The sequence below is a fragment of the Phyllostomus hastatus genome, unplaced genomic scaffold (genome assembly GCF_019186645.2).
Source record: "Phyllostomus hastatus isolate PE091 unplaced genomic scaffold, TTU_PhHast_1.1 phas_contig_40, whole genome shotgun sequence".
Taxonomy (NCBI): domain Eukaryota; kingdom Metazoa; phylum Chordata; class Mammalia; order Chiroptera; family Phyllostomidae; genus Phyllostomus; species Phyllostomus hastatus.
In genome coordinates, this window is record NW_025333872.1 from 33494574 (window position 1) to 33782931 (window position 288358).

The window sequence follows — 288358 nt, forward strand, 5'->3', positions numbered from 1 at the left end:
GGGGGAAATGGGTGAAAGTGGTCAAAAGGTACAAACTTTCCATTATAAGATAAGTAATTCTGGGTATATAATGTACAACATGGTGGCTATAGTTAACAATGCTGTATTGATTTTAAAAGTCACTAAGAGAGTATATCTTAAATGTTCTTATCATATGAAAAAATTATAACTTCAAGAAGTAATGAATATCAACTCAACTTAAGTAACAATTTTGCAATATATACATATCACAAATCATTGTGTTGTACACCTTCAAGTAATACAATATGTCAATATCCCAATGAAACTAGGAAAGAAATAAAAGAAAATGTGGCATATATATAATATGGAATATTATTTAGCCTTTAAAAGAAGGAAATCCTGCCTTTTGCAACAACCTAGATGATTCTGGAAGACACTATGCTAGGTAAAATAAGCCAGACACAGAAAGACAAATATATGAGAAACCTAAAATAGTCAAACTCATAAAAGCAGAGAATAGAATGGTGATTTCCAGGGGCTAGGGAGATGTGGAAATGAGCTGTTGTTGGTAAAAGGGTACAAAGTCTTACTTATGCAAGATGAATAAATTCTGGAGATCTAATGCACAGCAACTTCAGTTTACTTAACAATGCTGTATTGTATAGCTGAAATTTATAAAGAGGTTAGATCTTAAGTGTTACAACCAAAAAAAAAAACCACACCCCCAAAAGGTAACTATGTGAAATAAAAGATATGTTAATTAGCTTGACTATAGTGCTCATTTAACAATGTATACATATATCAAAACATCAAGTTGTAAACCTTAAATATGAACAAATTTGTCAATTAATACATCAATAAATTAGGAATATATCAAAATATCAAGTTGTAAACCTTAAATATGAACAAATTTGTCAATTAATACATCAATAAATTCAGAATAAAACACAATGCAGTAATATGGGTTATTGGATAGAACAGGAAACAAAAATATCAACTCTTAAATAGAATTCAACTTTATAAATACTTATTGAAAATATTTATATGCAATCATGTGACATATGAGGATGAGTTAGGTTCTTCCCTGGAGGAACTTAAAGAGATAAAAGAGAATAGGAGAGATTATACTGCAAAGCAGTATGCAGGGAGTTGAAGCCAATAGCAAGTTATATGATGACTTCATTCTGCCTGAGAGAATATAGTTAGAACCAGAGGAGGTACAGGTAAAGTGGGGGCAGAATAAGGTCCAGACAGCGCTAAAAGCCAGGGAAAGAGACTCCATCCAGCATAAACAATCAGAAATTAGCAAACAAATGGAAGGGCACTAGGAGTCAAGCCAGAAGAAATCAAAGTACCTGAAAAGCGTTAAGTGGCATTCAGTCAAGGGAGCCTCAGGTAAAATGAGTAAAAGAAAAATATAGAATAAGAAGGTAAGTGTGGGCATGATTTACAGGGCTCTAGCCATGCCAGAACCATCACTCAAAGCCAGAGTTACCACAGAACTGCATAGAACTGACAGGAAGAAGTTGTGAAGAAAAAAAGAGCAAATGAGCACACATCTGAGAAGGCCTTTGAGTTGGAGATGACTTTTGCTTTAAAGACACTTTTATTCTAGCGATCTAGAAAGCCATCTTTCCTCTTTTACTGATCTCTCTCTGTGTTTCCATTCCCAATATTGTTAACAAACCAGACTAGTTGAATGGCAACTAGTTGCCATTGCAACTAGCAATGGCTCAAACACAGAATGTTCTTTCATATCTCCCAATTGTTCCTTAAGGTGCTGTCTGTGTCTGAAAACACTTCCTCTTCCTTCAAGGCCAAGTACCCAAATACAGAAGGTGGGTTTAATTAAAGTCTGTTGATTACACTGGTTTTTCCTTTGGTAAAACTTAAAATCTAGTGACCCCACTGAGGTAAGTATAGCAAAGTAATCAGAAGCTAAATAGAAAACTGTCATACAATGATCAATGTCCCCAGAGAGGGTTCCAATAGTCTCAACAAAAATGGCTCCTAACATTACTGCTAAGTTGGGTCCCTCTCATAGGTAAACTGAAATGTCCTTAATAGAAGATTGAGGGAGCAGAGGCATGCCCAATTCCTCATTGTACCAAAAGCCTGAGCAATTTGCCATACCTCAGGATCCACATCAAGGACTTGGCATTTAGCACCCACTGTGCCATTTCCCCAAACCAATTTATCACTGCCTTTTCATATGGGGCATCCTAGTGTTACTCACTTCCCTGGAAAACTCTGTGAAAACACATTAATCATTTCCCATATTTTCAGGACTAATAGCATTGGTTGAGTTTGAATTTCAGACCTCAAAAACAGATTTTTAGATTTTCACAGAATAATTTCAGAGAAATTATTCTTTTTTAAGACTAAAAAGATGAAAGCATAATTAGTTTTCTGAAACTGTCTGATATCAGTGATTTACTCATACTGAGTTCAGCAACAAGATCATGCTGTTCGCTTAGAAACTTCTGACTGACAAGGCAGGAACCGCATGAGCCTGAACATTCTGTATAAAACAACTAATAGGAATGTAACTGGGCTTTGATGTTGAAGGGCCTGGGGCAGCTGTGAGATTAAAATGCTGACTGACCAAGGCCAGCTCACCATTTAACACTAACAAGAAACATAATGCCCAAGTCAACCACCCAGTTCATTTGATTCCATGTGACGTTGGCCTATCATTGAAGTGCTGTCATTTTGCAACAGTATCTTCTACTGTAGAGAGCACAGAAGACCAAGTACTTTCATATCAGTTTCAGCACCTATACAAACACATTCTAAACTGGATTATTTCCATTCTTATTTTGGTACTCCTGTCATTGTTTGAAGTTCAAGACATGACCCAAAAGCAACTTTTTGAATTTATGCTGTGCAATATACCTCTGCTTATATTCTGTGAAACCAGGTTATTGAACTGTATCTAAATAATATAATAATTGGAGTTAATATTTACTCAGTGGTAAGCACTGCTCTGAGCACTTTTACTTTCATTAACTCATCCAAGCCTCATGTTGTTATTAGACTGGAAAATGAGTGTTAGAGAAGTTAAATCATTTGCCCCAGGTCATAGAACTGGTGAGTGTCAGAACTAGTCTCTTAGGTCCATAGAACCAAAATTCACTCATAGTACTTTTAATGCTTAGAAATGGTTGTTTTTATTTGGAATTAATATGAAAAAGCTATTATTAACTTTGAATTTGACTGTCTTAGCCTGGCCCACAATAGGACTGCAAAATCATTCTGGAACATATGATAGATTTGGATTAGTTACTCATTATAAATATAGAACACTTTTAGGAACATAATTTTGAATTTATCACAAAATTTATATAGCCAGATCCCTAGAAAAATCACTTCTACTCATTTGGCCACATTACTCACTCATTCTTAGAAAGAAAGAAAAAGTAGAAATATAATTTTCAAAAAAACAGTAAAGGCACTAAAAATGTTAACTCACTTAGGACCTGGAGTTTTCCCTAAATATTCTCTGAGCAAAATTTCATTACTAGTTTAGCAGGAAAATCACAACCTTTGAAGACTGACAGTTGCAAGTCCTTATTTCTTTTTTTTTTCTTTTTTTAAATTTTATTTTAATTGTTGTTCAAGTACAGTTTTCTGTCTTCAGGTTCTTATTTCATCTCATCCATCTGACCATGCAGTGTGTGATCTGGACAAGTTAGGTAACCTTCTGAATCTGTTTCCTCCTTATGTTGCAGGAAAGATAATTGGAATAATGAGAACTGGATTTCATATGCTAAAATTTTTTAGTCATTTGTCTTTATTATCAACATCCTCATTATCATAAAAAAACTCCTTCTAAAGGTCAGAAAACTTCTAAGATTATCTCTCCCAAAACACAACAGCAGGTATTACTGGTACACTGAAGACTGCTCTATGAGATAACAGATTCGTCCTTTAAATAATTTGATTTTTATATTCAAAATAATTAAATAATTTGATTTTTATATTTTCTTTCTCTATATGATGACTTGTACAATAAAAAATAATTGTCTTCATCCTTTTTCCCCACAAAAACTAGAATTAGAAACTATTCCCCACACATCATCACAGAATCTTCCTTTATTAGAGAAAACTTGAACCCCCAATGATATATAGAGTTGCATTCTTTCCTTTTGAGTTTTTAATGAGTTTCTTTCAAGTCTATTAGCTTCTCTATTATTGTTTTCATTGGTGTTTAGACCAACCTTATACAAAAGGAAGGACATCAGTAATGAGATGAGGGATCATTCACCTTACCTGAGACTAGACTTCATGACAATGATGTATCTGTCATCCAGGGCTCTACAAATAGAAAAATTTCTGTGTCACTTTTTGAGAATTCTCTCAAATGAACACTTAGCAGATGGGATGACTTCCTGGAAAGGCACACATACAACCCCACTCTACTGCCACCTTAATATGGCACTTTATTACATCAACTATGAGTCTTGCTGCAAGGTTTTAAGTCACTGGTCAAAGAAGAATCGGAACACCGGAGTTTGCACAGTATTTAGTATTTAGCTTAACTGAGACACTAAGTCCTACAAATAACTGCCTGTATGACAGAATTAGTTTGAAATTTGTAGAAACAGTTTAAGGCCCTAAAGTAAAGAGCATAAAATGACAGCTCCCTCACTATGAAAATATTCCCAGATAAGAACTATAGATAATACTACAGGATACTAATTGTGGAAGCTTGTTGGGTAAAAGTGAGGGGAATCATGTCGCTCATTGAGGTTACCTAAGTAAGAATTGGTATACAGGGGACTTCTGGCCAAGATGGAGGCACAGGTAGACACACTGTGCCTCCTTGAACAACCAAAATAAGGACAACAACAATTTAAAAACAAAAAACAACCAGTACTGACAGAAAATTGAACTGTATGGAAGTCCGACAACCAAGGAGTTAAAGTAGACACATTCATCCAGGCCAGTTGGAAGGGCAGAGTTTGGGAACCAGGACGGAGAGGGCTCCAGGCAGGGTGGCTGGTGGACACTGGGAACACAAAGCGGCAGCTGGTGGACCCAGAGAGGCAGTGGATTGTGCAGGGGTGCTGTGTGCAAGGTGGCTGGGGGTCACTGCCTGGTGGTGACCAGGCAGTCCCACATTCATGCACAAATAAACCAGGTGAAACTGGGGAGCAAGACAGATTGAGCAACCAAGGATCCCAGCACGGGGAAATAAAGCCTCAAAATACCAATTGAAAACACCTGTGGGAGTTGTGCCGGGAGAACCTCCCAGCCTCACAGGAGAGTTTGCTGGAGAGACCCACAGGGTCCTAAAATGTACATAAACCCACCCATACAGGAATCAACACCAGAAGGGCCCAATTTGCTTGAGGGAAGTAGGGGAAGTGACTGAAATCTGGCAGAGAGCAGAACAAGAGCCATTGTTCACTCTCAGACCCCTGCCTCACGTACAGCATTGCAACACACTGTTGTGGGTTGCCCCACCCTGGTGAACACCTAAGTCTCCGCCCCTCATATACAACGGGCTTGCCAAGACAAAAAACCAGCCTAAATGAAAGAACAGATCAAAGCTCCAGAAAAAATAAAACTAAGTGACAAAGAGATAGCCAACCTATCAGATGCACAGTTCAAAGCACTGGTAATCAGGATGTTCATAGAACTGGTTGAATTTGGTTGCAAATTAGATGAAAAAAATTAAGGCTATTCTAAGTGAAATAAAGGAAAATGTACAGGGAACCAATAGAGATGGGAAGGAAACTGGGACTCAAATCAATGAAGTGGACCAAAAGGAAGAAAGAAACATCCAATCAGAAAAGAATGAAGAAACAAGAATTCAAAAAAAAAATGAGAGGCTTAGAAACCTCCAGGACACCTTTAAACATTCCAACATCCAAATTATAGGGGTACCAGAAAAAGAAGAGGAAGAGCAACAAGTGGAAAAATTATTTGAACAAATAACATAGGAGAACTTCCCCAATCCGGTGAAGGAAATAGACTTTCAGAAAGTCCAGCAAGCTCAGAGAGTCCCAAAGAAGTTGGACCCAAGGAGGAACACACCAAGGCACACCATAATTACATTACCCAAGATTAAAATTAACCAGAGAATCCTAGAACCAACAAGAGAAAAGGATGCAGTTACCTACAAAGGAATTCCCATCAGACTGACAGCTGATTTCTCAAAAGAGACCTTGCAGGCAAGAAGGGGCTGGAAAGAAGTATTCCAAGTCATGAAAGGCAAGGACCTACATTCAAGATTGCTCTATCCAGCAAAGCTTTCATTTAGAATGGAAGGGCAGATAAGTGCTTGCCAGATGAGGTCAAGTTAAAGGAGTTCATCATCACCAAGCCCTTATTATATGAAATGTTAAAGGGACTTATCTAAGAAAAGGAAGATAAAAAACATGTACAGTAAAATGACAACAAACTCACAATTAACAACCACACCTAGAACAAAAACAAAAAGAAACTAAGCAAACAACTAGAACAAGAACAGAACCACAGAAATGGAGATCATATGGAGGGTTAGCAACAGGGGAGTGGGAGGAGGAGAGAGCGGGGAAAAGGTACAGAGAATAAATAGCATAGATGATAGGGAGAAAATAGACAGGGGGAGGGCAAGAATAGTATGAGAAATGTGGAAGCTAAAGAACTTATGACACATGAACATGTACTAAAGGGGGGAATGTGGGTGGGAGACAGTGTGCAGGGTGGAGGGGAATGCAGGGGGTGAATGGGACAACTGTAATAGCATAACCAATAAAATATATATATTTTTTTAAAAAAAAAAGATCAATGGTGGCCAGAGGTTGGGGAGGTGGGAGGGATGAATAAGTAGAACAAAGAGAATTTTTAGAGCAGTGAAACTATTTTGTATGAAACTACAATGGCAGATACATGTTATACAGTATACTTTTATCAAAACCCATGGAACAAAAAAAGTAACAAAAGGCCTAAACAACACCAATAGTAAATCTTAATGTAAACTATGAACTTTGAGTGATTGTGATGAATCAATACAGGTTCATCAATGAAAACAAATACACTACTGAAGTGCAGGATGTTGATAATGGGAGTAACAGAACCTCTATGCTTTCTGCTCAATTTTTCTGTAACTCTAAAACTTCTTGTTGGGAACCGCCCTGACTGGTATCAGAAGCTGAAACCCCCGCCTAGGCTAAGGCTAAGGGGAACGCCCTTGGAACCGTAAGCCAGCAAGGAGACAAAAGCTTACCTCCCTGGCAAGAATGCTGCTTCTGCTGCTTTATTCATAACTGAACCCCAAGAAGCTTGGTCGGTTAGCCAAAGACGGGTAAGATTCCCCATGGGGGGAACGACCTAAGACAGGCACAATCACTTTGGGAGGCCCCCCCCAAAAGAAGGACTTGGGGGGCTGCAGCAAAAGGGGGTGATGGACCCTCGCTCCTCGGCTTTGACATAGCCTGAGTTCTCAGCGTCTGGGGAAAAAACTTCCTTGTCTCCCAGTTGCCTTAGTTCCCTTGCTCCACCTAAGCCTGAAACAATGACAGGGTGGTGCAGCTCGGTGCTGAGAAGTGCAGATTCCCCGGGGTGATCAGGCCTAAGAAAGAACATGTAAATTACTGTGAAACCTTCTTTGTTTAGAATGCTCTCAGTTGAATGAGAGGGGTCCAAGGAGGAAGTTAATTTGTTCCTCAAAGTCTTACGACTCAATAGACCGGCAGAGTTCTTTGTTTTCTATGCTTCCTTACTTCCCCCTAATGAGTACTGTACTTTACCTGAATTATTATGCAGAATGAGCCCAATAAAAGCAGGTATGGACTGTAAATCGGCGCGCTCCCCACTGGGGGGGTGGCCATTTCGTCCCTACTTCCCCACAGAAACTAGTTTGTCTCTGTGCATGTTGTTTTTTCTCGCGTGTTTTTCGGCAAGCCATCCGCAGCGTTCTGTGGTCACTGCTGGCCGGGGACCCACGCGCATCACTTCTTCAAGAAAAATGAAGTCTATTAAAATGTTTCAGTAATAACAGGTTTATAATATATGCCTATAAATTGATATATATTTAATAGCATTTTAGATAAAAATATTTTCTTTGGTCTAAGATATATAATGTTGTAAAACAAAAGCTGTGGCCTTATTTTTATCTTAATAGAATGTTTTTTAAAACCTACAAAATACCAAATCATCCATGTTTACATATTTAAAAGAAACATCATAACCCTTAGTATTCTAGAAAGTTAATGTGGAAGAACTGAAATACAGTTTCCTTAGCATAAAAAAGGTAATAGTTGGACAACATTACATTTGGCATAGATGGAGTGTTTCTCCTATGGTAATTTATTGATTGGTTTATAGGACTCAGTTCTCCAGGGGTAACAACAAAAACTGAGACACATGACTTAAAAAATTGAGGAAAGAGAGGGAAAAAGTATGGAATACCACCAAATAAAAACAACAGACAGAAACATACACACACAAAGAATAAATGGAAGTACAGAGCTACCAGAAAACAAAATTTATAATGGCTATAGGAAATCTTCATACATCGATAATCACCCTAAATGTAAATGAACTGAATTCACCAATAAGAAGACCCAGAGTATTAGATTGTATCAAAAAAAAAAAAGCAAAATCCCACCATATGCTGCTTTATGAAGACACATCTAAGCTGCAAAGACAAAGCGAAAGGGTGGAAAAAGATTCTCTAAGCAAATAGCATCCACAAGAAAAGAAGGTACAGTCATGCTTATATCTGACAAAATAGATTTCAAGATAAAGGTAACAGGAGACAAAGATGGACATTTTATAATGATAAAGGAGACAGTACATCGGGAAAACATAATACTTCTCAAAGTACATGCACCCACTCAGGGAGCACCAAAACACATAAAGTAATTACTAAGGGAACTACAAGGAGAAACTAACAAAAACACACTCATAGTAAGGGGCCTAAATACTCCATTGACAGGTTTACATAGAACATCCAAATAGATAATAAACAAAGAAAGATTAGCCTTAAATGACACATTAGACTAAACGGCCATAATTGACATTTACAGAGCCTTTCATCCCAGAACATCAGATTATGCATTCTTCTCCAGTACACATAGAACAATCAAAAGGGTGGACTATATGTTGGGGAATAAATCTGGCCTCAACAAATTTAAGAAGACTGAAATCATACCAAGCATATTCTCTGTCACATATGAAATATTTCTCCCATGGTAATTTATTCATCAATTTATGTAACTAAGTTCTCCAGTGATAACAACAAATCTATGAAAAGATTCTATATAGATAAATTCAATGTTTCCATTCCTGACTTAGCTGACAAATGTACAGAGTTGTCCACATTCAGGTGGTCACCTGGTGCTTACAGACTAGTGTTAAAGAATACAGAAGTTATTTAATATATAATATACAATCATTATTAGTCATCCTCATGTGTGGGCATCTCAGAAGCAGAAAAGCACAAAGTAATATCTTTATCCTTTTTGAAAGCAGCAAGGAAAATAAAGCTTACTGTCTATACCCTATAAAACCTACTTCATCTCAGATTTTTCTAAGATTTAAAATAATAGCATACTCTAAAAAATAATCCAGTCCAATAATCCTCAGGGGAAACACAGTAAAGAAATGGTTCATCTCCAGAAATATACCCTTTTACTATAGTTTAGAGTGGGCAACTAAATATTTATATTTTAAGATGCTAAAATATTCTAAGAAATCTTGGTTTACTCTATGATGTCAAAACTCCACAAAATTAAGCACGATTTTAGTTTTTAGAGAGTTAGGCAGAGAAAAGTGAACTGAAATATAACACTGTGTGTGATTTCTTTAAAGATGCATGTGAATTCAAAATTAGAAGCTTTCTTCTTTCCATGAAAAAGGGGGATGGGTAGTCAAAGAAAATAATATATGTGAAAAATCTAGTATTCTAAAATAGCTATTACATAATTGTTTATTATGCCTCACTTGCCAATTACTTGAAATGTATCACTCTGAGAGGAAACATTTATAATCTCCTACTGCCATCTTATGTAATGTCTTGTCACTGCACAATACAAAAGGAGAAATATATATTAAGGAAAAACAAGAGCAGTTTCTGGAAGTTTTTATCAACTCACAGTTCCCACATAAAAATTAAGTATCTTTTGTTCCATTCCCTATCTATTTACATTAGGGTTTTTAAAAATTTGGTTATTGAGCAATTCATAATTGCTTTCCTATTAATTTCTTAAATGTTCTATTCTAGTCATATTTATTAACTCATATAGTTTATTGTAATGTAAAATGCTGTGTAGCATTATACAATATTCAGATACATGAGCAATGTAAAAGCTGGAGTTTAAAATGTATTATATAACAATAAAGCAGAAACAAAGCATGATTCTATTTTTTAAAGCAACAAAATTCAACAGACATTCTTACAAAAGTTTATCATGAAACCAGCCAAGTCTTAAGACATCAATTTTATAAAGAAAAATTTTAATTTAATGTGTCAAATGTAAACATATGCCAGCATTTTAATCTAAAAAATCATAATGCAAGTAGGTGAATTTGTTTTGAGTTTTCTGTAAATTCTAGCAATTTTTTAATACATGTCACTAATCAATTACTATTCAAAAAACCATACGGCCCAATGCAAGTAGGAGAGCCTCCTCACTCATGTTTGATTACCTAATACCAACATCCTAACTATTAGAGAAATAGGTCATTAGGAAAGTGTTCATACATAAGTAAACAACAATCAAACAACCCACTAACTAACCATGGCTCAAACAAATCAAGGTTTTTCTCCACAAGCAGGATATGTTACCTTTCATTCTATTTCCCAACAATTTCAATAGTTACTAAGATTCCTTCCAGCTTTGCACTCTACCATCCTTAGGTCATTAGCCTTTCTCCTCATGTTTGTCACTTCATGGTGACAAAATGGTTGCTATAGTTCCAAACAATAAATCAGTGTCAAGATTAAGACAAAGTAAAAATAGAGAGTGCCAGAATCATCCATCCCCATATTATCATTATTAGCCTCATGGCCAGGACTATATAACCTAGCAATTTCTAGATGCAAACAGTACTTAGTTCAGCATATTCACTATAAACAAAATTAGCAAGATACAAGGAAGAAATGGATAGTGGGAAGAAACAAAAAATATCTGCCACAAGGAATGAGATTAACATTGCTCTATAATTAAGACTTTGGGCCCAGATTACTTAATGCTAGGTAAAATGTTAGGGAAAAAATACACAGCCAAGCTTGAAGCAAGCAAGGGAAACTTTCAAGTGCCATAGACAAAGAAAACCAATAATAATGCTTGGGAATTGAAGTGCAGATTTCACAGAGGTAACTGGAATCAATATACCCAGGAGGCAAAAGTAGAGATGCCAGACCCATACACAGACAAGAGCTAGCACTGATCTGGATAGAGAGATCTAGCCAGGAGAACACCAACGTAAGGACCCACACTGATATAGGCAGTATACTCCAGTCCTGGGCTAAACCAGAGTCTTTTGTAAGAAATAAAAACACCTGTTCTGCATTGCATTAAGATGTAGAGCCTGGGTTCTCAACTAGCCCAGAATAAAAGTGCCAATGAAAGAAAATAATGGGAATAGTCTAGACCCCTTCTAGACATCAATCCTGTAAGTACACTATAACTAGCAACCATAAAACCTCCTCAATGGGACACCTTCACAGCCCAGAGCACACAGAAAATAACTGCTGCAAAAGATGAAGTTGCTGGCAAATAAGGAAAAGCATGCAAAGAAATGCCAAGAGGGGCACAACAAATGGGATAGATCATCCCAAGAGATAATACAGTATCTATTACTCTAGATAATAAAGTAATCTCAAAGGGTCTTTTCCAGATCTGTTCTTTGTCAAACTCTTTCAAATATAATAAATAAGAGCCATAAACAGGCATTCTGGCCAAGATGGTGGTGTAGGTAAATGCAGTACTTGCAACCTCCCTAAATCACATCAAAATTACAACTAAACTACAGAACCATCACTAAGAACCACCTGAAACAGAGCTTAGCAGAAGTCCTATAACTAAGGATATAAAGAAGCAGCTACATCTACATGGCTAGAAAAGGGAGAGACACAGAACAGGCTGGTTCCACATCTGTGTATGGCAGATAAAAATTGGGAGGGATATCTCCTCTGCAGAGGTCCTCCCTTAGGAGGGAGAGGTCCCAGCCCTCCACCAGATGCCCCCACTCCAGAGCTCCAGTGATTGGAAGAGAAGTCTCCTTAACTTCTGGCTGTAAAAAACAGTGGGAGTGGTGGCTGAGTGAGACAAAGGGCTACTGGAGTCCCAGGTAGTTCCTCTTAAAGGGCCTTCACACCAACTTACTTGGACTCACTCACTCTGAGCTCCAACACGGAGGCAGCAGCTAAAAAGGTTCCAGGGACATATAAGGAAGAACTGAATTGTCTGGCTTCACAACATGGGCTGGAGGGGTAACTTTGTCCTTAGACAGAAGTGCTGGTAGAGGCTACTGTTCCTTGGCTAAACATTCCCCCAACCAAGCCAGCAGACTGGCATCTTTTCTGAGACTCCATTAACCTAGCTATTACTGTTCACTCACCCTGGTGACTCCCTGAGACCCCACCCTACTCAACTTCTGGGCTCAATCTAGCCATTTCCAGTGGCTTTCCATAAAATGGAATTTTCCTGGCTCATGCTATAGACTTTCTAAAATCTCTCAAAAAAGCAGCATCTGGCCTCTGCATACCTGTGCATCTTGCCAAGTGGTCTCAGACCTTGGACTAGTGGCAATCAGCCATGGTTTGCAGCTTGGCCTCTCCCAGGCACCTCTAAGCCTAGTACAATTAGCAGCCATCTGCTGACCATTTTATAGCTCATGGTAGGTGGCCCCAGGCAGAACACAGGTTGCAGCTGACTTTGACCTGCACCTCCCAGGAGGCCCAGAGCCAGAAAATCTGGTGGACGGCTTCTGACCACACCAGATTACACCCAACCACTTTAACAAGTGACACACTCAAGGGGTGGATTCAATGAGCACCAAGACCCCACTGAAGTCAGCCCCTACATAGCAGCTACTCCATTGTAGTTGCAGTTGGTCTTCACAACTGATCAACCTAGGGGGAAATCCCTGGCAGTAGTGTGCCAACAGCAATCAGGGTCAACTACAAAAAAAGAGTGCACATAACCCACTCAGGGTTGTGCCACTGGGTGCAAGAACACCTACTAGGTAAGGCCACTCTACCAAAACAAGTGTTCTAGAAGCTCTTGTAATACATAGAAAAAAACACAGGGAAGCAACCAAAATGAGGAAACAAAGAAACAGGTCTCAAATGAAAGAAAAAGAAGAAATCTCCAGAAAAAGAATTAATAAAATGGAGGCAAGCAAACTACCAAATACATAGTTCAAAACAATGATGAAAAGGATGCTCAAAGAACTTAGTGAGGACTTCAACAGCATAAAAAAGAATATGGAAACCATAAAAAAGGACCAGTCAGAAATGAAGAATACAATAACTGAAATGAAGAATACATTACAGGGAATCAGATTAGTGATTTGGAAGATAAGGAAGAAAAAAAAAACAACCAATCAGAACAGCAAGAAGAAAAAAGATTCCAAAAAAATTAGGATAATATAAGGAGTCTCTGGGACAACTTCGATAGTACTAACATTCTCATCATAGGAGTGTTGGAAAAGAAAAGAGAGAGCAAGGGGTTGAAAACTATTTGAAAAATTAATCATTGAAAATTTCTCTAATCTGGCAAGGGAATTAGGCATACAAGTCAAGGAAGGGCAGAGAGTCCCAAAAAAGATGAACCCAAAGAGACCCACATAAAGATACATCATAATTAAAATGCAGGTTAAAAACAAAGAGAGAATCTTATAAGCAGCAAAAGAAAAGCAGTTAAGTTACCTACAAGGGAGCTCCCAAAAGACTGTCAGCTGATTTCTCAATGGAAACTTTGCAGGTCAGAAGAGATTGGCATGAAATATATCAAAGTGATGAAAAGCGAGGACTTACAACCAAGATTAATCTACCCAGCAAAGCTTTTTGCTGTCTGGGAAGATCTTTAATGGATAGATAAAGAGCTTCCCAGACAGCAAAAAGCTAAAGGTATTCATCACCACCAAACCAGTATTACAAGAAATGTTAATGGATCTTCTTGAAGGAGAAGGAGGAAGAGGAGGAGGAGAAGGGAAAGGACAAGAAGAAGAAATATGAATTATAAAATGGCAATAAATACATATCAATCAACAATTACTTTAAATGCAAGTATATTAAATGTTCCAATCAAAAGATATATGGTGACTGACTGGATAACAAAACAAAACCCTTACATATGCAGTCTATAAGAGACTACTTCAGAGTGGAAGACACATATAGACTGAAAGTAAAGGGATGGGAAAAGATATTTCATGAAAATGGAAACAAAAAAGCTGGGACAGTAATATTAATACTAAGATGCAGCAATTCCATTTTTAGGTATCTATTCAAAGAAACCCAAAACACTAAATCAAAAAGACACATACATCACTGTTTACTGCAACTTTATTTACAATAGCCACGATATGGAAGCAACCTAAGTGTCCTTCAACAGATGAAGGGATGAAGTGGTGCATATATACAACAGATATGATTCAGCCATTAGAAAATTCAGCCATTTTCATTAGAAAAAATGAAATTTCACCATCTACAACAACATGGGTGGACCTAAGGATATTATGTTAAGTAAAATAAGTCAGACAGAGAAAGACAAATGCCAGATGATTTCATGTATATATGGAATCTAAAAAAAAAATAAATATACAAGCAGAACAAGACATAGACAGACATAGATACAAAGAACCTTTTGATGGTTGCCAGATGAGAGGAGGTTAGAGGGAATGAGTGAAAAAGACAAAGAGATTAAGAACTATAAATGGTAGTTACAAAATAGTCATGGGGGTATAAAATACAACATAGGGATTATATTTATTAACATTGTAATAACTATATGCTATCAGATGGGTACTAGACTCATTGGGTTGATCACTTTATAAGTTATATAAATGTCTAAACATGCAACTTGCACACTTCAAACCAATATCATATATATACCAACTGTAATTTTAAAATAAAAAATAAAAAAGAACCATAAACAGAGCCCACAGTAGGTCTTGGGGAGTTAGGAAAGGGGAACAAGAAAAAATACTAAAGAAAACAGAAAACTTGACTTTCCCCTTTCCTCCCATGACCCTAAAATGAGCTTACATATCATTCAGAGAAAACAAATGAAAGGGCAAAAGGACAGAGTCATTTACAAGAAAAAATCAATATGAAATCAACTGAATTTTAGAAAGGTAAGGGACATAGGGCAGAGGTCATATAATGAAAAGTTGTGAAGACTTACTCCCTGCCCCTGCAGGTCTCCAAAACATCCTCACAAAGAAGAATATAGTAAATGAGATGATGACAGCAAACAAAAGAAGAAATTTATTTGGTATGGTTGTTATGTGGACTGAATGAGATAATGTATATAAAGTGTATAAGTGAACTTCTGAGAAGATAGTAAGCTATCACTACTGCCATTCTAAGCACTTGCCTACTGTGGGGCATTTTCCTGACTTGCTGATGGATGAAATTGCTAAGACATTATAAGATCTCAAAAACCAATCTCTTGACCATAAAAATAAAATTGTATTTTGCAGTTTATAAACTGAATACATATTAAATACAAACAAGAGAAAAATGTGGACTTATGGAAAGAAAAGATAAACTAAACTAGGATTACATCTAGGTCTATGCTTTGACTACTAGCAACTATCTTTGAAAGCTGTCTGGTTTGCATTGTATGTTCTCTAACATGTCTTAACAATGTTAGCAAAGATATAAAAGGAAAAACTCTGTGCTTGTTTCCAACTTGTACAGTGGGGAAGCATCCAGCCATTCCTGTAGCAGATTGACTCAGTTCATCAACAAATAGGGAAAGTATCAGTAATGCTGTTCTTTTGAAGATGTTGAAGTACTATTTATCATGTCTTCATAACACAGGCTTTGTTGCTTTCCCCATAAAAATGGATGCTTATGTAATAAATTATCTGAATAGTTAAAAAAAATCCTAAAGTGGGTGAATTGTCAGCTGAATTTTGAAAAATCTATGGGGTCAGGGAAGGGACAAATTATCATAATACAGCTGACTCATCTTTCTACATTCACAGGCTTGTGTCCAGTCCTAATCATATAAATTTAAATGAGTTTTAAAGAAATTGGAAAGATCCAAAAGATATTAAAATGTGTCCACTAGATGAGATATCAGTATTAACAACAAAGATTAAATGTGTTTGCTTCATTTCACATAGAAGATACATATACATGGTTTAAATTCTTCTGAAGTATTTCAGGTATTTTAGGAGGAAATTATGTTACTGTTCTCAGTGAGGAAAAGAGATCAAAATTAGAACAAAAATGATACACAAAAAGAATCTATGACTTTCAATCCTGGCTGGTGTGGCTCAGTGGATTGAGCACCAGACTGCAAACCAAAGGGTTGCCAGGTCACTTCCTAGTCTGGGCATATGCCTGGGTTGCGAACCAAGTTGGGCCTCCATAGAGGTTGTGCAGAGGCAACCACACATAGATGTTTCTCTCCCTTTCTTTCTCCTTCCCTTCCCCTCTCTCTAAAAATAAATAAATAAAATATTTTTTTTAAAGAAAAGAATCTATGACTTTCAAGATACTAAATCCTGAAATAAGCTATCAGGACAAGAACTAACTTCCATTTTTAGATGTCTATTAAAAAAGAGTTGCCCTGGCTGGCGTAGCTCAGCGGATTGAGCGCGGGCTGGGAACCAGAGGGTCCCAGGTTCGATTCCCAGCCAGGATACATTCCTGGGTTGCAGGCCATAAACCCCAGCAACCACACATTGATGTTTCTCTCTTTCTCCCTCTCTTTCTCCCTCCCTTCCCTCTCTAAAAATAAATAAATAAAATATTTTTTTAAAAACAGAGTCAACAATGGTGCAATTATGAGTGATTTCCACTCCTTTGTACTTTGCTGGATTGTATAAGTGTGTATAACCTTTTATGATAAAAGAATTTCAAAAAATAAAATTGAAAAGCTAAGTAACATGGTTCAGACCATCAGTTATATGAAAAAGGACATTAGAAAAGATATGAAAGTCTCTCTGGGTCTTATTTTTAAAGTTTTCAACTTATTTTGAGAAAGAGATAGAGAGAGACATTGATATGTTGCTCCACTGATCTATGCATTCATTAGTTAATTCTTGCATGTGCCCTGACTGCAGATCGAACCCACAACCTTTGCATATAGGGACAATGCCCTAACCAACCAAGCTACCTGGGCAGGCCTCTAGGGCTTTTACTCTACATTAAAAAAAAAAAAAGAAAAAAAAAAGACCTTCTACAAATTAGGTCCTGTGTAAATAATTTTTATAGAGTATTAATTATTCTTAATAATAAACCTAGAAATGTTAATATATTCAATCAGTTCTTCAATACATAAGTAATAATTATTAAGACCTGAACTGTTCAATCACTTGATAGTTATTTAACTTCTTAACAACATTATGGATGGTGGAGAAAGTGAGGAACAGTAGGTTACTCCCTCAAAATAGAAATATTAAAAAGAAAATGTCTAACCAAGAAAAAAATAACATGTCACTTATTTCAGGAAAAAAGAATAAAGAAAATGGAAAATAATAATTGTCCCACATACTAACCTTCCAGTTCTTTAAATATTTTTCCTTTATATCATGAAGTAAGCATGGCAATGAACACACAAGAATATTCTTAACAATGACCGTGTTCTCGTTCATAATATAGAAGAACTATAAAAATTAACCAACAAAGTTACAAAAGAACATAAAATAATTCTTTCACAAAGAGCAATAAGCTATATAAAAATTGGACAAAATCCAACCATAGTAATATATAACACTTCTTGCTAAGACAGACACACACAGGAACACATAAATGTAACAGATTGATTTGAGCTTGGTTTCCTAAGATACAAGTATCTTACAAATCATTGTTACATCAACTTTAATTATCAAGTAAATTTAAACCAAGTTAGGCCTAAAGCAGGCTCACCTGGTTTCTGAGAGCTAACAGGATTATTTAACTACATAACCTGAGTCATTTCTATTTCTAAGTGTTGCTTATTTAGCCTAAGTTTCCTAAACTGAATTCAGATAACTGAATTCAGAGAACTAAGCTAAGGAAATGCTACCTTGATGTCATCCTGTTCATGGAGCTAAGGAGCAGAGATACTAGAAGTCAAACATGAAAAGCTAATAAAATGCTAGGCAACAAAGAAAAAAAACACATTTGTGAAAGCAGAACCTCTCAACCTGAAAGCAAACCTGAATCTCCTGAGAAGTCTTTTTTAAATTGTCATATCAATTAAATCAGAATCTTTAGAAATTGAGTTCCTGCGTTTTAAAAATTCACCAGATGATTCTATTTAAGAGAGAGGAATAAAAAGCATTGCAATAGACAATATCAAGCAAACAATGTTATTCAGGTTGAATGCATCCAAACGAGAATTGTGTTCCAAACCAAGAGTCAGCTCCAAAGGAAATTAGAACATAAATCTGATAATTTTTAACTCCAGAATACAAAGATGACAAATTTTAGTAACCAAGTTACCAAGAAATTATCTCAGGGGTTGATTGCTACTGAGATAGTGAAAGAAAAAAAAGCAAAAATCCTCCTTAGTGCCCTTACTCTTCAAAGGCCATTAAAACAAATAGCTAATACCATCAAGAAGTGGAGCAATGAAAAAAAAATGTTTCCAGAATACATCTGTTGTTATTTGGATGCTGTTACCAGCCTCAAAGTGAAAAGCCTTGGAAATAACTATATAAGCATTTTTAAGGCATTCATCTAAATTCAGGTCACAAAAAACAAACAACAACAACAAAAAACCCGAGGTGAATTTGTTAATAAGACTTATTTTTTAGCCTGAATAACTTGGAGGAAACTTTAGTGATCTTGAACTTTCACAAAAAGGTTTCTCAACTTTTTGATGACCCTCACAATCACCAATCTGAGACTGAATCAACAATGAGAAACTGAAAATAACCATTGTGGATGGAGATATAAGAAATATATTACAGTCTGGGACTGGTTTGACTCAGTGGATTGAGCACCAACCTGTACACCAAAAGGTTGCCAGCTGGATTCCCAGTCATGGCACATGCCTGTGTTGTGGGCCAGGTCCCCATTAGGGAGCACTCAAGAGGCAACCACACACTGATGTTTCTCTCCCTCTCTCCCGCCCTTCCCCTCTGTCTAAAAAATAAATTTAAAAAATAGAAATATATTACGGACAAACAAGAAGGTATACGGAATAACAAATACCAGTATACCCACTGCCTACCTTAAGATAAAAAACAGGAAAAATACAATTAACATCTTTTGTGTTCTTCCTCTCCCATTCTTTCTTTCATCCTTACAAGCCCCCTACAAATGAATGGAACTATCCTAAATTCAGTGTTTCTTATTTCCATGAATATTTTTATAATTTAACCATATATGTGTAACTCTTCTAACAATATATAGTATGGTTTGTTTTATATTAAAATTTTATAAAATTGTATTGTAATATACAAGTCTCAAACATACATTTGCTTTTTTCAATACTATATTACATGGTTTACCCATGTGTATATTTAATTTATTTTAACTGCTATATAGCAGTTAGATCATACCACAATTTGTCCACTGTCATACTACAAACATGCTAAAATATATTTTCTCATAGGTAACTTCTGAATAGTGGCAGGAGTTTCTCCAGACAGTGTTTCTGGGCTTTAATATATGTAAATCACTTCAAAATCATATTAAAATTTAGGTTCTGATTCGACAGGTCTGTGATTGAGTCTAATAGTCTAGATTTCTAATACATTCCCAGTCTAAACTGTTCAATATGGTAGTAACTAACCACATGTACCTATTTAAGTTTAAATAAATTTTTTTAAATTAAAAATATACTTCATTCACACCAACCATACTTCAAGTACTCAAGAGTTTTTGAACAGCACAGAGAATATTTCCATCATCTCAGAAATTTGGACTGTTGGATAGCACTGTTCTAGGGTCTTGCTAGTTGTCTGGGGACCACCATCAACATCACCAGGCAGCTCTCTAGAAATGCAGAATTTTAGGCTCCACCTGGTCAATCAAATGTATTTAAATCTAGGACTTCATCATGTCTTTAAAAATGACTTGGTCACCACTGCAGGAAATATTTATAGATAAAACTATATTATATCTACTTTTTGCCTCCAAATAATATGGCAGAGAATGCTGGTGAGATTGGAAAAAATAATATTGATATGAGCTGGTAATTGTTGAAACTGGGTAATGATGGTACAAAGGTATAAACTATAGATATTCTGTCTTTTATATATATCTCAAATGTTACAAAATGAAGAGTTAAAAGGATTCAGTTTTACTTTGAAGTATTTTCAAAAAGCTTCTGAAAAAAATCTGTAATAAAGAATGTTGAAAGCAAAAAAATTAACATGAATGATAAGAATCCCAGTTCCAATGCTATTATACCTAAACTAGAGTTAAGTATTTAAATAATCAGAAAGGCAATGGATTTATTATTCAAAACATTATGATAGCAGATGTAGACTAAGCTATGCACAGAAACTGAACAGAATTCAAAATAATCAAAACTATATTTTAAAATATTCTTTATAAAAATTCAGAATTTGTGAGTCATTTTGTTTCATAATATTTTAATGGCAGACTAAATTAAAATCCAACATTCTAGTACAGTGAGTCCTAAACAAAATGACAAAGGAGATCATGTCTGACTTCAGTTCCAGCCACACATTTCACTGTCTGTTACCCTTTAAAGATATCCAGGATGTTCTTCATCTTTCCCTTACAAAAAATTATCTTTGAGGGAATCATATAATAAACACATTCACACCAAACTGTAAATGACTCAAATGATTTACCCCCTGGTCGCCTGAGTGCAATCGTACACTTAAGTAACTAACCAAGCAGAATTCTCCAACATGTAGATTTGAGTAAATTATCAACTACCAATAAAACATAATAACTTAAAACATTGCTTATCAGTAAAGACCTAATACCAAAAGATTCACCTAAAAAAGAAATTAGGGAGAAAAGATAGGGAAAACATATTTTATTGTACTATAAATTCACCTTTCTTAAATGAGATTTATTTTAACAATTAAATGCTATTAAAACATAGCATTGTGATAAATGTAGAATTTCTAATAAGAATACATTGCAACTCATTTTTTATATAGTAAACTTAATCTAAGAAGAGAATTTGAGGTAATCATTTTGATTTTAGAAAGTAATACTTCTTCAAGACCCCAGGAAAAATCTAAATTAATGTTTAATATTTTCCTAAGTTTTTAATAAATCAATTAGTAAAATTTACTATAATTTATTGATAAATATCTTCCCTCATAATTTTCTTTACATTTTATTGATAAAATGGAATCAAATGTGAAAACACTTGATTGTGCTGCCATTTGTGTTGACATTTAGCTGATACCAAAGCTAAATCTGTACAACGTAAGTGTAAAAATAAAAATTTAAAAGGTAAGAAATACACTGATACCCTCCAACTTCTCAGTATGCCTCTCAAAATCTCCCCATCTGGTTTCCTGCATTTTGTTTTTAAGCCATATGAATGAATGCATGTTTAATGAATAGAACATTGCCTATCATATGGTAAGGGCTATTGATGTACCTATTTTATTATTAATACCTAGTTCACATTATTAATATTAGCTGTTTAAAAATTAGTTATTAGTATCACTGTAATTATTCCTACCATATATACTAATATTGACTATTCTACATAAACTGTTAATACATTCATCATTAATTTTACCATCCAAGCTACCATGTCCACTTTTGCTGCAAAATCCAGAGGTACTTATGCTTCAGGATTATAAAGCCAAAAGTATAGGACCCAATCTTTTCAACAAATAGTGCTGGAACAAATGGGCATCCACATACAAAAAACAAATCTAAACACAGACCTTACAGCTTTCATTAAAATTAACTCTAAATGAATCACATAACTATATGCAAAATACAAAGCTATGAAACTCTTAAAAGGTGATGTAGGAGAAAAATGAGATGATCTTGGGCATGAAGATGACTTTTAAAATACAACATCAAAGATCCATGAAAGAAATAACTGATAGCCTGGACTTTATTACAATTAAAAATTTCTGCTCTGCTAAAGAGAATGTCAAGATAACGATAAGAAAGGCCATGGGCTTGGAGAAAACATTTGCAAAAGACACATCTCATAAGGACTGTTTACCAGAATATACAAAGAATTCTTAAAACAACAATAAGGAAACAAACAATTAGTGTTTAAAAATGGGCCAAAGACCTTAACACAGAGAGATCATTAAAAAAGATACACACATGGCAAATAAGTATGAAAAACTGCTCAACATCATAAGTCATCGGGGAAATGCAGATTACATCAATAATAAGATAACACTACACACCAATTATAATGGCCAAAATCCTAAACCCTGACACCAACAAATGCTAATGACGATGTGGAGCAACAGGAATTCTCACTCATTACTGACAGGACTGCAAAATGGTACAGCTACTTTGGAAGACAGTTTGTTGGTTTCTTACAAAACTAAACACAGCTTACAATCCAGCAATTATACTCCTTCGTATTTGTTCAAAGAATTTGAGAACTTATGTCCACTCTAAATATTGCCCATAATTGTTTATAGAAACTTCATTTGTAATTGTCAGTTTTTGGAATCACCAAGACGCCCTTCAGTAGGTGAATGGAAAAATAAACTGTGGTACATACATATCACCCCTTATCATATGTATTTTTGGCAAATATCTTCTTCCATTCAGTAGGCTGTATTTTCATTTTGCAGATGGTCTCCTTGGATGTGCAAAAACTTTTAGTTTGATGTAGTCCCATTGGTTTATGTTTTTCTTTTATTTCCCTTGCCCAAGAAGATATATCAGAAAAAAATACTGCTAAGAGAAATGTTAGAGATTTTACTGCCTATGTTTTCCTTTAGGAATTTTATGGTTTCAAGTCACACATTTAATCCATTTTTAGTTTATTGTTATATATGGTATAAGAAGTTCATCTAGTTTCATTTTTTATATATCTGTCTACTTTTCCCAAAACCATTTACTAAATAGACTGTCTTTACCCCATTGTGTGTTCTTACCTCCTTTGTCATTAATTGACCCTATACTTGTGGGTTTATTTCTGGGCCTTCTCTTCTGTTCCACTGATTTGTCTGTGTTTAAGCCAGAGCCATGTTGCTTGGATTACTATAGGCTTGTAGTACATTTGATATCAGGTAGTGTGATACCTCCAACCTTGTTCTTCTTTCTCAAGATTGCTATGGCTACTCAGGCGGTCCTTCTGTGATTCTATAAAAAAAAATTTAGTAGATTATTTGTAGTAGTTCTGTGAAAAATGACACTGGTATTTTGGTAGGAATTGCATTCAATCTATAGATTGCTTTGGGTAGTATAGACATTTTACTGATATTAATTCTTCCTATCCATGAGTACAATATATGCTTCCATTTATTTGTACATTCCTCAATTTCTATCTTCAGTGTGTTACTTCCATGGTTAAATTTATTCCTAGGTAATTTTTCTTAGTTTCCCTTTCTGATAGTTTATTATTGTTATATAAAAATGACCAATTTCTGAATACTTATTTTTTAAGCTGCTATTTTACTGAATTCATTTATCAGTCCTAGTAGTTTTTCAGTGGAATCTTTAGAGTTCTCTCTATACAGTACCTGCACATAATGACAGTTTCACTTTTCTTTCCAATTTGGATGCCTTTTATTTCCTCTTCTTGTTCAACTGCTGTGGCTAGAATTTCCAATACTTTGTTGAATGAGAGTGGTGAAAATGGACATCCCTGTCTTCTTTCTGAGAATCATCTTTTCTGAATTGACCATAAAACAATAGGCTAAAACATGTAATTTAGTTATCTGGAATTAGTAGTAAAGGGCATGATTGCATATTTCATGATCAGTAAAGAAATCAATGACTCTAAATTCAAACTTTAAAGAGTGTGGCAAACAACAATGAAAGTTAAGGAACAGTTCCATAACTATGTCTTCTCTCTAGAAATCAAAGTTTCCCTTTGCTCTTTACCAGGAGACTTTGTACAATCTGTTTTGCCTTGTTTCACGGGGGGATTACAGTTTCAGCTTTCAAAAGACCCACACTAAATTCAGGGGATGAGTCACCCAAAGCAGTGACTGAAGTTTAACAAAGGTGAGCCAGTATTTTCATCCTACTTATGTACTTGATAATAAAAATAAAAGAAACTATGTTTCTGAGCAACTATATTGTTTTAATTTTAATATATATCTATTATTCTTAAGTTAAACCTAATGAAGATAAAAAAAGATGAATTGAAGAACTGAATTTTTTGGACCTGACAACCAAAATGGAGGTGTAGGTAGATACACTTTGCCTCCTTGCACATCTAAAAGGACAACAACAAATTTAAAAACAAAAAAACCACCAGAACTGCCAGGAAATAGAACTGAATGGAAGTCCAACTACCAAGAAGTTAAAGAAGAAATATTCATTCAGAATAGCAAAAGAAACATTCATTCAGGGTGGAGGCAAGCAGCTAGGGCGGAGCTGAGAGGATACACGTGACAAGGTAGCAGCTGGAGAACCAGGTAGTCCCACATTTTTATACAGATACACCAGGAGGACAAATGGGGAGTAAGACAGACTGAGCTACCCAGGGTACCAGCACAGGAAAATAAAGCCTCTAAACCTCTCACTAAAAATACCTATAGGAGTTCTGGTGGTAGGAAAAACTCCCAGCTGCACAGGAGAGTTTGTTGGAGAGACCCACAGGGTCCTAGAATGTACACAAACCCACCCACCCAGGAATCAGCACCAGAAGGGCCCAAATTTGCTTGTAGGTAGTGGGGGAAGTGACTGAAAGTTGTGGAAGAGCTGAGCAAGTGGCATTGTTTCCTCTTGGACCCCTCCCCAACAGAGAGTGACACAACACAGCCATGTGGGTTGCCCTGTCCTGGTGAATACCTAAGGCTCCACCCCTTACTACATAACAGGTGTGCCTAGACAAAAAAACATGGCCAAAATGAAGGAACAGATCAAAGCTCCCAAAACAGAACTAAGCAATAAAGAGATAGCCATCCTATCATCAGATGCAGAGTTCAAAACACTGGTAATCAGGATGCTCATAGAAATGGTTGAGTACAGCCGCAAAACAAAGGAAAAAGTGAAGGCTATGCAAAGTGAAATAAAGAAAAATATATAGAGAACCAACAGTGAAGAGAAGGAAATAGGGACTCAAATCAATGATTTGGAGCAGAAGGAAGAAATAAATATTCAACTAGGGGTTCTGGCCAAGATGGAAGTATAAGTAGAAATGCTTCACTTCCTCACACAACCAAAAGAAGGATAACAACCAGTTTTAAAGTAATAAACAACTAGAACTGCCAGAATAGCAAACTGCATGGAACTCCAACAACCAATGAGTTAAAAAACATTCATCCAGACTGGTGTGCCAACACAAAGAAATGTGGCCCAAATGAAAGAACAGATCAAAACTCCAGAATAAAAGCTAACTGACAAGGAGAAAGACAACCTATCTGATGCAGAGTTCAAAACACTGGTAATCAAGATACTCACAGAATTGACTGCGCTCAGTCACAAAATGAAGGAAGAAATGAAGGCTACATAAAGCAAAAGGATACATAAAGCAAAATATACAGGGAACTATAGTAAAGGGAAGGAAAATGGGACTCAAATCAAAGACATGGAACAAAAGGAAGAAATAAACATCCAACTGGAACAGAATGAAGAAACAAGAATTCAAAAAAATGAGGAAAAGCTTCAGAACTTCTGGGACAACTTTAAGTGCTCTAATCTCCAAATCATAGGGATGCCGGAAGGAGAAAAGGAAACCAAGAAATTAAAAACTTATTTGAACAAATAATGAAAGAATACTTCCACAATCTAGCAAAGGAAATAGACTACCAGGAAGTCCAGGAAGCCCAGAGAGTCCCAGAGAAGTTGGACCCAAGGGGGAACACAACTAGGCACATCATAATTACATTATCCAAGATTAAAGATAAGGACAGAATCTTAGAAGCAACAAAAGAAAAGGAGACTGTTGCATACAAAGGAGTGCCCATAAGACTATCAGCTGATTTCTCAAAAGAAACCTTACAGGCAAGGAGGGGCTGGAAGGAATTATCTGAAGTCATGAAATGCAAGGACCTGCATCCAAGATAACTCCATCCAGCAAAGCTATTACTTAGAATGAAATGGCAGATAAAGTGCTTCCCAGATATGCTAAAGTTAAAGGAGTTCATCATCACCAAGACCTTATTATATAAAATGTTAAAAGGACTTATCTAAGAAATAAAAGAAGATCATAAACTATGAACAGTAAAATGACAACAAACTCACAACTATCAACAACTGAACCTAAAGAAAAACAAACTAAGCAAACAAGTGAAATAGGAACAGAATCACAGAAAGGGAGACCACATGGAAGGTTATCAGTGGGGAGGTGGAGGGAGGAGGATGGGGGAAAAGGCACAGAGAATAAGTATCATAAAAGGCAGGTACAAAATAGACAGGGGTAGGTTAAGAATAGTATAGGAAAAGGAGAAGCCAAAGAACTTTGTATGTACAACCCATAGACAGGAACTAAGAGTGGGAGTGTTGGGGACCACCCTGCCTGGTCTCAGGAAGCTGTAACCCCCTGTGACTTAGGCTGAGTGAAAAACCTCCGGACCAGGAGTCACTAAGGAGACAATACTTATTTCCCTGGCTTGAACGGCAGTCAATGACGGGTAACAATTCTCTTGGATAGAGAATGAACCTAAGACAGACGCATTCACGAAAGAAAACAGACTCACAGGGCTGTGGAAATGAAGGGGTGATCAGACATCAACCCCTGCCCCCTTTGGCTTTGTTAAAGCCTGAGTCTTTGCTCTTGGATGTGAGAAATCCAAGTCTCCTAGCTGCCTTTGTCTTGAGACCTGCAGGGGCAAAACAGCCCAGATCAGAAACAGTGGATCCCAGGGATAATCAGGCCTGGAACATAAAATATGCAAGATCCTGTGAGATCTGTTTGCTGAAGGATATTATTATCTTGGAATTTAAAAACACAGGCAGGAAACTTGGGGAAACTGTACCTCTTTCATATGTTAAAAACCCCAAAACTTGCCCGGAATCTCAGCAGGAGTTCTGTCCCCACCTTTGTAAGTTGTTTACATCTTTTGATCTTTTCTGCCAGACTGTGAATCCACAAACTAAGTCCGTTTTCTCAATAAAAATCTGCTTGGGGATGGACATGAGGTGCTCCCCACGTGAGGAGAGGCCATTCTGTTTCGATTCCCCCACAGGACCTGGTTGTCTCTGTGTATGTTTTTAGCATGTTTTGACGAGCATCCGCAGCCAAGATGGATACTGCAGGTCGGTTTCCTCCACATGGGAGTGGTGAATGCTGGTAGGAAGGATGATGCAGGGCAGAGGGGGATAAAAGATAAATAAAAATGGGACTACTATAATAGCATAATTAATAAAATATACTTTAAAAAGCATTGAAATTTTCATTGGTTCTAAGAGTTTGTGTGAAATTCTCTTATAAGTGTTATATTTGCAAGTATTATTAACCTGATTAAAAAGCAAGACAATTTTACCCAACAGATAAAACAGCTACAGTGCTTAAGGCATATGTTTATTTAATAAAAAAAAAACAAACCCTTTTTTTAGCTTTCTTATCCAAAACTTTCTTTTCTGTTTTCCTAGCCCTTTCAGGGAAACAGAGAGAGGGAGTGATGGAGGGAGGAAGAGAAAGAAAGAGAGAGAAACTAATTTAAAAGCAGATAATTCTACCATATAAAGCAAGGCTGTAATAATTATAATAATCAGGGATATTTTTTAAAGCCAGGATCACCTAACACCACTTTGGCCTTTCAATATCATTATTATAACCATACAATGCTGTTGGGAACCACCCTGCCTGATTTCAGAAACTGTAATCCCCTGTGGCTAAGGCTGAGTAAAGAGTCTTGGAACCATAAGCTACTAACAAGACAAAGCTTACCTTTGTTGTAGGGGGGCTACCTCTGCCCCCTTTCACTTCACCCAGCGTGGCCCCCGGGCAGGTGACTAGTTAGCCAATGACAGGTAAGATTCCTCAAAGGAGGGAGGACCTAAGACAGGCATGGTCTTGGAGGGACCCTAGGGAAGGACTTGGAGGGTTATAGAAAAAGGGGATGATGGACCCTCAGCCCTCAGCTTTGACATAGCCTTAGTCTCATTCTGTCTGCAAGAATCTCCTAATCCCTTGTCTGCCTTATTTCCCCTACCCAACTTAAACCTGAAACAATGCCTTAAGCCTGAAACAATGTCTGAGCTGGGCGAGGCCCTGTGCTGGAAAGGGCAGGTTCCCTGGGGTGATTAGGCCTAAGAAAGAATGCATAAAATCCTATGAAACCTACTTTGCTAATACCCTCAATTTAAATGATAAGGGTCCAAGCATGAAATTAGTTTGTTCCCCAAAGTTTTATGGCCCTTTAGCTATCTGACCCTGACTCAGAATAAGCCCTCAGAGTTCTTTGAATGTTATCTATTGTTTGATCATTACTGCCTGATAATGATTGATGTGTGTGTGTATATATATATATATATATACACCCTGTATTCCTATGCAAATTAAACCCAATAAAAGCCCATTGAGGAATGGACTCCTTGTCCTTCTCCTTTGAGAGATTGGCTACCTTTCCTCCCCAAGCAGATCATGTCTTGGTAGACTTATTCTCATCCATGGCAGCCAGGGGGGCCCTATGGGCAGACTCCCCGCCCCCAACAATGCTTAATTTTAATAAATGTAATTTCTCAGTAAATTGTCCAAGAACAAAATATTGCAAAATGTATTCAAGTCACCTAACGAGTCAACTACTAAAGAGGTTGATAGCTATGAGCAAGTTAAAGGCCAGGGAACATCTCCCCAAAATGTGGCTTTGCTTTTGAATAGTTATTATAAATCACATCTAAATATCTTCTACCAGAGGGGAAAAAAATTGTTGAGCCAGTCCCTCTATTTCTATTTTGTGACTATAAAGGCATATACTATTTACATTAAAAGAAAGTTTAGTCTTCAGTTCTCTGTAGTGTGGTGGGTAAGGGGTAAAGTGGAGAAATGACAGTGGAGAGGTGGAATTGCTGGATCAAATGGCAGTTGTATTTTTAGTTTTTTTAGTAACTTCAATAATGGCTGTACCCATCTATGTTTCTACCAACAGTGCAGTCTAATTTCAATATGTAGTTATGACATAAGATAAATAAGTACTGGGAAATAATATACAACATGATGACTATATATTTTTTAAAAATGAAGTTATGTTAAACATAACCTGTATCTTTCCTTTATCTTTTAACAATCTCTATGTATACAGTTTTATTTTTTCCTTATATTATCTGATTTGTATATGTTACTTTCCCTCTTGAATTCTCCCCATTTTGCCTTATATACCTAGTCTTCCTTTTATGATGGAAGAGGAAAACAAGGTAATTTACTTTTTTCTTAAAACCCTATCTTTTCTAACCATCAAATATCTCTGGTTTCTCTAACACAGTATATTAAATTCTCCTTTGGTGCTTTGAATATCAAAGACATCATTTCTTTTTCATGAAATGACATCTTGAATAATCCATTTTCTTTCAACCTTGCAACATATTATTTCCCTACTGGGCATGACTGCTTGTCATCTTTAAAGTAATCACACTATTTAAACATTGTTTACTATGGTAAATCCAATGCCTTTGAACTAAACTCTGTTTTTCATTATATACTGAAGAGTGACCAATTTCTATTCTTTCATTAACACAAGGATATATGTGCATTTCAATATTCTTACATGGGTTTCTAAAAGTCTATTATATTTTACAAAGAAGTTAAATTCCCTTTGTAAACAGCAATCAGGAGTAGTTTTTCCTGAAGAAAAATAAACTTTTTGTTGCTATCTTAAATTATGGGGTAACTGTATTTTAGGCTTGCTTAGCTTCCCTTAGTACATGAGATCATAATATGAGTCTTCCTTTGTTATATTTTTATTATCAATTTATAAATGTTGAATACATAATTACATGAACATTAATCATTCCCATCGATGACTTTTAGTAAGAACCTTCTACATAAAAGTCTGTGATGAAATTTCTAGAACTGTATCTCCAGATAAATGACACCTCGTAAGTAAAACGTTCATCTCCTGAGCCCTGTGATGTGAAGGTTTGCCCTACCATACCTACTCAGGATTCAGATGAAAAAAACAAAGAATATTTGTGTTTCAAAGGCTAAATAACCTATTTATCCAGATCAAAAACACCCAGAACACCTTAATAATCATATATATTCTGCAGCGCTATTGAATAACAATCCGTGCTTGTATTGTGGAGCCTAAGTCACTCCAGATTCTGAAGTTTCATCTGAATTATCAAAGAGAGGTTTTATTATATTTAATCTTATCATTAAGAATAATATTATAAAATAACTCATTTAAGGCTGATAATTCATGCAGGCTACTTATGTTAAATCAGCCATGTTGTTCAAATATTCAGAATTATTTCATTCTCTGATATTTCTGCACAAACAGAAATTGATTGCAATTAGGGAAAGGACAGAGCTTAAAGTGATCAAGATAAAAGTGGAGTGTTTTCTTCAAAGGTAGGTGACTAGTGAGCTGGCTATGAAGTATAGATAAAATTGTTAGAGGTATGTGATATAAACATTCCAAAGGCACATCAAAAGATTATTTAGGTTAAATGCTGATATATCTCATAAGAAACTTTGAAGTTCACAAACTTGAAACTTCATTTTGATATGAAAGACCACCTTGGGGCATTGAATTTATGCAATTGGTTGGAGTAGGAAAGTCTGGATGCAAACAAGACAGCTGTCTAGAAGGATGTTAACTATGATAGTAGAAAAATGTAGATCCAATGACACCAGTCATTGGCTATGTTTTTTTCTCTATTTTTGTATCCATTGCATCTCAGGAGCACTTGCATACATTGTTAGTAAGTATTCCTGATTCTGAGTTTTATAAACACATTTCTGAGAGAATACTGTTTTTTTCTTCAGTTGTATTGCCATTTTCAGAATGTTATATATCTAACCTTAAGCCTCCTTGGGTTAATCTTTTGCAACCTCATCTTCTCTTTGAGAAAGTCTCCTGTGAAAAATACCATTGCCCTTAATCCTACATACTATAATTCTCATAGTAAAGTGCTGCTTCTACTTCTGTTGAACTCTTTGATATCACATCCCTCAGCTCTTACAGATGCTTGCTTCTCCTTGTCCTATAAAGTGGTTCTTTCCTTGATTTCCCCAAAATGACACAGATAATACAATGTTGTGAGTTGTTATGTTGTTAAAAGGCCAACAACTAAATAGCATAATTAGATGTCTCTAGTCTTTCAAGTTCTTGACTATATGCCACCAGGGAATTTTTCTATCCTCTACAAAATCCAACCTCTTATCTATATTGTATGGCCTTTTCTCTAATTCCATCCTTGTTTTTCTTTCTGGCATTCCTCCTCCCATACCTATGTTCACTTCTTTTTGCATAACTCTTTAGTTCTCTCTTTGTATTGCAGTCTCCTTCAGACCTCATTCTGAAGCCTTCACCATCTACACTCATGGAAGTTTCTTAAGGTATTTTTCTAAAAGAAGATGGTTCCCTAAGTATGTCTATAATATTTTCTGAAATATAAATATGTGTGTTTAATTTTTAAAATAAAGCAACTGACACTCAAGGGAGATAAAATTTCACAGCTCATATATCTTTTTTTTAATCCTCACCTACGGACATGCCTATTGACTTTAGAGAGAGAGGAAGGAAAGAGAGAGAAAGGGAGAGAAACAACAGTGTGAGAGAAACATTGATGGGTTACCTTCCATATGTGCCTCAACCAGGGACTGAATCTGCAACCCAGGCACATGTCCTGACCTTTGTGTTTACAGTAGGACTCTCCAAACAACCGAGCCACGCCAGCCATGGCACAACTTCCATATATCTTGATAATGAATGTCATTTTACTTAAAATATCATTGTCTTTTTTAAATACAATGCTGTTTTTATTTTGGTTTAATTAATCAACTACATTTCAGAGCAATTTTAGACACACAACAAAATTGAATAAAAAGAACAGAGTCCCCATATACCATCTTCTCCCAAACACAAACTCTCCTATGGTTGATACCTAACTCCACAGTGGTAAGTTTGTTATAATTGATGAACCAACCTACACTGACACATCATAATCACAAAAAGTCCTTAGTTTACATTAGGTTTTACCCTTGGTTTTGTATACTCTATGTGTCTATACCATTTTATATTCCCATGAACAATGACTAAGTTCCTGTTGCTTCACATTCTTACCAACATTTGGTGCTTTCAGAGTTTTGGATTTTGGCCATTCTAACACACATGCAGAGATATCTTGTTGTTTAATCTGCAACTCCCTCAGGACATACAATGTTGAATATCTTTTTAAAAATTGTTTTAGGAAGATGGCAGTGAAGTAGGAGAATATATCATGCACTGCTCCACAGAAACAAACTGGAAATAAAGAGAATAGTCATTGCAGTTAAACCAAAGGCTGCCTGAAAAAAGAGATTTCACACCAAAGACTGCCCAAAAAATCACACCTATACCTGTAGGAAGGGCAGAGACAACTTGAAGGGGCTGGAGTGGCACACGCAGGAGGTAGGCCAAGAAGGCAGGGCAGTGGGTCCAGGTGGTGGCACCGCTGTGGGAGTTTCCCCTTGAGAGGAGTGAAGCCAGGACCACGGGCCAGGCCCCCAAGCACAGAGAGCCAGCACCAAGATGGGCCCACCATGTGGCATCCAGCAGTGAAAGGCCCTGGGAGCTCACTCTGCTAGGGAAAGATGAAAACGCACCATCCTTTTTCTATTTCTTAAAGGGGCAAAGTACAGACTTTGAGTTTGTGGTTACGCACCTTGGGACCCTGGAGAGGGAAAGCCATTTGGACTGGAGTTGCGTGAGGGCAGTCTAGAGTGGGAAGCACTGGAGAGAGACTTGGAGGAGCTACTGTGGGATTTTCTGGGCCTAGATATACCTGAGCTCCACAGTAGCCATCTTTCTTGAGAAGAGCTAGCCCCTCCCAGGGTAAAATGAATCACCTTACTCTGTGGGATACTGCTCCCTCCACCCTCTGGAATTCCCCTCACCACACCCTCTGAAATACTATTCATTCCACCTTGCACTTTTTTGGTTCTTTTTTCAGTTTTGCTGTGTTGGTGCTTTATTTGGGTATTTTTTTTCTTTCTTTTCTCCCATCCTGCATCTTGCTGAGGAGACAACAACATACACAAACTAAGGGGTTATCAGAGACTGGCTGTAGGGCCCAGCCAATCCATACACTTTGCTGGAATACACAGACTGGTGCTTCCCCCTCATAGGAGAGCCATAGAAGTACCATCCTCTGGTGGCCCCAAAATCTGGGTTCTAGAGGCCTACTAGAGGCTGCCCTTGCCAAATAGGGGGAAATAATCCTGGACAGACTCAAACTAATGGCTTGGAGGAAGGGGAACACATCCATCATCTTCCCTGAAGTTTCCAAGGCACTTGCCATGGGAGATCCAGGAATCACAGCTCCCTGTTTCTGCCACAAGCCCTCTCAGAAATAGTCTGGTCTGCAACTAGTCTAATATTGACAGCAGGCCAGCAGGCAGAGACAGGCAGAAGTGGATCTTTCAGTGACTTGGGAAATTTGTTGACATACCATTGGACCCAGTGCTGAAAAAAGACAGCTTTGCAGAGCAGCATGGCCCACCTGGAAGCAGCCAAGTCTGGAGGAATCAGCCACAAACTGGATTGCTTGTAGCTTCAAAGAGGCTGCCAAGGGCCAGACATGGACAGCATCTGATATTGGCTTACACCAAACTCAGACATCAGAGGGGTATCCTAAGGGAGAAACCAGCAGGTAAGATCTAAACTCTCCTGAGACAACCCACTTGGTTCTTTTTTCATTACTTTTGCTATTTTTCTTTTTCATAACCTTTTTATTATTATTTTTATCTATTTTTCTTCTTTTATTTTTTGGTGCTCTAATTTTACTTTCATATCTCCTATTTTACTCTTATCTTTGATTACTCCATTGTCCCCTTCTTCTCTGCTTTTATTATTTTTGTTACTTTTTCTGTGTTCCTGTTCCCTATTTTTCTCCTTCAATTCATTAGTAGTATCGTATTTTGCTGTGTGTAATGTGCATCCACATTTTTAGCCCAAACTTTCAGGAAAAAAATCTTTTGTTTTAATTTTTCAATTCAATTTTTATTTTTTTATATTTAGATATTTTGGTTTTTGTATTATAAAGGAATTTTAGCATTTATTTTCAAACATATTATGATACAAGGAATTTTATGTAATAAATAATTACAAAATACAAGAACAGATACAAGGTATTTCAGGTACTACCCATGTATAATATGCATCCTTATTTTTCCCTCAAAAATTTGGGCAAAAAAGTATGCATTATACATGGCAAAATACAGGGTTAGTTTTCTTGCCCTTTTTTGACCTCATAATCACTTTTCTTTCCTATGGTCTTCTCATATTCTTTTTCTTTTTCCCCTTTCTCTGCTATTCCATTTCCCTCGTCTTTGCTCTCTTTGCTTTCTTTACTGCTGTTGTGAATGGGGGAGCTGCATGTTTTGGTGTTTTGGTGTTGTTTTCCTACACAATAGCATACAATATGTGGTAGGGGTTGAGCCTCCTAGTCAGCCAGCCAGAGGGGAGCTCCCAACAAATGGGCCAATAACAATTAAGATCCAAATTACAATAAGAGATACACATAACCCAAACAAAGGACATTCCTAGACATCCAGACCAGGACATAAAGGAGTCTCTACCACTGGGTCCCACAGGATTCCCAACACATAAGGTCACTCCACAAGATAGAGAGTCAAAGCAGATCAATCTCATACATAGAAACAAACATAAAGAGACAGCTAAAATGGGGAGACAAAGAAATAACCTCCAAATGGAAGAAAGGGAGTCATTTCCAGAAAAAGAGCTAAATGAAATCAAGGCAAGCAGTTTATCAGACATAGAGTTCAAAATAATGGTTATAGGATGCTCAAGGAACTTGTGAGAAACACATCAGCATGAAAAAAGACATAGAAAACTTGAATAAGAATAAGTTGGAAATAAAAATGCAATATCTGAAGTGAAGATTATACTAGAAGGAATTAAAAGCAAGTTAGATGAAGCAGGGGATTGAATAAGCGAGTTGGAAGCCAAGGCAGAAAAAAACACCCAGTCAGAGCAACAAAATGAAAAAGGATTCAAGAAGGACGAGGAGAGTTTAAAAGATCTTTGGGACATGAAATGTGACAATATTTGAATCATAGGGATATGGAAAGAGAAGCAAAAGAGCAATGTATAGAAAACCTGTTTATAAGAATGACACAAACTTCCCTAACTTGATGAAGGAAAAATTCATGTAGGCCCAGGAAGCACAGAAGGTCCCAATCAAGATGAACTACAAGAGGTCCACTCCAAACACATTAAAATTAAAACTGCAGTATTTAAAGACAAAGAAAAAATTTTAAGGCAGCAAGGGAGAAATAGCTAGTAACATACAAGGGAGCTCCAATAAGCCTATGAGATGGTTTCTCAAAAGAAACACTAAAAGCCAGAAGGGATTGACATGGAGTACACCAAGTAATGAAAAGCAAGGACCTGCAACCAAGACAACTGTATTCAGCAAGGCTCTAATTTAACATGGAAAGCAAAATAAAGAGCTTCCCAGACAAAAGAAGGCAAAAAGAGTACATCTCCACCAAACCAGCACTGCAAGAGATGCTTAAGGGACTGCTTTAAGAAAAAGAATAAATAGAGAGAGAGGAACACAGGTACCTACAAAGGGGAAAATGTCAATGAATAAGTACCTATCAATAATAACCTTAAATGTAAATGGATTAAATGTGCCAATCAAAAGACATACGGTAGCTGAATGGATAAGAAAATATGACCCACAAAAATGCTGTCTATAAGACTAACCTCAACATGAAAAATATACACAGGCTGGAAGTGAAGGGATGGAAAAATATTCCATCCAAATGGACATGAAGAAAAGAAAGGTTGGGTGCCAATACTTATATCAGAGAAAAGAGACTTCAAAACAAAAGTACAACAAGATGCAAAGAAGGCCACTACATAATGCTTAAGGCAGTACTCCAATGAGAGAATATAACTCTTTAAATGTATATGCACCAAATATAGGAGCACCTATTAAATATATGAAGAAAATCTCAGAGGAATTTAAGAAAAAGACAGACAGCAATACAGTCATTGTAGGGGATTTTAACAGTACACTGTCAACAATGGATAGATCATCCAAACAAAAAAAATCAGCAAGAGTTTTGCGGCATTGAATGACATTCTAGATCAAAATGGACTTAACTGATATTTACAGAACACTTTACCCCAAAGAAGCAAACCATACATTTTTCTCAAATGCACATGGATCATTTCCTAAAATAGACTACATAGTAGGGCACAAAATAAGCCTTAAAAATTTCAAAAAAATTAAAATAATATCCAGCAACATCTCAGATCACAATGTCTTGAGACTAGAAACCAACCTCAACAAAAAAACTCAAAAACGTTCAAATACACAAAGGCTGACTAACATGTTATTAAATAAATGAATGGGATAATAATGATATCAAGGAAACCAAAAAATATCTAGAAAAAAATGAAAATGAACACACAACAACCAAAAATCTATGGGACACAGCAAAGGCAGTCCTGAGGGAAAAATTCATAGAAGTACAGACCTACATAAAGAAGATAGAAAATCTCAAATAAAGAACCTAACCCTGCATTTAAAAGTAGAGGAACAAAAACAAACAAAGCCTAGAAGGAGCATATGGAAGCAAATAATCAAAATCATGCCACAATTAAATGACATAGAGACTAAAAAGACAATTAAAAGAATCAATGAATCCAGGAACTGGTTCATTGAAAAGATAAACAAAATTGACATCTCTTTAACCAGGTTCATCAAGAAAAAAGAGAGAGGACTCAAATAAAAAAATTAGAAATGAAAGAGGAGAAGTAACAACTGATACCACAGAAATACAAAGGATTGTAAGAAATTACTACGAGGGTAAAAGGCAGAAAACTGTACTTGAACAACAATCAATAAAAAAAAGTTATAAAAAAAGAAATTACTATGAGTAACTATATGTCAAGAAATAGGACAACCTGGGCAATATGGATAAATTTCTAGAAACAAACAATCTTCAAAGTCTGAATCAGAAAGAAACAGAAAACCTGAATAGACCCATAACAACTATCAAAATGAAAGCAGTAATTAAAAAAAACTCCCAGCACAGAAAAGCCACGGACCAGCTGGCTTCGCAAGCAAATTTTACCAAACATTCAAAGAAAAGCTAACACCTATCCTTCTCAACTATTCCCAAAAATTCAAGAAGAGGGAAGACTCCCATACCCTTTTTACAAGGCCAGTATTATCCTAATCCCAAAACCAGGTCAAGTTACAACAAAGAAATTATAGGCCAATATCTTTGATGAACATAGATAGTAAAATCCTCAACAAAATACTACCAAAGTGGATCCAATGATACATTAAAAAGATACTACACCACGCTCAAGTGAGATTTATTCCAGAGATGCAAGGATGGTACAACATTCACAAATCAATAAACCTAATACATGACATAAACAAAAGGAAAGACAAAAATTACATGATGATATCAATATATGCAGAAAAAGCACTTGATAAAATCCAGCACCCATTTATGATGAAAACACTCAGCAAAGTGGGAATACAGGGAGCATACCTCCACATAAAAAAAGGCCATATATGAAAAACCTACTGCCAACATCATACTAAATGGGCAAAAACTAAAAGCTCTTCCCTTAAGATCAGAAACAAGACAAGGGTGTCTGCTTTCACCACTCTTATTCAACATAGTACTGGACATCCTAGCCACAGTGATCAGACAAGAAAAAGAAATAAAAGGCATCCAAACTGGAAAAGAGGAAGTAAAATTGTTATTATTTGCAGATGACATGATAGTGTACATAGAAAGCCCTATAAACTCTACCAAGAAACTATTTGACCTAATAAGTGAATTCAGCAAAGTAGCAGGATACAAAGTCAATATTCACAAATTAATGGCATTTTTGTACACCAACAATGAACTATCAGAGAGAGAAACTAAGAAAAAAATCCTGTTTATTATAGCTAAATAAATAAATAAAGTACCTAGGAGTAAATTTAACCAAGGAGGTAAAAGACCTCCTTTAGTATTCTGAAAATGATAGAACACTGAAGAGAGACATTGAGGACGACACAAATAAATTGAAGCATACCATGAAATATACCATATTCATGGATTGGAAGAATTAACATCATTAAAATGCCCATACCACCCAAAGCAATCTATAGGTTCAACCCAATTCCTATTAAAGTACCAATGGCATATTTCACAGATCTAGAACAAATATTCCAAAAATGTATATGGAACCAAAAAATACCCTGAAAAGCCTCAGCAATTTTCAGAAAGAAGAACAAAGTTAGAGAGATCACAAAACCTGATACCAAACTCTATTACAAGGCTACTGTAATCAAAACAGTCTGATATTCACATAAGAACAGATGCATACATCAATGGAACAGAATAGACAACCCAGTAATAAATCCAGGTCCTTATGGTCAATTAATGCTTGACAAAGGGGGCATAAGCATATAATGGGGTAAAAATAGCCTATTTAATAAATGGTGTTTGGAGAACTGGACTGGTACATGCAAAAAAAATGAAAATAGACAGCCAACTTATACCATACACCACAGTAAACTCAAAATGGGTAAAAGACTTAAATATAAGTTGTGATACCATAAAAATCCTAGCAGGAAACATAGGCATTAACATTTCAGATATCCCACATAGCAATATGTTTTGCAAATATATCTCCTAGGGCAAGGGAAATAAAGGAAAAAATAACAAGGGACTACATCAAATTAAAAAGCTTCTGCATAGCTAAAGAAACCATCATCAAAGTGAAAAGGGAACTGACTGTATTAGAGAACATATTTGCCAACAAAAAATATATCAAACAAAGATTTCATCTCCAAAATATACAAAGAACTCACACAACTCAACACCAGGAAGACAAATAATCCAATTCAAAATGGGCAAAGGACCTGAACAGACACTTCTCCAAGGAGGACATACAGAGGGCCCAGAGGCATATGAAAGGATGGTCAGCATCACTAGCCATCAGAGAGATGCAAATTAAAACCACAATGAGATACCACTTCACACCAGTCAGAATGGCCATCATTCACAAATCAACAAACAAGAGCTACTGAGGATGTGGAGAAGAGGGACTCCTAGTGCACTGTTGGTGGGAATGTGGGAATGTGGGAATGCAGACTGGTATGGCTGCTGTGGAAAACGGTATGGAATTTCCTCAGAAAACTTAAAATGGAACTACCTTTTGACCCGCCAATTCTATTGTTGGGATTTTACCCTAAGAATCATAAAACACCTATTGAAAAGAACCTGTGCACCCCAATGTTCAGTGCAGTGTTATTTATAATAGCCCAGGTGCTGGAAACAGCCTAATTACCCATCAAAAATGAGTGGATCAAAAAACTGTGGTACATTTACATAATGGAATATTACACAGCAGAAAGGAAGAAGGACTCCTACTCTTCACAACAGCATGGATGAAAATACAGACTGTTTTGCTAAGCTAAATAGGTCAGTCCATGTAAGATAAATATATGATCTTACTTATATGAAGAATCTAATGAACAGAATAAACTAATGAGCAAAATAGAACCAGAGGCATGGAATCATATAATAGACTGACAGCTATAAAAGGGTACTGGGGAAGTGGAAACTGATTGAAAGAGGGTGAAGGAATTAGTCAAAGAACATACATGAAGAACCTACAGACATGGACAACAGTGTGGGGATTGACTATGGAAGTGGGGGGATGGCTGCAGGGAGGAGGCAAAGGAGGAAAAAGTGGGACAACTGTAATAGCATAAGCAACAAAACAATTAAAGTATGTGCATATTTTAAATTTTAAAAAGTTTAATTGATTTTTAGAGTGAGAGGGGAAGGGAGAGAGTAAGAGAGACATCAAATTGTTGTTCTATTTATTTATGCATTCATTTGTTGCTTCTTGCATGTGCCCTGACTGGAAATCAAGCATGCATCCTTGGTGCTCTCACCAACTGACCTACCCTACCAGGGCTGATGTTGAACATCTTTTCATATGCTTACTTACCATCTGTATATCTTCTTTGCTGAGGTATTTGCTCAGACAATGCTGGTTTTTAAAATAAGACATTTATGCCATAGTCAGGTGGTTCAGTTGGTTGCAGTGTCACCAAAAAGTTGTAGGTTAGATTCCCAATCAGGGCATATACCTAGGCTGTGGGTTTGATTCCCAGTACAGGAGGCAACCAATTGATTATTGTTCATTGATGTTTCTCACTGTCTCTTTCTCACCCTTTCTGTCTCTAAAAATCAATGAACATATACTTGGGTGAGGATTAAAACATAAAATAAATAACAAGATAAGATATTTATAACATCCATCATTTTGTATTGTCATTGACTTTGCTTTTAAAATTAAAAAGAAGGTACTCTAGTTCTCTCTTTTTACAAATAAGAAAATTGAGTCAGTAGAGGTGAAAACTGAATGAATGAAGGTAACTGCAAATGTAAAGAGAAAAGAAGTAGGCTGAGGACTGAGTCAGTCATAGGAAAGGAGAAGTCTGAAACCTGCAGTAAAAAGTGACCAGAGAGAAGGAAGTAGAGTAAGAATAGAGTGTTACAGGAGCCAAAGGAGGCTAGACGTGAGCAGCAATAGGCCTGTATATAGTCAAATAATCATTGATCACTAGGAGGCAGCATGGCACAGTGGAAAAAGCATTAGACTGTCTCTGCTCCATAACCTGGGACACATAACTGTAAAAACTTCCAGGTTTGTTCTAGTTTGTTCATCTGTAACAGAAGACTATGTTTCTTCTAGCTTCCAAATTCCATATTTTCTTTCCCATGGCATTTTCTCTTTTACTTTATCACAATTTTGGATATCATTTTTTTGTCGGACAATTTTAATAATTTATTTACATCTACCTCACTGTGTGTACCCTGTTACAGCTCTAATGATTATCATTCAACCAAGATGTTACAATGATTTTTTTTAAAAAGTACTTAATAAGTATTCTTTAGAGGAAAAACAATTTATGTAAGTAGCCCTTTCTTATCTGTAACAACTTCACCATGATGTTGTGGTATAAATGACCATCTCTTCTGGAAAACTCAACAAATTAAATAAGATTTCCTCTCTAAGTCACTGAGGTAGCTGCAATGTCCTATTAGCTTATACAGTACTAGAATTTGAAATTAAATAATATTTGAAGATCAAAATATCTATTGTCAAAGCCATGTCTAATCCACTGTTTTCAAAGGGAATTAATATCAAGAAGAAGCAGTCTTTACCCAAGTCAGTTTTACAGCTTAAATTTACAAATGAGCTGTCAAATATTTCTTACTTTCTTGGATACAAATAATGTAAGTCAGTTAAGATATAATTACAACTAATAATCATTACTATTACTATAATAGCTTCATTTATAAAATATTACTTCTTCACTAATTAAAAGGAACATCCAGTTCTTTGCCTAAGCAATTAAAATATAAGTAGTTACATTATGCAGGCAAACATGTGAACGCTAAGAATAATAAGCCAGATAATATCAAAGGAAACCAGTAATAACAAAATGGATTAGGGAGAAAATTAGTAAAGTAAAAAAAGATTTAAATCAAAAGCTTACCTGAAATATTGAAGTGTCCAAGAGGTCAGTCAAGTACATATACAGAGTCAGGTGGTTTCCAATCCAGAGGCAAAATGTAGGACAGCTCAGCCCAACAACAAGATGATATAGTAGGGAGGCAATCTTGTTTATTTCACCTCAGAGTGTAGAGATATACTTGAGAATACTTTTTCTGGATTAATTTGTAACTTTCAAGGTGAAGATATAATCATTATACTCTGGAACTCCCTGTAAGGTGCCCTGGGGAAACAAGCAAATACGTTTGGCAGAAGCCTCCATAGACACAACACACCCTATGCCCACTATTCTGTTCTATCCACATCATTTAAGAGACCAGAAGATAAACATCTGTAACCTGTAAGAAAGTAATAAACACACCTGAAAATAATGAGTAAACACAAGATGGAGAGCTATTTCCAGTAACCGGGGTATTTGTGAGATAAGGTAGGATCTTATCTACTGTCATTTCTGGACCCCTAAAACCAATTACTTTTTCAAACAACAACCACCTCATTTCAGATATTATTAACAAATTCTTATCTTTTCCTACTTTTTCTACTAGCATGCTCATCCCTTAACCCTTTGTCATGCAGGTCCCAGTGAAACAATTCTTTGAAGGTCACTAATAATTTTTTTTCTTTTTTGAAACATTTTGATTGAGCTATATCAAATACAATTACAGTTTACCAAAGTATACAATGCAAGGGTTTTTAGTGTATTCACAGATTGAAGTAACTATCACCATGGCATATTTTTTATCACCCTAAAAGAAACCTTGTACCCTTTAGCTATCACTCTCTATCCCCCTACCTTCTCTACCACCTTAAGAAACCACTAATCTATTTTCTGTCTTTACGAATTGTCCTATTCTGGATTTTCACATGGATGGTCTCATACAATATGTGGTCCTTTGTGGCTAACTTCTTTCACTTAACATAAATTTTCATGGTTTTTACAAGTTGTAGCATGTATCAGTACCTCATGTCGTTTTACGGCTGAATGATGATATTCCACTATATGAATATGCCTCATTTTGTGTCTTCAGTTGCTACACATTTGGATTATTTCTATCGTTTGGTAGAATATTATATTTAATAAACATATTTCCATCTTTAAATTTTTAAACTGTTTGTAGCATTTGACTTTTTTTTAGTATAAAATTTTTACATTTAGAATTAGCCAGCTGGACTCAGTTTAGATTATCCCAATTTTGTTGGCAACATCCAAAGCATCATAGTCTGGAGCCAGTCAAACATATTCCTTCTTCTCCCCTGACAGTACCTGATCAAGGTGTTGACCTTGGCCACATCAATATCATACAGCTTCTTCACAACCTGTTTGATCTGGTGCTTGTTGGCCTTGACATCCACAATGAACACAAGTGTATTGTTGTCTCCTATCTTCTTCATGGCTGACTCAGTAGTCAGGGGGAACTTGATGATGGCATAGTGGCCAAGCTTGTTTCTCCTGGGGGCGCTCTTCTGAGGATATTTAGGCTGCCTTCGGAGCAGCAGTGTCTTAGGCCTCCTGAAGGTGGGTGACGTGCAGATCTTCTTTTTGTGGCTGTGGGCGCCTTTTAGCATTGTTTTCTTTGCCTTCAAAGCTTTTGCCTTGACTTAGGCTTTGGGAGGGGCAGGGGCTTCCTTCTTTGCTTTGGGCGCCATCTTCATGAAAAGCGCATTTGACATTATTAACCACCTTTCCCTTCTCAAAAAATTTAACATCCACTGGCTTTATAACATTGTCTTATTTAAATCTTTCTCCTACTTCTTGAGCCTTCTTTTCTGCCTCTGATTTGTTTACTGATATATATTTCCATACATAAATAACTACAAAATATTATGATAAAGTCTAAAGCAATTCAGTATCTCTAGCTTCTTTTTATATAAGGACCTTAATATTCTTTAGCCAAATGCAAAGAATGTCTCTCCTTTGTCATAAATATCTAGAGCTTTTTTTTTAGTTTGTTTTTATTTAACCACTCACATACAAACAAGAAATCATTTTCATAAGTAATTAAATTTCTGGATTTGTTACCAATTTCTGTGATAATTGTTATTTCTCCTACACCACTCCTTTCTCTTGGACTCACTAGTATTACAGAGGCATACACTATGAAAATATTTTTTAAAATATTTTTTTCATTCTAGAGAGTAGGGAAGGGAGGGAGAAAGAGAGGGAAAGAAACATGAATGTGAGAGAGAAGCATCAAGTGATTGCTTTCCATACATGCCCCAACAGGGACCAAATCTACAACCCAGGCATATGCCCAGGAATCAAACCAGAGACCTTTTGATTTGTAGACGATGCCCAACCAACTGAGCCACACCAGTAGATAGGCCCTGGCATGATATTTTAGTGAGAGTCTATAGATGGTACATTCCCTTAAGTCTTTGTATGTCTGAAAATATATCCATTTTCCCATCATTCTTGAGATTCAGTTTAATACCTACTTCTAGGCTATTTTTTTTCACTCAGCATATAGAATATATTGCTCCATTCTCCTCTAAATTTTCTTTGAGATATTTGGAATTGCCCAGGATAAGATGGGTCCTGTCAGACACTCCAAGCTGTACAGGCAGACAGTTCATCAAAAGATGAAACAGAAACCCATCAAAAGATGAAAATACTACATCTAGGACACCAAGCATGAGCAAGATAAGAGGACATATAAGCAAGCTGGATGAGCAGGTAATCCAGAGTCCCACGGCACCCACCAAGGTTACACTAGAACATTGTTCTCAGCTCTCACCAATGGTTATATGGGGGTTCTTGTATGATCAGCTAAACAAAGAGGAAAAACCCTGAACTTTTATGGATAGGTTTACAAATGGGTTGGCTGGATAAGCAGGTTACAGTTAGAAACAGAAGGCATGACCTGGCTGGTGTGGTTCAGTTGAGTGAGAGATGGCTTGAAAACCAAAGCGTCGCAGGTTTGACTCCCAGTGAGGATACATGCCTGGGTTGCAGGCCAGGTCCCCAGTTGGGGGCACATGAGAGGCAAGCACACACTGATGTTTCTCTCCCTCTCTTTCTTTCTCCCTTCCCCTCTCTCTAAAAGTAAATAAATAAAATCTTTAAAAAGTAAAAAGAAATGGAAGGCATCTGCATGACAGCATCAGATCCCTGAGTGTCCTTGAATGACCATGAAGAGCGAAATTTTCTCAAAGGGTGAAGCTCTGAGTTGTGCATCCAATGATTCACTTTGTGGGGAGCTCTATAAGTCCTTTAGGCTGAAAGCTATATGAGAGGTTGGAATTCTTCTCTATTATACACTATTTTCAGTTAATATTCTTAATTTTAAGATAATATAAAACTGAGTCAAGTAACTTATGCAAAAAAGAGGGACAGATTTTACAATAAGGATACAAATATTTTTTAGAACTACAGGGCAAGAATGAAAGCAGGCGTAAGGAAAATTCCAGAAACAGAGATTGGAATTACCTCTGGACTCTTCCTCTATCTCATCTCTGTTCCTCTCTGAATGTATGATATCCTGTCTCTCATCATCCTTCCTTTTCTCTGCACACTGACATTTTCTTCTTCTCTACTAGAAATGGTTTGTGAAAAATTGACAATCCATATCTCACAAGGTTTTATATGTATATATGAATGTATGCCATGTTACGATATCTAAGAAACTTGAGTTTTTAAAATTTGATGTGAATATGAATTTCCATACTAAAAACAAAAACAAAAACCTCTAATTGGCCCACCTTGAATGAGGTGCCTATTCTGGGTCCAATCAAATTGTGTAAAATAGTCATCTTACTCAAAATGGTTGCTAGAGGATCAGCCTTGCCTTTGACAAAGAACTAGGTCACTGTGAACTGCACAAATAAATATATTCTATCAACCTCATTCATTCTGCATTATCCAGGCTGAAAACCTCAAACTCAGCTATGTCTTATCCTGCTCTTTTATCACTATAGAATGTCACCAAGAATGATTCCACTCTTCTTTCAAAATTACCTTTATCTAATTATATCTCCATTTCCACTGCCTTTATTGTAGGATAATTCAGAAAAAGAATATTTCATTATCGTTAAATCTGCATTCTTTAACTACTGGTGAGGATAAACTTTTTTCCCATGTTTAGATCATTAGTATTTCTGCTTAAGCGGTGTGTATTATGGACTGAATTGTGTCCTCTAGCCCCCAAGTACATATGTTGAATTGCTAAACCCCAATGTGACTATACTCAGAGATGGGGCCTTTCAAGAGGAAATTAAAGTTAAATGAGTTCATAAGGGTGGAGCTCTGACCCAGTGAAACTGGTGATCTTATAAAAAAAAGAAGAAACATTAGAAATGCTTCCATATATAAGAAAGGCCATGTGAGTACACACTGAGATTTTCTAAAAATCCAGAAAAAAGGCCTCAGAAGACACCAAACCTATCAACACCCTGATCTTAGATTTCTAGACTCCAGAACTGTGAGAAAATAAATTTCTGATAAGCTATCTAGTCTGTGGTATTTTGTCATGGCAGCCTTAACTAATAGAGTTTGTTTTCATTATCTATTTCATTGTTTTCTGTTAACAATTTTCTGAACAGTAGGTTATTAGCCTTTTGTATGAAATAAATACACTGGTATCTCAGTACCCATCATTAATTCGTTCTGGAACTTGTGATAAGTGCCAAAATCAACTAATACCCAACAATGAAGCATTTTCTCTTGAGAAGTGGCTAGTGACTCACACAAGTTCTAGCAAGTGAAACACATGTCCCCAAGCAAGCACCAAGTGCTGAACTTGGTCAAAAGGTAACATATATGGAGTTTGATGAGTTCTGAAAACGACTAGTAGTGAGGTATGACTTCAGTTTACAAATTCTCCCAATTTATTTGTCCCCTCATTTTTTTGTTTTGTTTTTGTACACTGAAAACTTTTTTCAGTGGTCAAAATTTTCATACCTTTCCTTATGGTTGTAGCATTTTAAGCTGTGCTTAGAAAATCCTTTCCATTTACAGAATTACAAGTCTATTTACATTCACCTATATTTTATTCCAATTTTTTGTCTCCTTTGAATTTTATTCTCAGTATGTGATACAAAATAGAGCAATTATTTTTTTCATGTAGCTAACCAATTATCCCTGTACCACTTATTTTCCCATTTATTTGAAATCTTTTATCATTTCCTAAATACTAACATACACTTAAAACACGCTGCTTTGTACTCGTGACATTCATTCACTCAGTAACTCACTTTGGAGATTGTTCTACATTTATCATTACAAAAAATGAACTTTCCGTCAAATTCAAGAATCATTATTTTGATTACCTCAAACTATTAAAAGTATGGAGAAAAATTATTAATGTTTTAAAGCAAAGTACTATCATATCATTGTTTTAAGTAATGATAAAGAGCAAAATAAATATAGAGGAAATTACTTTAAACCAGTGCTAGGCCAATGAAGAAAGGGAGAGAGTACCGTCTAATTCAGTTGAATTCTTACTAGAAAAAGAAAATGATAGAGAAGAAACTACTTGAGGATCAACAGTTGGCTTTTTCAGGTTCCTTTGGAGAGACTAGTACTCCTTATTTACAAAATTAGTTACTCAAAATTCTTTTTCCCCCCTCCTGGGACAAGAGGAATCGATAGTTTCACATCCATAGCGGTAGAAGAAAACCTATCTAATGAGGGTCAGTGGCTTAAAGGTTGTGTTGTACTCCCAAAAAAGGGAATAGACAAGATGTTAAGTTGTCCAGCAATGTTCATGTTGAACGTACTTTCATACCACTAAAAACTCTCCAAGACATACTCAAGGCCAGAACAATTCCAGGGACTTGAGAAAAAAATCGAAGACTTTAAAATCCTGCCAAAGGTTTAGCTACTATTACTATCAGCTATCAGTTTCTCTCAGCAGTCCATTTGCAAGCACTTTATAATCACACTGCAAATGTGAAACGTATTATCACCGTACCATAAGAGCAGATAAAAGTGAAAATCAAGTACTGCAACTCCCCAAAATCAAACTGCCAAAAAGTGGTTCACCCCAAAAAATCTCTTGCGAACCATGGCTCTATTGCGACTTAAGCCGTGTGCGAAAGGAACGGTACAGTCAAAGAAAACGGGGCTGAAAAATATTACAGACCCGCTTCGAATAAATACTGTATGTGTAAAAGCAATCCCGCACGGCTCGACCCGACCTCTCAGGAACTTCAAGCAAGGAGCTCAAGGCCAGGGGCGAAGGGGGACGGTGGGCGTAGAAAGGCGGGGCTCATTGAGAGGGCGGCCACGAAGAAAGCTTACTAAGTTTTTGACGGAGGTAAGGTTAAACGTTAAAAAGTATAACGACCTGTTCAGCCAACACCGTGTGAAAAAGATACGGGTAGCAGAAACCTCCACCACAACCTGTACCTCCCACCCTCTAGAAGTTCCCGGACCTCCAAACCCACCCCAGCATCCCTTGCGACGCTCACGAGACAGCCCTCCAGCGCTTTGACCCCTTCGGCCACCGTCAGCTCTGAGTTACTATGGTAACTCAGCTGCCTTCAGGATGTCGTTGCAAAAGGCCTCTTCGTCTCGGGTGTTCGTGGAACTGGTTCCCTGGGCTGACCGGGGCCAGGAGAACAATCTGGTCTCGGGCGGAGAAACGCTGCCAGGCCTGCGCCGTCCCCTCTCAGCACAGGGCCAGACTTCGACCCGCGAGGTGCACGTAAGCGGTACCGCGGAGGTGTCTGCGAGCCCCGACCGAGCGCAGGTAGCAGTGCTGGTGAGCAGCACCAAGGAGGCCGCGGCCGAAGCCAAGAAAAGCGTTTGCCGCCGCTTAGACTACATCACACAGAGCCTCCAGCAGCAGGGTCTGCAGGTGAGAGCTCTGCGCGAGAGGTGCCTGGAGCGGAATCGCAAAAGAGGAGCCGGGGGTGAGGGGCGAGCAGGGATTGTGGCCCACGGCTTCTGGAGCAGGGGTGGAGGTGTGGAGGGTGTGGGGCACCGGAGACAGTTTTGTTTCAACGGTGATACATTGTACCAGGACCTGGCAGAAAGAATTTTTGGCCCATCCTTCTACATGAAAGTGATTATTGGCCGCAGTGACATGTAAAATAATAGAAATTGGGTAGGGTTTTATATGGCAATATTTACTGCAATAATTTTTCTCTTAGCATTGAAATGGTGAACTGTTAAACTTGAAGCCTTAATAGGGGTGTCCAACCTGCGGCCCGAAGGCCGCATGCCACTCAGGTTGGCTGTGAACGTGGTGCAACACAAAATTGTAAATTTACTTAAAACACCATGAGATTTTTTTTATTACGTGTCTCAGTGTATTTAATGTGTGGCCCAAGACAACTCTTCTTCCAACGTGGCCCAGAGACGCCAAAAGGTTGGACACGGTGCTATATGTAAATACTTGCCTAAGTGTGTGCTATACATTAATTCTTTTTGTTGTGATGGAGCTGGCAGGTGAGAAGCATGGCCTCCTAACCATGTAAAGCTTCCCATGGAATGGTTCTTCAGAAATTTTTGCCAACAGTAATGGAGGAGGGGAGGAATTAAGAACTTAAAATTTTTCTCCAAATTTTTTAGTTTAAGTGTAAAAAAATTAAGTCATTATGTTGTGGATGCCACATATATTAAATACCTTTAATTACCAGATATGTCCAAGAAACAAATCAGTATATAAATCCAACTTAAATCCTACTTCTAAGAAAAGAACAAACAAAAAAAATGAACTTAATTCATCCATACAATGGGCCTGTTAGGCAGATTTTAATATCCTCATTTTGCAAATCTAAAGAGATTAAGTAATAAGTAATGCTCTGAACTTTAAAATACAGGTTGCTTCCAACTATGCCAGGCTCCAGATAATTAGAATGAAAGAAAATCAGAAACCATAGAATGGGTCGACTGTCTCAGTCTTTTCATTTTACAGAATAGGACTCCAAAGGCCAGAGCTGTGATTTATTCAGGGTAACACTGAGGTTATAAAAGTTCTTACAGTTTATTGTTAGAAATGGCACACCCCTGAAAATCAAGCTTTTAAGGAGAAAATATATTTGTACTGCATTTACATAGAATTATTTAGAAATCATTTGGAAAAGATGTCTCTAAATGATTTTACAGCTTAGAAGAACTCAAATGCTAGTTAAAATAATATGAAGAAAGTGAGTTTAATATATAGAAAAATACTTCTTCAGAAAAACTGCTTCCAGTGCTTCAGTCCTTCTTCAGTATGACTAATTCTCAAGGTACTTACATGAAATGTGTATTACTCTCACATGACTGTTACTTCAAATATGTGAAACAAAATAAATTACTATGTCCAGGTGACAGTTAAGATGATATTAAGATTTAGTGTTCAAAGCAAGACATACAAAGTTCAATAATCTCTCAGTACCCCTACTAATGGAGGAAGGCATGTTCAATAGGTAATGCAAAAAAGTAATTTATATTACTTTGCAGGATGAATTATAATAGGTCTTCACAACATCTTTATTTTTTTTTTAAGATTTATTCATTTCTAGAGAGAAACATCTATCTGTTGCTTCTTGCACACCCCCAAAAGGACCTGGCTCACAACCCAGGCATGTGCCCTGACTGAGAATCAAACCACTACCTTTGGTTTGCAGGCCAGCGCTCAATCCACTGAGCCTGACCAGCCAAGGCTATTTGCTTTAAACTTTGGAACCTTAGGTTTATAAATATCACTACCCTGTTTAAAAAGCTCCAGTTATTCCAAACTCCTTTGCTTTATAGATGGAGCCTAACACTTAACATTTCCTGTGATCTCTCTCAACTGGCTGACTCCCACTTTTTTTCTCTAAGAATTAGCCCAGGTTCACCTCCTTGGCACTCCCTTCCTGCATACACTAGTCCTTGTCATGCCACACTCCACTCTGCACTTATAATCAAATGTATTCTGTATTATATTTAATCCTTTGCTTGTCACTCCCCCGTTCTAAACTTTGTAGAAGACACCATTTTGTCTTGTTTGCTTTTGTATTCATAGGTTATGCTTCATATATAATAGTGTATTCTTAGAAAATACCATAGTTTCTGAATAAAAAAAGCAAGCACTAAATAATTCATCTATATTACAGATTATATATAGGTTTATGATCACATATAGTTTCACATGCGAAGTCATAACATTCATTTTTAGTGTTTTTTATAGAAAAATGTTTTCACATTCTAAGCAATATTTACTCATTCAATCAAGTGTTAGGCATTCCCTGTCATTGTTTATTTTTAAATAGTATTTAGTGTAATATGGAATTCTTTTGTTTTCTGGTTTGCATGTTTCTGTGATAGGCTGTAAATTCTAATGTTTGCCTACTCATAACTATATTTTTCGATAAATATGTAATGAGTAAAATTTTGTATTGCGCTGAAGGAGTCTCATGACAGGAATATACTAATCTATAGTAGGCATTGTGATGAAAATATGTATGATGCTATATAGTACAGTTAAGAAAAGGAAGTAATGTTCCTTTTACTTGAGGAATTCCAGAAAGATTTCATAGTGGAAGTGACTTGTGTCAATTCTTAAAGAGTGGCTGAAGGGAAAGCATTCCAGTTTCACACTAGAATGCAGCAAGTGTATGTGTTCAGAGCACTAGACCCTGTTCCCTATGGCTAGGACACAGGAGTACTTAGAGAAAATTGAGGGGATTCTAGATAAAACTGAAGAAGAAAGCTGAACACAGAGCATGAAGGAAGGCCTGGTGTTCAATACTGTGGAGTTGGGGTATAATTGATAATAAAAGCTGCTTGCTATTGCTAGACCTTTTACAAATGTTATCTCATGTGAGACTCCCACCATATGAGACTGGTAGTTCAGTTGCTATTTTACAGATGAGAACTCTTAGGACCACAGTGATTAAGGTCACACAGCTTAGAAAGTGGCAGTTTAGACTTCAGTCAAGAACTTTGACCACAAAGCCCATGCTCCTAACCACTAGAATATATTGCTGCTTTAATGTTTTGGCAGTGGATAGGTGAGGGCAGGGATGTAGTACATGCTATTGATACTTCACACTTGCATTCCTTGCCACTTTACTTTTTTGTGCACGCAGGTCCAACTTCCAACTGCCAGAACTTTTGAATTTTCGCCAGCTTTTCCAGGCTGCTGGAATCTACTGTGCTTACAAGTGGGCCACCCAGTAGTGCCAGAGAATTAACAATCCCTTTTCTAGTTCCAGGTGCTTTCAACTAATGGCTAAGGAGAGTGATAAAGGGAGACCCCAGATTTCCCACCCTTTGGGCAGAATAACCCTGAGACAGTGTTCTACCTGGCTTCCCAGAATTTATCTGCATAAGTTAGTTCCTGTTGCCCACAGTGATGATTGTTTGACAACATACCTTTTAATGGCTTTCTTTCCTTCTCTGTTTCATTTCTCACTCCCCTATAATATTTCTTGAGATTATCTTAAAAATTCACTCTTTGTACTCAAATCCTTGTCTCAAGGGTCTGTTTCTAGCTACACCCAAATTAAGATAGGGAGTTAGTAGAAACAGATTGAAAATCTCATGAGTTGACTTCAGTTTTTCATTACTAAAAATGGTGACAGGATAAATATCCTTGTTGCTATGTAGTTATACATGTTCTTTGGACATTAATTACTGACTTATGCATACTTTTAAGACCTATGAAAAAAAATTACGCTTTAGGAAGATAAGTTTACACCTTCACTAGATATACATCCTTGGCATCATTTTTCTTAACTTTGTAAATCCAGTACTCAAAAAAATGTTACTTTCCTTTCTTGTTTTATTTTTTAACATTTGATATTAAACTTTTTTCATGTAAATTGCTAGTTCATAATACTTTCCCCATTTTTCTATTGTCTTTTCTTTATTAATTTATGAGAACTTTAAAAAGTGTTTTAATAATGTCAATAACTGTGTCTCATATATTACAAAATTTTTCCCAATATCATATTTGCCATATAACTGTTTACAGTATGGAACATTCAAAATGTTAAAGATTTATTTAGTCAAACTTATTAATCATTTCCATGTTTTCTGCATTAGCTATAATGCTTATTGGGTCCTTCTAAAGCCTAAAGCTATATAACCATTAACTGATATTTCCTGGAATCTTTAGGGACCCCTTACAGTACATCATATATTTGCTGTGTTTGGAGTTTATTTTGATGTAAGGAAAAAGGTTTTGTTTTCTCCTAAATGGGTAAGTCGCTATACTGAAATCATTTATTGAAGTCTATGTTCCCCTTATTGTGTGTGCAAAAAGCTCACTCAAACTGCCTTTAAAAATAAAAATTATTGCTTTACATAATCTTATATTTAAGTTGTAATTTGGGCCTCAGGTATGCAATGGTCAAGATTCTATTTTGACACATTTCTGTTGGCTTTTTACCTGCAACTTTGCATAATACCGGAATGGCTGCAACATTCCCAAGCCTTGTATATTATTATGCCATAAAAGAAAGACAATAATTTTTGTTTCCAGCAACCAACTAAAAATAATTCCTATAGTTCACTCTTTTTTAAAAAATTATTTTATTGTTGTTCTGCATTTACTCCCCACCACTCCCCCCCCACCTCAGCCATCCCCAGGGAGGGGATGGTGGGGATGCATGTAGTTCACTCTTAATGGACAACCAAAACTTATCTTTGTGGATGGAGAAATGCCATATACTAATTAGCTTAGATTTTAATTTCTACCCATTTTTTAACTGAATCCTTTGGCAAGGTAGATGTGATAATCCTAAATGCTTTAGACCTAGATAGCTTACCTTGAAGCACATAGTAGCTGTTCAGAGAGAGTAGGGGCAAAATGTGTGACGTTAGGATTCCATATTGCTTGTTGTGCTTATTGCTTTGATATGTTACTAATATATTTGCAGTCTGCAGACATTATCAGATCAGTTTCAGAATAGTACTACTTATTTTGCTTCTTAGGTTCCTGTGTTAGTACCACATTGTTTAAATTATTACATCTTTGTAAAGTATTTATAGGGCAAATTCTTCCCTCATTAATCCTATACTGAAAAGGTTTCCTGTCTGCAAGGGACATGTTAAATGATACCATGGGAGTATAGTCAGAAAATCCAGATGCTGAGAAATTCTTCAGTCCAAAGAAAACTTCCCTTCATATTTTGCATTGTTTATATATTAATTTTAGGAGAATTGCTGATTTTATAGTATTGGGTCCCAGTCCATTTATTGAAAAATTTTTTCTCTAAAGTTGTATAGTTTTCTTTGTTTACATTTCTTAAGTTTATTCCTGCAATATTACTTTTTAAGATTATTGAAAATGTTGCCTTCCTTCTGTCGTGGAGTTTTTCTTATATTGATCATTTTGCCTTTTAAAACCCTGTCCTGGGTATGTAGATATAGAATAGCTTCCCAGTAGCTTAATTGGGAAAACTAAATGGAATAGGCTGGTATATTTAAATATTTTTTAGTTTGTATCCAGTATGGCAGATTTCCATACCTTGGACTAGATCATTCTTTGTCATAAGGGGCTGTTTTGTGCATTGTAGAACATTTAGTTACATTCCTGGCTCCTACCCATAAGGTGACCAGTTTGTCCCAATATACCTAGGACTGCCCCAGTTTTACAACTGAAATTCTTATATTTCAGGAATCTCCTCAGTTTTGGTAGACAGAAACATTTGTTGACCCTGTCAACCTACTACATCACAGCAGTGTACCCGCCCTTGTGACAATCAAATATGCCTCCAGACACTAGCAAATGTCCTGGAGGAGAATGAAATAGCCCTCTCTGATTGAGAACCACTGCCCTATAGAGAAATAGGCAAAAAATCTCATACTTTATGTGGGAGCTCACCAGCCAAACACTGCCACAAATATATCTATAATGAAACAAATTTAGATATATTTAGCATCATGCAGCAAAGAAGAATGCATCATAGAGGACCTTAGGAGTGTTTCAGAAAGGGAGTAGAGCAGGACATATTATAGATTTGGACACGTACTGAGTGATTCTAAGGATCAGCAAAGTAGGGGCAATTTGGTAATTGGCTATTCATTTTTTTTTCACAGGAAACCCAGAGGATCAAAATTAGGTTAGAGTTGCCTTCTGTAAAGGAATGCAATCAAGCAGAGAAAGAATGTTAATCATTTTTGTTGTTGCAGTTAATTTCTGTTAGAAACCTTACTTAGGTTTTGTCTGTTCCCTGTTGGAAACATTGCTTACATTCTATGTAGCATTTCTCAAGTCTGACTGCCAAAAGGTGATTTTTATCTCTCCATTCCCTATAATATTATTTGGAATAATAAATCTATCAAATATATGACTACATTCATAAGGAAGGTAACTGTCTTCCTATATATGTAGTTCAAATTATAGACACTTCCCTTTAAGAATCACTGAGGTAAACTAAATAAATACTCTTAAGATTTTTTTCAGAAAGGAAAACACTAGGGTATAAAAGCAATTCAGTAGAGAAAGGAATCTTTTCAGCAAAGGGTGCTATAACAATTGAATGTCCATATGCAAAAAGTAAACTTTGACACACACCTCACACCTTTTACAAAAATATGTTCAAAGTGGACCGCAGACCTAAGTATAAAACATAAAGGAGAAAATCTATGTATCATTGGTTTGAAGATGAGTTTTTTTAGATATGTTACCAAAAGCACAATTCATGAAAAACACACACAAAAGATAAATTGGACTTTATCTAAATTAAAAACTTTTGCTTTGCAAAAAACATTAAGAAAATGAAAAAACAATCCAGTTGCCAAAACTTGGTAGCAACTAAGATATCCTTCAGATGATGAATAGGTTAGTAAACTGCTCTACCTCCAGACAATGGAATGTTTATTCAGCACTAAAATGAAACAAGCTATCAAGCCATGAAAAGACATGGAGGAAACTTAAATAGATATTACTAAAAAAAGAAGTCAATCTGAAAATGCTGTATACTGTATTATTTCAACTGTATGACATTTTGGAAAAAGCAAACTATGGAAACAGTAAAAAGATCAGTGGTTGTCAGGGACTGGGGGAAAGGGAAGGGTGAACAACATGGAGCAGAGAGGATTTTCAGGGTAGTGAAATACTCTCGATGATACAATAGTTGTGGATACACATCATATATTTGTTGAAACCCATAGAATATACAACACCAAGAGTAAACCCTAATATAAACTGTGGACTTTGGGTGATCATGATGTGTCCATGTAGGTTCATCATTGGTAACCAGTGTGCCACTCTGGTGAAGAATGTTGGTAATAGTGGAGACTATGCATGTGTGGTGATAGGGGATAAATGGGAAATCTCTGTACTCTCCATTTAATCTTTCTGTGAACCTAAAACCACTCAGAAACAAAAAATAAGGTCTTAAATTACATTCCACAACCTGGAGAAAATATTCATAAATCACCCATCTGATAAAGGACTGTATCGAGAATATACAAAGAACTCAATTCCACAGTAAGTAAACAAGCAGCTTAATTTAAAAGCACAAATTATCTGAACAGACACTTCACCAAAGAATTTAGACAGATGGCATATAAACACATGAAAGGAGGCTCAACATTATTTGTCATTAGGGAAATAAATATTAAAACCACCAGATACCACTTTGCAGCTATTAGAATGGCTAAAATCCAATATCACTGATTATAGTAAATGCTGGCAAAGATGTAGAACAACAGAAATTTTCATCAGTGCGGGTAAGGTTGCAAAATGGTAACACTACTTTGGAAGACACTGTTTTTTATAAAGTTAAGTGCACAAATGCTTATAATGGCTTTATAGATCACTAGATCTGGAAGCAACCAAGATGTCTTCGATAGTGTCAGCAATAAAAAGGTACAAGCTGTTGATTCACAAAACAACATGGATGAATCATAGATGTATATTATAAAAAGGTTTGTATTTTATGATCCACTCATACAACATTCTAGAAAAGGAAAAACCATAGGGGCAGAAAACAAATTGGTAGTTGACAGAGGTTGTTGCACAGGAAATTGGTTGATTTAAAGAGGATGCACAGAAGAACTTTTCAGGTGAAAGAATCATTCTGTGTGGTACTGGCATGGTGGATACTGACTATGCATATGTCAAAACCCATAGATCTGTAAATCACAAAGAATGAACATTACTGGGTGTAAATTGAACAAAAAGGCATCAAAATAAGGATCAATTCCAAGACAGAATATAGACTATGACAAATGAACCTAACTTTATTACAGAGAAATGACATAAGTGCACTCAACATGGGGGAGGATAGTAAAAGGAGTATGCTAGGTAATTTTGGAAAATAGTGTTTTGACTGGAAACTAAGGATAAAGATGAATGATACATAAACACTATACCCTAATTGGTAAATTTGTTTTCCAACCAGATACTGATTAAGAATTCTGAGACTGTTAAATATATATATATATATGGAAAGAGTTCAACCACTGATAATATAACAAGAATGGTTTGCACAGCATCAATGTAACCTGGCAGCCAAGGAGAGTAGACTAGAATGTCCATGTGTAAACAATAACAACTTCACTGTACTAGTCAGTTGGGGCGGTAGGAGCTATTAAGTGAGCATGTATACTGTGTGGCCATCACATTCAAGTAGAGCAATGAACATGCATCAAATTTTGTGTTAAGCTTGAACATTCCTCCATGGAAACCATTCAGATAATTCAGGAAGGCCACAGCTATGGGCAGCCGGTGATTGGCAGCAAAACTAGTGTTGCTTCATCACAGCAACACTCCCACTCATGCAGCACCTCTCATGCAGAGTTTTTTGGCAAAACATCAAATCACCCAAGTGGCTCAGCCACCATGCAGCCCAGATTTGGCACCCTGTGACTTCTGACTTTGCCCAAAACTAAAATCACCTTTGAAAGAGAAGAGATTTCAGACCATTGATGAGATTCAGGAGAATACAACGGGGCAGCTGATGGCGATTAGGAGAACTGTGTGAGGTCCCAAGGTGACTACTTTGAAGGGGACTGAGGTGTCATTGTCCTATGTACAATGTTTCTTGTATTTTCTTCAATAGATGTCTCTTTTTCATATTACATGGCTGGATATTTTCTGGAAGTTACAGATAAGAAAGGATGGTTAGAATGAACTCTGGTTGAGAGTTGGAAAGTCATGTTTAGCTTAGTATATATACAGATGCAGAAAACAGAAACAATTATAGATACAGGAATATACATGAATTTATACACAAACTGTTTATTGAGAGGGCCTACAAGGAATAACACTCCAGTAGCAATGAGCAGTTGCAACCCCCAGATCTTAGTTTTAAATACCAAACTCAAAGATGATACTAAGCTTCTTGGAGAAGGGGCTGGGCAGGGAACCTGCAACATGAGCTTGTAGCATCTTGCACCAGAAAGTAAGGAAGTACTCAAAAAATAAAAGGATGGGATTATGTTAGAGGGATATAGGAACCAGCCTGAAAGAATTCGCAATAGCCATAGCTAGAACAATTTGAGCAACAAAATGAACTATGCAGCATTTACTGTGCGAATGTGGACTGGACTTAGTGACTCACCTTCAACGAATAAAGCATGGAAAGAGAAAAATAGTAACTTGGCAGTAGAGGAACCATGCAGGCACTACCTTAAACAAGTGATCAAGGTTAATGTGGAAATTATTTACCCCAGGGCATGTCATGATGAAAAGGGCACTTCACTTCTATGGTATTCTTTCCTATTAATTCTGATTTGATCATGAGAAAACACCATCATACAAACCCAAATTGAGGGACATCCTACAAAATAACTGACTAGCACTTTCAAAGTCATAAAAAAAAAAGAAGATTCAGAAACTGCTATAGACTAGAGGAGACAAAGGAGACATGATGATTTAATGCAATTTGGTGTCCTAGATTGGAACCTTAGTAAAAGAACATCAATAGAAACAGGTGAAATCCAAATAAAGTTTGGAGTTTAGTTAATGTTAATGTACCAGTGTTTGTTTTTTAGTTCTGACAGATGTGTCATGGTAATGTAAGATAGTAACTAACATCAGAGAAATCTAAAACTGAGGTATATGGGAACTTTGTGTACTATCCTGGCATCCTTCCTGTGAATTTTAAATTATTCTAAAATTAAAAATTATTAAAGTAGGTTCCAAAACAGCATATAGAATATAATTTCATTTATGAAAAAGCTCATACATAGATCTAGATATATTTATATGCATGGATAGATGGCTCAGTAAAATGTTTATTTAAATACTAACAATTATAGGGTTTGGAGACATTATTTCTCCTTTACCTTTTTTTCTCTAGTTATTAAATTTTCTTTAATTGGCAACAATAACACAATTAAATGTAACAATAAAAGATACTTTCTTCCCAGCTACCTTTCCTAAAATTATTTCTCTGATAACTTTTTCAGTAAGAAGTTTTATATGTATTTATCAAGTGAAGTGGGGGAAAGATTTTTTAAAGAGGAGACATCCAAAAAACTAGAAGATATGTTTATATGTCACAAAGGATTATTAAGTGACAGCCAAGTTCCATGTCAATCAAGTGAATAAAGCTGATTACAACATTATATAATAATGTTTCATATTTATTGGTATTCTAAATTATCTACCATGAGTAGTTATTACTTCTATCATATGCATACATATTTTTATGATAGTGGTGGATATCACAGCTGTATTTGGTACTTCAGTTCAAATTTTTCAGTTAAAGTTCTTTCACATTTTCTGGATAATATAACTGCTTGAACTTAGTTTATATTTTAAAATATAGATGCAGCTAAGTCCTCTAGAAAAGAATTTACAATTAAATCATTACTGAGCATAATAATCTTTACATATATTTAGCATATATTTTGAAAGATAGAAGAATTTTGTAAGACATAGGTTCTGCCTGTCCCACAAAATGAGAGTAGGTAAAGAGTTCATGTCTCTAAATTTTAAAACCCTTCAGAAAAGTAAATAAGAAATTTAACATTTTTGTCTCAATTGTGTACCTGTGTTTACCCAGAGGTTCAGAAAGCATTAATATTTTTTAAAAAACAAACTAGTCTGAGTTCACTATTTTAGGAAATTTTTATATGATAATAGGATAGCATCTATATTTGCTTAGTACCTTCTCTGTGCCCAGCACTTATATACAACTTGTCATTAAACCCTCAAAACAATTCTGTGTAGTATACATGATGTCCACCTAATTTTATAAATGCAGAAACTAACGCTCAAAAAAAAAAAAAACAGTTGAGTAACTTGCCCAAAATTGCATACCACTGGTATTTAAATTTGCATTAAATTTGTAAATTAAACATTTAAAAATTCTAACACTCCTGTAACATTCAGAATGTTTTATGTACAAATTATTCTTCATATATATAACACTCGATAAGTTCATAATTTTTGTACGAGCTAATATAAAAATTACTACAAATGGAATTATAAAGAAATTTTTAGCAACAGTTTGTAGGCTTCTGAATTTATTTTGTTTAGGGAAGTTTTAAAACATCAGTCAAACCAGTTCTTTATGCATACTTTGTCATTTTGATGTTAAGAGGTTCAAGTTGCTACTTTAAACCTCAGAATAGTGATTTTCAACCTTTTTCATCTCATGACAAACACAAACTATTTACTAAAACTCTGTGGCACACAAAATGATATATTTTTGCCAACCTGACAAATAAAATAGGTGCAATTTGATTCATTTACACCAGATGACTATTGTTGTGCTGGCTGTTGTTATTTTTTTATTTGACAGTCTAAAGAAAAAGAGTTCATGCCACTAACTAAATAGGCATTGTATGTTTTAAAAATTCTTGTGGCACAGGTTGAAAATCACTGTTTTAGAGTAATCCCATTTAATAGCCACTTAGTAATTATACCCTTGTACCCTCTATTTCAGTCAGAAAATATAACCGTAACAAAGGATATCAGAAGAGTGGAAAATGCTTATCACATGGAAGCAGAGGTATGTACTTACCTTAACAATTGAAAATAGCATGACTTTGTGGGGACAATTTGCATTTATTTTTATTCTTGAACTGAAATGTACAGAAGAAATGCTTCTCGTGGTATTGATAAAAGGTTATTTTTCTCACAATCACTTTTGATGTTACATACCTATTTTCAAATAAATTTAATGAGATGTACTTGAGAAGTTTTTTAAATGGAATAAAAATAACAAGGGGGAAGTAGCAGTTACTTGCCACCTGAACAAAATTTTAGTAATGTTATTACATAGTAAACAAGAAGCACTACAGAAGGCAAATTTCTTCTTAGATAAAAAGCAAATTAATATAACAAGGGATCAAAACACTCTTTAACATTCTTTTGTTTCACAATGCAATTTTACTATGTTGTGGTAAGTTAAGAGGAACAAAATATTTTAGTACGCTCAATTAATGATAACATTTAGCTCCTACAACTGCCTATACTTTTTACTTATCTTTAAAGATTTTAAGATCAGGATTTTATGAAATCAGTGTATGTTAAAACAGACTGCTGTCCGTTTCTGATTTGGCATATCTTGGGGTATGTGCTTGGTCCATGCTGCTGCCTTACCACAGGAAACAAGAATGGAGTTAGACCACGCCAGGAAGACAAACAGCCCAATTAAAAAACGGGCAAAAGACTTGAACAGACACTTCTCCAAGGAGGACACACAGAGGGCCCAGAGACATGAAAAGATCCTTAGCATCACTAGCCATCAGAGAGATGTAAATTAAAACCACAATGAGACACCACTTCACACTGCTCAGAATGGCCATCATAAGCAAATCAAGAAACAAGTGTTAGCGAGGATGCAAAGAAAAGGGAACCCTAGTGCACTGTTGGTGGGAATGCAGACTTGTGCAGCCACTGTGGAAAACAGTATGGAATTTCCTCATAAAACTAAAAATGAAACTGCCTTTTGACCCTGCAATTCCACTGCTGGTATTATACCCTAAGAGCCCTGAAACACCAATCCAAAAGAACCTATGCACCCCAGTGTTCACAGCAGCACAATTTACAATAGCCAAGTGTTGGAAGCAACCTAAGTGCCCATCAGCAAATGAGTGGATCAAAAAACTGTGGTACATTTATACAACAAAATTCTGTGCAGCAGAGAGAAAGAAGGAGCTTATACCCTTTGTGACAGAATGGATAGAACTGGAGAGCATTATGCTAAGTGAAATAAGCCAGGCAGTGAGGGACAAATACCATATGAGCTCACCTTTAACTGGAACCTAATCAACAAAAGAAAAAAGCAAACAAAATATAACCAGAGACATTGAAATTAAGAACAATCTAACAATAGCGGGGGGGCGGGGGGGGAGTTCAGGAACTACTATAAAGGACACATGACAAAATCAAGGGGAAGAGTGGAAGCAAGGGAGGGAGGTGGGTTTGGCTAGGGTGGGGGGGAGAAAATGCAGATAACTATAATTGAACAACAACAAAGTAATTTTAAAAAAAGAATGCAGTTAGAATGGAATCTTGTATATCTAGTCAAGAGTCTTTGCTTTTAGAGGTGGAAAATATCTCAGAAATCACCTACTCATACCTTTAGCACATAATGTATTATTTTTCTAATTTTAAAGGGTGTGACCTTAGGCTCAGATCACTTAGTCTCAGACTTCTCAAGTGTCATGCTACAATAATTAGAATGAAATGGATATTAGAATCCTGGCTCCTTACCTCTGAGAGAGTCATTTTCACAATACATTGTTGTCCCAATTATTAACCTAGTAGCTTGTGATTTCTTTATTTAAAATTTAACTTTCAAGGAATTTAAAAATTTCATATGATGAGTTTAGGGATCCATTCGACAAAAGTTATTTTGTACTGGTAGGCACTTAAAAATACCTTTAAAACAGGATGAAGAGCAGTCCGGTAAGATCCTGTATTACAGAGGTCAACAGCTGCGATTTGTTCTAGCACTCCTCTGGTAGTTACTACCAGTTAGTTGTAGTGAACATAGATAGGCTCACACTATCTTGGTTAATGGGATTTATTGGGAGGGTACACGAAGAAGTAAGGGTGGAGAGGGGTGGGAACAGTCCCAGCAATCACACAGCCAGGCTTCATGGAACACTGGACTGTGTTTTTCAGATTAAGTTGTAGGGACTGACCCTCCAGGGATAGAAGTACATTGGAGCTATGTGTTTTATGTAAGACATGACTAAACAAGGACTTGGCTAAATTCTGCTCATATTCTTTCTGCTGTACTTACTTTTTTAATGTCTTGTATGCAAATTTCTTAAGAGAGACTCTGATTATATTTTGTATAGGGCTCCTGGTACACAGATCTCATATTACACATGATTGTGCTTAGGTCAACATCAGCAGTCCAGAGACCAGGGTGGTGGGCTCACAAGGTAAAGAATAATGTGTGGCTTTATGGCTGTGGACATGGTGAACACTAAAACCTAATGTCTTACATATACCAATATTCTCATGGGCAGTTAAATATATAGATTATGATCAATAGTAGAACATTACTTTTCATGTTATATCTGAAATTTTCATCCTGAAAGGCACTTTAAAGACTGCTTATCTAACCTTCTACCTACCATGCTATTTCTTATTTTAAAGATAAGAATATTGAAAGTAATAAATAATTCAAGTGACTTCTTTAAGGGTGGATGAGTGGGAGTTATGTGTGGGGAGGGGATTTGGATTAAAACCTTCATCTCATAGTTTTTATATCTCTTTTGTTGTTGTCATGGTTGTTTTCTTTTTCATAATCTCAGTGTTAGAAGAAATTTCCAAAAATTCAAGAGTAGAAGACTCCTAAGCTTGTTTTATGAGACCAGCATTATCCTAATTCTAAAACCAGATAAAGACACTACAAAGAAAGACAATTATAGGCTAATATCCCTGATGAACGCAGATGCTAAAATCCTCAAAAAAATATTAGCAAATTGGATCTAGCAACACATTAAAAACATAATACACCATAAGCCCTGGCTGGCATAGCTCAGTGGATTGAGTGCGGGCTGCGAACCAAGGCATTGCAAGTTCGATTCCCAGTCAGGGCACATGCCTGGGTTGCAGGCCATGGCCCTCAGCAACTGCACATTGATGTTTCTCTCTCTCTCTCCTTCTCCCTCCCTTCCCTCTCTAAAAATAAATAAAATCTTTAAAAAAAAAACATTATACACAATAATCACATGGAGTTTTTTCCAAGGATGCAATGTTGGTACAATACCACAAAACAGTAAATGAGATATATCACATAAACAAAATGAAGGATTAAAATCATGTGATCATATCAATAGATGCAAAAAAAAGGGCATTTAATGAAATCCAGCACCCATTTATGAGCTTGTGTCAAGTTTCCTTGGAAGAAATGTTTAGTCTACTTCTAAATGTAGTTTAAAATATTCAAGTTAATATTAAATTATAAAATTCATAAGCAAAAAGTTTAATGACAAAATAATAATTCAGATAGGCTTTTCATACCTGTTACATACTATAAAATGACATTGTAATATGGCTTTTACTTTTTTTAATTCACATTTAGAGAAAAGTTTGAAATAATGTATCAGGCATGCAAATAATTTCAAGTGTCATTTTATTTACAGGTCTGCATTACATTTACTGAATTTGGAAAAATGCAAAATATTTGTAACTTACTTGTTGAAAAGCTAGATAGCTCTGTTGTCATCAGCCAACCCCAGTTCTATCATACTCCAGGTTCTGTTGAGAATCTTCGGTAAGTTAAACATATCTTAACTAAATTATCAATTAATTAAACTATTCAGTGCTACAGTTCATTGAATGCCATATTAATAACCTCTGTATTTAATTCCTAAGACGACAAGCCTGTCTTGTTGCTGTTGAGAATGCATGGCGCAAAGCTCAAGAAGTGTGTAACCTTGTTGGCCAAACTCTAGGAAAACCTTTATTAATTAAAGAAGAAGAAATGAAAGAATGGGAAGACCAAATAGATGATCACCAGTCATCCAGACTTTCAAGTTCGTTAACTGTACAACAAAAAATCAAAAGTGCAACAATACATACTGCTTCAAAAGTATTTATAACTTTTGAAGTAAAGGGGAAAGAGAAGAAAAAAAAACATCTCTAAAATTCCAACCAAAATGTATTCTGTTTGTATTTTTTTGTCTATTTTTATACTTTTTATAATGTTTGCTTTTGCCTGAATATATACACATACATATATATATAGTATATAATGTGTTCTTCCCCAAATTTGTGAATCCTTGAATATAGCCCCAAAGAATACTTATGTTTACTTTTCTATTTTTAAAACCTCACTTTGGGAAATACTCTTTGGAAGTAAATGTTTTATGTGCACATTTGTATAATGAATTTATGCTAGTGCATGTGTAACTTTTATATTTCTATTACAGGAAGAAATACTGACACTGTTACTCATATGACTGTTAACATTAATAGAAAGAATGAAGAGCAGATTGTAATTTGATAAAAGGGTAAGGAAGTATATTGTGAAAATATTTTTATGTCAGAAATAAGAAATAATAAATATATGGACCAGATAATATATAAGCTCTTCATCAGGGCTCCTTTGATTATAACAGCACTCTCCACTACAAATATAATCCAAGCCATATATGTAATTTAAAATTTCCTATAAGACACATTAAAAAAAATAAAATAAATTTAAAGTAATTGTAGTATTTTATTTAACAGTATATCCAAAATATTATCATTTCAGCATGCAATCAATATTTTAAAAATAATCAATAGGTATTCAGTATCATTCATTTTTATACTAATTCTTCAAAATCCTGTGTATATCCTATATCTCAATTCAGATGCTAAATTTTCATCAGAAATACTTGATCTGTACTTATTTTCTAAAATTTAGTTGAAACAATAGATTCACACACCCAAGTTGTTCCGAGTATGCTTAAAAGATCTAATAACTATATAACCATTGTTTTTAAATTAAAATTTTTTAAAATTTAAAATTCAGTTCCTTTGTTATACTAGCCACATTTCAGGTGCTCAAAAGCCATAGTGGCTAATGGCCATGTTGAACAGGGTAGGTTAATACACTGAGATAATACTGATCCTAAGGCTATTTGAGATGTAACCATGTACATGTCATTGCTTTTACATTACACATCATCTACATGGGCTTTCCATTCCCCACCATAACAGCCTAGATTTTTCCTTTGAGTTATCTTGATACTTATATACCAGTATTTCTTTCCAACAACACATTCCAGTATATAGTTTCCTTTTTTTTGTTTGTTTTAATTTCACTTATTTTTATAGAGAAGGGAAAGGAAGGAGAGAGGGAGAGAAACATTAATGTGTGGTTGTGTCTCGCTTATCCCCTACTGGGGACCTGGCCCACAACTCAGGCATGTGCCCTGACTGGGAATCAAACCAGCAACCCTTTGGTTCGCAGGCTGGTTTTCAATCCACTGAGCTACACCAGCCAGGACTCCAGTATATGGTTTCTATCCCCACCTTTCATAAGCAGCACTGGAACAGTTTTATCAATCTCTTCCATAATGTCCTTGGCAGTAAGGAGTGTGGGAGCTAAGAATGAAAGTTTTAGAATATGACACCACTATATTCAAATCCTGACTTTACTCCCAGAGTGTAAGCTCCTTTAGAATGGAGATCTTGTTTTGTCTTTCTTGGGTGCTACATTCTCACACCCAGGATCATGTCAGGGTCAACACAGAGTAAGTCCTCAAATATTTGCTGAGAAAATTTACCAGTTGTGTAAACTTGGCAAGGCACTTTAATCTCTTTAAGCTTCTCTTTCTTCACCAATGAAATGAAACTTATAATACTATAAGATTAAAGTTGATAAATATAAAACCATGAAAATAATGCCTAGTACATAGTAGTCACTGAGAAAATGGTAGCCATTATATCAACTACCTTCTCTGATTACTGTCAGCTCAATTAAAAGTTGGCTTTCTAAGTATAACGCTAAGATGAATTTTTAGTCATATGAAAAATATGCCCTGGCTCAATGGATTGAGTGCCAGCCTGCAAACCAAAGGGTCACTGGTTCAATTCCCAGTCAGGGCACATGCCTGGGTTGCAGGCTGGGTACCAGTTGGGGGCATGCAAGAGGCAACCAATTGATGTATCTGTCACATATAGATGTTCTCTCTCTTTCATTCTCCCTTCCTTCCCCCCTCTCTCAAAATAAATAAATCTTTTTAAAAAATAGTTTCCAGAAAATCAGTATATGTTGAATTTTTATTTTTTAAAAAGTTATATCTTAGCTTTTATTTATCCAGTTGAGCAGAATGTGCAATTTGGGCTATACATCAAGAAAAAAAGTTGTTTATACTCAATAAAAATTTAATTATGTGGGTAGATTTTTCTTAGCCATGGCTTCATTATATTTTTGGTTCCATCACATTCGAAAAGAAGCTATATAACTTAGCTTGAAAAGAAACAAATATTATTTTAGGTTATCAAACACTTTTTATGATTTACAGGAATTTTTAAAACAGTTGCTTCAAAAATATTCTGTAAAATGGCAGTCATACAATTCTATAGAGCAGCTAAGAAAAGAAATTCTTCAAAGATTGGGCTGGTTTATGTATGATATCCTGTGTACTAAGGGCATATCAAATTTTGTGGACAGTTAATGGTAATTTAATTTCTGACACATGGCATACACTGGTCTCACGAAGAATTACTCTGAGGCCCTCTGCCACAAAGCCTACTAGAATAAACCTATCCTGAACTTAATTGTAATGAAATTCCTTTCCTCTGAACTTCCTTTAAAAAAATCTGTCCATAAAGCAGCAAATTATAATTGCTCTTTTCAGAAAGAAAAAAATTGTAACTGGATATTTGAAACAGACCCACTATTTTTGAAACTCCTTTATAAAAGGAAATACTATTAAAATAAGGTTCCTGAATATTAGTGATAAAATTTAGAATTCTATTCAGTTTTATGCTAAATTACATTTTTGTAGTAGCAATTACCTTTTATCAGTATAGTTTATCACTATAGTTTGAGTTTAATGTAAATAAATAAGATCTGGAAAGATAATCTAAAACTTAAGATACTGTACCTCATATCCCATAATTGTTACGTCCTCCCTGGGTATGTAGGTCAAGGGTATCTCAATTCTGTTAGACTTGTTGACAATAATATGATAGTAAGGAATTTTTTCACTGGCCTAAAGAAGTAAAAATGAATTATGAGGTCAAAAGTGGGAGTTAATATATATTATCTATATTACAAAATTATATGGGAGGCAACTGCTTTATTATTCCAGAAAAAAACAAACTATATACATATATTTTACATTTAATTCCTAATACTAATTCCCATATATATTCCAGTTGAACCTTGAACAACACATGTTTGAATTGTGCAGGTCCACTTCTACATGGATTTTTTGAATAAATACTGTACTGTTTTTGGTCAGTATTTGGGAATGCACAAATGTGGAGGGCTATGCCATTTTATATAGGGGACTTGGAGCATCCTCAAGAATCCTGGAACCAATCCCCAGTGGATACTGAGGGACACCTCAGTTTTTGGAGAGTCAAAAGTTATATGTGGATTTTCACTGTGTGGTGGGGGGTGGTCAGTGTCCCTAACCCCTACATTCTTCAATAGTCAACTGTAGTTTAATTAAAAGAATAAATATTTATACTGTTTTATGCATATTGTATTTCTAGCCAAATAGCTTCTACTCATAATCTAATGTGGCCTAAATCACTTGAACATGCTCAGTTATGTTAAAAGACTAGTATTCACTGTTCTTAAGACAATAATTTCCAAGAGGGATTATTTGTACTATTTTATTAAAAGAATACTGTTTTATAACCTGTTTATCAGGATATTTCTGTTTCAGTAGCTCTTCTGGAGCCCAACCAATAATTACCCCTAAATAGGTATGTTGCTTGTCAATGATTCCACCTGGAAATGAACAAATGCTGGCTTTGGATTCCAGATGTAAGTTGGTCCTATTATAACAGTGAAAAAACAAAAAGATGGAGCAAAAACATATTATTTGCTACACAGGGTAGAAGATTTATGAGGGTTTCATGTGGTCAGTAAAATTAGTAAGACAATAGTGAACTGGGAACTAAAATTAGTTTACACTCTAAGAGACAAAAATGCCAGATGGCAGGAGAAAGTGCTAATCTAAATGATCATGAAAAAAGTTAGCAATCCCTGAATTTAAAAAGAAAATCCTCAAAGACCATGTTACTTACCATCTGGTGGCAGCAATGTATGTGTTTGTGTGTGTCTGTTTTTTTTTTAAATAGCAGTTTTATCACTTATCCTCTACTTCTTCCCTTCTACAATTTTTGGCAGTCAAAAACAGGTAAATAATTCCAACATTCTCATACATACATCAGCTTTATACTGATCATATTAATATATCCTAATTATTTTAAAAAACTTACTAATTTTTTTATTTTTCAAGTACAGTTGTCTCCATTTGCCCCCATCCCCTCCCGGCCACTCAACCTATCCCCACCCCCCGCCCTCAATCCTACCCACCCCCCACCCCTGGCTTTGTCCATGGGTCCTTGATGACCCTCCCCTCTGGCTATCTGTCTCTACCCAAGACTGAACTCCTCTCAAGAGCACAGCTGTGTCATAAACATTGTTTTCTTAGTATCTGGCTAACAAAAGGCTAAGGAAGAAGAAAAGCCAGCTGTCTGATGCTGAAACTGAATTTGCTTCCATAAGTATCAATTTTACTTTCAAAGCCTATTTTAGAAAATTGTATTTGTATTTGATAACAATGAATTTGTAGTTCATACAAAAATATGCTTTTTCCTTTTATTAAATTAGTCATATCTATTTTAACTCCATTTTTAAATTAGTGTAATGATTCAAATAAGTCAACTCTAACCCAAGTAAGCAAATACCATGAAAAGAAAATTTTTCTTAGCTAATGCCAAATCAATGAAAAGTATAAGGTATTTATATTCCATATTGGAGTAGGGGGTGAAGTGCAACTCATGTGTCAACTAAATAAAATAAAAAATTATTTTTAATATATTGACTGTTTCACAACTCAATAGGTGCAAAGATTTCTTCATTGTACCTATTCCTAAAATGATAAGGCTAAAGTAATTACACTTCAGAAATTACACTTTTTCATTTAAGGGTTATTAAGTAACCTTATTTTCCTCCAAAACTGTTTTGAGCCCCCACTTGCCATCAGTGCTAAACCTAGTTTTTAAGAGATTTTTTAAGAGTTTCTTTCTTAAAGCTAATGGCAATTACTTTTAAGTGTTCAGATCAAATACTGTTAAAAAGTATTGTGCTGAAGCTCAATAAGCATTTGTAGAGCTGTAATTTATGGAGCCACCTCCCCTTTCCCCCAAGAAAAAGATAAGGAGGGAAGATTTAATTACAGAGCATCTGCTACAAGAGAAGAATGCATACTGATCTTGGATTCGGTTTTTTGTTTTCTTTTTACGGGTTTAGATGATTATATCATTGTGTTAGGGGATTTCTATTTCTGGAGTTAATTTTCAATATAAATAGTAAAATGTGCACATGTTTTATATCTTTTGCCTGAAGCCACAAAAACTTTTAATCATTATTCTGCCCCTGCAGTCCGAAAATATTAGATATAAAGGTGTCCTCTAAAAGATAGCTATTTTTTTAAGAATCAAAGAAAATAAAAGACAGGATTACAATACATTGCAACCTTTTTACTACTTGAAGACGGGGCAGAAGCACTACTATACCCCTAAGACAAAACACTGCTGGAGAAGCTGCTGGCAGAACACAGAGCTGCAAACCTTCAGTGTACTCTTTTCAGGAATCTCCACAGGGATAATCATCCAAGATGCTTCTCTATGTAGTGTATCAGGCAAAAAGGAGAAAAACATGTTTATTTACCTTTAATGTGCAAAATCCTTTAGTAATATTTACATATGAAACAAATTTTTTCCAAATTATTACTGCCAAACTCAGTAAATTACTAATTTTTATTTTTTGGTATTGGATTGAAAGCTAATTAGAAGCATAAATAGATTATTAGGTTTCTTCCCAGTCATGAGTACTCTTCTTAAAATAAATGATGAACAGCATACCTTGTTTCCCCTGTTCAAGCACCCAATTTTCCACAGAACTTGGGTTCACTTAACAGGTGTCTTACATTTGTGAGTCCAGATATATGGACTCACCTGATACATGTAGTAAAATAAAGAGAATTCAAACTGTAAGAAAAGCTTCACTAGGAATAGAAGATCCTTTGTGAGGGAAAACTGAAGCATCCAAGACCCATTTAATCCAAAGTCTCTGTGTTAAAACAACAAAAGGTTAGAAGTTGGCACAGAATGTTTGTGTTCAATACAATGTTTATTGTATTGAACACAATAAAAGACTGAGATAGCTTAATTACTAAAGAAACAAACCTGATCCTGAGAAAGGAGTTGAAAGGCAGAAGAGAAACCATCCAGACTTCTGTTGGTGAAAAGTCAGCTTTAGGTGAAAAACATTATTGCACATTGATTTTCTGCCCCTATACATGTCTAAAACCAGAAGTTCTTTTGGTGAGTGTACACACTGCAACAACAATGTAGGCACCTGCATGACACTGACCAAGAACAAGTACTATCTTTGTTACAGACTGAGACTAGCCCCACTCAGCAAAAAAGTCCAGTGTACAGCGATAGGCAAAACTAGGTTTACAGTAGTGAGCATGCAAAACATAGGGCTTATTCTTATTATTATTTATTAATATTATATTATTTATATTACAACATTGAGGAGGAAGAAAACTGACTTAAGAAGGGAAGCAGGCATGTAACAGAATGGCCTGAAAGTTAACATCCTTCTCTTTCCCTAAAATGTGAAGATTTTAACCTAATTTCTCTCAGTAAATCCATTGTATATAAATGCATAAGAGTGCACTTGTTATATAAAGTAAATCAACGATCCCCCTCAACGAAAGCACAATTTAAGAGATTTGTATTTATATGATTCCAAACCCAAATGCCAGGCTTTAAGGGGATGAAAAATGCAGCAAATTCCACAACTTTAAACCTGAACATCACTGGTGAGTCCATAATTTCATCATCTAGGAGAAGGGCCTTAAAAACTTGTAATTTACTCCAGTAACAGTAAAAAGTGGTACAGAGGCAGAGATGAAGTAGGAACATATGGAAGGGAAAAATATATTAACCAATTTCAATTTGAGGAGCTTATTTGGATCATGAGTCAAACAAACTAAACAAAAATATTCAGAGCAGTAAACATGTAGAAATTTACTAACTAGATATTTGATATTTCTATATCTGCTACTTTTCATAATATGCTTGTTTTAAATGACAGCTTTCCATAAGTATTCTGTTTTTGGTAAGAACATAAAAATGAATGAAGATTTGAGTGGGTTGTAAAGGATGGACATGCAGAGTCTGAAAGGCAGAATAGTTTTGCTAGACTGTAATGGAGAGAAGTTGCTAGTCGAGATGGCAGTGCAGGTCTATGAGGGCATGCTTGGCTGGGTGGGTGGTGGGGATTTGATCTGGTCATAAGAGGAATAAGCAGAGGATACTGCATAAAAAAGGGATAGAGTATCAAGAATACACTGGAAGTCCTCCGTGTGGACCAAAGTAGTGGGCATTGTGGAATATTCAAGACGAACACAATCCCAGAACTTAGTTTAGGAATCAGCATCATCGGAACAGAATCAATGGAGCAAATTATTCATGGAATGAAGATAGCTTGGTGATACTATTTGAGAAAAATCCATTTCTCTCAAATAGTAGTAACTGAGTAATTATACAAATGTAACCCTAAACTGTGTAATAGTACGAAAATATCTAAAGAAATTGAAGAATGGGTAGTAACAACGGAAGGAAACATGATTTCAACCAAGAGAAAGATGCAGCTGATAAAACACAAATCAAAACAAAACTAACCTTGATGAGGCAAGATAAACACTCGTCCTCCCCCCTGACCTCACAGAAGCAATAAATTGTACACATGGCCTTCTTCCTCAGCCCAAAACATGTAAAAATTAACAAGGCGAAGGAGAAGGCGGCGCCCTAGCCGTGGTTCCTTCTCAATCCCGTTACCTGTCAAGTCCAGGTGCTGAGGTTCACTCGCTGGACCAGCGCTGTCAGGAGGTTTCCATTCACTCACAGCGACCCGAACCTGCCTCCTTTTGAAGCAGTGATCTGGGCGGGGCGCCCCGGGACCGTGCGCAGGCGGTCGGACTGCACCGGGCGAGGCGGGCGGAGGCTCTCGGAAGGTGGAGGGTGAGTGGTAGAGGACCCTGGGACTGGTCCAGCGCAAGCGCAAGCCGCCACTGGGGCGCCCCTCCCTGCGTTTGTGCGGTCAGGTCCTAACCCCGGGGCGGGACGCAGACAGCGGCTGCGGGAACAGCAGAGACCAGAATCACGCACAGTAGCGGTGAGTCAGTCCTACCCCGCCTCCGCCCCGTCGCAGTCCCCCAGCGCTCTGCGTGGACTTCGCCCGCTGTGTGGGAGCGGCTTCGTAGGGCACGCGGTGTGCCCGCTCCGCTGAGACGTCGCTGCAAGGGGTCTCAGTCGCACCTTCTCGGCCACGGGGCGTTTGAGATTCATCCAGCCCTGGACAGAATCTACTATACTCCACCCAGATCTTCTTTTTTTTAGATTTTATTTTAATTTATTTTTAGAGAGAGGAGAAGGGAGGGAGAAAGAGAGAGAGAGAAACATCACTGTGTGATTGCCTCTCACGTGGCCCCCACTGGAGACCTGGCCCACAACCCACGCATATGCCCTGACTGGGAATCGAACTGGAGACTCTTTGGTTCGCAACCCCGGCTCAATCCACTGAGCTACACCAGCCATGGCCACCCAGATCTTTATCTGTTGCCGTGAGCCCCATCCCTAGGCATAGCACTTTTCCTCCTTTGCCCAGTTAGTGCTTAGGATCAGAATGGCCTCCGGGTCCATCCCAATCGCCTACCCTCCTTACGGCTCCAAGGGCAGTACATTTTCCGTCTTTTTCCCCTTTCCTCTCAGGGCCTCTACTCCGTTCCTAATTCAATTGCTTGAGATGAGACAGACGCTTCCATTACCATATGATTCAGCAATCCCACTTCTGGATGTATGTTCAAAGGAAATGAAATTAGTATCTCAAAGAGATATCTGGTTACCGCAAATCCAGGACGCAGTGAACTAACTTAAACAGGACAGGTCGCGTTCTTCACAACTGAAAACCTTTTGGTGGCTCTTGATAAAGCCAGCAGCTTGGAGGCCATCTTCCTCCGCCTGCTTTCAAGCGCCCCTCAAGATCTGTCCCCTGTGCTCTCCTCAGTTTCATCCTTCCTCTCATGCTCCGGGGGAATTCAACAGACTCCCTTTCTCTGGGATGTTCCTCACTCCCATTGTCTCCCTGGCTTGTCTGATTTCCTCACCTTTGAATTAAAAATTCAGCTCTGGTATCATATCCTCCAGGATGGTCATTCTAGCTGAGTTAAATTACCCTCTTAGGGTATTCAGAGCACCTGCGTATTTCTCCCTACTGTGGCAAAGATCTCCAGCTAGTTAGTTAGCTACCTCTCTACGCCAGCTATGTAGATTGTCCTACTCCACTCCCAGCAATTTATCACCTGTGTACTCCACACCAGGTACAGGGTTAGGCAGGTGTTACGAATTATTTAATACAACTAGCCTCTGAAGTAGCTTCTATTCTCCCCATCATACACAGGCAGTATAAGCTAAGGGAACTTATGAAATTTGTCTAATCTCCCATGGCCAGGATGCAGGGAACTCAGGCATCCATATATATTTTTTAAATCACCCTCCAGATGATTCCTGTGAGCAGTCAGGGTTGAGAACCACTGCTCCAGGCTATGAGTTCTTTTAGGACAAGGGGACCACATGTTTCATTTCTAGATCTAGCACAGTGGTATGTTTGTGAAATAAACTAGGTTTTATTTAATCTTCTACACCACTCAAGAAGTCAGTCCAGTCAGGACTCATAACTGCTTTTTTTTTTTCGGGTGTGCAAAGAGACCCAGAGAGCTAAGAGACGTAATAGTTCATAAATGGCAGGGCCATGGTTAAAGACTAGAGGCATCTGATTCCTTCCATGCCCTTTTCACCATTGTGGCTTTTTCTGAGACAGCCTCCCAAAAGATTTTTTTTTTCCTCCTGAAAAACTTTGGTAGTACGAGATTCATTTTCACATCTGACCAGATTTAGAGTATCTGTAGGTCCAGAGTACAGAGCAAAGGGGAACAGGGTAGATCCTGCTGACGAAAGGGAAGAGTAGTAGCAAAGCCACTCAGCGACATTGCTATTAGATGTCTACTCTACAAAGGAATTGCTTGCATTAAGGTAGCTGTCCTGAGATCACTCCAAGCCATCTGGACTATTATTCCAGGTATTTATGCCAAGCCACCAAGTTGAAGGATTTTTAAAGAATTTTAAAAATTGATCTGGGGCGGGGGTGGTGGAGAAGGTGAGGGGGGAAGAGAGAGATTTTGTTGTTCCATTTATTTATGCACTGACAGATTGATTCTTCTATGTGCCTTGACTGGGATAAAACCCATGTCCTTGGCATTTTGGGATGTTTGTCTAAACAAACAACTGAGCTAACTGACCAGGCTGAAGGATTTTTAAGTAACAGAGTAACATGATCAGAATTGGATTCACTGAAAATACACACACTCAGGGATGGGTTCTCAGGGGATGTAAGCAAACACAGGAAATGATATCCATAGCAGGATTATTAATAATAGCAAAAGGCTGGAAGCAACCATAGTGTCTACTGGAAACAGAATTATTCGATTGTGATATGTTCACACAATATTATACAAATAACAGTACACAAAATGAATTATACCTTATGTAAAAACATGAATAAGTCTTGGAAATATTATAAAATTACTGTTGTACAGAGATGCCCTCCCCCCAAGTTTAGAAAATATTAGATAGCACTCAGGCCCCATTTTGTTAAAGAAAAATGTGATATTCATGTTTATACTTGCATACAATATATGCAACTTATTTCATAAAAATTTGAGTGTTTATAATTCACAAGGCATCTAAAAGCACCTGTATACATGTAATAGCACATTATACAAGTGGTATAAAATGGACTGTGAATGCATAATTGATGGCACAAATGTTATTATTGAAATTATGAGTACATAATTTCACTTTAAAAGTGGAATTTAGAAGTACAGAGGTTTTTTAAAAATGAAAAATGGAACTATCATATAATTAAGTATTCTTACTACTGGGTATATATATTCAAAGGAAATGAAATCAGTATCAAAGAGCTGTCTGCACTGCCTGATTCACTGCAGCATTATTCACAATAGCCAGGGCATGGAAACAACCTCACTGTCCATCTGTGGATGAATGAATAAAAAAATAGTGGTACGATGGAATATCATTTAGCCATTAAAAAGCCCTACCTTTTGGTGACAATATGGATGAATCTGGAGGATGATTCAGCGAAATAAACCAGACAGGGAAAGAGAAATACTACATAATCTCACTTACACATAAGTGGAATCTAGCACAGAATTCATGGAACCACACAGAACAGTGGTTTCCAGGGTCTAGTCAGGAGAATGGAGAAAAATCGGTTAAAGGGTCCAGGGGTGTCCAACATTTTGGCATCTCTGGGCCACACTGGCAGAAGAGTTGTCTTGGGCCACACATTAAATACACACACACTAATGAAAACTGATGAGCAAAACAAAGGTTTTAAGTAAATTCATGATTTTGTGTTCGGCCACATTCATAGCCATCCTGGGACTCATGTGACCCTTGGTTGGACACCCCTGTAGGATGAGTAAGTTCTGGGGCACTAATGTATGGCATAGTGATTATATTTAACAATACTGTATTGTGTACTTGGAATTTACTAGGAGAGGTCTTAAGTGCTCTTACCACATCAAAAAGTAAAAAAAAAAAAAGGAACTAGATGAGGTGATGGATGTATGAATTCACTTCAGATAATCATTTCACAATGTATATATATATCAAACCATGTTATATTCCTAAGTATATACAATTTTTATGTATCGATTAAGCTTTAATAAGTCTAGGAAAAAATAAGTTTAGACAAGTGATATAAACAAACTAATCGACACATTTAAAATGAAACTCCTGTTTTTCTCTAGCAGTAGGTCAACTATCAAAGTAAAAAAAAAGTCTTAGATTTCTTGGAAAAACATGGATATTAAATAAAAAAGGGAGAAGCAAATAGAAGTTAGCAAGTTAGCAGGTGATACACTTTTCTATCTTTTGACATATTCTCGCTGCTTCTTAGTAACTACAAGACAAAATGTAGAATCTATATTTGTAATTGAAATATTACATTGGGTTGGCCAAAAAGTCCGTGTGGCTTTTTCCATGAAATACAAGGAATATTTTTCGTTTTCACCAATAGCTTTATTCCTTTGGGTATTTTGAGTATGTTTGCTATCTCCCACGGGATATAACATTGATTGTTCTCAATTAATGTCTTGATTTGAATGCTATCAACTTCAGCCAGTCTACCTGGAAGCATCCAGGGAGAAATCTCCAGCACAAAACTTCACAAACCATTTTTGACATGTTCAATCAGTCACAACACCTTCTCCATACACTGTAAATCTTTTTTTTTTTGCGTTTCAGTTCCTTTTTACTTTTCTTGTAATAATAAAGTATTATATGTGTAGGGTAAACAGAATCAGTCAGTCTGGCATCCTTATCCAGGTGTCTGGGCAACTAAAGGAAGCAGTTTCCTATAACCTTGAGAATGGGCCTGCTAAGCTGTGTTCTCATAGCCTTGAGACTGGATCTGATAAAGGTTCCCATAGCCTTGAGTGGGCTCTCATGTGCAGCATTGAGGTACGTTACGTAACGTATTGGCTTTCTGCCAGCTTTGTTTGTCTCTAGTACTTAAGGGGGTAGGAGCTCCCTGCTGGGTGCCACACTAGGACACAGGTGACATGCAGTGATACATGCAGGGGGATGTGCGGCTTGCATGTGCGTGGATCACCCACCCTTGAATAAATGCATGTCAGACATTCCAATGGCTCCGTGAATATTCTTCCATCTGCCCAAATTACATGAACCTGCCTGGCTTTGAATGGTCACAACACAATATGTCAAAAATGTTGCCTATTTTCTTCTGTCTTCAATATTAAAGTGGCTATATGAAAATTCACCAATTTTGATTGATTTTAAATGTACGCTGATATGACAGCTGTCATAATACAATCTAAGAAAATTGTTTTGAATGAAGTTAAATACAACTAAGTGCTAGTAGAGCCATCTTATGGAAAAAACCAAATGAACTTTTTGGCAAACCAAATACTATGGCAAAATACTTAAGCATGTCACATGCCTAAGTCACATGCTTCAAAATAAAATTTCATTTGCCATACAGACCATTTTAACCATTCCCCTAAATTGAAAAAACTTGCTTTAACTAGGGATCAACAAGCACAATTAGATAACTCTAGTTTAATAATTTTAATAATTTGAATAATAATTTTAACAATTTAATAATTTAGAATTTTTAATAATTCTAGTAATTTTAATAATTTGTAATAGAAAACTGAAAATTTTTCTCAAAACTCAAGGAAAAGTGTGTCTTTGCCTTTCATCTAAGAAGAAATACATAATCTTTCCAAGGTTAACACAGATGGTAAACTTCTTTTCAAGTCTTTAGCTAAATGAATTTTAAAGATAACCCATCTTAGTTTTGGTATGATACTACCCAGCATAGTAAACTTATTTATACAATACTTGACTATACAATACTTTTCCAAAATAAAATGTCTGGCTTTTACACATCACGGTTATTGGTGGACAGGCATCCAAACTCTATTCTCCCATGTAATATCTTCCTTCCAAGCTTTTTGGTCTGTCTGCTGTTCACCCTGTATGTTCTCCTTGGTGCATGTATATTTGCCTTTAAATGCTTTGGCAAACCCCACCCAGGGGACTACTTCACAACTGAGCAAGTTGGAAAGTGGTAAAAGAAAGCCTAGCCCCAGGGCTGACCTGTCAGGTCAAAAGTACTATTATTTTAGAAGAAGGTCCATATGATTCCCTATTCTGGTACCAGGAATGCAAGGTCCCTGCAGCATCCTCAAAAAGGGAGTGGGGAACAGGGAGTGAGTAAACTAAACCGCCATAATTCTTATTGAAATTCAGCAGCTTCTTTCTTCACTAAACAATCCCCTGGGGGTTTTCATGAGATTATAGAATTCTGAAAAAGTTATTCTAACAGATTTTGCCAGTTTAGTGGAGGCCTGCAGTTTATAAACTCCCTATTTTACCATTTTTGATGGCATATTCCTCCAGCAATCTTAACATAATAAATTACAAATACTGACCTCAGATGTTCTTTGGTTACTTCTTACTGGTTACATTTCCCAGAGGGCCCCTGTCAAACCACAAACTTCAGTACTTTTTTATTAGTAGTAAACAAATATTTCAAGTCAACTCATAATTTCTCATGTATTGCAACAATAGAGTCAAAAATCCTTTTTATATAATCCTAGCAGTGGAATTGCTGGGTCAAAAGGCTGGTCCATTTTTAGTTTCCTGCGAAAATTCCATACTGTTTTCCATAGTGGTTTTATCAGTCCGCAATCCCACCAACCCTGAAACACCAATCCAAAAGAACCTATGCAGCCCAATGTTCACAGCAACACAATTTACAATAGCCAAGTGCTGGAAGCAACCTAGGTGCCCATCAGTAAATGAATGGATCAAAAAACTATGGTACATTTACACAATGGAATTCTATGTAGCAGAAAGAAAGAAGGAGCTCCTACCCTTTGCAACAGCTTGGATGGAGCTGGAAAGCATTATGCCAAGTGAAATAAACCAGGCAGTGAAAGACAAATACCATATAATCTCACCTTTAACAGGAATCTAAACAAAAAAAACAAAGGAACAAGCAAAAAATAACCAAAGACACTGAAATTGAGAACAGACTGACAGTGACCAGAGGGGAGAGGGGAGGGAATTTCAGGGGAAACGGGTGAATGGTTTGCAGGAGCAAGTACAGACACATGGACAATAACAAGGCGGGGAGTAGAAATGGGAGGGAGGTGGGGAGGGTTGGGGGGATGGGCTGAGATGGGGGTAAAAGGCAGAAAACTGTACTTGAACAATTAAAATTTTAAAAAATCCTTTTTATAAGGATTCAGAAAGTCTCCCACTTACACTAATCGGGTCATGGCCACAAGACACAGCTTGCCTGGAAGCCATACATTAAATGGCATATTCTTTAGGGACTAAATAGAAAAGCCAAGATTGGGTCATAAGTACAGAGGATAATAAACAAGGATATCTAACCAATATTTTTTACTTTACAGATAAGGAAAGTGGAGCTCAACGACATGATTCAATTCCAAGCTCATTCCATTCCACTGCACTGTGCTGCCAACATGTTTAGCTTTTTAGTTAGGCAGGAATGTACTTCACTGCATCCTTTCCACTGTTCTTTCCCCAAACCAAATCAAAAAGTTACCAAATGGTACTTGTTGAGTGCAAAAAGATTACATATGCGAGGTGTTATACTGCAAGAAATGGAAGTTTTGTGCTTTGGGTTTTTAATGTCTTTAAATAATGAGGAAACTTAACCCAGAACATAAAGTTTATATTACAAATGAGAAACCAGAAAAAAGTGGTTGCTGAAAATGCATTTTTCCTGGCTGGTCTTGTGTGTGTATATATTTTAGAAAGAAAATAAAAGGTACCCAACACTGTTTTACTCCTGCTTTCCTCAACTTAGACATTTATATTACACAAAGTCATTTAAAAAATTTCCTGGGGAGAAATCATTAAGAGCACAAAAATCACAAATCATCCCCTCATATGCTTAATCTGATGGTCACTTATTGTATCTATGTATTCCTTATACTAAAATTGGAATTCTCAGAAAGTCAAGAGAAATGTATGCCAATCTGAACCAATTACTAGAAAAACAGGAGCTTTATAAATCTCATTCTGTATAAATGCTTACTGAGGAAGACTTTTCTATCATTCTTCCATTTAATTTTGTCTCCCTTCAATTTCACTTCACACTTGTGAGAAAATGCTTATGTGAACTGTCCCTGGTAAATGTATCTTACAGAAATACCTGAATAAGTATTTATCACCAGTAATCTGCACATAGTTACAAATCAATAAAATTATTTCACTAAATGTACACACTAAAAGGCAGATGATTCACTTTTAACCTTAAGTTATGTTGGAATGAAATATTAAGATACCCACAATCCTCTGACTGGCTATAATTTTAACAGTTTGCTAAATAGGGCATTTGAAACTCAGTATTTACATAATAGCTTCTTTGACATAGGGCCTGTTGAAATTATGTACCAAGTGCTTCATGTGTTACCAATAAAGAACAGAGCAAATAATAAAGAAATCATGAGGCTCTACCAAATAGTTTAGAAAAACAAGTTTTCTATTTATTTAAAAATAAGTTTGTAGTTACTACATTGCAGGGACAGGAATTCTTACACATACATTCTAGTATAAAAGGATTCAAAGAATTATGCATCAAAACTAACATAGAAAGTGTCCACATAACAGTAAAGAAAGGTCCAATCAATATGTACAGAAAGAAGGGGCACTGCTATTGTGGTGTGAGACCGCCATTTATAAACATGATACTCCAGATTTCTGGAAGAAAATAACAAAAACCTCAATAGAGCTAAATAATTAATTTGTCTTTAAACTCTGTTACTTATTACATACAACAAATTTGCTTGTGTTTAACATTTTCTGTACAAAATAAGCATAATTTTAATTTGAAAATGTGTCAGTTTCAACTTTAACCCTCTAGGTCAGTTACTTTTTAAAATTGAACTACATTCTACATGTCTAAATATTGTGTGACAGGATTTAAGTTTTCTAAAAAATCCTTAATAAGATCCCATGTCTTGCAGTTTTAATATGGTCCAAAAATGTAACTTTGTATTTTATCTCAATTTATAGTTTATCATTGTGATTAATCAATACGCATAATCTTAAAAGTAACAAGCATACGTGTGCATCTGCACCATATATGTGTACTATATATCATCTCAAACCTACTCCTGTAGTTCCTTAAATGAAGAAACTCATAGCCATCCACTATATGTATTTGGTTTGTGCCATATAAGGTTGGTTAAATTTCCTGATGATTTTATCTGCATTAAAAAAGTATTTCAACACAGAGCTATCAGAACTAAAAGTAAGTGTTTATAGCTCATATTTTCTAATTGTTACTGTAGTGTGTACAAGGTTTATCTCTGGAGTGTCAAAAGTGGTACCTACAGGTTTCTGATTCAATTTGACTACTTCTCAGGTACTGTACTTAGTAGGAAATGACTTTTCATTTGGAGTGATTAACTCAGGATAATTAGGAACAAAAATAGTTTCTTAGTAATTGTAGTATTTAGTTCAAATCACTTGGAAATTTAAGGAACTGAGGATAAATGCAATGGGAAAAGAATGGGAAAGGTCTATTTTCCCAATTTTGATAGGAAAATAAATTCTCACCTAAATATAACTAAACCATTTCTTAATCTATTATGTGAAATAAAAACTACTTTCTAAGAATGGGGGTAATTCACAGAACATAAAAGTACTTCCCCTATTATGACTTTTAAAATTATATATTTCCTGCATATAAGGAACACACAGCCCTTTAAATACTTAAGTATCTTGGTCCTTTCAGTCTACTCAAAAGTAAGTTTCAGATGAAGGAAAATATTCAGAATAATAATTTGTTTTCATTACATAGAAAACTGAAAATCAAATTGCTTCCAGTTGACATTTGAGAGATACAGGTATGCTGGTATGTATAAAATGGAATGCCAGAATTAAAGTAAACAATATTAACTGGATGAGCTAATTTACATTACAAATCATATTTTAAAACATGTAAATGTTGCTAATATCACATAAGCAAAAATGTTATTTGAATATACTTTTACAATGTCTAATTAGTCTACTGTACTACAGAAAAGGGACAGTTCTAGATGTGAACACAAATATGCCACATGAGGATTGTTTTGCTGATCTGTGTATCTTACATAATCCATTTCCAAGTGATACTAAATTTTGCCAAGTTCATGTCTCAGATGTGACCCAAACTCACAAATATTCCATATGGTTATTGTGATTAAATTTGAGGATGACAGTTTGGTGAAAATTAGTCTTCAAATTTGTAAAGCTGTGCAGTAATAAAAATAATGGAAACAAGACCAATAAATCTTTACTACATTAATATATGCAGAAAATAGTCCAACGCCATAATAGCAGACCACGAAAGATAGTATTTTAAGAAAGTATATACCTATTGCCCAGTTGTGATCCTGTAATTAGATTATATTTTCAACTGCTCATTTGCAACATCTTAGAATTATTTAAGATTTGACAGGGATTTGAGAATGTTGTGATGAACGGAGAGAATATTAGGGTTAGGTACTTAAAAATACATAAATTGATTTACAATTTCCATGCATGTAACAGGTTATATTTTCAAAATTTTCAGTAAATTTGAGTTTTTTTATTGCTCACCCAAGACAACTGCCAACATTTCCTTTTACTTATAAACAGTACATACATGGAATCACTGTCTCAAAGATGATATTTTCCAAATGGTCAAACAAAACAAAAATATGATGGTGACTTAAATTTCTCAATTGAACTTCTGCAATGTATAGAAGCTAAATTATAAAAATATAAAATCTAGATATATCTGGTATTACTAATACATTTTTAAGTGTTTCAATTACAAATAATCTCATCCAAGTCATTTTTGCTTTACTAAGAAACCAGTGTCTAATAATGTCCAAATAAGGTCATAAATATACAGTGTCTTTAGAACAGGAGTAATACATTTACTTGCTGCACGTAAAATGGTAAATACTCGTTTCTTGCTCAAGAGTTATAACTAATCCATACACTGTAGTAGAGGTATATTCTACTCAGACTGTGTACGTGCTTCCTTTTTCTGTACACACTTTAAAACTGTACACATTTTTTACAAAAATGGATTTATAATCTATTATTTTTTTTCTAACACAATGCAGATAACATCAGGAAATTACGTTTCAAATAGATTGCCTTCAAAAGCAACAAATTACTTTAATGACAAATTTCAAACGCATACACTATTATTTTCAATAATGGTGTAACTGAAAGACTCATTTTACTATACAACCAAGCCATCCATTTCTGCATTATGAAGAGTTCAGCTACTGAATTTTAATTATATAGTAAATATATTTGTTAGAAAAAAATAAATATACAAAAACCTGAAAAATTTGAAATTATTTTTCAACTGCAAAATCACAGCAATCCAGTTAAGATCTGGAAAATGGTTTACTTAATTTCACAGGATTTCTGTACAAATTTAGTTACAAACAATTTAAAAAGCCCAAATGCACTGCTTTCCATTCGTCTTCAAAACAATTAAATGACAGCTAACTTTATCCCTACCAGAAATAAGTAGAGAAATAATTATGTAATGTGTTTTGCCACGGTTCAATTAAAGTCTTTATTTTTCCACATTAGGGTCATACTAATACATATTTTCTCATCCTCACTTTAAAAAAAAATGTAGTATCTGAAAATTTTGGTTACATTTTTATACCATACCAGTCCTCAGAAAATACTACATTCTTTCAACTTTTTAAAAATGGGCAATAATTTTTAAACAATAGAAATGGTATTTATGTTGGTTTTTAAGGTATAAAATAAGTAATGTACCATAAACAAATAAATAACTGCTTTCCTTTTCCATAGCAGTACATATAGCAATACATTCTCCTAAGTCATATAATTATCATTTACAATAGACAACTTAATTTTACTAATGATGCAAAAAATAATAGAATACAAGGCACAATCATTAAATGGAACTTTTCTTTAGGGTGTATATTGACATACCAGCGTGATAAGGATACCGTAAAAAGTGCAGAAAAAACACAATGTGCAATGAGACCACTGTATAAAACATGATTGCATAAAAAGTGATTTGGCCTATTTTAACGTTTAATAATTGAAAATAACCAATCTTCCCCTTAAAATTAAACTATAAAGTATGACATTTTAAAATTATTTTTATTCTACCACTATCTAAAAAAATCCTGAAGAAAAGAATTTATACCTGGGTAATAGTATATAAGTATGTGTTTGTATATATATTTAATTATACCCATTTATCAATATATACACACACACACAGACATATTTCTTTTTAAATCATTTTAGCCTATTAGATATGTCTAAAGTTTAGAAATGACATTAATCCAGATCAATAAGTAAACATCAAATCCCATACCTTTTTCCTGTATTTTCCTTGAATCCTTTAACCACTTAAACACTTTATCTAAAACATCTCTGTCAAAGGACCCACCAGTGCATTATTTTCTACTATTAGTACCAAAAAAAGATACATCTCAGCATAACTCTTTAATAACTTGCTCTTTAGAATAATATATAGCCTTTCCAATATTGAAAAGTGTATGCTGTCCTGACAGTCAAAAACAGGCTTCCCACTGCACTGATTCTCAGTCTTTGGCACAATAAACAGAGATTGAGTGATTGATACAAGAATCAAGGTCTGAAAAATTAGACAGTCAAATGTTTTCCAATGTGGATACGTTTCCTTTTCATCAGTACATTTTCTCTTATGTTTGGCAGAAATGGAATACAGCAAAAGCCTCCTCTAGATTCTTTGTAGATCAACATTGTGTAATTAAAATTAAACTCTTTATGGTATCAAATTGTGGAATTTTATATTTATCTTTAGAGGAAACACATTTCTTAATTTACCGCTGCTCTGGTAACATATGTCTTCCTGGGGGGGGGGGGGGGGGCACAACTTCTATATCAATAGAAATGTACTTGGCTTGGTCAAAAATAATTCGCTTTAACATGAAATGCTCTATCACTAGGAATATTACGCTCCTTAAAAATGTAGCAGAACTGTCTTTTCCAGAAATAAACTGGGAATTCATTGTAGGTCCTCAATTCTTTTTCCCCCCAACAGTGAATGAAATGAATATTGAAATGCATAACTATCTAAGGGTAATAAATAGCAAACATTTAAAATATATATGTATATATTTATATATATTCATTTAAAGAAGTGAAGTGTCTTATAAGTTTGTTTACTTTTTTTTTTTTGCAAATCAAATCATAACATTCCCTAATCCACCACAGCAGCAAGGAAGCAGAAGCCTTAGTTCTACATATTCCTTTACTGTACCTGCTTTATGATTCTGAAGTAAAATAGTCTGGTACATATTACCAACCAATTAAATTAGCTTTCGCTTTTTCAGTCAACTTTCGGACTCGTCCTCTGCTTGAAGTTCCAAAAGTCAAAGAGGTGTCTTCAAACAACAGCTGCCTTTGCTCCTCTTCAGAGTCATCCTCATTATAGAAAGCTGTCCTTCGACCTTGGTTTCTAGTTCTCATGTGGGGTTCAGAGCCTTTAAGATCTTCAAACTCTTCTTCCTTATCCATGGGATCATCTGTCTTTTTTCGGTTACTTCTCCTTAGCATTTTAACACTTGTGGGAACTATGAGATCTGAGTCTAGTTTTTGTGTCATCTTCCTTTTGGGTTTTCGGCCTCCACGACTCTTTTTCTGTAACAAATCCTCCTGTACAGTATTAGTTTCAGAAAGGAAATTGCAAGTTGAAGAAGGAACTACTTCATCTCTGACAGAATGCACATTATTTTGCTCTGCAGTTTCTGGCTTTGCATACTGTAGCTTTTTGGGCTTTCGACCCCTTTTCTTGTGTATAAGTTCACCACTACCAGTATTAATTTCTACCTTAGGTTTCCTTCCAGGCCCCCTCTTCACAAGTTTAGACGGCTGCCCTCCATGGCCATTCACTTGAATGCTTCCTGGTATAAGAGCATTGTTCTTACAATCTGTTAAAAGGAAACAACATCACACTTAATATATGGAATCGCTTTTATTTAACCCTCAAACAAATCAATAGGGTCACTGCTATAGTTACACATAATGACACAATCCTAAATACTTTTTTACTACTAATAAGAAAAAAAGACAAAAGGCTCGCAGTTTAATATGATTTACAGACATACCTAATTGTATTGTTCCTCATTTCAATGCATCTCTCAGGTAGAGCCTTCTTATTTTTTTTTTTTAACAAATTGAAGGCCTTGGCAACCCTGCATCAAGCTATTGCGCCATTATTTCAACAGTCTCAGAGAATAGTTAGCATTTTTTAGCAATAAAGTATTTTTAAACATTATTTTCTTTAGACATAATGCCACTGCACATTTAATAGACTACAGTGTAGTACAGACATAATTTATACACACTAGAAAGCCACACAAAAATTTGTGTGACTGGCTTTAGTGCCACCTTAGCTTTATTGAGGTAGTCTAGAACTATCTCAAATAGCACTATCTCCAAGGTATGCCTGTATGTATGCCACCATTATCACGACTAAACCCCCACTGTAACAATCTCCATAATAAAGGCCATTGTGCTTTATTTAAAAAAGTTTTTCTGAGAGATCAAACTCTAAATATGTAGAGATCATGATGCGCCTTTCTGTAGTTAAAAAAATCTATTACCCTTTCAGTTGAAAGAAAAGACGACATACATGCACTACCACTAACTTTTTTCCCCCCAAATTCTGAAGTTTTTGTTTGTTTGTGGTGCATGATCTGCAACGCAATAAGGAAATCCATAGAAATGGAAACTGCTTTTAAAGAGAAAGCTTCTTCATAACGGTATTTTTGTCACAGGTTGGAGTTGTACTTCAAAAATATCAAGAAAAAAACCCATCAAGAGACTCACAAAATGTCAGAGCCAGTAGCAGAGAAGGCAAAGCCCTCATTTCCTGACCCCCAAAGTATAAATGATTTTCTTTAGATTGCTGGTTTTCTATAATGATGAGGTGGGGAGGAGGGCAGGAGAGAAGTGTGTGAGAGCATCAAGTAGTTAAGCATTTTCTAACAAACAATTATACTTAATCTGCCTGAGAGTTCTCTAGATCTTTTCATTTGTTTTCCAGTAAGACTACTAACAAGGGTTTTAAATATCCAGTCCACGTACCCACTATACAAGTTCTACAGCTGGGATTCAAGAACTCCAGGAACGCCTTGAAATGGTCCAAATTTTGTGTGGATATGCCTATGTGCATTTTCTGGGAAAAGGACTAGAGGTTTCATCAACTTCATAAAGCAACATATAACCTAAAAGGTTAAGGACTAATGCAGTTCTCTTAAAAAGGAATTCAAGAGCTTAAAAAAAAAATGAAAAGCCACTGATTTGGACCTGCACTGTCCTGGTAGTTAATAACCATGTGGCCACTGAGCATTTGCAATGTACCTATGCAATAGAGAAACTGAGTTTTTAATAAAATTTAAATTTGAAAACAGAAGCAGCATACATTTCGAAATATTGATTACATGTTCAAATGATAATATTTTGGATAAGAGAATAAAATATATTAGGAAAATGGATAATTTTATCTGTTTGTTGTTACTAGAAGTAGCCATTAGGAAATTTTAAATTACCTATCTGGTTTATTTTTTACTGGACAGCACTGCTCTTGACTCACGTAGTTAATTCAGGTGTCAATATTTATATAATAAGTTATCATTAATGATTTATTTAATAGTTAATTGTATTTCCACACTGTACTGGTACTCTTATGTATTTGTAATGTTCAAAAATCATAAATCAAATTGGCTACTGGACCTCCCCTACTGTAATGTCAGTACCAATTCACAACATGCATTTGATTTCACTAAGATTCCATAGTGATAAAAGCAAGGCCAATCTACTATTTAAAACTTTTAATTCAGTTCAGAAAGGAAGAAAATCTAAAACCCTTATATACAAAGTCATCTTCCTATTTATTGAATAATTAGACACAGGAATTCAGATACTACTGTAGATAGACACATGTAAAAAAATAGTAATTCAACAGTTTACCTGCCACAAAAGGCAATGAACAGGGTGTTCTGGGAATATAAAGTGCTTGACTTTGTCTAAAGAACCCAGGAGATGGCTTCCTGAAGAAGATGACATTAAAAAGATTTAAAAGGAAACCATTAAACTAGAAGGAAAGACATCCCAAAGGGAGAAAACAAGACTGATGTTCAGGGACTTTCAAGTGGTTTAGGATGGCTGGGACATAAAACAGGGAGGCAAATAAGCAAAGCTGGAATATTAGGTACCAGACAAGTAATGAAGAATCCTGTATAATATGCACAAATGTCAAAATCTGATTCCATGTATGACTGGAAAGCAGGGAAGGATTTTGAGTGTGCATGTGCCTTTACACTCTGTACCAGGAGAAAAATGATCAGAAAGATTGCTTTGGCTGCAGCATGGAAGATGGACTGGGTAACAAAGAGTTAAGAAATGAAGCACAGAGACTAGTTAGAAATTAAGACAACAGTCCAGGGAAGAAACTCTGTAAGCCTGAATTAAAGAAATGGAAGTGAGAAGGGAGAGGAGGGTAGAAGCTTTAGAGATGTTAAAGAGACAGCAACAACAGACGTCAGGTAGATCCAGATGCTGAAGAGAAGGCTGGAATGACTCCCTGATTTTAAGCTAATGTCTGTTCATAGATCCCAACACCATTAATCAAAATGAGGGCACTTCAATTAACATTTAAATGAGAGGTTTCTGGGAAGAACATTGAAGATGAAATGGTTTAGATACAATTGGAATCCAGATACAAAATGCTTATCGTTGAGGAATCTGTTGACAATAAGCCATAGTAGTTTTAACATGTCACAGGGTATATTTATATCATTTACCTTCATCTTTCAAGCATAATGCCCTTATAATGAAAATCTGCAGGTGAAAGAACTTGGAAGGATAAGTGTAAATGGCCAAAAAGTGTGTGCTAGTATAGAGGGTCTGGCTGTAGACAACCCTAATGAATTGCTACTTAGTAAAAAGGTTGATGTGTTGAATTTTGTGATGAAGTAACAACTAATTTTTATAAAAAAGTGGAGAATGCTATATGGATTAAGGAAATCCAATTTAAACTTCTTGGAAATATTTTTTTTTTAGATTCTGTCATCATGAAGTTAAAAACTAATTTATATCCTTAAAAGCTTTTGATTCTACAATTTGTTTTCATTTCCATATATAAGTTTTTTTTCTTGGCCTTTAAAATAACACAGTTTGCTTTTGGCACAAAGCTGAAAATCAAAAGATGTTTCACTAAGTTCATCTACTAATACAGATGTGACTTTTAAATGAGCAACCTAAAAAGTTGATGTAAGTGCTAACTTCAACAAATGCATCATTTCAAAGAAAGACCTACTACTGTATCTTGAAAGATACAAATTAACACTTACCTTGTTCAATGATAGTTGATGACTTTGAAAGAGTGGATGTCCTGGAGAGCACAGATGATTTCATTTTACGTTTGACTGGCTTTTCCTTTTCCAAATTTTCTTTTGCAGAATTATTCCTAGTGTCATGACTAAAGCTGGATTGAGCAGGACTTGAAAGAGTATTCAAGGTTTTGGAATGTTTCACAGAATTCTCTAGAACTAAAACACACACACACACACACACACACACACACACACACAGAAACATTATAAGCTACGAGTTATTTAACTTAAAAACAAGCAAGAAGGTTAGGATTACTTGTAACTTGAATTGCTTAACTCAGCCAAGAGGACAAACCTGAGCGATGCTTAAACCTTCAGGAAATTTATTTTCAAAATAGAAAAAAGGCATATAGAAATAAATTCTTAATTTTAGACCTTCAGAAGCTGTCCAGTCACTTCAAGATTATGAAGTCAAGTCATGACAAACTACTAGCAAGTCTGGAAAGTAGGGTTTAAATTTGGGCAGTTTGGGTTAGAGTTGCTATTTTTAAACAATGACATTCCTTAATGTCAACTTTCTTATTAAAAATGAATTTTTTAAAAAAGAACAAAAACAAGAAAAACCAACAACGTCTGCTATAATATACTGACATTATGTATATTTCATGGCAAAGTAAAAGTGTAAATTTAAAAAACCATTATATAGCCCTGGCTGGTGTGGTTCAGTGGACTGAGCACCCGCCTGCAAACCGAAGGGTTGCTGGATCAATTGATCCAGTCAGGGTACATGCCTGGGTTTTGGGCCAGGTCCCAGTAGGGGGCACGCAAGAGGCAACCACATACTTATGTTTCAGTCCCTCCCTTCCCCTCTGTCTAAAAAAATAAATAAATAAAATCTTTACAAATAATAACAGTAAAAAATAAAAAAATCATTATACATACTTCAATTTAGAAATTGTAACTGATTCTTACTTGTTTTCCCTGGCATTGCAGATGTATTAGCTTTCGAAATAAAAGTCTTTGCTTCTGAAGAAGTAGATGGTTGCTCTGTGGTAACTGGATCTACAACCACCCGGTTGCTTCTCGTTCGAACTACAGAACTGGATTCTGTTTTACCATTTATCTGAGCAGCATTGTGCCTTGGTGGTATTAATCGCGTAGGTGTACAGAATGCAGAGGTAGAGATATCTGACTTAAGTTGGGGTTTCACAATCCTTTTCTTCCTTTCAGGGCTGTAAATAAAATAATATCATTGGTTATTCTTATAGCTCTATATGAAGATAAAAGTTTCATAAATATTATTGGATTCAATATTTGTACTATTATGAAATATGTTAAAATATGAGATTTGTAGTGGATTTCATATGGAATATTTAGTGAAGGATTGCTGTAAATGCTGTAGTTATATATGACAGAAAGCATGATGCCATCACTATCCTAAAAATGCTGTTTTACTGTATAGATTTAGCAGTTTGAATTTAAGCACTTACACTAGTATAGCTTTAGTTAAAAGATTAAAAATCCTCCACATCATAGGAACTTGCATGTCAAATATATCATTCTGCAATATAGGGAATAGTAAAGGAAGTATTAAAAAACATCGAGTTCTATTATTTAGATTACAAAGTTATAGATCAGCTGATGCTGTTTAAAAGAAATCAAATACCTTGATGCAACACTACTGGAAACAGAGCTGCTCCTGTTTCTTTTCTTCCTCCTTTTGCTTATTGTATTTCTTTTATGAAAACGAAGAGCAGATTTATAATCTGATAAAACTGAACTGATGTGTTCTTCAAAGAAAGCAGACAGGCGCAAACTCATGCTATAAATCTATGGTAAGAAAAAATAACTATTCAAACATTTCTCAAAAGACAATGTCTGTTCAGTAGATATTAACATATAATTTAAAAATTTATCCAGCCAAAAAAGTTTTAAAAATTTAAACTTTGCTTTTTCCTCAGTCTCTTTTGATGAAGAGTAAAAGGAGCATTTTTACAATTATTTTTGTATTTAGACCGGGAATCTTCCAACCTTTGAGATTCTTAAAGAAAAGCCCTACTATGAAGTGAGATGGCTGATACAAACAATATTTCTTTTTTTGGGGTAAGTTTTTTTTTCATAATTTTTTTTAAAGATTTTATTTATTTACTTTTAGAGAGGGAAGGGAAGGAGAAAGAGAGAGAAAGAGAAACATCAATGTGCAGTTGCTGGGGGCCGTGGCCTGCAACCCAGGTATGTGGCCTGACTAGGAATCGAACCTGCGGCACTTTGGTTCGCAGCCCGCACTCAATCCACTGAGCTACACCAGCCAGGAACAATATTTCTTTAAACTCTTGTCATAATGAAACTATCCCTGAGGATTTGAACCTGTTTTCCATTGCTTACATAGAACTAGCTATTTTTTCTCATTTCATTTACACATTATCACCCATTTGTGATGTCTTGTCCAGCCAAACAGGTAAATTAAAGTTTTACTCATTTTTATGAATCATTTGCAAAAATGCTCCTTTCTATTAATGCAGAATAGCTGCAAAAATTAAGTCTACACAGCCCTAATATATACCAGGACAATATGTACATAGTTATTTATTCAACCACACTACCTCAAGAAAAGTAACCATCCCTGAACATTAATGACATCAGTGTTAGTTTACAGAAGGAACAAAGTAGAAAGAAGTCATTCTTTTTTCCACTAGGATACCATTAAGAACATAGAAAGTTAATAAATGTTTGCTCTAAATTTTAAATTAAGGTGACAAACTATTTCTAATAACCTTGTTAATTTGAAAACAAAAGAAAACAATTTAATATATACCCTTGATCTTTTGCTCGGTGTATATGCTTTAGAATTACTAAAAATAAGTCTGACATCTTTACATAACTCCATTGGTGACTCATAATTCCCAGCCTCTAACGTTTCTCTAACGGTAGCAAAATCCATTGGAGTGTCAATGATGTCTCTGTAGTCCTGAGAGAGGAAAAATAGGTGGTATTATTATCATTACTACCACAAGGCATTACATCTCAGCACAGGGATTCACACACAATTTCTGTGATGAACAGAAGTCCTAGAACTACTACTAATAATCATTCCTTGTTTTCTCATCAAGGCTCCCTTTTTTCTAATGCGCCATCCCTTATATTGCAGTCAACAGAGGAATTTTCTCATTTAGAAGCTATTAAGTTCTGCTTTCCTCCCCTCATCCCCTGGGGAAAAGGTAAATGGTGGAGGTGTGTTGGAAAAAAGGGACTAAAAAGAGTACTGAAGTTTCAGTTCTATAACTAAATATAAGTTTGATATTAAAACCCCCAAAACTTTATGCTATCTATAAACTCAAAAGGCTGTTGACTTGAAAAAAGTTGTCACCAAGCCTATGCACTTCATTTCAGAGAAGTGGAATCACCCAAAGTCCCTACCTAGTCAACTGTGTATAAAAGAGCAATAAAAACAAATGAAAGCAGAAAAAAGCAATAGCAGAAAATTATTTGAATATAGTGATCTTTGTGTGAGAGGGAAACAGTGGTCTCTCACACATTCCCAACAGAGGACCTGGGCCCCAGCACAGGCCTTGTCCCTTGACTGGGAATCAAACCAGTAACCTTTTGGTTTTCAGGTTGACACTCAATCCACTGAGCCACACCAGCCAGGGCTTAATAGAGTTATCTCTTAATAGTGATGTACAGCCCTGGCTGGTACAGCTCAGTGGATTGAGTGCTAGCCTGTGAACCAAAGGGTCTCCTGTTTGATTCCCAGTTGGGGCACATGCCTGGGTTGCTGGCCAGGTCTTCAGTCAGGGGAGCTAGAGAGGCAACCACACATTGATGTTTCTCTCCCTCTCTTTCTCCCTCCTTTCCTCTTTCTCTAAAAATAATAAATAATTTTTAAAAAGAGGGATGTACAGTACTCTACCTTTTCCATAGCCTTGGAGTATGTAACTATATTTTTCAAAATATAATTTGACTTTGAACAACCAAGTTTAAATTATAATCAAATATGTTTTACCATAGGGGAACAGGATTTTGAAATTTACAAATGGGAACACTTATTTCTTCTTTAATAATCTCCATACTTTTTATTTCCTTTCTTGCCTTATTCCATTGGCTAGAATTTGCAGTACTATACTGAATAGCAGTGAAAATGGACATTCTTGTCTTATTCCCAATCTTAGGGGGAAAACATTCAAGTTTTCATTATTAAGCATGATGTTAACTATAGGTTATTTCATTACAGAACTGAGAAGACTCTGCCCTTTCCAGGGACAGTCAGTTCTTAGAGATGGCAAAGGACTGTACTGGGAACACATTTTTATATGTAAAACCACCCCTGCTTATCTCTCTGTGCCCCACTGAAATTATTCAAAGTAGCCAATCCTAAACTGTTTACCCTGCCCTGCCTGCCTCTCTCACAGACATCCCAAGAAAGATTCTGACCAAAGCTTGTCCCTTGCTCCTGTCGTCTGCCACCTGATGAAAATGTGGTGATTCCCTGTGGTGCAAAGTGGCCTCTTTCCTAGAACCTGCAAGTACAATAAACTTCTTCCTTTCAAGCTTCATTCTTGTTTCCTCCTGGCCTATACTGACTTCACCATACCATTATCATATCCAACATGTACATTCTTAGAACAAACAAAAGCCATTTCGTCAAATGCCTTCTCTGCATTAATATGATCATGTGACTTATCTCTTTCAATGTGATGAATTACACTGATTGATTTTTGAATACAGAACCAGTTTTATATCCCTGGGACCAACCCCACTTGGTCATAGTATTAAATCATTTTTATATATTGGTGAATTCTAATTTACTGACATTTTATTAAAAATTTAAGGTTTTTTTCTTTTGTATTATTTTTGTCTGGTTTTAATATCAGGATAATACTGCCTTTAGAGGTTAAGTGAAGTGTTTTCTTCTCCACTTGTGGAGAGATTGCATAGAATTTGTGTTAAATCTTTAAATGTTTGGTAGAATTCTCCAGAGATGATATCTGGCTTTAAGAGATTTCTTTTTTGAAAGTTTTTAATTGCAAATTAAATTTCCTTACTAGTTATAAGGCTATTCAAATGATCTAATCATATGGGGTGAATGATAGTTACTTGTACTTTTAAAATTGGTCTGTTCAACTAGTAGTATTCCTTTATTATGCTTTTGATTTCTGTAGGGTTTGTAGTGATATCCCCTATTGTATTCCTGATATTGGCAATTTGTATTTTTTTTTCTTTTTAGCTTTGTAAATCTTTTCTTAGTAGAGCTTTCTTAATTTTATTAATCTTTTCCAAGTATCAGCTTTTGGTTTTATGGATTTTTTCTATTGTTTTTCTGTTTCCATTTCATTGATTTCTGCTCTTAATATTTCTTCTGCTCACTTTTGGTTAATTTTATTTATTTTTTCCTACCTTAAGACTAACTCTTAGATTGAGTTGAGACTTTTCGTCTTCTGATGGACTACTTAGTGCTATAAATTTCCCTCACTGCTTTAGTTGGGTCGCATAAATTCTGACATTGCATTCATTTTCATTAAGTTCAATACATTTTTAAATTTCCCCTAAGTCTTCTTTGAATCATGGGTTATTTAGAACTATCTTGTTTAGTTATCATCTGTTTGAACATTTTCTTGTTACCTTTCTGTTACTGATTTCCAGTTTGATTACAATGTGGTCAGAAAACACTATATGATTTTAATTATATGTCTGTCATTTTATTGTTTTCTTCTGGTTTTTTTTTTTTATTATTTTTTTCAATCTTATGAATCCCTTGAACAGGTCTTAGAATTCCATTTGATTTCTTTATAATGTTCATCACTATAACTCTCTGTAAAGTTTCTTAAGTGATTGTTCAGATATTTTATAACATATATATAATTATCAAAACATAATGTCAACATTTTACTAGTTTAAGTGATGGGTAGAAACCTCCCCTACCCTTATTTCTTATCTTCACACTGATTCTTTCCTCTGTTCTCTTCATTGAGTTTTTATTTCAGTCATTATTTTTTAGTTCTATTTCCATTTCATTCTTAGTTCTTTTTTGAGACTTGGTATAACAAAGGATTTTTTATTGAAACCTGGACATTTAAACCTTGTGTTTCAGTGGACCTACTTGAACCCTACTCTTTTGGCTAAGAGGGAGTACTGCCTTGTTACTGCTAGGTGGGTGTGGAATTTCATGTTTTATTTGGCTTTCACTGACGCTCAACGATTGAGGAGTTGCTCCTTGAAACAGCTGAAAGGGACTGGAATGCACTAATGCCAGTTAGGGTGGGAGTGCCTTTGTTTCCTACATGACCTTTACTGACACTATGGGGATGACTCTGTTATCATGGACTGATGGTCAAAGTCCCAGCTCTCCACTAGGCATCCATTGACAACACCCAGTGAGGTAGGGTAGAAGTACTTCATTACTGCCAGGTGGGGGTTGAAGTCTAGGCATGGTATTTGGGAACCATGGGGATGGCTCTCCACTAACCTTTGCAGGTGGTAAGGGGTAAAGGCCACAATTTTTTCTATGGTATTTGGTTGGAGTACAGCAGCTATCATCTACAAGTTTTTTGTGCTACTGAGTTGCCCCTTTCTTCCTGCACTGGCTGGAGAGAGCATGCTTTTCTGGTCAGTACAAGTTGGCATTTCTAGGTTGTCAGTTTCTCCAGTATCCAGAGTTGAAATATAAGGCAAAACACATACCTAGGAAATTCACTACTGTGTTATTATTCATCAGGTCCTGAGGTCCCTAGCTGGTCCTCCTTCTTCTCTCCACCTTTCAGAATCTTCTTTCATTTCTTTTATACATACCATCCACAATTTTTTAGTTCTACTTAGAAGGGAGAATAGGGAAAAGTATGTCTACTTCTTTTTCTTAGAAGTCCAATTACACAGTGTTTGACCAAAATATTTTGAAATGTGTGACCTATAAGCGACTTTAGAACCACTTTATAAAGTCACAAAAAATTAGTATATTTCACTAATATTTTGATTTTAGCGAAAACAATGTACCAGTCTATCTTATGTACCAAATCTAATAAAAAATAACCTGGCCATTTACAGAAATTAAATACATTATTAGTGGAAGACCGTCATTTTAAAAAAAGTATTTCAAAGACTGAACCCATGACTATTAAGACAGCTGAAGGTTGGGCAATAGGTACAAAATTGCTTTATGCAAGGGTAACAACATCTGAACAGTGTCCAACCTCTCTATCCTCTTAAAAGTATCAAACTAATTTGACAAAGATCTATAATTACTTGGATATTTAATATTATAACATTGGATTTACAAACTGGAAAATGTTGGGAAAATAATATAAAAATGTTTAAATGTTTTGCAAAATTTTTGGTTAAGTATCAGATTTATGTAGAGCATTTTGTTTTTCTTGGTTCATATCTTTGGTTTCTTCATTCAGTACAGTATACAGTAACTGCTCAATACAATTCTGGTGAATGAATAAACAAGTGGAATACTGAACATGCTAATTTCCACCAAAAAAGTTTAATTTTTAAAATCTTGATAGTTGATTAAACTCAAAATGTAAAGCAATTCTTTTCATACAAAGGCTGAAATATGATGAGCATAATCTGCCTTAAATATTCTGCTGGTGAGGCTGATAGTTAATTATAGTTAATTCTGAAGTATAAAAAGTAGATTATCCAGTTTCCTCTTTTACTCTTGGACAGCAATAAGAAACAGTTAATAGCCATGTTTCACACCTCCATCAAGGAGTACCAAAAGAGACAAGAGATTAAATTAAAATTTTTTCTTCCTTCTGGTACTTTGTCTGCTAATACCTGTAGCTGGTGGAAAGAGAGGTTCTAAATATAAGTATCATTCTTGTTATTTTAAGTACCTAAGGGAGACTGAACTCATTTATTACCTATTTTCTAAGAACAATACATATGCTGTAGTGCACTTTACATATGAGCAAAGGCTTCTTGTTTTCACCCTATCAATAAATAACTACATATTTTGGAAAGCTGCTTAACCTGATCCTCAGTTCACCATCAGCTGCACCACAGTTTTATTGGGTCTCTTCTGTTTCTATATGATTGCTTTAACATTTTTCTTTTCTCTTTCGTCTTTATTTCCTTATGCTTCTTGTCCCTCCATTTATCTCCTAAACCAAAATGACATATCAAAGTTTAAATGAAAGTGTTTTTTTCTTTCTCTTGGTGGTATATAAGATAACGGTCATCTTACAATGTACAGGGTTTTAGATTTGATGAACTTTAATAGCATTTAGGAATAATCTATTACACCTCACGTTTCAGGGAAAAGGGTGATCATATTTCCATTTGTTGTTTCTGTTGATATCATACCCTTACAGAGTTTGCAATTTCTTTTTAACATTAGTTCAACTTTAGTAGGGGTTGTTTCCCACCCCCCGATGAGTTTCTACACTACAGGGAAGTGTACATTTAGACTCTGTATCCATGTATCCTGCAAGCTTAGGGAGATTACTCTGACATCAGAGAGAGACATTCTTCTTTGTAGAAGAAATTATTCTATTCTTTTCATTGAGGGTGAAGTCTTTCAACAACAGTCCCAGGGGGGTTTCAGTTCCCATTTCCTTCCTCACAATGGCCGACATATCTTCTTCACCTGTCTCCCTGTAATATTAATACATGTGCTTCTAGAATGCGAACATTAACACTTATTTCTATCTCCTCTTTTCTGGGAGAAAGTCCAGAATACAAACACCTGCAAGCAGTGAGTAAATTATAACTTATTTTCTAAGATACGAAGTTGAGCTTGCAAGAAACAAACGGAAATCCACAGGTTCCAAAAACAAAAAGAACTGAAAAAGAGAGCACTAAACCATTAATTAGCTCAGTTCCTCTAAAGAGTTTTGGATGGTAGGGTTTAAACTAGCCCAGTTTATCACACTGCTGGAATAAAAGATTTATCTTTTTTTTTAATAATTTTTTTAAATTTTACATTTTTTAAAAGAATTTATTTATTTTTTTTAGAGAGGGAAAGGGAGGGAGAAATACAGAGAGAAACATCAATGTGTGGCTGCCTCTCGCATGGCCCCCACTTGGGGACCTGGCCCACAACCCAGGCATGTGCTCTGACTGGGAATTGAGCCTGTGACCCTTTGGTTCACAGCCGGTGCTCAATCCACTGAGCTATGCCAGCCAGGACAAAGATTTATCTTCTATACTTAAGATTCCATGCTTCTTAATTTTAAATGCTGAGAAAAGGCATTTTTAATATTTATGATGAAATTTCTTTATTTCCATCACTGCAAGTTAAAACATATATATAAACAGGTAAGTCATATCCAGCTCACGATATTTTATAAAATATTTCATTTTCATTTGAAACCACTTATGTTACCTGAACTGTACAAACTTTAATAAATTGAATAAAGAAATTAAAACTCACTTTAAGCTAATTTAGATTTCTAAGATTACATGTAAAAATAAACACTGGACCATGTTTACTCAAGCTTTTTACCATGAACCCCATAAAGATCATAATTGATATAACCTAAATATATTTAATAATGCCACCTTACATTTGTATATAGTGCTTCAGTTTCTATTATTTTATTGTACTTCCGGCTCTATAACTCCATAAGGAAGGTTAGGTATGTATGTATTATTCTTGTTTCCTAAATAACTGCCATAATAAATTTATAAAGTTAGTGTGGGGAAGAAAACAGTAAACAAAACAAAACAAAACAAAAACCATCAGATGAGAAAATTGCACAACTGGTAAGAGAAAGGGCTGAAACTCAATTCTTCAGAGTCTTCGTTCAGGGCTCTTTCTATTTTACTATACCATTCAACTTTGACGCTCTATATAACCAAATGGATAATGAGTACATGTACAAAATAATTTAGAAATAAACTATAACCATAGAAACAATTTAAATAGCAAACTGTTGTGAATAAGATACATACTAAAACCAACAGGTAAAGAAAGTATTTTCAAAAATACTTACTGGATATTCAAGGAGATCTACTGGCTGGCGGAAAGGCTCAGAGTCTTCACACTGAAATATGAGATTTAACAATTCTTGACATTGTTTTTTCCATGCTTGAATATCATAAGACTGCGCTCTATTACGTAATCTTCTTCTAGGCTGATGGTCCTAAAATAAAAATGATGAAAAATATTAATAAAATACACAAATAAACTTTATATTTTTAATGCAGTCTTACATAATTAGGTAATATATAGTAACTCAAATGATAGAAAATACCATTTACCTAGTTCTGAAAATCATCATGCATTTTGTGATTGAAACTTAACTGACAGTAATATTTATAACCAGTCTTTAAAAAAAAAAAGTAAAAAAAAAAAAGCTCTGAAAACATTTATTTTAATCTATGTAATGTATTTCTGCTAGATCAAAAACTATGTTACCTTCCTTTTTCGAGTGGAAGTTCCTGGCACATCAGCATCTTTCTCTTCTTCCTTTGAAGCAAGAATTTATCAAATTTATTAAAAATTCTAGATTTCATGATTATAGTGAACCCTTGAAGAACATGGGTTTAAACTGTACAGGTCCACTTATACAGATTTTTTCCAATAAATACATATAGTACTATGTTATTTTCTCAACATATTCTTTTCTCTGATTTAATTATAAATATATGGCATGTAATACATATAATACACAAAATGTGTGTTAATAAACTTTATATTATCAGTAAGACTTCTGGTCAACAGAAGGCTATTAGTAGTTAAATTTTGGGGAAGTTAAAAGTTATACACAGATTTTCAACTGCTCGCGGAGTAAGTGCCCTTAACTCCCATGTTGTTCAAGTGTCAACTGTACTCTACAGTTGTTTATATACCAGTTATCTCCTTCACATTTTAATAAATCTATAATGTATATGTTGGAGCTCTTTAGCACTCATTAAAAATTCTCACCCCTACCTTTTAAACAATTTTTTGTCATAAAAACAAAAAAATTCTGAACCATGTTTAAGTTAATTATACCATTAGACAAAAATAATCTTCGTAACAGCATTTAACTGAAAACTATTGTTTCTTTTTTTATGCAGAATAAGACTAATGTCATAATTATAATAAAATATTAAATACCTCAGAGTCAGACAAAACTTTCTTCTTCATTGAATTGTAGAGTGGAATTACGTTATAGCAAGTCTGATCCCTAAATAACAAGGAAATGTTAGTATACAAGATTAGAGTCATGAGATTTTTTTTCCCCTTTAAATCTCTTACTAAAACCAGATTTAAAAGTAAAATTTAAAAGCCTGAAGGCTTCTTTCATAGGTTGATGACAAAACACACATGACCCCACTCCTCCACTCTACATGGAGCCTCCACTCTAGCCTATTGCATTACACCAAACCCAGTTCAATTCTTACCTCCAAGTTTTGCTCAGCTCATTGCTGTGCCTGGGATGCCTTCTTTACTCAGTCTACAAGGGAAGTACCCCCTGTCTTCTAATTCCTTCTTTCTTTCATTCTTAAATGAAGTCATTCCCTAAAATTTTGTCCTTAGTCATTTTCTCTTGACACTGTAACCTCTATAAATGAATCCCAAATTCCTATAATTTGGTCTGACTCTTCTCAGGTTCTTATCATCTAAAATTCCACATGGCTGAACCTAATTGTCACTCCATAGTCTTCCTCCTTTTTCTACTTTTTTAGAAACAGAATTCCCATTTTCATAGTGCACAGATTTTCACTATTCCATCCTGTGCCTCCTTATAAACCCAACTACTGGCCAAATTCTGTAAGTATACCTTCAAAATCTCTTGGCATCTGCCTCTTTCTCACTTTCATAAATTAATCCCTTATCACTTGTTACTTGGTCAGTGTAGCAGCCAATCTAATATTTATGGTTTATGTGTCTTCCCTATCAATTAATACCAGACACTGCAGTAAATATTTTAAGGCATACTATGCATCATATAATATTCATGTTAAAATATGTTCATTAACCCTTGCTTCTGGTGCCCATATTTTAAGTTTAGTTTCTTAGATCAGCATTCAAGGCCCTCCATGATCTGAACAAAACATGAGTTTATAACACTGTACCCCTTACTTCAACTCATGTATTCTGTTTCACCCAATTTAAATTACTAAACTTATTTAAAATCTTTTTAATTTCCTAGCTCATTCCATCCTTATCTCTAGAATGGATTTCCTTTCATCTAACTTCTCCTGAATTTATCCATATCTACCTTGTCCATTACATCTTAACATACTCTCCCTCCCCCTGAACCTGAAACCCCACTTTAATAGCTAGAAGTGAACCTATCCCTCATCTAAATTTCATAGAAACTCTTTTGTTACCTTTCCCTTATCTTGTAGTTACTTACGAATTTACCTATCTACAAAATTGTATTAAGAAGTTATATTTCTATTTCCAAATATCTATTATATCACTTTGTATATATCTACTGCTTGGAATTTGGCCAAACAACTCAATTAAAAAGTATAATAATCAAAATTTTGAAATATTTTGAAAACCACTGTCAGCCAAAAATGGTTTTAACAAATTGTATACATCTAAAAAATGCCAGGGATTTATTTTTAGATATATATGATATGAAGGCTTTAAATGTATTAATCTGTCCTTCTAAGTCATTTCCCAATAACTATTTGAAAGAGATACAATTTCACATACTATTTCAAATATAAAAATAACTTTTATCTAAATTATTTCACTAAAATATAAATTTCCTATATCCCTTGATTCTGATTCATCTCTTAGAAATATAGATGTACATAAATATCCACATAACACTTAGAAAATTAGACTAAAAACTTTATAGTTAAAATATTACAAGCTATTATAACCAAGTCATAGAAACAGTCCTCTGAGGAAAACTAATTCTTGATTATCAGTTTTACTGAAAAGAAGTAAAAGTACTGCAAAAATAGTCCCTAAAGCACTTGCAAAGAAAGAGTTCTCTAGAGAACAGGGTAGAGGAAGGGCATGAAGTTTATCTTTCTAAGTTCCTCTGGTGTTTTCTTATATTAAAATCACCTACATTCCTTAGGAAAAAAAGTAAGCAATTAATACCAGGACAAGGAACCCTCTGAATAAAGCTAAAGATGTTTTTTAAAAAGCTTCAATAATTCCTTCATGTAAAAATAAAAGCTGATAGCAGCTGAATATTTAAATTATAAAATAGTCTTCTCTTAACAAGAAATAATTATCCAATATAAATAACCTTAATACAAACTCAGAGCAGTATCTTATACAAAACATATGATTCATTTCTCTGACTTCAACTAGAAGGTTCAATTCATTCTATGGTTACATAAAATCCGTTAAGACAAAAATAATAAAAGTGCTGCTGCCTTACAAAGTTATCATTACCACTCTTTGTATGGGATCAATGAATAAGTAAATAAACTTGACTTTAAATAAGAATCATCTTGGAAGTTAAATTTAGTCTGATGCTGGGCTCCTTAAATACTTGTTCATAAACTTGACAGGGGTACTATAATATCAAGATAAAAGGTTCTCAAATCAGAATGGCAGACACTCATTTACCATAAAAATTAAACAAGTTAACCTCTAAAAGATGCAGTTTCCTTAATTACAAATTCCAGATAATTTCTATCCCACATATAAGATTATTTGGGTTAAAAGAACTATTTTAGGTAAAACAGTACATATTCAATAAACACTTATCTTTTAAACAGTTGGGCTTAGAAAAGGATACATATTTGTTTATATTAACTACAGAACACAAGTTTTATGATTTTGTAGTATTAGCCAATGAACTAAATGGTACTTTAGACATAGGCATTATGTGCTTCCTATTTTGAGTAGAGCCATGTGTACAGCACATCATGTGATATTATGTATATAAAAATTGTATTTTATAATGGACATTTTACAATATTGTCATTATTACACATTAATTATAATTAAGTATGGAAAAATAACTCACTTTATAAAATGTAGAAGAAGATCAGTCACAAACTTAGCAGATTTTACAATTGGGCTTCCAGGCTCATTAAATGTTCGTGTATTATGCTCTATATATCGAACTTCCCACATTAGGGAAGAAACCCGCCTTTAAAGAAACAAAATACAGAAGTGTTAACCTCATTATATTTAGAAGTATAAGCACAAAATTTAAAACCAAGACATTGTGATTTTTCAAACGCAGTCTTAAATCAAGTACAAAACTCACACCTCAAAAAGTTATTTTCGAAAAAGTATAACCTCTTTGTGCAAGAAAAAAAAAGTGTAGCAACATTATGGATTTGCATAGAGTATGTCTAGATTAGATACACTGAAACAACAGTTACTTCTTTTAGGAAGAGAGACTTGCCTATAGGGAGAGTAACAGAAAGAACTGCAGTTTTTATTTTTAGCTTTACCTATTCCTGTCAGATATGATGTCATTTTTTGATAATAAACATACCTGAGATTTATGTAAAAAGGAAGCAATTCTCATCTAATTGTATCACTGGTAATTAAATTACATATAAAAATGCAAAGGTGATAACATGCTTATGAGATACAAAAATATAAAAATATATGGCAACCATGTTAGTTTACTAAGAACTGTCAGTAAATAAAAATTATTTTTTAACACTGAATTGAAAATACTAAAATAAATTTTGGTATTTTATTATTTCTGAAAGGAAAGAAAAATCCAAAGATGACTTCTAGAATATTACCCAATATGTGGTCCTATTTAAAATAAAGAAAACACTCATAAAATCTTGCTGATGTGTGAACAAAAATACAATGACATGAAATTTAAAAAATGTATAGTTGTGGGGCCCTGGCTGGCGTAGCTCAGTGGATTGAGCATGGGCTGCAAACTAAAGTGTTGCAGGTTCGATTCCCAGTCAGGGCACATGCCTAGGTTGCAGGCCACGGCCCCCAGCAACCGCACGTTGATGTTTCTCTCTTTCTCCCTCCCTTTCCTCTCTAAAAATACATAAATAAAATCTTTAAAAAATGTATAGTTGTGAATATAGAAATACTTCTGTGCATTTAAAATGGCATTCACGAAGTTCATTATAATAATAAAATTAAAGTTATCTTCAGCATAACTTACAGAAAATTGTGTGTAAATTAAGGAATTAGAAGAATATCAGCAAGGCAAAGTGAGTAGTTTAACAAAAGACTAAGGGAATTACTGAAGAGGAAAACCATAAACTTTAAGGAGTCGGAAGCCAATAAATAAAGGAAAAGCAAAAAAGCTTGAAACAGTGAAATATCACTTAAAAATATAACTTGGGTCTATAACCATATTATAAGAAAAATAGGCAGTTTCTAATTTAGGTAAGGATTATATCCACAAAGGTTTTTTCTTAAATTAGTTACTATGGCTAATTCCAAAAATCCTATTTAAGGTGTAATGTACTTGAAATGCACACCTTAGCATTCTTTCCTTGTTACCTTCCATGTCTTGTTCCATCTCTGAAACACTAGGTGTAACTCCTAAGATTTAACAATTAGAGGTCTAGGAGAAAGAAGGATGTAGTTAAGAATTTCTCCTCCATTTATTCTCTTAAACTTCCAACATCTGGAGTTGAAAAAGATTTAAAGAAGTGTGTTTCATGGGTGAAGATAAATGGGAGGCACATTGTCATAGCTGATGTCCTCCTCTATGTTTCTGACAAATAGCAATGAAGCAACAGTGGAAACACTTAGCAAGATCAGAAATATCTTCAGAACATTAAATTTAATATCTTAATTTCCTTTATTCCAGTGGTTACTAATGAGGGGTGATTCTGAGTGCCCTGGGACCATTTGGCAATGTATAGAGAAATTTTCCATTTTACAACCAGGGACTGTTATTGACACCTAAAAGACCAAGGACAACCCCAAATGTCAGTAATGTTCCTATTGAGAAACCCTGTTTTCATCAGTAAGGAATAACAAATGGAATTTTCAGTAGCAGGTAAAGGAAGTACCAAATTAGATTTATACTTTAAGTGATAAAAAGAATGGAAAGCACTGATTTTTGTAGGAAAATACCAATAAAAATATGAATAAAAACCATCCTAAGTTAAATAAAAACATAAAGAACTGCAATAATATAAAACTGCTCACAAAAAAGTTTTAATGTAGTATTATTTGAATTAAAATGTTTTATGACTGTTTAGCAAAAGTCTTAAGAAAAATGAAAACTAAGAGTATAATTTCATTATGTGAAAACTAAAAACTTAAACTCACTTTTTAATATGACAATTTAGGCAATAAACCTCAAAAGCCTGTCTGAGATTGGAACTCAGTATTTATTGAAATTGTTACCTAGAAGATGATGATGCAAATTAACTGAAATCGTCTTTAAAGGAAAAAACTCTGCATTTCAAGCTAACTTGTAACGATGAAAAATATCCTGAATTTCCTAATTTCATTGTTCGTAAGTACTCATAAGCTGAATAGAAGCAAAATAAGACAAATTTTATATTGTTCATGAAAAAATCAAGTAACAAATATTTCAATGTGATATCTTGGAGAAAATGACACAGTTTTGTAAAATATGCTAAGTTTTATAAAATATGCTATGAAGACAGCAAGCAGCAGCTCATATTAGCAGGTAGACAAAACTATCTAGGTAACATATTCTAAGTGTAGTTACAAGACCAGCAGCATCAGCATCGCTGGGAATTTTTTAAAAATGTAGAATCTCAGGTTATACTCTAAACCTATGGAACCAAATTCTGCATTTTAACAAAATCCCCAGGTGATTTTTTTATGTACATTAAAGTTTGAGAAGCACTGCTATAGAAGATCAGTAAATGGGTGAAAGGATCATTTAGCTTTATTTAGGTAGTAGCTACAGTAAACAGTTCTAACCTGTAAAACCTGTTTTCCAGTCTTTGTTTAATTGTACTTAAATCTGTTGGATATGCCACTACAGTGCAATACATGGGATAGGCTTGCAGATCCACAGGGGCCACAAATGCTGAAGCAATATCTAAAATAAATAAGACAAATAAGTTTATAAATGTATTTTGTATTGCTTAAATACTTAATGGAAAATCTTGAATTAAAACAAGTTTTGAGCTGTGTTAACTATTAATCTGTCACTCTTCATAGAAAAAGCAAAGTTTAGCTAATCTAGTAAGAGTCTCATTTTTATTATGTATACATTTACACTGCAAAATTTTACATATATTTGTTATTCATAGAGTTCTTAAAAGAAAAATGACAAATAATATACATATGACCTATTAAAGATACAAACATTTCTCTAATTAAAACCTGGCCATTCCTGAATTTATGTTTTTAACATTCATTCTATCAGTAACACTATAATAATTACATTGCATTCAAACATTTTAACGTCTGACTTTCTCAAAACTTAGAATTTTTTCTCATCTTCATGACATAATTCTGTGAAATATTAGTGAAAAAGAAAAGAGGAAACAGATTCAAAGTAACTGACTCTATGGCACACATTAAACTGGTAAAAATCTACAAACTATGGTCTCTCCAGTTTTGCTCATTCACACATAGTTTGACAACTTCATACCCCAAAATATTACTAAAATTATCTAAGACAGTATTTGAGACAATTTTTTATAAAGTGTTGCCATTCTATAAAATACTTCAGGTAAAAATACTATCCAGTATGTGTCTCTAGTGTTTTTAGCTGTTATTCATGTTAATTTCTCCCTGTATTCTTTGAATCTGATTCCTTACTCAAGAATAGGAGGTTGTTACAAAGCACCATACTAGTTTAGAGTTACTCTGGATAATTTGTGGTCATTGTTTTTCTTTTAATGAAGCAAAGCAATTCACATATCCTTTTCCCCTGCCCTTACAAATATTCTCTTATGTATATGTATGTAAAGTTAAGGGGGAAACTAGTATAGCAGTTTAATAATTATAATCCACCTTTCAGTCATTGTCTTTCAGTTTATATCATGTCAGCTTGAATATGTCGAGAGTTTTCAAACTGGATTCTGGAGGAATCAGATTGTTCAGAAGTTTCCCTGGCATTTTGTGGGAGACCCTCATTCTAAATTCAGATAGAACAATCCCATTTATAACTTATTTGAATATCTGAGTCCTGTGTAAGATCTCATTTTGAAAAATTCCACTTAGAAATGTTTGAAAATCACTGACTTAATGATGTTATGAAAGAATAATTTGTTTGAATTATAGTATTTTTCCTTTCCTTTGCTTTTTGCCAGCTTTTTCCATACTGATGTGCTACTATTATCATTTACCTAGTGTCATCAACTGGTTTATTCCTGCAACAATTCTTTCACATTCTTCATCCCTTGGATTGGAACCCCATTCTCCATCAAGAGGTTTATAGATCAATGATCTGCATTCAACATCAGTTAAAGGAACACTGGTACCTAGTTCTTCAGGAAATACAGCTGAAATACCCAGAAAGAAATGCAGATTTAGTGAAAATATGTGGAAGTTTACTAATATTTAGGTTATCTTTACAAAGTAGAGTTGATATTGTCATAAGACTAAAGGATAATTTTATAAAGATTTGGCAAGTATATTCTTTATTTTTCATGAAAGAAAAACATATTTCAATGATCAAGAAAACTTAAATTATTTTTTAAAACATTATAATAATTACTTCTCCAAATTTTTTACCCCACAACTTCATCACCATTTACCAGGTGAAGTAGAAAGCATTTTATAATATGATACAAATTTAAAAGGTTTTGAATCAATTCATAATATAGTCTCCATTTTTACTTTGATAAAACATACACAATGTAAAGCTGAACTAAAGTAGTATTTTCCAGAATACTTCAAACAAAGTATAATTTTTAAAAAATGTATAAACAGAGAAAATTCTGATTACTGACAGGTAATTCTCATGCTTATTGCTCTTAAATGATAACGGTTATGCTTTCTGCATGCCTGAATATGTAACAGAATCTCTTACTGAATCTTTAAGAGAATTGTTAGGGGTGGGTGATAACATAAATCTACAAATCTACCAAATACATTTTTCTTTGAACTAGACCCAGATAAGAGAAACATATTAACTATTTGTGTACAAAACTTTTCCTCCTCACAAAATGAAATTAAGCTCTATGGCTGCATATGTGTATGTATCCAAATAGATAAAAAACAAAAAGCACTTGCTCCACATACAGATATATTTAGGTAGGATGTATCTTAACGGCACCGATTCATTTCAAGAAATACCTCAGGCATTACAATTCCAATTAGTTTCATTTCTCTCACATTAATAATAGTGCAATGCATCAAACTCAAACTTCCATAAAGGAAAAAAACAAAACCAGAATATAAGCCATGTAAAATGATCATTATCTGACTAAGACATTTAAAAATTTTAAAGACTATTTTCTCATTTTTAAGGTTTATCCGAGTTTACTTTTTCCAAGATATCGTTTTTCTCTGACTTCTTAGAAATACAATAAATAACAAACATTTATAAATGATTATTTCTATGTCAAAAGTCAAAATTTTGTTTTTAAATCTTTGCTATTATCTAAAAGTAATATTATTTTTAAAGAAATCAAACAACATAGAATAATGTAAAGGATAATTTATAAAAGTCTTTATATTTTTATTTTTTATAAGTAATCTTTATTAAGAATCTAGAATACATATCCTTTTGAACATTTTTACGCATATATAGTAATATGATCTTTTTAAAAAAAATTGAAACAAAGATAGGTAATGAGGTAGAAAAAAAAATAATCTCCAGGATTTAGCTACACTGGCCTTTTCTCAGTCCCAAGAAGATATCATACTCACTGCCTAAGGCTAACTCCCAAATTCCAAGGCAATGTGTAAGGCCATATGCAAGGTAACAGCTATTACATTATTATTAATTATAATTACTGACTCGTTGAGCCCTTACACGTGGCAGGCTCTATAATAAGCACTTTACACATATGATGTCATTTAATCCTCACAGAAGCCCTGTAAGGAACATATTAGTTTACATAACTTCAAAGGCTAAATTCTAAGACCTGGTTTGGAGAATTGAAGGAACTTCCCCAAGTGGCATAGACAGAAGACGGCAGGGCTAGGATATGAATCTATGCTATGTCTCATGCAAAAGCCTGAACTGTGGAGTTACAAAAATATCTTTGCTCCCAAGTGCTCAGCTTCTAGGAATAACAAGTCATGAGCAAAACAATTTCATGTTTTTCTGTAATCAATTAACTTCCATCTTTCCTGTCACGACTATAAATTTCAGGGGGCAAATGTTAAGTCTATCTTGTTTTCTACTATGTCTCGAAAGTCCAGGTCAATAGTAAAGGCGCTATATTTGATGAATGAATATTTTCTATTTGATCTTCCTAACAACCCTATGCAATAGTAAGTTAGCAAATCATACTTCTTATTTAAAAAATTAATTCCATAATAAATATACAAAAGCCTAACATATACTCACCATTATTAGGTATAAGCTCCATATCCCAAGGACTCATCTTTTCTGTATCACCATTATCCCAGCTTAAAGGAAGAAAAATCCTGTTATTAAAAAATCTAAATACTAAAACACAATTTTTAAAATAAAATCATATCATAAAATAATTGCTTTGGTATTTTAAAAAAGTATTGCTATCATTTTATTAATAGGGAAAATATTCAAAGAAAATCAGGCTGAACTAAAATACAGCAAATGCTTTCTTACCAAACATTATAACACTGAAACAAACTATCAGGGTACTCAGGTTGAAGAGGTTCCTGGCTTTCAATTGTTCCAAACCACCAGGCATCATCTATGACTGATCTGAAACGGTCACCTGGACAAGAATAAGAGCCATCTCATTACTCTGAATTGTAATGTTGCTGTTGTTGCTCCTTTTTCCCAAAGTATACTCCTTTAAGATACTTAAACTGCCTGTATGATTTCAGAAGATATAGAAAAAGTGACCTACAAATTTCAAAATAAGTAAATAAGTCAGCAATATTGAGGAAAAATGTTATTTAATAAGTACACCAGAACTGTGACTTACCAGTTTCTATTGTACCATTTCTTACATTTTATTAGGGTAAGGAGAAATTCACTTTTACCTTAAGCATTTTTTTTTTTTTACTGGTAACCTTAAGCATTTTTAACAATCTAGCATTTTTAATTAATCAGTAGGACTATACCCAAACTTTTCATTCAAATAAATATACAGTTTAATAATTTCGGCTAAACAAGTATTTACAGTCTATAATTTCTTACTTTCTGTAGCCAAGTTCCTCTAACCAACAATCAACACTCCACTCTAAAAACAACTAAACCAAACAAATATCCAAACTGACTTCTTCACCTCAATTACCCTTAAGCTATAACACTCCTGCATATACTCATTTTCCATTTCCTATTAAAAACAAAGAAATAAAAACAACTATTCTTTGTAAAACAGCACTCCTTGAGTCCCTTTCTTTACTTACAATCAGCTATTGTCATATTAGGAAAACTGCTTTCCCGGAAGACCCTAATGAGTTATCCTCTCAGGTTCCCACTGTGCCATACAAAAACTGTAAATCAGTCTCTTCTTTTTTGCTACGTTTCCCCCTTCCCTGACTTTCAAACAAAAAATCAAATGTAAAAAATTGTAACCAGAACCAAGAAAAACTTTTAACTATTTCTTCTTGAAATTTACTTACGAATTTCTAAATAATGAATATACAGCTATTTCTTCACTCATCTATTTCAGACATTAAGTACTGACCTCTATCCATACAACTGTATATAAAAGATATATGTATTTTATTTAGTCTATATTCAATTTTTCTTTATCATGACTATGTAAATATTGTTTGCTACTATGCCAACTTCTACACACTTTCTTGTATTTTTTAATAATTGTTTAATTTTTTAATGCCTTAGTTTTCCCTGAATTTATGATTATTTTCCCCCATTCTCTAACAACTCAAACTATAAACTACTTTTCAATATAATTTTCCACAAGTCAAGCATGTTAGATCATTGGAGATCAGTTCCATTTTTTTCCCCTTGAAGACTTCACTCTTGAGAGACAATATCTTCTGGTCTGGTTGTTTTATAGGCTTGGTAACAGATGCTATTCTTGGGACTTCTGTTGACTGTTACCTGGGAACTCCTTTCTGCTCTTTCCTGTCTTGAAAACATTTCCTGTCTCCTAGAGGGATTCCATGTCTTTCTCTATCTTGATTACTCCCTTACTTTATGGAAAATATCTTTCAAAACTTCTACAGAAATGATACATGATACATTAACTTTTTTCATAACTCCTAGGACCTTGCATTCTCCTAATTTTTTTTTTAAAAAACAGTTAAATTTCTAAGTTTATGAAGTCCAATTAACAATAGACAAATAATCATGCCAATGCATTCTAATGGCACTGGAGAAGAGATGGACTGAAGTATCAATTATTGTGATTTTTCAAAGCCATATTATGCCATATATGCACCACATCTCACTCCGAGAAGACAAAGAATGCCACTATTTGAAGTTTAGAAATGAAATACTCTGATGAACAGCATACCCTCTGGACATAAATTAATCCATCTTAAATGCCTAGAAATTTTAAAGGATTTTAAAACTTTTTTGAGTCTTGATTTCAATATTAATTTTTAAAGATTATAATAAAGTTAAAGAAAAAAATGTAGGTTTAACTTTTGTCCCATCTAAATTAAATTATTAAACATATTGACCTGCTTCAATTTTGAATTATTATTAATATTTTTGGATAAAAATTTAAGTCAACACATAAAACAACTAAAGGAATAGGTATAAACAATCTTATAATAGTTAACAAATGTAAGAGAAAAAAATGCTTAGAATTTCAGCATCAACTAGATTAAAAGTATTTTCATTCTTAAAAAGACTCAAAAAACACTTGACACAATATTGTACTTGGCTACTAATATTCCCAGAAATGGCAGGCAACTCATTTCTTTTCCTAAACCATGAAAAATATTAAATCACTTATTAGATTAAAAACACACACTTATGGCTTCTAAAATTACCTACCTATATTCCACCGCCTGTATCTTGCATCGTCAAACTGTTGTCTCAAGACTAGGAAATCTATAACATCAGGCATATCATGGTATCTAATTACAAACAGAAATAAATTAGGTCACATACCTAAAAATATCTATGACATGTTTGAATTTATCTTGAAAACAATCTACAATACTAAGAAACCATTGCCTTTTTCAACAGTCCTTACTTCATGGTAAATGATCCGCCAGTCAGTTTACCAGTATCAGGATCAAGAAAAGCAAGTTTAAGGCAGCAAAGGGTAGGCAATCCCACTTCATACTTTATGCCAACTATTTTCATCAGTTCTTGTTCCTGAGAAGAGAGAAAAAATGAGAAACCATTTTCTCAAAATAAACTGCTAAACATAATCAAGAAAGCACTTTTTCACGTCAAACTTGATCTAGGTAATTACTCTGTCTATATGTAAAAATTCAGATCTGCGTACTATAGAGTATGCAAATTATGTTTCAGTTTTAAATAGTAAAGAAAAGCATAAAAAAAACTTTACTGAAATAAGAGTTTTCCAACACTTAGAGGTCTAAGCCTCTAAGTAATTGTGAACTATTGCTGATAAATCTAGACATACTTATCAAATTACATATATATTTGCCTTAGATATTAGTGTTGCTAATTCTCACTAATTATATTTTGTACCCACAATTTATAAACTGTCACAGCATACAAATTCAGTCAATCTTATGTTTCTTAGAATGTTAAATACAATACACTCTACTCGCCAGATTGCTTCAGTTAAGAAAGATATCTTCATGATATTGTTTCTTATACTAAAACTATTAATAATACAATTTTTCCACATTCCATAACTACATATTTTTGAGCTATTAAATAATAAACATCATACCCGTAGTTCCATTTTATGCCATGGCTGTTTTTTAGGATTGATACTATAAATTTTATTTTTCCGGGCCATTTCAACATACGCTTCATGTCCTTGTCGGAAATAATAAACCTAAAAATAATATAACATCACAATTTAAAAACTTGAATGTGTTTCCGTAAACTCAATATGCAATAATTTAATGTTCTTTGAACTAAAAGATTTTCTAATACTATGATGTTTTTTCCTTCTTTTCCTTCTTTTCCTGAAGTTTTTCTGATGTCACATAATCATAACCAAAGTGTTCAAAATAACATTACTTTGATTACATACTAACAGGTTAAGAAAAGCAGTAACTTTTGGGTTTTTTTGGTTTGTTTTACCACTTTACTTTTATTGTTTGAAGATTTTATTTATTTCTAGAGAGAGGGGAAGGGCGGGAGAGAGAGAGGGAGAGAAACATCAATATGAGATTGCCTCTCATATACCCGCAACTGAGGACCCGGCTCAGAGCCCAGGCATGTGCCCTGACTGGGAATCGAACCAGTGACCCTTTTGTTCACAGGCTGGCACTCAGTTCACTGAGCCACACTAGCCAGGGCACCACTTTACTTTTAAATTCAAAATAACTAATAAGCAAAATAAACACAGGCTCATAGACAGAGAGCAGACCAACAGCTCTGGGGAGGGCTAGGGCATGGAGGGATCAAACAAAAAAGGGAAAAAACAGAAAGCGCTCATGGACACAGACAACAGTGTGGTAATTGTAGGGGGGAGGAGGATGGATGGATGTGGAAGACAGCATAGGGGAATAAACTGTGATAGAACAGATAAACAGAGATTCCTGTGCTTAAAAAACATATAAAATACAAGGTTAAAGTTAATGAGTATTGGATAAAATAAATAAAAATTTCAAGGTTAAAGTTAATGAGTATTGGATAAAATAAATAAAAATTTCAATAAAATAAAGAATCACAGGTATATGCCCTGGCTGGTGTGACTCAGTGGATTGAGAGCCAGCCTGCAAACAAAAAGGTCACCAGTTTGATTCCTGATAAGGACACATGCCTCAGTTTCCAGCCAGGTTGCCAGTTGGGGAAAAAGGGGAGGCAACCAATTGATGTTTTTCTCCCTCTCTTTCTGACTTTCTCCCTCTAAAAATAAAAATAAATGAAAAAAAATTTTTAATGGTGAGGATAGCTAACTGTAAAAAAGGAAAAAAGAATTGCAGGTATGTTACATAGTTAAAACCAGTATCTTAAGAACTTGAATGGGGGAATATAAGGGCTTCCTAGTAGAGCTCTTCAGTGGGAGGCCATTCAGTAGGAAAGTCGCTGGACGCTGAGCCTGTCCCCTTAACAAATTCCCATATTCCCACTGCCATGCAAGCTCTGCAGCATCAGATGGTGAGGTGTAGAACATCCTCTCTTCTGTTAATAACCACTTTTATCCTGCTCTGCCTCCTGGATGTTTATAGGAATAGGTTCCTCCTAAGATGCTGGGTTACAGCCTTTATAAATCATTATCCAACTAGAAAACATGCTTGAAATTTTTAAAATGTATTAGTTTGATTTTGATGATAAAGATATTTCTTAAGGCTTAAGAAAAGCACAGAATTTGGAGTCATACTATTAGTTTACTGGCAGTGTGATCTTTGGCAAATTAAGTTTTCTAAGCTTAATTTTCTTATCTGAAGTTGATAATGCTCACTGTTAAAAGGTTATTACAAAATCTAAATGAGAAAATGTTATGAAAAGCATTTAATACAGTGCACAACAAAACAGAAATAAATGACTTAAAAAATTTGGTATTTATTTTTAGAGAGAGGAGAAGGAAAGAGAAAACGAGGAAGAGAAACCTCAATGTGAGAAAGAAACATTGCTTGGTTGCCTCTTGCACACCCCCAACTGGGGGACTTGGCACAACCTGGGCATGTGCCCTGACTGAGACTGAAACCAGTGAGCAACCTTCTGGTTTGCAAGATGACACCCAATCCACTGAGCAACACCAGTCAGAGCTAAATGATTTTTTAAAAACAGTTCATCTGTGTAGCATAACAAAATTGTAACTAGGGATCATGATTAATTTGTTCCTCACTTTTGTACCAACTAGTTTATACATATACATAATTTGAAAGTAAAAAATGTATTCTCACATATATTTTATCCTTATGAAAACAGCAAGGCATCTATTTATGCTCATTTTATAAATATCAAATTTAAGTGACTCCCAACTACCATCCTGTAGAACTGGTACTCGAACACAGTTGTTTTATAACAAGTATTTTTCCTACTATTAAAAAATAGTATAGCTTGTTAAAAAAGTGCTATTAAACTTTTTAAAAAACAACTTAAACATTTTGAAAGGAAATTATTCAACAAGCAATTACACACTTTCTGGCCACCTTCAAAATAATATATTAAACATAATATAACCGCGCATCTTCTTGATGTCACAGATCTGTTAGGATCTACCATTGTAACTAAATTACAACAATGTGGTGACGTTCCTATTCTATGCTCTTCAAGACTTCTTAGGCAAGTAGGGTATCTATACTTGATTTATTACAGATTGTTAAAATTAGTCTTGCAATGTAAAGTTTTTGTTTTCCTTCTTTGACTGAACTGCCACTTTCTATAGCTAATTAGTGTTCTTTGCCAGAAAAGCCAGTTTTAAATTCCTTATTTCTTACTGCTCATCTACTGGGCATCAGATAACCCTATCTCTTACCACTTATGCATAAAATAAGGAGACATGAACCCTTGATTTGAAATCTTATATTTAAATTTTATAGTCCAACGTACATAGTCAAATGATGCCAAATCATATTTTCTTAAAACTGAAATACTTCTTATACTAAGATAATACAATTTTTAAAGATCTAAGAATAGATTATGAATGTAAGTTATTTAAATGAAACACTTCTATAAAATAAAATTAAATAAAAATAAAATGCTGAGTTTTTCTTTAAAAGGCTATACATTATATTCCTAATATTTAAGTCTTAAGCTAAGAAAAATTAATATATTTTAATTTAAAAAAGAAATAACTGACAAAAAAGTCATTAAAAATACATACTAGTTTTTAAAATACTAACAAAATTCCCATTCTTAAAATATTTAGATTTGCAATTGCAATATTTACAGCATCCTTAAAAAATATGAGCATTAGTGCTTCCTTCCTAATTTTACTTTTTCTGTAGTTACAAACATCTAGAATGAGATACCTTATAAAACTACTGCAATCTTCTAGAGTTGTTTCTAGCACTCTAAAAATATTCAAAATAATTTAAAAGAAAGAAATACAGTATGCTTTTTAAAAAGTTTAAACGTACCTCATCACCCATCTGTGGTACAAATGGACATCTTCGGGGAATAGTATCGGTAATCCATGTTGAAGGCAACCATTCTTCTAACGTCAACCCATTTTCTGTTAGTTCTCCTACAGCCAACCTCTAAGGTTTAGAACATTTAAAGTAGTATTATCATAAAAGTATTCATCTACAACCTGTCCTTTAAAATAATTATAAAGGTAGTTGAATAAATAAAGGGAAGTGAATCATTGTGCAATATATGTATTCTTCAGGTATTAAAAATCTATTCTGGAAAGATGTCAGTAGTAGCAGTGTAGTATTTAATCACTCCAAAATAACTACATAAAAAAGAACTAAATAAGCCAAAACCCTGAAGAAACCATTCAAAACAAAATTAAGTGTCAAGATATTCCCATAAACACCAAAATATAAACTCCAAGTAGTCTCCCTGTCACAGTTCTATTAGTTTTATAAAGTTTCCATTTAACAAAGCACATCTGAGTCTTTTTTAAAAATGTCCTAGTCATAGTGTGTTAGTAACAACTAGATAATATATTCTCGTATGGGCCGATTAGTGCAAGACACAGAAGGCTAACTGTTTCCATGGCTGGGCATTATACTTCTACATAGCCCAAGAACACTCTTGTCCTTCTCCCCTTTAGAGTAGCTATTTCACAATCTTGGCTCACATTTAGCTTTTAACAAAAAATTTTTCTTCAGATATTTTCCAAACAAAATGTTGTTAAGACGGGTCCCTTACTTTTTATTTTTGTGGATAAATATAAAGTTATGCCTCTGAGAAAAACCTTTTTAACTTTGATGGTCCCCTACAAGTAGCCAAAATGATCTGGATGTTGTTACCTTAAGACTTATGAAAAAGGAACTTCTAAGAGCCTTTGAAACCTAAGATTTATAAGCAGAGAAAGTTCATGCAATCGATTAAAAATGTTTTGGTACAGTGTTTGTATATTATGATTCCAAGTTTTATTCTCTTGCGTTTTTTAAAAAAAGAAGACAGTTGTCACTAAGTTAGTGCAAGTTCACCTAAAAGAAGCAATGTCATACTGAGGTTATGACAGAACACTATTTGCAACAGATACTGCTACAGCTGCTACTCAATATCCATTTTCTCTTCATTAACAACATCTTCCTGCTTCTCAAACACATCAGGAGCACTCTCTCTTTGGAGAAAAAGGGATGGGAAAAGATTGGCATTTACTACATGTGACATGGATCTACTGGAGAGAATTCTAGTCAGGAGTGATGGGATCTGACTTACATTTTAAAAGAATCACTACAGATGCATCAAAGCAGCCATTTTCAAACGATGGCCCATACACAGTCCAAGCTCGGCGTGCTCTCTCTAAATCAAATTTTATTGGAACACAGCCATGCTCATTCATTTATGTATTGTCTATGGCTGCTTTCAGGCTACAATGGCAGAGCAGCTGGACCTTTACAAAAAAAATTTATCAATACATGCTTTTAGAAAATAGATTCTAGGTGATAAAGGGCAAAGGCATGAAGACAGGTGGAAGGCTACTGTAATAATACAGGTGAGAGTTCACAGTAGCTAACACTAGTGACAGCAGAAATGTTGAAAATAGTTAAATGCTGAACATATTTAGAAGAGCCAAGATAATTCCCTGATGGGCTGGATACACAATATGAGAGAAAAAGGAGAATTAAGCATAACACCAAGTTCTGGGTATAAATAACTAAGTCGTTAATGTTGAGAAGAGAAGGACTAGACTGCAACAGGTTAGAAAGAAACTCTTAGAAAATAAGTTTTGTATGTGTAAAATGTGCAATGTTAAGTCAGGTCATATTTGACCAGTTATTTTATCCACAAAGGGTTACTGAATAGCCATTGCTACTATGTACTGAGTACATCACAGAGTTAGTTCCACAGATTGTATCAGTTTTCTTTAATGAGGTTTTGAGTTAAAGTGTGTTTTGAAAAAGGTGTCCTTTGACTTAATAAAAACAAGTAGAAAAAGTCTGAAAACTGGTAATTCCGGCCTCAATATGGACTATCAATTATACTAGGCAAGTATCTCTCCCCATAAGGAAAATTCTATGTTGACTGGGATAGCTAACAATTCTAACACAAAGCCAGATTAAGTTGGATGTTCAACAGGAATAACCATAGTTATAACTGTAAGACCCGGGCATAGCCAAGAATCATTATGACGATAATTCTTATTCACCAATAATTCTTAGGAAACCCATAATTTTTGGTTAAAGTATATTTCTGTCTAATGCTTAAAACTACTTAGGGAATAAATTGCACTGAATATTCCTCAAACCTTCCAGTCTCATGATTTGAGATTAAAAAAATTTTTTTGAGATACAGGCAATTAATTTTTTCTTCCTATCCAGAAATTTTTCTAGCCCCACCTCAAATAGTATTTCTTCTGAAGCCCGTATCTGAAACTCTGGAATGAGATGTTCCCATTTGATTTCTGATTTATTACTTTCAAAATTAATCTGGAAACAACTGATCAATGTTTCTCTCATGCATCAATGTTGCTGTTTCCTTCTACCTCTTTTCCCCTCTATCTAAAAATATATAATTAAAATCTTTAAAATATTAATCGGGCAACCAAACATGTATTTCTTCTATTTTTATCTTGGGGAATTCAAGCAACTTGTCGGTCACAGATGTGTTTTAAGGTTTTACTTATTTAATTTTAGAGAAAGGGAGAAAGAGAGGGAGAGAAACATCAGTGTGTGGTTGCCTCTCTCCTGCCCCCTACTTGGGACCTGGCCCACAACCCAAGCATGTGCCCTGACTGGGAATCTAACCAGTGACCCTTTAGTTTGCAGGCACGCACTCACTCCACTGAGCCACATCAGCCACGGCAGTTGCACATTATTTTTAGAATAAGTACTATGTCTTATACTTCTGTCTATCCACTGTATTGCTTTATAGATAGCAAGCATTCAATAAAAATGTATTGATCTGGTTTCCAGATCTCTTAAAAGCATAAGGGATATATGTCAGATATTATCTGAGATTTGCTTACTGCATTTTTTATATCTGCCTTACTGATTCTTGTTTAACTGAAAAAGAATGTCATATGGAAAATATTTTCATCCATGCAATATTATCAATTACTTAATGATCTGTTACTTTCCAGCACTACTACTCTTCATAAAAAGGGAAATACTACTTGAGATAGTAGTATAATACTTCTTGAGATAACAAGAAGACTAAGGAATAAGAACAAGTCTATGCAGTGTTCAATTCACTCACTGGTAGGCTAACACCAAACGATTTGAATAAAATTCAAATTAAAGGAAATGGTCTATAATATCTTAAAACTTATTAAATTTAAAATGGATCCCACCTAAATTTAATGGCAGACAGATCCTGTTATAATACTTCAAGAGAAATAGTGAAATTAAAATACGGCAAATGGTAATAGTGGATCCAAATGTGGCACTGCATGAAGGAGCCCAAGGTATTAGTTCATAGATAATTATCAAACCAAGAGGACCACAAAGTAAACTGTGCTCTTGGGACAAAAGAATTACATTCTCACAGTGTAAATCTCAAAAGTTCATCAAAATTATCCTGAGATTAAAAAAGTGTTTATATTATTAGTTAGATACATGGCTACACAAGTTTTCTTTAACCATTACCACATAAAATAATGGGTCCATATACATTTCTCACTGACAAAACAGAAGGAAAAGAAAACTGTGAGCAAAAGCATGGTATTCTCTTTGATAAATCTTCCCCAGACAAAAGTAAAGGAGATGATAAGAATAGTAGGCAATGGAATCCAAATTAAAGTAATTCATAATCATAGAGATGAGGGAAACAAATGCTCAACTGACACAGATAAAATAAACACTTAAGACAAATGTATTCTTAAAAAAATTTCAAGTTGGCCCTGATCCATGTGGTTCAGTTGGTTGGGTGTCATTCCACAAAGCGAAAGGCTGCTGGTTCAATTTCTACTCAGGGCACAAGCCTGGGTTGTGGGTGAGGTCCCCCCGGTCAGAGCAAGTACATGAGACAACAGATCAATGTTTCTGTCTCACAACAATATCTCTCTCCCTCTCTTTCTCCCCCCTTTCCCCGCTCTCTAAATATAAATAAAATCTGTTAAAAAATGTCAAAATTCTCTGGGGATAAAGACCTTATAAGTTCCCCCAGGATTTCACACTACAAACGACAAGCTAAGGAGCATCTAATTATGGCTCACAAACTGTATAAATAAACAAAGGTTTGTTAAAACAACAGTATCCTACTTTAGATTCACATTTGCATTGTGCTCAGCTATGACAAGTTTTGCCAGTCTAATTCCAGGTGATGTTCCCACTATGCTTTCTGTTTATTTTCAGCAATAAAAATGAGGATTAAAAGGTAAAGGCAATTAAGAGACTAACAAACTGTGTATTTTATAGCATTACTTTTTAAATATGCATAAATAAATCTCACCAGATTGTCAAGAAAAATCTGCTCCTGTTATAAGACTAAATGCTCAATATTTAGAATATAATTGATTCTACAAAGAAACACCATCACATTCTAAACATTTAATGCTTAAATAAACTAAACATATTTTGGTACCCAGTAAAGTCCTCACCATGCCAAAAGGTTCTCTGACTTATAACAAAGTCAAAATGATGTATAACAAAAACCAATTTATGAGAGGTTAATTAACATAAATAAAAGTTAAATTTCTACAGCATCTTATCAATGTAACATCAAAAGACATTGAAAGAAACACCATTCAAGGACCTGCTATACTCTATTTTACTCTTGTGTACTTGGAAGGTCTTTTATTACTATTTGTTGGTATACCTCAACAATGTTAATGTTCATCAACTACATTTTTAAAATGTGTGCTTTGCTTTCACAGAAAACATTAGTTATATATATATATATATTTATGTATTTATTAAAAAATCAACCTTTTGTTTTCTTTCTTTGGGCTTTTTTTTCTTTGGTGATATTGGTCCATCTTTCTCTTCATTTACTTTTTTCTTTTCCTTTTTAATCTGTTTTTGCTTCTGTTTTTCAGATTCTTCTTCTTCATCTGAACTGCTTTCTGCCTTCTTGGTTTTATGCTTAGGAATTTTCTTTGGTGGCTGCAGATTAATTCCTGCATCAGCTGTCCAATCAGAATAGTCACTGGAGTAGTCACTACAAGAGAAAAAGGGTTTAAAAAATACACAAACACAAGATAATGTTAAGGCTTTGTCTTATAAAAATGCAAAAAAGAGATTATAATAAAGAGAAATAACAAAACAGTACATATTAATGAACTAAAAATAGTTCCCTAACTTTTAACTCGTCTTCTAAAGAGTTTTTTAAAATTCTATAGGCCTAACTTATTTAAATATCCAAAAAAGTTAAGATAAATAATAAGGTCATAGCTTTAACTGAAACAATGAATTTAAATGCCTTCTATGATTTTAGCCAAAAATTGATCTAGGAATGTTTTATCTGTTCAAAATATTGTGAGGCATACAAAAATAAGAAGCAGAGAGTCACCTTCCTTAATTCTAGCAACAGCAGAAAGACAGCCCTGGAGAGCATAGAAGATAAACATTACGGAGGAAGTATAGGAATTCCTTTCTTGAGAGGTGAGAGCTCTGGACAAGGGAGACTCCTATGTTAAAGCACTGATGCCCTGATTTTGAACTGGCAGAGCCAGAAGTATTCTTACCCAGTGAGAAGACTGTCAGTGTAAGTTTTACTTAGCATTTACATATATACCTTAGATATAATCTTATGCTTCAAAGCATGTCATGACTCAGAAAACTACAGGTTTTATTATCTTATGAATCACTACCAATCATGTTTGATTACTTCTTTTCAGTTTACTTTCAATGGACCTAAGTCTTACTTAACTGATATTGTTGCAAAATAAAGAATCCAATTATGACATTTTCTGTTTCAATTTTTGTACATGAAACTATTACTTGATGGTATCAAGTTTTACAAGTGTAAATGCCTTAAATCTAAATTATACTATGTTAAAATCAATAATCATTTGTCCAGGTTTAGTGATACATGACCTCACTCTTCTCTGAAAATATTCCTGGTAAATCCTGAAAGGACATTTTTCTGGAGTTTTATTCTAATACCACCACCTCTTCCTCTGGCCCAATGTCTTTTTATAAACATTTACCTGTATCTCCTTAAAAAGGATCATCACAGATAAAACTTAAGTAATTTACTGGTTTACTAGTATAATTTTCATGACTTCATTTTACAATTTAAGATGATTCTGAAGAACTTTAATTAAATATTTTTCAGACACTATTCTGTAGGCATACAAACGCATCTGCAGGCAAAAACATCTATCCAAGAATAAACTGTATTCAACTTATGAGCATGTATTTACACTTATCCTTCCAGGCCATGGTCACTCTAAATGGCACCTGGCAAATACTGATAGTTGCTCCTCTCTGGAGCACTTAGCTCTTATGGGAAATCTGCTGCTGCCAGCAAAGGTCTAACTATAAACCCGACAAACCTTAAAGTGCAATGTTCTTTACAGCACTGTCCTCAACTGCTAAAGTAAAAAAAAAAAAATTTTTTTTTCTGGCCTATTTCAAATGTAGAAAACTACCAGACATAAACATGGACACTTGCATACCATTACTAGGAAGAACTGTTGTGGAAATAGGAAAGCCCTTGATTCTAACACTGATATAAGGAATTCTTTTTTAAAAAATAAAAATATGTTTATTGATTTTAGGGAAAGAGAAGGAAATAACGATTGGTTGCCTTTCATATTTGTTCCAGGGGATCGAACCACAACCTTGGTATATCCGGACAGGGAACCAAACCACAACATTTTAGTGTACAGGATGACGCTCTAACAAACTGAGCAATGTTGGCCAGGGCATATAAGGAATTCTGATAGCTTCTACCTCCTGGTTCCTCTGGAAATTTTATTTTAGAAGCTACTGCTGCTGGAGAATAAGTGTGTGAGGCTAAACTTAATTACCATTTCCAAAGGCTACACTCCTTGCTATTATTAAGGCTTTACCATGTCAGTCAAGAAGATCAGCCCTGTAATAATGTGCATTGCTAATATAAAGAATTGGAAGGCATCCTCACTAACACAGTCAAATAAGGTGGGAATAACAGAAAAGGAAAAAAAGCTTATTCTCATTGCTGAAAAAAGAAATTATTAATAGCATTCAACAAATTCCACTATATAAGATAGTAAATTCTACAAGCTCTCATTACTTTCATAATTTAATGTTCAAATATTTCTCAAAACTAGTTTGTGGTTCAGTGCTGAAATCACAGCATTCAATAATAAAATATCAACTAGGAAGATAAAGTTAAAAGCACCATTTTGCAGATCTAGTTTTCCTAGAAACTAGTTTTTCTTCTTCTACTAGAGAAAACATGTCATGAAGAAAATCTAAATTTTGGACAACTCCAAAAATCTCTGAAGAAGAAGCAACTTTTAACCCAAAGAGACTCTGAAAAATGTTGTTGGTAAAGAATCTTCAGCTTTCTAAAGAGTTTTTATTACATTTGAAAAAATAAAAATTCATTAAAGTACCTAGAGCTGCCATCACTGTGCCATGCTCTCTCTTCTTCTTCAGAGGTTCCACCACTGACAGCAACAACTTCACCTTCCTATGAGATATTGAGTATATATTTTATTGTGCAATATTACCAAAAAAATACAATTATGTAATATCACCAATCAAGTTATTTAAATTAAAACCTGATTTATATTAATTACAAAATAGACCTCAGATTTTATACAAAAATTATTCATTGTATTTAATAATTATTAAATTTATCCAAAGATATAATACTTATTAATATTGGATTCAAAGCAATCTCTTGGATAAATAACATACAGAGTGGGACAAAAGTAGGTTTGCAGTTGTTTATATGGAAAATACAGTAATTAATAATAACACAAGAATAAATTCTGTTTTGTGTAGTCACAACTATAAGCCTACTTATGCTCCATCCTGTTACTTTGTTTGTTATTTTAAGAAGCCTTATAACTTATCTTCTAGCTTGGATTCAAATTCCATAGCTGACATAGCAAATCAATTTTTACCTCTTTGACCTTTGTTAAAATTTAAGCTTTTTTTTTCTTCTATAGATGCTTTGGGAAACTTAAAATTAGGAACTTTTATGTTATATTAGTATTAAAATAACTTTATCATACAAAATAAAAAGAATATTCCAGTTCTGGTATTACTCAAATGGTAGAAGATTAAAAACTACCCAAACACTGTGTTTCTTTAATTTCTATTTACTATAACTGAAAAAAATCTAAACAGATGATCTAATTACTCCCACCCCTAGTATATCATTTCTTTAAAGAGAGAGTAAAAAACATATTGCTAAATATAAAATAGTCACTATGTGAAACTACAAAATATCTAAACCAAAAAACCAGGAGTTTTTTCATTAATTAATACATTCTGCCCAAGGTGCTATTTTGTTCTTAATGTACTCCTCTAGAATTTAATTTAATTGCTATAAAAAAATGGTAAAGCATAAACAAATTAGTTTGAGGAAGAATGAATAAATTTTTCTTATGTTAACAAGTTTACCTAAAAATATATGTTTCTACTAAGGTGAATCATATTTAAAATATGTTCTAGAAACTTAGTATTAAAAGAATCATACTTAACTCTTTCAAAAATAAAGATATATTTTATAAGGCAAATAATTAGCCCACATACATTTTATGTTTTGTATGTATATTTAAATAGTCACATGTCAAGTTTATATAATTAGTAAATTTGGTCTTTTTACCAGATTGGACATATCTTAACCTGGCCATACTAAGACTAAAGCCACCAGAAATTAACTTTTAAATTAAAGTTAGAATAGTTAATACTGCCCTGGTCAATAGAAAATATACTCAGTGAATTCCCATATATGTCTAACATTCTCAAACAAAGTATGGCTTCAAAAGTGTAATAGTACTCAATGTCTAAGATCATAAAGTCTTTGACCTAACTGTGGGAGAGAGGGTGTTTGGGTGAGTGGGGGAAGAGAGATGGTTGTAAGTGCTAAACAGAATTAATTTTTGCTTGCAAATGAACTACCTTTGCTGAAATATTTAATTTAGTAGAAATAATGATATTTACAGAAATATTTATACATAAGGAATATTTTTAAAATTACACTGAGAAAAACTAAAGTGGTACAGAGATTAAAAAGTAAACAAGATTGTTAAATGCTTATTAATCAGTTATTATAGTTACAAATTAGAACTTCATGGTACCATTTTAAAAGGTTGGCTTTAGAGTAAAAGGAACCTTGGTTTAATCCCTGCTCTACCATTTCATAGTTAGGTAAATGTGTAAAAACATCTTAGAACCTCAGTTCCTGTGTGTGTGTGTGTGTGTGTGTGTGTGTGTGTATATGTGGAAATCATGCAAATTTGTTCTGTGCATCTGAGATTACCAATATATGTGCTATGCCTACAACACATATAGTAGGTCTTCAGTAAATGGAAGATATCACTATCATTTTAAGGCCTAGAAATAACATGTTTGAGCTAAATATAATCAAATCATCTATAAATATAATCAATGAATGTGAAGAGTGAAAGGCATATTTTTTTTTAAAAAAAAGTAACAATGGAAACGGAAATTTATGAATGTGCTGAGATCTTACATCTGAAGAGCTAGTGCCATTTTCTATGTCTTCTGAAGGTCTAGGAATCTCTTCTAAAGCAGATCTTGTGCGATAACTGTGTTGATTTGCCTGCTGTTTTTTGGATTCTCCAAGATCCAGGAAAGGCTCATGAGCATGATTCTGAAAAGAAGTAAATTAAATTTGTTTACAGTATGCTTAAAGAGTTAACTTTTTATTGTACTTTAAAAGTTGTATTTTAATTATAAAAAATCCATTCATATTTGTGATACTAACATAAGTAAACTATATTAGAGTATCAGCTCAAATATTTTAAGATTACAACAAGTTAAATAACAGGTTTGCAATACGTTGAAATTCACTTGTTGATACGTAAGTTATAAAATCTTTGCTTTTGATTAATAGTGACTTAAAGATTCATAATAATAGACTAAGCCTAACATTGAATTCTCCTATACCCACACCAAAACAAACCTACAGAATGGGTATGAGAAAGAGGACCACAGGTTGTGAGGCATATTAATAGACAGAGGCAAACTGGAAATCAGAATGGTGATCACAACACTACCCTGCCACTATGAGATTAGGATACCAGGTGGCTGGCTCTCTGTCTTCTACTACAGATGAATTTGGAAGACCTCTTCTGTACCAGAAGAAAACACCACTAACAGCCATCCAAAAAAAACTGATAAAGTCCATACGGTAACAGAGATGAAAAAATTCAGTAAACATAAGAATTTATACCTAAGAAAAAAACCCTTAAGAATATAAAGAATAAAGGAAAAATAAACATTACTTTCAAAGAGAAACCAACATCAGACTTATACATACAACACAATAAATCATACAATAAGAAAAGGAACACTGTTAAAGTGTTGATGAAAAATAATTGACCCTATAATTCCATCCTCACTTTTTCTCTCATTAAACTTTGTTTTAGTAGGTCTTAAAACACTGTGACAGGCTTTTGGCCAAGTAGTTTCCATTAAAATGTACTGATTTAAAAATAAAATGGTCCACAGAATGTTTTCGTTTCCCTAAAGATTTTATTATGTACTATTATCATTAACCAGTCTTTTACTATTAAACTTAAATGGCCACTGAGAAAAACAGTTCTGAGATGTTCTTCTGCCAATGATTAAGATGATGTGGCAGGTATTAGGGATGATAAATATGTCCATATTTTGCCATATACAAGGCACACTTTTTTGCCCAAATTTTTTAGAGAAAAATAAGGATACACATTATACATGGGTAGTGCCTGAAATACCTTGTACCTGTTCTTGTGTTTTGCAATTATTTGTTACATAAAATTTCTTGTAACATATGTACAAAACTAGTGCTAATATTCCTTTATAATATAAAAAACAAGTATCTAAATATAAATAAATAATTGAATTTAAAAATTAAAAGATTTTTTCTCTGAAATTTTGGGCCAGAAATGTGGGTGCTCATTATACATGGCAAAATATGGCAAGCCTCCTGAGCCCCCTGAACAGACATGAGTGACTCTGCCAGCTGAAGCAGCCTTCTTGTCCACTGCTTTATTGATTTAAACCTACAATAAATGTTCATCCCATGTCACAAAAAGCAAAATGACCCAGAGTAGGACAGTCAGAGAAGCTCTCAACACACATGGACCCTCCAGGAACAAGATCAACAATGGCAGCATCAATGTATTTCAAGAATCTGGGGCCATCTTCCAACTTCTTCCTAGAAAGGCAACCAATCCTCTTCAGCTCAGCAAACTTATAAGTAACATCAGCTGTGTGGCAATCCAGCACAGGTGCATGGCTCAGGATAATCACCTGCTTCCACTGGTGGGTTATTTTAGCTATCACCAGCCACGTTACCACCATAAGCAACTTTGACAGACACATTCTTGATACCGAGGCCCACACTGATCCCAGGAAAAGCTTCACTCAAAGCTTTGTGGTGCACTTCAACAGACTTTATTTCAGTTATAAAAGTAACTGGAACAAAGGTGACCACCATGCTCTTGACTCACATAGGACACTACCAATACCACCAATTTTGTAGATATCTTGGAGATGCAGTTGATAGCAAGATACAATCCAGAGCTTCAAGTAGCATGGTTCCAGTGGCATCGCCATCTTTACAGGTGACTTTCTAGCCCTTGAATCAATCATGTTACTATTAACCACTGGCTCCACTATGTTGTCACCATTCCAATGAAAAATTGGCACAAATGCTACTGTGTTGAAGTTGCAGCCAGTTTTCTTAATGTAAGTGCTGATTCCTATTTTCTTATATCTTTTATGGTTATACCATGGCCCAGTAGAATCCATTTTGTTAACACTTCATGTGCGTTTGAAGGTCATTTTCTTTCTCCCTCCAAACTTTCAGAATGTTCTCTTTGTTTTAGATGTTTTCAAATCTCATATTAATGTGCTTAGTTGAGGTTTTAAAATTTTTTGTTTTATATTACATTTTCTTTATTGATCCTGTTTGACACATTAGCCAGAAGTTACTTCTAGGAAATTCTGGTTATTTTTTTAAACTGTTCCCTCTGTGTATTTTCTCTTCTTTCAAGACTCTTACTAAATAATATTTATACTACTGCTTCTATTCTCACAAACTGTACACATATGCATTACATCTATATTTGTTTTTTCCATATCCCTCCTTCTCTCCATCATTTTATTCCCTGTTGATGCATTCTGGGGTGTTCTTCAACTTGACTTTCCAGGTTACCAACTAATTTTTCAGTGTTCTATATTCTTTTATTCAACACACCCAATGAATTCTCAATTTCAACAATGATATGTTTCACCCCAATTACCTCTAACAGAATCCTCTTCAAAATTGCTCATCACAACAAGCTTCCAATATCCCCTTCCTATCTGAGAATATGCTATTTTGAATGTCTGTTCTGTGCATTCCATTAGTTTCCCTATGTAAGTCATATAAGTTCATTTGTATTGTGGCTTTCCCCCTCCCCCCTCATCATAATAATTTGGCTTCACTGTTAGGTAGTACCACTGCACTGGAGAAGGAGAGAGAAAGCTTAAAAATCTAGGGCTTGCTTTGTACTCCCCAAGATTTTGGATGTGCATGAGGGAGGAAGGGTATGCACATCTAGAGATCTATAAAATTGTAATCTGAACTCAACCATTCATATTCCTTCATCCAACACCACTCTCCAGTTTCTTCCCCACAACCAGCCTTTCCTGCTTTCACTGAAACTCTTTCCTATACTTCAGCCCTACTCTTGTTGGGACAGCTACTAGGAATAGCCAAGAGAAATAAAAGATAATTTCATACAGTACAAGGACACAAGAATTACTCCACACAGATTCTCTAAAAAGAATACTGTATTCCCTGGCTTGTGTGGCTCAGTGGATAGAGTGCTGACCTGTGAACCAAAGGGTTGCTGGTTCAATTCCCAGTCAGGGCACATGCCTGGGTTGCAGGCCAGGTTCCTAGTAAGGGGCATGCAAAAGGCAACCACACATTGATAATTTTCCCCTCTCCCTTCTTCCCCACTCTCTAAAAATAAAGAAATAAAATATCTTTTTTTAAAGGATTTTTTTAAAAGATTTTATTTGCTTTTTTAGAGAGGGAAGGGAGGGAGATAGAGAGAGAGAGAGAAACATCAATGTGCGGTTGCTGGGGGTCATGGCCTGCAACCCAGGCATGTGCCCTGACTGGGAATCAAACCTGCGACACTTTGGTTTGCAGCCCGCGCTCAATCCACTGAGCTACGCCAGCCAGGGCTAGTAAAATATCTTCTTAAAAAAAGGAATACCACATGATTTGGTAACTTTTTAAAAATTTGGGAAATATGTAAAGGTATAAAAAAAGAAAATTGTTCAACTACAATCTTGTAAGTTTTGAGTAATCCATTGTTAAGAATGTGATATACCTTGCTTTTTTCATTTAACATAAATATATTTATCTACTCAATTCTACTTCATAAAAAATTGCTGTTCCATTTTGTAAAGTTTTAGCCACAATTTTATATTTCTTTAGGAAAAATGTGATTTGAAGAATAAAAACATTTTTAATGCCTTAATAAATAATGCAGTGCAAGGGAAAACTGTCAACCAATATCTGTAGTCCCTTCTTACAGAAAGAATTAAAATTTTCTTTGTTGAGATTTCATGGGACTAAATTCTGGCCAATGGGATGTCTGGCACAATGCCAGAGAATTTCAACGAACTTTCCTCAGGAGGGCATATGTGCCCTCATAGACTTTATTCTCCATTCTGTAGGCTTAAGTGATAATCTTCATGCATGAGGTCAAATTCATACACAAAAGGACTGGAAAAATAAAAGAAATTCAGTTCTCAACAATGAAGGCATTATACACTAGGCCTAACCACTTACCATATTTCTCTCTATATACTAGAAATATATTTGCACCTTACTTAAGTCACTGTAATTTTGGGACCAAACCTACTGCCAAAAATCAACTTGATAACTGCTCTCTGAAGAGTTTTACATTAATTTTTACTTCCCACCAAGACAGTAAGTATCCTGCATTATTAAAATTAAAAAAACATTGCAACTCTACCCCTGGATGGGTGACTCAATTGGTTGGAGTGCCATAACATACACACAAAGGTTGCTGGTTCAATCCCCAGTCAGGGTACATACGAAAGGCAACCAATTGATGTTTCTCTCTCACATCAATGTCTCTCTTTTTCCTGCTCCCTCCCTGCCTTCCTTTACATATCCTGGGATTGTTGGGAACCGCCCTGCCTGGTTTCAGAAGCTGTAACCCCTACCAAGGCTAAGGCTGAGGGTGTGAACTTGGACTGTAAGCCACCAAGGAGACAAAAGCTTATCTCCCTGGCAGGAGCACTGCTTCTGCTCCTTTTACTTCATCCATAACTGGCCCTCAATGCTTGGTAGGTTAGCCAATGACGGGTAAGATTCCCCAAGGGAGGGAGTGACCTAAGATAGGCACAATCACATGGGAAGGACTTGGGGGGGCTACAGTGAAAGGGAATGATGGACCCTTGCCCCTCGGCTTTGACAAAGCCCGAGTCTTCATTCTGTCTACGAGAAATCTCCTAGTCTCCTGGCTGCCTTGCTTCCCTAGCTCCCTCCACCTAAGCCTGAAACAAGGACAGAAGGTGGTGCAGCCCTGTGCTGGAAAGGGCGGGTTCCCTGGGTGATGAGGCCTAAGAAAGAGTATGTAAAATACTGTAAAACCTGCTTTGTTTAGAATTCTCTCAATTAAATGATAAGGATCCAAGCAAGAAGTAAGTTTGTTCCTCAAAGTTTTACAGCTCTTTAGCTATTTGACCCTGACTCAAAATAGGCCCTCAGAGGTCATTGTTTGATCATTACTGCCTGGCAATGATTAATGAGCTTTACCTGAATTCTTGTGTAAATGAACCCTAAAAAAGCCCATTGAGGAACAGGCTCCTGGCCCTTCTCCTCTGAGAGACTGGCCACCTTTCCTCCCCAAGCAGATCACATCCTGGTAGACTTATTCTCATCCACCCCAGCTGCCACAGATGAGAATAAGAAGTATTAAAAAAACAAAACAATGCAATTCTAAAATGAAAGATGATATCTCATAAATTGTACATCTGTGATTATCAATGTCAGTTGCCTACGCTTTCAAAATCCACCCCAGCTGCCACAGATGAGAATAAGAAGTATTAAAAAAACAAAACAATGCAATTCTAAAATGAAAGATGATTATCTCATAAATTGTACATCTGTGATTATCAATGTCAGTTGCCTACGCTTTCAAACCTTCATTCTCATAAAATTCATTTCTTCTCTCTCATCAAATTTGAAAAACAAAAATGAGGTCATATTGTAAACATTATTGTTCAACTTGCTTTTATTCACTTAGCAATAACATATCCTAAAAACTTCATCAAGGTAATGGAATGAACTCTAACTCATTTTTAAAAAATATTGTATAATATCCTACCTTTCTCCCAAAAATAGACACTAAGGTTATTCTAGTTTGGCAACCAGGGGCACTGTAAATATTTGTTTGTGCAGAGGTGCTTGAGTGCACATGTATATACATAACATCAGTACTTTTCTTTCTTAAAAAGCATTTAAGTTAAAGTAGTACTTTTGGATAAAAAGAAAAGTACATCCTTTTCATTTTAATAGACAAGACCATATTCCATCTGTAAAAGTTGTAGCAATACAACTCACAATCATTATATGAGTTTATGTTCCCATATCCTTGGATTCTGAGCAAAAGATACAGGAAAAGGTATGCTTTCTAGCCACCATGAAAAAAACTGCAAACTAACAAAACCCCAAAACAAAAAATTATTTCAGATTATACCACCAAGAAATCTGTGTGGAGTCCTACTGATCCCAGGGTATGATACACTCAGTGAAGAAAAGGATAAAATAGCAAAAGACTACTTGAGTACTTAAAAAGGTAAAGTCACAAAAGAGAAAAGAAAGTTCTAGAAAAGTAGACTAATTCAGGTTTTGAAAAACTCAAAAGGAGACAGAAGCACAAAGCTGGCTCAAGAAACCAGCTTTATTCATATAGGTTTCCTCAATTTTAGATTCTAAGTCTGAAGCTTTCAAGCTCATTAGTTTACAAAAACATGTAAGAATGGATAACTGTGACTCATTCACACTTGAAATAAGTATGCACCTCCCAGATTATTGCCATGACCATCTAAAATACACTTGATCCAAGTTTTCCCAGATTAGGATAACAGAGAAACCAGCAGTACAAAGTAGTAGAAACAATCTACCTCTTTTAATGGAGAAAATATGAACTACTATTTATAGCAGCAGAGCTGACTTAATTATCTACAATAACAAACCAAGTGCAAAACAGAAAAAAATTATCTACCTATATATACAGGACCAAAAACAAAATTAAAAAAATATTTTAGAGTATGCAACCAATTAACAGTACTAAAAAGGATCTTGCTTAGGCTTCTGATATAATGTATTAAGATTTAACGGGCATATAAAAATTGGCATTTGGAGAAAAGGTATGGTACAAGGCAGGAAATGTAAAATAAAAAATTTTTAATGGTAAACATAATAGATAATACAAAGAGGTAATCAAAAATTAACTATATTTTTACTTCATTAATGAAATATCCTATTTACAATGTTAGCATTTTTAATTACGAAGGAGTCTTAAAATGGTTAACATACTTATGAAGTAAATATTACACATCAAACGTAATTACTATTTACCTTTGAGACAGTGGGTACTTTGTTTTCTTTTGGAGCAGTGAAGTGTTTTCTTTTCTCTTCTGATCTGTACGTTTTTATTTCTTCTTCTCCCTTTGCAGTTCTCCATTCTTCTTGCCTACTGAAAGAGGATTAAAAGCCACATGTTAATCTAGAATTTTTATAACTGATTTCTAACCTAAAGGAATATTAGTGTCAGAGAGGAAATTCTACTCCCAATCTTTTCTTTTGAGATGAAGGTATGTGACAAAGATTTCTGAGTAAATTCATAGATTACGTGCTCTGGACATTTGGCATTAAATGACTGAAACATTGGAAAAACAAACTTTGACTAAATGAACTTGATACTACTGGTTCTGGTGTGTTTTTTGCAAACAAAGTATTAGATTCCGGAAACATGGTTATACTTTTGAGATAACTGCCCCCGGGGTTAGAAATTGTATTTTGTAAATATTTTATCAGGGTAGATTTATGCTGTGATAATCTTGCATGCCATATAAAGAGCTAGAATCTTAAAAAAGGTGGGGTGGGACACAACAGAACCTTCAGATTGATCTAAATATAACTCCTAAAGTCCTGAAAGAACTATGTTCTCTCCAGTGAAAGGCAGGTCAGGCTATATCAACTACTGAAAAACTTTAACTCTATCTAGAAATCAAGCTGAAATTGAGCAATAGAAAAAGCTGAGTTAACATTAACTGTGAATTGTAATTTCATGAAACGTGAACTCACAACGACAAGAGAATTTTACTTTTTACTTTAAATACTTCACAATTTTCAAGTTTTTGAACTGCAAAGGTATTGATCTTTGAACTATAATTTTTCCTGGAGATTTCACAGTTGGGAGTTTATACTCAAATTTGGAACAGCTCTAAAAGGTTAATTTTCTTTTTAGTATGGTATGTTAATGTCATTTTACTTAACTGTAAAAATCTCTATTGCAGCTGATCTTAATTCTGAATGGAAAATGAGTTATTTAAATCTTATGCAAAGAATGGCCTTGATTTATTAGTTCTTGACAATTTGTGTTTTTTTTAAGTAAATGTTTTGTTGAGATCATTGCAATTCATATACAGTTGTAAGAAATAACCGAGATTCCTTATATTCTTTACCCAGTTTCTTCCAATGCTGTTATCTTGCAAAATTATAGTATAATATCACAACATGGATGTTGACATTGATCAACTTATCAATATTTAGAAGTCCCCAGTTTTACTTCTGCTCATGTGTTGTGTGTTTTTACTTCTACTCAAGTTTATCATATGTGAAGGTTTATGTTTCCATCACTGCAGTCAAGATACAGGAACATTTTCATCACCATAAAGATTCTTAGTGCCCTTTAGGGTGGGATGGATCACACCCATCTTTATCTCCTCCTCAGCCCTTCCTCCCAACCCCCCAGTGGCTAACAATTACTAATATGTTATCTATCACTATACTTTTTGTCATTTCAAGATTAGTCCATAACCCTCAATACTGATTTTTCACTCAGCATAATACCCTCAAAAGTCATTCAAGTGGTTCTAGCAATAGTTTGTTTCTTTATTGATAGTAGAGTAGTATTTCATGGAGTGGATACACCAGTTTGTTTAACCACACACCTACTGAAGAAGATCTCAGTTGTTTCTAGGTTTTGGCTATTACAAATAAAGCTACTATATATTAGTGTACAAATTTTTGTGTGAACCTGAGCTTTAATTTTTTTGGAATAAATCCCTAAGACTATAATCACTGGTAATTGCATATTTAGATTTTTAAGAAAGTTCGAAACTATTTTTCAGAGTGTCTGTACCATTTTTTACATTACCATCAATAATACATGAGTGATCCACAGTTTCTCCAAACCTCTCTAGCATTTGGTGCTGTCACTATATTTTAGCCATTCTGATAGGCATAGACAAATTATTTAATTGAGGTTTCAATTTGCATTTCACTAATGGCTAATGATGTTCAATATCCTTTCATGTGCTTATTTGCCATCTGTATATTCTGATAAAATGCCTATTCATGTCTTTGTCCATTTTCTGATTGAATTGTTTTGTTTACTGTTGAGTTGAGAGTTATTTATATATTATAGATATTAGTCCTTTGTTGGCTATGTGTTTAGATTTAATTTTAATTAACCTACTATTCTTACTCATTTAAGAGCCTTCCAGGGACAAACTTTAACCTACCTACCCAAAGGGTATATAGCCCAGGAAGACTGTCAAAGGAAGAGTACTATCATATTTTCAGTACTATAAGACACACTGGACCATGAGATGCACCTAGGTTTTTAAGGAGGAAAAGGGGAAAAAAATTTTGAAGCAAAAAATGTGGTAAAATACTTAATAACCTGTGACCCCACTCCACTGCTGCCCCCCCAAGTGAGCCAGGTAAGCTACATTTGGACTATAAGATGCACCCCCCTTTTCCTCCCAAATTGGGGGAGTGCATCTTATAGTCCTAAACATGGTAAGTTTTGGTGGCAAAGTTCCAGGAAGGTCAAACATCCTAAGTAATGGTCATAGCCTTGCTTGCACATAACCTCAATAGTTAAGCCCAATTGAAAAAAAAAAAAAAAAGATTAAAAGGAGAAAGACATTTGGAAAGAAACAAATATTCCCCATTCCTCACATTTCCTTCCTTGTACAGGAACCTCTAACAACAACTAGCAACCCACTCTTGGCCTCCTTTCACTTTCTACTTATTTTTCTCCAAGAGAGAAGTGAACTAATTCTGGAAGAAAAAAATCAGCTTAGCAAGGTGTATGTTCTGCTCTGCCTTTTAAAGAAGTAAACCAGCTGCTTCTCCATGGGGAGAAATACCATAGCCGAGTGTTACCTGTGTTTGGGGTTCGACATTAGAAAGCACACTTTCATGCAGGTAAAAGCCACAATGTTCACAGCTGAGTCAATAAAAAAAAACTAATACTGTGATTTTCTGTCTGTCTTATTTTTGTGTGTTTTCAATTACTTCAGAACTATTGTTTAAAAGATGGGTGTTATAGAGTCGCAGGTTTGATTCCCAGTCAGGGTACATGCCTGGGTTGCAGGCCATGATCCCCAGCAACCGCACACTGATGTTTCTCTCTCTCTCTCTCCCTCTCTCTCTCTCTCTCTCTCTCTCTCTCTCTCTCTCTCTCTCCCTTCCCTCCCTAAAAATAAATAAAATCTTAAAAAAAAAAAAAGATGGGTGTTGTTTATTGCACACCCCTCAAATCCTAACATCAGAATTAAAAAGTGAACAGGAATCCAACTAAAAACATAACGAGAGTTACTTTTTATTAAGGACAACTGGGAACATTTTTCATCAAATAGTTACTTTTTAAATTTATACTGTAGGTGTATATTTAATCCTACCCTAAAACAAATCTGATGTATTGTCCAATCAAAAAACACAATCTATATAAACATTCACATTCAAAAGTATTTATTTTAATTATAGATGCTCCTCAATTTACAATAGGGTTACATCCTGATAAATCCCTCATAAGTGAAAATACTGGAAGTTGAAAATGCATTTAATACACTTAAACTACCCAATATTATACTTTGGCCTAGCCTATATTAACCATGCCAGAATGCCATACAAAAAAAAAAAAAAAAAAGCCTGCTGGCAACATAGACTATAGATTGTTTACCATCATAACTGCATGCCTGATGGGGAGCTGCGACTCACTGCCTCTGCCCAGCCAGCATCATGAGCAGATTTTGTACTACATATCGCTAGCCCGAGAAAAGATCAAAATTCAAAATTTGAAGTATGTTTACTACTAAATACAAATCATTTTCACACCATTGTAAAGTCAAAAATATCTTAAGTTGGGAAATGTTTGTACATAACTACTATTATGTTTTGAGTTTAAGAACCAGAAAATCCTAAAATCAAATTAACATTTTGATCTTGATTTTTTTTCTTAGTTATTGTATGCAGTGAGTAATGACTGGGTTTAGATGGACCACATCCATGAATATTTCATTACTGAAGAATCAAAAAATACAAAATATAAAGTTCCCTAATAGCATGAACCTCAAGAATAAGATGATATCAAATAATACTTTTAAATTTACACAGGTATATATTTAAATATAAAAATAACCGTTTTATTATATAAAATATTTATATACTGTAGTATTACCAATGTAATTTTCACTACATCTCTGAATGATGAATAAAATCCATAAAAAACTTAATTATAACAAACTTATGATGTGTTTTAAGCTACAGTTAAATAAGAAAAATTGAGATTTAAATATGCTACTCAATAAATTTCCTATCTGGTCATCCAAATTTTTTATTTCCCCCTATGCCCCTTAACACATCCTCCTCTCATATTCTTTACGTGAATCATTCTAGAAAAGAACATATATTGAAATTTAATTTTTTCTCCAGTCATGAACAGTTTAAAATACTAGTTTTTTCAGATAAATTTAAAATAAATTACCAAGCTGAAAAGGTACTTTGAAGACTATAATTAAAAATGAACACAAACAACTATGGAATATAAAAATTCACAACCCCACTTACCTTGCTACACCAGCAGAAAGCTCAGGTACTACCACTCTCCGACTCCATGCTACAAGATCCCGCTCTGTGGCTATTTCACTCCTTGGTGCATTGCTGTGCATTTGTCGTACCCCTTCAATTTGTCCACTACGCCTTAGCCCTATATTTGGTGGTGAATGAACCTCTGAGGTAGAGCTTAGAGAACCTAAATGAAAAATATAATAAGTTCTATTTAGAGATACTTCTCCATTATCTTACAAAAGAAGGAAATTTATACAATCCTCAATGTGAAATTTCATATTTTGGCAAATAATAAATTGTCAAATCAGGAGCTAAACCACAGGCAAAAGCTTAATAAAAACAAAACATATTAATTCAGTTGACTAGGCATGTTAATGAATAATTATTGACTGTTAAGGTGGGAAGGTATAAAACAATTACTTTAAAAAATGCTCACCATTTACTTTGGGGGAAACTATATTAGAAGCAGAAACAGACAAACTCAAGGACGTTTATGTCCACAAATTTTCTTTAACATTTTTTCCTAAAGTTTAATAACATACAACAAAGGTGATTAGATGTCTCAGAATGTGGCTTTGAATACATTTCATAAATTATTAAATAAATTTATTTTAAAATTTTTCCTTAGCTCTAGTTATAGGAAATTTGGAAGAATATATATATTAAAAATTCATTATCTATAGTTTAAAACCTTACACTAAGAACATTTTCTTAGGTCATTAAATATTCTTCAAAACACGATCATTTTGGCTGCCTAATACTGCATTATACAGATGTAAATACTTTGTTTAATCTCTTCTCTACTGTTGAAGGTTTAGGCTGTTTCAGCTTTTTTAATGTCCCACCTAAAAGAATCACATCTTACCTCTACTTAAACGGCTGGCATTATTGATACTTCCTTCACCAGAACGTCTCAGGTCTTGCTCCAGTTGTAGTCTTTGAATCATGCTGTCCAATGGGCTGATGTCTTGATTTGCTTGCTGACTTAAAACTTGGTTCAGTCCTGTGTAATAACACACAAAATGCTAAGGATACTTTAGTCAACTATTGAAACCATTTCACTCACTTATCTCACTTTGAGTCCAGAAGTAAATGTAAATTTTGCTTGCATAAAAGACCTAAAATTATCAATGGGAAATGATGGAAGTAAATGGAAACATGTCCTCCTCAATCTTAATTTGTTAAAAACAAAAATTATGATTATACCTGAGTGTTTATCATGATTCAGGCACTCATGAAATCATTTAAAAACTCACTTAGGTAAATATAATGAACTCCAGCTGGCACGTAAGAAAATCAAAATAACTACTTAAAGTCAGTAAGAGCAGGACTTAATCTTAGATCATAGCTTTTTTTTTAAGACAAATCTGATTACCCAATTTCACAAAAGTCTTTACTGGTTAATTTATTCAACAAACTCTTGGATATCTACTAGTATCTACTATGTGCTAGGAAATATGCCAAAGAACTGAGGATCCAGGAATGAGTAGGAATCATCAGGTTCTTGACCTTCATAAAGCTATTTAATACAGAAACTGAACAATGAATTAATACATAAATACAGATTATAAAAAATGTTAATGATGATGCTGAGAAAGAAATAAGGAAGAGAGATGGAAACTATCTATGGTGAGTCACAAAGGTCAAAGGAGCCCTCTTTGAGAAGGCAGCATTTGAGCTAACAAAGAAAAAGATAAAATCCTCAACAAAATATTGTGAACCATATTCAGCAATACATTAAAAAGACCATACACCATGATCAAGTGAGATTCGTCCCAGGGATGTAAGGATGGTACAATATTCACAAATCAATAAATGTAATATATCACATAAACAAAAAAATAAAAATCACGTGCTCCTATCAATAGATACAGAAAAAGTATTTGATATGGTACAGCACCCATCTATGATAAAAACACTTGGCAAAATAGTAGAGGGAGAATACCTTGACAAAATAAAGCCCATATACGAGAAATGTACATCCAACATCATACTCAACAGGCAAAAAATAAAAGCTTTCCTACTAGGATCAGGAACAAGACAAGGTGTCCACTTTCACCACTTCTATTTGACATAGTACTGGAAGTTCTGGCCACAGCAATCAGACAAGAAAATGAAATAAAAGGCATCCAAATTGGAAAGAAGGAAGTAAAACTGTCACTGTTTGCAAATGACATGACAGTGTACATAGAAAACCCTATATATTCAACCAAAAAACTACTTGATCTAATAAGTGAATTTGGCAAAACAATGGGATGCAAAGTCAATATTTGGAAATTGAAGGCATTTTTCTATACCAACAATGAAATATCAGAAACAGAAATCAGGAAAAAAATCTCATTTGCTATAGCAACAAGAAAAGTGAAGTACCTAGGAATACACATAACCAAGAAAGTAAAAGACCTGTACTCAGAAAACTATAGAACACTGAAGAAGAAATTAAGGTGCAAACAAATGGAAGCATATACGGTGTTCGTGGATTGAAAGAATTAACATCATCAAAATGTCCATACTACTCATAACAATCTATAGATTCAGTTCAATCCCTATTAAAATACCAATGGCATATTTCACAGATACAGAACAAACATTTCAAAAATTTATATGGAACCATAAACAACCCCGAACAACTGCAGCAATTTTGAAAAAGAAGAACAAAATAGGAAGGATCACAATACCTGATATCAAATGTTATTATAAGGCCACGATAATAAAATGTCTGGTACTGGCATAAGAACAGACACATAGATCAGTGGAACAGAATAGAGAGCCCAGAAATAAATCCACGTCTCTATGATCAATTTATATTTGACAAAGGGGGCAGGAGCATAAAATGAAGTAAATATAGCCTCTTCAACAAATGGTGTTGGGAAATCTGGACAGTTACATGCAAAAAAATGAAACCAGACCACCAACTTACACCATACACCAGAATAAACTCAAGATGGATAAAAGATTTAAATATAAGTTTGACACCATGAAAATGCTAGAGAAAAACATAGGTAGGAAAATTTCAGATATCCCACGCAGCAATATTTTCACTAATATGTCCCCTACAACAAGGAATATAAGGAAAGAATAAACAAGTAAGACTACATCCAATTGAAAAGCTTCCGCATAGCTAAAATGAAAAGGGAACCAACCATAGATGAAAATATACTTGCCAACTATACCTCGGACAAGGGTTTGATCTCCAAAATATATAAAGAACTCACACAACTCCACACCAGGAAGACAGACAATCCAATTAAACAATGGGCAAAGGACCTGAACAGACTCTACTTCTCCCACGAGGACACACAGAGGGGGCCCAAACACGTATGAAAGGATGCTTAGCATCACTAGCCATCAGAGGGATGCAAACTAAAACCACAATGAGATACCACTTCACACCAATCAGAATGGCTACCACAAACAAAGCAACAAACAGTGCTAACAAGGATGTGGAGAAAAGGGAACTCGAGTGCACTGTTGGTGGGAATGCAGACTGGTGTAGCACTGTGAAAAACAGTATGGAATTTCCTCAGAAAACTAAAAATGGACCTGCCTTTTGACCCAGTAATTCCACTGCTGGGATTATACCCTAAGAATCCTGAAACACCAATTCAAAAGAACCTATGCACCCCTATGTTCACAGCAACACAATCTACAATAGCCAAGCGCTGGAAACAGCCTAAATGCCCATCAGTAAATTAGTGGATACAAAAACTGTGGTACATTTACATAATGGAATACTATGCAGCAGAAAGGAAGAAGTAACTTCTACCCTTTGCAAGAGCATGGATGGAACTGGAGAATATTATGCTAAGTGAATAAGCCAGGAGGTGAAAAACAAATACCATATCTCACCTATAAATGGAACCTAATTAACAAAACAAACAAGTGAGCAAAATAGAACCAGAGACCCGGAAAGAAAGAACAAACTAACAGTGACTGGAGTGGTGGGGGAAGGAGGATAATGGGAGAAAGAAGGGGAAGGGTCAAGTCAAGGAACATATATAAAGGACACATGAACAAAGACAATGGGGGGTTGGATGAATGTGAGGGGGGTAGGGCAGGGAAGAGTAATGGGGAAAATATGGAGACAACTGTAATTGAACAACAATTAAAATTTCTTTTTAAAAGTGGAAGAAAAAGAATTAGTCATCCATATGAGGACCTAGAAAAAGAACACTCCAGATAGAAGGCTGAGTCAACATAAAGACTTTGAGGTAGGGAGAAACTTAGGGTGTTTTAACCCACTCTACTTTTTCAGCATCAACTCTCATCTGTACCAGTCCTACAGGACTACTTGACTCTTACTGTTCTAATAAGTAAACACTTTCCTGTTTTGGAACTTTAGACCACAATACTTCCACTTCGAGGATACATGTGATAAACACTAACTTATCCTTCAAGCACCAACTAAAATGGCATCTCCATGACATTTCATATGTGAAATCTTTCCAAAGTATCCCTGAAAAGAGGAGCTGCTATCCTCTTTCATTTCATCAAATAATAGGTACATGTATTAGTGCTCAGCCCAATGTAGAATGAAAACCTACTAGATAGTTCCTCAAGCATGGATTGGCTTACTTATCTTAATATTCTACTTCTAAATCTAGCAGAAAGCTAGGAATATAAATATGTTTAATCCTGTTGAATGAATAAAAAGTGTTTAAGTATTATGAGATATAAGAAAGCATTGACATGAGAGTAGAGAAGGTAACAATTAATATCAGGTGTGAGAATATAGATTTGATGAGACTGGACTTTTAGAGTAAGCTGGGAAAAGTTGTTACAAAAGATATTATGTAATAAAGTACACTAATGGAGGTACAAAGAAAGAGGAGGAAAATGCATGTACTAATCACATAATGTTATATAAGAGAAAACTAAAATTCAATGCGTAAAAAAAGTGTCCATGATCAGAAAGCTAGAAAGTGGTAGAAGCTGACAGAGGTAAAAGTTAAAATGATTGTGGAATCTTTCCCAATATACTGCTGGCAAAAAAATCACATGTCAACACTGATGAGTAATTTGATATAGTTCATGTTTACAACATTTAAAGTATTATCCAAAGGGGACAGCAACATAAAATGGGGTAACAATAGCCTCTTCAACAAATGGTGTTGGGAGAACTGGACAGCTACATGCAAAAAAATGAAACTCGAGCACCAACTTACACCATACACAAAAATAAATTCAAGGTGGATAAAAGATTTAAATATAAGCCATGACACTATTAAAGTCCTAGAGGAGAACATAGGTAGGAAAATCTCAGATATTACACACAGCAACATTTTTACTGATATGTCCCCCAGAGCAAAGGACATAAAGGAAAGAATAAACAAATGGGATCTCATCAAAATAAAAAGCTTCTGTACAGCTAAAGAAAACAGTATTAAAATAAAAAGAGAACCAACTGTATGAGAAAATACATTTGCCAATGATACCTCAGACAAGGGTTTAATCTCCAAAATATATCAAGAGCTTACACAACTCTAGTCTAAGAAGACAAGCAACCCAATTAAAAAATGGGCAAAGGACTTGAACAGATACTTCTCCAAGGAGGACATACAGAGGATCCAGAGACACATGAAAAGATGCTCAATATCAGAGAGATGCAAATTAAAACCACAATGAGATACCACTTCACACCAGCCAGAATGGCCATCATAAACAAAGCAACAAACAATAAGTGTTGGAGAGGTTGTGGAGAAAAAGGGACCATAGAGCACTGTTGGTGGGATTGCAGACTGGTACAACAACTATGGAAAAACAGTATGGAATTTCCTCAGAAAACTAAAAATAGATCTGCCTTTTGACCCAGCAATTCCACTGGGATTATATCATAAGAGCCCTGAAACACCAATCCAAAAGGACCTATGCACCCCAATGTTCATAGCAGCACAATTTACAATAGCCAAGTGTTGGAAGCAACCTAGGTGCCCATCAGTAAATGAATGGATCAAAAAACTATGGTACATTTACACAATGGAATTCTATGCAGCAGAAAGAAACAAGGAGCTCCTACCCTTTGCAACAGCATGGATGCAACTGGAAAGCATTATGCTAAGTGAAATAAACCAGGCAGTGAAAGGCAAATACCATATGATCTCACCTTTAATAGGAACCTAATCAACAAAACAAAGAAGCAAAATATAACCAAAGACACGGAAATTGAGAACAGATTGACAGTGACTAGAGGGGAGAGGGGAGGGAACTTCAGGGGAATATCAGGGGAAAAGGGGAAGGCTTTACAGGAACAAGTATAAAGGACACATGGACAAAAACCAGGGGCAGGTGGAAATGGGAGAGAGGTTGTAAGGGCTGGGTGGGTGGGTTGGGATGGGAGTAAAAGAGAATTGTACTTGAACAATAATTAAAATAAAAGTATTATTAAAAAAAATATATACTGTCCAGCGTAAATATAACAGAACTGCAGTCAAACCTATTCATTATTATAATATCCATCCATCGTCTATTTTTACCTAACTCTTAATTTTCAAAAATAAATTTTATTATATATCTAAATTAGCAAATAGAAATATAGTTAGATATGATGCTGAGGTTTTCAAAAAGTATTTGTCTTTTGTTCTATTTCTGTACTAAGTGTTAATGAAAGAAGTAATATTTACCCTGAATTCTGTGATGTAGAACACTTAAAAATTCAGTGACTCACTTTGAAGCCATAATTATTGCTATGGGATCTCTTGTGGCCTTGTACTAATAACCGGTATTTATCTCATTTTCAAGATCAAGCCCACTTTTTACTCTTAAGGCCAGCTTAGTATGGAAGAAAGAAAAATAGACTGCAAGTCAGGCTGGGTTTGAGTCTGTAATTCCACGTACTTTACCTTGAACAAGACACAATGTTTTCATTTTCTACACTTTTAGAATTGAGATACTATAGTTATATGGATTAAATGAGATTATTTATTTCATTCCATTCCTTTAAAACTTAAACAGAGGAAAAAAGTAAATATCACATTAACTAAGTAGCAGTATATTTTAATAAATGAGTCCTTTCCTCATTTCTTTGCACCTGAAATCCCAACCTAGGTATCTATTGAGACATGGGAAAGATCTGATTCTTGCCAGTTCCCCTTCCTAGAGATTGAAGGCATTTATCTTAATTTCAGTCCTATTACCAAGGTTTCTCTAATAGCTGAGATTTCTCTAATCTGAGATTTCTCTAATAACTTCTCTAATAACTGAGATTTCTCTAATCTGAATGCCTGCCTAGACTTCTTGAATGCTATGTATTCTTAGATTCTTTGAGTCCATGCTGTGTCAATGTATTAAGCCAATTTAATTTCACATACTCCAGATATTTAGGTCTGTTGGACCATACTACTTTCTATGAGTAGCAGCAGAATATTCCTTTAATGATTCTCCTCACCCTTCATCCCAAGTGGGCATGTCTTAATTCCAAGGGCGGCCCTTCCTAACCAATAATGTCCATCTATATGGCAATTTCATGCCAAATTCTTTAAGAAAAAATAAGAAGTGGATTCTCTATAATGCAATGATACTGGTTTTTCTGTGCTGCTTACAGAATCTAAATTCATTATTTTCAAATTATTCATTATGTATTATGTCCCATATGTGTCTTTTAAATCTACTGGTTCATTATGCTAGAGTCAAGAACTTAATATATTTTCCTAAACATTTTTATAATCTAAAATATAACAGAAAGATTCATAAATTCAAAACTGGTGTCAACTTCTTTAAAGAGTCCATTATTTTCATTTAACAAATTAGTGCTACATTTCTTTTCAAATGAGGGGAAGAAGGTGTCTATATACCTTGCTTCCATTTAAACTCCCATTCGACCAATATCACCGCAATAAATTAAAAAAAAAAATCTCATTCAATACCATAACTCATTTGGCATTCACCCTCCTTTATTTCACTAATAGTTCTCAACTCTTTTCATTCTTATCTTGTATAAGCCTTTAAGTTGATCACTTGCTCTGGCTGGTGTAGCTCAGTGGATTAAGCGCGGGCTATGAACCAAAGTGTCCCAAGTTCGATTCCCAGTCAGGCCACATGCCTGGGTTGCAGGCCACGGCCCCCAGCAACCACACATTGATGTTTCTCTCTCTCTTTCTCCCTCCCTTCCCTCTCTAAAAATATATAAATAAAATCTTAAAAAAAAAAAGTTGATCACATTTTTAAACAATCTTCAATGTGAATAGGCTATGTATTCTTAGTTTCTTTCATATAACACTATTATCCTCTTAATATCACAATTTTAAACCACATCTATTTATAACTGTGTTTATTAATCTAACTAATCCGTAATAGCAAGGAGTATGTCTGTTTAATTCACTACTGAATAACACAGTTTAGCAGGTGTCAGGGACAGAGGATATTCTCAAAATATGTTGCTGAACAAATAAATAAGTTGATTTATTTCATATCAAATACAGGAACGTATCCTTTTAGTCTCAAGGTTATAAATGGATATAGACAAAATTCTTGCCTTCAATCTTCAAAGTTCTTAATCATCTTGCAATACTTAAGTATTATTTAAAAAACTTCAAATGAATAAACTAATGGCAGTAAGAGGGAAGGAAGGAAAGGTGACTGTTGGAAAGAAGGTGAAGGGTTTAGTCAAGGAACATATATGAAGGAGACATGGACAATGGGTTGGGGATCGACTATGGAAGTGTGGGGGTGGGCTGAGTGGAGGGAGGCAAAGGGCAAAATAATTGGAACTATAAAACAAAAATAAAAAATAAACTTCAGAGAAGTTAGAAAGTAATGCTACTTCTCATTTGTTTAAAACAATTAAAAGCAAAGTGTTACCCTATTAACAATCTTATAAAATTTCACCAGGAAAAGAAAAATGTGGTTGACCATGAAAATGAGCATTTACCTGAGGAAGTTACTCCCATCTGAGGGATTAGCTGCTCTTCCCTGCAATTTTCACGACCAGGAACTAATCTCTGGTATCTTGATGGATGAGGGTTACCATCAACATCAACCAAAAAAGGGGGAGGCATGAGATGAGGTGCTTGCTGAGTCTGTTCATCTAACACAAAATTGTTGGCATCACGAATAAGGGGCCGATAATCACTATGAAAGAACATCTGATCTGCTATCTATAAAAAGAAAGGACCATAAAAGATTGAAAATATAAAAATTTATCATTATAAACTTCTAATAGAAAGCAAACATTTTAAACACATTAAGCAACAATATTCTTTTATGATCAGAAAAGAAGCTACTTTGAATTTTATCTGGAACAAGAAAGATTGTTTACATACAAAATTGGTTACATAATTTCAAATGTTATGATAAAATCATATCTAGGTATAAATTTTCCAGCAGCACTATTACTTTTACACAGCTGCCATGCTTTACTTACTTTTTAATTACTAAATGTGGCAATTTGTTTTACATTTTTGCAAAGAAAAATCATTAATTAAACTCTGAATTAAACTTTTTAATGACATCACTTACACAATTTAAGAAAATCCTGAAGTTTACAGTAAAAATAGTTTAAGACCCATGCCTGATATATCTGTAACTTCAGATTTTACTGGTTAATTTGGAATTTCTTAAACTAAACCATGAGCTATGAAATTTCTATAACATTTTATATCACTCTATTGCAAACAGCAATTTAAATCTTTTCATCACTAATCTTAGTCTTTAATATTTAAAGTCATTAGCTATCATTAGTATGCCATATATTTTTGAGAGCCACATAAAAGCCAGATTTGTAGCCAGATAAATGCTTATCACCCACATAAATAAAATATTTTACATCATTTCAGAGTCCCTTTATGAATATAATATAGCCATCCCCAGCTTATATGCTTGAACTTTAAGAACTGCAACCTATATTGCTCTAGAAGGCTAAGTAAGTATAAAGTTATTCCTTCTGAAATATACAGATTATATTTATACTTATTTAAATAAGATTTAATTATTATCTAATGTCTATTACAGAAAAAAGATCTAAAACCACTTGTCTTCACCCTCTTCTCCAAAATTTAAGTCTTCAGACTATTTAATATATGATTCTTCTATATGTTGATATATTCTTCAAATACGCTGGAAGCATAAATGATTCCCACCCAGTTTCCACCCCAAAATGCAATAATTAAACATACAGGAATTAAACAAAATAAGGAAAAGATAATATAGTCATTACACCCTACCTTGTCATATTTGCTACTGGAGCCAAAGCCAAAAATTAAAAGATGTCCATGAGAGTCTGTGCATGCAAAATGCTGACCGTCGGGAGAGCATTTGCAGTCAAACACTGCACCATGTCCTTGGCCTTCAATCTGAAATGTATTTAACCAGCAATCAAAACATTGCCATTAAAAAATAAAAAACTGGTCACTATTATTACTAGAATTTTATGATGATATGTAAGTATACATCCTAATGAAGTGAAGAAGTATAACACAGTGCAGTAACAATGTTTGTGAATATTTATGAAAAGTGCCAGATTAATAGTTTTGAAAAATAAATTGTTCTATTTATCCACAGACCAGATACGATTCAGGAAATAACACTACCAATCTCCCCCACCCATAGAATTCTGCTTCATGTCTTTGACCCAGACTTAAGAATGTAATTGTGCCTTATATTCCATCTTATCTGCACTTAATGAAGCTTTTTCAGCAAAGGCTGACAATGTGTAGTAACGATAGCATTTTTTTTTGGTAACTCTTGGAAGTAGTAGCCAGAGATCACTGCTTACAAGACACTATTTTTTTTTCCTTTTGGTAACAAGGTCCCTTGATGGTCTGATTCATATTTTAAATGGTGAATTTCAAAGGTTAAATAAAAGGTTTTTTTTACCTGATAATTGTTTTCTGTTTTCCAGTTCCATTAATCCAGAACGAATGGGTTTCTCCCTGCAACCTGTCAATCAAACAGAGGTGGCCAATCACCACTCTGAATTTTTTTGCTCTCAGTGCTTCTTCAGACTATGTTCCAGTTGAAAACTTCTTTAGCAGTGTTCTGAAAGAGGTAAAAATTCTACCCTATCTAAAGCACATCTAGGGACTGAATTTCAGAAAGAAATTAAAATAGGGAGTTGACTCCCTAACAAATAACAACTAAGGATGATTTTCAACAAATGCGATTGGATTTCTGGATTAGCAGAATCGGAACACGCACATTATCAGGTAAGAAATACCTCCTCTCTGTTCCGGTATCCACTGATCTAGAACAAATTGAATTTTATTAGTAATATCCCAGTATCCCTTGGAAATGCTTGGAAAAGAGAGAAGTGGTAATCTTCTTTCTTTAGTGTTAAAAATATGGCATAGAGATGAACGTGCAATTCACCAAATACAGAAGTGAAATTAAAATTTAGAAAAAGAACAGCTGATTTCTCAAGGAAAGTTACATTTTGGCAAACAGAGAAAACATCACTTTAAAAAGAAGGGTTCTCCCTAATACATTTAGAGCAGCACAAATAAGATTTCCTCAAAACAAACAAACAAAAACAAAAAACAAAAAAGAAAGCCCAACAATGAACAAACAAACAAAAAAAAACCCACCAGTTTTTCCTTTAGTTTGCTGGAAAGAGAAGAAACAAACCCACTGGTGTTTATTAATGCTGTTTTGGATAAAGATAATAATGAAAAAGAAGTAACTTTACTAGAAATTTAAACATGTGAAAGAAATTTTGTGAATTTATCTAATGTTTACTATGCTTGAAGATTTCCCCAAAAAAGGAAGAAATTGAATCCTAAGTGAAACAGGATCATTTCTTGGTTGTGAAGAAAGTTGAAGAACAAGACCCCAGGGGAAGAAAATTCCAAGTCCCTTAAAACTATTTAAAGACAAGAAAGAATATAACTATTTCTCCAGATAACACACAGGCACTAATAACTATATAAGTTACTATTTGCCAAAATTGAAAGACTGTAAGAAATGTCAGAATTCAAGCTTCTATTTTTTCTGTTTTTCAGGAGAATAAAAAGGTAAATGAACTGTTGTAAGTAAGGAACCACATCAACAAAGTTTACCTCTAAGTAGAAGTCAACATAAAAAATTCAAGGTAAAGAATTTAAATTGCACTGACCATGTGTTGTTGGATGTTTTATTTATCTTGGTTCACTAACTTTCAGAGAAGAAAAAACACAACTACTTTATAAATATAGTCTAACATAATAAATGCTTCTAGAACTAATATTATTTTGAGTCTAAATTTATAATTCTAAGGATGCAGAACTCAGAGGAAATTTGAAGGAAGTCTTACTCAGCAATGCCAAAGAGTATCTGACAGAAATTCATAAGCAAGGTATCCTTCACATGATGTTTAGACAATCTTGCTCTACATTTTTGGGGGGTTGTGGAGGAGGCAGTGTGAGGAGTAATCAACCCTACAATCATGCTATCTACCAATGTTGCCACATTTACAGTTCATAGATCTCTTTAAAAAAATACCTGGGAGACATGAAACTTACAAAACTCTAAAAAAAAAATCAAAGAAAAAATAGCAATCCTATTGAAGATCACTATGTTTCCTATATAACATATGCCATTGTGAATATATCAAGATGGTACCAATTTTCCTTGTGCAAGGAATCTGCATAACTTCAAAGTGAATTTTACATGGAAGAAAATGAAAGTGTATTTCAGTAAAATCAGAAAACAGAAAATACATTATAATATATTTGGCTTAATCTTACTCATTATAGAAGACATTGAAAGTATCTGCATTGCACAGAAACCAATCAGAAAAAGTGCATGACTTTGTTCATTAAAATGCGAAATTTATCTTAGGTAATGGCTCCTCAGATAACCAACACCTATAACAAAATGTAGACTAGGCTTTTTAGTTGATATAAAACAGGAAAATATTTTACTTTCCTTATATACTAAATATACCCTGTTTTTATTATTTATGCTATGCTAAAACAAACCAAAGAAAAGGATAAATATTTCTCTCTGAAAAAAGTTTCATTTTCTTAAACAGGGGTCAAAGTATTTGTAAGAGCTCTGAAAGAAAAAATTTAATGCAATTATTTTAATATGTTATGTGTAACTGAAAAGCAGTAAGGTTTATATTTAAAAACCAAAAGGAAAAAATATCCTCTCCATCCATATTAAAATTAGGCCTATTATGAAATTAAATGCACTGCTTAACAAGAGAATAAGTCAATATAATTTTAGATGAATCAATCCTAACAAAATTAAGTATGCTTGCTAAACATTAGAGAAATATTAATAATCACCACATAATAAAAATTGAACACAGTAAATCACAATAAAAGCTGATAAAATCCAAGAGACAGTATTTACTAAATAGTGCAAATACTTTAAGAGTAGAAGGTAAAAGAAACTATATAAAAATATATTCAGATTATGAAAAAGAAGTTTTCTGTTTTGTTTTTTTTAAAGCAAAAGATGAAAGAACAGACAAATTAAAATAATTGACTCCTTTGTAAGATAATTCTCATACTGACTAAAGAATGCTGGAAATATTTGCAAGAAATGATGATGATAGAAGTGTCATATTTAATGAAGAATATTGGTATCTTTTCAAGTCAGAATACTATCCACAATTTCTAATCTAATTTTTGTTAAGTGGAAAGATGATTACGTAAGGAAACAGAGGAATGAGGCCCAAGACCCAAGAGATCTTTCCTCTAGTAATGAGCAAATCACCTAGTCTGTGAAATGATAATTTAAATGATCTTTAGAGTCCTATCTAGTTCTAAAGTCCTCATATCTAATATTTGGGAAGGTTTTTTTGGAAGAACTGAACAATTCTAGAATGAAGAATATATTATAGGGTCTAAATTTATATCAATCATGAGAAACACACATACCACTGAATATGAGACGTATGTACTCCATGAAGGAAAACAATACAAATCAGGAGGGTGAAAAATGAACTATCTTAAGCAGAATCATCCTGTTATGGAATTATCTGAAGTCTATGATCAGTATCAGTTTTTTTGGTCTCATCCACACTTTTAATATGCCATTGATTAGAAGGGAGCATCTTATCTAGAAAGTACTCCACTCCACAATTTAAAATTATAAGTCATTTAAAACACCCCAATAATTTTATGTGATAGACTCAGAAAGTCTTTCCTTATATATAAAGAACCTTCAAAGTCTATCAACCTGGGGGAAAATTAAGTTAAATTAAGAATGCACACTAGATTCTGAAGACGGTCAATATCATATGTATGATTAAAACATGCTTTGGCAACTTTCTAATTGTTATGATAGTTACAGTGTAAACAAATATATCTTAACAGAAGCTATCCACACTCTAATAGTCTAGGTGTCATCAAAGATCATTGCTAAATGTTTACTTTAATATTGAAAATTCTTTATGGTAACATGATTATATATATATGAATTAAAGACAGCTACTTAAAATAAGTGGTGCCAAGGTAAATTTACATATAAAGGAAACTGCTGTAACTGGCTTGATAAAACCAGTAGATACATAAAAGTGATTTCAAAGAATAAACTCTAATTTTCATAAAAAATACATTATCAAAAAAATAACTCATTTTCAAATTTAACAGCATTTTGCTTTACCATATTCTGATTTTTCTGAAGGAAGCAAGTCTTCCTTGAAATCTATTCTCCTCCTTTGGTCTCTCTTGACATGGTATCATACATACTCTATAGAGACTGTGATCTCCACCACCCTGCTAAATAATAATACTATTTCTAAAAGTTTTGTTTTAAGCCCTGTACACTGCCTTCTCTTCTCCATGAGGAAGTAAACATTACATGAAAGACTTTTAACATCTCTTTCTCTTTACTCCTAGCTTCTCTATGTATTCTATCTCCAAGTGCATGCTGGACATTTCTATAGAGTCCAATACTATATCACAGTAAACATAAAAATAAACTAAAAAAATCACTTTTCCTTCACATCTTATTTCTTCTAATATCAATGTTAACAAAATCACCAAGGCTCAGCACTCCCAACAAATTTATTAAATCTATCACATATTTATATATATACGTATTTTTATTTATTTCTTCCACAAATTTCCCCACTACCTACCTACCCCTTTAATTTTACATTATGATTTCAGTAATAAAAGTAGTTCTCTCCCCACTTATCCATTTTATATCTGAAATACTACTACTACTGGCATTCAAAATATTTTTAAGTTTATGAAATATAAATCTATTTGAGCAAAAATCACCAGTGTTAACTATTCTTTATGTTCACAAATTAACATAAGGCCATAAGTAATCCACCTCAACCTCATGCTTTTCATTTTATCAGCCATTTTTCAAAATCTGTTCCAGACAAATTTTGTAAACTGCTCTATGAACATGCCTTAATATTACTTACTTGGTTATTTATAGTATTCCACTTATTTACAAAATTACCTTTTTTTACTGATTCAATTATTATTTATCTTTCAAGACATAATTTCAATTCTTCCTCCTCGGCAAAACCTCTGATCATCCCCCTAAGTGATCTCTACATCTTTAGATATAGCAATTACCTTTTCTTATATGCATGCTACCATTTGAAACTATCAATACTTTTTGCATGCTGGCTAAAAACAAGTGCTACATCTTACTCTCCCGTATGGTCCCCATATTTTGTGCTCATGTACAAAACAGCATTCAAATATTTGCTAATCAAAATGTCTTCACCTGTATTTATACTATAAATAATTTAAGTACTTTCCTTTATAACTATTAAATCTTTAATACCCTTGCAATATTGACTTGCCCTGTAATAGAGCATGTCAAAGAATTACAACATAAACGTAATTCCCCAGATATAGTGTAACAAGCTAGAGTGAGAAACTCACATTCATGGCAACAAATTTTAAGGTATGTCTTTGATATCAAGATATAGATGAGAAAGAGAATGTCAGAATCTAAAGCACCCCAGAAACCTGAAAGACAGTAACAATAAATAAAGTTTATAATCAAAAGACTGAAGGTTAATTCCTTACCCAGAAAGGCTGAAACAAAGACTGGAAGCACCAAAGAATCCTTTTAACACAGAGAGTGCTGATATGACATCTTGTTAGGTGATGACAGATAGGTAATGAGATTGATAGGAAAGAAGAAAGAAAAAGAGGGAGAGAGAGAGATCTTGAAATCTGGATTTACAAGGGAACATGATATGAGATATACCGATTTTAAGCTTTTCGTTCTCCCTTTCCCAGATGCACACAGCTATAATTGTCCAAAACTAAATAGAGGTCACACTGAGAACATGGTAATGTCAGAAGTATACATATGCAAAAATTCTGAGTGGTAGATTGGCAGCCTCTGCTTGTTTGGAACGTTGCAAGGAGAATTTATTGTTCTGGATTAGTGGACACTGGAACATTTTTTTTTCCTCTCAAGTAAAAGAAAGGTTAACAATTATAAAAATAAGAAAAAAATTAATTAAATAAATAAAATTATTATTTGGAACTTACCCATAAAACAACAAAAACAAAGCAAAAATCAAATTCAGTAAAACCACTTTCTAGCAAAAGGTATACTGTACTCTTCAGTTAAAATCAGAACCAGACAAGAAGCAACCAGAAGAGAGCTTTGAACAACAGAAATCGACATGAGAGAGAAACTCATAAATAAACACAGCTTGAACAATAGATAGAGAGAAAGAAAGAACAGGAAAGATAAAGCAAAAGCACCAGATACATGAGAAAAACTACTAATGTGGAATCTACAAATCCCACTCCATCTTATTTACTACCTAATAATCAAATGGCCTGGTACTAAGAAATTTAAGTCTCCTTTCATATATTTTCAAATGAATTTAATATTCACTTAAACTTATAGTTAAAACAGCTGTACTTTGATAATTTAAGAGAAAAAAGGTTTAAAAACAACTTTGTAAACTTAGAAACATTATGGTTATATAAACCTCTAAACTTGCATACTACCTTTTTCAGGGAATTAAAATATTACAAAAGCTCTTGACATCAGTTCAGAGAACTTGCATGCATTTACAAGTTATTTCTGGGAATAATTTATCTGCTTCTCAGTGATTAACTGGAGTTGAAAGACTTTAGAACTGTCATCCAAACAAAGCTATACTGATGTTTACCTCCTGCCACTACAAACACAAATTCATGAGCTTCCTAACTATACCCAAAGAGTTAAAAATATTATTATTTTTAAAAAGATTCTATTTATTTTGAGAGAGAGGGGAAGAGAAGGAGAAAGAGGGAAAGATACATCAATGTGTGCTTGCCTCTTGTGCCCCCCTCCAACTCGGGACCTGGCCCACAACCCAGGGATATGCCCTGACTGGGAATTGACCTGGCAACCCTTTGGTTCGTAGGCCTGCGCTCAATCCCCTGAGCTATACCAGGCAGCGCTAAAAATATTCTTAATATACAGTATCTGCCTTCAATGAAATATCCAAATATACTCTAGTTTTGCACTGAACACTGAAGTTACATAAGTACTGTTCAGCTGAAACGAGTAATTTACATAGTTTTTAAAAGAATGTATGTAGTTAAGTAGAATTTAAGGCCTAGAATTCAGGTCCTTTCAAAAAAGAACAAATTTGTCTTATGTTCATAACATTCTTGACAATATTCTCTTTAGCTTTTTTCTTGGTTCACTGAAAGAAAAAGGTTCAGTGTTTCTTCCTTATATATTATGCTTTTCCAACAAATGCTTTCAAAAGTTTACTTTAGGATTATTTCATTTTTAAAGATGAGACAAGGGGAAGAGGAAGTGCAAGAGGTACTGTCTACTCCATTTGATACCCTATGTCACTTGTCAAATACCTCTTATAAAAAACAAAAATAAAAAGAAATCCAACATCCATTCTTCAGCTGCTTTTATTATTCAGATCCTCTATTAAGAACAAAGCTATCAGTGAAAATAACAGAAATGATTCCATCACTTTTAATAGATAATAACACTAACAAGTTGAGAATCCATTTATAAGATTTGGAAATGAAATATATTAGGAAATTATGCAAGCTTACAAGTTAAATATCTTTATCTCAATTCTCAATCTCTAACCTTTTGTTTATAAATTTCAGTGATCCTAAAATAAAGTATAAAATATAAGATTTTTTGAAGTGTTATCATAACTGGCTGCAGGAAAAAAGAAATTAAAATATTTATCTGAATGATGAGTATCAGTATAATATTAAAATATCAATGGCTCAATATTTTATATTTATAGAATACATTAATAAATTTATTTGTTAAAATATAATTATTTTATATCAAACACGAGCATTTAAAAATTTAACCATTCACTTTTGAAAGGATTTTTAATGATAGAATTTTTTACTATTTCTAAAATTTCAAAAAACAATTTTAATCTCTGTAATAGTTAAGAAAAATACAATAGAATGTTGATTAATACAAAATAATTTATTACATAATTTCATTACCTTTTATAGAGGTACAAATTTCAAGTGGAAAATTCAATTATAAAAAGAGGAACTGATATTAAAACAGTATTCTCAAATGCACTTGATAAAAATCTGCATTTTTATAAGCATTTGTATATAAAATTTTTGTTCTTTTAAAGGCAGTTTTTAAAAAAAATTCATGATTATTTTTAATAAATTATTTTATTGGTTTGAGGCAGAGAAAACATTCATTTGTTGTTCAGTGTTTGCATTATTTATGCATTCACTGGTTGATTCTTGTGTGTGCCCTGACTAGGGATCAAACCTGCAACCCTGGCATATTAGGGACAATGCTTTAACCAATTGAGCTACCCAGCCAGAGGTAAAGGCACAATTTACATTCCTTATTTTTTGGACTTAGGTTTAATGGTGGATTCACTTATTCATATTATAAGTCTGATTTTAAAACACACAAAATATTAAATTTGTACTGGATCAACTTTTATGGTATTTTAGTAACACTAAAGCTTAATTATTAGCTGCAGAGAGCCAAATAGTTATAACCACAGCCAAAATTCAACATTCATGTTAGTGAATAGTGAACACAAGCTTCTACTGCTCCTTCAAATTGTTTTTATTTTCTTAATAGCAATGCTGGATGCTTTATCTTCCATCTGCCCATAGATTAAAAAAAAAAAAAAAAAACAGAATAAAGAGCAAAAACTAGGGCACTTAGATAACTTAAGAGACAGAAAAAAGTATCATCAAGATAAATATCTCAAAATATCTATTCAGAGTTCATATATTATGAAAACATTTTCCCACTGCACACATCACTGACTGGGAGAGTTGGACAATAGCTGTGCAGTGACTAAACACAACTAGAGTTAGGATTAAGAACAGAAAAACATAGGTTTAAATCCCAAGTACCCATATAAAGAGCAGTGTAACCTAGCTGAACCTGGGCAAAGCACTTACCTCTGTAAAGTTTCTCTATTTGCAAAACCAGTAATAAAATCTACTCTGATTATATTATAAAGTTTTCATGAGACACAAATGAGGTAATATGTAGAAGTATTTTGGAAGCCTTTAAAAATCACCCCCCAAATTAAACAGTATCTTCATGTTAAGGAGATAAAGAGTAGCCCATTTTTGTTTTGTTAAATGTAGTGTATATTTTTAATCCTTTCTAGTTTATTATGTTTTCCTCGCAGTTTGAAGAGTCTATGGATACTCTCCACTTCTACTTATTACACATATTTGTTTCTTCTGCTATTTAAAGGGTTTCCATCTCACTCCAAAAGAATAGGAGAAATATCCTTAGCTAAACCACTTATTAAACAATAAATAATTTTTAAGCCAATAATGTAACTAACTCCTTAGCTAATTTCAAAGCACATACAATATAATATGGGCAACTTCTACTACTGATTATATCACTAATTTGTAATGGTCTAAGAGTAAATCACTTCTCTCTCCAGGTGCTGCAATTTTTTAATTTATTGATAAGGTGCAGTATTAGTGTGATCAATTCATTTGACGAGAAAAAATTCACCTTTATAACTTAAAGGTAAAAACAATATTCAAGCATGAGAAAATTTTCCTTCTAAACACTCTACTAATATACCAATGCCATATGAAAATATAAAATTACTAAATAAAGTCACTAATATATGTACAGACCACAAATTTTCTTTTGAAACTATAAAGAGAAATTGAGAAATGACTAATTTCTTTATTCAATAAGATGTCCCAAAAAGAAGCAAACCAGAAACATAAGGTGAAAAAATTCTTTACTGGCATATTTCAGGATTTGCTTTTTTAAAAAATCTTCTTTATACATATAATCACTAAGGAAATCCATCCATAATTGACAATTTTACCCCAAATAATTAACACTATATTTTTAGAAAAATAAGAATTTGACAAATCTTTTGTCTTACCTTATTGTGCACTATGGCATATCAATAGACAGCTTTATTAATAAAAATTCCTTTTATTTTCTGCTTACTCCCCCTTCAAACTATTTTTATATGGCATCACATCTATGAAATTTTTTCACAACACTGTTTTATGAAACAATTGTTTCCAAAATAATTCTGACCACACACTATTAATTTATTGTTTTATAATTTATTACCAAAGATTTCTATCCTTGATTTTTAAAACAATCTAAAAATATCAAAACAGTATAAACACATTTTTCTTTTTGTTTTCTTTGCTGAAAGGTATCACTGATATATAGGAAGTAAAGTAAAAACATGCAACTAAACAGTCATATTTAAGGAGTACTGCAAACAGTGGTTAGAGAGGAATGGAAACACTATAAAATAAGGTATTTGTGATATTAAACCACTGCAATTTAAATACTCAACAAAATATACTAAAAATCTACATAAGCAGCAAAATATGGAGGACAAAGTGCTTAATCCCAAATAAATATCTAATATACCATAACTTCATAAAAGGCAAGAATGCCTGATTCTTTGGCTTTAATTTTAAAATGGGTGCATTTTAATTAAATTATGTTTTACTACAGGACTATTGGTGAAGTACAACACTATAAATATTTATTTATGATTTCTTCACATAGTTTTCCCAACTTGTCTTATCTATAATATATCTTCATACCTGTGAGTTTCTCATCAAAGCTTCACTGTTAAAACTATTTTAAAAATTAAATTAGTTACAACAAATTCATGTATTATAATATGCACAATTTTCTTTTAAATTTAGCATATAAATTTAAGTGTAGAATAAGGAACTTTTAGAAACTTAAGTCAAAATAATGTCAAAACATGGTCATAAATGGATTTCCTTTGTGACGTGAAGAGTACCTGAGTTAAGAAGTCCCCAAATCTTTAATAGCTATGAAGAGACTGATAATTACCATATTGAAATAGGATCGAATTTTGACTCCTCTTGCCAGATCCCATACTATGACGTTTCCATCATGACCGGCAGAAAAGAGAACTCTTGGGTCAAATGGGTGTGGCTCAAGAACAAATACTTCATCTTCATGACCCTGAAATATTTTTGAAGTAGCAATAAATTATAAATATGAGAAAAGAAAATTTAACTAAACACCAATATGGAAACATTTTGAGAATTTAAGTTTTAAGACCTATTAAAGTGGCAAAAATCATCATATATCAATGTATAATTATGAAGCTGAGCTGATATCACCATCCAGGGCTTTGCTACCATTTAGTAAAACCTGAGAATACTACTGACGTAGCCGTAACATATTAAAAAAGGGCAACAATCTATATTTCTAAGCCAAACCCATTTAAGTACATTTTAAAATTATTTCCAATCTCTGGGAAAAATGTTTTACCCATCTCGTAAGTTAGAGATTTTAGCTAACACAATGACTTTATTCTACAAACAGTTTCAATACCAAATAAAATTAATCTTTTTTCTCACCATCAAGACATGAATTAGTTGGCCCGTGTAAGAATTCCAGACTTTCAGAGTCATGTTATTAACTGCAGTTATAACTGTGCTGTCATGTCGATCCCATGCCACCATAGTTACTTTCATTTTTGTGATTTTATCTTCTATTCCTTGAAGGTTTTGGCTGAAAGTCATGGAGGCAGTATTTGTTTACACTGACATTATTTATTAAAATACAAGTGTGACAAAAATTGAAATATCTTCTCATACAATTTATATTCATTAACATACTTATTGCTTAACAGTTAAGAATAGTTTGAATAAACATAGGATGATAGCAGAAATCACTGCACTGAGTCAGCAAACCCAGAATTTCAACACTCTTGAGCCCTTAAAAATGACTTTGAATAAATAACACTGCTTTAACTCTATCTGGACCCAGGAACTCTCATGCTGCTCTTCATCTTTTACTTCAGGGGTGTCAAACTCTCTTTCACAGGGGGCCACATCAGCCTCACAGTTGCCTTCAAAGGGTTGAATGTAATTTTAGGACTATGAATGTAACTACTCCTTAACTAGGGGCAAGGAGCTTGGCCCTGCCACTAGGTAGAAACAATGTGCCTGGCTGAATAAAACAAGGTGGAGGGCTGGATTTGGCGCGTGGGCCTTGTGTTTGCCACCTGTGTTTTACTCTTACTATTGTCTCCACTAACTGCTTTGTTCTCCCATCTGAGACTACTATACACAATACCAACAGAAAAAATTTATAGAACATTATAACAGTTACAAGATATAATATAATGTCTTTTGGCTGAAGAAAACCATTGGATATACCACATCGTCTCTCGGTGACAGATGAAACATTACAAGATGTTCTGTTTTTTTAAAAAAATAGTGAAACTGACAACTATTCTTACACTACTCTTTCTACCTTAACAAAACGGAACTGAAAAGAGAAAAACATTAATGCAGCAGGTCTTCTCATATATTGCAAAAATCATTTCAAAAAATCAAAGCCGTGAATTCTCCAGAATCACCTCTCGTCATATAGCAATCATTTTAACATGGACTATGATATATGTATGTCTACAGACTTGAGAGTCATACCAACCTGTATATAACATACATTAAATGATCTATCTGTATTTTTGTATTTCAAATTTGATCTCTTACCCTGCTGGACGAGTAGCCATATCCAATAAAATGCTCTTCCATTCTCTTCGTTTAAATTGCCAAATACGTGCTGTCCCATCGCGACTCCCACTTACAAATCTGCATTAAAAGCAGCCCACCCCCAAAAGAAAAAGATCATACATTTGAATGAAATGTACTGTCCAAGAGTTGTTTTTTTAAAATACTCAAGAAGACATAACTCATCTTTGCTTAAACAGCATTCTAATCCAATTAAAATTACTCTATCAGATATTCACTGCAAAATTAAGAACTTCTGAAACATTGTAGGTTTTTAAAATTTTATGCACACATATTCTAATATGCATGGCTAGGTCTCAAAGTAACATTTAAAAGGGTTTCAGGGCCACTATTTACTACCATAGAAATAGAATTGACATATTCCAATGGAAAAATACTGACTTTCCTCTCCATATTAATGACCTTACTTGTTCTATTTAAAGTTGTTAGAAATACATTTCTCTCATTTTAAAACAAGAATATGAGAAAACCAGTTCTGCCTCAAATATTACACTGTAATACATTTCTAATGTCTACTAAAAGTTTCCCTTTACTTTAATATGTACAGGAAATATGTAGGGTGAACAAAAGTCCTTATTATTAAAAATGGCCAAATAAACTAACACTATTACAAATAAAACATAAAGACATGTTTGCATGCAAAGACTATATTCACATTTCAGTATAACTGGTTAAGATCCTTCTTTTAGGTGGTTAATTTGTATACAATTCTAATAAAAATCTGACTATAAAAATTGTCTTTATTTTATAAGTCTTAAAATTGGAACTAAATTTAAGAAAAATAATTATTTTACCTGTTACTAGTGTTGGAAAACTGGATACTGTCAACTTTGTCCTATACATAAACAGATAAACAAAAAAAAGAAGATCCTGAAAATAAACTGTTAGACTCATTTAAATTGTTCTCATCTAATGCATTTTACCAATACTTACAGTATGAAACTCCAATTCTGATATTTTCTCTGGCTGACCTGAGCCAAAAAAATAAACCCTAATAATATGATCTGTACTTCCTGTGGCCAGAAACATTCCACCTGAAAGAACAGTAAACATTTATCAGTAAAACACAAGTTCAAAATCTCTAAAAAATGGGTAATTCAGTGCAAACAACATTAGCAGAATATATACTGGATGATTAATACTTTTACTCTAAAACTATTCCTATTTATCATACATATATGATATATCTAACCTGAATTTAAGGAAGAAGTTTGCTAAGAGAGCTTTGACTAGGATGAATTTTTCAATACATACATAAGTAAAGCTTTGCATCACAAATAACTTCACTGTGATTATATAATGTTATGTTAAAATTAACAGTTATCCTCACTAGAAAACATGCCTTTTAACTGCTGAAATCCCTCTCTTGTCCCATCTCTCACCTATTAAAATTCTACCAAACTTTTAGGGCCCAATTCCTTCAGTAAGTTGTCTTCACAAGTTTTGCAATCAATGAGCCTGCTCTCCTTTAAAGTCTCACTAAGACTTTGTCTTGTAACACATACATTCTATCTTCCATTACAGTAATTTGTATATTCAATTTACTCTGTCCTTGGAATCAATACTCTCCTACACTGTACTTTGAACACATGTGTAGTGCCTACATTTCTGTTATTACTAGAAGGAAAATTTGTCACCATGGAAGTTAACAGTAGAAATCTAAAAGTTAGAAATTCAGAATGGTTGGATATTAGTATGGCAAAAATAGATTCATGTCGTCAGTTCGCAATCACACTTATCTCAGGCACTACTGCTATCCACAATTATGAAATGAAAAGCTAAAGTAAAACTGTAAATAAATGTGAAAATAACAGGTACTAGGAACATTAACTATTAAATCTATTCATGTTTCATTTCATTTTCTCATCAATTCAATTCTGCAGCTCATAATTGTTTTAAAAGACTAATACCCATCAAAATGCTGCTACATAAACTCAAAACTTAATTTGAATGTCATCATTATTATACAGCTAATTTTTAAAGAGGAAATAAGAAAAACTGAACAAAGTAATTAATAAAATTGTACAAATATCAATCAAATTTATGTTATTTAGCCATGGGATAACTCCAAAATCCATGGAAATATAAAGCAGATTTAAAATATCTTTCTTCCAGCAAGATAACTACTCAAAGATTCATTTCCTAACAGAGTAAATTTTGAAACTATTCTCTCTTACCAGAGCATTATAATCTTCTTATAGAAAAATACTAGTCATGTGAGTATATCAACTAAACTCTAGCATAGTTCAAATATTATTAAATTAACTTTTATCTTCCAGCATACGTAAAAAAATATGATTTATATTACAAGAGTAAATTTTTCCAAAATTTTGTGTTCTACTATAAGCTAGCTAGTATGCTTGCTTTCTTTTTTTAAAAAAACAAAAACAAAACCCAGAAAAACCAAACATAATAGACACCTAGTTCTCACAGCTCTGGAGGCTAAGAAGTCTGAGATCAGGGTGTCAACAAGTGGGTGGGAAGGACAAAAACATTCAGTCCATGACAGTATTGTAAGTGAAGTCAGGGACCTTGGAGGTATCTTTATCATAGAACATCCCATTTTCATTACCTGTGCCTTAACAAATCTATTTAATCTATGAAAATTTTCGCATTTAATCAACAGCTCTACCACCTCTAAAACACAGGTTTTGTGTCTTTACATAAAATGTATGTATACTGTGTACACCAAAAGCTTTTTATTCATGGGTCACATTGTCTTTTACCATTTTGCACACAAATTACTCGGTGCAGAGAACTTTCTAGAGCAGAGCTTACCTCAAGCATACAACTGCCTTCGAAAATATAAAGTGGAGGAAAAACTAGGTTTGTAGTTTTGAGTATGTGAAACATGGAATTTATTATTGTATTACTATTTGTTAATTATTGTACTATTTTCCATACAAAGAAGTATAAATCTTTTTTTGCCCCATCCTGTATAATATCCAGGAAAAGAGAAAGATTCTAATGTCCAACTTTAAGCAGAAAATTAGGGAGAAAAAAAAATCTTACCAGCACTAAAAGAAGAACAGATCATTTGAACTCCAGGCCGAGGGCGCTCTGTAAATTTTGCAGGTCTTGGACTACAAAACAAAAATAAACAGTTAAAAATATCCCAAAGTGAATAGCAATGCCAGAAATCACTGTTTTAAAAAATAATCACAGAAGGACAGAATTAAATAAGAAGCAACAGATGGCTCCCTTCCTAAAAACAAGTTTGAAATCATTATGTGTCATGATCAGATCTGTGGAAACTATGTACACACTTTGTAGGAGCTCCTGGTTATACAACAATCTGCACATAAAACAATCCCAAAGCCACTTGTCACACCTAATCAAATTTAACAGTTTCTCAGTTTTTGATTGAATACCAATGCAAAAATACAAACAAGTCATTTGTAAACATGAACACACTAGTAAAATGGGTGCTGACTCTGTGGCATATGTATACCGGCAATAACTAAAGTTTTTCAATATCAAATGTTATCAATTAGATAACTCCCTTGTTTATCATCTAATGACTTGTAAGACTCCCAAAACGAAGAATCTTACATTTATCCTCATAAAAATCTTAAGATTATTTGACTCATATCAATTACAATGTTCATTCAAAATAGTGATCAATGGAAAATAGGTCACACTCAACTATATTTACGTTAATTATATAACTGTGTTAGATAGCTCATTACTATTAGTATTAAATGTTTAGTGTTAATGTTATAATCAACCATATTAAGAAAAAAAATTACAGATTTTACACACCAGCTCCAATATGGTACAATGTATTTGTAATGCTCTAATACAGTGATTACATGTAAAGTCTTATTTAATACATATTTTGAAGTAGTTTTTCTCAAATTAGTAGAAAATTTCAAAAATAGAGCCTCTGACCTCAACCAGAGTGCACTGTACAACTTTTAGAATTCACAGCATTCTAATACAGGATGGTTTTAACTTTGTGATATTTTTATAGGGAAAAAAATTCTGACCTATCAATTTTCTGTTCTGAACAATAATAGTTTTCTTACTGATATTGAACATAACAAAACGTAGCTGTTAAATTTTTAAAGTAGATTTGTAAGTAAATTTTTTGAATTGACATTTGAAGTATTCTTCTTAATACCCACAGGCTCTCATAAAGCATGACACAATTCAGAGAAACTGAAAATTATTAAAGCACTCTTAAAATCGAAATTTATCAGAGTAAAATTAAGGGAATTATAATTTAAGTAAATTAATCTGAAATTATAAAGAAAAATGAGCTACAGTTTTAATAAGTTATTGATCACAGCCCTATATTTTTGTTAATTTTTTGGCACAATCACTCATGTAAACGGCAAACCATCATTTATTTGTAATTCATAACCAGAATATGCAAATAATCATAAAGATTGCAATTTAAATAGGCTTTAATTTTTATTAGGGAAAAAACAGATAAGTTGGTACAAATCATTTATTTTGAAGTACATTTTTGAGGAACTATTTTAAAGCAGGCCTTGGACTCACACTGAGTTCAATTCCCAGCTTTGCTACTTACTCAGGTGTATGAGCTTAAGGCCAGTTAACATTTCTGTACCTTGGGCTCTTCATATGTAAAATGGGAGTAAAAACAATGTATCTCAGAGTTGCAGAATAAATTAAATGAGTATAATCCACATAAAATGCTTATTACTGTTCCCGGCACACACAATAAATATTAGTATTAGTAGTAGTTTAATTAGGTTCAACCAGTTCTACATACTCCAACAATGAGTAAGTAACTGCTATTTAGTTTGGCTCAGTGGTTAAAAGTGGATTCCGACAGTATACTTCCAGTATCTGCTCTCAGCTTTCTTCCCCTTCATCCTGAAGATAATAATATACCTTCTTCATAGAGTTGTCATAAAGATTAATGAGATAACAAATGTAAGGTGCTTGGTACTAGCTTGGCAGGCTAAGTGCTTAATAAAAATTAGATATCATTATGATTATCTGCATATTTTATAATTCCAATTGTCTCCTTACATATTCTACATATGCTTGGACAACTTCTTCCTACTCTTAGATCTCTTGAGCCAGCTTCCGAGTCACCCAACCACTCAGATTACTAACCTAAGAAGCAGCATCTTCACTAGAGGGAGTTGTTACCATACACATAAACCGTATTTAATAAAGTGAATTTATCAAGAGATTTGGTTCTCCAGAACAAGTTCCATTTAGTGAACAAACTGATTCTTTCAATTAGCGCAGAGAGAGAGGTGTTGAAGTCTCTCATAAAAAAAAACAGTATGATACTGTAACACAATTTGCCTTTCATTAGTAATTAAAGCGTCTCTGACATAAATAAGGTAATTTAAGTCCTGTCAAAAATGTTGGCAGTCATCAACTATGTGTAATACAGAAAAAAAAATAGGTGTCCCTATTTAAGGAACATCTATTTCATTTTAATATTTCCCTAGCTTAAAAGTTTTCAAGAAACAATTAGCAGAACAAATACAATACTACTTATAAAAACAACTAGAAAAATATGTAGGTCCAAAAACAGGAAAATCACTAAGCAAAGCATAGAACAACTCCTCCATGGAATATAATGCAACTGTTGAAATTATTAAAAATGGCTATGGTAAACTGTTAAGAAAAAATGTATATATTTCCCTATTTATGTGTAATTTTTAAAATATTATGTGAAAAAATTAAGGTAGTGAGTTTATGGTTAAATCTACATAAATGTTCTGAAAAAAAAATCATTTATATGGAATTACTCACTTCCCAAGTATAGAGATATATATTACCATACTTAGCAATGTAATCTTCAAGAGGCACAAGGTGTTTAATTTTGTAAAGCGATTTTTATTCCTATGCTAATTTTAAGATCCCTAATCACTTTTCTTCTCTGTAAAAACAAAACAGAAAAAAAAAAAAGACAAAGGCATCCTAATCAGGTCCATAAGGAAGTAAAAAATACACAAAGGAAAACAATTAACTATTGCTCCTGTCCATATATAAATACAGTATTTCAACTTTTATCTAAATGTCTACAGAAAGCCTTTAATATTCTAAATATTAGGAATACAACTGAAGTGAAGTCAATTTGCTTTCTCCAAAGAACATGTCTTTGATCACAATCCTTTTTTTTGTTACTCAAGCTGCAATGGCCCCCTCATGCCCTTCCATAAAAGGCACACTCCAGGAATGTTCATACACATGAAGTTTATTTAAACACTACTGTTTTAAAGAACACTGACTTACACCAATTATTTATTAAAGAATTCAATTTGTGTTGATAATTTATAAGCAGAAGAGATAATCACTGAGATAAATTTCCTAATCTGAATGACTTTCTATTCTGAGAGCACAAAGATGGCCATTTCAATACCACAGAAACACTAGATGCACTACCTCTCCATTCATAGACTGTCTATGGAAAAATCAGAACACTTCCTGTCCCTAGTGGCATAATATAGACACCACAGGACCAAGGGCCAAGAAGTGTTCTAGTCTTGGCCTTGCCAATTTTTAAAAACTGTTTTAACTATGGGAAAGTCATTAAACCTTTATTTGCCTCAGTGTCCTTCATCAAAAGATAATATTGTCTAGCCCACTTGTTTTGATAAACCAAGATAATTTAAGTGAAAGCACAAATGCAAAAACCTCCAAAGGGGAGGCTACATCCACCTACCTTCATGCAGTTTAGTGAAAATTTAATGATTCTGTTTTGCTAAGTTTCCTTGGATCTACAATGAAATCTAAAAGTTCATAGATGTGGTGACAGAAATAATTGCAACTGTTCTAAAGAACAGCCTTAGGAACTGTAAGATTATGTTCTCAGAAGGATCTACTCAGATAAAACTATGCAGCATACAGAAACGAGTGGTAATAAGACAGGTATATTCTGAAGGAAATAGCTAGGGCTAGGATAAAGATAAGAGAAAAAAGAAACAAACATGTTAACATGAGATAACTTTCTTTGAAGCATGAAAAAGAAAAGCATAAAAATGAAGAGCCAAAATGATTTTCTGTTATTTACTCAAGGAGAAAACATAAATTTATTTCTATTGTTGACTATTTTATAACTTTTGTAGCTTCAACCATTTAAACAAATTTATGCTTTTAATGTTACATCTGTCAAATAAAAGAGCAACTGACTTTATTTTAAGGGTTCCAGCATCCCACAGCCAAAAACAAATAGTGCCATCTGCCCCAGTAGAAGATAGATATCTCTTTGAGCCACTGCACAATGGTGAGAACTGAAAAACAATCAAAGAAAAAAAATATCCTTAAAAGAAGAGTGACACAGTCCAAATAATATACTCATTTTTATCATACAAATAGCAGTAAGAGAATTACAAAATGCTCAACACTGATAAAAGTCATGACTACCAAGTTATTTAAAGCCATGTATTTATAAAGAAAGCAGAAATATTCCTTTCAGTGGGCTTTACGCAATGAATTATAAAAGTGATTTCTTAAAAAATGTACTTTAAGTTGTAACCAAAAAAGATTTTAAAAACTACCTGTAGTGATGTTATAGACGCACTGTGACCCTGAAGAACAGCCAAAGGTGCACATGTTCGAAGACACCAGACTCGGATCATTTTATCACAACTTCCAGCTGCTATCATGGTATTCTCATAGTTTACAGCCATGTCTGATATTTCAGCAGCATGTCCTCTTAAAGTAGCTAATAATCTTCCATCATCTGTTGCCCAGATTTTCACAAGACAGTCATCAGATCCCTTAAAATAAGAATGAATATTAATAGAATTAACTCTATATGAATTTTAATCTGAATTCTTACCAGAGATAAATCATATCTTTATGTACACAAGTTTCCCATCACTGATCTTCAGTTAAGCATACATATAATGTCATCTAAAGCCAGTTTTAAAAATTTTATCTGTATGGAGTTAATAAAAATATATAAATTACTTGTTTATTCTGCAACAGCAAAATAAGCACAGAAGAGACACTGTAAAACATACAGTGTATTCTATGAATACCTGTATTTGCAGTACAAATAAACATTCCAATATGACATAGCCAAAGTAGAGATTAGGACTTCTAGACTTAATTTTTATGTTTTTTAATTCTCTAGTTTTCCCTATTCATCTTATAGCTAATACTTTACTCTCAAATCTCCCTATATCCCCCTATTTTTTATTATTAAAAAGTTTTAAATATATAAAAAAGTGAAGAATATTATCACTAACCCCAGATACCCACGTTTTTCCAGATTCAAAATTTACCAACAAGTTTCAAAGATTACATATATTAAAATTCTTTACAACCTCCCAATCTAATTCTTTTAAGAAAGCATTGTTGTATCTGACATTACTCAGAGGACCTACAAAAGTGAATGATACAGACAAGTTAGCAGCTTCATACTGACAAGATATGGCATGTCGTTTGATCACACACTATTAACAGAACAACCCTAAACCAGACTCTGCCAATGCTACCTACGACACATTCAATTAACTATAAAATCAACTCTTCTAATTGAGCTTTGAAGCAAAATAATGGGTCACCAACCACTAAAGACTAGTAATGAACTTAACTTTGGTAAATTACCCACATTAAAATCTGGTATTACCATCATGTTCATTTAATGTCAGGCTCCTCATTATAAAACAAGGAGGTTAAATTGGAAGATCTCTAAGATTCCCTCACCTTTAAAATTTGGTGATTTGTGCATTCATTTATCCATCTGCCTTTGGTACATGTGTACCAAAAATATTGGAGATACAAGGACAAGACACAAAGATACAGTATTCCTGTCCTTATGAAGCAAAGCAGAAGATTGTAAATACAATAACACGTCCTAAGAGCTATACAGATGAGATCCCAACAAGGGAGGAGACTGTTGTTCCTAAAAGGTGGAGAGGTTAAACTCTGAAAAGGAAACCAGAAGCAGTGATCCTTAGACAGTCTTATGTATGAAGAGGAAACGTAGCATAGTAGAGCTTAGAGCACAGATTTGAAAATCAATGTCTGGGTTCATGACCTACTATCACTACTTTTTAGATGCTTGACCTTCAGCAAGTTACACAGGCTTCCTATGCATTAGTTTTCTTATTTGTACCTACCTCATGGGGTTTTTGCAAAAACTGAGTAAATGAAGGTGGAATGCCTAGTTCATGGTAAAAACCTATATATATGGACTATCTACCTACACTACTTTTGTTGGTGGTAGTATATTTATTCTCAGAATAAAGTCAAGGAAAAACTATTAAGGACCTTTCATGGTATATTAAGAAATTGTAATGGTGGGGACTAAATTGGTAATGGAAAAAATACAATAAAGATAAAAAAATAAAAACAACTAAAAACTTATAGAAAAAAAAATATGGTATAAAATTTGGACCACTTTTAAATTACCAAGCAGGAGAGAGTATCAGGATGAGATACATGTTTTTCAAAGATCATCCTGGCATCAGTGTGAATTAGGCTACGAAGTAGAAAACCAGTTGGAAATTATTAAAATAGTGCAGGCAGGAGACAATGAGTGAGAAAACTGAGATTATTATAGAGAAGATCAGAAGAAACTAATGGAACAGCTGTTTGGAAAATTAAAGAAATGAGGATTATGTCACTACTATTTAAGGGATGTGAAAAAGGAGATATATGAAACTATGACTTACAGGAAGCTGGTTTACCTGGCACATGGGACTATCTCAGGTGTTTGTTGAATTTTGAAAAATGGCTTTAAAACATTCACTCAACTCTCAATTTGTCTAAATTCCATAATTGTCAATTTATTCACCTTCAATTAATTAAGGCAATATTTGGTTCCAGCTTATATTCACAACAAAAAATTATAATTATGCCAATACAGATAGAATGTATAAAAAAGTAAAGTCATATCATCACATTATGCATCACAGTGCTACTATAATTCATTTGTTCTTATGCATCTGAGTAAGACGTTGTGTTGTATATTCTATTGCAGAAGGTGCTTCACATATTTTTCATGTTAACGGGAAAAAAAATCCACAGCCTTTTGACCAAAACTTTACTGAAAGAGTGGCAACCTGTGATCTAAAAATCAGCCTCCAGTGACTTTTCACCAATTAAAACCTAACAAAAAGACCCACTATATTCCTACTGAGTTCATTACTTAGTAATCTCATCAATTTAATGTTATTTTATAATTTTATTCTATTTAGGCAAATAATACTATAAAAAAACAAAACACCTAACACCAAAAAACACTACACACATTTTCATCTAGTGTGTATTATCCTAATTAACCTCTCTTTTCTTCTATTAAATTGCAGGAGAGAAATCTTGTCCTTTCAAGGAAATCTCTCATCACTATCTTCTTCCATAATCCTGTAGTGTGCTATAGGATCCACCCTCACCCATGCTCCCCAGAATTGGTAGAATTTCAAACAGAAATCTAAGTCATCCTTAAGCAATTTCTAGACCATGCATCATTAATTGTGATCATTAATTTATTTTTATGGGAATGTGAAACTAAAGATGATTTAACATTCTGCTAAGTTATTTAAAAACGACTACTAGAAATATAAATACACTAAATGATTGAAAAGGACTGCAGAAGAGAAGAAAAATTAAATTTACTGGGAAAATATTTTTAAAAGCACTATAAATGAGTTTAAATCAAAGGTAAAAGGACAAAATTCTTTTTGAAAAGACCAAACTATAGAGCAGAATTTTGGGAAATAGATGAATTTTCTTTCCACAAGTCTACCTCAAATGTTAGTAAGGTTAATAATAAACCAAAGAGTGGGACATTATAGTGTTTTAATTAAAATGCTTAAAAAATAAAAAGAGTTGTGGACATTAAAATAAAAGCAATGTTATATTAATTGTGAAAGGGATAAGATCAGCTATATAAGGGTTTGCCTTAGGTAAGAGGAATACATAGGCTTCTAAGACGTGTGAAGGCAAGAAAGGTTATAATAGAGTAATTTTAAAGTAAACAATAAAGAAATTAGATGATTCTAACCTTAGCAAGTAAAACAAATATGAGAATTATTTACTAAAAGGGGGGGACAGGAAACAAAAAAGGAACCCAGAAAAGGAGTTTAGAAATATGAAAACAATAAGAAAAGAACAATCTATGAGCAACAGTTTAAAGTCCTGTTAAAATTAGATAGCGTGATTTTTAGAAAAACCTCACTGACAGATTTTTTTTCTACAAAGCTCTAATACCTAGGAGAAAACAAAGTAGTCATTTTTCTTAATAATACCAAGATGCTGCTAGAATTGTGGATTGGCAAAGTAACAAAAAGTTGGGAATACAGAGTATACTGGAAATAATGAGAAATTCAACTGCAAAGGTTTTATTTAAGAAAGATGATAAAGTATTTTTTAAATGCCTGTGAAGGAGTTTTGGATTTAACCCAGTGAGGTAACTACAGAAGAATTTTAAGCAGACAAGACATGGTCACTACACTATTTTAGCCACAATGTTTTAAGAAATCCATGAGCTAGCTAGGTACAAATTCAAAATGCTTTTTTTCTAATTCATTTTTAAATCAAATTGGAATATTATGCTAGGGTTTAATGTCATGCAAACAGACAGCATTAAATCACTAGCTTCACTTTTTTTTTTAAAAAAGATTTTATTTATTTATTTTTAGAGAGGGAAGGGGGAGAGAGAGAGAGAGAGAGAAACATCAATGTGTGGTTGCTGGGGGTTCTGGCCTGCAACCCAGGAATGTACCCTGGCTGGGAATCGAACCTGGGACACTTTGGTTCCCAGCCCGCGCTCAATCCACTGAGCTACGCCAGCCAGGACGCTTCACTTTTCAATAATATAAAACTCTTGTAATGGCTATGAAAGTGCACTCATTAACGTTACCACTTGTCTACATCAAACCTGGCATAAACTGAAAAAAAATTACAATAAGAATGTGTGGTTTTAGTTTACTTAAATCCCCAAACAAAATGTTACAAAGACATCTTGTCAATGCAAAGACAAAACAAAGGAAGCTGAAAAAAAAAATTACCTTTTCTCTATCCTGAAAAACACAACAACAACAAACAGTGAGATATTTGTGAAAAAGCCTGCTAAGAAAGGGTGAGACTTAAATAAACCTTAAATTTGCCTAAGCAAATAGGAAAATAGGAAGTTAGTTCGAAGTACCATATAAATTTGCTTATTCCACCACACATAAAGCAGCCATGTACACAATGATAAAAACCTGTGGCTTTAAGACCATCAATATGCTCCTTAGCTTCGGACAGAGAAAGAAAACTGAATTGCAGACGCTTACTCCAGAATCACTGTTATTTCTTTTAATACTTTTAAGGAGACTCTGGGGCACCAATGACCCTTTCTTCCAGCATATAACTAGATCCAACACTGGATAATTCCTTTTTTTGTTTTTTTTGGGCTACGCCCCTCCCCCCCAAAGTTCCTATTTTGTGAATCCCCTTGGTTAAACTACAAAGCTTCATCAAAATAATGTGGGGGTTTTTTTGAGGCAAAATTCATACAAATAAAAACAAACACTGACATTCTCCACAGATAAAGCACAAGGAATGCCTAGTACGTATCTGGCTTTGGTAAGTCTGGAAAAGAAAAGTTCCACAGGTGTCAGTGACATGGATTTCTATTTTGTCATATACCTTGGTATTAAAAATCTCCTTAAACCTAAAAAAAAAAAGTGTCCTACCTATTTATATGAATACATCATGAAATAACTTTACATATGGGCCTTTTAACCACTTAAATTCTATGCAGAGACTAAAGCAGAACCTAAAGTTTATACTCCCCAAATTTTATAGTTTCTGCAAGGCAAGTTTTAAACTGTTTAATTAAACTACCTGTTTATGCATTTATTTATTTAAACTAAAAGCTAGAAGATTAGAAGTGACAACTATGTATATTGTTCAATAAAAATACAGGATGGAGCAGTAAATGACAAAAAATCATAGACTTCAGCAAGTAGAAAGCTGCATACATTTCGAAACAGCAGGTTTCTTCTGCTCAGATGGCCTTAAAATGAAAAAGTAGATCACCAAACCTTTTCCTGCTAAGAGAAGCACCAGTCATAAAGGCCAACCAAAGGCCAACCGCTTTGACATGAAGACAGAAGAAATTACACAGTTTCTAAACTTATACGCTGGAGAATTTGGTATTCCTTGGCAGGAACAACAAAGAAAATTCTAATTTCTCTTGCTACTACTACATAGCTTTATTAAGTCAGATTTCACCTCTTGGTGTCGTTAGAACAAAAAGAATTAATGTTTAAAGCACCATGTATTCTACAATGTCATTTTCTTATTCAAGCTAAAAAGTACCCTAGTCTTTAGGCAGCTAAAAATTGCTTACAATTTAAATTTAGTTTAGTGTTTTCCTTTTTTCAAGAAAAGACCACTGCTTTTCTTTCTTACCAATCACACCTGTTTCATTTTCCTTACAAATTAGTCTAAACTTCAATGTCAATCATTTCAACACATGCTCGATTTTTTCATTCTCTGCCCACCTAAACCACCAATGACTAACTTTGTATCAATCTAATCATCACTTGCTCTGATCCTGATCCCAAGATGCCAAGTACCATTATGAAAAACATAAGCAAACTAAATCTCTAACACTGCAAATTCATAAATCTTCAATTTATAAAGGAGGCTCAGGCTAATTAAAAATCTTTTTTTTTTTTAATCCCTAACTGGTCCCTATTCATCACTCTTTTCCTATTACTAGGCTTTATCACTCATGTCTAGAACTCAGTCCCATTTCCTAACGAAAACTCTTAGCAGATACAATATTCCACATTGACAAGCAGGATCTGTTGTTCATTGTGAACCTAATTAACTGTCTTTCTAGTCAAAATAAGCTGCTCTTTACATATCCCATTTCATCTATTTATTGATCTATCTTTCCTCCTTAATTAAAGACCACTGTGTATCAATTACCTCCTCTCATCTTTAAGTCTTCTTCCCTAGTTCCTTCCCCATGACCCACACAATTTTTCAGTGATCTTCCTATTAATTACCATATTCTAACTCTCCCATCATTGACTGAATATTCACATCATTCTTACACTACCTCTAATGCACTTTTAAAACATAAATTTGAATTTCAAACTTTTTTTTGGTTTTTTTTTTTGTTTTGTTTTTTAAAAGATTTTTTTATTTATTTTTAGAGAGGGAAGGGAGGGAGAAAGAGAGAGAGAGAAACATCAATGTGCAGTTGCTGGGGGCCGTGGCCTGCATCCCAGGTATGTGGCCTGACTGGGAATTGAACCTGCGACACTTTGGTTCACAGCCTGCGCTCAATCCACTGAGCTACGCCAGCCAGGGCTAAACTTAGTTTTTAAGAATAGTACCAATGCCTTCCATATCTCCACCACCCAGATTCATCAACTATTAACAATTCACTACATCTGCTCAATCGTCACCTTTCTTCTCTTTCTAGGTCTCCATATAACACACACACACAACTACCATTAGTCTTTTTCTGTACCACTTAAGAGCAGGCTACAGAGTTGAAGCTCCATCACTTCTAAATACCCCAGAGTGCATGTATTTTCTAAAACAAAAACACTCACCTACCTAAGTTGGGAAACTGATATTGATAAAACTGCCATCAATCCTCAAGCCCCATTCAAATTTTTTCAACTATCCCAACAAATGTCCCCTTTTCCTTTTTGCCAGGATCCCATAAATCAACATATTCCATTTTAGTAACATTATCTCTTCAGTCTTTTTCAATCTGGAATACTTATTTCCTCAGGCTTTCTCTGTATTTTATGTCTTCAGAAATTTATAAAGAATACTGACCTTACTTCTGTAGGATGATCCCTGACCCTCAGTATGTTTAATGTTTTTTTTTTTAAATTTTATTTATTTAGTTTTAGAGGGGAAGAGAGGGAGAGAAACATCACTGTATGGTTGCCTCTCACGTACCCACTACAGGGGACCTGGCCAGCAACCTAGGCATGTGCCCTGACTGGGAATCGAACCAGTAACCCTTTGGTTCACAGGCTGGCACTCAATCCACTAAGCCACACCAGTCAGGGCTGTTTAATGTTTCTTCATGATCAGACCCAGGTCATACTGATTTGGTATCCTACAGACAAGGCTGTGTTTTTCTCAGCGCTCAATTCAGAGGGCACATACTGTTAAGCCATGCCCACCACTTGTAAAGTTAACTGTCATGTTAGTATTTCCAAGGTTTCTACTCAGTAAAGTTGCAGTTCTTTCCGTTTTAACTGATTAGTATCTTTAATAAATAATATGTTGTAGGAACAGACTGAAAAATTATGCCAAGATCTTGAAACCAAGACCCTCTACCAGTGTTAGACTTCACTGATGACATGCAAATGATTCAACCAACAGTATGATAGTTGCTAAACCATCCTTCTTTCTTCTTAAATATATTTTACTGATTATGCTATTACAGTTGTCCCATTTTTTCCCTCTCCTTTAGCCTCCCCTCCACCCTGCACTTCCTCACCCTCCAGTATTCCCCCTCCCTTAGATCATGTCCATGGGTTGTACATATAAGTTCCTTGGCTTCTCTATTTCCTATACCATTCTTAACCTTCCCCTGTCTATTTTATGCCTACCAATTATGCTTCTTATTCCCTGAACCTTCCTCCCCAATTCTCCCCCTCCCCCTTCCCACCGATAACCCTCCACCTGATCTCTATTTCTGTGAATCTATTCCTGTTCTAGTTGTCTGCTTAGTTAGTTTTTTACGTTCAGTTGTTGATAGTTGTGAGTTTGTTGTCATTTTACTGTTCATAGTTTTTTATCTTCTTCAGTTTCTTAGATAAGTCCCTTTAACCTTTCATATAATAAGGGCTTGGTGATGATGAACTCCTTTAACTTGACCTTATCTGGGAAGCACTTGATTGGTAGATCACCATTCTAAATGACAGTTTTGCTGGATAGAGTAATCTTAAGATGTAGGTCCTTGCCTTTCATGACTTGGAATACTTCTTTCCAGCCCCTACTTGCCAGAAAAGTTTCTTTTAAGAAATCAGCTGATAGTCTTGTGGGAACTCCTTTGTACATTAACTGTCTTTCTTTTCTCTTGCTGCTTTTAAGATTCTCTCCTCTTTCATCTTGGGTAACAATTATGATGTGTTTTGGTGTGTTTCTTCTTGGACCCAATTTCTTTGGGATTCTCTGAGCTTCCTGGACTTCTTGGAAGTCTATTTCCTTCACCAGACTGGGGAACTTTTCCTTCATTATCTGTTCAAATAAGTTTTAAACTTCTTGCTCTTCCTCTTTTTCCATCTGGCACCCCTAATGATTCAGATGTTGGAATGCTTAAAGTAGTCCTAGAGGTTTCTAAGTCCTCTTCATTTTTTTCAATTCTTGTTTCTTTATTCTGTTCCAGTTGGATGTTTATTTCTTCCTTTTGTTCCAGATCCTTGATTTGAGTCCCAGTTTTCTTCCCTTCACTGTTGGGTCCTTGTATATTTTATTTCACTTTGGATAGCCTTCATTTCTTCCTTAATTTTACAACTGAGTTCAAGTAGTTCTACAAGTATCCTGATTACCAGTGTTTTGAACTATGCATCTGATAGGTTGTCTATTTCCTTGTTGCTTAGCTCTTTCTTTGGAGTTTTGATCTGTTGTTTCATTTGGGCCATATTCCTTTATCTCACTGCACCGATCTGGACGGATGTTTCTTTAACTCCTTGATTGTCAGAGTTCCATGGAGTTTTGATTTTTCTGGCAGTTCTGGTTGTTTATTGTTTTTAAATTGGTTTTTACCTTTTTTTTTGGCTGTGCGAGGAAGCAAAGCATTTCTACCTACACCCCCATCTTGGCTGGAACTCCTCTACTTTCTAAATTATTAGTTGGCATTCTACTGTGAAGAAAAAATTTCCTTTCTCTCTCACTTATTCATTTACTTATTTAAAGCAGTATACACTCATGGATTTCTATGTTAGCCAGTGGTAATAAAACAATCAAGGTCTCTGTCCTCACAGAGCTTAGTAAAAGATACAATAAAAATAAACATTTGAAAAGTAAGAATTTCAAAGAATAACACTACAAGAAAAATAACAAGATAGATAATGATGGGGTATGGAATGGGAAGGTAAGCAGGGAACAGTCTCTAGCAAAGTGGTATCTGAACAGAGAACTGCTAATAAAAAAATCAGCCAAAGAAATGTTTCAGAGAACACAATTCCAGGCAAAGAGAACAGCTCATACAAAAAGTCTCTAGGTCATAAATGGGTTTTGCAAGTTTGCAGTACAATAAAAGACCAGTGTAAATGAAGCACAGAAAGAATCTGTCCTATAGACACTTGCATATATCTCCCCTAACAGAGTCTAGGTTTCTTGTAACAAAGGACATCATTCATTATTTTTCCTCTAATTGCCTAGTTGATCCATTCATTTGTTGTATGCCTCCTGTATGCATCAGTGTTTTGGTGCTATAGATCTAAAAAGTTTGAGAAAAGTCTTTGATATTATGCAGTTTATAACTTAGACATCTAAACAAATTTACTGCAACATAGTAGGAAAATACAATATAACGGAAGTATGAAGTCCAGTGGTAGTACTTACACATTCACAAAACAGCCTTTCTTTATTCACTTGTCAAGCTTTTTGGAATATAAGGCTATATATATGAAGTCTCTTCAATTTTTTTCGATTTCTAATCCCTCCTCAGTGCACTGCAATCTCCTACTCCTAATACTAAAATAATCCTTTTTTTTTCAGTCAAGATTATTAATGGCCTTGCCAAATCCCAAAGATGTCTTTCAAGTTCTACTTTACTTTAGGTCTCCATCTCTCATGAAATACTAATCCTTTGGCTTTTAAAACACTACTTCTTTTCTTTTTCATTTTTTTTTCCTATCCTCTTAGGCAGCTCTTTCTCAGTGTTAGTTACTGATTCCTCTCCTTGTCTTTGGTCTGCTTTAAAGGGTAAAATTTCAGCCTTCTTATTACATGCATATAAGGTAATATAGTCAATTTCCATATCCAGTGATTCCTAAGCTGAATCTTCTAACCTACCTCTCCTTCCTGAGTTCCCACTGCCTTTGAATATTTCTATTTGGCTAGCCACATGAATATCTAAAATTCAGTATGTCCCACCTTCACTAACTTGTCCACTTAAATTCCTACACCTAAGTGACAGAATTTTCTAACCAGTCACCCAAGTTAAAACATGTCATACTAGAATGTTTTCTCTTGAATCCTCCCTACATTCAAATGAGTATCTTAAACCCTAGAGATTCTATTTTTAATCTGTTAATACCATCCCTATTTCCACTGTGGCTCTGTACAAGCCCTGATGATTTCTTTCATGGATCACTGCCAGAACCATTCTTCTGTTTATAGACTTAGTTTCAATCCATCCCCTTTAATAACACCAAAGGGGTCATTAAAAAGAGAAATTCTACTACTCTTTTGTCTAAATCTGTAATTTTCTCTCCGTTGCCTTAGGAAAGAAACCCAATCCTTCATGTCATCATACTGATGATTTTGTCCCCTACCAACATCCATAGCTCTTGCTTAACAATGGTCCACATTTATTCTTTGCCATATCCAGTAACACAATTGCTTGTTATATTCTCCTAAAGTTTACGAGTAACTTTCACTGAGGCTGCAATATCTAGCTCAATCAACTGAGGTGTCACTTCTTGAGTAAGTTGTCCTTACCATCTCCTACTACACAATGGATTAAATACCCCAGTATCTTGTGCAGACTCTATCTTATCATATTATTTCAATATTGACTGCTGACCATCTGTGAACTCTCCAGAGACAGATTTATGCTTTCATTTTCTATATCCTAAGTGTGTTAGAACAATGTCTGGCTCCTAAAAGACTGAAGTTTGTTAAAAGAATGCATAACCTCATAGTCTTTATTATAACATTGCATTTATGAAAATATTTTATGCTTTTCTGCCTTAAATTGAAAAAAAAAAGACACCTTGGAAAAAAGGGGAAGACGAGGGTGACCTTCTTAAATGGCCCTCACTGTACTTTTGCATTTTGAGTGAATGGCTTATTATTGGGAGAATTAACTTCATTTTTTCTTCAGTAAATATTTGAAGCAATGATTCTGAAACCAAGTAAAAAGAATTTAAAAACTAAGAGAGTTACAAAGCAAATTTGACTTGGAATTATACTATCTCCTTCACTGGGTTTTTCTCATTAATCTACTGAGAAACACCCATCATTAAATATTCTAGTACAAAATACTGGTAAATTTTCCTAATACAGACTTTCATTTATCAATTACAATGATTTCAGTTTAAATTCTGTATACAGCATTCATAAAAAAGAATTTAGTTGGATAAAAAATAAAATAGATAAAACTTATTTAAATCTTTCCATAAAATTAATACCAGCAGGTAAAACTTAATGACTGCTTACTGTATATCTTGGTCTATACTAGTAATATAATTATATCATATAATCCCACAAAACTATGGGTTGATATTAATATCTATTCTCCCACTTTTTTTGAAATGGGATACAGATGATTAAAGGAATGAGGCCATCTGTCCAAGCTGCACTGCTAGGAAGCGGTAATGTTGTGAGCCATCTAATGCCAAGCTGATGCCCTTAACCACAGTGCTGTCTAAACCACTTCTAACTGTTCCTACTGAGAAAGAATTAGTCCCTTGGAAAAAAACTTTCAAATATATCACCTTACAAAAACCTTAGTAATAAATATGCAAGGTTTTAAGATACCAAATACATAAATAGGAAACACTGGTTCATCTTTCATGATCTACTATCATCTTTAAAGCTTTATCTTATCAGCTTTCAAAACTGATTTTTAAAGCATTAGTCAGTGGGTAGTGTGTTCCCAGTGGAATGAAGGAATGGATAAAGCCATCTGACTTTATAAAGTATTATGAACAGTGAAAACATATTTACCCATGGCACTTGAGGAAATAATCACAAAAATACAAGAAAATTTTAAGTAACAGTTTACCCTCATATCTTTGCATTTCTATTCACAAAGAAACACTTTGGAATCTGCAACTGCAAATCATCAATAAAAAATTACAAATAACACTGACTTTGGCACTCTGCAAATTATATCACATATGTAAAATGTCAACATTTTTAGACTCTTGGTGAGATATAAAAAATAAGTGATAATTTTTCCCCTTATTTATATGTCTTCAACAAAGAAACATAATCTGAAAGCAGTTCCCTTTTCATATATTGTCCCTGTTCCCCAAATCAAATGCTCTTAAAAGTAGGAACTACACATTTAGAATGGGCTATTTTTTTTTATACAGGGCCAGATAGTAGTTAATTTAGGCCTTCCAGTCATAACTACTCAACTCTTCTATTGTAGTATAAAAGCAACCATAGACAATACATAAACAACTGAGCATGTCTGCTTGAGTAACATTTTATTTCCAAAAACAGGTGGCAAGCTAGATTTGACTCGCAGTAGTACTTTGCTAACCGCTTGGTCAGAATGGGGCTCTTCTAACTCAATACCTACCACTCTGACTATATGAGATAGCAAAAGAATTATTATTTCACTCAATTTTCACTAAAAAAATTCTAAATTATGAATCTAGTTCAAATCAAAACACACACAATGCTTCATAAAGTACAGCAACCAAATGCTTACCATCCCTATTGTCTTTAAAGAAACAATCCCCACAATGTACTTTACAAACGTTAAAAATTAAGTTACATATTTTTTATATTCTCAATGCAATGGCATAACTTTATACTCACCAAAATGAAGTACAAACACAATGTAATGCTTTGTTCTCATTATTTCAGCTTATTATTATTTTTTAAAGAATTCTTTAAACATTAGAAATGATACATTTACTTTGTTTTGGGAACTGAATTTAAAAACTAGTATACTATCTTAAAGCTAAATATAATTTTTCATTACCATGTCAGAGTAAATTATTGTTGCAGATAGGTCAAACATTTTTAGCAAACAGATACACCTGTTCTTCACTGTGAAAAGAATAACCTCTGTCAGAAAATTTTTAAAAATTTCACTTTTATGTTGCTTCATAGAGAACAATGGAGGGAAGAAAAGAAGGTAAAAGGGGAGAATACTAAGGTAGGAAAAATGACCTACAAATGCCAGAAGTGGATTAGAACCAGGGAAAAGATACGTATAAAGATATTCCCTACATCCTACTGTTTAGCTGTTTTATAGATGAGTGAGTATACAAGTAGAGGAGAAGTAGATATAAATAAATCTTAGTTTATAAGCATGTTTATAAGAGAGGAATCTATAATTGTCTCAACTGTATAAAATTCACAGCTGCTCTCTTCAAAGACAGAGATAGGAATTTCCATTTTAACTTTTATATGCTATTATTTCAAAAGAAATCAGGAACTTTGTGAGTAAATGCATTACCTTCAGCTCACAGAGTAGTATTTAATTATAAGTACAATCATATTAGTGCAGTTAAGTATTACCCTTGGTGGATACAATAGTCAAGATGCTTAAAAATAAATTGAAAAATTTCCAAAATTTTCTCACTTAAAGCTGAAAAGCTGTGCTTTTCTCTATTCAACAAAAAAGAAACGATAAATAAACCCAAAGGGCCTCTTAGAATATAATACCATATACATTAAATCCTGAGGTGTAAAGGCAAAAAGGTAATGCACAAACCATGTTAGATATGTTCAGATTTTTTTCTGTCATTATTTTAAAGGGAAATTCCCCACAGACTAGCAAGTGGTTTTCTACAAATAATTTAAACACATGTAGTAATCTCTTCTAATATGCTTAACACACTTTGGAAATGCCCTTGGTTTAGAATTAAAATTATTATATTCTACAAAATTTCAAACTGCATATTTGTTTTAATGCTGGAAATTACACTTATCCACGATGTAGGACTATAATATAGCTGTGACTGTGGTATAATATGTCTTTCAGGAATCTTACAAACTTGGATCAAGTCCAGCCTTAAGTAAAATTTTCTGTTAATAAGCTAAAGTACCTAAATTTCCAGTTTTTCACTAAAGGAAAAGACAAAAGCTTTACCTTGAGTTCAACTATAAGCAATGTTTCTTCAATCCCACATATGAATTAAGGTATTTTAAATATTACTTACGGTAAATATCCGCCTGCCAGTTCTATCAAAAGTTACGCAGTACACAGACGACAAGTGTCCAAGAATTCGTTTATGCATTTTCATGTGCTGATATACTGCAGTTGGAACAAGTCGCTCAAGCCTGTATTTCCCATTCAGCCTCCTTGAAAACAAAGTATCCGCTATCAAAAAAAAGAAGGAAAAAATTTAGAAATTATTAGATTTACTATAATTTAGAAACTATAATTTAGAAATTATTTTTTGAATTATAATCTTTTAAGAATTCACATATTCTAATTTGCCATAAGTTAGTATAAAGATGCTGTCTAATGTACATGGCTTCTAATTAAAAGTATACAAAAAGTCAACAAAAACAAATTATTTCACCTGTAACATGCTGCGTTATCCTCATTTTATAAAGAAGCATATTCAGTTAAATGACCTGTCTAACGTCACAAAGTAAATAAGGAATGAAGCTAGGATTAAAATTCAGACTTCTCTATTCTCTGGCTAATGCGCCTTAAAAACCAAAATCATTTTATGTGATATTATTTTTTAAAGGCTCTTATGAAATAGATTTTATGTCCTGGCTGGTGTGGCTCAGTAGATTGAGTGCCAGCCTGCAAACCAAAGGGTCACCAGTTTGATTCCCAATTAGGGCACATGCCTGGTTTCCAGTACCAGGCACATGAGAGACAACCACACACTGATGTTTCTCTCTCTTTCTCCCTCCCTTCCCTTCTCTCTAAAAATACATACACAAAATCTTAAAAAAAAAAAAAAAGAAAAAGAAATAGATTTTCTTACAAAAGCAGTTAAACTGGATCCATTAATTTTAGTTTTCATCATCCACAAACTCATGAACACTCTAAATCTGACATGCCAAATGATGTTTTAAAAAACTTTGCAAAAAATGAAAACAGAGGAAAAATTCTCTGCATTATTTTAAATAAAAATTAAAATAGGGATCTTGCCAAATAACTATATAATAATTCCTTCTCCACAACTTAGGTGCTCTTTTCCCAACTCATCCATTTTAACCATCTTTCAAGCTATTACTGAAATTCATCTTTTATTGCAAAGCTTGAAGTGTTGACTCTAGCACCAAATGCTCTTCCATTTATATTATGACTGTATTTATCCTCTATAGATAATTTTGGACAAAGAAGGCATTCAATAAACATATGTGACTGATTGGTGGGCATATTATTCACCTATAGATTATCTTTTAATATAAGGCTTTTTCCCCCAATTGTGACTGCCATCTAGTAAGCACTAAATGGACAGTATGCACTATAGTTTCTCACTTGAATTTAGTCCCAAAGATAATTAAATATGTATACAAAAACTATTTAACCTAGATTTAGCGCCTAGCAATTATACCCCAAAATGGATGAAATACAAATATCTCAGCTATATAGTACAAAATATCAGTATTTAGTGTTTCATCCACATATGATAAATGTTTGTATATTTAAAATGTATATTTGAAAGCAAAAAAAAAATAAAATCTTGGGGAATGGTGAGGAGACATGTAGAAGAATGGTTTGCAAGTTCTAATGCAATAAATAATTCAAGAAATAATTACATTATGCTTACATGTTCTTTTACTACATCCATCATTTTATATTCTAATAGAGGATCTCTCCTGCTGTTAGGATAAAAGTTCTATGCAACAATCTATTTCAACTTCTAAAAATATCCACAAGATAAGCTTTAACAATTGTTAAATAGCATATTTAAGCTTAAACTGGTTATTAAAAAGTTAACAAAAGTGAATGAGTTTCTAATAAGCCCTGACACATTTTTCCTTATGCACAGAAATGGCTGGTAAAGACATCCTCCAGTGCTTTGACTCCAAGCTGATTTAGAGAAGGAATCACACAAAACCAATCATCAACTGTTCTGCCAAACAAGAAAGCAAATGATCATATGCACACACTAAGAATCAGTAACACTTCAAGCTTACCTGTCTATTCTGTAAGAATATAAGTAATGACATAGAATACAAATGTTGACAGTGTTACCAAGATGTAGTTCAATTCCCTCCATCCAAAATTTAACAAAATTCTTGAAATGTCAGATTTTACTAAAATATGTAACATTGCCAAAATTACTTAAAATGAATTTGTTTATAAAGACCATTTGGAAAATCAAGGTTGATGATGTATTTTTCTAGGCAAAAAATACATCCCTTAAGTAAAGAGAAAAAATGTTACTGCTCTCTTAAACACAGTTTTTACTAAATCTATATTTAAACTGGGATTAAATCTTCACTTTCATTTTGGTAGTCAACTGGAAAAAAGAAGAAAATTCTTTCACAAAGTTACTTGACAGTCAACTTTTCAAGTAAAACTTTCCAGAAACATAATATTAAGTGCAATGTATTTACAGTTAAAACTATATTCCATACTACCCTTTATTATGTTTCACTACCACTTAATACTGAGCGTCTATAGTATGACTATATCCTAAGGGAGAAGGTATTTAGCCAAGACCTTGCTCTCAAATCAGAAACTTGTGTTAACAGTGCTAAAAGATATGACCTGCAGAGAGAGCAGTATGCAGAGTTCCCAGGTAATAAGTTTGTAATTCAAACTTGATACAGGGAGTTAGAGAAGAAAATATAAGTATAGTTCAATAGTTATAGTTCAACTTGAAGAGGCTGAATATAACTATATTCAAACAGTTACAGTTCAACTTAAAGAAAGCCTGACCAAACAGAAAGGTAGAGAATTTCTACAGAAGTAGAAAGGGGGACATTCTAGGATTTCCACTTAGTAAATTCACATTTTATTTTACTATACCATTTGCATAATGTCTATTTCCCTTATGGGATATTAAGTACCTTAAAAACAGAAATTGTTAAATATTTCCCACAACTGAATCTAGAGACTTTTATATAAAATGTATACAAATGAATATTGGTTAATAATAACCAATATTTCAATCAATCATATACAAGATGATTCAATTTAATTTATAGTTTTATGGCAGAAAGGCAAATGGCAATTATTCACTTTCTAAAGAAGTTGTTAGACTAATTGGATATGAGTAAAAAAGGAAATGTTTCTTGGATTATAGGAACTTCTTAAATTTTATTAAACTAAAACATCAATTTTCTAAATGAGCATAGTTAAACAGATATAAGAGGTCACAAAGGAGTAAGTTCTTTACATGACATTAGAATAGTTTAACCTTAAATCAAATAGCATATATGGCTTTGGTTTAAAAGTACATTTATTTTCATAAGTATAGTGACAGGAAATATTCTTAAATTCAGCCTGCCAAAGAAAATCTCTATTATCTTCACTTGGCATAAATCCTTTCTTACCCTCCAGGGCCAGTTAAAATGTAACCACCTTGACTTCTGACCAAGATATAGGTAGATACATGGTGCTTCCTTGCACAACCAAAAGAAGGACAAAAACAAATTTAAAAACAAGAAATATCCAAAACCGCCAGAAAAATCTAACTGTATGGAAGTCCAACAATCAAAGAGTTAGAAACATTCATCCAGACTAGTAGGAGGGGCGGAGATGGGCAGAGGGAGTGAAGAGGACCCCCAGCAAAGTGGCAATGCATCAGCTGGAGGACCAGGGTGATCGAGGCAGTGGCTGGCGGAGTGGGCAGTCCCACATTTGTGTGTGGCTAATCAGGAGGAACAACTAGGGAGTGAGACAGACCACAAAACCCAGGGTTCCAGCATAGGGAAATAAAGCCTCAAAACCTCTGGCTGTAAAAATCTGTGGTGGTTGGGGTGGTGGGAGAAACTCCCAGCCTCACAAGAGAGTTCGCTGGAGAGACCCATGGGGTCCTAGAATGTACACAAAACCACCCACCTGGGAATCAGCACCAGAAGGGCCAAATTTGCTTATGAGTATCAGAGGAAGTGACTGAAAACCGTGGGAGAGCTGAACAAATGGCACTGTTCTCTCTCAGAGCCCTCCCCCACACACAGCATCACAATGCAGCAATGTGGGTTGCCCCGCCCTGGTGAATACCTAAGGCTCCACCCTTTACTACATAACAGGTGTGCTGAGACAAAAAATATGGCCCAAATGAAAGAACAGATCAAAGCTCCAGAAAAAATACAACTAAGCAATGAAGAGATAGCCAACTTATCAGATGCACATTTCAAAACACTGGTAATCAGGATACTCACAGAAATGGTTGCCATTGGTTGCAAAATAGAGGAAGAAGTGATGGCAATGAAAAGTGAAATAAAAGAAAATGTACAGGGAACCAACAGTGAAGGCAAGGAAAGCAGGACTCAAAATCAATGGAGTGGACCAGAAGGAAGAAAGAATCAAACAGAAAAGAATGAAGAAATAAGAATTCAAAAAAATGTGGAGAGGCTCAGGAACCTCTAGGACAACTTTAAATGTTCCAACATCTGAATCAATGGGGTACCAGAAGGAGAACAGGAAGAACAAGAAATTAAAAACTTATTTGAAAACATAATGAAGGAAAACTTCTCCAATCTGAGGAAGGAAATAGACTTCCAGGAAGTCCAGAAAGCTCAGAGAGTCCCAAAAACCTTGGACCCAAGGAAGCACACACCAAAGCACATCATAATTACATCACCCAAGATAAAAGATAAAGACAGAATCTTAACATAATGCGTACTGCATAGAAATCTCTAAGACATACACCAGAGACCACATGTTTTGGGGCAAACTGCATGTTATTTAAATCATCATAACTACAGCTCATAATGCACTTTAGGTGTTTTTCAATAATTGTAACATTTTTATTTACAAAAACAATTAAACAACTAATTAGACAATTAAAGGTCCTAATACTTTTTTAATGTATGGTACTGCGTAAAACATTTTCCTCTATGAAGAGAGACCAAACAAAATTTACAGCAGTGTCTAGATTCCATAGTCCTTTTTCCATGGGCGGCACAAACTCTGCAGGCTCTCTCAGGAAATTTTTTCTTTCCACCTGCTGGAATACACATAGGTTCATGCTGCTTCGTATCACCTGACAACCTTTTGGGTGGATCTTTATGAGGTGCTCTCCTTGCACCCCCAGGGGAAGGGCTGGACAGATTTGTCTCTGGTTCTGGAGAGCCTTCATTATTGTCATCCGTTATCCAGTCTCTCGCCACTGATAGCAGAAACTGTTCTTCATTTCCTCTTGCCCCTTGTTGATAGTTTCTATTTCCTTTTTCATATTGATATCATTTGCAGTGAGCTCATTGAGCTTCCTGACAATCATTGCTTTGAACTCAGTATCTGATAGTTGAGTTGCCTCTATTTCATTTAGCATTCTTTCTGAGGCTTCCTCCTTTCCTTCCATTTGGGAATTGTTTCTTTGTCTTCCCATTGTTTGTGAGACTCTTCTGACAGCAGAAACTGATTATACTTCATTTTTGCTTGTGGATTGAGGCACGAGAAACACTAGAAAACTCGTGAGCAGTCCTAACAGCTGGCACATGAAACACAAGAAAACTCGTGAGCGGTATGCAATGCATTAAAAGCAGCAAGAGACAAGGAGACAGTTACCTTTACAAAGGAATGCCCATAGGACTATCGGTTGATTTCTCAAAAGAAAATTTTCAGGCAAGGGGCTGGAAAGAAGTATTCAAAGTCATGAAAGGCAAGGACCTACATCCAAGATACCTCTATCCAGCAAAGCTGTCATTTAGAATGGAAGGGCAGATCGAGAGCTTCCCAAATAAGGTCAAGTTAAAGGAGTTCATCATACCAAGCCCTTATTATATGAAATGTTAAAAGGACTTATCTAAGAAAAAGAAGATCAAAGCTATGAAAAAAGTAAAAGGACAACTCACAACTATCAACAACCAAACCTAAAAAAACAAAAACAAACTAAGCAAACAACTACAACATGAACAAATTCACAGAAATGGAAATCATATGGAGGGTTATCAGCAGGGATGGGGAGTGGGGGTGAATGGGAGAAAATATACAGGGAATCAGAAGCATAAATGGTAGGTGCAAAACAGGGAGAGGTTAATAATAGTATGGGAAATGAAAAAGCAAAGAACTTATTTCTATGACTCATGGACATGAACTAAGATAGGGGAATCATGGTGGGAGGTGGATACAGGGTGGAGTGGAATAAAGGGGAGAAAAAATGGGACAGCTGTAATAGCATTATCAATAAAATATATAAAATTTATAAAAAAATGTAACCTCCTCTAGCAAGACTGTAGTGAATTACAAAAGCAACCTAACTGGTTGTCTTGCAACATTACTCCTCTGCTCTAAACTACAATGGTCTTCATTGTATTCAGAGTAACAACAAATTCGTTATATATCAGTCTACCAAGGCCCTAAAAAATCTTGCCTACTGTCACCTCTCTGACTTTACCTCCTTCCTCCCCCACCCCTATTTAGCCTGCTCCAGCCACACTAATCTGTCCTATTTTTTCTAACATATTGGCTATGTTCCTAATTTAGACCCTCTGTATTGGCTATTTCCTCTAACTAGAATACTCCCCCCACATATGGCTAATTCCTTGACCACTTTCAGATCTGTCAACAAGGCCTAACCTGATCAACTCACTGAAAACCGTAAACAATTCCCTTCTACCACCACCTATAACTCCTAATCCACCTTTATGTAGCTCTATATTTGTTCTTTTTCTATCATTTATCAGCTGATGCTATATACTAATTTGTTTATTATGTTCACTATTTATTTCCTGCCTCCTCCACAACATAATGAGCTCCATTTGGGCAGGATTTCTATGTTCTGCTCTTTGATTAGCCTAAGAGCTGATAGTGGTGGCTGGCACTTGGTAGTATATTTGGTGAATTTAATGAATAAATGAAATGTTAATAAAACAATTGGATTTAGGAATAAAACAAAAATGAAGGATTTCTTTATCAATAGGATTATAGAGGTAGAATATCTCTAAATAGTTTTTCATTTCAAATGCCATGCTAAATGGGTTTAACCTGGAGGGAAAGAAAGAAGTAAATATATTTACTCAATTGTCTGAGTAAATAGACCAGTAAATGAAATAAATGTCCCAGAAATCACTGTTATTCACGTGGAATATCAATCTATTTAAAGTCTGGAGAGAAAAGAGGAGCAAATAGAAACATGTGATGTGTAGCAAAATCATTCAGAACAGTCTTTGAAGCAAAGTCTATCTGTACAAGTACACAGAACTAACGACTAGCAAGAAACAAAAGGGCTATGATTTCTTCATGTTAGGTATAACTGAGTATACATCTAACCAGTACATTCTTATCTATTACTTCTCAACATACTAGAATCAAATTTTATCAAATCAAATTTTATCACAAGTCAATTCTTCCTAATTCATACCTAATTATTTTTAAGAATTGATTTATTCCTCTAATCATAATACAAATGCATAATCAATGTAAAAAACACAAAAACGAAAAATCTGTAATTCTATCACCTAAAGCATTCACTTTTAGAATTTTGCAAAGGTTTCCCTCATAACTAGCATTTTAACAGCTTGCTATATTCCTTAATGAAATAAGATCAAGGCTTTAAGTTTAAAATTTGACATTGACTTCAAGCAAGTTTCTCTCATTTTTAAATTCTCCAATTAGATTTGTAGGAACATTTTTCACAATATACATTGCTTTCATATTGTGGTTTTTTTTAAAAAATTTCATGATTTTAAATCTTACATGGTCAATTCTATCAATATTTTTCCTTTTGTTTGTAATTTCTTCTATTGCTTTAATATGAAGAGTCCTCTTACCAGTCAACAGTACAATAAATATCCATTTACACTTTTTAAAATTTTTTGTTTTAAATTTCTAATTCCTTAATATAGCTGGAGTTTTAGTATATATTAGGAGGTATAACTCTAAAACTTTGGAAAAAATATTTTTCTCCCCCAAATAATCAACCATTTGCTCCAGACTTTTCATTTACTAATCCTTCTCTCTTTCATTAAGTTGTGATTAAATAATCTTATATACATATTTTTGTGTCAGGTCACTGACAACATGATTATTTATATGCCAGTACTAAAATGTTAATTTTATATCTGATAATATTTTAATATTCTTCATTATATGTTCATTTTCAAATGTTTTAAGTCTTGATTACTTATTATCTAATTTGAGGATCACTTTAGTTTTTTAAAAAAATCAATTTGTTAGAAATTTACTTATAAATAACTGACATTTTTCTCTCCAGGAACCTGATGCTTTCTTCCTATGCCTGGGATCAAGTTTTTGATACAGATGATTTTACAAAAAGATAAAAATAAAGTTACCTTAGTTTTTCTTCACCATACAAATCTGTACCATTTGAACCAAGTTTTGGGGTAGGGAAAGGGTAGCTGCTAGAAAATAGCATATGCAAGAACAATAGTAACAATTTCTTTTAGGACATTACAAAAATACGTAACAAAATCTCTAAAAATAAGAAATAAATGAAGCAGAAATACCATCACCGCCTTCCAAAATTTTTTTCTCCTTCTGCTAAGTACTTTGTAAAATGGACAAGGACACATGGTACAACTGAAATAAACTATTGAAGATCAAAATTAACCATTGTGTAAAAAGCTGAGTTGGAAAATTTTAAATTACTATGAATTAAAAAAAGGCAGGTTAGTTTTTTGTTAATTTGTAACTGTTAATAATATTTTAGCTAATTTTTATTAAATTCAATTTGTATTATATTTTAACTAATTTTATTCTGTGATTCTAGTTAGACTTGAAAAGCTCCCAGAGTTTCTGAAAATAAAATGCAGAAATATTTATAATCAATAACACAGAAAAATTCCTAAATTAAAGTACAAAAGAGTAAATTCTGGATAATCAGTACCTAGATTTCATTTTAATCTCCACAATCTGTGTTAATAAAGGCTTTTTCAATGTAAGGTTAATAAGTCATTAACTATTAAACAAGAGTTTAGAAACCAATAAAACTAAACTATAAAAAAATATTATAAACATGTAAGCAAGACCACATAGAAATTCCAAACTGATTTACCCTTTAGATGGGATATTGCTTCCAGGACACCCTGTAAAGATACTCAAGTCCCTTATATAGAGTTGCATTTACACACACACACACACACACACACACACACACACACACACACCCCCTACACATACCCTGCTGTGTACTTTAAATCAGCAGTCCCCAACCTTTGTGTCATCAGGGATCATTTTAGTCAAAGACAATTTTTCCACAAACCAAGGCTGGGGGGATGATTCCAGCACATTATATTCAAACTCACCCCCTACTGTGCAGCCTGGCTTCTAAAAGGCCCTGACTGATACCAGTCCATAACTAGGAGGTTGGGAACCCCTGCTTTAAATTATCTCTATATTACTTATACCAAAGATAGTGTAAATGCTATAGAAATAGTCGATGTATTGTTTAGTAAGTAATGACCAAAATAAGGTATGTTATGTTCACTACAGATGCAACCATCATAGACCTAACTACATAGTACATATCAGCAAGGTAACATTATTTCTCAAATACTTCTGGTCTGTGGTTGGGTGAATCCACGGATTCAAAACTGGCAGATATGAAGAATGGACTGTAGTTTTCCCAACAAAATAATGCTATATCCATGACCAGGTAATACTAAATTAAAATGACCACCCAAGTTCATTTGAAGTCCAAAAAGTTGTCTATATGTATGGTGTTGGTCATTTCAAAATTTCCATTGAACAAATATATTGTGTGGAATAACATTTTTTTAAAGATTTTATTTATTTATTTTTAGAGAGGGAAGGGAGGGAGGGAGGGAGGGAGAGAGAGAGAGAGAGAGAGAGAGAGAGAAACATCTATGTGCGGTTGCTGGGGGTTATGGCCTGCAACCCAGGAATGTACCCTGGCTGGGAATCGAACCTGGGACACTTTGGTTCCCAGTCCGCACTCAATCCACTGAGCTACGCCAGCCAGGGGAATAACATTTTGATAAAGCACAAAATTTTATTCATTTTAAAGAACCACAAAAATATTCTAATAAAAAGAAGATATGACTGTGAGAGTCAAAAATAGTCATAAAATTCACTAAAAGAGAAGTTATGACAAAGCCAGGAGTCAAATACCATGGGAAAATGGCTATGAAGAGAAAAGTCAACAGGGCTTAGAGCTAGAAAGAAGTTCTTCCTAGAAAGACTTTAAGAATGTGATGGTAAAAAAAGGATTATCTGTTGCAATTAACAATGTGGATAAATGTAAATATACAATACACAATGTGGGGAGAAAAAAGGCTATAGAAGACTATTATGATGTATTGCAGGTTTGGAAAATATTTAATAGAGTGCTTTTCCTCATGCCAAGCACTGTTCAAGGTGCTTTACATACCTTCTCATTTAATCTTTGCCCATCTTTTTACGGTTGGCACTACTATTATCTCAAATAAAGTAATATTCCTTATCAACAAGAAAACTGAATGACAAAATGTAACTTTCCCAGAGATGAAGTCCAGGAGTGCACACACTCCATGCTGGCTAGGTAGACAAAAATTAAAAAAAAAAAAAAAGACTGAAAGGAAACATACCGATGTATTAAAAGCAGATAACCAGTGAGACTGACTGATGCGTAAGCTGTTCTCTATTTTACAAGTTTTCTCCACTGAGCATATATTCATTCTGATTAAATTTTTAATTATATAACATATAGCTCAATCTACCTCAAGGAACGCAAAATACCAATATGAAAAACCTAATTTGTCTAAAGAGATTAACTTATATTCAAGATGGAGAAAAATGGGCCCACAGATAAAGATACAAGGAATTTAAGTTTATTTAATCATAAAAAGAAAAACAAAGACTAAGGTGTATTAAAGTATCTGAATGTATATACACTGCAGAGACTAACCACTGCCTATCTGACAGTGGATTGAATGATATGCTACAAAGAAATCACATCTAGTTTGATTCAAACCCATAATACAAAGGGACATCAATTTGGTATATAACTTCTGTTTCTAATACACTGAAGATAGTTTAAATTCAATATTATTTGGGAAAGAATTGTATAAGAAATAATTTTTAATATTTAATTCACTATAAGAGACACAACTGAAAAGCTTACCACAATAATCTTTTTGAGGTCACTAGCCAGAGATAATCTGAGAAATAATTCAATACAGGTTGGTTTATTTCTACAGCACCATCTTGTCTCTATATCATCCTGCACCAAACTAACAATTGCCCAACAGAAGAACAAGACAAATAAAATAACAACTATAATAAACAAAAGTCCCAACTTTAGTTAAAATAGAAAGGGTTGCAACGTCAAAAGGATAATTCTGTAATCAGCTGTTTGTCTACAAAAAAAAAAAAAAAGAAGACAAATGAGAATGAAGGGTAAAAGGAAATAATCACCCAGGCAACACCATGCCCATGAGAGCTTCTCTCATTTTACTACTGTAACTAACATAATTACCATACACAGTAGTTATCCTCCAAATCTTTACATAGTTAATTTTGATGTTAGTTGTATCTCCTATTGGAAAGACACCATGTTTTTAAGATTTAGCATACACCACAAAGATGAATGTCTGAAACACAAATACTAACTGATATAAAATACAAAAAGCAATGATGACTGCAAAAGTTAGGCAAAACATCATGAACCCAATATGTAACAGGCACCAAAACAAAACACACATTACAATACTAGGATTGTAATTTACTAGAATTATATAATTACTTGTTTGATTTGTATTTTTCTGCCTCCTTTTTTCTTCTCTGGAAACTAATCTGATGGTACTTCAAAAAATATACTACAATGATATAATATTTTCATAGTTTTTAATAAAAATATATTTAAAAGCTCTGGCTGGCGTAGCTCAGTGGATTGAGCACGGGCTTCGAACCAAAGTGTGGCAGGTTCGATTCCCAGTCAGGGTACATGCCTGGGTTGCAGGCCATGACCCCCAGCAACCGCATATTGATGTTTCTCTCTCTCTCTGTCTCCCTCCCTTCCCTCTCTAAAAAAATAAATAAAATCTTTAAAAAATATATTGTAAAAAACTGTATAGTTTTGCTTTATGTCAAATATTTTAATCATTCAGTTTTCCATCAATGAACATTTATAGAGTACCTATTTGGGCCAAGTATGGTATAAGGGATATGGCAGGAAAAAAACAAAGACAAAGCACATACTCTCTTGGAGAAGGGAAGACAGATGTGAAACAATGACTTACAACAAAAGGTGTCATCAAATAAAAGGTATAAGGAAATTTTAAAATACAGGGTCCTAAACATTAGCGGGGAGGAGGTTATCGAGGAGTTAGTATAGACTTCTCTGAAAAACTGACATTTAAACTGAAAAAGTTCAGCCTTTATAAAAAAGATTTTATTTATTTATTTTTAGAGAGAGGGAAAGGGAGGGAGAAAGAGAAGGAGTAAAACAGCAATCAGTTGCTCCTTGTGCACACCCTCACTGGGGACCAAACCTGAAACCTAGGCATGTGCCCTGACCAGGAATGGAAACGGTGACCTTTCACACTTTGAGGGACAATGCCTAACCAACTGAGGAACATCAGTCAGGGCAAAAGTTCAGCCATTTTGTATTGAAAAATGAACAACAAAAGAATGCTGGTAGGAGGGAAGCATACTTTAGGTCAAGGAAAAAACATGTGCGATGGTCTGAAGCTGCAAAGAGCACAGCATTCAAGCAACCTAAGAAATCTGGGTATTTTTAGCATACAGAGTACAGAGGGATAACTGTCAAAAAAGAGACTGAGAAGGTAGAGGGCACTCTATTGAATACTTTCTAAGGTATGGTCAAGCATTTTGGACTATTTCCCAAGAACAGTAAGTTGAAGGCTTATAGGAAGAAAGAAGTGGGAGTAATATAATAAGACAGCTTTGAGGTAATTGCAGTTTTATCTCGACTTCCATGAGAACAGATCAGAAGGGATATCAGAAGGGATTATAACTAAAAGCAAAAGCTGATTTTGCAAAAGAAATCGGAGGTTTCCAAAAAAATAAAATTTTACTTTAGAAAAAATTCATCCCTCTGCAAACAAGATTCTTAAAGTTTGCTCAAGAAACTGAAGATATCAATTTGAAAGAAAAGAATGTATGTGTTACTGTTCCTAGAGTTCAGATTCTGAGGCAAATGGCTCCTATAACAAAATCAATACAGGCACACAGCATTTCATTGTGCTTTGCTTTACTGTGTTTTAGGTGTCATGATTTTCACAAATTAATGGAAAGACTTTCTACCAGCAAAAAGATTATAACTCGTTTTACTGCGACAGCCACTTTACTGCAGTGATCTGAAGCTGAACTTGCAATATCTCCAAGGTATTCTTACAAGTGGACACAGATGGTATAAGATTAAAGCACAAAGAATTTCAGAAGGCAAAAAGATGCTATATAAATGCATAAGATCAGAGATAAAACAACCAACAATATAAATGAATTTTAGTTACCTCCATTAAGTTTGTTTCCTCATTAATGAAAGTGGGAGTATTTTCCAGAGTTGTTAAGAGAAGCAAATGAGACAAATGTTTGTAAACTCAAAGATATTTTATACTAAATTCTATAGACTGTCCTTAAACAATCAAATCCTTTTCCCTTTTTTAATCCCAATGTTCATAGCAGTGTTATTTACAATAGCCAAGTGCTGGGAATACCCTAAGTGCCCATCAGTAAATGAGTGCATCAAAAAACTGTGGTACATTTACACAATGGAATACCATGCAGCAGAAAGAAAGGAGCTCCTCCTACCCTTTTCGACAGCATGGATGGAACTGGAGAGTATTATGCTAAGGGAAATAAGCCAAGAGCTGAAAAACAAATACCATATGATCTTGCCTATAAGTGGAACCTAATCAACAAAACTAACAAACGAACAATATAGAACCAGAGACTTGGAAATAAAGAACAAACTAACAGTGACCAGGGGAGGGGGGAGGGGAAAGGAGAAGGGTCAAGTCAAAAAACATGTATAAAGGACCCATGGACAAAGAGAACCTGGTGGCAGTAGGACTGAATGTGGAAGGGGGGGAGGTAGGGGAGAATAATAGGGGAAATATAGGGACAACTGTAATTGAACAATTAAAAAAGAAAAAACAAAATCTCTGTTCAATGAGATTTACTTTAGTAAGATGCAAGGATTGAGGGAAATACCACTGAATGGAGTTGTTTTTAACTTTTAAAAAAGATTTTTGAGTGAAATCATTTTTCCCCTGCATCTTCTTTAAGGAGCTTAACAAATTACTTATCTGTTCATACAGCAATAAATATCTACTCAGCCTGATCACGAACTTCTCAATTTCAGTATGCCTAGGAATATGTTAAATCCTTAACTTCAAAGGTTTCCTGAAGAAATCCTTAACTTCAAAGGTTCCCTGAAGAAATTCAAATTAAAAAGTTAACTGTATGAGGAAAATGTTAATTTGCTTTACTTACAGAGATATGAAACTCAACATCGAACCTAATAATTAGTCCGGAAAAAATACGTAACACAAACTAAAAAGGGAAATGGCCAATGCTTCCTAATTTCTACTGGAACTGCTTGTAAGACACATCACTTAGTGTGTGTGTGTGGGGGGAGTGCTCAAAATAAATTTCATCTTACTATTTAAAAAAGAAAATAGAACTCAGCAATAAGAGCAACAATGTCAACTCACCTAAAACTGTCAATCTTCAAGTGTCCCCTTTTCATAATCAATCATAATTCAAAAAGAAATTCAAGCAAAAGAAAAATATAAGTAGTGTCTTTTATATGTTTGGTACTTTGGTATAATGAAAATTAGCTTTGTTTTCCTTAAAAATCAAAAGCTTGCCCTGGCCAGGTGGCTCAGTTGCCTAGATCATCAGCCCATGCACCAAAAGGTTGCAGGCGTAATCCTGGGTCAGGGAACATACCTAGGTTGTACGATCAATCCCTAGCTGGGGTGCGTGCAGAAGGCAACCCATCAATGTGTCCATCTCTGTCTCTCTCTTTCCTGGCTCCCTGTTTCCCTCCCTCTCTAAAATCAATAAAAATATACCCTCTAGTGAGGATTTCAAAAAAAAAATCAAAAACACATTTTAGAAGTCTCTCACAGTTACCTATTCTTAGGGAGCAGAAAACAAAAAGCAGTGGGACCTGGACAGCAAAAACAGAGTTAAAAAAGACAATCTGTGTCAAGTGGATATATGAATATCATTATAAACTTTTCTTATCCCACCTACTTCATCAATTACCTACTGCCTCTTCATTTAATATTTACTAATGCTGAGGAGTTGAGTCCATAAAGAGCAATAAAACAATCTCTCCCCTCGAGGCCCTAGTAGTATAGTACAAAAAACAAAAGTAAATAAGTGAGTATCATTCAGGGGCTAGATTAAAAAACATAGCTAAGTCAGAAATAACTGTACAACAATACAAATCATAAAACTGCAAGACTAGAAAAGCAGGTCATAAAAGGGTAAAAGAAAATAAATTTTCAAAGAAAAAATGGTTCCTGAGAAAATAACAGGTTAAAATAAGTATATTTAAATAACTGATGAGTAGATACCTAAGGATAAAGTACTGAGGCAGAAAAGCTGTAAGACCAAATTGAGAATATTAAGGAAAGTATAAATAAATAGGAAAGAAATCACAGATTATTATAATCTTATAATTTACTGAATAATGTCAAATGTTAAATTACAGCCCTGGCTGGTGTGGTTCAGTGGACTGAGTGCTTGCCTGAGAACCAAAGGGTTGGCTGCTGAATTCCCAGTCAGGGCACATGCCAGGTCCCCAGTAGGGAAAATGTGAGAGGCAACCATAAGCTGATATTTCTCTCCCTCTCTCTCTTCCTTCCCCTCTCTCTTAAAGTAAATAAATAAAATTTTAATAAATAAATAAAAAATAAATTACATATCTATTAAATATTGCAGATTTACAATGATATACAACAATCTTTCTAATTAGTAAGAAATATAATCACATGAGGCAAAATTAACCCTGTCACTCAAGATCCTAGCACAGTGCCAGATATTTAGCAATTGCAGAATAAGTCAAATACAACACTGGAAATATGGTAAAATATAACATAAGAATGAGAAAACAACTTTCTCTTCAAAAGAGTGCTCTTTAAAAAAAATTATTACCAACGTAATTCATGAAATGATAATTACAGGAAAAACAAGCAGAAGTAACATTTCTTGTCATATACTTTGTGCCTTACTTCGCTACCTCATTTAGGCCTCCAAATAACCAGATTTGATAGTTATTTTTCCCATCCTAGAGATAAAGAAGTTAAAGAGCTGAAAAATAATTTGCCTAAGGCACGTACCTTCACTAAAACAGAGTCAAGATTTATAGCCTAATTTTTACTGAATCCTTGTTGCCCTTTGTTCAAATCAGTTTTCTTGGAGAAAATTATGAAGGCAGACAAGATCTAAGAATTGTTTAATGTATAGGTTTGATGGCATCAACTGGATGTTTGTGTAGTAACGCTATTTTTCAAGGCAAAGTAGCTTCTTAACACTCACACATTACTCCTTTTTATCCCGATCAACCCAGACTGAAACCTTGCTGCAGAAGCAGTAAGTAAAACAACAAAGACAAGGAAGTAAGTAGGAAAAATAAACAAACAAAAAGATCAGATATGGATAACCTAGAAATCAAAAGTTTACTTTGATAACATGGTAAACATAATTAAAAAAATATGAACAAGGCAACTCACAAAAGATTGCTTTAATTCATTACACTCTTTTTTATAAGATAAACATGCATTAAACAAATCTCCACATTTAACTTTAAAAACAACTTTAATGTATCTAAGTATCTTCTGTCCTGGTCTTCCCTAACCCATGCCACTTATTATTGAAGTAGGGTTTATTATTGTGGGTAAAAAGTAAATTATATCTGAAATAAAAAGTAAATTATATCTGAAAACAGGCATAATATGTGTAAGAAGGTTAGAGAAAGGACAACACTAGAGATATGTTAATATCTTTGAAAGTAAACATTATTCTAAACTATTAAAGGGGATTTTAGAGGACTGGAAAACGACTGATCACTTTCATTCTTGTCTAAAGAATAAACTCCAGTTCAATTTTCAAAATCTGTATCATGGACTAGGAGGTACAAAGTAGTCAGGGTAGGATTTTTAAGCATACAATAAAGTAAAACAATATAAGAAAGCACAGAGATAAGCTCAAGAGTTGTTTCTTAAACTTACAGGTATGGGTTCTAATAGTCCAAGTATAATTAACTGGTTTTCACTAATAAACCTTGATTTCCTAAAAATAAGCTTCTGGATTTTTTCCTTACCTCAAAGCTATCCTTGAACCAAATCTCTCTCTTCTTCCAACCATCTGTTCTTTTTTTACCCCCATCCACCTCTGAACTTTTCTACTCTAACCCCAGTTCACCAATTATCTACTGCCTTTTCATTTAATACTTACTAATGCTGAGGAACTGGGTCTACAAAGAGCAATAAAAGATCATCTCTATCCTCCAGGACCTAAAAGTATAGTATCAAAGAAAAAAGGTAAATAGCCAAAAGTATGTGATAAAAGCTATAGAGATAATGCTAAGCAGTTAATTCTATGCAGATATTTAAGTTTTAAAGGATGAACAGACGGAAAAAAAAAGAGAGAGAGAGAGAGAGAGAGAGAGAGAGAGAGAGAGAGAGAGGGAAAGAGAGAGACTGAAGAAATACTGGGTTGGCCAAATTTTGTTCATTTTTCCGTAGGATGGCTCTAGTAGTACTTAGTTGTCTTGAACTTCATTCTAAACAATTTTGTTAGATTGTATTGTGACAGCTGTCATATCAGCGTGCAATTAATAAAAACTTTCAAAATTGGTGAATTTTTGTGCAGTGATTGTAATATTGAAAATGGAAGAAAATACACATTTTTGGTGTATTATGCTTTATTATTTCAAGATAGGTAAAAAACGCAACTGAAACACAAAAAAAGATTTGTATAGTGTATGGAGAAGGTGCTGTAACTGATTGAACATGTCAGAAGTAGTTTGTGAAGTTTCTTGGTACTACTGACATTTTGGTCAAATGATTCTTTGCAGTAGGCTTGTCTTATGCATTGGAAGATTTTTAGCAGCACCTCTGGCCTCTACCCCGTAGAAGCCAATAGCAGGAGATAGTCAACATACTCAAAATATCCAAATCAATAAAATTATTAATGTAAATAAAAAATGTATCTTTTATTTTACAGAAAAAAACTAAATAGACTTTTTGGCCTACCCAATAAATAATGTTCAGAGACAACAGGATGAAAGATGATTTGGCTGATTCTAAGAACTGTCAAAGAGTTGTACAAAGCTAGAATACAAAGTACAGGTTAGGAAAAGTTTTGTGAGCCACATTGTAGAGCTGAGACTCATTCACACCTGCATTTTAAAATATTTAGAGCAGTAATTTCCAACTGGAAGCAATTTTACACCAGGAACATTTGGGAATGTCTGGGGATATTTCTGATTGTCACAATGATGAGGGAGGTATAGGAGCAACTGGTTTGCTACTAACATTTACCTGGTATGACACTGATAAACACCCTATAATGCACAGTGCAAAGAATGTAAGCAGTGTCAAGGTTAAAAAAAACCCTTAGAATTTAGAAATCCTCATGGAGCCATGGAGCCCTGGCTGGTGGCTTGAGCGCTGGGCTGTGAACCAAAGGGTCGATGGTTCGATGCCCAGCTAGGGCATGTGCCTGGGTTGCGGGCCTGTCCCCAGTAGGGGCAGAGGAGAGGCAATCACACATTGATGTTTCTCTCCCTCTCTTCTGACTCCCTTCCTCTCTCTCTAAAAATAGATAAATAAAATCTAAAAAAAGAAAAAAGAATGGAGCTAGATCCTATGGTACAGGAATAAGAGTGGAGACAGAGAATCAGGCAACCTATCAGTTCTGAGAGAACAGAGACATGACCTTCTCTATCCTGCAACTACAAAAAAATACATGTGTCATAGCCCACTGACAGATATAGGATAGGGACTCAATATTTAGAGGGTAAGTGAATAAATGAGGGTAAGTAGAGTGCCAGGCATGAAGTATTAAGGCCTGAAATAATGTTGTAGCAATGGTAACTCAAATAGAGAGGTCCAACAATTTGCAAACAGTGTGAAAAAAAGCTAAGAAAGGAAAACCCAATTTACCATCACAAATCTTAAATGATCATCTGAGTTACAGCAAGAAGTTCAATGAAAATGAATAAACACTAAGTGTACTATGTATGGTATACTGGACTGAAAATCCTGCAATAAGAAAAAAATAAGTAGTGGGAAAATTTAATGAGATATGAATAAGGTCTGCTGCTTAGTTAATAATAATGTACCAATGTTGGTTAAGTAGTTTTGAGAAATGTAGCAGACTATAACATTAACGAAAAATGAGTAAGGGTAAACGGGAGCTCTTTGAACTCTCTGTGCAGCTTTTTGGTAAATGATTTCCTATTCCAAAATTAAAAATACATTAAACAAAACCCCCATGTCCCAAATGTGTCAAAATTTAAATATTTAGATCTATAAGTAAATATTTAAATCTATCATGTATCGTAGGAAAAGCTAAAATGTTAAGGTTTTTTTTTCTTACTTCCACTGACACTTGGTAATACCACATTTACCAAGGAAAAAGCAAAGAAAATCTTTAAAGGAAGCCAGACAGAAAATGGCAAGAAGTAATCAAACTAAGTCAACATCACAAAAAGTTCATATTTTTTAAAAAAAGTCTTCTGACACACACTGTGATAACTTGAAAAGATACACTGAATCATAATGCAGACAATATGTCGAAAAATTTGATGAATTTTTCTTTCCATTACCATCCTATTCATAGTTTTCTAGCAAAGACATTCCAATCAACAATTTGGAGCAGAAAGAAGAAAGAAAGAAACATTCAACCAAAACAGAATGAAGAAACAAGAATTCAAAGAAATAAGGAGAGGCTTAGGAACCTCCAGGTCATCTTTAAATGTTCCAACATTGGAATCATAGGGGTGCCAGAAGGAGAAGAGGAAGACCAAGAAATCGAAAACTTATTTGAACAAATAATGAAGGAGAACTTCCCCAATCTGGCAAAGAAAGTAAGATGTTCAGGAAGTCCAGGAAACTCAGAGAGCCCCAAAGAAGTTGAACTCAAGAAGAAACACACCAAGGCACATCATAATTACACGGCCCAAGATTAAAATGAAGGAGAGAATCCTAGAAGCAGCAAGAGAAAAGGAGGCAGTTACCTACAAAGGAGTTCCCATTAGACTATCAGCTGATTTCTCAAAAGAAACCTTACAGGCAAGAAGGGGTTGAAAAGAAGTACTTGAAGTCATGAGAGGGAAGGACCTACATCCAAGATTACTCTATCTAGCAAAGCTATCATTTAGAATGCAAGGGCATATCAAGTGCTTCCCAGATAAGGTCAAGTTAAAGAGTTCATCATCACCTAGCCCTTATTATACGAAATGTTATAGGGACTTATCTAAGAAAAAGAAGATAAAAAATGTGAATACTAAAGAAACAACAAGCACAACCATTAACAACTGAACCTACAAAAACAACTAAGTAAACAACTAGAACAGGAACACAATCACAGAAAAGGAGATCACATGGAGGGTTATCAGTATGGGAGTGGGACGAGGAGAGAGGGGGGAAAGGTACAGAGATAAGTAGCATAAATGGTAGGTAGAAGATAGCTGGGGGAGGTTAATAGTATAGGAATGTAGAAGCCAGTGAACTTATAGGTACGACCCATGGACACAAACTAAAGGAGGGGAATGAGGGTGAGAGAAGGTGTGCAGGGTGGAGGGGAACAAGAGGGAAAATGGGATTAACTGTAATAGTATAATCAATAAAATATATTAAAAAAAGAAAAGAAAAAGTCTTTCAGAAAGATACAATTATCTGCTTCGTAATTAATTTTGTTATGTGAATATACCAGTAGCATTTTTCTGTTTCAACACAAAACTCAAGACATTTCTGTCATATTTATATTCCCTATATTCATGTCAGCAATATTTACTGATCTGACAAAAAGTCTAACATCTGTTCAAACAGAGTCCCATAGGACAGAGAATGAGGCAGAGACGATATAGTAAAAAATAATGACTGAAAATTTTCCAATGTAATAAAAGACATTATAGATTCAAGAAGCCTAATAAATCTCACACAAGATTAATTTAAACAAATTGACACCAAGACACAAACTGAAGAAAACGAAAAAGAAAATCTTAAAAACAACCAGAGGAAAAAAAGATCACTTTCCAGTAGCCATAGTTTTAAACCAAAATTGCGTATTAGTAATTATATAAAGAACAAAACGCATAGATAAAACAAAGACTGTCATATTGTACTTTTTTAAAACCACTTCTATTTTTTTTCAAAAAAAATTTTTTAAAGATTTTATTTATTTATTTTTAGAGAGGGAAGGGAGGGAGAAAGAGAGAAACATCAATGTGCGGTTGCTGGGGGCCGTGGCCTGCAACCCAGACATGTACCCTGACTGGGAATTGAACCTGCAACACTTTGGTTCGCAGCACGTGCTCAATCCACTGAGCTACTCCAGACAGGGGTAAAACTACTTCTATTTTTAACAAATATGGAAAATAAAAGGATACAAAACCCTTGAAAATAAGACAATGAAAAAAGATGTAGTATATAAACACAAAGTAAAAGTTATGCAAAACTCGTAATATTGATGATTGGTATAGGAAGTATGCACAAAATGAAAAAAATTAAGTAGTATTTGGACAGATGGAAGAGAAAGAATAACTCCTGGCTACACAGAAGGATGGAGGGTAGAAAAAGAGGCTCTGATTAAAACATGAAGGTCTCTAAAATTCACAATTTCATACTTAGTGGTAGAGGAAGCATAACACCATTAAAATATCTTAACCTCTTTACACTACCATGATCACAAGAGCGACATAGCTAAAGCAGAATTAAATAAGATGAATATTACAGTGTTATACCTTATGATGTGGAAGAAGGGAAGGAGATGATATCAGAAGCAATGAGACTGGTTTGGAGGATATGTAGGAGTTTAGGTAAGACAAGTACCTGATAAGGTAAAAGAGATGAATCTAGGAGGCATTTCAAGAGGAAATCTACTTACATCAGTTTTCCTTCTTTGAAATTTTAAAGGCAAAAAACCCTGCATTATGCTTTTTAAAAAATTATTTTTGTTTTCCAGCTTTATCACCATTCTGTATTATGATATAGCCACCCATTAAATCAACCTAATAATACATGTATTAGGAAACTAGCAATTTTCAACCTTTTTCATTTCATGGCAGACATAAACTAATTACTAAAATTCTGTGGTACACCAAAAAATAGATTGTATTTTTTGCCAATCTGACAAAAAGTAGGTATAATTTTGATTGCTTTACAATAATAATAATAGTAGTAGTAGTACTAGTAGTAGTAGTAATTACCTACCCTTTCTGCTCCATGCAGACTTTCAAATTTCAGGTGACTATACTTGTATATAAGGATTTCTGATAGCAAGAATTAACCAATCAGATGCAACCTTATACAACATGAACAATAAGATGTAACTCTATTATGTGACCTATATGTTATGGTTCACTACAGGGCATTCACACTGGACAGCTACTGTTTTGGAAACTGTTGTCTTTTTTTTAATATGACAATCTAAGGAAAAAGAGGTCAGTTCCCCTGACTAAATATGTATTGTATGTTTTAAAATGTCTTGAGGCACACAGTGTCCTATGCAGCTGAAAAATCACTGTCATAAACAGTCTTTTGTAAAAATAAAATACCAATGAACTAGTTAGCCTATATTAGGTACAATATACATAATCCATAATTACACATTATTATGACTTCTTCACTATTAAGATCACTTATATGGGTCGGGCAGAAGTAAGGCCTGCTTGAGAGTGGTTGGTAGGGTAATAGTATGGGGGTAATAATTTGTAGTTTTAATTTGAGCATTTCACCTAAAATGTCTTAGGGTGTACTTGAGTATGATGATATTGTTGTTATGGAATTACATGCTCATGATTTTGTAATGAAAGATTTTGTAATAAAAAGGAGCATTATCTGTGCCAGACCCTGAATAAGAAAAAAATGACATCTTTTTTCTCTTTGAATGCTAATGTATATAATATGAAATTCTCTTATTTCATAGTAACTAAAAAACAGTTTTATTGTCAAAAGCTCTTTACCAAAAGACCAACAACTTGGTAATGAACTTAAAAAACTCACCAATGCTGGGTGGGCTACCATAGTTAATTGGTGACTCAGGTGGTCTTCCACAATGCAGTGCAGCCAGAGCAGATCCTTTCCATACAACATGCTTGCAGCCTATTAAATACACATATTTTTATGGATATAAAGATAAAACACAAAGACAAAAAGGGGGAAAAAGAATGTATAAACACCATTAGAAATTTTCCATACTTTTGTTTGTGCGTAGCAAAGACTGTCTTCCAGCTCCTAATAATGTTTGTACTCCAGGAACGCTTTGTGGAATTTCTTGTTCAAGAAGAGGTCCTAATCGATGACATATTTGCAGCAAGTGATCAGGTGCTAAATGTCTGTAATACTTCACCTATTATATGAAAGACATAAAATATTTGCTAAATAAAGTGATATTAAGTCTTTACAGGAATAAAGTATACTTTAGAATATATAGTAATATGTTGCGGCTAGTCAACATTTTGTTTTACTTGGGAGAAAAGTTCATGTTTATTCTGTGAAATCACTTGGCTCACAGAATAGAACAGCTACTCAACCATTACTAAATACTGAAGAATTAATGTAACCTAAATATAGCAAGTTATATATCAACAGATGCCAGTCACTGCAAATACTAACAATGAAAAAATATATAGCATTATTCCTAAAATGATGTTTCAGTGTAACATTTTAATTTGTAAAAACTTTAAAAAATCAAATTGTAAAATATAATAGATGTTTTGTATACTTGGTATTATAAAGATTAAAAAAACTTGATTGTTCATGTTCTTATACTGAGTTTTATAATTTACCTAAAACCTAATGGAAAGGCCAAATTTCAACTATTAATTTAAATATATTTTGATGATCATTAAATATAGTCTACTTATTAGAAAAAGTTTGAGCATACCTGAATCAACTATGAATCAACTTCAAAATACTGCTTAATTACTGAAAACACAATATGAAACATTATTTTTATTACTTATCCTAAAGTCTTTTTAGTAAAGAGACAATATCTGCATAATAATCTGAAGAGAATTAGAGAAAATAAAATACACTATGCTATCACTTTCTATTTATCAAGTTCATATTTATTTAGTTATCAAGTTACTGAAGGTTTCTCACTGTATTACTGAAAAAATATCCTAGGTCAGCTGCCCTAAAAGTATGTTCTGGAAGCCCCTGGAGGTTCCTCAAGTGAAAATTAGGAATAGAAGATATTATCTGCTTTTTCACTCTCATTTTCTCATGAGGATATAGTGTTTTCCAGAAGACACATGACATGATGTTACAACAGAATAAATGCAGAATCAGATAAGAATGTGTCTCTATTAAGCCAGACATTAAATGGCCCCCAAAATGAAAATCAATGAATGACACTATTCCCACAAAATTGTTTTGGAAAATATTTGTTATAAAAATAATTATATTAACATAAAATTAACTTATTAAATTACTTAAATATTTTTAAATCTTTTAATTTTATATGATAAATGACAATATTACCCACATAAATAAAGAAACTCAATAATTTTTATTAATGCAAAGGGGTTCTGAGGTCATGAAGTTTGAGAACTGTTCACGTTTAGTTAGTAATGGCAATTTTAGTATGAATTCCTTATATAATTAATTTGGGGGAGAAGTGAAGGGTTAAATCATTTCATTTCATCCTGTAGTCATCTACTGTACTTGTAACTGTTTAAGACCATGAATAGTATTTCTAAAAACTTTGCTAATATTCATCCTTCTAAGCTGAAGCTTATTAAGAGAAACTTACTTTGCTTTTCCTCATAATACAATACACTCCTGCTATGGAGACAACATTGAGCCATCCTGTCACACTTTGACAGGCTAACTGAAAATTCTATGGAGTCTAGCATACAGTAGATGGTAAGTACTAATAAAGTGAATAATTCTGGAAAAGAGGTTCTAATACAAATTGTACATACATTACATCTCTGCTTTGGGGATTCACAAAGCTCAATGACATTTAAGCCTCTTAAAAATCTTGAAATAAAACTAGTTTTGTTTAATGCACAATTTCCAAAACTCGGTTAGTAACAGGTTCCTTTTTTCCTTGGTAGTATCATCTTGCCTCAAAACATACTTTTTCAAATATCTGCTTCATTATGATTAGCTAAGTAGAAAAAGTACTTGAAAGAAAATATGCAAAAATAATAACTTTCACAACTGTATTTATACTTTTCTCTGATCTTTCCTAATTTGCTTAAAATATAATTTAAAAGAAAAATATCTAAAACATGTATAGGGTCCCTTCCAGTTCTAAACTGGTATATGATAATTATTGTAATGTAACTTCTTTAAATTCATCAAAATTCCTTGTAAAAATTTTACTTTAACAAGGAAGTTCATTATTAATGTTAATTTTGTGATTTTATTTGAGGGTCTTTTTGCAAAATACATTTTAGGTAATGAACCTGAGAATCCTTACTACAGAATTTCATCTTTTAAATAAAATATTATGAATATACTTTTCCCTACTAAACCTTTCCTTGATGATTTAATGTCACAATTTTTCAAAACCAATGTTCATTTTAAAGTTAGAAGAGATGCTTTCAATTCTTAAACTTCTCATGCTTTCTGGTCTTGGAAAGTTCATACAAGTTGATCCTTCTGCTTGAAATCTATTCTTTACCCACCCACCTCCACATATCATTCCCTTTCATGTCTTAGCCCATGCCTTACATGACCTGTTACACCACAGCTGCCCTACTTTTTTTCCATAGCACATTATACTATTTCCAAAATGTTCTTTTATGCTCCCCACCCCCAACACTTTGTAGTACTTATCATACCATATAAACTGTCCTTAATAAATTTTGATACTCAGACCTCAATGGGAATCCAATATCAGTTACGATCCTCTCTCCCTCCCCTCCAAAATCCACACATACAGGCCCTACCACAATCTTGTCCTGTTTGTGGGTTTAATAAGACCCCTGCACGATACCAAAATTGCCAATTTATTGGTCCATATCCTGCTTAAGATATAGAATTAGATCTTGTTTACCTATCAACCCAGTCCCAAAATGCAGTACTTGCAGGTGAGTGCTTAATAAGCTTAGTGAACACATGAAAATATGCAGAAACCACTGACTTCTACTAACTATTAAATAGTGAAGTTCCTTATGGTCTAAGATCTCAGAAACCAGTTCCAGTACCACTTTTCTATATGCTCCGTATTCTCTCCTTGGACAATCCTATACATATCAAACTTTCTTAAAAGACATCTCTCTTTGGAGCCCCAAACCTCTTCAACTCAACGTATGTAAAAATGAACTCACAATCTTCATGCCAAACACATCCCAAAAAATGTTCCCCATCTTAGTGAATAGCAACACCATATATCACGCCTCAAACCAAGAAGTCATTTTTTTTACATTGCCCATTCCTCCCTCCTACCTCATTCCCAATACCCAAACTGATTTTTCACCAAATCCAGTTGATTTTTCCTTCCTAAAATTCATCTACCTCCCCCTCCTTCACCACAATAACAGCCCAACTTCAAATTATCTTTACAATAAACTCATCTTTGCCACATCCACTCATGTCCTCTAACTCATTAAAATCTATTCTCCACTGACCTTAGAATCCTCTTTCCAAAACATGTATCTGGTCACGTCACCCCCACTTAAAACCACCAGAGGCTTTCCTTGTTCTTTGGAGATTCAAATCATTAACATGGTCTACAAACCCTGAAATGAATTTCTGGTTCACTCATTCCTATTTCTCTCCTTTACCTGGCACATTCCCAGCCTTACACCTTCCAGCCCACTTTCTACATTTAAACACAACAGTCTTTCAGGTTCTTTACCTATACCCTTTCTTCTGTCAGGCTTTTTCTATGTGATGCATTTAACATTCCCCCACATTCCCTTGCCCACATGACTCTTCTAAGTGCTTCAGATCTTCCCTCCAATGTAACTTCCTTTGTTTTTCTTTACCCTATTTAGTGTAAGTACATTATCTTGGATATACACACTCAATGACTTTTCCTTAACTCATTCATCAGTTTACGATTATACATTCAAGAGTGTACTGATTTAATGTTTTTCTTCTCATGCTCACCAGAAGCTATAAGAGAACAGGATCATATCTCTTTTTGGTTCCAACTGTGTCATATACAATACTCATTTTAAAAAATAAATAAAAATTATCTTTTGTGACTGCCTTTCTCTAAACATTATTCTTCACGAATATTAATTCATGTCACTATGGTCAATATTTAAAATATAAAAACAAAAACAAATTTCAGAAAATTTAAATAGCTCATTTATGGACATACATAATTTTTAATGTTCAAATTAGTAAAAACTTTTATCTTTAATATTAAAGCTTTTTAGTTTGAATAAACTTGTATTTATACTAATAGATACTTAAAGGAAAATTAAAACTAAAAGGAAAACTTGAAATGATATTCTAACAAAATCCCTTATCCAAAATATCTATATTTGGATTCTCAGTAATTATTTCTCCACTGTTATTTGGTAAAAACAAAATAAAATTTGACATCCTCAGTTCTAATATACCTGCCCATTACTTTCCATGACCAGAACTGCTTTCAGGCTCTTTAGATGTTCAGCAAGTAAAAGTATGACCAAATTACAGTGTGATTAACAGAGCTAACACATAATGGCTCTACATCATCAAATGCTAGCCCTTGTGGTAAATGTGGCAAGTTTTACATGTAAAAGTTCAGTTAATTAACTTAACACTAAGATATATGTACCATTCCTATTACTATTAATAGAGAAATTATGCTGCAAAAAAGATAAAATAACCTTGAAAGGTCACACACATTTAGTGGATGCAGAGATGAGAATCAAACCAAGGCAGTGTAACTCCAGATAGAGCCCACATTCATACCACCAGACCCCAAAGTACCTATTGCCTCATATATATGCACATATCACTGTGCAAACAAACTATAAGAGAGACATTTTGAATAGTTTTCAAAAGACATTAAACTGAGCCAGAAAAATAAATGTTTTAAAGTTCACTCTCACTATGAACAAACTAGTACAAAAAGGTAAAGGAGAACACTTAAAAATCTAAGGATAGAAGTAGAAGATAAACTACCACAATGATATAGTGACAAAACTAAATACTCTCTCCCAAAATGGCTAAAGGAAATCAATGTGATCAACCCTACTTTTCTCAGTATTTCTAAGATTAAAACTTTAAACACTTAAAGTTAGAAGAAAGGTATAGATTACACAAGAGTTAATATTGCAAACCTTGATACTATTAAAAAATAAGAATTTTTTAAAAAGGCACATTTATCAGTAGTGCTCCATTTCTTATGCATGTCACCTTTGATAAACATTTCGTCTTCTCTCCCACTAAGATGCAAAAGCCTGCTTTATGAATGCAAACCATGATGCAACCTCACTGAGATTCACTCCTACACTAGTGGGCTAGTTAGAGCTTTTTCAAATTTCTCATATCCCTGCCCCCACCTCCAACAGCAATTGAGAATCACTTGATATAGTAACAACAATCTTTGTATATAAATTAATCATTAAAACCTGATTTAAACAAAGGCTTCCTTTTGTAAATATCATGTTACATTATCTAAAGCAGAGGTCAGCCAACACATCCTGGGCAGGGTCAGATGGTAAATATTTTAGGCTTTGAGGCTACTATGTCTGTGGCATTCGCACATATATATATATATATATATATATTTAAAAACTAGATTAACTTTAGCTCAGGAGCCTTGCAAAAACAGGACCTCTGCACAATTTGCCCACATCAGCCACAGTTTACTACCCAGACCTAAAGAATGATCCTTGGTTCTAGCAACTTCTCCAGCAACAGGGTAATAGAATTCTTTAAAATAGAGGCAACTCTGTTCATGCCTTCTCCACCTTGGCACAAATCATAAATCTGTTATCACTCTTTTCTCAAACTGCATATATAAAATTCTAGAATTATCAATTATCAAATTATCAACTACAATTTGAACAATAGGATCATCTTCGGAAAATATGAATTGTAGCAAGGAAGGACCAAAAAAAGAATCTGAGCTCTTTGAGTGGTTTAATCTCCTGCATCTTTGGCTAAAACAATCTGCTTTTGCTTAGTATGCTACTTCATATAAACGACTGTCTTTTCCAGCCAAGAAAAATTTCTCCTTATCAGTAAAATGTATTGTTAAAATGTAGGTATTACTAGTGGGAAGAGAATATAAAGAACCTGGAAGGCACTGCATTCTACCAGATCTACTGATATTAAGAACTTCTCTAATCAATTTTCAAAGAAAAGGTCAATAGTTTGATTAAGGGCTCCAAGTCAAACTGCCTAGGTTTAAGCTCTCACACTAAGTGTGAGAAAAACATTTACTCAAAGTCTCAATGTCTTCATCTGTTGTCACTACCTTGGGAGATAATCACAGTACCTGACATAAGAGTTGGCTTTATTTTAATTATAATCCACATTACATATTACATGTTGACCTTTCATGTTGAAAAAATCTTTCTAAAGATAAACAGGGGGAAAGAATTGGTTATCTTTTCAAGGACTTTTCCAAGTGAGACTAGATCAATGTATTATTGTAACTCCAATTACTTAATTTACTTGTGAAACTTAAATGCCAGTCCTTCCTCTAGCATATAATTAAGAAGTCCCTATGAAAATAAAATCCACCTACTGAGTAGAACTAGTATAATCTGATTTGACTATATTTCTAGAAAACCTGATTGGTCTTTAAAGTCAGTTTTTCAGATTGCCTCATCTATTTTCTCACATTTTTTTCAGATCTGAAAGCCTAGTTGCTTCTGCTCTCTACTATAGTTTGAATTACTAAAAGGTCAGCTTAATGGAATGCAGTTCTTATTTTTATGACTATTCTAGCATACAAACAAGAATCATAAATTTTAAAAAACCATTTGGTATTTAATCATTCTACAAGCTTATTATTAAAACCCAGCCCCTTCACATCTCAAAACTTCTGAAGTTATAATTATACATCTCTTAACCATTATTAAAATATATGTTCAATTATATCTATAATCTTTAAAGCAAGTTTACCTTTTCTCTCAGCACTTTTACTAATAGCATCTTCACATAGATAAATATATGGAATACTTTCTGCCAAATATTCTCCAAATTTATTTATCTTCATAAACAAATAAGGTTAAGTATTCTTCCCATGTCACAGGTAAAGAAAACTGAAATCCAAAGGTTATTCAATGTATCCAAAGTCATACTTTTAGAAAACAGAAGAAATAGTTATCAAACCCAGGTCTCATGACTTCAAGTTAATTGCTATTTTTATTATATTAGTTTCCTTCTCAAAACTTTAGCACCCCCCCTTTTGTCATTACACAGGTTTTATGATTATAAACTTGTTAGAACCCATAACCTCTTTTCAAGTCAAATCTTCTAAGCTGGGTATCTACTCTTTAGAAGTATTCTCACATGCTTTTGATTTCTTTGTAATTAAAAATATAGGTATCAAAATTGATTTTGGTGGTCTGTTTACTTTTTTAAAATTTTTATTTATTGACTTGAAAGAGAGAGACACACACACACACACAAACAGCAATTTGTTACTGTACTTCTTTATGCATTCATTGGTTAATTCTTGTGGGGTAGAAATCGAACCCCACAACACCTTGGTGTACTGGGAGGATGCTCTAACCAACTGAGGTACCCTGTTAGGGCCTATATACTCTTAATTAACTGTAAATAAACACGCTTGAAAGACTGTGTTTTATATTCACTGTTTGGTCAACTATCTAAACTTCATTTGGATAATTTAGTTAGTATGACCAACACAATTATCAGTACAAATTTGTCATCTAAAAAAAATGCAATGCTGTTCTTCCAAAGTTTATTCATCACAATCTATGTTCTGCTAAAAAAAAAAAAAAAAAAAAAACACCTTCCATCCAAAATTAAGGTTTCCATTAAGGTTCCCACAAACAACAAAGGATGCTCTATAAAAACTAATTTAAAATACAACTTTTTAAAATAACATATATTGAAGTATTGTTTTTAAATCAAGTTATATTTGCTAAGCAAAACTTGTACAATAAAAAAATCCTTTAAAACATTTGCTTAGTAAAGTATAATTTAAAATTCAAATCTTTAATTCTTAGATTGTCTATTAATTTAAAGACAGGAAACTCTCAAGACTGTTTATGCTTAAGATGCCAAAGTAAATAATCTTAAGAGAACAACCAGTTTCATTTTCAGTCATGTTTTAGTTTCAAACAGTATACTCAAAATACTAATACCACACATCCAATGGCAGTGAAGTTGTTTCAGAAAATGTGTGTTTCTCCAAGTTGACTGGAATTTATTATTTCCACACCCCAAAACTAAACCAAAACAAAGTGACACAAGCAAGGGTAAGTATTTCTTGTATTTATGATAACCTCTGTGAAGGCAGGCTATGTGCCTGTTATCCATCTATGACAAAGACCAATGGTTCATGCCCCCATGACAACATGCCATCTGGAGTCCAGAATACATATATTCTTTATGTTTCCTTTGCAGAAGACTGTCAATTCACGCTACCATGAGTAACCTAAGCCTTATACTACAAATCTTTTTTTTCCTACAATTTAAATTACTTTTAACTTAAGTAGAAGCTGTATCCGACCATGTTGCTACCTAATTTTTCTTTTTATCAAAACTTTTCATCCAGCCATCCTTCTCCTTATGTGATTCCTGAACTCAAATAAGGCTGCTTGTGTGTGTGTGTGTGTGTGTGTGTGTGTGTGTGTGTGTGTGTGTGCGCGCAAAAGGCAAGTCACTAAAGGTAGACCTGCTTTAGACTGCCTTCCCTGTAGAGACCAAAGGCTCTCACACTTAAAAATATTTTGCTGTTCAGTATCATAATTTTGATTTTCAGTACCCTGAATTCTCAAATTCCATAAAGAAAGAAGTACTAACATTTCCCCCAATGTTATAAAATATTAATACTGTATATTCCATATGCTCAGTAACATATTTAATTCCAAATAACTTAATTTTCAAAAATTACTCATTTCACAAACACAGCATCTCACAAACTAGAAAACAAAAACTGATAATCTTGACATATTCTATTTTTTCTAATCTTGACACATTTTAAATTTATTTCTAAAATTTTAAATATGGTTCCTTTTATATAATGGCTTTAGATATAATTATAAAAGTTAAATATCCTAAAAATTTTACTGTTAGTAATTTTTTTTCTAATGCACTCATTTTAATGAATGGCTTTCTTGAAGTTAATTAAAACAGAAAGTGATTCTAAATGGGTATGCTCAGTATAACTGCCATTTTTCTCAGTGTAACAGACATTTTTATGAATTCTAAAATTTAGATGAGGAAACTACTAGCAGGAATAAAATCAATCTGTTTGGTACTACTTGTCCAGAATAAGTTGGGTAGAATACAACTTTATTTGCTACAATTCTGTAGTGACATGATAATTCACCAACTCTGAGGAAGAAGTATGACTGTAGTAAGTTTCTAGATACAAGAAAAAATCCTGTGGTTATATGATAAAAAAATTCTGAGTGGATTAAAAACTTGACATTCATAGGATTTATTTAACCTAATGTTCACTTAAGAATTAATTCAAGAAAGTCTTTATTAAACTCTTTGAAACATATGTATCATTAAACCAGAATGGCAAAACAAGGAAAAACATCACTCTGACAATTTCCAAAAAGAATACAAACTATTGTTAACAGTTTTAAATTACACAAATCTCTGGACAGGAGCCAGATGCAACAGCCATACTCCCCTCATATATTCCTAAAAGTCACCTGATCATTACCAAAAGAAAAAAGCTTCGTATATCCTCTAATCAATTCTGGGATATTTCAACCACCCAAATACTTAATGTTAATTGTTCCACAAAAAATAGTCATAGTTAGAATCACTTATACAGCTCACCAAGGTTTTCTAGATGTTCACCCAACATGCTTTAAAAATTATTTTATTTACTTTACTTTTTTCTTTATATCTTAGGCTTAATTATGTTATCCTTGACTCTAAAAGTAATCATACTAACAGTATTTTCTAGGGTTTTAAAGTGGTCTTTTTTTTTATACTGTAGCTGTTATATTCAGGAAGTTGTGCACACTTGTTTCTGGAAAAAGTGTTTTTCTTAAACTTTAATACACTATAAAACTGTAACTGGAACAACCTTTACCACCACTACTAAAGTTCTAGTAATAGCAAACACAAACCTTTACTGAGTACTTGATTTGTGCCAGTCCTATCACTCACAGAATCTTACAAAGAGCTATATTATTAGCCCATTTCATAGACTGGGAAATAGACTCCTGTGGTACTTACTATTCTGTCCCATAACAATCATCTAAAACACCACTGTGTAGTTAGGGAGATAATCAAACTCACTCTATACATAATGCCAATTCAAGGGTATTAAGATTTTAACAGGCACTTATTTAATTTTGAAATATATGTAAAATGTTTCACTTTTCAAAATAATGATTTAAGTACCAACAGAATTGCATGTGTAAGAAAAGATAAAATTTTTCCCACTTCTGTCTATACTATATTAAAGCCCTGTCTTAGAAGCTACCAAGCTAAGCTTATCATTTCATTGGCAATCCACAAAAAAAACTGAAACAGAAACTCTTTAACATTTACTTCATATGCCATGCCATACCTCAAATTATACTGGTCGAACTCTAAAATGTACTATATTATTTTTAATGGAGAATGGGAATCGCTGATTCAAAAACATTTAAAGCATCATATATATTTTTTCCCTAAAATTTGTCTCCTAGGTTTTATAACTTTAACTTTCACATTAATCAGCACATTCTAAATAAATGCATACTTAAGATACATAACTAAGTAACTTCTATTCACGGTTCCTAATCATCTCTGACTTTAAGACCACCAATTAATTTATGAAAACTAGTATTTAAACCATAGTGAAAAACATACTAATTACAGCATAGAGGCACGCTACAATGTGGTGTCTCCAAAATCATCCTTGCAAAGAAATACACTCCAACCTGAGAATGCCCCTATCAAAAGTGTTTAGAAAATTTTAAAATCAACATGATCTCTATATCTTTTCTGGGTTTTTGAATAATCAAACTCCAAAAAGAAAGGGTTGAACTCTTAGAGACAATGAATTGCTATTTCTAGTTCAAAAATCAGATTTTCAGATTAGAAAAATTTTAATTCACTTATTACACAAATGAGATAGCAGGGGCCCCCAGAAATTCTGACTTGTCTGAGATTTGAACAAATTTGCAAAATATGAACCCAGTTTAGGGGTGAAGGATGCCTTTGTAGAACAAGAAATGTGATCACAGTCCCAAGTCTGGGAAAAATGCTTAAAATTTTGGCCTCAAGATCTCATAAATATGTAATCACTACTAATTAAGGTGGTAACTTAATTATGGAAACTAAGAAATAAACAAGTAATTGTCCAAAAATTAGTTTTCTTATTCTACAAAAACCTTGCCCACTAAGCCTGGCTCCATTAAAAAAATAAGAATTCTGATAAATGCTTTTTAAAAATGCCCTTCTGCTTTAAATTCAACCCCGTATTTTTAAAAATATAAAATTGATTAGATACATACCATGGAATAAAAAAAAAAAAGAAAAACAAAAACAAAACCCTTTAACTTCACGTCAAAAATATTTTAAATCTTAGGGTGTATGGTAATAACCACAATACCTCCATCAGTAACACTCAAAATGAATCTGTTTTTTAAAAAAATCTGTAAACTTTTAAAAACTCACAAAACTCCACTTTCCTCTTGGTCAAAACTCAATCACTGTGATTCTATCTGCAGGCTGACTACAGATGCTAATCTACACCTATCTTAAGATCATAAATACAAATATTACATCCTATTCCAAATAGGAACTGTAATTTTACAGTTTTTCCAAAACTGTAATTTTAGATTTTTCAAGAAATTTAATCTGACATGTGAATTCCTCCATTTAAACTATTACTTAATTATCAGTAACACAGCAACAAATTTCCAGGTAGAGGTAGACCCTACTGAAACTGCAAACAATAGTCATTAGTTTGGTTTCACTCGCCAAAATAGTCTTCAAACCAATGTTAAATGGAAGCAATTTAATAGGAAACAAAGCTAAACGTGTTTAAGTTGTAAGAATAATTAAGACAATAGAGAATAGTATACAAGGGTATGAGTGGTTCACCTAGGTAAAATTTCAAGATCCTATTATTAAACAAAAACAGAGATACTTGGTTTTGTTCCAAAATGCTTTTAGAACTAACTAAATCTCAAAAAGTCTTAAGTTAAACCAAATACCCATACACATCTAGATACACTTTGATGGAAAGGAAAGCACCGTGAATGATGCTTTGTATCCAGAATATAGAGTGAGCAATATGCTGAATGAATAAAAAGAGAAAATAAACCAGACAACTCTGATGTCTAATGAGAATTCTTAACTATCTCATGAGTATGCCAACATGACTGATGTGGTATAAAGCTGAAAACACTCCAAGTAAGAAGAACCACTTCCATGCAAAATAAGTGGATTTTTATAAATGATACCTTTAAAGACACTGCTTATTGTGTCCTAAGTTTTAAGAAAGAGAACAGGAAAATAAATTCATTTTATTATACTTGAGAGATGAGAAACCTCAAAAAATTAAATAAAATAAAAATCAGCACTGGTAGCCTTGTTATTATTGGAGAAACAAAATGATATTCCTACAAGGATTAGACATTCCCATTATTTGGCAGATACCATTAGCCACTTCATTTTAAAAATACAAATATAACATTACCAACTGTCTCCAAGAAGATAGAAATCTTCAATTACTTTGGTTTTGTGGGTTTTTATAAGATGCAAAAATGAATTTTGTAAAATCTGCCCAATTCTTAAAAATGGAAAATCATAATCCTTATATCTGTCAAATAACAAGGAAGACATAGAAATCCACTTGAGATTTTGTCAAATTATTACAACCTAAAAAGTTAAATATTGCAGTTATTGAATTTGAGTTGGCTTCAAACTCTATTCATATTGGCCAAGAACTGAATGAAACTGGCCTAAGTCACTACTTGAAGGCTGTTAAGTTTCCATTAAATTTACTAAACCTAAGTACCCTTGCTTATTTCCACAGTTGTGAGCACTTACCAACAACCTAGACTAAATCAGAGATTTGATGCATGTTAAATGCTCGACATCCAAATGAAACGAAAGCCATCAAAATCATGTCATGCTTTCACCTCACAATACATTCAATTCTAAGCTACATTTGAAACTTCCCAATTGTTTCAGAAGCCCTCATTAAGAAAATCATTATTAACTATATCAAACATCAGTTGCAAATGTCTCAGAAAATCAATTCACTGCATAGATTTCAAAGGCTGATTCATAGCGTGTGAGTGCTTTAACTACCCTCACACCCACTTATTCAAACAACCTAAATCAGTTTAGAATAACATAGAAAACATAAACTCTCAAAGTGATAGGTCCACATTTAAACGTCAAATTCTATAAATTACTAAAATGTTCACCTTGAAAACTCAAAAAATTTAGTAGGTATTTTTAGCTATTTACCTACTTATCCCAAGATAATCTAAAAAACTTTTACAAGCCAAGTTCCATCCTAAGTAAATACATCGATAAAAATCAAAACTCTTCAGTGGCCTCCAATAACAGTTTTTAATTGAGCAAGGAGCCATAACACGAACATTAGCGATATTAGAAAAAGCCTGCTAAACCTCTGGTTTTAGGATTATTACTGGCTTTACACTTCTGAGTGTTTCGTACACGCAAGATGTTCTGCTGGCCAATTACCATCACACATCTGAACCCCTCCAACAAAAAAAAAAACAGGCTCTGAATTTAGAGAGAGCAAAAGAAAAAGCAAAGTAAAAATATATGGTGTGTCGCCAGGACTCCGCGGCGACGGAATAGCCAGCTTGTGAAATGCTAATGCCACTTCGAAGCAGTTAGTCACCAGCTATTGTGTGGGGCTGGAGAAAGCCGAGCGGACCGCGCACGCAAAGCGAGCGAGCGCGCCCTCTTCCCTCGCGCCGCTCCCGCCGCCGCCAGCGCCGCCGCCTCGCGCGCCCCCGCGTCCGTACGGACGCGCGCGCCGGCCCCTCCTCCTCCGGCCTTGCACTGCACAACACTCATGACGTATCTTTATTTCTAGCACATTAACAAAATATCACAAATAAATTGTCGGCAGCCCCTGCGGCCCCAGGGTGCAGGTACCCCCGGCCACTGCTGCCCGCAGCCTCCGTGCCGGCCTCCCAACCCTTCCCCTGGCCTTTGGAGCTTTCACGTTCTGGGGCCAAGTTTTTGTCTCTGTAAAAAATTGCGGGAAATTCAATTTTTATTCGACTCGGGGAAAAGTTTCTTTGCTCCGCGACGTGAATGTCTCACCAGATTCTGGTAGGTCCTGGGATGCTCCTTCCCGGTCCAGTCGGTGCGTCGGGGCAGCAGCTGCGGGGAGAGGACGCCCCGTTTAGCCGGCCCCCGGCCCCAGCCCACCCGCTCCCCTCCCCCGCCCGCCCCTCGCCCCGGCTGGGACCCCAAGCCCGGCGCCCCACGCCCCAGTGGCGACGGCAGCGGTGGCGCCGAGGCCCAGGGGCAGCCGCCCAGCAGCAGGACACAGCGGGCCACCGCCGCCCTTACCTCTTTCTCGGCCACCTCGCGGATCAGCACCTGCAACAACAAAGCGGGGAGAGCTGAGCCCCGCGCCCCGGGCCGCGGCCCCGCCACCGCCGCCGCCGCCCTCCCCCACGCCCGCGAGCGGAGAATGCCGGCCCTGCCCGTGCTGCGCGCCGTCGTACCTGAGCCGCCTGCTGACAGGGTCCATCTTCCAGGAACCGGGCGATGAGGAAGTAGAGCTCTGCGCGGGAGAGAAGGACGGGGAGACACACAAGCTAAGCGGTCGGGCGGCGGGGGGCGGGGGACCTCGAGCGGAATCGCCCGGTGCCAGCGGCCCCAGCAGCCCCCCGACTTACCCGATCGCAGCTCCGAGAGGCCTTTCCTCTCACAAGACATGTTTATGGGTCACTTAAAGGCCGCTGGCGGGACACCCCGCCGCCGACGGGAAGCGGGGATGGTGCCGCCGCCTGCCCTATAGCTGTCACTGTGTGTTCACGAGCCGAGCTTCGGCTCCACCATTCAAGCAACGGCGGCGGAGGCGGAGGAGGAGGAGGAGGAAACAACAACTCTCAGGCAGCAGCTACAGCCGCCGCCGCCTCCGCCGAAGATCCCTCCGCCACAGAAAAGAGTCCTCCACCTTCGCGGTCCGGGCTCGGCCGGTCCTCGGCCCGTGCCCCCGCCCCCTGGCGCAAAAAAGGAGTGCCTCCGACCCTGCGACCCCAGCGCCCCTGTACTTGGCCCGGTGAGACCCCCACCCCCTCCTCCAAGGCTGAGGGTGCGATTTATTTATTTATTTCCAGCGGAGAAGATGTCGGAGCTACAACCCCGGGTTGGCTGGGAGGTGCTTTCTCTGTGGAGGCCCATCGGAGGAGGGAGGGGGCCAGTCACTGCTCTGCGGAGGGATCTGACGCACACGGTGCCGCAGCACAAGCTCTATTCAGTGGCGCTGCTGGGGCTGAGATGGAAGTTAGTTTCTATGTAGCAGAAATAGGAAACAAATGAAGCAAAACTGCCCAAAGAGGGGAAATGCCCCGAGGATGGGTCTCACTCTCACGCGCGCACGCAGACACACACACACAGCGCACTCACATGCTGGGCAAACTCAGGGTCTCGCTACCCTGCCTGAGTTGAATGATAGTGTTTGGTTTCTGTCTCTTGCCATGTGCATGTGTATAAATGCTGCGGACTAGGATCTGTGTAAGTCCTGTCCTGCGTTATTTCTGCAGCCTATGCAAAGTGTTGTGTAATTTATTGGAGGGCTTTATGTTGTGATAGAGGATCGGGCGCTTTTTATTAAGCACTTGGTTTGCTAGACCGGTATTTGCTGAAGCCACCTATGCACATATCTTTCATTACTGCCGTTGCCTTAAGCATACATTTTACAAATGTTTTTATTGTTGTTTGGGCAAAGCGAACTCCTGATCTGTACTTCAGATACTCTCTTTTCCTGATTACAAAAAGGCTAATAATGGCTAATTAGGGATTCAGGATTAAAGAACCTTAAGCTTTTTTTTTTTTTCTTAGTGTTTACCAGAAGGAATAATGTAAACATGAAAGAAAGGAAAGAACACTAATATTTATCCTAACTGATCTGGAGGTAATTTAGTGACAGATCAATAACCTACCGAAGGATATTGAAACAGTATACTACACTTTAGCCAGGGTGATTAGTAATTAAATAATTTAAATAATCTGTGAATCTTGTCGACTTCGTCATCCTAATTAATGGCTTCTAATTTGAGGTGTAAACCATTCCTGTTTACAGTTAATCAAGGGAAGACTTCTTGTAAACTGACAAAAAGAAAAATTAATCTTTCGTAAATTAGTATGTAATTACCGGTTTTATGTGCTAAATCATACATCTCCGTTTTGTGATGAGGATAAGGGCCTTGTTTGTTGAAGAAGAATATGAGTGAAATTAATAGAAACAATGGAAAAAGACGTTTGTTAGAAAACAAGGACACTAAGTGATATTTATCTCCAGATGATTTAAGCACTTTTCAAAAAGACTTGAGAGTTGAATTTTTTTAAGGATTGAATTTTAAAGGGAGTTTGGATAGTCGTTCTTTTGTTAACATTTAACAAAAGATCCTTCTTAAAATTTTTAGATAATAAAGTACATTTCATAGATCTGGTCTAAAAAGGTTATTTGTGGGGAAAGGACCAACAAGCTGTATTGTGATTTTCTAGATTGTTTCCTCAAGCCTTGTACCCGTCTAGCTCCTAAATATTCCTAGTGGGAAATACTTGATGCCACTGCCTTGGGCTGCACTGCAAGACTGCATCAGTGTGATGACCTGTACTAAAACATCCAGAAATCATCATACATGTAATGAAGAAGAAAAAAAGCTTAAACCTCCTTGGAATAATACAATGTAAAAATTGCCTCTTATAACAATCAAATAAAAAAGAGAAGTTACCATGAGTTGTCCCATTGCAGCAAAATTATCAGAGTAACTTACTTATTGAAATGGCTACCCTTCAAATATTGAAAATATTTGCATTTTTAAGGACAGTGATTCCATTCTAACTATTATAGGTAAAGTAACTTGCTTCTAAATGGTTAGGTTTGAAAAGACAGACATTAAATATCCCTTTATGCAGTTCTGTTTATTTCTGTGACTGATGCTTTCTAGTTTGTCTTTTCTTTTTAAAAAAGATTTTATTCTTCAAATAACTGTAACATTTTATATTATGATGTTCTTTAAATAAACAAATTTTAAGAACTAGGTATTGTAGTTAGAATCTTGTGGTTTTGAAATGTACTAGTCTGATTCTTACCAATAGATATTTTATCCTTGTGAAAGAAAATAAACCAAATTATGACATGGAATATGAAATTACCCTGGGTAAAGTTTTCCATATATATCTGGTGACCATTATGTAAACACAGAAAGCTACTATGATCATCTCATGTGTGTTTTTCATTTGTAAGTTACAAAAGCTATTCCTAAGTACGCTAGTATATTTAGCTCCTAAATTTTTAAAGGAAAATTCCCCTTCTAAGTTTTCTGAATATGATGTTCCCATCATTTTGACTAACCTTTGACAATGTTTATACTTTCTTTTCCAAAGATGTAATTTGAAAATGGTGTCACCCTGCTTTTGTTGAACTAATTTATAACTATCAGTCTGTTTTAAGAACATATATATATTAACTGCGAGAAAGTAAAACTTCTCTTCAGCCAAAGTATTTGTTTTTTACAGTGTAAGTTAAATTGAATTGTACTGGGTCTTTTAAATGTAATAAATACTCATTATAACATTTTAAAAATATTTCTTTAAACATTAAACATACATTTCTGGATTCTGGTATCATCTGTTAATTATAGGGTTTATTAAGTCATTTATTGTGCACAGGTACACAAGAAGTCTGTGCACATCAAATAGAAAGAAAATCTTACCTTTAAGTCCTGTATTTTAGTTCCCGAGGTAATGGCACTTGCACCTCTTTCCTAAGCCTTCTCTTTTGCATGTAAGGATAGTTCAGATTTCATCTCTATCCCTGTCATTTTGTTTATTTTAACTTTTTCATGGACTTGAAAAATAAAATGTCAATTTAAAAAGATTTCCTTGCCTTTTGTATAAGAGGGCTGACAAAAATAGTAAAAAATTGGAAAGCCAATGATTAATGTTTTTAATATAATAGTCTCTTTAGGAGAATTACAAATGTTTTTTGAAATGTGAAATTTCAAGAAAAATTTCTGTGAAATTCATCACCCGTTTTCACTATGCATCCTGTGAAATAAGATACACTTTTAACAAAAAGTTCATCTTGATTGTGATAAGCTATTATTCTAATGAAAGAATCAAATGGTGCCATTAGAGTTCTTTCTGGAACAAGATGGTATACTATTTATAAGTAAAAGGATTCTATCACACCTACGAAATGTGGTTTGTCTCTATTACTGTGAAATAATACATACCTAAAAAAACCTCTGCAAAAACTTTTAAAATTATATATTCTTGTTTTTATTTCGATATTCTTTTTTATAGCTATAAAGTATACAAATAAAAAAGTTGAAAACACTCTTGTTCAAAAAATACCCTCTTTTTTAATACTCATTTTTCCTGGCAACAAGATACAACTGTCAAAAGAATCTTGTGTAACACATCACACTCCTCCTTCTGGATCTCCCCCAACATTATATGTTTCTGTCCATGATAGTCCGACTTTCTCTGAACACACACATTCTCCCTTCACAAAGCTTGAATATATATCAAATGTATATACTTGGCTGCTGCAGAAAGAATAGAGATAACCAATTTTATTAAGCCAAGTTGTTATTTAACAATTTGTATTGTCTCCCTTATATCTGAGAAATTTTTTCACTTAAATTAGTGCATGATTCCTTTTAATCTAACAAAAATTAGCTGGTAACCAACAATCAGGTAATCCCTTACTTGTTGGGTTGGCCAAAAACTCTGCTTAGTTTTTTCCATAAAGTAAAGACAAATGTTTCATTTTCACCAATAAGTTTATTGATTTGGATATTTTGGGTATGTTGCTATCGCCCCTGTGGTATAACATTGATTGTTCTCAGTTAATGTCTCAATTTTATAGCTGTCAACCTCAACTGGTCCACCTGACCATGGAGCATCATCCAGCAAGAAATCTCCAGCACAAAACTTTGCAAACCACTTTTGACAAGTTCTATCAGTCATGGCACCTTCTCCATACACTGCACAAATCTTTTTTTTTTTTTGTATTTCAGTTGTATTTGTATCTTTCTTGAAATAATAAAGCATAATATCAAAAGAAGGTGCATACTTTCTTCCATTTCCAATGTTAAAATGGCTACACAGAAATTAACCAATTTTGATAAGTTTTTTAATGCATGTGGATGTGACAGCTCACAATATAATCTAACAAAATTGTTTTAAATGAAGTTAAAACAACTAAGTGCTACTAGAGCCATTTTAAGGAGAAAACCAAAAGAACTTTTTGGCCACCCCAATATTTAAATGTCATTAGTAATTCACCAAACAACTTTTTTTGTACAAAGTTAATATTCCTTGTAGCTTAGGTTTTTTTAATGTAAGTTTTAATTTTCATAAGAAAGACATACCTTCATGGACTTATTTATATGTTTGATTTTTAACATTACTTCATGATCTAACAGTACAATTACAAAGATTAATGGAGAAAAACAATTTTAGAACATATTCCCCCAGATTTAGAGCAACACAGTGGACAGAGCAGAAAAAGCTGTTCCACAGTCTGTAGACACATTCTTTCATATAAAGATGTCTGATGGATCAAGAGTGGGCTAGACAGATCAGAGAATAGTGGAAGGTGAGAAGACAGACCCCAGGGGAAGGGATGCGAAGGGAGTCTTTCAAAGTTGCTAGTGGTGGTGTATTAAATAAAGCATGCTATTATCAATGTGATTTTAAGATGGAATTTGATGACAGGAGTTATGTAGTCACTTGCCTTTACATGTACCCAAATTCATTAAGAACTCCAAAGAAGAAAAATGATTTTATTCATGTTAAGGAAAGAAGGGGTGGGGAGTTTACCAGACAAGTTAGTGAGGAATCTCTACATAATAAGAACAGTCAGAATCACCCCCCAGAAGTAGACAGACACTGCTGGTGGGGAAGGGGAATGATTGTTTTAAAAAAGTAGGATCTGACTTGAGACTCAAATATGAGGATAAGATGTATATGAAAGTAAGATGCAACTTAACTTTGAGAATATAGCCAATTTAGATCTAAACTGACTTTGTAATAAAAATCGTGATTCCCTTTCCTGAATTCCTATAGGAAGTCCTGTCTAATTTACTACCTTATTTTATAAATTGCTTATTTTTCTCTTCCTTTATTTATATGCTTGGAAAAGATCTTCTTGATTTATGCCTCTGTTACTTTATTCCCTTTGATGAGTATAGTCAGTTGTAGTTGAAATAGTGATTAGCTAACTAGCCCAAAGAGTGAGTTCTGTTATATACTTACAAAACTTAAAATAATGTTGATAGCAAGTAGCTCTTTTAACTGATACGTGTATGTTCAAAATTTAAGAAAAGCTTATAATTTGATTTTGAGGTTACACCTACAAATCTTACTACATTCATAATTTTTATGCTTACATTTGGTTGCACAAACATAGGTGTAGATAAAATGGTTAAGTGGATTTTTTTCATGTTTTCTAGAACTTACCAACTGATGATTGTATAAAAACTAATATAGCCTTTAACTAGAACCTACTAGTAAGAACATATGTGTTATTTTAACAGTTATCAGAAGCAATGCCACTGAACATTATTTGAGAACATCTTTGTTAAGAATACTGAGTAAGCTGTATCATATAAGAAGGAAGAAATTGCATTTTTGTCTTGCCATCTTTACCTCTTTCGTTTTCACATGTTATACTTTATACCTGTTTTTGTCAGTCAGTACTTAGGACATTTTGGTAAATCTATGTATAAGATTGCTATCTTTCCCTGATATTCCAAATTCTCTGGGTTTTTGTTTTTGTTTTTGTTTTTTGAGTGTTTCTACAAATTTTCTTCTCTTCCATCACTGAAACTTTTGTTTCCAGGGGTAAACCAAATGTGGGAATTAAGATATGCAGTTAATTTAAACGAGTCTTAAGAGCTCTAAAAATATAAAGGAATCTATTCTTTGCTTCTTATAGCTGAGACAGTCACACATTAGGATCTTCAACATCTTTTAGTTTCAGCCTTCCTGGTCATTAGGCAAGAGACTAGAGAGAGAATTTACACAACTGCTGTGAAAGAGAGGAAAAACAGAGACTTCCATCTTCTACCTTTCCATAAGGAAAGAAATGAAATGTCAATCAGCACAAATTTTCTGTTTGTGAGGTATATGTATGCATTTTTGTGTTATTAAATTTTTCTTATTTCTTTTTGCCAAAGTCAAGGTAAATGTGACCTCTTTAAAGTTTGCTGAGTTAGAGGAATTACTGATTTTTAAAAAATTATTTCTGGAATAATTAATCCATCTTTCAGATTCTAGTTTATAAAGTTTCCAATGAATCCTGGCTGAAGAGGAATGACATAGACTCACACGGCTCTGTGGCCAACAGTTTTGCTTACCTTGACTTCTTTGAGATGCTTAGGATGGGAAACTCACTTCATCTTTGAGAGCCAGATGCCATCGCACCTGGGATTCATTTAAAAATGAATCCTTGATGAACACACAATGGTAAATATCAATGGCACAATAGTAATATATTTCCTAGGGGCTATTAGCATAACATTCTTCAAATAGGATAATACTTAGAAAGGTCATTCCCCCTTTCAGTCAGTTTCTCATGTTGCCTCTTTTTCTTTTTTAATAGTAAGATATTATTTTAATAATTTATTTTTTTAATGTTAAAAAAAAATAAGTTTTGTCACAAGTTCTGGTGACTTGTACTACTTCTACAAAACTGTTTTGTAGTACATTTCTATGTGTTTCTTTTTCCTGGGCAAAATCATGTGAGTTAACATAAGGACCCAAAGTCAATCTGTAATATCTCTCCCTTGTTTCCATATGCCATTCCTTCTCCTGTCGTATCCTCATTGTAGCATTCTCTGTGCATCAGCTGAAGAATCATCATTTAAACACTGCCTTTTAGTCTGACACTCACGTGTACAACATTGTATCTAACACATGGAGATACCCAGCCCACCAGAGGCTGATGGTAGATATACGAGCTGATCTGGAGCAGTTGATCCTCTCTATACCTGGAAAACATATGTCTCAGTGATAGTCTGGCCAGTCTCCAGAAATTATAAATTATTAAAACTTCATTTAGGAACAATAACTCAATGTATTGAATCGACTGTAAGAGATATGAATCAATGGCTATATGTACCCTGTAAATTTAGCTATAGAGGATTGAGATTCTTTATACTTATCTGGCAGGGGAGATACCATGATCACGAAGGTAGTTTACCTAGGGTGAGGCTTATCCATTGCACCCGGATGTGCTGACTACTGCAATTTCCCCAAATATGAGAAACTTGAATGCATAATTTGTGGTAGTGGGGGACTGCATTCGTGCTTCCTTGAGGAAAAGAGAAAAATTCATATTCCTGAAAAAAATAGAGTTTTTAGTATAAAATGTATATATTTTACAAATACAAGCAGGAATAAATCCTACTGAGTTATTTTTAGTAATGACAAAATAACAAAATTTTGTGAAGTAATCTATTGAGTGTGATATAGATTAATGTGAAAGCATTTTTTGAAAGTACTTTTTGGAATGAGCATATGATTTCTATATTTTAAAAATTTAACAACTAATTTCTAACAGATTAATTTTAGTTCTATAATATAAACTATGAAGAAGTTTAAGTCAAAAGTTCTCTAGCCAAAATTAGATCGAAAGCTTACATACCTAGAAATCAAGAGTTGCATAGACTCCAAAAATTTCTCATAGTGTCCAAGGTTTTTCTTTTGTGATTGTGTTTTTTAAGTTACAAACAAATTGTCATTCTTTAAAAGTCTAGCTCCTTTTAAACTTAATATTTATACTTCATCACATTAGTCTTTGGAATCTTGAAATCAGGTCACCTTAACTCAGGAACAATTTTTAAAGCCTCTTTATTAGGGAAAAAGAAAAAAAAAATACAAATGTGCCCCAGGTACCAGATTCACAGCATTCATACTTACCCACATTTGGTCAGTCATACTTTATCTAACTTTATCTATACTTCCAACCACCCCTTTTTTTGCTTAAATGTTTTAAAACAAATCTCATCATTACCCCTGTAAATAATTTGGTATGTAGTCCAGAAGCAAATTCTGATTAGCTTAGCTCTTCACTGATTGATTGATCTATTGACTTCCTTATACATTAAACATTTTTTGAGACACTGTATTAGGCCCTAGAAATTGATTGTCAGGACAAGGTCATCGGGATCCTTGCTAAGGAGTTCTCATATGGTTGGAAATGTAAACTGCTTACAAGTCAGATCATATCACTCAACTGCTTAAACTCTATCACTGATGTTTCATGAACTCCTGGATCATCCTTAGTATGGCATGTGAGACCCCTTATAATCTTTCCCCCTCAAACTCTCCACACTTAACTCTATTCACTGGACCAGGAGCACTCGAAACTCCTTCTATATAGAAGTAGTTATCCAAATATGCCTTTCTTTCATTTTCTATACATCCTGGTCCCCCTCTTTCTGAACTCTTCATTCTCAGAATCAAACCGCTTCTCATGAAGTTTTCAAAACATGACATTATCAACACTTTGAGACAACCTGTATACCTCTTTCAGCAAACAGCTAGGTGTTCATTCTCTGTGTTTCTAGAACCCCATTTTGTAGGTTTCAATTGTAGCACAGCTTTCATTGTATGTTATAGTTTGATATTGTTCTGATTCACTAACATTTTTTCTTTAAAACAGTCTCTCCATTTTAGATTTCTGTATTCCCAGTATTTACAACAATTCAGAATTCTTGGAATATGTACATTAGATAAAGAAACTATGGTCATTTCTGGAGTTATATTATTGTGGTTCTTGTCAATGACCCTAGTTTGCCATAATTTCACAGGGCTAGCTGAGACACATGGAACCGTTGAGAGTCATCTTATTCAAAGGAAGGCAGTAAAGTATATGTTGTATTTATAGAAATACCAGAATAATCATGCAACATTTGAATATGAACTCTGTCTTTTCAGAACCTTCATTACAGTATTATTTGACTATAAAATGAAAGGATGCCATGGTCACTGAAAGAAGGTCACAGAATACCAAAATATTGACCAGAAAAAGAAGCCTAACCTAAAGTGAATGACATCAAATCTGCTTCTCCCCAATTTTTGCCAGTTAACTTTAACCTCTTTTTTAGTACATTTTTCTTACTTGTCTTTTACTTCTGTCTTATATCTAATGCTCTAAGGAATCAGAAGGAAAATAAACATATATGTAAATAGGAGGTCAAATAAATGGAAGGTGCATCAGCAGGGCCCCTATAGCAAATGGAAAAGAGTGTCTGAATCAATACATCTGTAATTATGAAGAGCTGGGAAGGCCCCAGAGATTATCTAGTCCAAATCCCCTCTCAAAGAGGTTAAATGATTTGTCCAAATTCTCACTCTCCTTTTAAAATTTCAATCAATCTTGCAATCTTTCTTAGGTTATTGGTGAAAATGGAAGATAGCTGAATAGTCAAAAGAGAATAATTTACTGTAACCGAGTCAACATGATTTCTGTACAAGAAATGGTGTGTTTTGGTGTGACTAGACTTGTTTGAGGGGATAAATAAGCATGACTAAGGAGATTTGGAAAGAATTTATATTTAAACTTTCAAAAAGCTTTCTGACAAGTTCTTACATCAAACTAAACAATTCTCATAAGAAATTGGCTTGGAAAGAAATAAGGAGAAATTTAAGTAGTTAATAAAGCCTAATTATGTTTTTTACTGAGTGTCCTTGGGCAAATTATTTTACCTTGCTTATCATTATTTTCCCACAAATAGTAAAGGCAAAGTGATTTCACCTAACTCATCGAGCTACTGAGAGGTATGGATAAAATGATAATACTGTTATAATTAAAGCTAACATATTAGTATATGTCAGACACTGTGTAAGTGTTTAACAAATATTGTCTCACTTGACCCTCACAAGTCCCCCATGTGGCAAATACTGTTATTATCCCTCCACTGTTAAGAGAACTGAGGTGTAGAGTATTGAAGTAACTTGTCCTGAGTCATGAACCTAGTTATTTGTGAAGTCAGGAACTAAACCGAATAAAGCTGGTTCTAGACCCCTTACTCTTAGGCAGTCAGTCTCATACTCGTGCTATTAATATCCATAAACCCCTTTTCACGCATAGCCTAAATTCATAAGGGCATAAAGATGTTAGTTATCAATATTTTTGTACTTTGTCAAGTGAGAGAACAAATGGAGGCCTAATATTGACTGAAGACCTACTTGAAGCATGTGGCATTCTCTTTACAACAGCTTGGAAGGCCATAGAAACCCAAGAGTTTCTATGGTTTGACCATGGTCAGAAGTCCAGATAGGTCAGAACTGGGATTCAGAGGACATTGATCTGGTTCCAAAACCCATGTTACATTTACTATAGTCCAGCCTGCACTCTTATTTGGATTCACTACATACTAAATTATTGAATACTTATTTAGTATTTGTGCTCTACCTCTTTTTTCTTTGTTGTCTGGTTAGAAGTTTATAAATTTCACTGATCTTTTCAAAGAAACAACTTTTGGTTTGTTGATTTTTTCTATTGATATCCTAATTTTGGTTTCTTTCATTTCTACCTGAATTTTTATTCTGCTTACTGTGGATTTAATTTGCTCCACTTTTCCTAGTTTCTTAAGGTGGAAACTTAGATTATCGATTTTAGCTTGTTTTTCTATTCTAATATATGCATTTAATGCTATAAATTTCCCTCTAAGCACTGCTTACACTGCATCTCACAAGTTTTGATAAATTGTGTTTTCATTTCTATTTAGTTAATAAGTTCTTAATTCTCTTGAATTTTTTCTTTTACTCGTATGTTATTTAGAACTGTGCTGTTTAATCTCCCTGTTTTGAGACTTTTCAGTTATCCTTCTGTTATTTACTACTCATTCAATTCCACTGAGGTTTCAGAGCAGACATTGTTTTATTTCTATTGTTTTAAATTGTTAAGGTATGTTTTATGGCCCAGAATGTATTTTATCTCAGTGAATGTTCAATGTAAGCTTAAACATTCTGCTGAGATAATGCTGTTGTTCTGCTGTTGTTGGATGAAGTAGTCGATTGATGTTAATTATATCTAGTTGTTGGTGTTGTAGAGTTCACCTATGTCCCTCTAATTTTCTGCCTGCTGGATATGTCCATTTCTGATAGAGAGGTGTTGAAGTCTGCAACTGTGATAGTGGATTTATCTGTTTCTCCTTGAAGTTCTAGCAATGTTTTTGCCTCTTGTAGTTTGATAGTTGTTATGTGAATACATATTAAGGATTCTTATGTCTTCTTAGAGAATTGACTGCTTTATCATTATATAATGCCCATCTTATTTTTTTTAATTTTATTTATTTATTTTTAGAGTTGGGAGGGGAGGGAGAAAGAGAGAGGGAAACATCAATGTGTGGTTGCCTCTCATGTGGCCCCCACTGGGGACCTGGCCCGCAACCCAGGCATGTACCCTGACTGGGAATTGAACCTGTGATGCTTTGGTTCGAGGCCTGTGCTCAATCCACTGAGCTACGCTTGCCAGGCATAATGCCCATCTTTATCTCTGATAACTTTTCTTACTTTGATGTATGCTGTGTCTGAAATTAATATAGCTATTCCCATTTTCCTTAATTAGTGTTAATAATGGTCCATTAGCTTTTGAATAGACTTTGTATAGACCAAAGTGGTATCTGGTAGTTTTAATTTGCATTGCCCTAACTACTAATGATTTTCCACATCATTTCATGTACTTATTTGCTATCCCTCTATCTTTTTTGGTGAAAGGTCTGTTGAAATCTCTTCACCTCCTTCATAATAGTATTGTTTATTTTCTTATTAATATCTGACAGGTGATTTTTAAAGAACACCTAGATAGAAATTCTTTATCAGATATGATGATTATTTTCAAATATTTTTCTCCTAGTCTTTGGCTTATATGTTCATATAACAACTTTTACTTTCTTTATAACTTCCCTTCATTCTCTTAACAGGGTCTTTTGAAGAGCAATTTTCAATTTTGAGGCCAACTTATCACTTTTTTTTTTGTTTTATAAACCATGCTTTTAGAATTGTATCTTTAAAACCTTTGCATAACCCAAGATTTTCTAGTATGTTTCTTCTAGAATTTTTAGTCTTACATTTTAAATTAAATTCTATGATCCATTTTGAGTTAATTTAGAGTTCATGATATGACATATGAATCAAAATTTGTCTTTTACTTCTGGTCAAGATGGCATAGGCATAGGCAGACATGACTCACCTTTTTGCACAACCACATCAAAATTACAACTAAAATATAGAACAAACATCACTAAGAACTGTCAGAAATCAAGTTTAATAGAAGTCTTGACAACTAAAGAATTAAAGAAACTTCATCCATCCAGACTGATAGAAGGGGTATAGACACAAAATGGGCTGATCCCATACTCATATGTTGTGGATAAAAATTTAGGAGGGAGATCTAAGGAGTGAGAAGTCCCAGCCCCATACCAGGGCCCCCATCCCAGGGTTCTAGTACCAGGAAGATAAGTCCCCATAACTTCTGGCTGCAAAAACCAGTGGGGATTGAGTTGGTGAAAGAAACTTCTGCAGGTCCAAGCAGTTCATCTTAAAAACCCACAAACAGATACTTCAGCCAAGATGGAGGCGTAAGTAGACACACTGTGCCTCCTCATACAACCAAAAGGACAACAATTAAAAAAAAAAAACAACTAGTACTGGTAGAAAATTGAACTGTATGGAAGTCCGACAACCAAGGAGTTAAAGAAGACACACTCATCCAGACTGGTAGGAGGGGTGCAGACAGGCGTGTGGAGAGGACTCGAGGCAAGGAGGCGGCTAGTGGACCCAGCACCAGATTGTGGAGTGGGGCACACAAGGGTGCAGCTGACCCACAAGGCTGTGGTGGTTGCTGGTGGAGCACGGTGGTCCCACATTCACGTGCAGATAAACCGGGAGGAACAAGTGGGGAGCAAGACAAACCAAGCAACCCAGAACTCCAGCTCAGGGAAATAAAGCCTCAAACCACTGATTGAAAACACCTGTGGGGCTTGAGGTACTGGGCGAAACTCCCAGCCTCACAGGAGAGTTAGTCAGAGAGACCCACAGGGTCCCAGAATGTACACAAGCCCACCCACCAGGGAATCAGCACCAGAAGGACCCAATTAGCTTGTGGGTTGCAGGGGAAGCGACTGAAAGCCTGCAGAGAGTGGAGCAAGTGCCATTATTCTCTCTCAGACCCCTCCCCCTATACAGCGTCACAACACAGCGATGTGGGTTGCCCTGCTCGGGTGAACACCTAAGGCTTCACCCCTCACTACATAACAGGTGCATCAAGACAAAAAAAAATGGCCCAAAGGAAAGAACAGATCAAAGCTCCAGAAAAAATACAACTAAGCAACAAAGAGATAGCCAACGTGTCAGGTGCACAGTTCAAAACACCAGTAATCAGGATGCTCACAGAATTGCTTGTATTTGGTTGCAAATTAGATGGAAAAAATGAAGGCTACATTAAGTTAAATAAAGGAAAATGTACAGGGAACCAATAGTGATGAGAAGGAAACTGGAACTCAAATCAATGGAGTGGACCAAAAGAAATATCCAATCAGAAAAGAATGAAGAAACAAGAATTCAAAAAAATGAGGAGAGGCTTAGGAACTTCCAGGACATCTTTAAACGTTCCAACATCTGAATCATAAGGGCACCAGAAGGAGAAGAGGAAGAGCAACAAGTGGAAAAGTTATTTGAACAAGTAATAAAGGAGAACTTCCCCAATCTGGCAAAGGAAATAGACTTCCAGGAAGTCCAGGAAGCTCAGAGAGTCCCAAAGAAATTGGACCCAAGGAGAGGCACATTATAATTACATTACCCAAGATTAAAATTAAGAAGAGAATCCTAGAAGCAGCAAGAGAAAAGGAGACAGTTACCTACAAAGGAACTCCGATAAGGCTGTCAGCTGATTTCTCAAAAGAGACCTTGCAGGCAAGAAGGGGCTAGAAAGAAGTATTCCAAGTCATGAAAGGCAAGGACCTACATTCAAGATTGCTCGATCCAGCAAAGCTCTCATTTAGAATGGAAGGGCAGATAAAGTGCTTCCCAGATAAGGTCAAGTTAAAGGAGTTCATCATCACCAAGCCCTTATTATATGAAATGTTAAAGGGATTCATCTAAGAAAAAGAAGATAAAAAATATGAACAGTAAAATGACAGCAAACTCACAATTATTAACAACCACACCTAAAACAAAAACAAAAGTAAACTAAACAAACAACTGGAACAGGAACAGAACCACAGAAATGGAGATCACATGGAAGGTAATCAACAGGGGAGTGGGAGAGGGGGAGTGGGGGGAAAGGTACAGAGAATAAGTAGCATAGATGGTAGGTAGAAAATAGACAGGGGGGAACTTCTGGCAAAATGGAGGCATAGGTGGATGCACTGTACCTCCACACACAACCAAGATTAGAACAACAACAATTTAGAGCTAGAATAACACCCAGAACTGATAGAGAATTTATCTGAATGGAAGTCGGACAGCCAAGAAGTTGAAGTAGACCTGTTCATTCAGACCGGTAGGAGGGGCTGAGAGGAGGAGCGGCGTGGGTCGCACCGTGCGGAGATCGGGGAGAACTGGGCGCATAAGGCAACCAGGAGCACACAAGCCTTCCAGGACGCAGCGGTGGACCCTGAGTACGCAAGAGGCAGCTGGCGGACCCAGTGAGGCGGCATTGTGGACCAGGGCAGAGCGCACAACCCAGGATCCCAGAGAAGGGACTGAGATCCCAGGAGAGCAGAGGTACCGCCATTGTTCCCCCCCGCCCCCGCCCCCACATACAACGTCACAATCTAGCGACTGGAGTGCCCAGCCCAAGTGAACACCTAAGGTTCCGTCCCTCACTGTAACAAGAGCAACCAGACCGGGGGGAGGGGGGAAGGAGAGAAAGAGAGATGTCTCCAACAGAAGAACAGATCATTCCCCCAGGACTCATCCTTTTGAGCGACCAAGAAATAGCCAATCTATCAGATGCACAGTTCAAAACACTGGTGATCAGGGAGCTCATGGAATTGGTTGATTTTTGGGCGCCAATTACATGAAAAGATGCAGCTTACCATAAAAGAGATGAAGGAAGATGCACGGAGGAGAGCCAATAGTGAAGGAAAGGAAACTGGGTCTCAAAACAATACAGTGGACCAGAAGGAAGATAGAATCAACCAAGCAGGAAAGAATGAAGAAATAAGAATTCAAAAAAACAAGGAGAAGCTTAGGAACCTCAAGGACATCTTTAAACGTTCCAACATCCGAATTATAGGGGTACCAGAAGGGGAAGGGGAAAAGCAACAGATTGAGCACGTATTTGAACAAATAATGAAGGAGAACTTCCCCACTCTGGCAAAGGAAATAGACTTCCAAGAAATCCAGGAAGCTCAGAGAGCCCTGAAGAAGTTGGACCCAAGAAGAAACACACCAAGGCACATCATAATTACATTAGCCAAGGTAAAAACGAAGGAGAGAGTTCTAGGAGAGTTCAAGAGATAAGGGGACAGTAACCTACAAAGGAGTTCCCATCAGACTGTCAGCTGATTTCTCAAAAGAGACCTTGCAGGCAAGAAGGGGCTGGAAAGAAATATTCCAAGTCATGAAAGACAAGGACCTACATCCCAGATTGCTCTATCCAGCAAAGCTCTCATTTAGAATGGAAGGGCAGATAAAGTGCTTCTCAGATAAGGTCAAGTTAAAGGAGTTCATCATCACCAAGCCCTTATTTTATGAAATGTTAAAGGGACTTATCTAAGAAAAGAAGATAAAGAAAAAAACATGTATAGTAAAAGGATAGCAAACTCACAATTATTAACAACCACACCTAAAGCAAAACCAAAAGAAACTAAGCAAACAACTAGAATAGGAACAGAACCACAGAAATGGAGGTCACATGGAGGGTTAGCAACAGGGGAGTGGGAGGAGGAGAGAGGGGGGAAGGTACAGAGAATAAGTAGCATAGAATGTAGGTTGAAAATAGATAGGGGGAGGGTAAGAATAGTATGGGAAATGTAGAAGCTAAAGAAATTATAAGTATGACACGTGGACATGACTAAAGGGGGGGATATGGGTGGGAGAGGGTGTACAGGGTGGAGGGGGGTGAAGGGGGGACAATGGGACAACTGTAGTAGCATAAGCAATAAAATATATTTTTAAAAAAGAAAATAGACAGGGGGAGGGTAAGAATAGTATAGGAAATGTAGAAGCCAAAGAATTTATATGTATGACCCATGGACATGAACTAAAGGGGGGTAATGTGGGTGGGAGGGGGTGAGCAAGACAGAGGGGAGTGAAGGGGGAAAATGGGACAACTGTAATAGCATAATCAATAAAATATATTTTAAAAAATTGAGATACTACTATACACCAATTAGAAGGCCAAAAATCCAGAACTCTGACAACACTACAAGCTGGCGAGGATATGGAGCAACTGAAACTCTCATTCATTGCTCTTGGGAATGCAAAATGACACAGACACTTTAGAAGATAGTTTAGTGTTTCTTATAAAACTAAACATACTTTTACCATGTGATTCAGCAATCACTATCTTTGGCATTTACCCAAAGGAGTTGAAAATTTATGCCCACACAAAAACCTGCACAGGGATTTTTATAGTAGCTTTATTCACAATTGCCAAAACTTGGAAGTGACCAAGATGTTCATTCAGTAGGTGAATGGATAAATAAGACTGCATCTAGACAATGGAATATTATTTTGTACTAAAAAGAATTGATCAATCAAGCTATGAAAAGACAGGAAGGAGCCTTAAATGCATGTTACCAAGTGAAAGGAGCCAATCTGAAAAGGCTACATACTATATGATTTCAACTCTATGACATTCTGAAAAAAGTAAAACTACTAGGACAACAAAAAGATCATGGTTACCAAGAGTTGGGGTGAGTGCATAGACTGAGTATAGAGGATTTTTAGTGAGAACACTCTGTATGATACCATAATAATGGATACATTTGTTCAAACCCATAGAATGCACAGTGCCAAGAGTGAAAAGTGATGTGAACTATAAACTTGGAATGATAAAAAACAAACAAACAAAAATAAAACACCCACACACATACTCAGCTACTCAGACTCACTCCTTCTGAGCTCCAGTGCTGGGGTGGCAGGTTGAAAGGCACCAGTGGCATTAGGGAGAACTGAAGTGTCTGGAATCAAGGTGAGCAGAAGCCATTGTCCCTTTTCTAAGCCCTACCTCCACAGAGTTGGCAATATCTGGTGCCATATCTGAAACTTCATCAACCTTGCTAACACTGTTTGATCCACCTTGGAGATCCCCAGAGACTCCAGCCACCCAACTTATGGTCTCACCCAAGCTGCTTTTCCATATGAATGGCTGGTCTTGGCTCATGCTTCACAACTTCCTTAATCTTCTCAACCGAGCAGGAGCTGGCCTCAGTGAGCTGCAGGCCTGCAGTAAGTAACAGCAGCCACTCTTGATTCACAGCTTGGATTTGCCTGGGAATCTCCAAGCATGAGTAGCAGCCATCTCATATTGCTTTATAACTCATGCAGGGTGGCCCCAGGCAAAAGACAGTTAGAGGCTAAATTTGTCCTGCACCACCCAGGAAATCGCAGGACCAGTGCACCCAGTGGACATCTGCAGATCACATCAGAGCACTCCCACCCTACCCCTGCACAACTGATTCTCCACAGAGGGTGGATGTTGGTGGTCAGTGGTCACAGTCAGTCCTTGCAGCTGACTGGCCTGGGTAAATCCCTCCCAGCAACCAAGGCTCAACTACAAGAGGAGGGTGTACTCAGCTCATACGAAGGGCACATCTCAAGTGACAGGGGAGAATGTGCCATGGACCCTACAGGGCACTTGCTTCATTAGGCCACACTACAAAGACATGGAGTCAAAGCAGCTCTTTCTAATGCACATAAACAAACACAGGAAGGCTGCCAAAAACAGAGACAAACAAACATGGCCCAAATAAAGGAACAGATCAAAACTCCAGAAAAAGAGCTAAATGAAATGGAGATAAGCAATCAATCAGATACAAAGTTCAAAACACTGGTTATAAGGATGCTCAAGGAACTTAGGACCTCAGCAGCATAAAAAGATCCAGTCAGAAATAAAGGATACACTAATTGAAATAAAGAACAATTTACAGGGTATCAACAGTAGAGTGGATGAAGCCAGGAATTAAATCAGTAGTTTAGAACATAAGGCAGCAAAAAACAACCGATAAAAACAAGAAAAAATAATCCAAGAAAATTAGGAAAGTATAAGCAGCCTCTGGGACAACTTCAAGAGATCCAACATTCGCATCATAGGGATGCCAGAAAGAGAAAAGAAAGAGCAAGAAATTGGAAATCTATTTGGAAAAAAAATGAAAGAAATTTTTTCTAATTTAGAATCTTAAAAGCAGCAAGAGAAAAGAAGTTAGTTACCTACAGAAGAGTTCCCACAAGACTGTCAGCTGATTTCTCAAAAGAAACTTTGCAGGCTAGAAGGGATTGGCAAGGAATATTCAAAGTAATGAAAAGCAGGGACCTACGGCCAAGATTGCTCTATCCAAAAACTAGCATTTAGAATGGAAGGGCAGATAAAGAGCTTCCCAGACAAGTAAAAACTAAAGGAGTTCTTCATCACCAAACCATTATTATATGCAATGTTAAAGGGACTTATTTAAGAAAAAGATTGAAATGATGAACAAAAAAAGTTAAAAATACATATCTATCAACAATTGAATCTAAAAAACAAACTAAGCAAAAAAAAGAAAAACAGAGAAAGAATCATGGATACAGAGAGTATTTTGATGGTTGCCAGAAAGGAGATGAGTGTTGGGGAATGGGTGAAATGGTGAGGGGATTAAGAAGTACAAATAGGTAGTTACAGAATAGCCGTGGGGATGTAAAGTACAGTATAGGAAATAGAGTAACCAAAGAACTTACAGGCATGACCCATAGACATTAACAATGGTGTGAGAGTTGTCTGAGGGATTGGGGGTGCTAGGTGGAGGAAGTAAGGGGGAAAAATCAGGACCACTGTAATAGCATAATAAAATATTTTTAAAATTTCTCTTTTTGGCATATGCAAATACAAATTTTCTCCTATCATTTGTTGAAAAGATAATCATTTTCCCAGTGTGTTATCATTGCTTCTTTGTCAAAATTTCTTTTATAATTTCCAATTTTTATTGCTAGTGTACAGAAAAACAACTAAGTTTTGTATAATGCACTTTTATGCTTCAAACTCAATAAACTCCAGTGGTTTTAAAGTCTTTTATGTGTTTCCACATAATTTTCCCTACAGGAAAATCATGTTTCCTCTTAATAAAGGCAGTTTACTCTCTTTCAAATATCCAAACCTTTTATTTCTAACCTCTAGGAAAATGTTGAGTGGGGATGTTGAGAACAAACATACTTGCCTTGTTGCTGACATTAGGGGAAAAGCACTCAATCTTTTGCCATTAAGTCTGATGTTAGCTGTAGGGCTTTTCATAAATGCCCTTTATCACATTAAGGAAGTTTCCTTCTTTTCCTAGTTTGCTGAGAGTTTTAATCAGGAATGGATATGGATTTTGTTCAATCATTTTCTGTACCACATGAGATAATATGGTTTTCCTTTTTAATTTGTTGCTGTGATGAATTGCTTTGATAGATTTTTAAGATGTTAAACCTACCTTACGTTCCTGAGAAAACCCCACTTGGAGTTCACTTTTTGGTTGAAATTGCTGAAATTTTGTTTAAAAAATTTTTTGCATCTATGTCAATGAAAAATACTAGTCTTTGTCTTATATAGTCTTGGTCTGTATAGCCTTATATATTATTTGCCCTATATAGTCTTGGTCTGGTTTTGTATCTGATTAAAGCTGGTCTCATCGAATGAGTTGGGAAGTATTTATTTTTAATTTTCTGGCAAAGTTTTTTCATAAGTTTGTTATCTTTAAACTTTTGAGTAGTATTCACCAACAGAGCCATCTGGACCTAGAGATGTTCTTTGCAGAAATATGTTTAGCTAAATTTCAATGTCTTTAATAAATATATTACCATTAAAATGATTGATTTCTTCTTGAGTGAGCTTTTTTAGTATCTGAAGGATATCTCTGTTTATACAGTTTTCTCCTCTGTGCCCTGCAAACTCTAGCAGCCTTGGCCTCCCTGGCATCCAAGTGTGGTTCCTGAACTCCCAAAGTTCTTGGTCTCCGTATGATTTCCTCCATTCCGCACTGTAATCTAGAACCTGATTTTAGGCATTAAGCTTGGGCAGTTTTGGTACTCATCGCATTTGTTTCCTGCTTCTTAGATCACTGTCACTTATTTTCTTATGTTAAATTTCTTGAAAACCAATGATTTATTTATTTTATTGTTTTTTATTTGTTTCAGGCAGGAAAGTAAGTCTAATCTCTGTTATTCTATCTTGGCTGGAAGCAGAAATCCATTCTTCAACTTATAAAATGTTTATCTCACCCAAATTTGACTAACTTATCTCTCTTACATTATGCTTATTTCTAAGTAATATTTTAAACTTTGACACTGAGTAAGTGTGACTTTTCTCCAAGGTGAAAAAAAGCTTTTCACTCTTGTATTTATCTTGGTGCTTGACTCATACAGTTTTTACCTATCAGCTTCAAAAATGTCTTCAGTGTAAGCTGTTGGTTTAATTTGACAGTAGGGCTTTGTATGATGAATGCATTCTCTAATTGCAAAAAAAGAAAAAATCTAAGCAAGAAATTTAACTTCTATGCCTAATTCTTCCTTACCACTACACTATTCTTTGCAGAAAAGCTTGAAAACCACTTGTATTCTCTTGTGTTTTTTTTCTTTTCTTTCTTTCTTTACCACCAGAGTTTGTTGTAATGTCATAATGACATATTTTTTAACCAATAAAGAGGAAAATATAAATTATTTAACAGTTACTTATGTAAAACATGTACTTGTCTATTAAATCTACCATAAAATCAAGAGATAAAATTTGAACATTAGACAAATTTAGGTTTGACTTCTTTGGGGCTGTCAGTGATGGCAGACTTAATTCTCAGGGCTTCTTTATTCTATTTGTGTGCTGGGGTTTACTGCTGGTAGACACAGCTCCTCTCCTTTGGTGTTTTATCCTCAAGCAAGCACTATATCTACTGGCAGATGAGAATATTATATTATGGAAGGTATGTAGACTTCGGTGACAGGGAAAAGGCTGTGCTCACAGTAGTTCATAGCATATGTGACATTGCAAAATAATTTCTTAATCTGTCACTAGATACACAGGAGCTCTGGAATCTGAACATCTTGATACTGTATGCAGGTGTTTGTGTAAGCATTCATATTTTCTGTACATATATTCTATAACTTTCATTTGGCATTCAAAGAGAGTTTTTATGTATTAAGACCCTTCCATCTAGTCCCATTGCAGAGTAGAGCAACAGAAAAACCAGATCCAGTCAAAGTGCTGTAGAATGACACCTCCATAAAAGTATCCTCTGAGGATAAATTAAGAATCTAGATCACTCAGGCCTCAGGGTGGACATTTTGGGCCTAATGATCTCCTGCCATATACCAAATTGTAGCTGGATAATCAGCCCTTTTGGTGCCATAAAAAATATAACTGTCTTATATTTGTTTTTTTCTTTCATTTTTAAAAATAAATAAATACATATTCATGTGAAGCTTTTGTTTAAGGCTAGAAATTGACATTTAAAAAAAGGTTGTTCACCCACATAGTTAACTTTGAACATGAAAACAATGAGGTGTTAGTTTGCCAATGTCTATGCTAACTCATGAAGCCATTTGTAAAATTAATTGCATTATATATCGAGATGAGTGATTTTTTTTAAAATCACATTATTCTTTATCACAGTTATTTCTTTGCTACTTTCCTCTTTCTAGTCTGGCAACACTAGCTCTCAGAATGTAGGTTAGTCATTTTAATCATTATATAATAATTCACTCTGTCATGATTATTATATTGAAAATGTTATTATTTCTATTCCATTTCTAACATACCAGAACCTCCAAAACAGCTTATATTCATGAGCGAGTTTACCTTCTTATTTTTGAATAGTGTTTATTAGGTAAGCACCATCTTTTGTTCTAATGCTCCCTTTAGTTTCATTTTTGATACCTGGGAACGTTTCTGTGGTGGAAAGAATGGAAAAAATGAGGCCATTCTTTAAAAAATTCCATCATCCTTTCATATTCTTTATTTTTCATGCCATATCTTAGACTCAACTTATACTCAGTTTTCCCTTTAGTAGTTTCCCATTTTGATTCCTTTAATTTAAAAAGTAAGCAGTATATATTTTGAAAAGCAGTTCACCCATAAAGAGAGTCAGTAATATATCAAAATAAAATATAACAAAAAGGGAGGTTCTTTCTTTTATCTTTAAAGCATTTTACTGCATTATTATTTGACAATATATCTTACTTGCCAATTATCCAATACAATAAATAGAGGTAGAGCTTCTGAGTGTTTCTACAAAGTCAGAGGTGGGGTTTTTTTGTTTGGGGGGGGTAAAAACTACACTTCTTTGTTTTGTAACTATGAGTAAATATTGATTTTTAAAAACACCATCTTTTTTAAATGAAAACTTAACCTTTTATGTGTTCTTCCTAAAGTTAATTTAAATCATTATTTAAGTTTGTCCATTCTACTCATTATATTGGTAAAATATTTTTCTCCCTGAAAGAAAATTTTCATTTATCTATGCAATATTGATATAAAACATCAGGGTTCAGAAAAAAGACTAAATTTAATAGCAGCAATTGTAATCTCAAGAATAGTATATGATTATAGGAAATGCTTTTAATGGGTTCTTTTAACTTATGGACTATAATAACAATGATAAAGATGATAACGTCTGGTCATGCTTGCCTGTAATTTTACTTGAACAATGGTGGCAAGTTGGTGGCACAGGTGGCAAAAGGACAGATTGCAATATCTTAGCATGACATAGAGGCTATTTTAATATCCATCACTGTGAAAACTTAAGCAGATCAAAGGAACTGAATCTGATCTGTTAGTATTGATATCAAGCTATAGTATGCCACATTGCTTTTTACCAGAGTCCTGGTAATAAAAGGTAGGTATTCAATTACTTTTAAAAATTAAACATCTTGCCCTGGCTGGCGTAGCTCAGTGGATTGAGCGCGGGCTGCGAACCAAAGTGTTACAGGTTCGATTCCCAGTCAGGGCACATGCCTGGGTTGCAGGCCACGGCCCCCAGCAACCGCACATGGATGTTTCTCTCTCTCTCTCTTTCTCCCTCCCTTCCCTCTCTAAAAATAAATAAATAAAATCTTTAAAAAAAAAAAAATTAAACATCTTTACACAATGAAATTTTGCTTTAGCAAAGGTCATATTGACATTAAAATATTGTGACACAACTACTTATAAAAATATCAAATAACCAAGAAAGCTAAATATTGTTGTCATAGAACACAAATTCTAGATAGGCTATAGAATTCAATTCAATGAGTGATTCCAGAATAAAAAGTCCCAATACTGCTGCAACTCTGAACTAAAGATCACCTAAACATTCTTAGATCATTTGATACCAGAATAAAAGGAAGGGTATGAAAGGACCAGCACATGTCTGACTATGTTTATTAATGATCCTGCCATCTCAATGATCATTAGCCTCAACAAATACAGTTTTCAGTTTTCTGGAGCAGGTTTATTAAATGTTTTAAAGTTGGAGATTTCTTCTTGTCTCAGTCCCAATCAATTCTCAATCTCTACAGGAGCTTAAAAAGAATTCCTAAAGTGGCAGTGACACCATTTCATCATCACCAATGGTTTTGAATAGATTCCCTAGTGGAAATCTCTCATAAAAGCTTAAAAAAATTTTTTCTACAAAAGATTATTTTTAAAAGTATGGTAGATAAAACCTATAGAACTATCAATCTGCAACAGGTAATTATATCCTGAAAATTTTAGTGGATGAGGAGATAAAATTATTTATTGAACAATTCAATTGGACCTGAGTGTATTTAATCCAAAAAAGTTGTTTTACATCTATGAATATGAAAAACAGATACTCAAGTCCCAACTAGCAATCCGTTAGAAGTAGAGGAAAAAAATATGGATCTCTCAGTTTTATAGTAAGTTGTCAGCAATGTTGATATAGCTCATTCATTTTGCAGTAGCTTTCAAGGATAAAAACTGTATTAAATGAAGATAACTTATTTTAATTTTCCAATAATATAATTCATTTATCCATATAGTTATGTATTTTTTTTCACATCAAATCAGAATTTGAGATTAAATCTACATGTCTGACAGCTAAGAAGTCTACATTTTGTTAGGTTATTTTTAATTATGGATAATACTGTGGTGGCCCACTGCATTTCATAGTTTATGCTCAAACATTGACCTCTTTAACATCATAAGGATTTCTAGGCATATTTGAGAATACCAGTATTTTTCCTGCACCTTTTATTTGGGTAAAATCACAGGTTTTTTTGTAAATTAAAAATTACTTTTCTTAAAAGCCAGCTGGGAGCTTTTGACAGATAGATGTTCAATGCTTTGGTGAAAGGCTTTCATTTCACATAAACAAGATTGTCATTTAATTTGAAATTCAACTGCAAATAACGAAGCTGAACAGATTCCTTCTAAATACAGGTTTGTACATGTGCAGACAATGACAACATATTCTCTTCCCCTGTCCCATAGCTGGCATTTTATTAAGGAAAATATCACTATAAAATATAGTCCAGCTCTAGACACAGTAAATGTGAAGAGAGAAGCCTAAAGTTTGAGAAAATATGGTGTGTTTCAGCTTCTTTTCTATTTTGTATATCAGTCTGATATGTTTCTGTCACACTTTTGAATGTTATGGCAGCATATTAAAAGCATTCAAGACTTGAAGCAAAGCTAAAGTGAGCACCAATTACAACAAAATCAATGGCAACTGTGTAATAATATTTCACAGTACATACAAAAGCAGAGACAGTGTCAGACAGTTCATTTGGTTGTTCTTTCAATACTGTTGCTGATGTCTTGACTGTGTGGTCTTTAACACTCACTGGTTAAAGTTCTTGAATCCTCCCATGCTACATGATTTTTTCTTTGTTGGCAACTTAATGTGGCTTTCATGAGACTGCTTACTCCTACTGTATACTTTCCCATTTGAACTACTCAGTGCAGTATCCTACCTGACAGATATCACCTTAAATATGTAAATCTTAGTTGTAGCAGGTATTAGCTGGAGAGAGAGAGAGAGAGAGAGAGAGAGAGAGAGAGAGAGAGAGAGAGAGAGAGAGATTTTACCATACTAAGACAAAAGAATTAAATTGATTCAGGTAATCCAAGGAAATATAGAATAACCAAACCATAAGTAAGTCAGGAACCACTGAGTCTCAGGAAACACTGGACAAAGGCCCTGGGTCAATGTTAATTATGTGGATGAAAAGAGGTCATTTTCTAGAGGAGAGTATGAATCAGAAGCTTTCAGATGTCCCCTTTGTAGCAAAAAGTAAAACTTACACATTGTTTATAATTTGTGAAAGCTTTGTGACACTCTAGATGGGAAAATCTGGCTCTGGCGAGATTTTCGCTGTGTGGCTGTGTTGGTTGATGTGGTGTCCCCTCAACTGAAAGATGGTCATAAGTTCAATTCCCGTCACGGCAATGCCTAGGTTGCAGATTCATTCCCTGTCAGGGCACCTCCAAGAGGCTACAAATGGATGTTTTCCTCTCATATTGATGTTTCTCTCCCTCCTTCCCCCACTCCAACAAATCAATTGGCATGTCCTTCAGTGAGGATTTTTTTAAAAAAAAGCATAGATGGAAAAATCTGGTGTACAAGTACTATGATTATGTGTAATAAAATAAAACATTGCTGTAGTGGATCATTGACACATTCTGAAATTTTATTCTCCAATACTAACTTCTAAAGGTTTAAAAAGGTATCAGAATTGCAAAAGTTACATTGATATTAAAATTTTTATTTTTCAATTCCTGTGGTCATTTGCTCTTTTAGTGCTTTAAGAACCACAAATATAAGGAAGCACAAATAGCTAATGCTTTTCATTCTTTTGTCTGTAGTCTATTAATATTTTGTGGCTGATTTTAAAATCTAAAGAAGAACAAAAGTGTCAGAGCAAATGTGTTTTCTAATCTCCTAATTTTGTTAATGAATATCTAAAAAACAAGAGCAAGATGATGTTCCTCTAGGTGGAACAGGAAGAAAAACAAACAATAACACCAAAGGGAAATATTTTCAAGAAGAATAAACTGGTGATGTAAGAGCAGAGAAGCAGTGAAAAAATATTTTAGAGCAATTTTTAAAGTCAGAGGATTCAAATCATCAAAACAAAGAAAACATGAAGATCAAAGTTTATATAGTTCTTTACACCTTAACCATAATATCACATCAACTTGACTCCCTATTTGGTCACATGTCTGCCAGTGGCAGAGTTAGAGTTTGAATTCAAGTCCTCTGGCAACAAATTAATGTTCTTCTCTTACTCTATACTGCTCTTTACATGTTTGAAGTCAAGCATACTTCCTACATGCTTAGAATCATAATCCTTCCTCCAGCACCTATTAGCTCAGTGATCTCATGAAAGTTACTTTAATCTGTTTTCTTTACATTATTCATCTTTGCAATGAGAACTATGTCATCTTTCTTATCATTATTGAGTTGTTGGAAGATCAAATAAGACTATTTTGTAACAATAGCATTTATACATATCAGGGGTAGTTATAATTAAAATGCATAAAGAAAAAGGTTGATGAGATTTCCCAGCCCCTAGTTATTATCCTTAAGGACTCATGGTGGCAATGATTGGAAATAATTTCTCTCTCAATCAGGCACACATTGGGCCATTGTGAAATTAGTATTGCATCCACTTTATGTCTCCTTACCTTGAGGATGCTGTCAAGTGGAGAAGTTTAGAATAGTTTAATAATATGATTAAAGTAGTGAATAAATAAGACCCAGGAGAGCAGGTAGAAGCAGTTGGAATTAATTAGTCTGGAGACAATAATTTTCTCCTAATACATGAGGCATTATCATAAGAAAGACATAGACCAACTTTTATCCACCTTCTCTGAGAAATGACTTGAAAGTAATGGTGAAAATACAGTACAGACATAAGAAAGAAGCGTTTTTTATTACATATAAAAATAGGCTATTAAAAGGAGATGTGGAGACTCCTTTGTTGATGTCTTTTTCAAAGAAAAATAGACACAAGTCAATTTGGTATGGTTAGGGAAAAGATATACTTGCAATCAGGGAACTAGAAAAACTAAATTATTAAGATCTTATAATTCTCAAGAATTCTACAAGTCTCTAGCTAAGTAATTCCCCTGATTAACCATAAAATCAGCAGGTAGCAATTTTTCCTAGTTATCCTGGTACGACTATGCAGACTTTGTTAATTTGTTACCATCCTGCAATATATATAGTTTTATTATTTTATTTTAATTTATCTCATTTTATTCTTTTATTTTATTTTTATTTTATTTTATTCTATTCTATTTTATTTTTTTAAAGGAGCGTGGGAAAGATGCAGAGGTTGAGTTCATCTAAGTCTTTAGTCCACGGCCCCTTATCATCATCAATGGGCACAAGGCCAAAAGGCAATTTTAAATGGACTTCCATTATCACATCACTTACTCCTGTTGCCACCGCTCTAATGTGTTTTGTATGTATTCTTAAGTTTAAATGTACCTTTGGAAATATGTAGTGTCATTTTGCATGTGTATTTTCTTAATATTTTTAAAAATTTATTTTAGAGAAGGGAAAGAAGGAGAAAGAGAGGGAGAGAAACATCAATTTGCAGTTGCCTCTCATGTGCCCCTTGTTGGGGACCTGGCCTGCAACCCAGGCATGTGTGGGAATCAAACTAGTGACCCTTTGGTTCGCAGGCCAGCGCTCAATACACTGAGCCACACCAGCCAGGGCTGCATGTGTATATTTTAAAACTTACATACATAGATCTCATTTTTTTGTTCATTTCCACCAAGCATTGTGTTTTTAAGCTCTGCATTGCCTCTGACTTCTATATGTTATAATCCGTAGTATGCATCCAGATCCTTCTCCTTCTTCTAGTTTTAGACAATGAGGTTGTTTCTCATTCCCTGCTTCCACAAGCAATGTTTTAAAAAGGATATTTTCTTACATGCATCTTTTTGTAAGGTTTCTCTTTCCCCTTTTTCTTTAGCAGCGTGATTGGATAACCATACATAACCAGTACCATTACTTTGCCAGATTGTTCTCCAAAATGACAAAAAGGAGTTTTTGTTTCCCCATCAACACTTAGCATTATTGAACTGGGTGATTTTTCCCTATGTGATGGGTGTAAAGTAGTATCTCATTGTTGATTGTTGATGTTCTTTTTTACTTACTGAGATAATGTAATATATTTGTTATTTACTCCTATAGCTTTTCATCTTTCTAGAGTTTTTCATCTTGATTCCAGGAATTCCCTTTATAGTATAGCTTTTTCCCTTATCTATTCCTTATGTCTATTGCATTCATCTGTCTATTACAACTGACATTTGGATTGGGATTGCAGTGAATTTACAGAGTAATTCAGGAATCATTGACATCTTTATACTAAAGTACTACATCTATATTCATGGGCTAAATCTTCATTTATTCAGATCTTCTTTAATTTATTTATTAGAGTTTTACATTTTCTCCTTAGAGGACTGAGGTATTACTGATATCTCATCTAATATGTAGTTAACACTCTACAGGTTAACGTTGCTATTTTAATTTAATGAACATGTTCAATATTAGCCCTGTTTATGCTATTTACATCTGCAGTGTTTATAAACTCTGCAAAACAAGGTCTATTTGCCTTCATCTGTACAGCATCTACACAGTTCCATGTAAAGACAGAAATTGATATGTACTTTTGATTAAGTAATTATTTTTTCTCTTACAAAATACCTCAAACAAATGATAAATTTTAAAAATTATTTTTAGAATAAGGAATTGCTGAATCAATATAATAGACCAGTGGAGTAGGATAATCTAGTACTTCATTTATATTATAAAAATTTTATTGACTTTCTACCATATAGCAACATGTTCTCATATGGTCTGTGGATCCCTGTGATCCCGAGACCCTTTCAGGTCTGTGCGATAAGAATATATTCACAAAAGCAATAGTGGGTAAAACTGCTACTGCCTGAGCATGGATCAAGGCAGTAGCACCAAACTGTACTGATAGTCACATGTTTTTTGCTGGCAAGCACTTGTAGTAAAAAACAGTAACACCAGTTTTATTTATTAAGAATCTCCTTGCTGAGGCAATACAATTATTAATTTTATTAAATATAATGCTTGAGTGTGTCTTTTTAGTATTTTGTGATAAAATGGAAAGTATGAATACTGAAGTACAATGTTCATCTTGAGGAAGAGCACTTTGCCTTGACTTGAAAACTGAATTAGCCACATTTTTTTGGTGTGGAACATTACTAATTGAAAGAATGACCGTCTGATAAGCTATGATTATCAGACTTGGTATTTGACAAACATTTTCTCAAAAATAAAAAAGTGAGTATTTCCTTTCAAAAGAGACAAAAGTAACAATAATTGGTGCTAGTAAAAATTAAAGTTTCCAAATGAAAATTAGACCTTTGGAAAATTTTTATCTGCTACCATGAGCTTGACAGATTCCCAATGCATAAGAACTTTTCTGATGAGATCAGAAGAAATGTGACTTTTTAATATTGTATAACAAAATGTATCAACATTTGAAAAATCCACATAAACAAGTTGCCAAATGACCAGTGCATGAGGTTACAAAATCATGTATAGACAAAAGATCATTCAGATTTCAAAGTAGATCAATGAATTTTAATTCACAGTGAAAGTAGTAATTGATAGGATTTCAGATTCCATGTTATGACTAGCCTTTAGGAAACTGCAACTTGCTGAGTTTTAGTGTAGGACCAAAGAAGAGATATGCAAGTATCTGAATATTCTTTCTTTTCCAACTATGTGTCAGTGTGAGGACTGATTTTCTTCGTATAGTTCAACCAAAACAACACATTACAACGGAAACAGAAATGAGAAACCAGATGTCTTCTATTAAATCAGACATTAAAAATATTTGCAAACATGAAGAATAATATCATTTATACTATTTTTGTTTTAGAAAATAGAATTATGTTTAATAAAATTATTGATGTTAATATGTAATACCTTTATTATTATTGTTTGAAATATGTAATGCATAAATATTTTCTAAATTTTTCCATTTTAATTTCTAATAGTAGATAGTAACAGGTATAACTCACATATACAAAAGTCTTTGGGGGGTTCTTAATGACTTTTAAGAGTGTAAATTTCTGGAAATAAATAAGTTTAAGAACTACTGCTCTAAGAATTTGAAGGAGAATGAAAGAGGCAAAGTCCCTGTCTTCATTAATGTTAAGGTATGGAGATGAACAAGTATATAAAGATAACTTCAGCCCTGACTGGTGTTCCTCAGGGGGTTCAGTATCGTGTCATCCTGCAAACTGAAACATCGCTCATTCAATTCCTGGTCAGAGTGTATGCCTGGGTTGCAGGCCAGGTCCCCAGCTGGGGGCATGCAAGAGGCAACCAGTTGATATTTCTTTCACACATCGATGTTTCCCTCCCTCTCTTTGTCTCTCCCTTCTCTCTCTAAAAATAAATAAAAGCTTTTTTTTAAAAAAAAAAAAAAAGATAACTTCTGATTGTGGAGGACTGTAAAAAAAATCAGGTGATGTGATACAAAATAAAATGCTTTAAATACTGAGTAAAAATTGGGTAAAAAATGGATTAAATACTGAGCTCAGGGAAGTCTTCTCTAAGGAAGTTACAGTTTGACCTAATATTTGAAAAATGAGTAAAAGTGACAAATTAAAGAGCCAGGGAGGAGAGAGGATTTCATCATTCTGAAACAAAAAGTGTTTGCATATTTGAGACCTAGAAAAGAGAACAGTATGGATACAGTAGAGCGGTCATCAGAGAATGTAGTCCTAGAGGAGGTTGGAGAAGCAGGCAGAAGAGCAAGGACCTTCCTTGGTGGCCACCATTTGTTTTAAAACATAAGTCCAATGGGAAGCCACTGAAGGCTGAAGTAGGGACTATACAACTGATTAAAATGTTAGAAACTCACTGTGGCTGCTGTGTAGAGGACAGATTTGCTGGGTAGTAAGAGTTGAGATAGGGAGACTGGTTAGACAGCTTAGAGGTAAGTGACTAGGCCAAAGCTACGGCCAGAGATTGAGAAGAGGTGATAGATTCCAGATGTATGTTGGAAGTAACAGTAGGATCAACTGATGTGTTGGTGTAGGAAATAAAGAAAGGGAGGAATCAAAGATAATTTCTGTTTTGAGGGTAGAGCAAGCAAGTGATTGAGAGTACATTAGCTGAGATGGCCCATCACTATGTAATCACCACGTTGCCACACTTTCAGCTGCCCTGCACCTCTCCATTACACTTGCTGGGCAAAACCCCAAACCTAGTTAAATACAAATCTCCACTAACTCCTCACTTGAAGCTGAGCAATGAAACATGGATGGAGAATAATCACATGCCCAAGCTTGTGGGGGGGCTTCGCCTGCAGAGCACCCCCTGTCCCCGGCTGCCAGGGATGAGAATAAGTCAACCAAGACATGATCTGCTTGGGGAGGAAAGGTGGCCTATCTCTCAAAGGAGAAAGGCAAAGAGCCGTTTCCTCAGTGGGCTTTTGTTGGGTTTGTTTGCACAAGAAAACAGGTAAAGCTCATTAACCATTGTCAGGCAGTAAGGATCAAACAATAGATAACATACGAAGAACTCTGAGGGCCTATTTTGAGTCAGGGTCAGATAGCTAAAGAGCCATAAAACTTTGAAGAACAAACTCACTTCTTGCTTGGACCCTTATCATTTAATTGAAAGCATTCTAAACAGAGCAGGTTTCACAGGATTTTACATATTCTTTCTTAGGCCTGGTTGCCCTAGGGAACCCGCCCTTTCCAGCACAGGGCACTACCCACCACCAGCATTGTTTCAGGCTTAAGGCATTGTCTCAGGCTTAAGTCAGGCAGGGGTAGCAAGGCAGCCAAGAGATTAGGGGACTTCTTGCAGTCAGAATGAGGACTCAGGCTGTCATAGCCAAGGGGCGAGGGTTCATCACCCCCTTTCTCCATAGTCCCCCAAGTCCTTTCCTGAGGGCCTCCATGTGATCGTGCCTGTCTTAGGTTGCTCCCCCCTTGGGGACTCTTACCCATCATTGGCTAACCGAACAAGCATTGGGGGCCAGTTATGGATGAAGAAAAAGGAGCAGAAGTGGCACCACTGCCAGTGAGATAAGCCTTGTCTCCTTAGTGGCTAACGGTCCGAAGGTCACTCACTTAGCCTTACCCATGTGGGGGTTACAGCTTCTGAAACCAGGCAGGGCAGTTCCCAACATCTAACTGATCTTTCTTCATAACTTCAAACTTCAAGTGGGACTTTGCCCTGTTATGCAATCCTATTATCATTTCCTAGTTAATTTGCCTTTCTACTCTCCTAGATTAAAATGTACATGTTCTTCTCTCCTTTACGTCCAATACCTGTTCATTCTCCATTTTCTTAGCTGACAATGGCCTTGCTTCTTATTTCAATAAAAAGTGAGCTTCCACATCTCTGGTTACATCTGTTAACTTATGCAGACTGAGCTTTCCACCTTTCCTTCCATTGCAGTGGATGAACTGTCTGTTCTACCTAAGAGTACCATCTCCATCTAAATTCTGGCTCCCCTCTTTCTTGCCTCCTTGGGAACATTGCTGCAGCATATAGCTCCTGTTTTTCCTGAGTCATCAATGCAGCATCTGCAGCACTGTAGTTAGGCTTCCATTCCTATTATTCCACTGAAATTATCCTGTCAAGGTCATCAGTGATTCCCACATTGTTAATCTAATGATCATTTCTCAGACTTCATAGCAGCATTTAACAGAGTTAATCACTTCTTTCTCATTGAAACACTTCTTTCAGTTTTCTTCTAGACACCATCTCTCTTGGTCCTCCTACCTCACTGGCAACTCCTTCCTCAGTCTTCTTCATGAAGTCATCCTCATCTTCCTAATCAGTACATTCTAAACATCCCTGCCCCATCCCCTAGGCCTTAGTCATTGGACCTTTTTACCTTTTCTGTTTACACTCACTTTCCTGTTGATCTAATCAAGTCTTGTGGCTTTAAATACTATTTATAGACTGATGAGTTCCCATCAGTATATTTATTTCATATCCAGCAACCACTTGACATTGCCATTTCCTTGTTTAATACTTATCTCAAATTTAACTTATCCAACTGAGCTCCTACCCACTCCCCTTCAAATATCTGTTCCACATACAGCCTCATTTCAGTAACAACATAACTTCATTTGTTCAAATCAAAATGGAGCATATTTGACTCTCCTGTTGCCCAATCTATCAGGAAAATTCTTTTGGCCCTAACTCATAGCATATCCAGAATCCTACCACTTCTCATCACAGCTGTTGCCACCATTCTAGGTCAGGTCATCATCATCTCTTGCCTATACACTCCTAATTGGTGTCTCTGCTTCTGCCTTCATCTGCCTACAGGGCATTATACAGCAGCCAGAGTGATTATTTAAAACATAGTTTTAATAATGTCTATTTAAAATCTTCCAAGGTCTTCCCATTACTTTCTGGATAAAAATCAAAATCCTTACCATAACTTCCAATAAATGATTATGCCCCTTGCCACTTTTCTAACTTCTTTTTCTAACAGTCTTCCTTTTCATCCCACCTCTCAACTTCACGTCAGCAATACTAGACTCCTTGCTGTTCCTTGAATACATTAAACACACTCCTACTTTAGAAACTTTCTCACTCGCAACTCCCTCCATCTGGAATGCTCTTCTTTTAGATATCTGCATGCCTTATTTCCTCACTTCTTTCAGGTTTCTGCTTAAATACCATTTTGTCATAAAGACAGTCCCTTAACACTCTTCAACTTTGGGTGAGGATGGAGGATTGAACACCTGCATTTCCCTCAACACTCTCCTCAAACTCTACTAAATGGCGGTTAATGAATACATTTTAAACACATGAACCCACAGACAAAAAGAGCAAAGTAGGAGACACTAATGACAAAACTTTGAAAGTCAAAAGGGAGAAATAACAGAAAACACAGACAGACACCACTATCTGTACCTTTTACTTAGCTATATTTTTCTCAATAACTCTTAACCTAGATATAAATAAATATAAACACAAGATATATATTGACTTCAAAATTTTTTGTTGACTCCTCCTTCACCTCTGAGAATATAAGCTGCATGGCAGCAGTCTTTCCAGTTTGTTTTATTGTTGTATTCTCTGGTTTTAGACTCATGTAGACATTCAAGACAAATTTTTGACTGGTATAGCCTGGGCAAGGTGCAATTTGTGGAGGGTTGTGACAATCAAGAGTTCTGATTTAGAGATTAAACTTGAGTCTGTTAGACATCCAAGGGCAGATATCAAGTGAATAGCTAGATATCTCTGGGGTTGAATGCAGAGGTCAGGGCTAAATGTTTAAATTTTGGAGTGGCCAACATCAGAACAAGGTGAGATCACCTTGGGGAGTATGAATACAAAAAAGAGAAAAATGCCCAGCTCTGAGTCCTGGGGAACTCCATCACTGAGAGGCCAGGAGGAACAGTGGTCTTCAAACCTCTATATTCATATGCTATTACCTGTAAGAAGAAGAAAAAATAACTTAAATTGAGCAGTGCAATACTAGGTATTTATTTATAAATTTATATGTGTATTATTGTACCAACATACTATGTGCATTATAAAAGACACAGACACACATATTTTAAAAGAATGAACTGAGGGACTTCCAGTTAAAGAGGAAATATTGAACACAATATTTTCAGCTCCCTCCTGAAGACCACCACAGTGTTAGTGAATGGATTTTTAAACATAAGGTGTAAACCCACAAGGATAGAGAGAACAGAAATAAAGCAATATCATTAGAATGTAGGGAGCAGTAAAGAAGAAAGATAAGTGGCAACTAACTCAGCAGACCCAGGGGAGCTGAGGCTGCAGTGGGGAGTAGCCAAAAGGCAGCATGATTTACATGTAGCAGAATCCCATCCCCACCCCCACCCCAAAGGCTCAGGAGTCTGGTGTCTGGCACCTCTCTGATAGAGGAGGTGAATTCTGGGCAAGAACAGACTTGGCTGTAAGTGTGTTTGAGAAGCAGCTACACCCACAGACACCTTCACTACTCTGTACTGCAGATGACTAACCCTCTACTACACAGTGAGAGACTCGGGTTATTTTCTGGAAATTAAAGAGAGGTCTTGACTGGAGAATAGGCACACTTCAAGATGGGAATTCCAAGTAGAAAACAGGCAGAATAAGACAAAGTGTACATCAGAATGCTTAAAAGTGAAATATCAAGAATGAGCTCTGTATATTTTTTAGAGCCATGGATACAAATAACAAAAAGAACATTATTTTGTTCTGTAACAATGATTGCCAACAGTATTCACCTACATAAAGAGAACTTAAGAAAAAATGAATGCTATATAATATTTTCTTTATTTCTTAGAGCCATTACAAATATTTATTTCTATTTTTTTAAACAGCATGGATTGTTTGAACATTATCTTGGAACATGAATGCAGACATTTTAAGTAATTGCATTTTCTTAAATCCTAGATTGGAAGTAGACATAAATATTGATTTTTTTCTGTTCTGTGTAACTGATGATACAGAGTCCACTTTGAGTACCATGGCATCACCAAAACTTACTTACATATTTCACATGATGGATGTATATATCTAGAGAATCAGTTCTTGGAAATGCAATAATAATGTCTTGCTTTTATAATATTACATTTTGATATTTATATGCCTTGGTTATCTAACATATTTTATATTTCCTTCATTTGAAACTGTCTCTGTTCTTGGAAATCACTATGCTTTTATTATCCTTTACCTGCAATGTCCTTTCTCTTTCTGTCTGCCTAAAAAGCTTCTACCTACCTTTCAAGAACTATATCAAATATGACCTGCTCTTTGAGGGCTTTGTTGACTCTCCTTGGCAGTTATTACTCCACTATTTATGTAATGCAGCACCTTGTCTGTACTTTCATTATGGCAGTCCCTGTATTATTTTGTAATTATATTTATGTCTGTTAACTCTCTTAGCCCAGATATTATTTCTTATTTATATTTGTAATCTGTTAACCTACCATTCTGCTGGGCACACAATAGTTATTCAATAAATGTTTAAATGGATATTTGAAAAATGATTTTGTATTCATTAACTCTTTTGATTTTTCCATTTTCAATCAGTCAATAGATGACATTGCTCTAAATATTTATTATGTCCATCACTTCTTATCTGTGCCAATATCTACTACCAAGAATTTATGCTTCTGCTGATCTGTGTCTCAGACTACTAGCACTTAACATGATTTTGGTCTCTACTCTCACTCTCCTCCAATTAATACTTCATTTGCCTAATACAGTGACTTAACCACAAATTTTACCATATTCTCTATACCTTAAAACATTTAAGTTGGCTACATTCACTTTTAGATATCCTAACATAAAGAGATCATATTTATTCTCCAGTCTTAATCAGAAACTAACAAAACAATTTTTAGACATTGAGACAATAGGCAGTTCAGGACATTTGATCCTTAACAGTGAACACTAATAAAGTTAACTCTTTGATTGCCTCAGTGCATTGCCCAGAAGAAGTTTCCAGGCCATAGTAAAGTGAGAGAGAACCAAAACAAAGCCTGTCAATCTTGCTCAGTTGAAAAGACAGAGTTTGGAGTTCAGAGAGAAAAAGGTAGCTAGAATTCTTAAAGCAAAACAATGAAGAAGTGTATGCTTTTGGGGACGGGGTAGCTACAGACAACTGCCTGAGGCTGAAGAAAAAAAACTCTCAAGAAGACATAGGTTAAACAATCCTTAAGCTCACAGAGACAAACAAAATTTATATTCCAACTAGCCAGAATGAAACAACCTCCTGCAACGTGGGCATTAAGTAGAGTCCTCAGAAGGATGGTGCCTCAGTAATGGAGACACATTAGCCTAGACTAAAAGTTAGTCTCAATCTGCTTCACAAAACTTAAAAGCAAATCTCAAAGGGTCAACACGATTCCATGCAACAAAGCCCAATAATATTTAAGCAATCATGCTACAACATCTGGCATCTAACAATGTGAAAGTATTGTCAGTATCCAATATAACATTTCCAAGCATTCAAAGAAGCACAAAAATGCAATCCATACCCGGCAGAAAAATCAATTAATAGATATAGACCCAGAGACTATATAGATAGCAGAATTAGTTGGCAAGGATGTTAAATAGCTATTTTAAATGTATTCCATATGTTCAAAATGGTAGAGAAAAGCAAACATGAGGATGAGATAAATGGAAGGTATTAAAAACAATTTGAATTCCTAGATATAAAAATATATGATCTGAAATAAAAAATAACTGAGATTAAGGTATATTGTATAAAGTATATACAATATGTATAAAATATATAAAGTATATTGTATATTGTATTAAAGTATAAAAGTATATTGTACTCTACAGAAGATTAGTAAGGGAGGAAAAACAGAAAGTATACTACAGAAAACAATGGCTAAAATTTCTCCCAATTTTATGAAAATTATACATCCATAAATCTAAGAAGCTTGATGAGTCTCAGTGAGCAAAAATGTGAAGACAAATATAACCAGGCACATCATAACTAAATTACTAAAGATCAGTGAAAAAATTAAGTATCTTAAAATCATCTAGAGATAAAGAGCACATTATTTTCAGAGGAATAAAGACAAAAATGGCAGCAGACTTCTCATCAGAAACCATGCAAGACAGAAGATAATGGGGGAACCTCATTAAATAAATAAAGCCAAAGAAAAAAAATTTTAACCTATAGTTTTATACCGAGAAAGAAAATTTAATAATGAAGAAAACTTCTGTTTCTCTTAGGGTGCAGAAAGCTAGAAAGAGTGCTTTTTCTACCATAACAATTAGAAATAGTTTGTAATAATGAGTTACAAACACACGCATTTTCTCAAACATGTTGGAGAGCTAATTAACAAGGCAAAAGTAAAGTCTGAAATCCAAAAACAGGCCTCTCAGGAGAGAGTGAATATAAGAATTGGCTCATTGCCCTGGCTGGCGTAGCTCAGTGGATTGAGCGCGGGCTGTGAACCAAAGTGTTGCAGGTTCGATTCCCAGTCAGGGCACATGCCTGGGTTGCAGGCCATGGCCCCCGGCAGCCGCACATGGATGTTTCTCTCTCTCTCCTTCTACCTCCCTTCCCTCTCTAAAAAAATAAATTAATAAATAAAATCTTAAAAAAAAAAAGAATTGGCTCATCAATGACAGCATGGGAGAGATGATATGCACCATAAAATCATGTAAAAATAATTCATCTAAAATTTCAGAAACTGATAAAAAGGCTGAGTGTGGGCTAGAACAACAGTGTGACCTGGGAGTCACAAACCCTTTTCCATGGGCTTCCATTAGGTGCTCACTAGAAATGCTGTGGGAAGGACACAAGACCAGAAAGAACTTCCTTCCGCAGTGCAGGGTCACTGAAGAGATGGAGCCCAGCTGTGGAAAAGGCAGGAAGCACCTCCTGGACTGTTTACCTCTAGGAAACAAAAGACTAAAGTCATGGAGGTAGAAGCAGCAAGCCCTAATACTCCTAGGACACACTTGAAGATTGTAGATGGGTAAAAGAAAAATACCCTCTACTTAGAAGAAAGAGGCAGAAAACAGTCCTAGACACAGATCCTATATCAATCAATACCATTAGAGGTCTCTTATTGCCAGAGGGTTAGAATATGGGGAAGGGAGTCTTGAAACTCCTGAAAAAGACCCAGTAAGAGTACAAAGCAGAGTTCGGCAACCATGGGGAGGAGGGACCTAGGCACACAGATTGTAACTATTACTGAGGTGGACCAGGATAAAGAGAAACTTCCTGCCTCCTTCCCAGATAGCAAGCTTTGAGTAATAAGCAATAGTAGGCTATGTCTGGGTAGGAGGCAAAATTATGGGGAAAGATCTCCCATGTGGTATAGTTGCATAGGAAAGGATGAAAACTAAGAGTGTAACAGTGACATTGAAAAAAAAAAAAAACATTTGGCAGAGTCCTCAAGCCAAATGTTTTTTGGCTTATTATGTCTTCGTCACATTTTGTTATCAGAATAATGCTAGCCTTATAAAATAAAAAGAAGTGTTCCCTCTTATTCATTTTTTGAAACATTTATATAGTTTGTATTATTTTGTCTTTGAATACTTGATAGAATTTGCCGGGGAAGTCACCTGGGCCTGGTGTTTGCTTCTTGTGAAGATTTTTGACAAATTCATTTCCTTTTATAAACACTGGCTATTTCTGTTGTTTAATTTTTCTTTTCTTTCTTTCTCTCCCCCCGCCCCCCATCTATTTTGTGCCTACCTATTATGCTTCTCATTCCCTGTACCTTTTCTCCCATTCTCCTCCTCCCAATCCCCGGTGATAATCCTCCACGTGACCTCTATTTCTGTACTTCTCTTTCTGTTCCGGTTAATTCTTAGTTTTTGTTTTTGTTTTTTAGGTTCAGTTGTTGATAGTTATAAGTTTGTTGTCATTTTATTGTTCATATTTTTTATCATCTTCTATTTCTTAGATAAGTTCCTTTAACATTTCATATAATAAGGGCTTAGTGATGATGAACTCCTTTAACTTGACCTTATCTGGGAAGCACTTTATCTGCCCTTCCATTTTAAATGAAAGCTTTGCTGGATCGAGCAACCTTGAATGTAGGTCCTTGCCTTTCATGACTTTGAATATTTCTTTCCAGTCCCTTCTTACCTGGAAGGTTTCTTTTGAGAAATTAACATATGGGAATAACCTTTGTAGGTAACTCTTTCCTTTTCTCTTGGAGCTTTTAAGATTCTCTCCTTATTTTTAATCCTGGGTAACTTAATTATGATGTGTCTTTGTGTGTTCCTGCTTGGATCCAATTTCTTTGGGACTCTCTGGGCTTCCTGGTTTTCCTGGAAGTCTATTTCCTTCACCAGATTGGGGAAGTTTTTCTTCATTATTTGTTCAAATAAGTTTTCAATTTCTTGCTTATCCTCTCCTCCCTCTGGCACCCATATGATTTGGATGTTGGAGTGCTTAAAGCTGTCCCAGAGCTTTCTCAGTCTGTCCTCATTTTTTTGAATCCTTGTTTCTTCATTCTATTCCAGTTGAATGTTTATTTCTTTATTTTGTTTCAAATCCTTGGTTTGAACCTTCATTCTCTTCACTTTTGGTTCCCTGTATATTTTTCTTTATTTCACTTGGTATAGCCTTCATTTCTTTCTTCATTTTGTGACCAAGCTTAATCATTTCTATGAGCATCCTGATTATCAGTGTTTTGAACTCTGCATCAGATAGGTTGGCTATCTCCTCATCGCTTATTTCTTTTTCTGGAGTTTTGATGTGTTCTTTCATTTGGGCCATATTTCTTTGCTTTGGTGCACCTGTTATGTTGTAAGGGGCGGAGCCCAGGTATTCACCAGGGGCGGGCAACCCTCTTTGCTATGCTGTGTCAGGCACTGTTTGTGGGGGATCGGTCAGAGAGGGAACAATGCCACTTGCTGGCTCTGCTCTAGCCCTACTTTCCGTCACTTCCCTCACTTCTCACAAGCAGACTGTGGCTTTTCAGATGTTGATTTGCAGATGGGTGGGTTTGTGTACATTCCAGGACCCAGTAGGCCTCTCCCGTGGACTCTCCTATGATCCTGAGAGTTTCCTCCACTGCCCCAACTCCCGCATATTTTTACATCCAGAGGTTTTGAGTCTTAATTTCCCACACTGAAATCCTGGGTTCTGTGGTCTGTCTTACTTCCCAATGGTTCTTCCCAGCTTATCAGCCCACAAATGTGGGACCAACTGGTCCACCAACCATCTCCTAGGCTGTGCTTCCTCTCCACCTCAGCTGCCCATCTCCTCCCCTCTTATCAGTCTGGATGAATGTTTCTTTAAATTCTTGGTTGTTGGACTTCCATAAAGTTTGAATATCTGGCAGTTCTGGTTGTTTTTTATTTTTAAATTTGTTGTTGTCCTTCTTTTGCAAGGAAGTGGAGAGTTTCTATCTATGTCTCCATCCTGGTTGGAACTCCTGGGCTACTTTCTCCAAATCCTTGGTGTATCAGTACATGAGCAGATCCATCTAACTTTTCTTGAGTAAGCTTTGACACTTTGTGTCTTTCAAGGAATTTATTGTTCCATCTAAGTCCCCTAATTGGTAGGCATAAAGTTATTCATGGCTATTTATTATACTTTTAATGCAGGTAAGCTCTATAGTGATGTTCATTTTCTGATTCCTGGTATTGTCCTTCTAGAGCTGAGCCTTGCCTACCTCTCCATCTAACTTGCCTACCCTCCCTCATACTCTATCTTTACTCTTTTTTATGTCAACTCTTTTGCAAAGTTCTTTGTGTGCTTCTCATAGCTCAATGCTAGGCACTGCCCTTTTCACTCCATATCCTTTGCTCTCTCTACATCACTCATCCACTTCCATGCTTTCAATCATTATGCCAATGATGGCAAAGCTAGGAAACCACAGAGGATGCTTCTTTTCTTCATACTGTCAACGTGTTCTTCTTTGGCAATGGGACAAGCTGCCTGAATTGGATTTGGAAATGGAGAAAAAAATGGAAATATTTATGGAAGAAGGTAAAGAAGGGCAAAAATGAGGAAGAGAATTGACATTGGTATTTTAAAATTATCTTTCCAGAGTTTGTAGTATTCTCTCATAGAACCTTATATTCCTTCTTTGAAGCACATACCATATTTGAAATCATTTGTTTAATATCTGTTCTGGGATAATCTGTAATCTTTTTGAAAGTCTGTCTCATTTACTTCTGGGATGTTCAAAACCAAACAGGTTGCTCAGCACTTACTAATCAGTCAATAATTATTTGTTTACTTGCTAATTACTACAGCTCTCAAATTTGTTGCTTCTTCCAAGCTAAGCTTCTTCATTATTTGTTTCATGTTTTTGTGCATTTATTTTAATATTTACTCTGCCTAGATTGCCCAATCCTCCTAATTTCTTCCTACCCAACTTCCAACCCTAAACCACCAGGAATATTCTTACTTTTCAACCTGAGTTTAAAACGTCTTCTCTGGAAATCCTCCCCAACTTCCCTTTAGCAGAGCTCTGTGCCATCCCCATACCTTGTAGCTAGGAAATGACATTTTCATGCCAGTTTTCCCTTCTTGGTTGATTCTGGCCTTTTCACACCAGCCACAATAATTGGCACACAGTTGGCTTCCAATACATATCTGTTAAATGAATGATTTATTTTCCTATTAGTCATGTGATATATAGAGAAGTGTTATGCCTAATTATTGGGTTTGTGACGATAATGAACCCAAATTCCTTTTTTAAAAAGATTTTATTTATTTACTTTTAGACAGAAAGGAAGGGAGGGAGAAAGAGGGGGAGTGAAACATCAATGTGTGGTTGCCTCTAGTGCACCCCCTACTGGGGACCTGGTCCACAACCCAGGCTTGTGCCCTGACTGGGAATCGAACCAGTGACGCTTTGGTTCACAGGCCCGCGCTCAATCCACTGAGCTACACCAGCCAGTGCCCAGTTTTTTTTACATGGAAAATAGTTTAAAAAGAGTGAATCAACTCCTACAAAGGTGAGTGCCAAACCTCAAATTCTTGGAGAGAACTGTTATTGGAGCTTCTAACCACTGCTGTAATGAGACTTAAATAGATAGTAAAGCAACCCTATTTTATCAAGAAGTTTTCCAAAGGAAAAAATAATAAATGCATGTCTACAAGTCCTTTAAAATTAGAGGTTGGCTATATTAGCTTGGAATCTGCTTAACTAAATGCAAAGTCATGAAGAAATTATTCAAAGGATCTTTTCATGTGGTCTGATTCAACCTTGTGTGAGGCAAGTGCCTTAGTTAACTGAACTGATTCTTTTTAGCATTATAATTGTGTTATTTACTTAATTCCAGGAATTAGAATTAAAATGTGATTACCAGGAAATTTCTGACCATGACGAAAAAAAGAATTTTGTTAGCGTGTAGGACAAATTATTTGTGACTGTATGGGTTATATATTAGATGTACAAAATAATAGTTTAGATGAAATCTAAGAACTTGAAGTAAACGGTTGCTTCCATTTTCACAACTTTTACCAACATCCTAGAAGGAGGGACCTGTTGTTCAGAATTGGGTCAAGAGTCAACATATTCTACTATCCCAATGACACCAAGATCTGAAAGCAGGTGACTTCAGTGATGGAAATCAATATAGTTCCAATTGTTTGAAAAATACATAGTATTGAAACAAAAACCTCATCTCCTCCTTCTTGGTTCCATATAAAACACCCTGTTACAATACCTAAAATCATTTTAGGCCAAAAGAAGATGAAATAATAAGTATGAAAAAGTTCATAAATAAATGTCTGTTAATTCTCTATCATATGCTTATCTCAGGGTTTGAGTTGGGACTGGGGCAGGAAGGAACTGAAAGGAGACCTGAGTTCTAGGTTCTAATCAATTATACTTCCAGAGTCACTTCAGAAAAACTTCAATTTCTTCCTCATATAAAACAAGCCTGCTTACCTGGAGCTTCCTGTACAGGGCCAAAGTCACATTCAAACCTTGTGCATTTGGGGATAGCTGGATGGTGGTCACAGAGGATCTTCCTTTTTTATTTTTATTTCCTTAAACTCAGTGATGAAAATTCTCCTGGAAACATATGATCTATCAGGTGAGATTATTTTACTTCTACTTAAAGATCTTACTGCAAATTCCATTCCATTCTCATGGAGACTTCCCCAGAATATACATCCAGAATTAATACTAAATTGTCATATGTTTGTGTAAATGATACTCTGCAATTATTTTCTATTTGCTTCACTCATTCAATAGTCACTCATTCAACAAAATTTATTGTAAACCTAATATTATCCAGGTATTTCTCTGCTAGTAAGTGGGAGAAACATGCCATACGTGAACAAGTATGTACAACACCAAGTGTGAACACTAATGTAAACTGTAAACTTTGGATGATGATGATATGTCAATGTATATCAGTGGTAGGAGATAGTAATAATGGAAGAGGCTATGCATGTGTGGGGGGCGGGGGGGGGGTGGGAAATCTCTGTACCTTCCTCCCAATTTTGCTATGAACTTCAAACTGTTCTAAAAGTAAAGTCTTCATATGTTATAGGGAATAAGAGGAAGCACGTGAAGTGACTTATTTTGACACGTGAGTTTCAGGGAAAGTCTCTCCAGGAGGTGATACTTAAATTGAAACTGAAGAATGAGAAGGAACTAACTATGGTGTGGTATGGTGTGTGAGTGTGTGTGTGTATGTGTGTGTGTGTTTGAATGTTCCAAACACAGAAGAGGCATATGTAAAACTCTAAATTGGGAAGAAGCAAGGCAAATGAGAAAGGCTGAAAGGCTGTGGATGGTATTGACAAGAGCTGAAATTTGAGAGGTAGAGGCATGGCCATGCACGACTATATAAGACAAAGTAATTAGTCTGGATTTTATTCTATTGACATGGGAAACCATTGAAGGATTTTCAGCAGGTAAGTAATAGGATTCTGAAAAGATTAGAGAATGCAAGAGCAAGAGGAGCCAAGTTAGGTCTATCTTCTCCCCTGCAACTAGATTGTAATGGTGAATGGAGAGTATGTGCTGTCTCTCAGGGCATAGCCCTGGGCACAGAGAAGGCTTCTGATGCATGATTATTGAATGAATAAAAGTGATATTCACATTTCATGATATGGTATACTCTTCTATTTTAATGACATTTAAAATAGTAACTAAACAAAATGTGAGTGCATTAAAAGACCTTGCATTATAAGACTCATAACACCTCTTTTTTTACCTCTAGAATTGGGTATAAAATGAAAATCACATTGAGTCAGGCAAAAAAGATGAAAAACAGAGGGAAGAGAGATGATGATTTTTTTCCCTTTTGCCCATGATCCTATTTCCTCCAACTCATTTTTCTGTGAATGTCTTTGGCTAATTTAAGGAACCTATTCTTGACTACAGGAACCATATGTTATTTCTAAATGTTATGCCCTTAGAAACAGCTTAAAGTTTTTTGAGGGGTGGGGGTTACTCATACTTGATCTTTATAAAAAAAATCATTATAATAATAAATAAGTGAACTAGAATTATGATCTTTTAAATGTTTTATGGAGATAGTAAAATATTTCACCTTTGCTTATTCATTGAAACCATGAAGTTCCATCATTAACCGTGAATATACAATATGATTGGAGTTTCACGTGTGATATCACATAATTCTAAATAATAGGTGATTTGATTCAGCGATTATTTGATTTACATATGGGGGTCCACACCATGAGAAAGATCAGAAATATGCTTTATACTCTATTTTACATTTCTACTTTGTCCACCTAGTCAAAAAGCCTAAATTGATTCTTATATGTTACAGCCAAATCACAAGCCTATTATTTCTACTTAACTTGCTTATAATAAAAAAAAAGCCTTCATTACTTAAAATAGTCCTATGGCCAAAATTATGCACAGATCAAAGACATGAGCACTTGGGCTCTTTGGGAATATGTTCAGTTTGACAATAGCTAAGAGTGGAAATGGGAGCCATGCTCAGCCTTCAGAGACCCCTACTTTTTCAAACAAACATGTGCTGATGCCCAAAAAAACCTGGCCAATCATGTTTGTAGAATGAAATATCTTGGGCACAAGTCTGTGTGAATCACCATCCATCTGGTGTGGCTTCTACTTAGAAAGGTGGATCTTACAAAGCAAAATTATCCAAGAAATTAGGGATCTGAAAACTGTTGTTTTAAGAGTAATTTAAAATTACTTAGGAGTTTTATATTCTCTAAGCAATTAATATCATTATTGCTTCTGGTAATTGTGATCCAAGATTGATGTATAGCTTTTTCATGATGGTGATGATAATAATATTAGTAATATATAACATATTTTGAATGATTACTATATGCAAGCTCTGAGTTGAATACTTCTTTATATCATGTCATTTACTCTTTACAACACTGTGAACCAGAAATTACCATCCCTACTTTACTGATGAGGAAATAGAGGCTTTGTGCTCTTAACCACTACCTCATGATGCCTCTTACAAAGGTAGCACTCCCTTAGAGAGGAAATTGGTTCAGATGCACTGCTCTCCCTATGACTGGAAGAGGCAGTCCAGTATCTTTGTCATGTTCATACTCACTTCAAAGATTTTATCTCTGGACAACTGAAATGGTGTGACACGATTTTTGTTAGATTAGTAACGACACATTTATTTCTTGACAGTTGAATAAATTGAAGCTCAAAGTAAATGTATAACTTGTCTAAAGTGAGAATTGTAATTTGGGAGCCAGAGTCAGGTTTAACTGATGATTCCACCATTCACTAGCATTGCCAACTTTGCTAAATTTTTAAACCTCCCCAAGCCTCTTTTTGCACTTAAGTCATGCTGGTAGTAATGCTCACATAATAGAATCCTAATTGTCAGGAACCTATTGTAAAGATTAAAACAAGAACCCATGTCAGTGCCTGATACAGAGTAGCTGCTGTATAAAGGTAATTATCGTGACTTTGATTTACCAACTTCACAAAAAAGAAGAGCTGATGTCAATTTCTCTCTAGTCATTCACAGAACACTGGCTGGGATATGCTTTTCTTGTTATCTAAGGAAGGAATGTTCATGAAGCTTATCTCTACCATGGAAGAATTCTTGGCCATTTCTCCCTGGAAAGGAATCTGAAATTTAATTTTGCCAAGGTGTCAGTAACTGCAAGACCATTAATTATGTAAATTTGTATGTGCTTTTCTTAATATACCATAGTCCTTCATTACATAAACAAAAGAGCAAAAAGTTGACTTGATACTTTCCATTAACTCCTACTAAGTAGGAGACGAATAAATCAGTGAGATGGAACAGAGCATATAGAATGATTGGCAAGCATGTGGTTACTATCTTCCAGGTTGGGGGAAATGTATGGATATATTCCTTTTATCAAATGAAATTTGAAACAACATATACAGGGGAGAAAGGTTTCTATGACTTTGAAAGAATTTCTCAGTGATAAAAGAAATTCTCAGTTGCATGTTTTTACCCTTGGATTTTGAAATGTTAAGACCTTTGCTCTTTTTCTTGGAGAGAAAGGACATGTTTATAAGAGTTGAAATGTCAGAAGCCATTCTTCATATCTTCAGGCTTTGAGATCAAACCCTCCAGATGGGGAGGTTAAGAATAAACAAAAGTAGAAGCAGGATGAGATGTCCAGCAGAATTCTGAATAGACCCTCTCACTCTTTGAACAATTCTTCTGGCACCAATTCATTCCCAGCTAACCAGGCTGCTCACTGCCTTGGTTACCTATACTCCTCTTGCTTGCTTTCTCTTCTTTTCTTTTCAATAACTCTGTGATTAGTGCCCCACTTACATTTGATCCTTGGCTCCAGCTTCTGGATTTGGTCTGCACCTGTGTTCGTTTAGGCTCACTTTGACTCCTTTTGGTTTCTGACTCCCATGTCAGGGCAAACCCTTGCTAAATGCTTGTATGTTTAGGGACCCCCTCCTGACTGCATTTTGGATGTGGATATGGATATGGATATATATATATATGTGTACATATATACTGGTGATGAGTTTAATATATAAAAGAATCTGTGTTTTTAAAAAGCATTTTCTAACAAAAGCAAGGTCCTCATTGGCTAAATTCTATATGGTATGACCTATAATGAACAAATGAATAAACCCTGTTATTTGGCCAGGATCCCTTTGTCTATTTGCTTATATTTTAGAACAAAAGAAAGATTCAGAGGATAGTTATTTTTGTCCTACAATTCAAGCCAAATGGTAGAATATAATAACCAAATGAATAAGCATTATAAAAATGTCCAAAATTAATGGTTAAAATGATATCCTAATATTTTAGCTTTATTCATAGCTCAAGCCTTATTATCTACTCCAAATTTAAATTTAAAGAACTTAGACTCATAACTATAAACTTACTCACAGTATTTAAAAATATGTTTCCAACCTGGCTGGTGTGGCTCAGTAGATTGAGTGAAAGCCATTGAACTGAAAGGTCATTCATTCAATTCCTGGTCAGGGGACTTGCCTGGGTTGTGAGCCAGGTCCTCAGTAGGGGTGTGTGAGAGGCAACAGATAGATGTTTCTCTAAAAATAAAAACATTTAAAAAATGCATAAATAAGACTGTTTCCTTAAACATTAATTTAGCTTTACTATTATTATTATTACTATTATTAATTAGTCAACTCTTTCCAGCATTTGTATTTTATATTGGAGGGAACATGTTCACTTATAATATTTATGCTTCATATGGAAGTAAAATTTACTTGGTATTATTGAAGTTATAAACATTATCACCAATCATAGGAGACATGCCAGAGCATCCACACTCTGTTGCAAGGCACTGTATCATAACTATGGAGATATACTTTAACTCCTTTAAATGAATAGTTTGTTTAGTATGCATTTTGTGTTATGTCATGTTTGTTTAATGTTTAATAAATAATAAATTATAATACTGTTAATAATTCTTTACCTCATGCTACCTCTGCTACCAACTAATTTTTAAAATAAATAATTATTTAATGTGCTGTCTTTTAAAAACGATAAAACAGAACCTTAATATAAACAGCACCTCAAAATTGCAACATATAGTCTCTCCCATTCATTTTCAGATATTTTACTATTCACTGATTTATTCAGTCATTTATTCACTAAACATTTGCTGAAAGCCTTCTGTGTGCCAGGTACTACTATGCAAGCTGCTGAGTATATGAATACATAAAATATAATTATTCTCTCAATGACCTCATAGTTTAGATGGAAGCTCAAGAAATCATGCAAATAATTATAATACACTATAATATAGGTTAAATGAAGTTGCTTGTGGATTTCAGATATGAGAACCTTTTTTTCTGTCTGCAGGATTTATGGAAAGCTACATAACTATTTGGGTTGCCTTTGAAAATGAGCAGGGATGTTGCACAGGCAAGGGATGTAGGAAGCACATTCCAGGAAGGAGCATCTCTATGCAAGGAAGCTGGAATTACATGAGGGGAGGAAACAGAAATGCTGTTGAATGCACGAGGCATTGGGTAACATCAAGCAGTACAGTGTGGCTGGGATGTGGGGAACACATAAGAGAAGTTATGTAGATGATATAGTGAGTAGGCACTTGTCAAGATGGTTTAGGCTTGGCAGTATTTTTTTTTAATTTTTTATTTAATTTTTATTGTATTTTTTCCATTACCATTTAGTACTATTATACACCCTTCTCCCCAGCAATCACCACACTGTTGTTCATGTCCATAAGTCTTTTCTCCTTTTTGCTCATTCTCTCCATCCCTTAACCTCACCCCCACTACACTAGCTGTCATCTGCATAGACGCATAGATGGAGATCTATGAGTCTGTCCACATTTTCCTTGTTAGTTCAGTTTGTTCATTAGATTCAACATATGAGTGAAATTATATGGCATTTGTCTTCCTCTGACTGGTTCATTTCACTTAGCATAATATTCTGGGAATATATCTGAAGGAAGCTGAAACACTAATTCAAAAGAACATAAGCACCCCTATGTTCATTGCAGTGTTATCTATAATCACCAAGATCTGGAAGCAGCCCAAGTATCCATCAATAGATGAGTGGATAAAACAACTATGGGACATATATACAATGGAATACTACTTGGTAGTAAAAAAAAAAGAAGAAGAAAATTTTACCTTTTGCAGCACTATTTGTGATAAAGGCAAAAGAATCATAAAAATGAGCAAGATTGATGATACAATGGTGAAACAATTCTACATAGCGCTCAAATTTGTTTTACATTTTTCTTTCCCATGCACAAAGAAAATTTCATTTCTAGAACCCTTGCTGTTAGGTGAGGTCATATGAATAGTTTTAGGCAAATAAATTGTGAGCAAAAGTTTAATGCATTACTTCTGGGCTGAGGCAGTGAAAAACCCCTTTGTTATTACAGGTGTCTCTCTTCACTTGTCATGGGAACCAAGGAGGCCTCGTGTTGATTTGGGAACAGCAAGGTCATAGCTGCCTGAATACATGAGTCACAACACCAAAGACAATTGCCCTGGAGAGATGCCCAGAATGATAATGGACTTGGTGGACAAAATAAATTTTAAAAAATGTATATTAAGACATCAGATTCAGGGTTTTGTTGTTGTTGTTGTTGTTGTTGTTGTTGTTGTTGTTACTGCAGCATAGTGTAACTCATTCTGACCAAATCACAAATTTGAAAGTCAATAATTAATGGGCATACAATTCAAAAGAGGCAGAAGGAGATGGATTCAAGATCACAAGTTAAGAGGTCTGCAGAGAAACAGGGCCACTCCTTCCTCTGAAACATGTAGGGAAGTTTAGGGAGGTACAAAAACATAGGAAAATTTGGAGAAAACGGAGAAGTTGAGTTTATTCATGATGTATGCTATATTTTCTGTGATATTAGAAATGAAGTTTTCTGCTGAGTAGGTGAGTGGCAAGATGGAGGGAAGTGAAATTATTGAGCAGTTGCTGAGGAGACAGTTCCTATACAGAATAGGAAGGAGAGCTAGATAGATAGAAGGGAAGGACTGTAGGGCAATGGTACGTGACTGGCTGGGTCTGTACCTCAAGCAGTTATAATAGTGTCAGTCAATATGAGTTACTAATATTTTAAAAATTAGCAAATAAAGTCTAGCAGTATATCAGTGTATTTATAGTTAGCAAATATTAGTTTACTAATAGAAGCTGAAAAGGCACTTGGTTAAATTCAGCATGCATTTTATCAAACTCAAGTCAAAATAGGAATGAAAGGAAACTACCTAAATATGATGGATGCTACTTGTGCAAAATCAAGGGCAAACATTTTAGACATTAACCCAAGAAACTCTATTTTAAAATTGTTATAAGGGAATTTGGCAACATACCTGTATATACAAAACAATTTTAAAAGCAATAGTATAGCCCTATACTAGAAATATACAGATAGTATTAGAAATGGAAAAAATTAATCCATATATAGTAATACAAAAACTTTAAAGCACAGGGTCTATAGAAAAAGAACCATAAAATCTTATCGAAGGACTGGAGAGCTGAACAAATGGGCAAACATACCCAGATCTTCCAAGGGAAGACTAATTTTATAAGTATGTCACTTCTGCCTATTTTGTTATACACATTTAATGAAATACCAATTAAAATCTCTATGGTCTTAGAAAACTGAATTATCTTACATTTTACATGAAAGAAAAATGTCCAAGAGAAAGCAAGAAATAAATGAACATGAAAAAGAATGACAAGATTCCTTGCTAGATATTAAAATGTCTTAAAGTTAGCATAATCAATGTAGTTGCGTATTAGCATTGATACAGACTAATCAGTTAGTAGTCTACAGAATACTGAGAACTCAATATAGGATAAGGGTGATTGTTATTTCAAAGGGAAGAGAATGGTTTAGTAAATGAGCATGTTTTATTTTCCTATCATAATTAGCTACTCATTTGAAAAAAATTTATAGTTGGACTGCTATCTCATGTGATATATATAAAAATATTGCATTAATCTTAAAAGTTAAATAAAACAATAAAGTGTTTAAAAGTTAAAATTAGGTCCTGGCTAGTGTGGCTCAGTTGGTTGAAGTATCGTCCCATAACTAAAGGGTTGCAGGTTAAATTTCCAATCAGGGCACCAACCTAGGTTGTGGTTTTGATCCCCCATCTGGGCACAAATGGGTGGCAACCAGTCAATGTTTCTCACATCAATGTTTCTCTTGCTCCCTTCCTCTCTCTCTAAAAAAAGCAATGAAAAAATGTCTTCAAGTGAGGATTTTAAAAAAAGTTAAATTTAGGAGATCATGTGTATAACCTATATGTTAGGGATACCTTTTAAAACAAGTTAGTAACCCAGAAATTATTAAGTAAATACATGATTTTTTGAGGAAACTCCATATGGTTTTCCACAGTTGCTGTACCAGTCTGCATTACCACCAGCAGTGCATGAGGGTTCCCTTTTCTCCTCATCCTCACCAGCATTTGTTTGTTGATTTATTGATGATAGCCATTCTGACAGGTATGAGGCTGATATCTCATTGTGTTTTTAACTTTCATCTCTCTGATGATTACTGACATTCAGCATTTTTTCATATGTCTATTGGCCATCTGTAATGTTTTCTTTGGAAGAATGTCTATTCAAGTCCTTTGCCTACTTTTAAATTGGGTTGTTTGTCTTCCTGGTGTGCAAATAATGTTTGATTGAATTGTACACTTGAAACTTGTATGGTTTTGTGAACCAATGTCACCCCAATAAAGTCAAAAAATAAAGAAAATACATGATTAACCCTATATAAATATTAAACTTTTTATTAAGCCAAAATGACCAAAATATCCAACTGATACAGGCATTTTATGTGCTCACATGCCTGAAAGTCCAGAGGCAGGATGGACTTTAAGAGTGGCTTACCCCAGTGTTTTTATTGAAATGATTTCTCTGTGATTCTTTTAGCTTTGCTCACTTTTTTGAATTGGCTTCTTCCTGGGGCTGGTATCAAGATATCTACAGCAGTTTTCATGAAAGTGGCATCTACATTTGACAATGGCCAGAAGAAAAAGACCTAATTCCTTTTAATGACCCATTTTTTATTTTTCATGAAAGGGAGAGAAACAACATCAATGTGCCAGAGATACATCTACTGGTTGCCTCTTGCATGCACCCAGCTGAGGACCTGGCCCACAATCCAGGCATGTGCCCCAACCAGGAATCGAAGTAGTGACCTTTGGATTCTCAGGTCGGTGCTCATTCCACTAAACCACACCAGCCAAGGCTTAATGACCCATTTTTAAGAGTGAGAGAAAAAAACCTTTCCACAGATTTCTTCTCACATCTCATCGGTGCCAGCTGGATCCCCGTGGCTAGGGAATGAACTGATGGGCATAGACCTAGGTGTGTATGTGTTAAAGAGTGTCACACAATTTGATTTTCTCAGTGTGGGAGATCTTGTGTACTTTTTACTTTCCTCTTTAATATAAGATTGAATATTAGAGGTAAGCATATTTTTACTATAATCAGAAAAAGATGATAAAGCTTTTTGCATATATGGAAAGGTTGTTTCACAACAACAGATTGCTGGGGGAGAGTGTGGATTATATATACATTTTCTCTTTGTCATGTTGTTTCATCTTGGTTCTGGCAGGAAGGCTTTTTTAAAAAATGAAAACTTCCTTAAAAATGACTCCCAAATATTATGTATGTATAAGAATAAATTTGCCTTCATTAATTTGCAATGTGTTTAAATATGTTTGCTAAACATTAGCAGTTCAATTAACATTTACTTCTCATCAAGCTTCTCTGCTTAGTTGGAACAATGGTATGGATGACAGACAGGCTTGAATTATATTTCTGTCTCAATGATCACACTGGTTTTATGCCCTTGAAACAGAAAGTTATGCCACTCTCATCTGAGGAAAGGAAACACACATTCGTTTTGATCTGATCTAAGAGTGACTATGAACAACTTCCTGCGGAAGTATGAGCATCTTAGCAGTGGGTGCAGGGGAGAGGTATAGTGTGTCCCCCACTCGCTTGCAGAATCTGATCATCTCATCTCACCCACTGTTCTTAGTGGGACTCTCATACTCCATTATGTGGAAATGCCACATAATGACCTATTTTTAGCACTGGGCCTGCCTGGGGAAACTGGAGAACTTGAACACTCATTGACAAGGAAGTTGAAGAGAGCAAAGGCTTAAGAGAGAAAGATGAGATGCTTTATCTTTTCTTCCTGTGATTTTCTTTGGCAGCTAGTCACCCAGGTTGCAAGGTCTAGGAGATAACAAAGAGATAAATGTTGAGTAGTGAGAGACGGTTGGAAGAAGGGATGCTGGCTGGCAGTGGGAAGGATTGTGGAGCATTTTTATGTGGAGAGGATGAAAAGCAATGGAATTGAGTTACTTAAATATAGAGGAAAAGTTAAGGGCAGAGAGGCTGTTTCTGGAGAAATCAGTCAAGACCTGAAGTTGGAATCTTTAAGAGTTTTAAAAGAGAAGCTAAAAAAAAAATCAGACAGGAGTTGTGATAACTTTTCAGTCATGTGAATTTAGACACATTACTTAAATATATCTGGGCCTCAGGTTTTTTATTCATAAAATGTGGATATTAAATAACTATCTACCTCACAGGCTTATGAGGCTTAAATGGGCCAAATGTATGTAAGACACTCAGCATGGTGCCTAGAACATAGGAACCACTTAATAAAGACTGGCCAATTATTATTACTTTGCTTTAATTTTGATGTTCTGAATAAAATTGCTCTTGTGTTCATAGAAAGGCAAAAACGTAATAAACTCTATGGCAAGGGGGACATTCTAGCTCTGGTTCCTCATAAACATACAGTCACACAAAGGGAAACAAATTACAGATGCATTCTTGGTAGCATAATCCATCCATAATGAGGCAATGCTCAAGAGAGTTATTACACTGCATTACTTGGACACTGTTCACCTCTGTGTTGTAGTCATTCAGCAAAGAGGGACAATGTTCTGAACGGTTATGAACATGGGTTAAGTGTAGGATGAGTTTGGGGACAAACCAAAGTGAATTAGTGTATCTCCCTTACATGTTCTGTGCTAACTAAATGTAATAGATCCCAGAGGCAAAGTTAGACAAAAGATAGGTAAATTAATATAAACACAATCAAAGAACAAGAAAAAGCACTGTAGTGCATAAAGCCTCAGGTTGGTATTTAGCAAAGATTATTAATTAAACTTTGAAACAAGAAAACATAAAATTAATATTAGAAATGTATTTGTGTGCTATAAACAGAAGTAAAATAACTCATAGAAGATATTCCTGCACTGGCCAGGACTTTAGGTTATATGACTTTAAAAGCCCCTTCCAACTCTCAAAAAAAAGTAATGTTATCATTCCTGTGCACTTAAAAAAACACAACAAATATTGCCTCTTTTAATCTTACCTTTTCTTCAACTTGATTTTCTTTAGTTTTCTAGGGAAAAGCAATTGACACTAAAAGTCTTGGCATGTGATATTTTATAATCTGCATAACAAACACCAGCTGTAGTCTTTAAAATAACAAGACAAGTTACTTTGCTTCTTAGAGAACTTTATAAAATTTTATATTTTTTACTAAAAAATTTTCAGCAATATCCATTTACACTTCTTTCTTACTTTTAATTCTATGTAATATATCTATCATTATATATCTATATATCTATCTACTCCTTAATGCAATCTAAAAAGAGGTAAATGTGCAAAAGTTTTTGTCTCCCCTGTCTTTCCCTCTCCTTGCAACAGTATCCCCATTGACTATATCCAACATCTAAAATAAACAGAAAAAGCTATCATTCTATTCTCATGTCACTTGCTTAAATGAAGACTCTAAGTAAACTAAAATTTCCCCATTTTTAGGTTTCTAAAACTGGGAGATAGACAATTAAACAAACAAATAGACAGACACAGGGGACTAAAGGAGAAGTCTCTTAAGAAGGAGACTCTGAAATAGAGATTTGTGTGCAGAAAATGTATTGGGGACTGTTCTTAGGATCAACACTTAACAGGAAAGAAAGGGCTGGGCAGGATGGGATCCAGAAGATGGGCTGTAATGTAGTCACAACAAGACTTCAGCCAGCTCCTGGGATTAGGTTAGTGGAAGGGGCCGGCCTTTAGACTGAATCTGAGACGACTAAGGCAAGGAAGGGGCTGGAACCTAGGCTAAGAGGCTATAGCTGAGGGCAATTTCCACAGAAAGCCGAAAGCTGAGAGCTGTCAGCAGGCAAAATTCCCAGTTCCAGGGGAATAAGACCTTTAGTCACAGAGGGAGAATTTAGTGCAGCACAGGATCCAGACGTCATGGAGAACAGATGTCATCTTTGGGTCAGGTGCTGGCTGTGAATGTGAGGTGAAATGACAGTTGGGACAACATTGATTGGCCCCCTCCCTCACATACACATTCCTATACCGCAGGCTCTTCTGCCACCCCATCGGCCATTGTCTTGGCAGAGGGATGAAACAACAGGAGACAGAACAAAGGGATCAATTCTTTGCTTTCAAGCTTCAAAAACTTTGGCCTTGGCAAAGACAAAATATTTGGAAGAAAGCGGAAAGTGTAAGAAGAGAAGATTTCTCAGCCTCTCCCAGACTAGATAAAGAGTCCTGGGCTTTGGTGAAAAGAAAAGCAGAGGGGGAATTAGCGACCTTGGAGGACGGGATTTCTGAGTTAGAACCTGAGGAGCTAACAGCACTGTAGTGAAGACAAGACACTGTCCCTGCCCTCAAGAAATTTACAGACTTGCAGGGAAGATACTTTTAAGAAATAAATGTAATGAAGTCAATTGACTATTATGACAGAACATAAAGGAAGTTGACCAACCTGGCCTAAAAATCTGGGAATAACTTGCTAAAAAAGGGATATTTAATTGGGAATCTGCAGCATAAGTAGATATTGTCTAAATGGAGAATGGTGAGAAAACATGTTTCAGGGAAAAGGAAGATATATGGAAACACGTGGAGAAAGAAGATGTGACATGTTTTAGAAGTCAAGAGAAATCCAAGTAACCATGAATTAATCGTTTGATATTTATTTTTTTCCAAATTTAAAATGTGCTTGACATTTAAAAATAAAGATTTCTATCTTAAAAACAATAGAAAAGGATTTTGTTTTGTTTTTTTTAATCCTCCCTCAGTTTAAAACTGAAATATAATGTCAACACCAAACAGGTAACTAAATGAAAAACACATACTTCTAGTAATTTTCACAAATCAAAAAGCCCAGACTTTGAAATCAGGATCATTTTTCTAAAACTTCTCCAACTCACAAAAGACCATTTTACTAAGTGCTATCAGAAAGCATTTGCTAAATAACAACACACATCTACCCCCAAAGTCAACCCTTGCTTAAGACCAGTGCTTCAGCCTGTTCCACGCAGGTCAAGGTACTAGAGGTAAGGGAAAGCAACCTCAAATAAGGGATGGGAGATGATATCAGACCTCTGTCTTTTATCTTTCTGCTTAGTTGTATTAGGTAAACAGCAATAAAAATAGAGAAAGCAATAAAAATTAGTGTTGCCTTTGTATGTAATTTTTTTTAAATTCAGGAGTATGCTAAGCATAGAGAGAGGCTGACGTGCACTATTAACAAATTCCTTAAGTAGGTGTACTTGTGCTATATAACATATATATTATAGGCATTGTGAAGACTTCTTGGTAAATTTTTAGGTAATTCTTTTAAAAGATTTAATTAATTTATTTTTAGAGATAGGGGAAGGGAAGGAGAAAGAGATGGGGAGAAACATCAATGTGTGGTTGTCTCTCACGCGCCCCCTACTGGGGATCTGGCCTGCATCCCTAGCATGTGCTCTGACTGAGAATCAAACTGGCAACCTTTTGGTCCAGAGGCAGGTACTCAATCCACTGAGCTATACCAGCCAGGGCATTTTTAGGTAATTTTTGCTATCATTATAAATACTTCCTTAGAATTATTTCCAGTGTTCAATGTAACATTCTTCCTGAACAATATTCATTCACCCAAAAAAGAGTTAGATTACAGCTTTTAAGACTTCACAATCAAAAGTAGAGATGGGAAAAATCCCCAAAAATTATTTATTAAAGACCTTTGTATATATTCTTCCAAAAATAATTATTTTTTAGAGAGAAGGTAGATAATTTTTCCTGCAGGCTAATTCTTAAGAACTTTTCATATTTTTGAAAATGAATGCCATTTATAAACTTACTAGTTTAATTTATTAAGTGTAATTAAAAATTAATAACAGCTAAAATTGATAGTGAATTCATTAAAAGTATTTACATAGAATTTTACATATATATTCAGAAAATATAATGTATTTGTAGCTTACTGTAATAAATTAAGCTACAATTATATGTTATTTTCTCTTATAAATTTGGTTTCATTGTTTTACTATTACCTACATAAATAAACCAATTTAACTTAAATGTTAAATTTAAGGGAAATCTATGACAGGCCAGTTAACAAAGAACTTAAATTTTAAAATGTAGACTATAGAAAAAAACCTGTAATATTGCATAATGTTTTTTTTTTGTTTTAATTAAGTCTTTTCTTATTGTTGTGCAATCACTGTTTTCCCCATTCCCCCCCTCATTATCCTCCCCTGCCCTACCCACCCCACCTCCCACACTCAGTCCCCTCTATGCCCCCCGTTGTCTTTGTCCATGGCTCCTTTGTACCTGTTCCTGGATGACCTTTCACCTTCTTTGCCTCATTATCTCCCTGTTCCCCACCCTCTGGTTACTGTCAGTTTGTTCTTTATTTCAATGTCTCTGGTTATATTTTGCTCACTTATTTGTTTTGTTCATTAGGTTCCATTTATAGGTGAAATCATATGGTATTTTTCTTTCACCACCTGGCTTATTTCACTTAGCATAATAGTCTCCAGTTCCATCCATGCTGTTGCAAAGGGTAGGAGCTCCTTCTTTCTTTCTGCTGCATAGTAATTTACTGTGGTACATTTATACCATAGTATTATTATACCACAGTATTATACCACAGTACATAGTACCATAGTATTTTATTGTATAAATGGTATAAATGTACCATTTATTGAATAAATGATCCACTCATTTACTGATGGACACTTAAGCTGTTTTCAGCACTTGGCTATTATAAATTGTATGCATAATATGTTTTTATAAAATAGTTATACAATTTCAAGCCAAAATTTTAAAATGCCTCTATATTTCCATGGTAAAATCATGGTTAACCTGCTTTCCCTTTATAAACAGGGGTGGATAAAAGTAGGTTAATAATAGTAATAAATAATATAACAATCAATCAATAAATAATAATATGAGTAAACTCTGTTTCATGTACTCACAACTGTAAACCTACTTTTTCCCCCACCCCTGTATATTTGCACAAAGTCTATTTTTCTCTTATGCAGTTATACATGTACTAGAAAACATACACACATGCACACACACCTTTTTCCACAATTCTGTCTGTTTTTGCTGGCTTGGCTTGTATCCATAAACCATTACTAAAGTGGACCTACAAGTCCAATCACTACATGAGTTTGGTTGCAAGCAATGAAAACAAACTTTGCCTAATTCAACAGAAAAGAAACTTGTGGGAGGAATACAGGTTAGCTCACAGAATCAAGGGGAAAGCTGAAGAACAACCCTGGGAAGGGCAGATCCTAGAGTAGTTCCAGGGATCTAGGTAGCAGGAATCAATGGACAGTGTACTCAGAAAGCTCACTGGAATGAATCTGCACTCACCATCTTCAGTCTCAGAATCACTCTGCTCAACATTCAGATTCCTGCAGAAAGAGATCAACCCGAACTATAGTGCTAACTGTGGTGATTGGTATTTATAGGTCTTTTGGGAGCAAGGAAGAAAGCACCCTCTCCACTACAGGAGAGGGTCAAAGGGCTGGGGATGGTTCTGAGAGGGAGTGAAAGGAGTTTGGTTCATTCATTCAACAGTTATTGAACATCTTTGTGAAGACACTGTGTTAGGCAATGGAAAATTGCCATAAAGATGAATGACAGGCAGTCTAGGAGATAGGAGTGAGGGACAAGAGAAAAGAAATGTTTCAGAGAGAGAGAAACATCAGGAGACAGCACTACATAAAGACAGAATAATACTAAGAGCAAACAGTGCTTGCTCTTTGCTAGGCACAATTTTAACTGTTTACCATGTACCAATTAATTTCTGAGACAGGAACTGTTATTATTCCTGTTTAACAATTGAGAAAACATATTCCTTTGGGGACTTCCGGCAAGATGGAGGAATAGGTGGATGCACCATACCTCCTCGCACAACCAAGATTAGAACAACAACAATTTACAGCTAGAATAACACCCAGAACTGATAGAGGATTTATCTGAATGGAAGTTGGACAGCCAAGAAGTTGAGGTAGACCCTCACATCCAGACTGGTAGGACAGGACGAGCTGGGCAGGCGCGGGTTGGCGGCACACAGAGGTCAGGGAAAACTTGGCTTGAAATCTGCACAAAAGCCATCCGGGGTGCACAAGAATGCAGCGGTGGTCCCTAGGTACACAAGCTGCAGCTGGCGGACCCAGTGAGGCAGCGATTATGGACCAGGGCAGAGCTTGCAGCCCAGGATTCCAGAGAAGGGTCTGAGATCCCAGGAGAGCAGAGGTACCGCCATTGTTCCCTCCCGTCCCCGCTCCCGCCCCCACCCCCACATCTAACGTCACAATCTAGCGACTAGGGTGCCCAGCCCAGGTGAACACCTAAGGCTCCGCCCCCCACCATAACAAGAGCCACCAGACCGAAAAAAACAAAAGAAGAAAAAAAGGAGACACAGGAAGAGACATGTTTCCAACAGGAGAACAGATCAGTCCCCCAGGACTCATCCTTTTGAGCAACCAAGAAATAGCCAATCTATCAGATGCACAGTTCAAAAAACTGGTGATCAGAAAGCTCATGGAATTGGTTGATTTTGAAGCAAATTACATGAAAAGATGCAGCTTACCATAAAAGAGATGAAGGAAGATACACGGAGGAGAGCCAATAGTGAAGGAAAGGAAACTGGGTCTCAAAACAATACAGTGGACCAGAAGGAAGATAGAATCAACCAAGCAGGAAAGCATGATGAAATAAGAATTCAAAAAAATGAGGAGAAGCGTAACAGCATCCAGGACATCTTTAAACGTTCCAGCATCCGAATTATAGGGGTACCAGAAGGGGAAGGGGAAAAGCAACAGATTGAGCACGTGTTTAAACAAATAATAAAGGAGAACTTCCCCAATCTGGCAAAGGAGATAGTCTTCCAAGAAATCCAGGAAGCTCAGAGAGCCCCAAAGAAGTTGGACCCAAAAAGAAAAACACCAAGGCACATCATAATTACATTAGCCAAGGTAAAAACGAAGGAGAGACTCCTAGAAGCAGCAAGAGATAAGGGGACAGTAACCTACAAAGGAGTTCCCATCAGACTGTCAGCTGATTTCTCAAAAGAGACCTTACAGGCAAGAAGGGGCTGGAAAGAAATATTCCAAGTCATGAAAGACAAGGACCTACATCCCAGATTGCTCTATCCAGCAAAGCTCTCATTTAAAATGGAAGGGCAGATAAAGTGCTTCTCAGATAAGGTCAAGTTAAAGGAGTTCATCATCACCAAGCCCTTATTTTATGAAATGCTAAAGGGACTTATCTAAGAAAAGAAGATAAAGAAAAAACATGTATAGTAAAAGGATAGCAAACTCACAATTATTAACAACCACACCTAAAGCAAATCCAAAAGAAACTAAGCAAACAACTAGAACAGGAACAGAACCACAGAAATGGAGGTCATATGGAGGGTTAGCAACAGGGGGAGTGGGAGGAGGAGAGGGGGGAAAAGGTACAGAGAATAAGTAGCATAGAATGTAGGTTGAAAATAGATAGGGGGGAGGGCAAGAATAGTATGGGAAATGTAGAAGCTAAAGAACTCATAAGTATGACACATGGACATGAACTAAAGGGGGGAATGTGGGTGGGAGAGGGTGTACAGGGTGGAGGGGAGTGAAGGGGGGAAATGGGACAACTGTAATAGCATAATCAATAAAATATATTTTAAAAAAACAATTGAGAAAACAATAGAGTGTTTAAGCAACCTACCTACGGTAATATAGCAAGAATGTAGCAGATTTGGGATTTGAACCCAGAAAAGTGAGGTTCCAGGGTCTGTACATCTAACCACCATGCTCTACCATCTTTCTGTGAATATGTAATAGCTGAACAATCATCCAATATAAATTTAGTAGGGGTGGTATATTTTAGACCAATTCAAGCTATAGAGCTAGTTTAAAAGAACTAGTACCCACAGCTACAAATATTCTTCTTAAAATTACACTATTATTTCCTTTAGTTAGCTTTCTTTTTTTACCATAGGGCTAAATCTCCCTCAAGTTCAGTCTTTATGACAGAATCTTTGGCCAGAAATTAGTACTTGGATAGAACTGGGAAAAATGATGTATTTAGGCCTTCTTGGGTTAGAAAAATAAACTTCTCTTGGAAATTTAAAAGTATGGCTATTGTGTTTGTATGAAAAGTAGTTCTGGTTCATAATAATCCCTAAGTAAAAAGATCTTTTGAATTTGAAGAAAACCTGAAAGACAATGAATTAATGCACTATTTTAGGATAGCCTGGCCACATTTTTTCCCCTCAGTTGTAACCATTAAGGGCTATAAAATTTCTTATTCAATGACAGGGCTTTTTATTTTCCTAGTACCACTGTGAATTTATACAAATACATTATCTGAAGATAAATAGTCATGCAACTAATTTTGTTTTGTTTTTTTTGTTGTTTTTAATTGCTAACCATAAGAATTTAGGGGCTAAAATCATTAAAAATTAAACAGCATGACACACCAAAATCTTATACTAGAGCCACACAGTACAAACAAGTTTGAGGCCTTATGTAAGATTTAACTTTTTGGTCACTATAGAATTATTTTACATTAAATAATGAGAATCTTAAATACAAAGCTTCAACTTTTTCTCTGAATTCTTCCTAGATCTTCAAATCCATAGACACCTCTTCTTCCTCTAAAGTTTCTCCCTCTGACAGTCACTCTCTCTTCAGTGTATCATTGGCCCGTAACACACCCTGCCTGCATGATAAGTAACTGTTGTTTGTGTCTCTGCTGTTACTACCTTGTTGGAATGTAAGGTCTTCCAAAGTGGTGGCGTTGATTCACATTTCTATGTATCTGCTAGTACAACCTACCACATGGTAGGCCCTCAGTAAATATATATTAATGAGATATTTGATTAAATATTTAACAGATTGGTTAACTCAGGCCAAAAAATATCATTTAAGAACATTATTGAAACAATTTGACAGTCTATATAGAATCAAATGGTTTATTTCAAAGTTTCATTTCACATTAACCTGCCTACTCTACACACAGATATATCATTAAGTGCATCAGGGAAGTTATATTTAAATCAAATAATTGTTTTAGCTGTAAAAACAATGTTGACACCTATGGGCTATGTCTTCTAGTTCCTTTATATGTTTTCTAGTACGCTCCCAGGAAAAGCTCAATACATGCTCTGTGATTTTGCCTGTATATCTATATGACTACAGCTTTGCAAAATATTTTATCTTTGTTCCACAAATGTATTCTGATAGATTTTACATCTCTTTTTACTAGTTTATTTTATTAAATAATTTGAAGTCAGAAAAAAAATCAACTGTCCCTAGCTAATATAAGAAAGGAAAGCAAAATATTTCTGTCCTGTTAAGAAACCACTTTCAACATGTCACTAAACTCCACTTCTCTTTCTTTGGAGACTTACTGCTGGTTTTTAGAGAGTTGTATGGATAACATGGCTGGTGAAATCTAGAAGTTACGTTTTGCCAATTATACACTGTTCAACAATTTCAAAGTTCCCCTGGCACCTGGAATTAAAATTGAAACTCCAAATAGTATTTTTATACTTATTTCATACCATCATGCTGTTTCCTCACTCATCTTTCACAGGTGACAAACACTCAGGTCTTGGTATAGAGTTGTCACCCTCTGGAACTTTGCCAAGCTATGCATATATATGACAGACAGGAACTTTGGATGCATTATATCTGGTAAGCAGATTTCAAATACTTATTTTATGTCACAATCCCCTTGGAAGTTTTTTAATACTATGATAAAACAGAAACTCATACATAGCAAGACAATTGTCTCTTTTACGTTAGGCAGTTCTCCATTGAACTCCAACTATTCCATTACACCAGGTAAAAAAAAAAATCCAGAGTGAACACAGAGCATGTTGTGCCTTGTTTTAATTAAGAGCCTGACTTTGCAGAAACTGGGCTCATAGTAAACCGGCACCAGCCTTGGGCAAAGGCAGTGGTTGCACCACGCCTCATGGTCAGTCAGGGCTTGAGGCTTGGAGCTTGCTCTTTGACCCACCTGGTTCTGTTAAGAGAACAATGATTAACATTTCGAAGTCAAAGACTTTCCAGTGTATGGCAGTTTGCTGAGCTAAAGGCACAAGTGACTGCATAGTTATAAATTAGGCCCCAGCCACACCAATCAAGGTTGTTGCATGCTAGTATTTTCCAAATTTTTTGACAAGGAAAGATTGTCAAAATTTTACTCAAACTCTGGATGAAGATACAGAGTAAAGAAATTACCTCACATACACCTTAAACTTACACAATGTTTTATATGTTAGTTATAGCTCAATAGAAATAAAAAAATTTTTAAAAGAAATGACCTTACAAATGATTTGAATTCTGCAAGAAATGATTAAAATTTGTCCCATGGCTTAAAAAAAAAAACCTGTACCTAGGCTCTAATAACAATAGTAAAAAAGTAAAGAAGTTACTTTTGAAACTTCTTTTGAAATACAAAAGAGTAAAATTAAAAAGTTAAAGCATTTTAATCCTAAGGTTAAAAAGAACAAAATTAAGTTAACTGTGCATGTTATAATTTTGTTAGAAAATATGTCATGTAAAAAACACCAACATTTTGAATCAGTAAAACTGATTTCTTTTTTAACTACTAAGTACTTACTTAATGTTAGGAATGATATTCTTGATTCATATTTCAAAGTCTTGAAACTTTGTTTTTATGGTATAAAAATTTTGAAAATAAAAAACATTTCACAGTTCTTGAAGAGAAGAATATACATATAATTTTTCAATAGTCAGGCATCTTGAATTCTCCTAATTATATATCCAGCCCAGATAATGTTTTAAAACCCCAGACTCACCCTAGCCTGGTGGCTAAGTTGGTTGGAGCATTGTCCTACATGCCAAAATATAGCAGGTTGGATTCCCAGTAGGGGCACAATACCTAGGTTGTGGGGTCCATCCCCAACTGGGGAGACAACTGCGTATGGGAGGCAACCAATCAGTCTCTTTGTCTGTCTGTCTCTCTCTCCTCTCCCACCCCCTCTCCCTCTCTTCCTTTTCTCTAAAATCAATAAAATATATCCTCTGGTGTGAATTAAAAAATAATAATTATAATAAAAAATAAAATGCCAGACCCAAGAGCCAACTGCTTCTCCAGGGCTCCATCTAGATTTCTCATGGGAATTTCAAGTTTAGCATGTCCCAGCTGAACGTGTGCCTTCACCCCACACACCTGCTTGCTGTGTCTCTGGGGTAGCTTTGCCAGGAAAACAGTACCACCAGCTGCCTGAGCCAGAAACCTGGACTCATTCTGAACTCTTCATCTTCCCTGAAGTTTACTCAGTACCCAAGCCTTGTCCTTGCCAAAAAGCTCTTACATCCAATCCTCTTTCCCCCGCTTCCTTGGTCTGCTTCACCATCTGGCCTCTGCTTACTGCTCCTGCCTTGTCTCTCACCACTCCTCCCATCTATCCTCAGCTCATACTGAACCGTGATCAGTTCCCCCAAAGTACAGTTCTTTTTTCTTCCAAGTCTTTGCCTATGCTGTTCCTGTGGCCTGGAACACTTCACCCCACTGGTTCACCTAACTACTGCTTACTCCTTCAGGTCTCAACTTGGACTTCATTGTTTTCAGGAAGCCTTTCTGGCACCCCACATTCACTTCTATATGCTCTAGCACAAGCTAGCACCTGGTGGGCCCTCAGTGAAAATATACTCTGAGATACTTGGTCAAACAGATACCACACTGGCTAGTTCAGGCTAAAAGGTGTCATTCTCCTTCTGTTCTTCCTCTGTGCTCCTGTACCTCCCTCATTATTGTGTGTTTGTTTTAAAGGTCTTTTGTCTGGATTCCTACTGGATCATTAGCAAGGATCTCTTTATTGCCTATCAAAGAACCTATTGGGTACCATAAATATGAATTAATTAGCATCTAGCCTATGAGAATTCCTGAATCTATTTGTTCCCTACATTCTTCCAAAGACTTTCTGTCTTGAATGTGAACTTGTGAGAGAAATTTTTCTTGAATTAATTATCCAGATTTTACTTAGTTTTTGATTTAATCTCATATTTTTCTACCCTGACAAGGTGATTCTTAATTTTAATTCAAGGCTCCCTCCATGAGACTAAGAGCTGCACTCTACTACATACCTTGAATGAACCTGCTTTTAGGTATTCAGTCTTTTGCATAATACATTTAATTAAGGAAAACATCAGATAACCCCAGGCCATGTGTCACTCCTGGGGAACATGCCTTCATGTGGCCTCCCTACATTGGGAAGTTGTGCTGAGACCTGGTCCTCTGCTGTCACTTGGATTTCTGATTTCTTCTCAACTCCAGGTTTCTTCTACTTGACACCTTGCAGTTGGCTTGAACTTGGCTTCTTATTCATGCTCTTGACTCCTGGCCTATAGCTGAGACACGGCTGTGCTCGTGTGGTCCCATTCCCAGCATGTTCAGGTCAGAGCATATGGCTGCTGTGGTCATACCTGCAGTGAGTGCTCTCACTTAACAAAGTTGCCTCCCATCAACTGTCCCATCTGACTCTCAGAGCAGCCAGTTAAGGAAAGCATTTATCATCTTCAAATCCTTTGCTGTTTGTACTGGGGTTGCAAATTTAACAACTTTTTTTTCTCATAATTTATTTACTCTTTCTCACCCACTGGATACATTTACAAATTCAATCTGAGTTTTTGGTGGTGTAATCAGTCTCTTTGGGGCATGTCAATCTCTTTGGAGAAAATGCTTTTATATAGGAGCTTTCTGTTTTTCCATTTACTCAGCTCCAAGACACTACCATGACATCATATGAGGGAAGTAGAGGGGAAGTGAATGGAAGTGAGAAGGGGCTTTGGATTCAGATGGTGACTTCAGTGGACCCTTATTGGTCTCTGCAATTCAGTGCCTGGTTCCTGGAACTGTGACTGCTGGTTG

The 288358-nt window shown here is 34.9% G+C and overlaps 2 protein-coding genes, 1 long non-coding RNA gene, 1 other non-coding gene and 1 pseudogene across 5 annotated transcripts; 2 read left to right on the plus strand and 3 right to left on the minus strand.

Annotated features, from left to right (window-relative positions):
- Positions 1-4232: 4232 nt before the first annotated feature.
- LOC123821326 lies at positions 4233-23789 on the minus strand. The gene is made up of 3 exons (XR_006786108.1): positions 23734-23789; positions 23146-23353; positions 4233-4278 (listed from the first exon to the last, which is right to left on the minus strand). It is a non-coding gene; the product is annotated as an uncharacterized LOC123821326 (long non-coding RNA).
- A 19226-nt stretch (positions 23790-43015) lies between these two features.
- LOC123822177 lies at positions 43016-43536 on the minus strand (annotated as a pseudogene).
- Positions 43537-48290: 4754 nt separating this feature from the next.
- Positions 48291-66039, plus strand: IRAK1BP1 (interleukin 1 receptor associated kinase 1 binding protein 1). 2 transcript variants are annotated; one of them, XM_045844131.1, is made up of 5 exons: positions 48291-48686; positions 60655-60720; positions 63023-63109; positions 64319-64449; positions 64551-66039. In XM_045844131.1, exons 1-5 carry the CDS (start codon positions 48375-48377, stop codon positions 64819-64821), a joined length of 867 nt encoding a protein of 288 aa, XP_045700087.1. In that variant the 5' UTR covers positions 48291-48374; the 3' UTR covers positions 64822-66039. The 2 variants fall into 2 exon arrangements, with proteins under 2 accessions (XP_045700087.1, XP_045700088.1); XM_045844132.1 differs by lacking the exon at positions 63023-63109 and having other exon boundaries at positions 64551-66037.
- A 15057-nt stretch (positions 66040-81096) lies between these two features.
- LOC123822186 (pleckstrin homology domain interacting protein) lies at positions 81097-221633 on the minus strand. Its single transcript, XM_045844139.1, has 40 exons — positions 221273-221633; positions 221099-221157; positions 220941-220970; positions 220689-220748; positions 206514-206664; positions 206319-206417; positions 183224-183384; positions 168722-168943; positions 168354-168454; positions 164241-164311; positions 162162-162262; positions 162023-162063; positions 161190-161288; positions 160047-160200; positions 159511-159645; positions 148479-148607; positions 147188-147413; positions 139187-139324; positions 138322-138505; positions 133816-133933; positions 126664-126804; positions 124571-124647; positions 121953-122184; positions 117045-117164; positions 113735-113842; positions 113060-113184; positions 112858-112940; positions 110542-110653; positions 110299-110360; positions 108125-108280; positions 106746-106866; positions 103870-103995; positions 101037-101106; positions 100353-100403; positions 99928-100077; positions 92808-92960; positions 91659-91822; positions 90965-91224; positions 90011-90208; positions 81097-86584 (listed from the first exon to the last, which is right to left on the minus strand). The coding sequence occupies exons 1-40, from the start codon at positions 221310-221312 to the stop codon at positions 85953-85955; spliced, it is 5460 nt and encodes a 1819-aa protein (XP_045700095.1). The 5' UTR covers positions 221313-221633; the 3' UTR covers positions 81097-85952.
- Positions 221634-228773: 7140 nt separating this feature from the next.
- Positions 228774-228936, plus strand: LOC123822333. Its single transcript, XR_006786300.1, has one exon. It is a non-coding gene; the product is annotated as a U1 spliceosomal RNA (small nuclear RNA).
- The last annotated feature ends 59422 nt before the right edge of the window (positions 228937-288358 follow it).

Excerpts from the sequence above, each read along its gene's own strand:
- IRAK1BP1 (XM_045844131.1), top strand. The coding sequence starts at position 48,375 with ATGTCGTTGCAAAAGGCCTCTTCGTCTCGGGTGTTCGTGGAACTGGTT. Across the intron at positions 48,687-60,654 it reads TCCAGCAGCAGGGTCTGCAG|TCAGAAAATATAACCGTAAC; the intron begins GTGAGAGCTCTG and ends CCTCTATTTCAG. Across the intron at positions 60,721-63,022 it reads CTTATCACATGGAAGCAGAG|GGCTCCTGGTACACAGATCT; the intron begins GTATGTACTTAC and ends TATTTTGTATAG.
- LOC123822186 (XM_045844139.1), bottom strand. The coding sequence starts at position 221,312 with ATGTCTTGTGAGAGGAAAGGCCTCTCGGAGCTGCGATCGG. Across the intron at positions 147,414-148,478 it reads CCAGTAGCAAATATGACAAG|ATAGCAGATCAGATGTTCTT; the intron begins GTAGGGTGTAAT and ends TTCTTTTTATAG. Across the intron at positions 138,506-139,186 it reads TGCCAGCCGTTTAAGTAGAG|GTTCTCTAAGCTCTACCTCA; the intron begins GTAAGATGTGAT and ends TTTTTCATTTAG.